Consider the following 288,358-nt stretch of genomic DNA (forward strand, 5'->3'; position numbering starts at 1 on the left):
TAGAAAAGGGAAAACGCCAATGGAGGCAAAGTATTCTATAACAATTAACCCAGATAATGGACAGGGACAAAGCATTATTCCATGGGAGATGGAGATGGAAATTATATATAATCTATCCCATTTTCTCCTGTGAGTGTCATGCTTGTGCTTCTGTTTTGAGACTACTGACTACACATTGACATTAAAGGGCCTCCTGCTGGAATGAAGAGGCACTACCACACCTGGGGATGATCCTTAGCTTGACAAACACAGGCTCTTAGGAGGAAACGCTCGATGAAGGATTTTCAAAAAGAATAGAGTAATTTTATTACTACCTGAGACACAAATATTTTAAGAAGATTCTTTTTAAAAAGATTTTCAATTTATTTTCTCATGCATTTAACTTGAAAATGGATTCTGAAAACATTGCTTTGTACACTGAATTCCTTCTCAGTAAGTTTTGGAGTTTTGGCAAAGTAGCACGAAAAGCCAGGCATTGTGATCCCAGCACAACGAGGCATGACACCAGAGGCATTTGTGGAAGAGATCCTCAAATTTCTACACCCTGGAGTAAAAAGTGTATATGTCATACAGGGCATGTTTACTTGCTCGCTGGGATGGAGCAGTGCGAGCTCCTAAAACTACACCTTACCTATCCATGGAATAAACCACACAAACTAAAAGTAAGACATCTGACACAGTTTTAGAAATTAAGGATTTCTGGGATACATTGAACAAAGGCAATTTAGAAAATGCTCACCTTGATGGTTCAGATATGACTTTAGAGAGGCAGAGCGTGATGGAGACACCTTCTGGCATTGTGGGGGCAAAGAGATCTCAACTTGGAGCCGCTGAGGCAGTGTTCTGCCTGGCCCGTATTCTGTCGGTCTCATTGGTTCTGTGTCCACATGAAAGAATAGGAAATTTTAATATATTAGGCCACACTATCTAATTGCATCTATGATCTTCTTAGACGTGCTGTATGGGCCAGATTTTCAGATTGCAGGCACCAAAATCAGTATGCAGAAAGTAGTATCACAATGGGAACTGCTAGGTTCTGAACACTTTTGAAAGGCTGGCCGCAATGGTGAATGCTGACTGAGCACTTGCAAATTTGGCCTCAGTGACAGCCTTGCAGCAAAATGGTTAGCAGCAGCAGGAGGATTCTATTGTATCCATCACTGCCCACATGTAGAAATGGTCTGCAGTGCCTAACATTATCTATGGCTGGCCTGGAGGTGTGGCCATTCCTCACTAATCCAAACCAGGCATTTTGCATCTGCTGTTGAACTGAGGGTGCAAAGCTGGCTATGTGCATCTCTAACTGCTTGGTGCTGGGTGCACACAAGGTACACAGAAGTGTACATCTTCTGGTGCATTTCATTGTGTGTGTGGGGGGGATGAGGAAAGGCAAGTGTGCAGTTTGGAGCTGGCGGTAATTTAGAATTTCAATGATGTTTCTTGAAAATAATGTAATCAACAATAAATGCAATTTATTATGGAAATCACTGGGAGTTTAGCCTGAGTTTTAAAAAATATACACACCAAGAAAGGATCTCTGCATTTTGCATTGTAATAAATAAATGTCACATTGATTTAAATTAAACATGTGCTTAAGTGCTTCGCTGGATTGGGGCCAGAGTGTTCAGCTCCATGAAGGATGATCTAGTCCTTACTGCCCTGTGCAAAATGAGTTACAAAAACGACTCCAGTCACACAATGTCCAGTATCAGACTGAATTTTTATTACTAGCCAATAATTGTATTGCTGGTATTCTCACAAAAGACCTATTCAAACCATATTGTGTGGTTTTAATTCACAAGATCCTGAGAAATTTCATCAGTATTGTCAGGTGCTAGGGAGAGGAGGGGAACAAATTGTATGCAAGTGAATGGGCTGAAGTGTCCTTGAAGCAATAAATTCAATCAAATTATAGCTTGCAGGTGTTGTACACTTCCATGCCTGATGTTTGAGTGAGCAGGCTTCTGTGTAGATTCAGAACAATGGCAAGAACTGCTCCTGTTTAGCTGCCAAACAAAGGATACAACTAAACATCATTTTTTCCTCTTTCTGAAGGGGAAGGAAAAAAGATCCTCCATGCCAAAGGCAAGTATAGATTATGTGTAACCAATGCAAGGCAGTCACTGGAAGCTTTTTCTATGTAGCTCCTGTTCTGTGGAATCCTCTCCAAGCACTGAGCAATCCCAACTCCCCCCAGTCCCTTTTGTAGCACACTAAGTGGGGGTGTATCTTGTAGATATAATGGGATACAATCAAAGGTGTTATTTTCAAGAGGTTCCCTTCCCCCCCTTGATTTTATTTTGAAAATACTTTCTGCCACCCATTCACTGGTGTGTAGAAGGCAGCAGTGGGCTCCATATGGAAGGGGTACAACTTTTACGTGGGTCCAGGTGACCGAGTGCCTATGGGCTTGAGATAAACTTTAGCGTGCTGGAAGGACTCCCCTTCATGTCACTGACTTCAAGGGGCTGTAGAGCAGGCCCTAGGAATCTAAGGAAGCATGCACTGGTGTAGCTTACATGCTGGACTAGAAGAAGATGTAAGATGTTCCAACTTACACTCCCTTAAACTCAGCTCTCAATTTGGCCCTATGTATCCACTCTTCCAGTTTCTGTATTTGCTTTTTACTTTCCGATGTAAGCAGAGTCAGGATGAGCTCTACGCTGACATCTGGTGGTGAATTATGGCGAGTGTGGAAAAGAACTCCAGGGGCTGATCTTGTTTGCATAGGCACACCCACTCGCCTGGCAGGAAACAACAGCAACTCAAAGTGGTTACTTTGGCTGGTGTGGGATCCCCAAGTTCTCTGTTATTGGGGCAGGAAGAATAAAGTTTTGTTACCCTGATTCTGTGAATCAAGGGCAGTGAACCTGTTGTATGACAGAAGGACTGAGTGAGTCCTTCACCATTACCTAAGTAGCACTTGCTTGACAAGGGGCATGGGTTACAAAATCCAGTGGAGGGAGAGAGGATGGGGACAGGTATTTGTACCTGATGGGATGGGCCCCTCTCTGAGGGGTTGAAACACCAATTGCACTACCTTCTCTCTCCACTGTTGAATATCAGAGCTAACTTTGATTCCATTAGAAGTCTAGTTACAGACTGCTGAGCTGAATTCACTTTGGGCCAATGGTGCACTAGCACTGAGGCTCCCCTACTATGAGCTGAAATCGCTAAGAGCTGAGATCGCTGAGGCTGTGTTAACTAGTGGGGGAGCCCGAAGCTATATTGCTAAGCGGCTGGCGGAGCAGCTAGCAGAGTGGAGCCTTGCGGGACGGTTGGAGTGGAGCTGAGAAGCTCACAGGTTGGTGAGTGGAGCGGAGCGGCTGGAGGAGCAGAGCAGAGCGGAGCCTTGTGGGAGCGGCCCAAGGGACGGCTGAAGTGGAGCAGAGCTGAGCGGCTCACAGGTCGGTGAGCAGAGTGGAGCAGCGGCCAGAGCAGTTTGTGGGACGGCGGGAGCAGCTCACGGGACAGCTGGTGGAGTGGAGCGGCTCGTGGTGAAGGCTGCGGCGGAACCCCGTCGGCCTCGGATCACGTAAGGTGCCCCTTAACGCCCTGTGTGCCCCCCCCCCGAACTCTGGGGATGCGCTGACCAGGGACAGAGACTTTGGGGGGTTGTTGGACTTTTGGGACTTTGGTGATCCTTGGGTTGCTGGTTTCAAGAACCCAAGGGAAAGGACACAGCCCAACTTGCTGGAGTGGGTTTTTTTTTTGCTCATGGTTTGTGTTATGAATCCTGTTTGTGGTGTTTTTTCCAATTTAATGCTGATGTCGTTTACCTCATGTTATTAAACATTTTCTGTTACACTCAGACTCCGTGCTTGAGAGAGGGGAAGTATTGCTTCTTAGAGGCACCCAGGGGGTGGTATGTAATTGTCCCAGGTCACTGGGTGGGGGCTCGAGCCGGTTTTGCATTGCGTTATTGAAACGGAACCCCTAGATATAGAACCCGGCCCTTGTTGCTGCCAACTTAGATGGGCAGAAGGGTTACACCTAGCTCTGGCTCTAATTCAGCAAGGCACATGTATCTGACTCCAACAGAACTTAAAGGTGTGCATAAATGCTTTGCTGAACAGGGATGCACAGGTAAGCATATGCTTGAGTGCTTTACAGAAGTGGTACCCTAAAGAAGGGCATATGAAAATAAATAGCTCAACACGTAAATGTGACTTATAGTGAGAAGTATAAGTAGAGAACTGTATATGCAAACATGTATATAAATAAACACAAGAGGATGATGTAGCTCAAGAATGTTACATTTCATAGCAAACTGAGTAATATCCCCTTTACTGTTCAGCAATTATGCACACATTTCAGTGCAAAAAATGCCAGGGTTGTACTATAGGACAAAAAACATAATTCTCAATCTAAGGACTAAGATAAAAATCATCCTTATTTCTTTTAAGAAATATCCAGTACTGTATTCCATACAATTTCATTTCCTGAGAAATCAGAGTTGTTAAAGCAGGAAAGAAAGGGTTTTTCCATCATTGTAATGGAGGCCCTCACCCCCAGGAGCACCTCCCTGGTGGCATTATGCAACACTGTAATTATGCCCAGGTCCCTTACCAATGAGGTCCTCTTGATCCAGAGCCCTCTTCTGGAGTCAGGCCTCTTAAAGAGTCTCTCCCTTTAGGGCAAGGTTAGCACAGAGATCGAACCATGACAACCTTTCCTTGAAACAGCATATAATTCTTTTGATCTACAGCTTCTGCTGCTGCCTGTTAAAGTCTGTCCATTGGAAGGTGATTTTGCTAATCTCTTCCCTTTCAGAGCCTTTCCCAGCTAGGAACACTCTTCCTTGGTTTCCTTTCCTTGTGAGTTTCCTCGCCACCTCCCACTGAGAAGCTTTCTACCTAGGAGCTCTCTTTGTGTTGTGGGGACTGTTCCTAGAGAATAGAGGCTCCTGGAGAGAAGGAGACCCTACTGGGCATAGCTTCCTAGCCAACTCCACTGAGGAGTTTTCCCCATGGGTTTCCTTTCTGTCTTTTCTCCTGTCTGAGCACCTATAACCCTTTATAAAGCCCTGCTCTTCCTTGACTAATTACTTCAGTCACTCAGTGAGTTAACTACTTCCAGGTCAACCTGAGCTGCCTCATTGTCCCTTGTGGAGCATGTCACAAGTAGGGGGAGCTCCTAACCCCTTTGGAGGGCCAGCTACTCTGACAATCTTCTTTAATGCTTTCTGTTTGGGTTGCAAATGATGTTGCTTTTCAGCAAAGTGGCTGTCCTCTTAAGTAACCTCAGAAATACTAATTTTGAGTTGAGAAACAGGGTGGGTGAGGTAATCTCTTGTCTTGGACCAACTTCTGTTGGTGAAAGAGACAATCTGTCAAACTACACCCAGCTCTTCTTCAGATCTCTCTAATATCCTAGGGCCAACACATCTACAAAACCATTGCAAAAAGTTTTGTGTTATAGCTTTCTTGATTGCAAAGATTACTTGTGTAATCCATGGATCAAGTCCTGCCATCACTCTTTGGGGACATGGAAGAAGCTGATCCAATGCCTTTTGGATTCAACTGAAGGACTCCCATGGACTTCAGTGGGCATTCGATCAGACTCTAAATGTAACTACTGTTTTACAAAGGAGGAGGGTAAAGACTGCAGAGGCCCTACAAGGAAAGTCAACACCCCATATCCATCATTCTATATTGTGGTGAACAGAAGGCTTTTCCCATTTCCTCTGGCCAAAGATATTTAGACTGGTAGTTGTAATGCTTTTAGGTTCAGCCTAAGTCAAAGGAGAGGACTATGGAAAGGGGACATATTTGAAGAATGATGGTTCCTGGATCTCTATGACCAGGAAGATTTACCAGGGAAAAAAAACACCAAACAAACATGCTTATCCCTAGGTAAACCAAGACCCTCACCAAATTTTGAGCGCAGTGGGTAGCATAGAGTGGGTGCCTTAATTAGCCAGTCCCTCAGCATGGTGAAGGGAGGTCCAGGTTGACAAGAACTGCTCACACATTCTAGGTCCTCAAACACAGAGCTCTATGGAAAAATGCCAGCCAGCCAACTTTGAAGAGCCCATGCCCTGTGCCTCCCTGAACGTGGCATCCTAAGAAGCCTCATGCATCTCTTCTGCATGAAGCTTGCCCTAAAGAATTGTGTGTACAGCTGCCACTGTGGTTAATGGTGGATGGAACGCCCAGCCCCCTGGCTGAAAACAGCCTCCTCAGTAAGCACCATAGCTAGGTTTGCCAGCTGCTAAAAAGGCAGGTTTGGTTGTTTTATTTCAACCTTTCAATCATATGCAATGATACTGTAGATACAGTGCAGGCAAGTTATTATTGTAGAGCAGCAGACAGTTCTCTCCACTTTAGTAAGCTCTGTAGAAGACAGGTCTAAGTATAGTGTGCACAGGTCAGTAATTTCCTTCAGCCAGACAATGAAACTGCTTCCAGGCACTTGGGCTCTGAACAGCCATTTCCTAGCAACTGGGGAGTCAATCCAGGAACATATGCTGTGCTCGCCACTCTCTTCATGCAGCCCAGTCATGGGCTCACAGGCCCTACAAGGGCAGAAGACTAGAGTGAGAAGAGTTCACATTCCCAGGAATAAAACATTTCAATGCTCTGCTTTTGCTTAGAATTGAAGGTAGGGCATGAGTATCACATACAACTCCAATAGCTGATGAGGATTGTAACTAACTGCAACCTCCTTAGGAAAGGTCATTTGATCATCTCTCTAGGCCAGATACCCAGCTGGGCTAAAACAAAGCATCATTGGACCAGCTTCTTGGCCCAAACTAATGCTGCTTTGCTCTGTAACAGCCACCCTATGAGTGCTTTTAGGGGGGAAATCCCTGAATAGCACAGAGCCAGGTGTGACAATTCTGTCACAGTTCTCCCCCCTCCCCCAGTCTGTTCTAAATAAGGCTGAGGCCTTTTCAGCTCTCAGCTGCCCAAGAAAGATGGCTTAGATGTGACCGGCTTTCCTCAGTGGCACTGAGCACAAGTTCAGTGAGGCTGAACAGCTGATCCATTCCATGGAGCTAAGCTAGTTTGCACCAGCTGAGGAATCTGGCCCTTGGTGCCCACATGAGGCCCCAAAGCACTCAGCTGATCTTTCTCCATGTACACATAGTTATCTTCAACTTGCTCTACTCTCCCCTTCCCCCCAAAAGCTGGAGATAAGAGATAAGTTTGCCCTTAAAACAGCCCCATATAGCTCTGATACCCACTTCAGTTTGCCTTGGCAGTCCTGACTGGCCATTTTACAGAAGGAGAGAAAAAACTTGAAACAAAAGAGTTAAGCACAAATGCTTAGGAGACTGTGGTAGAAAGCATCACTAAGCTAGTACAATACTGCAGTTTATCAGCTGATGTAAGTCAGCAGGACTTTAATTTACACCAGCTGTTGGACAATAATGCAAAACTGCTGCAGTTTATGGCAGCATAGGCCTGGTCTACACTGGGGGGAGGAGGGGAAATCGATCTAAGATACACAACTTCAGCTACGAGAAAGGCGTAGCTGAAGTCGACGTATCTTAGATCGACTTAGAATCACTTACTTCGCGTCCTCGCGGCGTGGGATCGACGGCTGCGGCTCTCCCGTCGACTTTGCTTCCTCCTCTCACTGAGCTGGAGTTCAGCAGTCGACAGGAGAGCGATCAGGGATCGAGTTATCGTGTCTACACTACACGCGATAAATCAATCCCCGATAGATCGATCGCTACCCGCCGATCCGGCGGGTAGTGTAGATGTACCCATAGAAACCTACCTAATCTTCGGTTCCTACCAGAACTAACAGCAAGGAAAGTGTAACTGGAAGACAGAGTGTATGTGTAGCCCCAGTCATAGGTACAGATCCTTCCCCTCCCCCCGCCTGCCTCTGCCCAAAATTGTTATTGGTTTGGTATGTTGACACATTAACAGTATGATCAAGTATATACTACTTCAGTATCATTTTATGCTAAGCAGTTCCCCTGTTACAAGTATACATGGCCATTTGAATCAAGTGCACCATCTTGAAGTCTTCATGGAATCTGAGAAAAAAAAATATGAAAGATTATAGTTTTAAAATGTACAGACAATTAGAACAGCTGTACAGGTTGGCATTGTTTTTACATTCCTTATAGACATATCTACACTGGGCTCTTGTTCAATTCAAGATGATCTTGAAAGCCCTGAATACAGCTATGTATTATTTATACGCAAGTATCTAGCACACAGCTGATGTTGAACCTGGTTTTCAGGGACTGTATCTCACTCTGTATCCCTGATACTACTTAAGTTGGGTTGAGAGTCTCTTGTTAATTTGAGCTCTTGCTGACCAATAGGTTCCTTCAGCTAGGGCACCGGCCTTTGGAATTGCCCCTCATGAAATCCATCACAGCCCATGTCCAGCAGTGGCCCTTGGGGCAGGATGCAAGTTTCATTTATTTAATTACAAGTTTAACTGACTTGTCTGGTTCTTAGTTTCTGTTGTTGCAAGAAGCACATATAATTTTTGTTCTGATCTTGATAATTGTGGCTCTCTTTCCATGGTGAGAGCCACTATAGACATTAGTGGCATCATTTTCTGTTCTTGTTACAGTTGCTAATAAGTAACTTTATTTTTTCTCACATTCCAATTGTCATAACAAATATTTTGCCTAGAATTAAAAATGCATAATTTTGTTTGGCATGTTTAGATGCCATTTTTTGGGAAGCAGCTCTCCATAAAAATGTTGGTAAACTATTTTGACCAATACAAAGCTGAGATTTAGTACTGTTGACTTTGTAAGTGATTCAAGTTCTTTAGTAAACCAGCAAATCATTTTGACAAAAGGCTTTCCATCAAACAAGCCATTTAAGAGTTCAATATCATCGTTTATGACAATACCTGCCTAGCATACTCTTACAGTATTGACAATACCAGCAGGAGAGTACACACATTTGTTTACTTCATAGCCAGGAAAATTCAGAAATTATTTCTTTTCTAAGCATGACTGCTCGGTTCAAATTACTTATCATTTTTCCAGTATCATCCATCTGGGGAGAACCGGGAAAGTATAAAACATCTCTAAAGCTTTCAGTTTAATTGCCTTAGGGAAAAAAAAAACTAATGAAACAAGCATTGGAAATGTGTGGTGGGAAAAGGAACATCCTTAGTTTTTAAAATAAGCTCTTAACAAAACAAAACATATTAGGCACTACAGTCATGGTCCTTGCCACCCTGCCAGAAGGAAGCAAGCTAGCAGCAAAGCTTCTTTCTTTAGTTCAGTGTTTGACTTCAGTGGAACTATGGCAATTTATACCAGCTGAGGAGCTTTCCTTATACCTGAAGTTGGGACAGCAGGTCGGGGGGACAGAGAAAGGATCTGCCTGCGATGGCAAGAGAGGATGAGAAGGGTGGGAGAATATGTCCAACATTTGTATGGTTTATACACACATGCTCATTTTCATGGGCTTCTGGACCAAACTTCCAAGCCTTTTGAAGTACTGACATATGGATGAGTCAGAAGTGATTACTAGCCAGCCTAGAAGCATTTAGTTTTTACACCTTAGAAAAACAGGGCAATGCTACATTGTAAAAGTGTTGTAAAGATTATCTCCTCAAGAGAAAGAGGCTGCAATAAGCTTAGTACAATGATCGTTCAAATGGAAGCATTACATACTTTAACTCTGTTTCACATAATAGTGGGTTTTCCCAGGGAGTCTTAGACTGAACTGTTATCCTTTTTGAAGGTTATCCTGAAGAGAAGATCTGGAGTGTATACCAACACCTGTGCATGCACATACATCCATGCTAAAGCTGTTCTTGGTTAATGTGGACTTCCATGACCTCTGCTGTATGCCACTCCTCTCTTACCATCTATGGATGTAATGCTATCAGGTACACGGGAACCAAAACAGTCTTTGTTTTAATACAAACAGTGATTTATTGTCCATCAGCACCAAAAGAAAGGGTTATACAAGAATGGACATGCAAATGTCCAAGAGACCTGGAATTCCTGCTGAAATTCCAAAAAAAAAAAAAAAAAAACTTAGAAACATGACAAGAGTAAGATTCAAGGCACTGACTTACAGAGAAAACTTGGAAGAAACAGGCCTTAAGGATGGGAAAGATCCATACTGAAATCAGAAGAAGAGACTGGAATTGAGTATGTCAACCTTAGAAACTCAAAGGCATGTCTATAGCAAAGAAGGGGGGAGATTAAGGGCTTTTTGCTGAAAGCTGCTGCAGCAGCAAGATAAAGAGCATTTGTAGGGACATCAATAAAAACCTGAAATTAACAAGGTGGGCTGCCAGCATGGGAATCTTGTGACGAAGTCTTTCCTGCCATCCAACAACTGCCACACCAATTCTGTCTTTATTTACCTATATTTGGGTGCTTCTCCAGCAGCCATTAAGAGGTTCCGAAGGTGGATGGTTGTTGGAGGAGAGGAGTGGGGATAGCTGCCAACTTAGGTATTTCCTGGGTTTGACTAACAAGGAAAAGGATTTGAGCAATATGTACCCAACTCCAGTAGCATATAGGGTTTTCCTTTTTTTGCACCACTACACTCCTATATAACCAGCACAAGAGGAGTGGTGTTGGCAAGGGGAAATTTTTGCAGTGATCATTAGGACTGACCATGCTCCTTCTTAGCCAAAAAGCATCTGGAAAGTTGTGCTTTGGTTCCTCTTACTTTAGCTGTCTACCTGTCACAAGTATTATGTCAGTGACCAGCTAGCCTATTGGCATCTACCAACTGGTTTGGCAACATTCTTTCCATTGACAATCGCATTGTTCTAGTCAAACCCACTGTGCCTGGCATTTACAGCTGCCTTGATTTGCATGTTACGTACTACAGAATTCAGACTAGAATTTACAAGCCTTAAAACAGTTAATTTACTAGTTTACTTTGTAATCCATAGCCCAGCCATTCCATGTCCTACTTCCCAGTGGGAGGTCAGGATTCAGTTCCCCTTCTATCTCTTATTTCTCCACTTTTCACTTCAGGAGGCAGTGTCATCTGGGATGAGGATTGTTTCTCACTGAGAGCGTGTAGAAGGCCTGGCATAATGGTCTTCTAGGCATTCCTGTAATAATTTTTATTTCATTTGTGGATTAGGATTTGGTCCATAGGTTATTGATAGGATGGGGTTAAAGGAGAGATGGCTGCAGGGCACCTTGTGAAGCAGGTGGTTAAAAACTTTGCAGAGTGTGCATAAAACATACAGAATAAATAAAGTGCAAACATCCTTTTGAAAGGGCTTCTTGGCAACTCTGCTATTGTAGCTATCACTCTTCTCCTCTGGAAAATGGAATCTGCTTGATGGCAGAGCCAGCAGTAATGTGGGGGAGGGGGGAGGAAATATAGGATTAGAAAATGGATCTTTGCTTTTCTGCTGCCACCTTGAATCCTCTCACAAATCCTGAAAGCTTGTCTCACATGCAAATGAACTGGATGGATGATAGTTCACCAAGAGTAATGCTTTGAGTCCTTTAAACACATTATTAACAGTTAATGATTTCTAATTAAGGTTGATGTAGCAATTAAATGATTGGCTCTCTTTCAAATATCAAATCAGGATTTTTGCTTCTCTTCTCCACATGATCAACATAAATTTGGCATGTTGGTTGATGGCTTGACTATTGCAGTGGTAGCGAGAGCATTATTAATGTGCAAAATGGTTCACAGTAGAATCTGAAATTACAGCAGGGATGTATTGATTAAACGAAAATAATTGTTGTTGTTTAAAATGAGCAATGGTAGCTTTCTCCAAGACTTATCACGAGGTAGGTCATTTAATCTTCTGAAGCTAATTGCAATTTGAAGTCTTATTGATTTGAGAATCTATACATCAAATGGCAAAGAAATCATCTATTTGAAAAGGACTTGGAGATGCTGTGAATGTCTCTTAAAGTATAATACAACTAAATTATACTTTAACTCAAAAATAGAAAATGCAAAATTTTAACAGCGAGGGTAATTAATTATTAGCACAGCTTAGCAAAGGATGTGGCAAATTCATTGTCATTTGGAGCCTCTAAATCAAGCCAGGATGTTTTTTCAAATATATGCTCTAGTCCAACCACAAGTTATTGAGTTTGATGTAGGAAATCTACAGTGTGCGTTATGCAGGAGGCCGGACCAGCTGAACATAATGGTCCCAGCTGGACTTCAATATGAACCTAAGAAAAACTACAAGAGGGAGCACTTAAAATGGTGCTGACGAGGACCAAATAGCTCACTGCTTATACAACACACTATACCTCATACCATCCCACTGAGCAGGACTGTGGCATCTCAGTAAACAGATAGGGAGGGACCCATTGTATTATTGCAATGGAATATATGGGACAAGAGAGTCAAAAGGTGTCAACATTAAATAGTGTTAAACAAGGTTCAGTGTTTGGCACACTGAAGCCTCAGCCTGCTTAGTATCATGGCAAACACTAGTAAATACACAAAAGAAAAGACAGTTAAAGCATTTGAAAAGTATAAAGACTTACTTTAAAAACATTCCTTTTCCCTCTAGCTGGAGAGTTTTTAGAAGGAAAATCCCCATTTGAAAGTCTTAGCTAGTAATAACTGTCTTTTTTGGGGGGGGAACAAGAGAAAAGGCTGGTTGAGATGGGCTGAGTCCTACTTATTGCTCTTGCTGTCAGGCTGACCCTGTTTCCTAGAAGGCAAAACAAGAGACACAGAACAGCAAAGACAGAAAATGCAGCTTTTGTCTCTGGTGTTGACTTTCACTGCAGCCTTATTGCTGGAGAAACACAGGCACAGCAGATGGTCCGATCAGCGACTCCGTGACCTGGCAAACTTGTATCAGCATTGGACTGTGATGAGCATTGCTGTAAGCCTGTGAGCAGAAATGCAGCTAAGAGGTGGTGTTGCAAAATATGCAGTTTTGGCTGGCTAAGCCAGACTCTTATTAGATAGCACTGGAAAAAGGAGAGAGAGAGAGATAGATAAGAGAAGACAAGGAAGGAAAAGGACACACTGGGGGAGGGGTCAGGGAAAAGACAGTCTCATATCCCAGGTGGTGTTTGGGATTTAGCTGCAGTCAATGGAGGTGGTGGCATCATCTGGGTCCCTCTCTCTGCCCAGTTTGGTCAGGATGATGAAGGCACAATGGGGTCACTGGGGATCCTGAGGTCCCGAAGATGGTGAGGTGACAGCCATGATAGTAAAGTTTGCTTCTTCACATTCTCGTCTTTCAGTCAGCCAGCATTTGCATCCAACCCCCACGCAAGGTCTCTTTTTTAAAACCCCAAAAGGCAGCAAGAGTTGAATAGCCCATCCCTGCCTTATTTTGTCCAATGAGGCCTAATTTCCAGCTCACCACTGTTGGTTCACTGATTTCTGGTCCCACATTACTGTTTACCAGGCATGATCTGAACACAGTCCTGGAATTATATCAATAGGCCTTTTTATTTAGCCTAATTCAGTCTGTCTCCCTTTTGCCCCTTTTTCCATCAATATTTCTTATTAAAGGTTGTTGTGACATTTTATAAGTGTTCTAGGAATTGAGCTTACACTTAAGGTAAGTTTTTAGGCCCAGTTATCTCAACAGACCTTACAGCCTTCTAAAGGGCTGCCACATTAATGCTGAGGTGATGCAGATGGTCACGCTCTTCCATTTGAAGAAGAACCAATGTCATAGGGCACTGCGAGATGCCATCTTCTGGATGAGGGAAGCCAAACTCCTAATTACTTGAGGTCATCAAAGAACCATCACCACCACCACCACCAAGCTCTTATCACTAGATCTCTAAGCACTTTAAAAAGATGGTCAGTATCATTAACCCCATTTTATACATGGAGAAACTAAAGCATAGAGGGGAAATTGACTTGCCCAACAGTACCCAAGAAAGAGCAGAACCCAGGTCTCTCATGCCATTCCAGTAGTTGAGCCACTCACCTACACTACCTCTCAGACACAGGGACCATTTCACCCAATAGTGAAATACAGCTGTCTCTAGTATAGGGGGTGGGAGCAAAAGGAATAAAAACCCACAGTGACAGGAACATTATTTGAGAAAGTTCTCACAGACAAAGGAACAGTATCTTATGTAGTCATAGCTACAGGAGACAGACAAAATGCAGTGTAGAGCCAGACCTTGGCTAGAACATTGGGGCTTACACCTCCCATTGCAAAACGTGCCAATGGATTGAAGATGTGGCTTTAGATCTCACGTAAAAGATAGTGATATAGCAATTAAAGCTACCTGCATACATATACTGCATGTGGGATTGTAACAGTGCGAGACTCACCACCGTGGCACCCCCCAATGGTCGTTCAGGGAATTAGCTCTCCAGCCTCTGGAGCACCATCTGCAGGCCAGTGTCCTGCTTGCCACTGGCCCCCCCATGTCCCTTTCAGACTCCGGTGCCCCTTTCCCTTGGGGGTTGCCCCCTGGCAGTACCCCCCACAGTTTCTGGGTCTCCCCACCCAGGGGAACCCCCACCCACCATCCCCACCTTACCTCAGTAGAAGGCTACTGTCAGTCACCATCTAGCCCCCATTCACTTGGGCGGACTACAGTGTACAAGCCACTCATCACAGGTAAGGGGGGGTTGGACCTGCTGCCTCTGCCTACTCTTGGGCTGCCCCCTGCAACCCCAGTACCTATGTGGCCTTGCACAAGGCCAGCAGCCTGGGGAGTTACCAGGCAGGAGCTCCCCAGCTCCTCTCACCTTTCCCCAGCCCAGCTCCACCTCAGGTACCCTGGTACGCTCCCCAGCAGCCAGGCCCATCTCCCTCCACAGCTAGAGGAGACTCTCTCTTAGTCTCTGGCTCATAGCCCTTTTATAAGGGCTAGCTGAGGTCTGTTTGGGGCCTGGCCACAGCTGTGCCTGCTTCCCCAATCAGCCTGGGAGCTGCTTGCCTCCACCCATGGCCTCTCCTGGGCTGTTTTAAACCCCTCAGGGCAGGAGTGGGTGACCACCCTGCTACAGGGATGTAGAAATTATGTTTGGATTGCTGTATTATGGACATAGGACCATCACCACCAGTTTATCTACTGTCAGGCATATGAAGATGGAACTGGGTTGATGCACTCCAAAAAATGCCCGTGAGATAACTATATTATATTACTAGCCTCTCAAGTGCCCTGTTCCCATCCACACCCAAATTTGGCACTGGTGAAAGGAGCCAGCTTGGCACATGATGGCTGAAGCCATCCATTTGTGTGTAAAGGATAAAATCCCTACCCAACCCCAGAGTCTCAGCAAGAGGTCTATGCACCATTAAAAGCATCAAGGCTGAAGTGATGAATTGGTCCCATATAAACCTTCTGCACTGAGGTGAATGTCAGCTAGTGTCTAGTCAGTGCTCTCTACAGCCATGATCCTCTGGGAATCTGATCCCCAATCAGACCTTCACTTTCACTTTGCGAGGGTTCTCATGCTTATCTTCCCATGTAAAGCATCACACTCCCTCCCACCACCCATCAACTGGGAAAGTGTGGGAACAACGGTGTCCCACCAAGGATGCCCATAGCCCAGCACATCATGGTACCACATCCATCTTCACCAGCTGCACTAGATGAAGGAAGATGTTAAAAAAAATGACAAGGAGGAGGCCAGATCCTCAGCTGGTGTAAGTCACTTCATTGCCTTTAATGAAGGCCTGTATCTGCAGACCTAGCTTTTAATGCTTCAAACTATAAAGAGGGGTCTAAATGCTGTACCTCTGCTGCCAGATATCTTTAATTGGGTGCTTACCCTGACAGGTAATGTTTCGATTAGGCAAGCTAAGGCAGAAATAAGCTAAAGATAGAGATTTCACTTCCATGAATGACGGGTTATTCAAAGTGTCACAAAAAGTTCAATGTGAAAAAAGGCTTATCGAATTTGATTTCTTAGCTGAGAGCAGGCCTCATTTGAAACATAAGTGTCTTCTAAAAACAATGGTAATGCACTGGGCAGTGCATTCCATGAGGTATCTGTGCCTGCAAAACTCTTGCTGCTGAAGAGTTGTATGTCCCCTGTAACAAGAATACAGTGATTGAATGGGGGGGGGGGAGGGGGAACAAGAAACAAAAAAAATCAGGCTTAAAACCCTACTCTCTGATCTGACAGCAGGCATTCAGTCCCCAGATTCGCATAGTCTGCAGTTTAGACTTCATGCTGCATTACCTCAAGCTGAATAAGCTGTGTCCCATAGCATTTCCAATTGTGCCACAGCAAAGTGACTGAGCAATTAGAGATAAGCAAACCAGTTCCAGTAAAACTAGCCCAGACTTTCGCTGTGTTCTCAAACTCAACTGACCCAGAAACTATAGATTTGGTTAACTTTTATTGGGGGTGTGTGTGTGAGGAGGCGGCAAATATGGAGTATTTTAATTCCATGCACCTCTTCACTTCCTGGTTTGACCTAGAAATGGAAATAACCAACCACAATAAGAGATTGTGGTAGTTCAGCTTTGGCCAAACTCAGAGTCCTGGGGGAAGGGGGGAGGTCTTATGATAGTTCCAGTTATTTCTCAGAAACAACACAGATTTCTTTCTGACTCAGAGAGCCAGAGTTATTCTGGGATGTAGGGAAGGAGAGAAGTCATGCGTTCTAACACAGGCAGGCGTATCTTCCCCATGAGCAAGCTGTAGCATCTGTACATCAGGAACCAGAATCAGAGCAAGGATATAAAGCAGAACTCTCTTCATGAGTTACAAGACAATCCTACAGAGCTTAGCATGCTGACCTGGCATATTCCTGTACCATTGGTATGAGGCACCTCTTATGCTGGGAGGCCTTCTAGTAATTACACCTGACTAATTTTAAAGACTTGGGACCCCAATATACTACAAGGGCAGTTCTTGAGCAGATGTCATGCCTCATGGGAACTAGAGGCACCAGGTTGAGGAGCAGTGGTTGTTACATCTCTTCTACAGATCCAGGCTGGACTTCCCTCAGTGATGCTGTGCTGCCATGGGCCACGTGCAAGAGGAGGGGAAGTGGCCCTCTCCCACTCCACCTACATATGGCCCAATGAACAGGGATGCTGCAGACAGCAACAAGTAGCCTCTCCCAGAACACTGGATACCAAATTGTGGCTGCCTCCTGCCTGGGTGCACTGGGGGAGGGGCCCGTGTCCTCTCACCTCGAACACACCCAGGCTAAGTGGCCAGAATTCAGCCTCAGGGACCAAGATAAATCACAGGGCAGACATCAGTAGGGTGCAAGAGTCAATAGGGTTTATTGAGGCAGCTCCCTACTCCCTTGGGCAGGGGTTACCCACAACAGTCTCACTAGGCCCCTCAAATCACAATCAGATAGCATAGAAAGCCCCAATAATCTTCTGCAGCAAAGCAAAGAAATGGTCCCCTGTTAAAAACCAGACAGTAGTCCTGTGCCAGACCTACCTTTCTCCAGAGAGGTTTAGCCTCAGCAGTCTTGGGAGAGACTCTGGGCTGGCCTCTTCCTCAGAGAGCAAAGGTCATGTCTGATCTCCTTCTGGGTGGCCCCTTCCCATTTAACCCCCACCCCCAGTGAATGCAGGTGTAACAGGGCAGGTCTGAGTTAACCCTTGCTGGCCAATGTGGGGTTTGTACACCCCATCACTTAGCCTGTGGATTTTTTCCCCCATAGTACAAATTCACATGCATGATAAAAGCTCAAGTGTGTTAGTTCTGTCTAAGTCACAACTCAAACTGGGTCACAACTAGCGCATGGGAGAGTTTTTAAAGAATAAATACAAAAATACAGCTTCTCCTCCAAACCCCGTGGAATGCAAGTTTCACATCATTCAAGGCAGATGTCGCTTTTTGGGGGGAGAGACCATCTTTTTTGTCTGTGTTTGTACAGCACTTTGCACAATGGGGTCCTGGTCCCTGGCTGGGCTTCCTGGGTGCTACCAGAATACAAATACATACAAGATACACATCGGCCCAAGTTCACATGAAACTGGGCTCAGGTTCTCATTAACCTTTTGACAAAGCTGGGCTGAGGTTTGAGTTTAACAAAACCAGACAAGTATCACCTGAATTAGGAGAGGGGATTTGTTGCAAATGTGTCACAACATGTTGCAAATATGAAAGGATGCATATGAAACACTATTTTCCCATTGTGCTTTAGGAACATTGATAGATTAAGCAGGCAGATTTTTCATGAAATCACAGGAATACATTTATAACACAAGCATGTGATAATGAAGAGCTTTCCTTAACTGTTCATCACCCAAATTTACCTTTAAATATTCCTTCAAAAGGGATGTGTGTGGGTTTTGCATATGAATAGTTACTCAACACCGAGATGGGTAGGTACTGAAACATGTGGCCAGGATGGGCTTGAGAATATAATGAGCAAATCCATCACTGTAAATCAGCAAATAAACTCATCTGCTTGGTATATAATCCGGCATGTTTGGAGCCCAGACGTAGTGCCCCAGAATCATGAGCTGGAGTTTCCCAGGCTCAGACTTATCAGCATTTATCATGACTGGTGGAGAATGGAAGAGCAGAAAGAACTACAGAGTTATAGGAAAGAGAACAGTGAAGAGGAAATTGTTTTACTTACATCTGACATAGATGGATGAAAAGAACGGGCTCAACTAACAGTCAAACAGGAGAACGATATGGCAGCAGATATCCCCCTGGCCAGGGGTCAGATTGGTCGGGGGGAGGGTGGAGGGAGGTTGTTGTATCTTTTAGGAAGAGAGTCTAAATAAGATGCAATTATTTTGTGGAAGACAAGAATCAAATTGTATACATCAGCTAGTATTAATACTAAAGTATCTTCTCCATTAATTGGGTCTGGTGCTTGAGTACCAGCCACCAGTCTTACTGCCCTTCCCCAACCACTAAGTCACTGCAACCTTCTCCACAGCTGTCCGTCTGGGCTGGAATCATATGGACAACACAGGCAGCGCTTCCCAGTGAGAGTGTTGTATAGTGGTATGATCATGGGTCTGGAGCTTCCAGGTACTAATCCCCACTCTGCCTTGCTCTACGGTCTTGGGCAAGTCTCTTAACTCCTTTGTGCCTCCATTTCCCCCATTTGTAGGACAGGAGCAACAAAGACTGACTCTGCCCACCTCCAGAAGAGTTAGCTAGTTAATGTTTGAGAAGAGTTCTGAGGTGGTCAGGTGCTCAGTACTGTTACCAGCTATAAGTTAGTCCATACTGAATGGCACTGCAATGGCTTTTGGCCTTGGCTTTGTGGGTTTCTAGTTTGTTTAGTGAGTGTGGAATCCTCAGGGCCATGTCCACCGGCTCCCCAGACACCTTTGAGGAGCTCTGGGTGCTGTCCAGGGTTCTCTACTCGGTGTCCCTTATTGGATCCCTGATTTTGAACCTGTAACACTCACTCCTGTCCCAGTTCTCATTAGTTGTCCTCCATAATTGCATGATCCCCGAGTTTGGTAGTTCCTCCCCTTAGGCTGGGGGAGGGCCCTTCTGATATGGGCAGGCTTGCACCTGCCCATCTCCTGGAACTCAATTGGTGTAGAGCAGCAGCAGCAGCATTAGGCCCTTGCATCACTAAACCCTCTACATAGGCCCTCTGGACAGGAATGAGTTTGCTTCTGAGAAGTGAAAAGGAGCAGGGAAGGAGATACTGCAAACAAATAGGAGCACCAGAGGCACTGCTGTTCTACAGGTGCAATGCTTTTGTGCTCCCCAATGACCCTGCCTAGGGAACTAGGAGCAGCAGGTATAGAACAAGTTTCCTCCTATAACTCACATTCCATTGATGAAAAAAATCCTTTGCAGATGGTCCCATGGAAAAGACTGTGGCCAACTCACACATTTAATAATGAAATATTGAGATTACCATAGTATCTAGAGGTTGCATTCTGCTAAGCACTGTACAAACACAGTCCCAAAGAGCTTGCAATCCAAGGCCCAGGTTGAGAGCAGCTCCTGCATCCTGCACAGAGGAGGAGCAGGTAAGACATCTCCCACCCAGCATGGTTGTGCAAGGGCCACTCACAATAACACGGAGGAGCACAGGGACTGTTTACTCCTACTCTAAAAAGGGGGCAGGGAGGAGGTGGGGCTTTGCCTCTTCCTTCTCTTGGCTCCATCCAGTGAAAGTAGGGCTGGTGGACTGGGAGGGAGGAGCAGCAGTCTGCCAACCTAACGGGTGGAGCAGATTGCCCACCTTGTGCACAGAACTGCCCTGAAGAGGTTGTGCCTACTTGAGGCACAATTACTCCAGTGCTTCTCCTGGGACAGCTGGGCTTCACTCAGTGCTGTGTCAGAACCCCTCAAACTAGCTCTTTGTATGGCAGATATGCTGTAATACTGTATACAGACGAACCCCCATCAGAGAGACTGCTAAAGTAGTAGATAAAAAGGTATTAAGCAGGTATTAATCTGACAGAATATAAATGGAGGCTGCTTATTAATTCATCCTTCTTGACCATCAGTTTCTGGCCCACACGTAGTTTACAATAATGCAGTTAAATCTACTGATCAGCCAATACAATCAAGCTTCTAATCAAGAGAGTAATCAAAATGCTCTTGAAATAGACCAACTTCATGTAAGAAATTAACAGGAGAACTTTTTATAGTTTAATCAAACTATGGCACTATTTAGATTTAATGAAAGCTAAAGTCCTTGTAAGTGAGCTTAGCAGACAAAGTCACATTCATTTCCTATTAAACATATGCAAAAAAGGAATTGCCACCCTTTGTGAATATAGCAGTAAAACAAGCCAACACACTCAGGACACTTGCAGTTGCAATATACTGAAACAAGTGACAAATGCACTTCTTAAAAAATGCCTCCTGGTGTCAATGCTGCCTTAACTTTGACTCAATTTCTGACCCAGCAGCAACATGTGCTTATTTCCCAGAGATGAGAACTTTTTACCCCAACTTAGCATTTGAAGGAGTTTATAAAACACATAAAGTGGCATTGACATTCAACCTAACCAAAATAACAGCTCCAATAACTGCTCATTCCATACACTGATCACTCATTCCACTGGATTGTTTGCTCCTGATAAACACAAAACAAATTCTACTCAGTGCAGCAATAGGTCTCAAACATTTTGTAGTTATAAACAAAACACAAATGTGATTAAACAAAATAATGGCACATTTCAAGAGCTTGGAAGGAGGACATTCCCAGAACAAAGGGCCATCGTATGAAAGCCAGAGTGTTTAGGTAATTTTTTTAATGATTGGAGGCTCTTGGGGATGAATTGAGAGAGCAAGGCTCTGCGCTGATGACTGTATGAAGGTGTTGCGTGCCTATGCCTGTGAGAAGAAAGCAGATGGATGAAGAGCAGCTGGCATAACCTTCACCTAGAAAGGTGGGAGTGGTGATGGTAGGGAAAGGAAAGCACTTCAAAGAGCTTCCTAACACACTGTCACCATCATCAATCTAGGCAATGCGAAGCCTTGGGTTAGGTGCACCAGGGCTTTACACTGCTCCTGAACCTACAGATTGTAACCCTTTCTATTTCTGCATTTATCTTTCTTCAGCTGGACAGGAGATTGCAGCTGTTCCTCTCAGGTGAGGAGCTTCCCATTGCAACTCATGCTTTCAGCCCCTCCACATTCAATTACTGCATCTCACTCTCCCCAGGACTGAAGGAAAACATAATTCAGAGCACCCAACAGCCGCCCTCAATTTACGAAGGCCATCATGAGCTTGTCATGCATTGCTCAGTGGATTCCACTCTCTCCTCATTCATCTCCAGACCCAATTCAAAACTCTAATCCTAATCTACCCAGCCAGGAATGGGCACAGACGTTGCCATCTAAGACACTACCTTACCCTCAGTGACCACCAAAATGGCTACTCCTCATAGGATCATTGCGGCTGTGGCCACCCAGAAGAAGGTTCCTTTGGACCCGGATTGGATTGGTGGGATCCCAGCTATGGAAATTCAGACTGAGCCCCAACCTGAACATATTCAGAACAAATTGCAAGATGCTCCTTTTGCCACAAGCCTTCCTCCAGTAACAGCATCTTTCCCACACTCAGTATGTGGGAGAGGGGACTTGGAGTCTGCTGCAGGAGAGAGAGATCTCTCCCTTGTACAAGTGATGTTAGGAGGATGGACACTGCTACGATGGAAAATAAATAGAGAGATACCTGAAAGCATCCACTTAAATGAATGGAGTGATTTGGTGGAAATTGAGCAGCCTTCTTTGACATTTCTCAAGGAGCCCATCTATTTATATGCCACTGAGAGAACGCTCATTGATTTTACTGAGATGAGCTTAGTAATGGGATCCAGAGCCTTTCCTCTCGATCACTGGTTCAATTGCAGGTCAGTAATTACTACAAATTGTCTTCTGATGGCTGTTCAGCTGCCTGGGTGAAATAAGTGCCCACTGGACACTGTTGCATCATGCTGTGCCTGCTCAGTGAATAATCAGAAAATTGCAGCCTTTTGGGTGATCAGTCTGGGATTGTTCCACCAGCAGCAAAGTTCACTATTGAGAATAAAACTGAAATAAAGCGTTACCCCAGCATGCAGAATACCTACTAGCTTGGTATGTTATAGAGCTTGCATGAATTCAGAGTATTTTGTCTGTCATATGTGGGCTGCCCAGGATCTCTGTTTCACATGTTTAGTAATGAAACTACAAGCCTTGAAGTTGTTTTGGCATAATGGGAAATACAACTGCCAAATAATTATATTTCCCATCAACACTCATCTAAGTATTGATGTCCCTGGAAGGACACCGATGGTCTCAGAAAAGTTTGAGGCAGAGGGTCAGTTCCTAGAGTGCAGCCGAACTGCGCCAAGCATTGATCAGGGATTGATTTGCGAAGAGTGCTTAAAGCTCACTTTTGCATTCCCCTGAACTTGATGCTGCCATTGTGTGCACCATGTTAGAGTAATCTGGGGACTGCTCTAGGGAAGTGTTTCATAGGGGCATCCCAGGCATGCCCCTTTTCCTCTATTTACATCTGCTGAGATAAGGAGACAGGAATGGGGTAAAAAAATCCTAGGTTGGCTCCCCATTAGAGGGGAATCCTCCAGTGGTGTGGAGTTTAGGGCCAGATTACTCTGGCCTTGTGGCTCCGAGCACTTCCACCACCCCAGAAAATGACAGACTATGTTGTTTAGAGAGAATTCCACTATTACAGCAATGTGACACTTCTGATAAAAGATCCCTTATGACTAAGGTTACGATTTGGTCATGGATTCTGTGACTTTCTGGGGCCTCCGTGACTTCTTTTGGGGCAGTGCAGTCAGACCCTGCCGCAGGTGCAGTGGCAGGGCTGGAGCAGCTACAAGCCCCAGCAGCCCCCCGGCTCCATACGGTATTTCTAATAAAAGTCCGGGACAAATCTCAGGGTTTCTATGAATTTTTGCCCATGACCTGCCCATGACTTTTACTAAAAATGCTTCTAAGGTGTCTGAAGATGTGTTAGGAATGCATCAAGACAATTTTTGTGACTTGGTTTTTACCTAGAGTTGCTTTCATGCTGAAATATTCCCAATTAATAAAAGTTATTAAAGATAAGGGTGCAGTAAATCCCAATTTAGTTTTTAGGTTCAAGCCACTAGGTCAGTTACAGAAAAAAAAAATATTTAGTAGAGGACCACTAGCAACACTTTGAATGATAAACCAAACTTTATTCAAAAGGAAAATAATCAGTTACGCAAACAGGCATGCAATTACCATTTACACAGCACTACAATCAAACTTATACTCAAAGATGAAATAGGTAACAGGTGATCAGTCCACTGACGGAGTAAAATACACCTTATAATCCTGGAATCTAACAGTACCCTTTTGATGTTAATTGGAACTCTCCTGCAGAATTATATTTCTTCCACTTCCTTTTTGGCTCTTTATATTACACATTTAAATTAACATCTTCTCACATGTCCTCTCCATACTATCAATATAGATAACATTTTAATAAAACATTTATAATTCTTAAACACTCATTAAAAGCCCTGCAAAAGCCAGTTATAATCAAATCATAGAGTATCTTATGGCATAGTCCAGGTCCTAGTTAACTTCAGTTTTCCCCATCTTATGGTCTCTCACTTATCTCTAACTTTCTCACACTAGCAACCTCAGTTTCCCATACTCCTATACAGTTAGGCTACTTAACATTGGCTACAAGAGGGATGCACCTTCTGGTTGCCAGGAGTTCAGATGCCATGTAAAGATACTAAAGACCACATTTTATGAATCACCAAATTTCAATGTGATTTGGGTACCTAACTCCCTTGGAGAATCCAGCTTTAGATGGATTCACACATACACAAACAGTTTACAAACAGGTTTGTATAATTTTTGGTGGTGCCCAGAACAGGTCCAAGTCCCCCCACACACACCTGCCTTGTAAGCCGATATATATTTTTAAAAATAATGAAAAATGTGAGGGCTCTGGGGTTGGACTGGTGATGACGGATTTTGGGTGTAGGAGGGGCTCAGGCAGAGGGTTGAGGTGCAGGGGTGAGGGCTGGGCCGGGGATGAGGGGTTCATGGTGCAGGAGGGGGCTCAGGGCTGGGGCAAAGGGGAGTGAGGGCTCTGGTTGGGGGTGTGGGCTCTGGGACGGGGGCGGGGCTGGGGATGAGGCATTTGAGGTGCAGGCAGGCTGCACCAGGGCTGGGGCCAGAGAGGAGGACTCCCCCCAGCCCTCTCCCTGCCGGCAGTACTGAGCTCCAGGGGAGGCCCCCCCTCCTCCTGGCAGCACATTCACCTCACACCACTGTCACTGCATGTGCTCCTAGAGCCCCTCTCAGGTCCAGGTAGCCCCCTCACATCCCCGGTGGTGTGTGCGGGGGGGAGGGGGGGTGGCTGCCATCACATGTGTGCCTCCTCCTCTACTGCTGCCCCTCACTGTAGCCCCGCTGGTGGTGGGGGATGGGGCTGCCCCTTGCCCAGCGTGGGACAGGAACAATGACTGTGGGGCCCCCCTGTGCTAGTGGAGGGTCCTGCCAGAAAAGGGAAGGGTCCATCTAGCTGAGGCGGAAGGTCAGGGTCAGCGTGAGTCAGCCTGCCCTGGCACTAGTGGTTTGGGGGTGCTAGGACCCTGCGGCGGCAGTTGATGCTGGGAGCCAGCAGAGTGGAGCTGCAGGGGGCAGCTACTCGCTGCCCAAGGTGCAGGCAGGGGTGCTCAGGGGAGGTGCACAGGGGCAGCAGGTGGGGCCGATCCCAAACATTGGTGGAGCCTGGCCCCCCGGTCCTGAATATTGCTGGAGCCTGGGCACCATGGGCCCATATAACTTGCTGCCCCTGCTGGTGGTGACAATGACTTCAGAGTTGGGCAGCTGGATAGCAACAGCTGCTGGCCAGGAGCTCAACTCTGTAGGCAGAGCTGCTGTCAGCAGCAGTGCAGAAGGATGGCATGGTATGGTATTGCTACCCTTACTTCTGCACTGCTGCCTGCAGAGCTGGGCCCTTAGTCAGCAGCTGCTGCTCTCCAGCTGCCCAGCTCTGAAGGTAGCACAGAAGTAAGGGTGGCAATAACCTTTTGACCCCCCTGCAACTCCCTTTTGGGTCAGGACCCCCCAATTTGAGAAATGCTGGTCTCCCCTGTGAAATCTGTATAGTATAGGGTAAAAGCACTCAAAAGACCAGATTTCACGGGGGGAGACCAGTTTTCACAGTCCATGACACGTTTTTCATGGTTGTTAATTTGGTAGGGCCCTACCAATAACAACGGAGACACCAAAGACACAAGAAACAGCAGCCATAAGTTTCCTAAAGGAATATCTGGTGCTTTGAGAGCATATGTAACTCCGGCTTGATTTAGTACTTCTGGCACTGAGAAATACTAAGCCTAATGTGCTGGATACACTCTCATGACAATAAACTAGAGTAACATATTGTACTTCCAATATACTTTGAGCTTCATTATAGTGACATCCAGTGGCTGGTTAAATGGATCCTGTTTGTGGGATCCCTCAAGATATGGCAGATAAAGTTCAAACACTTTTTATACTTCAAGCTTTTAAAAAATGCTTTGCAAGATCCCTTAGCAACATAGCTTGAGATCAGAAGGAAAAGCAACAAACTAAATGGGAGCCTGAAGTTATATACTTAAATCCATACTTAGGGTCTTAAATAAATGGCCTCATTTTCAGAGTTGCTGAATGCTAGGAGCTACCATTTAGTCACATGGATTTGTAGATGCTTAAAACCTCTGAAAAAATATATGGATTTTGGTGCCCAACTTTAAGCACCCAAGTATGCAAATATTGGCCTGATGGCGTCAATAGCCATGTTTCTGTATTTGTCTTCCCAAATGCATGAACTCAAGAATTTGGTGAGACATGAAAGCTATAGTTCTGATTTGTGGATGGCAATCAGCTCAGAGCTGCTCCAGAATTCATTAACATAGGCCAAGCACTTTATATCAGTGTCCCAAACTATCATTCTGTTATACTTTGGGATCTTTTTGAAACCTTCATGGTCTTGAGTAAGGGAATGTCTGCTGTAGCATTCCAAGTGTAGAACAGCTGCACCATGGTAGTGCTTCAGCGTAGACACTACCTATGGGATTTTCCTGTCAGTGTTGGTAATCCACCTCCCGGAGAGACAGTAGCTAGGTTGACAGAAGAATTCTTCCACTGACCTAGTATTGTCTATACTGGGGGTTAGGTCAATTTAACTAGACCGCTCAGAGTTGTGGATTAACCTAATTTAATTTTCTAGTGTAGACCAGGCCTAGAACTTGCTTCCAGGTATCTGATTATTAAACAAATTAATTCTTAATAGACTTTAGGACAAAATCTGCCCCAGTGCAATTTCCACTGAATGGAGAATGATTTAGGGGGAGAATTGAATTTCTCCTATAGCAGTTTGCAAGAATGAATGTTACCACTGTACTGCCTACAGTAAGTTCAGTGACGACTTCAGTAGCATTAATGAGGCAAATTGTAAAACCATAATAACCCTGGGACGGAGTCCCTATCACATTATTTCTGTTCACACCAATGTAATTTGGTGTAACAGTGGTAAATCAGACCCAGTGAGGGTAGGTCATCCTGTACCTTCCCCACCAACAATTCCCATAAAATACAGAGACCTTATTGCAGGGGATGTGTCAGGGCAGGGCCAGGGTGGGAAAGGCATGTCAGAGGTAGGAAGGGATGAGGCCACACAGAATTGCAGGAATTTCAGCCAGAGCTACTGCTCATAGGCACCTGGAAAAAGGCTGCCTAAGTTACTGCAGGGATCACCTTGGCCTCTGGAACCACCCAAAGTCATAAGGGCACAATGTTGGCTTAAAGCCACCTTTACCTCCCTCTGTAGCCTCTGAAAGGCACAACGCAAGAGCTTACCCTGAAGGCTTCAAAGATGATCTAGAGAAATGCTTCATAGATGAGGCAAAAGAGGCTATGCAATGATTTGAGAAAAATGTTATTAATTCACTGAGACAATTGACATAAAAGGCTCATGTCCCTTGAAACTGGGAATCTGACACATTGTAAACAACAACAACAAAGCCCTGGTGGATATTGACTGCGGATGATAACGCTGAAGGTATAACAGGTTAGCAGTGAATTGCCCATAACATATTAATTCCAGCAATCCTAAATGTGTTTGGATTATTGGAGTGTCATTTTGCTAGAGTTCAGAGAGACATGAAGAAAAATGTGAGTGCAAAATAACTAGCTTTAAGGACAAAGACAAGACTGTCCAAATGAAAATACAGGTACTCAAATACCCTGTCGCTCTTATGAAAGATTAGGCTCTGTCTCTTCTATGAGTTATACTGTTATATCCACTGACAGGTTAGATAAATATTGGACATGTAAAGAGGTAGGGATTCACTTATGACTCATCCTATGCACAGTAATACATAAATATAACTGAGGGCTGCTCCTCTTGAACTTCTGGAAAATAGCCTTAAAGTCTTTCATAGAAATTATAGTCATTGGAATTCATTTCTCTGTTCTAAGGGCTTGTCTACAGAGGTGAGTTATGGAATGAATCAGAAATAGTTATTCTGGAATATGTGGACACACTTATTCTGGAAGAAGAGTGCCGTATTCCATGTCTTATTCCATGGAATAAACTAATTCAGATTAAGGCACTCTTATCCCAGAATCAGAGCATCCACACTTGGAGTTAATCAGGATTAGTTACGCTGCTTTAGATTCATGCCCTACTTCATTCCAGTTTAATGTTCATGACTAGACAAGCCTGAAGCTTCCAAGCACCTATTGTTGGAATGAGGTGGAACCCATCCATCTCAACTATAGAGATGCAATGTATAGCCTCCTTAGAAATTCAGTTACTTAAGTTTTGTGATGTTGATGGAAGTTTGACAGATCACTGCCCATTTTATATCAGCACATACTTAGCCAATCCATTAGAATAACAGTCATAGCTCACATTACTGCACAGGATCAGTCACCACAGGTGGTACATCCTTCTGGACATTCTGGGAATTAGCTCTTTCCAGGTCTGAATCCCACTTCTGCTGCTTGCTGCACACATGCCTCTCTCTCCAAATCAGGGTGCTCACTCTTCACAACTTGGCCCTGCAGCCAGGTCACTACACGTGTTTCCCCCTTCCCAGGGATTCATAGTCTTTCCTTACCAATAGCTTCCCATTCACTGCCCTATAGAGCCACTTCCTCAGGCTTGCCCTCCAATCTGGATTCTAGTTCAGGAATCCTATAACCAGCAGCCAAGGTCTGTGCTATCTTAGGCTTGGTCTACACTACCCCCCTAATTCGAACTAAGGTACGCAACTTCAGCTACGTGAATAACGTAGCTGAAGTCGAAGTACCTTAGTTCGAACTTACCTTGGTCCACACTCGGCAGGCAGGCTCCCCCGTCGACTCCGCGGTACTCCTCTCGCCGAGCTGGAGTACCGCAGTCGACGGCAAGCACTTCCGGGTTTGACTTATCGCGTCCAGACTAGACACGATAAGTCGAACCCAGAACTTCGATTTCCAGCCGTCGAACTAGCTGGTAAGTGTAGCCAAGGCCTTAGATCTTACTGCCTTTCCTTATCTGCTGGCTTCTCCCCCCTTCTCTGGGTTTGCCAGACCAAAAACACCCCTCCTCTCAGGGAGTAACTAGAGACTACATTCCTCTGTAGCCCCAAACATACCTCCCTTCACCCAGGAAGCTACTGCAAACAACTTCCCTGCAGCCCCTTTCAGCTATCAGCTCCCTGGCTTTACAGAAACCCCACCTGTTCTTGCCCAGGTGAGCTTCCCCTAATTAAGGCTTTCTTCTCAGCTTTACTTCCCCTGATTTGCAGCCTAATTGGTTAATTGGTCCCTCTGGCCCACCTTAACCCCTTCAGGGAAAGTGTGGGGAAGACACCCAATCACAAGGCCCGAATTCCTTTTGCACATAGATTTGTTGCTATACTTCTGGAATTGGCATATATGCTAGAGGACATTACCAAATTGCAACTAATTGGATAGTGGTATTCATAATGATGAATTGGGGTTCAGGGGCCAGGGGAAGGGGTGTGAGCCATCTAGCACATGTAATTTATTTGGAAGGTTATTTTCCTTAACAAACAACATCTGCTGTTCCTACTTGTCCAAATCCTCAGCTGGTGTAAATTGGCATCGTTGCACTGGGGCCAATGGAGCAACACCACTTTACAGAAGTGTGTGTTTTCAATTTGTATAGATAATCCAGTTGCCCCACTTCATGTGTAATCAACTGCACAACTTCAAAGCTACTTTTTTACATTAAGAGTGTGTTAAAATACACAAGAAGCTACAGTTTCCCTAAAACTTCAAAGCCAGTTCCCAGGGCCGGCCCACAACATTTTGGCACCTGAGGCAGGGAGCTCAAATATCATACAACATCCCAAATATACTGCTGTGTTCCTTGAGCTATATGAAACGTTCTTCAACTGACTGTATTGCACAGTCTAGCACCTGGTTAAAGAATTCAACTTTGAATTGTTGTTTGGGGTCTCTTATGGGATTATCCCGTGCCTCGTAATCAAAATGTCTTCTTCTTTGTTGACTCTTGTATTCTTGAATGGGTGGGAAAATAGATTCAGTGTGAAGTTCCTCTGCCAACTTCTGTGCACTCTTCAGAACATTTTGAAATCCCTCATCTGACCGGTAAGATTCTAGGTATGACTTTGCTTTGTCCAGCTGTTCCATTGCTCCAGATATATCAAGGTTAACACCTTGGAGTCTCTTGCTTACAACTTTTATTTCAAACAGTACGTCATGCCACAACACTAAGCCACACAGAAATTTGAAGTTATGTATGTTTCTGTGATTCCATTTCCCTCTGCCACTGTTCTCCCATGAACAGTTCCTGTCATAGCATTATCCTCCATAATGGCAACTCTGGCATCATCTATCTTCCCAATTTGGTGTTTGATAGGCTTTATCGCCTCCACTCGACTTTCCCATTGTGTGGCACTCAGTGGTTCAGTGTCAGAGAGGATGTTCCCAGATGTTGCTTCAAAATTTGCTGTCGATGAGTTGATGCAGAGAAAAATACATAGATGCTTTGAATTACATTAAAAAATTCAGCAGCTTCACTAGAAGCTGATGCTGCATCACCGACCACCAAGTTCAATGAATGAGAACTGCATGGGACAAAAAAGCTCGAGGATTTAACTCTCGGATCCGTGTCTGCACTCCTCTGTTCTTTCCTGTCATGTTGGCACCATTATCGTAGCCCTGACCTCTCACGTCAGCTATCGCAATTCCGGTATCTTCCAGCTTTTTAAGAAGCACATTTGTCATATTGGCCTCTGTAGTATCATCAATGTCAATAAATTCTAGAAAATTCTCTGACAGTCCCCATTGCAGGAACATTGTCACTAGGTTCTGTTGTTACAAAATGCACCATTAAAGTCATTTGTTCTGTATGACTGATGTCAGGAGTGCAGTCCAGAATAACAGAGTAATATCTTACTGACTTAAGATCTGCCACAATCTTCTGTTTGACTTTTGTTGCCAATAACTGTATGATCTCATTTTGAATAGTTTTTCCAAGGTAGTGGTATGTGTACATTTCTTGGGTGGTGACTCTTCTTAGATGCTCCTGGAGTATAGCATCAAACTCAGCCATCCGTTCCACAATTTTAAGGAAGTTTCCATTGTTTGGCACATACAGCTGATCTGAAGTGCCACGCAGTGCTAGGTTTTGGGTAGCTCTCTGGTAATTTGCTGCCTTCTCATGGCATGCCAGATTTCTAGCCAGATTTTTCCAGTCCTTTGTTCCTGTAGAACCCAATCTGGCTGGAACATTAGACTGTAAGAGTTTGCAACAAAAACAGTATGCAGCATTCTGGGTTTTTGAGTACATAAGCCATGGCCTCTCCACTTTGTCACCATTGGGGATTTCACGCCAGTAATGTGTTGGATGGAAACCTCTATTTTCATTGTCTTTGGGGAACATGAAGTTTTTCACTTGCTGTGGCCCATGCAGTACAAGAAAGTCCCTCAGGCTACTGCTCAAGTGTATGGATCATCTAGACTTAAGGAACTCGATCATCTAGACTTAAGGAACTAAACTCAGCAGCAGCTGTTTCTTGCACCTCCACCACACTCTTCTCTGATCTATACTTTTCTTCAGGAATGTGCATGGTTACATCCATTTGAGATGGAGATATGGATGCTGCAGTAGCTGCCAGGTCACCTGCACTCGGACTAACTGGAAGATCAAGCATCTCCTCACCACTCACATCCTCACTGGGGCCGGAAGTCTATGTGTCTATGTATCTCAGGAGAGCTCCTTCCTGCTTAGATAGAAAAGCTTCCTTTGCTTTCTTGCTTTTTCTGAATGCTGCCCCAAAGGGGCGTTTTCTTCTTTCATTCATGATTGCTGTTCTGTGACAGCTGTAGAGGCTCTCAACACTCAGTTGAAGGGGACAAGTAAGCAGGCTGGTAGCAGGGCCTGAGTGAGGGAAGATATCAGCATCTTAAGGGCCTAACTGGCTCCTGCTACTTCAGTTGACTGCCTGTTCTCCTCAATTGGGTTCAGGGAAGCAGCAGGAAACAGGAAGCTCCCTGAGAAGCTGGTGTTAATCAGTCCAGGCTCCTGGGGGGTGCTAGAGATATGCATAAGAGGCTCCTCCTCCTCTCTATCTCTGCAGTTCCTGCTGCTTTCTGTTATTCCCTCTCACCTTTTCTCCTGCCTGCCTGTTATGTCTCTTGTGCCCTCCTTCCTCCAGCACAGCACTCCACCATCTCTGTGCATCTAGAGCAGAGAGAATACATATGCACCAGCAGCAGACACAATTTTCTACACTCTGGGTCCTAGGGGTGCCCCCCCACAGTCTGGCACCTGAGACGGCTGCCTGAGTTTGCCTCATGGGAAGGCCAGCCCTGCCAGTTCCTGGCCTGAGCTCTAGTGGCCTTAAACATCTGTGGTGCAAAGCAACCAGAGGGCAGGATTAGCCATCTGAGTGAGGCCTCCCATTGGTTAAAAAGCAGCCTTGGGTGAGGAGCTGCTATAGCAAGTCCTCTGCTCATGGGAGGTGGGGGTGTGTGGAGGAGAAGGGCATCGCCATATGACCGAAGAGCCTCAGGTCACGGAATGACTTCTTGGTTATGGGGATTTAGAACTAGCTCCAGAGAGTCTAGGAGAATGTTTTAGGGTCATGATATAATCTCAGATTAAACAAATCAAATGACACCATGGTGTCATCTGGTGATTCAGTCTACCATACCGAAGAACTAATAGATCTGCTGAACTATATGGTATATTGAGAAGGAGGTCAGTGAGAATCTAATGCTTAATGTGATTTCTTTTAGAGGGGGGAGTATGTGCGTATGAGGTGAGCCTGAGGCAGATCTAGTGTGCGTCAGTGAAGCTGCCTGCGCTAAGCACTGAACAGCAAAAAAGTGCACATCAACTTTTCAACATCAAACTAGGGGAATGGAAAGACTGAGCTCGGGCCTGAACCTTCAAAAGCGAGCATGTGTGCGAGAAAAGAACAGTCAGATTCTGATAAAGCAATGCAAGAGAAAACAGATATTGGATTAGAGATTTTCCACTTGTTCTCTACAGTTAATTCATGTTGCATGAGCCCCAGGACAGGGCCAGTTAGCAGCCTGCAGTTTTTAAGTACACAAATTCACTATGACTGGAATGGGTATTTGGTGTGTTCAAAGAATTCAGGATCCAGTCCTTGATGCTGCTCGCTTCACTGCTCCATCTCATTCTGTACCCACTTTCACTAAGCCTAGCCAAGAGTCATAAACATGGAAGAAAATCAGTCTGGGCTTCCTGGTTGCTTTTCTCTAGCAGATGCATAAAGTTACTGGGCTTTTTCTCCAATGCCTGCTCTCAGAAAAATGGAGGCCAAACTGGCGGAGGTTCTGAGGAGTGTGATACAGCTAGTCTCTGCAGACCTAAAACCTTTGAAAGTGGACAGGAGTCAGTGTGTTAACTCCTGGAACACTCTTCTCTTGACCTTCACAGTGGGGAGATGGATTGGGAAAAGGGTTAAACACCTTGAGGCTAATGTTCAAAAGGGTGTGCACTCATCTATACCCACTCATTTGTGCACCTAAACTGCACACACAATTGCCATGTTAGCATGTGCAAATTAGGTTTGGCTCATATAAATATTTGATTTGCACATGCAGTCACAGTGCATCTAAAGGTATTAAAGCAGTTACAGTCTTTTTGAAAGACTCCGGGAGGGAGTTTGGGTGTGGGAGGGGGCTCGGGGCTGGGGCAGGGAGTTGGGGTGTCAGAGAGGGTGGGGGCTGTGGTGGAGGGTGTTGGCTCTGAGGTGGGGCCAGGGATAAGAGATTTGGGGTGCAGGAGGGGGCTTTGGGCTGGGGCCAAGGGGTTCGAAGTGCAGGAGGGGGTTCAGGGCTGGGGCAGGGGGTTGGGTACAGGCTCCAGTTGGGGATGTGGGCTCTGGTGTGGGGCCATGGATGAGGAGTTTGAGGTGCAGAAGGGGGCTCCGGCCTGGGGCAGGGGTTGGGGTGCAGGAGGAGATGCAGGTGCAGGCTCTGGGAGGGAGTTAGGGTGTGGGGAAGGGTTCCGACCTGGGGCAGGGGGTTAGAGTGTGGGCTCCAGCCAGGCAACGCTTACCCCAGGTGGCACCTGATCCGTGGCTCAGAGGGGCTAAGGCAGACTCCCTGCCTGCCCTGGCTCCATGTGGCTTCCAGAAGCCGCCGGCATGTCCAGCTCCTAGGTGGAGGGGCCAGGTGGCTCTGCGTGCTGCTGGCACCCACAGGCACCACACCGCAGTTCCCATTGGCCATGGTTCCCAGCCAATGGGAGCTGCAGAGCCAGGCCTGAGGCGGGGGCGGCACACAGAGCCCCCATGGCCACCCCTGAGCCTAGGAGCTGGACATGCTGGCGGCTTCTGGGAGCCACATGGAGCCTGGGAGCCTGCCTTATCCCTGCTGTGCCACCGACCAGACTTTTAGTGGCCCGGTCAACACTGGCTGCCAGGGTCCCTTTTCGACCGGGCATTCCACTCGAAAACGGGACAACTGGCAACTCCTGTATGCAGGAGTCCAACTATGCAGGAGTGCAGTCAAAAAACTGCTTGTGGAACATTTGTGAATAGCGAACATCTGTTTTGCAGTATTTACTAGCTCTATTTGGGTTCTTATATTGTGCCCACAATCATAGACTCTAAACACTTAAGGAGGGTTATTGTCCCCATTTTACAGATGGGGAACTGAGGCACAAAGAGACTGAGTCAGTTGACCAAGATGCAGTCGGGTTGAGAAATCTCACACCAGCATTAAAAGGGTTCACAAGAGCCTATCGGCCCAGCTAGCCCTGCCCCCCTATACCTGCAGCCAACACCAGTCCTGGAGGGGGAAGAAAAGGAGGGAGCCTGGCTCAGTTCAGGTCTGACTGGTGAAGAGACAGGAGCTATCTGCCTCCCAGCATGAGGGGAGCATCACTAGGAGCCTGACAGCCGGGACAGTCACTGAGAAAGAAGTACTGCATCCCTTACTGAGGAGTACCCAGCAGTGGGGAAAGTGTGTGTTTGAACTACAGAGAAATTGTGGGGTTAGGCCCCTCCACTCTTATGTTTGCCCTGCCCAGAGGGACCTGAGGCTGCAGCAGGTACTGCAAAAGGTCCGCAAGGGGGTGCTCCTTGAGTTGAGCTACTACGGACTGTTTGGGCTCTAAGGACCAGGCCCCAAACTGAAGAAACAGGTAGGAAGCACGCCAGGGCAGCAGACAGTAGAGAAGGAGGCCCTAGCTCCCCCTACCACACCTCCTTAATGACTGAGGCACCTCTGCCAGGGAAGCAAGAGGCTAGAAGTCAAGTGTGCCAACCATAAGGATGCCAGGCCCAGCCATCCGAGCACCCTATTACACAAGATCTCACAGAGAGTCTGTGGGGGGATTGGGAACGGAACCCACATCGCCTGAGTCCTAGTCCAGTGGCTTAACTTCAAAGCTGGGTTGAGGTTTTTTGCTATTGTATAGTACAACTTGTATTATATATGCTTATGTTATGTTATAGTATTGGCTTGTATTATATGTTTCATGTCAGATATATGTACACATACATTCTTACTTCAGGGCTCTGATTTCAGTCTTCTGTAGCACATTCTGCTTATTGTACAGCACTATGCATGTCCAATGTCAATATGTATAATAATAATAATCAACACAATATATTTACAAGTGACAGCTGACCTGATGTTCAATTTCCCACACTCTGTGATGATGCATTTTCCTTCCATTCTGCACCTGGGAAAATAGATATGGCGCAATGTCTTACATTTGATGCTTCACAAACATCAGCTTTGTCACCTTTTATTCTTCCACAAGTCCAGCTAATGACTTCTGGGATGTAAATTTCCAATACAAACATAATTACTGAAAAAAAAAATACAAGATTTGCTTTAAAGAAAAAAAAGTTTTAGGAATATCGTACATTTTCAAAAACAAACACTGCCTGGATTTAGACAAATCTAGTTTTGACACGGCCCCAAAATAACCCATGTCAGACTCAGAACTTACATCTACATAAAGAAGGTTAATGAACCAGGAAAATTGCAATGCACAGGAAACAAATGCCAAATATTGCTCTCAGCTCTTTCTTGTGTGAGTCAGTGGCTGCTGTGGGAATGGGGTTCTAAAATAAATAGGACCACATATTTACTGCAGTTGGAACATTCCAAAATGCCAGAAAGTTGTCAATCTGCATGTCGGAGTCAATGTGCAACCTTGTCAAGAGAAATACAGGATAGATTTGGAGCTTTAAATAGTTTCCATCTTTCATAGTTGTTTACAAGCAGTAATGAAAGGAGGGCCTCTTTCTGATTGCAAATCAGGCTCTTTATTCAGCGCTGCACTGTAATTACCATTCCATGTGAAATTTGTAAGGAATACATATTTCTTTATGTCTCACAAAGACAAAATAGCTTACTCAGAGGTGACAAAACAATTCAGATTAGTTAAAGATTTTCAGGGCCCTGTTCCAAGATTAAGCTTGGAAACATTACCAGATTGTGTGTGTGTGTGTGTGGTTTCCATCCAAAATTGATGAATGTAAGTGATGCAATGCAGTGTTGATATTTATCCTACAATATGGTGCACTGCTTGGGAAATGTGCTTATCTAAGCAACCACAGAATTCCCAGGGCAAACTCTGAGGGTCTTACTCTGTTTTTAATCATTACTTGGAGGAATGACCTCACAATGTGGCTTATACAAATTAGTGATGAAAGAGAACAGAATAGGGCACCAAAGACCTGATCCAATGCCTGTTGTAGTGGGAGACGTTCCATTGACTTCAATAGGATTTGGATTAAGCCCCAATACAGGACTTTTGCTTACAGTATATTTCCTAATGCATTGTCCAACCCAATTGTAAATGGCCAACGTGATGGCCCTTCCACCATTTCCCTTGGGAGGCTATATCACAGTCCAATTTTGTTGGAAAGTTGCTGACATTTAGGGATTAAAAAAAAATTGCTTAGTTTCAACCCATTACTCCAGCCCAGCCATAGCCCCATGCTTGACCCTAAACAATTCAAACACACCCCAGTCATCCCTGATAAAACACAAGAGTCAGCAACATGAGATATATAACATCCACTTCACCTAAAAGGTTGTTTTGGTGCTAAACTGATCCATTGGGTCAGTCTTTGAAACATTACAAGTTTGACCTAGCGGACCAAATTAATTAATTTATTTTTATTTTATACCATAACAGCTTTCTCTGAGCTCCCTAACATCTCTGACTCTCTGTAAATCACTATATTCCATTGGGTAACATCTGTAGGAACATTTTAGCTTTCATTTCATGTGAGCCATACAGATATGGTAAAGTCAATATTGGTGCCGTGTATGTGCAATTAGTCACCGCATAAAAAAATTATTTAGCTGCATTTCAGTGGTGCTTTATGAAGGGGTTACAGTAAGGGGAAATAGAGTGGCAGAGCATAGCTTCCCCTTCTCTGCTAAGCAGGGAGCTCCCCCTCTCCCTTGCTTGAGGGAGTGTTCCCTACAACTCTCCCTGCTCTTGCTGGTGCAGTGAGGGCTCCTAGTTCAAATCTACTTTCCTACCAGGTGTATGCATATGATCCTGTAATAAAAGTCCACCTGCATGGAGTTCCACTGGTGTTCATGGGACTTGACATACATACAGGGTCCACAGGTGTGGATCCAATTACAGCATTGATGGCCTTCGCTTATAAAGTGCTTAGGGATCATTTTGGACAAAACCGCATATATATGATGGACCAATGTTATTTTATATTCCTTATGAAGTATAGAGTTTCTGGGTGCTACAGTTAATTATGTTGCACCATTTAGCACATGTTCAATTTTCACTTAGTTGGGGTTGGGGGGAGGGGGAACATCTCATGTAGTCCTAATGAAGGCTTGAGCCAGTTGACATTTGTCACCATTTGAGCACACACAAGAACTAGCATTTTTGGCAACATTTTTTCTGAAGCTGCATGCTATGAAGCTTGAGTTTTAGAACAGGTGAGAAATACCAGACATCCCTCCACAATAGTAAGCACAGGTGTTTTCCAAGCAATGCTGATCACCTCACTAATATTTACAAATGCCTCTTTATTGATATGTTAAACACTCTTGAATGTGATAATATGATTGTGGCTTCAAAAATTAATTATGAGAACTACTGCTCCATAACTAAGATGGATATTAGCTACATTCTGATACAGGTCTTCTCCACTGTCATAGACAGCAGGATGGAATGTGAAGATAATAGGAGTATTTCTGCTTTGGAAAAATATTGCATTTTATTTATTTTTTCCTCTTAACTATGACCCTGGGCTTGATGTTCTGTTTAGCTGCATAATGTAGCAGTTTCTTTGCAAAGAAGCTACATTCTTTATTTGCGTCTTCTATCTTATGGAGAAAGTACCAGTGTTCTGCTCTACAGAAATGCTGCTAAAATTCTCTATCTGGAGGAAATTATAGCATCAGCTTAAATTAAAAGATTCAGAAGTGGTTTCCACAGAAGCTCAGCTGCTCTGAAGGGCCTACAAGATCATGTCTTTTGTGCATGTTCATCGTCTCTGTCCTTACTATTTTTACTGGTTTTCATAAATTTACAAGAGTGATTTTATATGAGTATGTGTCACACTGTTCATGCTGAAAATGCCTCTTTAGCAAGGCCATACCAATCTGATCCTGATGCCTCAATGAGTTGCTGGTGAACAATGATGGATTTCTTTATACCACATGCTGTCAAGAAGAAAATCTGAATGTAACTCAAGCATGCAGTTTGAAATATGAGCAAGGCTGCTTGCTCTCCCTTCATCCCTGAGTCATTTGTTCAGCGGTAGAACAAATGATTTTCTGCTGGCCTGTGCTGCCACCTAATGCTATGGAAAACATGCCTTTTGACAATAAGGCTCACGCTAATACACCACATGTCAGGCACACAGGGCAGATTTATACCTTGCACAGCCCTAAGTACCTCCCAGTGGCTCGGCAGCTGGGGGGACCCCGGCTCCAAACTCCCCACCATTCCCCAGAGGGGCTCGGCACTCCAGGGCTTCCCCCCCACTCATGGCTTGGAGCTCCAGGGGTCTCTGGACACCGAGCTGGGGGGGGAGCACCACCCACAGTGGCTCAGGTCCCCCCCCCCGGCCAAGGGGGCTGGGAGCCGTGGGGTACCCCTGCTGCCTGTAGCAGCTCAGAGCTCTGGGGGCCCCCTGTGGCCTGCAGCAGCCGGGAGCTGTGAGGGGCCCCTGCCACTTTTAGGTGCCCCACTGCACAGCTCCACCACCACAACTGCCTAGTGCCCCACCTAGATACCTCACTGCCCAGCGCCCCAATACACTTCTCCCACCCTTTGTCTGCCCAAAGCCCCCCTCCCCAAGTTCCCTGGCCTCACTCACTGGCCCCACTGGAAGGTCACTGTGTCCACCATCCGCCGTCTCCACCTCAGCCAGCCCTGCCTCTTGCCGTGACTCCAGATTGATCCCTTTAAGCAGCAGGTGTGGAGAATGGCTATATGCAGTTGCATAGGGATGTCAGGTTTAGACTGAGTTTAACCAACCATCAAGTGTCCTGGTTTCGCCCCAGAAATGGTGCTGAAAGGATATCGGTCTGGAGGAAATTTCAGTGTCTGCTCACACGAGAACAGGTAACAACTGGTGCTCCCCATTCCACACCTGCCTGCAACGGTATGTCACATTTCTCTTCTGTCAGGAGCTATATTAGTTTTCTTACAAGTGATACAAAAAACACTCCCCAAAAGATAGAAGAGAAGGTGGGAGAAGGAAGTGGAGGAGTCTCTGAAATGTACAGGATTTGCCTGGAGATAGCAGGAAGAAGGCCCAAGGGAGCAGCAGTTCCCTCTTCGCTATGAGGGGCCCTACAGAGGTGACAACCCTGCCCACTCACTCCTTACTGACCTGGCTGCAAAGCTGGTCTCTGTGTTGGTCAGCCTGACTCCATGGTGGCCATAAGAACTAGCAAAGAAGGGGTCTGGGCTCTTAATCATGCCCAATAGCTGACTGAGCCATTGACCTCTCTGCTGGGCCTGAGAAAGCTTCCCAGACTGCACATGCTCATCTCCTGCACATTCCCAAGAGACATCCATTGAGAAGTCTCCCTAAATGCTCCCCCAGTCCCTGCCAGAAAACTGTCTTTGGTCCTGCTGATCTTTCAGCCAGCACATAGTCCTTCCTTCTCCAGCTCCAAGCATCAACTAACTGCTGCTTTGTTCTGCAGCTCCTTTTATATGGCCCTCCTGGCCCCCTGATTGGGCCTAGTCCACCCCATCACAGGGAGGCATAGATTAAACCTAAGACTGGGAGAAACCAGAGAATTCAGCATTTGGATCTGGATGGAGACCCTCTCTTCCCCAGCAGGTCCTCAGTCCCCTTATATGTTGTTTCCTTGGTGGGGAGAGAGAAGCCCAGGGGTCAGTAGGCCCATTTACTCCTCCAGCAACTTGTAGCAGGCCTCCTCCAACATTTTCATGGTGCATCTCCCTCTTCTCTTTTTTCTCTCTCTTTTTCCCACTCTGCCTTCCCAAGGGTCCCAACTTCTTCTTTCCATTCTTCTGTGGGATCTTCCCCTTCCCTGACCTTGCCTCCCTTGGCATCCTCTTTCCAATCAGTGCCTCCTCTCTTTCCTTCCCCTTCTCCAAACAGGACGGCGGCTGCTGCTCATTAGGTCTGATGAATCCATTCAGGCAGCTGGTGGCTGTCTTCGCCTGTTGCAGAAGCAGGGATGATGCAGTGAGCAGAGCAACATTCACAGGAAGAGCAGCAAGATGCAGCAGGGGGAGGAAGAAGAGAGGCAGCCACAGGAGGAGCAGTCCCTAGAAGCTGGGAGGAGCTTCAGGAAGAACACTGCCTCAAGACAGGTTAGCATCTCCATGGGACCAGGCCAGAATTCTGGGGCTCAGACAAGGATGGTTGGCAAATATGCCTTGGGTTACTAAAAAGGAAAGATTATTTTAAAGCCCAGTTCAATGCCATTCATTCCTTGCTGTATTTCTCTCTGCTCAGACAATGAAAACAGACCAGTCTACTTCCATTATCATCACCAGTCTATTTCCCCTTCCAGGTTTTCATGCATTAGCTCAATGCTGCAATGTTTGCAAATTCTGCAAGGGGCTATTTAAATCCAAGCAACAAAACCGATTCCACAGGAAAACAAACTAAAATTAAAAGAGAATTCATGGGCAGTTTTCTGTTGATGCTCAGATGTTTCTTTTTTCAAACCTAATTTTGGGACTATATTTAAGCAGATTGAGCCCCTATTAAAAAGAACCACTATATTTCAATAAGGCACACTAAAAAAAACTGTAGGAGCTCTTTGTGATGCTCTGCAGCAACAGACTGACCCACTAATCCCACAACTGAATTTGTTCCTACTGACAGCCCTTATGCTGATTTACAGATGGAGGTAAGTAAACCCCAAAGCAACTACATGGACTCCTGCCACATTAGAATAAGCAGCAGGATACAATGTTTTCCAAATGGAGAAGACTTTAGATAGTACAACTAATATAAGGTCATTTAGATGGAATATAGGTCTGCTCTGATCACTAACCACATCATTAAGCATGGCAGCCACTGAATCACATGGAGGCACATGTGCAAAATCAGAACTAGAAGTAGGCGAGACAACAAAATAGAATATGAACAGCTTGTAGTCCATCCACATGAGGAACAGCATCCCTGATGAGGCCACAGCACGCCTGGTGGCTGAGCTTTGTGACTTTGTCCTCACCCACGGCCACTTCAGATTTGGGGACAACTTATACCTTCAAGTCAGTGGCACTGCTATGGGTACCCGCATGGCCCCACAGTATGCCAACATTTTTATGGCTGACTTAGAACAACGCTTCCTCAGCTCTTGTCCCCTAGTGCCCCTCCTTTACTTGTGCTACATTGATGACATCTTCATCATATGGACCCACGGAAAGGAGGCCCTTGAAGAATTCCACCTGTACTTGAACAATTTCCACCCCACCATCAACCTCAGCCTGGACCAGTCCACACAAGAGATCCACTTCCTGGACACTACAGTGCAAATAAGTGATGGTCACATAAACACCACCCTATACCGGAACCTACTGACCACTATACGTACCTACATGCCTCCAGCTTCCATCCAAGACACATCACACGATCCATTGTCTACAGCCAAGCCCTAAGATACAACCGAATTTGCTCCAACCCCTCAGACAGAGACAAACACCTACAAGATCTTTATCAAGCATTCTTAAAACTACAATACCCACCTGCGGAAGTGAGGAAACAGATTGACAGAGCAAGACGGGTACCCAGAAATCACCTACTACAGGACAGGCCCAACAAGGACAATAACAGAACACTACTGGCCATCAAATACAGCCCCCAGCTAAAACCTCTCCAGCGCATTATCCACGATCTACAACCTATCCTGGAAAATGATCCCTCACTCTCACAGACCTTGGGAGGCAGGCCAGTCCTCACTTACAGACAACCCCCCAACCTGAAGCAAATACACACTAGCAACTACACACCACACCACAGAAACACCAACCCAGGAACCAATCGCTGTAGCAAACCTCGTTGCCTACTCTGTCCCCATATCTACTCTGGCGACACCATCAGAGGACCCAACCACATCAGCCACACCATCAAGGTCTCATTCACCTGCACATCTACTAATGTTATATATGCCATCATGTGCCAGCAATGCCCCTCTGCCATGTACATTGGCCAAATCGGACAGTCCCTCCGCAAAAGAATAAATGGACACAAATCGGACATCAGGAATGGTAACATACAAAAGCCAGTAAGTGAACACTTCAATCTCCCTGGTCATTCTATTACAGATTTAAAAGTCACTATCGTTGAACAAAAAAACTTCAGAAACAGACTTCAAAGAGAAACAGCAGAACTAAAATTCATTTGCAAATTTAACACCATTAATTTGGGCTTGAATAGGGACTGGGAGTGGCTGGCTCATTACAGAAACAGCTTTTCCTCTCCTGGAATTGACACCTCCTCATCTATTATTGGGAGTGGATTACATCCACCCTGATTGAATTGGTCCTGTCAACACTGGTTCTCCACTTGCGAAGTAACTCCCTGCTCTCCATGTGTCAGTATATAATGCCTGTATCCGTAACTTTCACTCTATGCATCTGAAGAAGTGAGGTTTTTACCCACGAAAGCTTATGCCCAAATAAATCTGTTAGTCTTTAAGATGCCACCAGACTCCTTGTTGTTTTTAACAAAATAGAATGTTAGTATTGTCTTGCCTTCTTCTAGGTCTGGCTTTGCACATGTACCTGCGTATGATTCAGCTGATGCCATGCTTAATGATGGTGGTTAGTGATCAGAGTAGAGCTATATTCCATACAAATGGCATGAACCGAAGCTGGAACTGCCCCTGGGGTTGTCTGTGTGAATATGTGTAGCCTGCTCTTTTGAGCACGGCATGCCGCTAACTCTGCCTTTTTTGCAGAATGTTCACTCTTTGGGAGAGAAGGGAAGAGTGAATCATCCATGCACAGGATAAGAGAACAGTGTTTCTATTAAAATAATGATGGATTAACCAGGGCTTTTCACTAAAAGGTTATGATTTTCAATAACATTTAGGAAAAGCTGCCAAACATGCAGCACAACTCCATAGTGAGTAAGAGCCTAGGAACGGATGGATAGATGGTTAACTACATTGACTAACTTAATATCCATCGACAACTCTTAGAGGAAGGCAGGCCCTGTTATACTGTAACAAACCCACTCCTACAACCTGCTGGTTCCGCTATGCTGAACACTCACTCCACAAGAGCAATAGGGATCCTCTTAGTCAAAAAGCACAGATCCCTGTCCCTTGGGCAGAAGGAGACTCATCATTAGCCATCACAAGTATAGGTCCTCTGACATGCAGTCATTCAGTTTAGTCTCTATGTAGGAGAAGGCATACTTAGCATGGTAATATCATGAGGAACAATTATTGGCTAGAACATGCCCCTGGCTTTTAAACCTGATTTTTGTTCCTCCTGTGAGAAAATGTATGAGATTTTGGTTTCTGCTAATAGGTGATGGCAAACAAGCTCAAGTCCTTCTTTTCCATGAAATGGACAACCATCATGGCAATGGTGGTGTCCACTAAGAGAGGAGGGCAGAGATGCAGAAAAAAGGAATGGAAGACCAAGAAGTAATGACTGTACTTAGTACCCACCCAGGATTACCACCTAGCAAGGAAGTGGCAATGGCAGGCTACACGACAGAGCAGTGAGTTTGTTGTAGGAGTTTTAAGAGAAGTCAAGGATTGGTCACAGTCCATAGGGTAATAAGATAAAACAATTTGGGAAACTGACATAAAAAGGGTGTTGGGGCAGGAAATGTTTAGGCACATCAGCTATACTCTTGCTTCAAGTGTGGAGCCCAGCTCTTTGGTCCTTTTAGCTGTGGTAAATAGTTTATACTAGTTTATGTTTTCAACGTCATGAGGAAACGGGCTAGAGACTGACTTTTCTTTGTAAACAAAAGCATTTCTATTGCTAGCTCCCACACATCAGTGCAGACCACAGTATTAGGAAGGCCAACAGCTGGCTCAGCATCCATCCCTCAAAATGAATCCAAACCAACCCTTTTGAAGGGTTCAAAGAACTATAACCAACATTGTTTTCTCTGTGTTTTCATGCAGCTTTACGCTTCCATTTTCCAGCCAGGCCTGGAATTGTAAGTGTCCATAAGCCACCAAAAAGGATGTTCCCATGGAATTTCTGGTCCAGTCAGACCTTTTGGCTTCGCTGAACACAACTATAAGGATCAGGTAATCCTCTGACCATGTGGGTCATTAACCAACCCAACCCAACCTTCCCACTCTTTTGACATTTGCCCATGGCAGAGTATAGGTGCACAGAGCATATCAACCTCTGAGGATGGGGAGCAGCTTATCTATCAGAACTTTTAATCAGCCTGACATGCAAAATTATCATCTTGTGCTAAATTACCATCTCAATAGGCATGTGGGACAGTGACACAGGAAAAATTCTCAGGATAGAGGCAGTTATATTTGGAGTAGAAAGGAGGATCGAGTGGGTGGAGCACAAGACTGGGACTCAGGAGACCTGAACTCAGCCACAGACTTTTTGGGTGAGTTTGGGCAAGTCAGTCAGCCAATCTTGTGTCTCAGCTCCCCATCTGTAAAACAGAGATACCTGATGGGGAGTAGTGAGGATAAAATACATCAGTGACTGTGATTATGAGGGCCATATAAATATCTAGTGAGAGACATTGATATAAACCAAGGACACCAGATACAGTTTTGTCCATTTCCTTTAATTTTAAAAAATGAGTAAGGAGACAAAACTTTGTGCCCTTCGAATACCAAATCGATTGTGTGTGTGTGTGCGTGTGTGTAAACCAGTACATAAACCTTGGTGGTTGTTGGATTTCTGGATTTTGTTTTGTTTTTTCCTCCATAATACTGCAAATACTCAGAAAAGGGAAATATTGTTTCTACTGCATATAAAAAAAGTCATCACAATGACATAATTGCTTTTTTTCCTTCATATTTTGTTTAAAAAAAAGTTCACAAATACTAGTAGGAAATTTGCCCCCCACCCCCCCAAAAAAACCAAACCAAACAAAAAAAACCCAACCTCACACATCTTAAAAAACAAATCAGTAAAGTGTTAAATGGGTCAGGTATTACAGCAAACATTTACAAGCACATCACATTAGTAACACTGTATAATGCTTTAGACCATGCCGAACCATATGTATGTGTATAAAGCTATTGGTGAAATGGTTCATAGCAGCAGAGTAGGAAGCATGTTCCATAGTACCTGTAGAGATATTTGGATGAGTATGACAGTCCAAAGTGGATTAACAAGCTAAAATGCATGGCTCACTTTGTCAACAGCGGTGAAATGTGCTTTGATTTAAATGGCTACCCTGAATTACCTGGAATTATCATCTCGTTTCTATGGGATGGACAGTTAGTGTTGTGGCTATCTTACAAATTGGCACATTTCAACGGTTACTCTTGCAAACTCACATGAGTAATCTTGACTTCCATGAGTAGCTCCATTGAAGTTAATGGGTCTCATGAGAGTAAGGACTCTTTACACAATTAAGGGTTTGCAGAGTCAGGCCCTAGCAAAGCAGTAGACTTGGGTTTCTAGACCCTTCACCACTCATTAGGAAATGAGTAGAGACTAGACAGGATAATTTGGAGACACTAGATACAGAATGCCTTCTTAGGCAAGGTGACCCACAGATTGCAAGTTGTTTTTGATGAGCTAGTTGTCTGGCCCTTTCAGTGGGGGAACAAGAATGAGGACTAGAGAAGGATGCTGGACAGAATGTATTTCTCATGACCTGCTAGTACTGCAAAGAGGCACTGATTTCTGAACTCTGGGGTGGATACATTTCCAACATCAAGCAATAGGATGGACTTGCATCTCAATATTTTCTACAACTAGCTCTAGCTGCAATTTTAATTTTGATAACATCTCTCTTCAGTAAATATCCCAGCCAAGGCTTTCAAAAGTAACTAGTGATTTTGGCCACTTCAATTTTTGTTTGCTCAGCTGGAGCTCCTTAAAGGAACCTGATTTTCACAAGGTACATGCTCAGCACTCTCTGAAAGTCAGGCCCCTTTAAGATGTCTCTAGTTGAGCACCCAAAAATTAAGGCATCCAAAGTCACCAGTCCCACAAAAATTTTTGGATTCGTTTCAGGCTGATGCAAGAATAGTCTTCTCTTCAGTTCCCAGTCCCCGTCCCCCCCCGCCATTACATTATATAGATTATATAATCTGATTTGAGGATATATGATTCTACTGAATATCTTACAGGAGCTATGCAAATTATCTTAAGATCACATTAAATTGTCAAATCTATATTTACATCTCTATGTAATGTTAAGATATACTAGAAACTATGGGTGAAATCCACCCTTGTGCAGTGGGCCCGCATGAAGCCTCTGTACCACTCTAGTCCCAGTTAAGCTTTCCCTAATAGTTCCCTATACTGGGCTTCTGAGCATGGATGAATTTCAACCCGTCTGAGCAAGGTGTGCTGTGACATTGTGCCAATATTCTGTTATGCTGTTGCTTGCACATTAGCTGGTGAGGCAAGCCTATGTGAGACAGTAAACTCACCAGTTTCCCACCCAGCCACTGAGTCAGATGTATCCTGTCAGCCTGAGGGGAGAGGGAAAAGAAATTGTCTAGTAGTGGTGTTTGCAATATTGACAGAGGGAGAGAGCACAAGATAGTCTAGTGGTTTGATCTTGGGACTGTTAATTGGAAACCCCTCTGGCCCAATCATCATTTCAAAACCCAGTTCCTACTCTCTTTGTAGTTTTGGGCAAGTCACATCTCCTGTCTTAATTTCCCCATCTGCAAAACACGTCCTATATAACTTACCTCACAGGGCTGTTGTGCAGGTAAGGAGCCAACTGCTCCAGTTGTGTTCAGTACTGTTTCAAAAGTGCTTTGAAGATTAAAAGAGCCATATAAGTGCTCTATATTGTCATAATTTATTTCTGGATTTCATTTGAGGGGGTCCTGTGGCACCTTTAAGACTAACAGATGTATTAGAGCATAAGCTTTCGTAGGTGAATATCCACTTCATCAGATGCGTCTGACAAAGTGGGTATTCACCCACGAAAGCTTATGCTCCAATACAGCTGTTAGTCTTAAAGGTGCCACAGGACTCTCTGTTGCTTTTTAAAGATCCAGACTAACACGGCTACCCCTCTGATATTTGATGGGGGGAATCGCTCTAAAATGAGTTCCATTTTTCTCAGATCCTCTCCAGCTAAAGAAACTGTCCTAGGGACTCCCTTTCTGTTTTACAAGCAAAGACAAACACATTTCAACTCAGGGAATGGAAGAAGTACAACAAAATGCAGGGAATTTTAGCTAGCCACAAACAACATGGAATAGCTTCAGATGTTCCAGGAAGTTGCAAAGGTGAGATCAGACACCACTCACTTCACAACAACACACTTTAGAGCTCTTAAAAAATAGCCTCTAGATGTCTCCAAGAAAATAGTCATTCCACCACATTTCTATACCTGGCTGTGGTGAGAAGTTCAGGCATGGGGGAAGACACCGATGAGGTGGTATTTCCTTTAGGCTCCAGAAAGAGTACTCACCATGCAAGTAGTGCTTTGCCAAGTACAAGGCTGGAGCCTGCAGTTCTGACTTGGACAAAAGGACTGCACGGTTCAGGTGCAGAGTTTGATTCACAAACTGCATGATCCAAGCCCCTTTGAAGGTAATGGGAAAGACTCCCATTGACTTCAATGGGCTTTGATTCAATCCCACATTCAGATAGAAAGATGATGCAGCTGAGTTACTAGTCCCCCAAAACTCCCTCCAATATAAACAAAAGGACATTGTGACCCCCTTTATAGACATACATTAGTAGCTGAAATGGTCTGAAATGCTTACAGATTAGAACAGATATATTTATACAACACCATGCTTTCCAAAAAATCCAAGTAGAAAAGTTTTACAGCACATTATACAGGTCCTTCTAACGTCTATAAAACATTTACTAAAATCACCATATTACAAGTCATCACTAACATACAGTACTATGCTAGTTCTTTTTTCTTTTATATAATCGTTACTTATAATAATAATAATAATAATTAAAAAATCATTTTAAACAAGTATACAATGTTCACTTTAAAATTAACTCGTTAATAAATTTTGTGCAAAACAAGCAGCCTCTATAATTAAGTGAAGTATTTATTTATTTTATTTATTTATTTATACAAAAAGTAACACACACAAAAAGAGAGTTCTTTCAGAAATGTGTCTCCTTTTCTGTGATGGCTGAAATGTTGCCATCGCCTTTCAGTTTGGCATCACAATCATTTACTGTAGCAGCATATGCCCCTGCTCCAAGCTTCCCTCTCATCTTCAGATCTGGGCTAGGTACAACCAGCTTCCTGAATTTCTGAAACATTGGAGAAAATGGAAGACATTATCGCTCTCTCTCAGACAGAAACATACACTCATGCAGCCAGAATCATCATCATCTCCTCATAGCAGGAATATCTATGGAATCTCTCTTCTCTGCAGGCCCATTTCATTCCACTGGAACCCTGTGAGAGCCACTTAATTGGTGTAACAAGCTGCACATCACACCGTTCCCTTCCACAGCATTCCAATCCAAGGGCTTGAACATGAAAGCAAACCCTCATATGCTTGACCAAAAGCTTAGTTTCACAATAGATGCAGGGCGATATTCATTCCTCTGTAGGGGTGAGCACAAAGACTAAGGCTCCACTTATGCAGGTGAAATTGATGCAATCCAGCCAGACGCAGTGAGAAAAGTATTAAATCAGATATGCAAGAGCCTTTCATAGGGGGTCTGAATATAGAACTGAAGCTACCGTTGCAAATTGTACCTGTGCTTACCTAAAAATATCCTTTCTTTAAGAAATAAGTTCCACAGATCGGTTACAATGGTACTTCGGCCTGCTTGCAGCTTTGAGACAGAGTCAGACCTGTCACTCATTGGCAGCAGAGGAATGCCCTGCCTCCTGAAGTTGCCTCCAGGTGAGATAGCTTCCACAGCCAGGAGAATTCCAATCTCTTTACTGAATTACCGATAGTGCTAAATATACTTTGAGGAAAAGCACAACAATTTCTCCTAATGCAAAGCATGATAAATTGCACCTAATGATATGTCAATTTCCATCTCTTTTCTGGATGATCCATTTGTTTCCAGGGTGGGCCAGATCAGTGGATTTTATTACTCAAAGAAAGGACATTTTTCAGGTTGGCATGGATAAATTTTGCTATTTTGCATGCTAAGGTCCCCAGATCCATTACAAGCTGATTTCATTCAGTATGGCTCCAGGGAGGGAAGCAGGATTATTCTATAAATATAGGCATCTGAGACGAGATGGATTATATATCTCTCTCCTCCATCTTCCCCTAAGCACTAAGCTGTGGGGAAGACTTCTGCCAAGAAAAAAAAAAAAAAAAAAAAAAGGAAATGACATTGGCTAAGATTGGGGGGAGGGATAGCTCAGTGGTTTGAGCATTGGCCTGCTAAACCCAGGATTGTGAGTTCAATCCTTGAGGGGGCCACTTGGGGATCTGGGGAAAAATCAGTACTTGGTCCTGCTAGTGAAGGCAGGGGGCTGGACTCAATGACCTTTCAAGGTCCCTTCCAGTTCTAGGAGATGGGATATCTCCATTTAAAAAAAAAAAAAAAAAAAAAAAAAAAAAAGATTGGATGACCAATGCACAGAATTCAGTGAACTGATGACCATCTAATAGATCTCAGCACAGGAAATATGACTTCTTTGCCCTGAGATTGTCAGTGCTCTTAAGGACTGGACTTTGATGCTTAACCATTCTTGAATTCACTTAGGAAATGAATGCTACGACAGTTACGAAGACTAGCTGTCTGAATTAAAGAACAATGCTGGGTCAGTCTTGTTAGTGATAGTTCCCAACTTCAAATAAAAAGAGTAGCTATTGGAGGCCTACTCTAATAGATAAGAAGTATAACACCACTTCTGCTCAGTAAAATCTGGATAGTACTGTAAGGAGTAGAATGGGGTTACTTGATCGTGCTCTATGATCTTGCAGGGTTAGAATAAGGCTGATGCCTTAAAGAAGCATTTAATGCAGGATTGGTACAAAGCTACCTTTACTTGAACATACTGAGAACATTATTCAGGGATTATCCCCAGGCTACTCTCCGTGCGAGCGAGCAGGGACCCGGGCGCTGAGGATTATCCCCAGGCTGCGCTCCATGCGGGCGAGCGGGGACCCGGGCGCTGAGGATTATCCCCAGGCTGCGCTCCGTGCGGGCGAGCAGGGACCCGGGCGCTGAGGATTATCCCCAGGCTGCGCTCCGTGCGGGCGAGCAGGGACCCGGGCCAGACTGGACTGTGAGGAAACTGCTCTCTGCTCACAGAGCCAGCCAAGCTGCCCTACTAGAGATGTGATACAATGGGGAGCAGAAAACACACACTGTTCCTTTTGTCACTGGCTTTTCTCAACCTCACTCGGTCCCTAAAGCCTGCAAGAGCACCAAACACTGCAAACACCTCAGAGTGGGAGGCGGAGCTGACGCGACCATCTCCCTGAAACCAAATGCAGCCCTCAGACACAGCTGGGAATTAGACAGACACAGTATTGAGCTGAATTGTTAGTATAAAAGCATTGTCCCTTAGACAAGCTCTACAACAGGGAGGGCTCAGTGAGCCACCAGCAGCTGTGGAGGGAGAGAAAACTGGAGGGAACTTCATGGGTTGGGGCATAACCCTGGAGCCAGTGACCACCAAATATGTTTCTGCCCCAGCCTGCAAACAGGTGGACATATCATTGTGACGGATCTGTGGACCATAGCATGAAGAAAAATGCTCCTTTTTTGTCTGAGCTGTGCTTAGTCATCAGAAGAGAAGGGTTCATGCTCCTCTACCCACTTCTGCATAAATGAATGTCATTCCAAAAATGTCTCACCTCTAGAATGGTTCCCTCTGTCTTCCACAACTTAATGCAGATCCACAAAGGAATACAAACCATGGATGAGAGGGCCATCATCCAGCCTATCCCATAGCCCCAGTCCGGGTACGTATAAACGTTGTTGTATTTCAAAGGTTTATATTTCACCAGGAAAAAGATGAAGATTCCCTGAAATAAAGCGAGAAATACATTAACTATGTTGAAGCCACACTGTCTAGGGAAAAAAATAAAATTACTGCACAGGCAGTCTACTCTCCCCTGGGAATCTGAAGTAGTGTAAGCTTTGAAGTCAGAGAGAGAGACACCAATATCCTTTTTTATGTCCATCTCAAATAATTTACATCTCAGTTCCTTCCACAGAAGCGAGCCACCTTTCAAGTTTAAATCCTATTTAACTTTCACTTGACAATAAAACTTGCACTTTGATGGCAAAGCATAACTGCACAGCAGAGATTAAGTTTTGGGTCTGGTAATCTAGGTGTGATAGGAGAAATGAGCAAGATAGTTTCAAATCTATCACTATTAGAAAATAAGGGCAACATTATTGGTCTTGAGCCAATCTTTATATTTGTACCCGCAGTTTTGCATGTGAAATCTTTTGCATGTGCAAAAGCTCATATTTGTGTGCACAAACCTCAGATGTCCAACTAGGGAGTTTGCTTTTTCCTGTTATGGGAAGCATTAGAATTATGTGCAGAGGGAAAAAAGAAGTTAACATTGATTCTTACCAAATCTCCTGTAAACAATTAAAATATATGCCAAATGCCATGATGATTACTTCTCTATTTCTGTAATTCATTAGCCTCAAACATCTGGTAAAAAAATCTGCAGAAAACCTACGCATTCCCAACCAATTTATTCAGATTAATACTTACAGCACAAATACCAGGAGTTAGGACCATCCAACACCATTTAATTAATGACAATGGTCTGTACCCGATCATATCTTCAATATTATCATAAAAGCGATTGCTGCCTGCCCGAAAAAAAAACAAACCAAAAGTGAATATAGAATGTTTCTGTGAGCAATCGATTGCAAAGACTAGGATTATTTAGCCTGGAAATGAGAAGAGTTAGAAGGGACATGTCTGTGACGAGGCCCTTCCCGGGGTGGACATACAATACGTTCACTGTGCTCCCTGAATACCGGGACACCAAGGCCAGAAAGGAAAGGCAGTGCTGGGGATATGCGTCTGCCCAATGGGAAATAGGGACCAACCAGCTGCCAAATCCTAATGGCTTCTGGTCAATATCAGTCTGAGCAGGGCCCATTTAAGGCATAGAGGCTGCAGCCTCATGCCTAAGGCCCCTGGTTCTGAGGACATGTGACATCAGAATCTCAGCTTTCATTTTATAAAAGTAAGTTTCTAGCCCTTGTTGCCACAAAGAGAAGCTTAAAAAGGTGGCTTGCATGTAACCAAGGCAACCATGTCTGCCTGAGTCTGCAGATAGCCAGAACCAAGAGCTGGGCCCCTGCTATTGACACTTCTGCCTCTCTGGCCAGGGAGTGAGGAGGACCCCTGCTACCACTCCTGGAACCCCAGAGGGAAGGAAAGCCCTGGCCCTGCTCCTGCCTCTTTGGAAGGGAGAGGTCCCCTCCTGCCACTGACACTCCTAGTGGGAGGCAGAGCCATAATACAAGGGCAGAGCCATGGAGGCCCCTGTCATGGTGTGACAAGGGCCCTGTGTCACTTTAAATCTGGTCCTAAAACTAAGGCCATAAGTGTATGACTTCCATAAACACACAATAATGTAGCAGTCTTCAGTAACTCACCGTAAACCCAGCCTATGCAGATGCATTCAAATATAGCCACAAAAAGAAGGCACATCCCACTGGCTGCATAGGAGTCAAACAGCTGGAAAACGTACATTCCACCCTTAAACACAAAAGACAGAAAAGGGAAACCAAAATAGACTGTGGAGGTCTGATGGGAATATTTCAAAGCACAAATATGATTTTAATTGCACAGTCATTCTCGTTCAGTAATGAGGGATGATAATTTGTCAGTGATTTGTTATTGTGAAGGCTCTTTTCTCCTACTCCCTTAGCCTGTTAAATACTGCACATTTGCATTAAGATAGTAAATGTCTTGGGGGCGGGAGGGAGACGGGAACAAGACCCATCAGAATTAATGTCATGTTCTAGGTGAACTTAGGATAACGGAGCATGACATTTGATCCTTTTCTGAAATGTTCTTCCCATTCCATCCTATTTGCAACTTCACTGTTACAGCACCAAGATTTAAATGACTGAAAATGCTTATGATCTCCTAAGCCCTGCACATAAATATGCAGATTTCTTCAAATGTCTGTTACACTACTATGTAAAAAGCATTAGCTAAATCCTGCGAAAACTTGCAGAACAGTAATTCCTATGGAACATGGTCTCATAGTCAGGTGCACCCACTTACACAAGGTTTGCACGTAGCTCAAGGTCTTTTAGATGCTTTGCTCATCTAAGTCTTTATCATGTAACAAAGATCAATTAATTAATGACTTACTGGTAGGCTTTTCTTTAATTTCTTTCCCTTTCAAATAAAAAGCTGCTTTTCTAATGGTTTTAAAATAGAGCTCCCTAAATAATGTGGACATTCCAGAAATAGAGCGTGATCAAGGGCAAACAGGGTTCTACTTCAGCAAAAACTTCATTTGGCATCTACAAAGCACAAGCCAATAGAAGTCTGTTTTTTCTAGGCTTTGGCGGCATACAAGCAATGCTTAATTTGTGCCAGGGCTGAACCCTGGCACCTCTATGCTTGGCAGTTCATAGCCCCAGCACCTCTGGGCTTGCTGCATCAGTTATGAATATAAAAGAATTGCTTGAGCCCCGGCACCTAATTGCTTGAGCCCCAGCACCTCTTTCATTACAAATCAAGCACTGCATGCAAGCCAGGCATAACATCCCTTTAAGTGGTCCTCCCTGATTAGCTGAAGTATGCAGTACAATTGTGCCAAGCTAACATGGCACAAAGAAGTAAAATTCACTAGCCAGCCTGTAATTTTTCCTTCTCTGAAGTGGTCACCTTGCGCTCCATGATCCCTTACAACTAAACTATTCCTCCTCATCCTCCCAGAACAAAGGCTCTTTGGTTTTTTGTAACCCCCTCTCTCTACTATTGCTGGGAGAATATTTTTTGGCAAACAGTACTTTTGCTGAAAAATACATTTTTGAGGCTCCAAAACTATTCGTGAGTTTGGGTTGAATTCAACTAAGTGGAAACTAGGGCTGTCAAGTGATTAAAAAATTAATCGTGATTAATCGGGTGATTAATTGCACTGTTAAACAATAATAAAATACCATTTATTTAAATATTTTTGGATGTTTTCTACATTTTCAAATATATTGATTTCAATTACAACACAGAACACACTTTATATTTATTTTTGATTACACATATTTGTGCTATAAAAATAAAATAAATAATATTTTTCAATTCACCTCATACAAGTACTGTAATGCAATCGCTTTATCGAGAAAGTTGAACTTACAAATGTAGAATTATGTACAAAAAACTGCATTCAAAAATAAAACAATGTAAACATTTAGAGCCTACAAGTCCATTCAGTCCTACTTCTTGTTCAGTCAGTCACTCAGACAAATAAGTTTGTTTTCATTTGCAGGAGATGCGCTTCTTGTTTACAATGTCACCTGAAAGTGGGAACAGGTGTTCACATTGCACTGTTATAGCCAGTGTCACAAGATATTTACATGTCAGATGTGTTAAAGATTCATATGTCCCTTTCATGCTTCAGCCACCATTCTAGAGGACATGCGTCCATGCTGATGACAGGCTCTGCTCAATAACGATCCAAAGTAGTGCAGTCTGACACATGTTCACTTTCATCATCTGAGTCAGATGCAACCAGCAGAAAGTTGATTTTCCTTTTTGGTGGTTCGAGTTCTGTAGTTTCCATATAAGAGTGTTGCTCTTTTAAGACTTCTGAAAGCATGCTCCACACCTACATCCCTCTCAGATTTTGGATGGCACTTCAGATTCTTAAAACTTGGGTTGAGTGCTGTAGCTATCTTTAGAAATCTCACATTGGTACCTGCTTTGCGTTTTGTCAAATCTGCAGTGAAAGTGTTCTTAAAACGAACAACATAAGCTGGGTCATCATCCGAAACTGCTATAACATGAAATATATGGCAGAATGTGGGTAAAACAGAGCAGGAGACATACTATTCTCCCCCAAGGAGTTCAGTCACAAATATAATTAACACATTATTTATTTAATGAGCGTCATCAGCATGGAATTGTGGCAGAAGCATGAAGAGGAATACGAATGTTTAGAATATCTGGCACGTAAATACCTTGCAATGACAGTTACAAAAGTGCCATGCGAATGCCTGTTCTCACTTTCAGGTGACATTGTAAATAAGAAGCGAGCAGCATTATCTCCCGTAAACGTAAACAAATGTTTGTGTTAGTGATTGGCTGAACAAGAAGTAGAACTGAGTGGATTTGTAGGTTCTGAAGTTTTACATTGTTTTGTTTTTGAGTGCAGTTATGTAACAAAAAAATCTACATTTGTAAGTTGCACTTTCATGATAAAGATTGCACTACAGTACTTGTATGAGATGAACCGAAAAATACTATTTCTTTTGTTTTACCATTTTTATGGGGCAAATATTTGTAATAACATTATAATATAAAGTGAGCACTGTATACTGTGTATTCTGTGTTGTAATTGAAATCAAAATAATTGAAAATGTACAAAAACATCCACAATATTTAATAAATTTCAGTTGGCATTCTATTGTTTAACTGTGCGATTAAAACAGATTAATCATGATTAATTTTTTTAATCATGATTAATTTTTTTTGAGTTAATCATGTGAGTTTACTGTGATTAATTGACAGCCCTAGTGGAAACATTTCATTTTGGCCAGTTTCAAATGTTTTGTTTTTACTTTTTGTTTTGAAACAGCATTCCATTTTGAAATTTTTCCAATTAAATACACACACCCAGGAAAGACACCCAAAAAATGACCAAACTGAAACAAAAAAGTCAAAAAGAAAATTGCTTTGAATCTATCATAAAGTTTCTGTCCATTCAAAATGAATTTTTGGGGGGGGGGGGGGCAGAGTTTCACTCCCAAAAACAAAAATTAAAAATCAATTTCTGTTTGAAACAAACAGGTTTTTTTCAGTTTAGCTTCTGTTCCCTCAGCTCTACTTGCTACCTTACAATGTATTGCCAGCCGGTGAAGTTGTTCAGAGAACTGATTGTCTCTCTGATTCCCCAGCCCATTGCACAAGATGAGAAGACAATCTGTACATTTTAATTAATACGCATCAGAAAAGTTCAGCCATCTCCACACAGAATACTTCATCTATCATTTTATTCATTTATTATACAAAAAATGGAAATGAAGACTTACAGCAAAGCAAGATCCCATAGTTTTGCATAAATAGAATTTCAATGCCTCAAAAACAAAACATGTGCAACTGATTCTCCTGGTTGTGGCAGGGCTTAGAATATGTGGAAGGCAAATAAACAAATTGGTTCAAGTGAAAACCCTAATTTTGAGAGGACAGAAAATTCTAGTGCAAGCCCAAGAGCCACCTCATCTAGGAAATAAATTGTACATAAGGATTCCAGATGTAGAAGGCCCCTAAAACTCTTTTGGCCAATGTAATTGTCAAGTTGCCTGGAGTGGCTCAGGAGCGTGAGTACCAGGCCCAAGGCAGTCTGTTAAGAAGCAAGGCACAAACCCAAATTGGTTGTGAGTTCTCTACTTAGATTTCACCAGCCAAGTAACAGTGTGAACTCCTAAAGCATTGTAACAGCCTTAATATGAAGTCACAGACCGTCCCCTTGGGTACTCCGGTCTATCTTGCCACTTAGGCAAGCTTGCCTTTGTGATAGATGGTCCCTTACACCAAATATCACACCACCACTCAGGTTACTCCCAGCCCCAAAGGACTGGTCACTTACCCAGGTCAATTGCACCCTAGATCTTACACCAAAGAGAATGCTTGTAGCTGATCCTATAATAAATTAACTAAAGATTTATTAACCAAGAAAAGGAAATAAGAGTTAATTACAAGGTTAAAGCAGGTAAACTTACACATATAAATGAGTTGCCATGTTAGGTTTCAAAAGGTGATAGAAGCTGCTGTAATATGCAAGCTCCATATGTCCTTTAGGACTAATCCAGGCTCAGCTGCTGGGGATCCCTTGCTTATGCTTAGAAATCTTGCCCTCCCAAAGTCCAAGCAACACAGAGCTATAGTTTCTCCTTGTTGAGGATTTTTATTCCCTTCCCCTAGAGTGCAAGCTGATGGAATGAGTCCATATGCACGTCTCCTCTTCATGGGTGTTGGGTTGTGTGTGGGGGCAATCAACAAAATCTTTGCTCTTTGATGTTTCACAATGGCTCATTTGGTTTCAGTGGGCCTTATTGTGGGAAGGGCCTAACACCTTCAGGGTTTTATGTGAGTTAATGCTTCTTTCCTGTTTGGCGAACTACATCATTACAGAGGTTTACAAGGCAAACACTAAGGTCATGTCTACAAACTTCCACCGGCAGAACGATGTCACTCACAGGTGTGAAAAATCTACACCTCTGAGTGATGCAGTTATAGTGACCTAACCCTCAGTGTAGACACTGCTACGTCGATGGGAGGGCTTCCCCCATCAACACAGCTACTGCCTCTCATGGAGCTCTCCTGTCAGCCTCGTAGCATCTTCACTGACGTGCTACAGCAGTGCACCTGCACCAGTTTAAGAGTAGACCTACCCTTAATATAATCTTATAACATGGGGTACAGATGTTATGAGTGAGATCAATATACGCAGCATCCTACAAGTGTTTCATAAAATCTAATCACTAAACACATTCTTAAAAACTTAACATCTATTTTAACAGTGCGAACACATAGATGAGCCAGAATAATTTCCAGCTATATATTGTCCAGTGTTCACTTGAGTCCTCGGGGCCTTGGCATGAGCTGGCACCGGGTCTGCCAGTGTCACAGTACTTACTAAAGGAAAATACATTGACAAAGTATGGGGAAGACGACTCTATATATTTAAAAAAGCAGTATCAGAGATTACCTGAAGCATCAAATCATTCTACTAGTCTTCTGACCACATCTCTGCAGAGACACAGCTTTAAGGAATTGGGAAAGGTGAAAGTGCTCTAAAGAAGGGCTAGATGTTGAAAGAATATTCTATAAGGTCTCTAATACAGAGTTGGACCTCCAGGAAGCTTGAATTCAAGACCCACTCAAAACCTCAGTTAAAAGAAACTCCAACACATCCCTAGTTGTCAGACAAAATGTGTTTCCTGAACACCTTTCAGGTTTCCTTTCAAGAACACCTTTAGGACCATGTTCTCAGAATCCTCTGAAAAGCCCAGATTTGTGGACAGTTTCTAGATTTGAGCAGTAAATCCACAAGTTCTGTTGATTATTCATCCTCTACAAGGCAAAACCGCTCAGATACCTTGCAAAGAGTCTCAGGTGCTGTAGGTCTGCAGTTTGAGAGGATCCTGGCATAGACAGTTCTCAAGAACTAGGAGATTCAATGACGCTGAACTGACATCATTAGGCATTTGAGAGACTATGGGTGCCTGGGCCACTACATTTCTCCTAATTACTTGAGAATGTAGCATCTCAAATGCCCTATGTTGTGAGTTCCTTGCAGCAGAGACTGTCCTTAATGAGGGCTTGGAAAGCACCCCAGAGGCAGTGGGTACTACTGTAAAATTCCAGTATAAACAACGAATAATCCACAAAACTTCTTGCTCCAGAAGCAAGTGAATTTCACTTGCTTAATTTAGGAGTTTTAACTTGTACTTTCTTCTTGTAGCATGGAGCTGCCAGTATACCATGGAGGTCCAATCATTGCTTTTCACATGACTGGCAGCCAAATCTAGAGGGAATCTTACAGAATAGAGAGAGAATCACCTTCTAAACTGCTTACAACACTAGTAAGTTGTAGTGATAAGCTTCCTCAGACAACCATTTGACTAGAATTGAATGGGGTCTATCTGAGCTCCCTCAGGGGTGCACTGACTCTGGAAAATCCACTAATAAATCAAGATAATATGTCGAGTATAGAGGTGCATCACCACTATGGAATAGTTTCCACAACCAGTCACTATCATACAGAGTATTAGAGTCCCTGGAGGACAAATACTTGGTGCTTCCAGAAGAAATACACATTGTGAAATCTTTTTTGGGGCAACTGGACTAGAACCAGGAGTGTCTGACAGAATGCCCAACGGCAGGCCAGATCCTGAGAGAGTACTAAGGATTTCCTCTCTGTAAACAGATGATGAAGACAAGGGAGTCAAGCAATTGGAAGGTTTAATTAGTATATGCAGATAATATCTCATATGAGTGGGCTATCAACAAGTCATTTATTACTTTCCTGTCACAGACTGACCATCAGAGATACCATCAGACTCGTAAGAAAGCAAGGAACAGGAAAAACTACAAAGGGCATTGTCTGGAATTGGTATCTGGTCCACAGTTCTCCCTGTGCAGGTAGCATTGGTGGCAGAAGCAAATTGGCATATTGTGACCAGCTTCCCTGTAGAATGATGAAATCGCTTTATCAGTAAGGCCTGGACCCTATGCAGAAATGGGCTTGCATACGGTCAATCCTTTACTGACTGCTTGCTGGTCCCAAGGAAGAAGCGGTGACAGGATGGAGGAAGATGAAGAATTTGGAAATTTCCAGATAGTTCTGAGGACCCAACTGTCTGCTAAGGATTTTTTATTTTCATTTGGAAGGCTTAAAAACTTTGGCTGGAAACTCTGTTCTAAGGGGACAATGGTAAAAACTCAAGTAGTTCTCCCCGTTCTCTGTCTTTCTTTTTTGGTCATGGCATCAAAGACTTGGATGAACCACCTCAGAAACGGTAGCGCAACCTTCGATCTCCTGGGCTACCCAGACTCACAGTCATAAAGATTCTGCTACTTCTTCAACTAAAACTTTTGCTGCTGCCCCAGTCTCTGACCTGCCCCTTGAAGAGACAGGGAAGTGCCTTTTTGTTGGAAAAACCATATGTTTATAGATGTCAGGGATGATAGGGAGGAGGGAAGAGCAATATTAGGCATAATCATTTAGGCTTGAAGCCCCTTACTCAGGCAATAATACTTTGTGGGCTTTAAAGTCTTGTTGAAGAAGTTTCACAGCTATGTCACAAAACTGTGCCCTCTCTTTCCTTCATGCCGACAGTTTGGTGCAGGATCACTGTCATTTTGATTGTCCACTGGCGCTGGCAGGTCCATGGTGTAAGTAGCTAGATAGTTCATGCAATGTTGCTAGGGTGAAAGTTGCCACCAGGCTCTATGACAATGACTGGTTAGGCTCATGAAGGGAAACTGGAAGGAGAATATCTTAATCACACATCTTCCTGCAGGTTCTAGCTATTTTAGTCTGCTCTCGTGACTCACTGAAGAAATCCAGTGGTAAGAGAGTGGGAAAATGGCAGGCTTACCATGCTGCACAAACACACATTGGAGGGAGCTCAGAGAACAGGATCAGTGCCCTGAGTTCATAGGAACTGGTACCAAAGACGGGGAAGCTTAGCCATCTGAGCAGTTTTGTTTGCTTGTTTTCAAACTGCTGCTTTGGTGTCAGAGTCTGTAGGAGCCAGACCTGCCCTCAGAGAGTGGAGAGCTGACAGGTCCATTGAGGGGGCAGGGACACAAGATACTGAGCACAATAAGGACCGGTTATGGCCCTTCCTGGACAAACAGGGACAAAAAACATCTGGTTTCTGTGGCAATCTGAAGTAGGAGGTGGGGATGGAGGTCCCACTGTGAGTCTTTCCTGCCCCTCTGACTTGCCAGCTTCTTGGAGACACTCCTGGATGCCATTTTTCACCCCTGTCAAAGCAGAAAAAAACAGCCAAAGACCTCTGGCTTGGGTTTCCAAAATGCTAGGTATTGCTGCTGAATTTCCACTCCAAAGCAGCTTAAAGCTTGCCTGCCACAGCTGGACAAAATGGTCCAGGGTCCCTAGCTGCCATGCGTCATCTTGGCCCGGAGCACCAAGTAGTCAGGAACAGTTGGGCCAGGAGATTCTGCATGGCCAGCTTCTGCTGCTGAATTTCCACCCCACGCAGTGTAAGGCTTGTCTGCCACATAGCTGTAGAGTGGGAGCAGTGCATTATTGTACAGTGGGATCATGTGCAGAAGTCACTAAGATGTTAGCTGGACCTGTTACACTGCTGGGTTTTCTCCTCAAATCCAGGTTTTCCTGTAGACTGCTGTTGCAGGGATCCTGTTCCTATCACAGAGGCACCAAAGAGAGGGAGAAAAGTAAACATCACAATGGAAAAGGCTTCTGTCTAGAGAGAGGGTAAAGGCTTAGAGAAACCTCTTGCTTCTTCAAGAGGAGGTTGGACACGGCAGAGTTAGAGAGGCAGTCAGTCTTCTGACCAGATGCACCTGCTGGCACTTCATTGTGAAATTCAAGAGACAGTTTTCAAGAAAAAATGAGGCGCCTCTGTGCTTGGAAGATGATTAAGAACAATTCAGTTGCCACAAGGAAAGAGAATAATGAGAGGGTGTCATTTAAATTCCAGCATCCCTGGGTGGGAGGTTTTAAGTGTCTGATGGAGTTAGGCATCCAAATCCCATTGATTTTCAAGGGGATCTGAATGCCTAACTATCCTTTGTGCCCTTGAAAATGTCTTGCTGCACCTCACATTTTAGAATCTCTGCTACTGAGAAAAGCATCCTGAGATGCAGAATGCCACGGCAGTCTAGATAGGTAGGCAATGGGATCATTGGATATACTGAAGGTAGATTATACAGTAGATATGTAAATGCAGGAAATCCATGGGTTTGGAAAATGGACTACTTTCCTGAATGTCTCCAGAAGCTCACATTTCACTTCATGTGATATATTTGGCTTTTCTGGCTATAATAATATCACTGAGAGTAGAGCCTGATGCAATTCTGTCTTGGGTCTGTAGCCAGCAAAACTGAAACAATAGCAATAAGGGAAGTTGATGTCCCTATTCATCCTTGGCTTTGCAGCATAATAATGACTTCTTATATGCCTACAATATTAACAGTTTTACTGTATGGTTATGTACAGAAAGATTCATTAATGTGCTTGTCCAGTCACATGGACCTAATTGTCATGTTCTGATGTTCTAGTCATTTAAATGGACAGCCCATAGGATATAAACACTGCAAGTTAATATTCCTATAATTCATATAATCAAGACATTTATATATATATATATATATATATACATAATCAAGACATTTACATATACATATATAATCCTATATATTCCTATAATCAAGACATTTATTTCTGTTCTTAAAATTCAGGTACCATCTGGTGTTTGCAATAGCATCAGATAAAAAGCATGGACTCCTGTAGAATGGACTCCTCAGCTCTCGTCCACTCATGCCCCTTCTCTACCTACGCTATATTGATGACATCTTCATCATCTGGACCCATGGGAAGGAGGCCCTGGAAGAATTCCACCATGCTTTCAACAGCTTCCACCCCACCATCAACCTCAGCCTGGACCAATCTACACGGGAGGTCCACTTCCTGGACACCACCGTACAAATAAGCGATGGCCACATTAACACCACCCTATACCGAAAACCCACCGACCGCTATGCCTACCTTCATGCCTCCAGCTTCCACCCCGGTCACACCACATGATCCATCGTCTACAGCCAAGCACTGAGGTACAATCGCATCTGCTCCAACCCCTCAGACAGAGACCAACACCTACAAGATCTTCACCAAGCATTCTCAAAACTACGATACCCACACAAGGAAATAAAGAAACAAATCAACAGAGCCAGATGTGTACCCAGAAGACTCCTGCTACAAGACAGGTCCAGAAGAGAAACCAACAGAACTCCACTGGCCATCACCTACAGTCCTCAGCTTAAACCTCTCCAACGCATCATCAGTGATCTACAACCCATCCTGGACAATGATCCCTCACTTTCACAGACCTTGGGAGGCAGGCCAGTCCTCGCCCACAGACAACCTGCCAACCTTAAGCATATTCTCACCAGCAACCACGCATCGCACCATAACAACTCTAACTCAGGAACCAACCCATGCAACAAACCTCGATGCCAACTCTGCCCACATATCTACACCAGCAACACCATCACTGGACCTAACCAGATCAGCTACAACATCACCGGCTCATTCACCTGCACGTCCACCAATGTTATATATGCCATCATATGCCAGCAATGCCCCTCTGCTATGTACATTGGCCAAACTGGACAGTCACTACGCAAGAGGATAAATGGACACAAGTCAGATATCAGGAATGGCAATGTACAAAAACCTGTAGGAGAACACTTCAACCTCCCTGGCCACACAATAGCAGATGTTAAGGTAGCCATCTTACAGCAAAAAAACTTCAGGACCAGACTCCAAAGAGAAACTGCTGAGCTTCAGTTCATCTGCAAATTTGACACCATCAGATCAGGATTAAACAAAGACTGTGAATGGCTATCCAACTACAGAAACAGTTTCTCCTCCCTTGGTGTTCACACCTCAACTGCTAGCAGAGCACCTCACCCTCCCTGATTGAACTAACCTCGTTATCTCCACACTGATATATACCTGCCTCTGGAGATTTCCATTACTTGCATCTGAAGAAGTGAGGTTCTGACCCACGAAAGCTTATGCTCCCAATACTTCTGTTAGTCTCAAAGGTGCCACAGGACCCTCTGTTGCTTTTTACAGATTCAGACTAACACGGCTACCCCTCTGATTCCTGTAGAATGGTTTATGGGACTGCTACAGGGTATGGCAGGATTTTGTAGCTTAAAAAAGATCTGTGCCAGAATAGGTCATTCCATTTAGCAGTAATAATAAAGCTACTCATGGCCGGCTCCAGACACCAGCTTAACAAGCAGGTGCTTGGGGCGGCCAAGGGAGAGGGGCGGCACCTGCGGCAATTCGGGGGCAGCAGGTCCCTCACTCCCTCTAGGAGCGAAGGACCTGCCGCAGAACTGCCACTGCCGATCGCAGCTTTTTTTTTTTTTTCCAATTGCCGCCGCTGATCGCGATCGTCGCTTTTTTTGTTTGTTTTTTCTTGCTTGGGGCGGCAGAAATGCTGGTGCCGGCCCTGAAGCTACTTACCATTTATGTGGCAATTCACATGAGCAAAACACTGTGCAGACATTCATGAATCCGCTAATATATATTTTGAAAGAAATCTATTTTTAATCTTTAAAAATATCTGTCTTTAAAGGATCTGTTGGGCCAAATAAAATAGACAACAGAAAACAAAAGGAAAACATGCTTTCTAAATTCCACAGAGATTGGAGAACTTCATTTCTATTTTCTCCCTGTGCAGATTAGCTCAGATTTCTGTCTAGGTTATAGATACCTCATCTATTACGATCGTCTGGGATTTGTGTGTGTATGTGAGGCAGGGTGGGAGGGAATATTCCAAAATTCCCTGATCATAAGCAACAAAGATGACCTCCATCAATGAAATCAGGCCAGCAATGGCCACTGCAAATAGGGCATTTGCTTGGCAGGTTAGCTCCCGAGGCTGTCTGGAGGGCTGCTCTGCTCCAAATACCCCAGCATATAGAAACTGAGACTAAAATTCACTCTTGGACATTGACTTTAACATTAATTCCCAAATCACTCATTTAAAAGGTGCCTGGGCTTTGTGCCTGCTCTCTGCACAGGGAGAAAGATTAGCTGGATGGGATGCTTGAGAGACTGCTTCGATATCAGGCTCTGCCTGAGAATGCAGCACAACAGCACCACATGGTGCTTCTCGTTGCACAGTGCAGCCAAACTCCCAGACAGCAACCACAAGCTTGCAGCTGCCTGTCTGCTCATTCTGCTTCTTCCCCAGTGCAGCAGAGATTCCTACAACCCAGCAGGTACCCAAGAGATGTGTGAAAATGCTGCCATCTCTCTCCAGCCACGAGAGGGGGAGCCAGTGAGAGATGGATTGCTTAACCTGACACATTAGAGCGGCCCTACAAGACAGCCCCAAGCAGTTGACCTGGCCCGCACCTCTAACAAATCAGACAACCTGGTTGGGTGTTTCCTGACTCCCAGGACTTAGGGGAGGAAATCTGGGGCTAGAACGTGTGAGGAAGAGATGAAATTGGGGTTAGAACTGGCCATGGAGGAAGGGGGGACAATTGAGGAGCAGGTGCCATAAGGGAAGAATGGGTGCATATTTAAGTCACTGCCCTGAAGCTCAGGTGATGTGGGTTCAATGTCTGGCTCTGGTACACACTTCCTGTGACCTTGGGCAAGTCACTTGAAGAAGGAAGCTTGAGAACCACGGCTCAGTGTGCTTCCTGAGGGTCCCTGAAGGTATTCCGGATGGCTACGTTCTCTGTGAGCCACAATCCAGCCCATCATCCACCTTTCAATTAGAACACACAGTGTATGCATGTTTATAGGGAGGATGTGGAAATAAGGAGCTAAACAGTCCTCTGAAAATGAATACATTGTCTAGAAGTTATTTAGTGCCAAAAGAAATGAGAAACAGGAGTGATAATCAGCAGTAGCATCATGGGCTTTAGTGCAATGAGAACGCAGAATGAGCAGACTGACTTTACAGCCTGGATTCTCTCCAAGCACCAAGGATTTACTCTGGGCTGTGAATTTATTTGGCTACCATCAGCTTTTGCTGAAGGTACCTTCTGGACATTAAAGAATAACTTCATGGAGTCACTCAAGTCAAGGATCAAAAAAGCCAAAGTGGACTAGAGCTCAAAAGTACAAGCCTTCTGAGGGGGAGGGATAGCTCAGTGGTTTGAGCATTGGCCTGCTAAACCCAGGGTTGTGAGTTCAATCCTTGAGGGGGCCACTTGGGGATCTGGGGCAAAATCAGTACTTGGTCCTGCTAGTGAAAGCAGGGGGCTGGACTTGATGACCTTTCAAGGTCCCTTCCAGTTCTAGGAGATGGGATATCTCCATTAATTATATTATTATTATTATTAACGTGTCAGCTGATATCAGAATGCAGGGTGACTTCCCCAAACAGTGTACACTTGAACATTGGCATTTAAACAACAGCAAAAATAATCCTTAACTGGTCACTACAGGGACTTTGTATTAGAGAATAATAAAACAAATTTAAAAGAATCATTTTTCCCAGCTATATTAAGCTAAAAACTCCCTGACACATGGAACCATTAATTAACCTAATAGAAGTAACTTGATTTAGTATGTTCTTCAAGTGTTGACATCCTGTGGCACAAACTCTGGATATCTGTTCCCTAACAAACTCATCATTATCTGTAGATAATGGCCAACTTCTAAAGCACTCTCACTTTGTTATAGTTCCAAAGAAACGGAAAGGCTAAGAAATTGTGATTGATGGCCTCTCTCCTGATGCTTGCAACATTCTACATCACATAATACATTAATCCAACTTCTACTGCATATGCATAACTGCTCTTGGGTAGCTATTGATTTGGATTTTATTGGCTGCCTGGTACAGTTATAGTGTACTCAGTATTTTCACTATAATTTATAATTAGTTACACTACAGATAAGATAGGCCACATTGTAACAGAAGTGATCAAATAATGGTTTTAGAGTAAAGCATTACAATTAATGCTGACATTCCAGTTGATCGGTTGAAAGTTTGCCAGAGGAATCGGATTAAGATAACCATTTCTAGTCAGATATGGGGCAAATACTAATTTTTCCTTGGTTTACTGAGCATCATGAACTTTCCTGGTAGTTAGTAGGAGTTCTTATTAATACACCTGCTTTGAGTACATTAGACAGCAACCACAGCAACAGATTTACTAGCTAGTGACCTGCTGAAGAACTGAGGGGTATGTCTACACTGTAATTGGAGGCGTGATTGCAGCGTGCTTTACCTGCGCTAGCTTTAATCTAGCTAGCAGAGCTAAAAATAGCAGCGAAGACCCAGTGGCACAGACTGTGGCATGGGTCAGCAACACAAGTATGTACCCAGTGCTCCAGACAGCCCACACTGAAGCCTGTGCCACCATGTCTTTACTGTTGTTGTTTGCCATGCTAGCTGAAGTAAAGCTCGCATGCATATGCCTACCTGAGCTACAATCACACCTTTGACTGCAGTGTAGACATACCCAGGGAGCAAACCAAGCTCATCATCCACTTTCTCCCAGTTCAAATGTAACTTTACTTCTTGAAATGCCTTCAGTCTGTATTAGCAATATTAATGGATGCATTAGAAATGCCTAGATAGCCAGATTAAACAGACTAGATACATCAAAACAAATGCACACACAAAGAGCGGTGCCAACCAACATCCTTTAGGGATGGAAGTGATGATAACCTTGGACCTGATCCAAAGTACGCTGAAGTCAATGGGAAAGCTCCCATTGACTTCAGTGGGCTTTGGAGTAGGAACCATCTGAAGAACACATGGCTATTGTTTCTGTGCTTTGGTTTGGCCATGAGAACACTGAAATAATACACAGAGCAGACAAATGTATCTTTGCACAATCCAGAGCTACATGCAAATCAGAGGCTCTTATATGTACAAAGGCTGCAGCTCACCCTCATAACCACCACACCTCCTTGCAGGAGAGTCAAGAGCAAGAAAAGGGCTCGGCCCCTAGCCACAGCCATGCAACTGCATCTCATCTCTGGGTCGGGGTCATTGTGTGGTTCTATTTCTGCAAGTGGTGTGTAACAGCGGTGAAGCCCTAGTGGCACAGACTCCGGCATGGGTCAGCAATGCAAATATGTACTCAGGTGGGACTCCTGCTTCGGGGAAGGAAGAGAAGGATTAGGGAGGAGAGGAATGTTCGGCCAGACGGCGTACGGGTTAAAAGACAGTGAGACTGTCTGTATAAAAGAACTCACTGTCAGAGACTGTGAATCGAAGTAGGTTTTTAAAAACCCCAAACCCTTTCACGTTTCCCAAGATTTATTTATTGCTGTTATCTTGACCAGCCAGAGAGGAGATCTAGATCATCTATATTTGCTAAAGTAATGGCCGTGACAAGCAAGAACACATTTTCTATATGCTCCGTATCTGATTCGAATGATGCCTTGAAGATATTTTTAAGGTCAACAGGTTCCTTTAGCAGTACTTCCAAATGGCAAAACCAATTCGCAGCACCTGGGGAATTCTGATCAGCGGGGCACCGATGGAACAGGCACTTAGAGCTGCAGACCCTGGCCACAGTCCAACATAGCACCAAGGCACATATTGAACTTTAAGGACGTGAGGAGTCCCGCTGACTTACAAGGGACTATACATGTGCTTAAATAAACCACATGCTTAAGTGCTTTGTTGGATCAGGCCTTCATTCACTTGATGCATTCAGTCCAACTAATGCTCTGGGGTGAAAATTAAAGCTACCACCAATTTCCTTTTTAGTTTTTCTCAATTATATATACCACTGCTCTTATTCCTAAGAAGGTGGCTAGCTTTTCCTGGCTGCCAGTATCAAATACCCTCATATCTGATTGGTTCAGCCCAGAGTGATTGGGGAGAAACGACAATCCCTGTGGATGGATGGGAGGTGTAGAATAGATGGCCTTCCAATGGCTATCCCTGATTACAATATTTGCTGAGTTCAGGGTGCAATTAAAGATTTGAACAATCTTTTAGTTAAATCTAGAAGTTAAGAACAGTCTCTTAAATGGTTTGTACTCATTTGATCAACATTATTGTAAAGCAGTTTTTGTCCATCTCCTGTGCTTATGCCTGGAGTATGTCATGATTAAAAATAGCCAACTTGTTTCCTTGGCTGTACCTTTGAAATGAAACAAAGGGCATCTTACCTCTGTTAACATTATTAGGCCAACAAAGTATGATACAATCGAAAGAGCAAGAATCAACAGTTCCCTTCTGTATCCTCTTCGGAAAATCTTTGGGTACATATCCACCACAGCTGTCACAAGGCTTTCAACACACACAAACTGAAACAAATAACAAAGAGTCCAAATAAGATACATATCTCTTCTACTCTGGGGAATTGGATTTGCTAAAAAACCCTTCAAGTTCCCTCCTATATTCTCATCAAAGAGATAGACTGAAAAATCCTCGAGGATACTGTTTAAAGTGAAGAACAAAATTTCAGAGTCAAAAAGTCCAAACCTATGGATTTCGAGGCCAAAGCCAAATTCCAAAAGTAAAAACTATCATAATCGCAGAGTGAAATTCATTGTGGAGCACAGGCCCAGCACAATATTTAAGTCTTTAAAATATGTGCTTAAATGGGACTTAAATGGTGCCCCGAAGTTGAGATGGGTGTACATGAGGAATTGCACACTCATTGCACTGTGGAACTGTCACTTAAAAGAATAATAAGCAGCACTTAAGCAGCACTGTAATCTTCAAAGTGTTGAGCTATTTATCTTCAATAGCCTGCGGAGGTAGGTAAGTGTGTTTCTCGCCATTTTTACAGATGAAATAAAATGAAGCAGAGTGATTAGGTGTCCCAGCACAGGCCAGACAATGTGTCACTGAAAGAGCTTAGAGCAGAACTCAGGAGTTGGTAATTTCCAGTCCCTTTTGCATTCTGCTACATCAAGTTGCATCTTGGAAATGTGTAGACCTTATAAAACATTAATTTGAATGATCTGAAGTGCTGAAGTACAATACAAACACCACACAGCTTTACTGTACAGCCTACAATCATACTTATTTCCTGAAACACATACAGATTTCTTAGATAATATGAGACACTCATTACCATACAATATGTCTGGTGAAGCAATTCTTGTGCAATTTTTCTATAATTAAATAGACTGGGCAATAGCTATAGTGCTGTCACTATGCTGCATTACCTAATTACATCTTTCTTGCCATCATATCTTGAAATATGAAGGTATAGCATAAGCACTTTCATTTTCAGTATCCTCTTCCCAGTGATCAAAATTGCTTGCATGTTGGTTTGAAAAGAAACACATACCATTGTGCTGTCGTTGTTTTACAATGAGTGGACTTGAACAGTATTGTCAATTCTAATTGAATGTTGATGAAATAGCATACCATACTGACATTAATATTAAAAGCAGAACTCAGATGAATCACTGCTTACAATTAATAATAAAGGAATCTGCAATATGCAGATTTGCTTTTTTTTATCATCAAATAAGAAACTTGAAATAGAGGCTTTAAACAGGGCCAGATCCTCATCAGGTACAAAGAGGCATAGCTCCCTTGACTTTAAAGAAGCTATGCTGCTGTACATATGCTGAGAATCTGACCCAACTTTTCTTTTAAGTGATGTTTGATTCATACCTGACTATCTAATCCAAGGAATATTAGCATCATGAAAAACAAAGCTGCCCACAGCGGAGAAAGAGGCATCATGGTGACAGCTTTTGGGTAGGCAATGAATGCAAGTCCTGGCCCTGAAAAGGAAGCAAAAAAAATGCAATTGCTTATACTTTAACATTCTCGTGTGATAAATCAGATGTGAAGAGCTAAATAAAAGAGAAAGCATAAATATAAATAAATAAATAAATAAATTTAAGCTCAATGAAAAATGCACTGCTATAAATGCTTTAGCAATTGTTGGATGTGCGGGAAAGTACTCTGCACCAGCCTGATACCCCCCGGGCACAGATTACTTCCCTTGAAGCGTCAGCTCAGCTGGGCCAGATGGCTTATTGCAGTGGCAGAATGAAGGCTCCCCCCACTCCCTGCCCACATGTGCAGCGCTGGGGTGAGGGGGTTGTGGTTCTATGGAGACAGCTCTGTTCCTTGCACCCTCTGGCTCCCCTGTGCAGGCGAACAGCCAGGGTCACCATTCGGCCTTAGCGAGTCTGTGATAACCCCACTTAGCATTAAAAGAACAATTTGTCTGAAACTGTACCAAGTGGCACAGCGGCAAGTGTTAAGAACTGCATGTTGGAAGCCATTTGCAGCACACAGCAAGCATAACTTCTATTGGTCCCACAAAACCTACGAACACTGCTGTGTAGTCTTGAGTGCCATCTGCTGGCACATTATGTATTAAGTAACTATGTACCTATATACAGACATCTTTTTTGTTGAACAGGCTTGAACAGCAATGATCCCTTCTCCAGCCTAGCTAAATGTCCACCTGCTCTCTCCCTCATGCTGTTTCTTCACCAAAATCTCAACATTTGCCTACTGCTCAGTCTCTTTTCCTCACCCTCCCGCTATTGCAGTCTCTTGCCCCATTAAACCACAGACACTAATTTAGTGCAGCACTTATGCATTCCTGCAATGATAGCAGAAATAGTCCTGCTATAATCTGACCATGAGCATACTATGGCTATTTCACTTAATATGCTATTTTACAAGTCCCTGTAATTTCCGGTGGCATTTCTATTCTGTTAGCCTTGCACTATCTAGTTTAGTCATTCTAGGGAAAAAATAACATATATTTACCATAGCAATATCAGTGAATGTTACTAGCTATACAGATTCCTTGTTATACTTGACCCAGTTCCTTCAATTCATTTTCAGTCCATTTCTCCTTCTGAACAATCTATCATTAGACCATTTCTCCTCCTGGGGAGATCCAACATTCACATTGTTCTGACTGGGTGCTAAGTGATCCTTAGGGAGTCCATACCTTTCCAGACCTAGAACAAGAACTACTACACTGCCAGTCTTAGTTGGGATTCCTCCTACAAGTTAAGCCCAAGCAACAATACTTGAGAAGTAGAGAGAGAGAATCATCCAGTAATCTTGACAATCTCATGGGCTCAGCATGGTAAACAAAGACGCTCTTCTCTGGATGGTATAGGCATCAACCAAATCCCCTAACTGCATATTTCCTGATGGATGATCATTGATAGCATTAAGAGATACAATCAACTGTTAGAAATGTAGAGCCAGATCCTCAGCAGGTATAAATCATAGAATCACAGAAATGTAGGGGCTGGAAGGGACCTCGAGGGATCATCTAGTCCATCCCCTCATGCTGAGGCAGAACCAAGTATACTAGATCATCCCTGAAAGATGTTTCTCTAACCTGTTCTTAACAACCTCCGAAGACAGGGATTACCCAGCCTCCTTTGGAAGCCTGTTCCAGTGCTTAACTATCCTTATAGTTAGAAATTTGTTCTTAATATCTAATCTCAATCTCCTTCGCTGTGATTAAGTCCCTTACTTCTTGTCCTACCTTCAGTGGGTTTGGAGAACAATTGATCCCCATCCTCTTTATAACAGCCCTTAACATATTTGAAGACAGTTATTATGTCCCAACTCAGTCATCTTTACTCAAGACTAAACATGCCCATTTTTTTTAACCTTTCCTCATAGGTCAAGTTTCTTAAACTTTTGATCATTTTTTTTCTCTCCTCTGGACTCTCTCTAATTTGTCCACATCTTTCCTGAAGTGTGGTGCCCAGACCAAACACAGTGCTCCACTTGAGGCCTCACCAGTGCTGAATAGAGTAGAATTACCTCCTGTGGCTTACATACATCACTCCTGTTAATGCGCCCCAGAATGATATTAGCCTTTTTAGCAATTACATCACACTGTTGATTCATATCCGATTTGTAACCCACAGATCCTTTGCAGCAGTACCACTGCCTCACCAATTAATCCCAATTTTGTAGTGGTGCATTTTATTTTTTTCTTCCTAAGAGTAGTACTTTGCACTTGTCTTTATTGAATTTCATCTTGTTGATTTCAGACCAATTCTCCAGTTTCTCAAGGTGGTTTTGAATTCTAATCCTGTCCTTCAAAGTGCTTGCAACCCTTCCCAGCTTGGGTCATCCTCAAAAATTTTAAGCATACTCTCCATTCCATTATCCTAGTCATTCATGAAAATATTGGATAATACCAGACCCAGAACAGACCCAGGGGGGACCCCACTAGATATGTTCCCCCACCTCCACCCCGATAACTACTCTTTGAATATGGTCTTTCAAGCAGTTGTGCACCCACCATATAGTAATTTCATCTACACCACATTTCTCTAGTTTGCTTATGAGAACTTCATGGTATCAATCAATTGGCTCAGCAGGACTTCAGTGGACTTACAAAGATTTGCACCAGTTGAGGATCTGGCTTGTTGCTCTTTTATCAAAAGAAGCAAACAGTTCAGTGTATTTTGGTCCAGCTAATTTACAAGAAATCTGAATGATTTATTATATGGAAAGTTTGTGGAGAATTATCTCATCTATATAGCTCAACTGGGGAGGGACAAAAGTAGACATGATGAGAGGCCAGAGTGGGTTGTGGAGATAATGCACTGAAAATTCCCCATGACAAAGGAATACTTGGCTGCCCAATTATAGCAGCTTTGTGGCACAATATAGCCAGGATTTGGCCTCTTAACTTCTTGGATTTTGCTGCTTTCTATCATAATTTTAATGTTATTCACACATAGATATGTGACCACAAAAGTATTACATTGATACCTTACACATTTTACAAGCAGTCATTCTAATTAGTAGCATAGCTATTAAATAACAGCACTTTTCTAAACTGTACACAATGCAGCTTGGATCAATGTCAACCTATCTAATTACTGGAGAGCAAGAGAGTACCCAGACAAACTTTATGAACACCAACAATCATGCATATTTATACCCACATGAAATCTCCTTATGAAACTTACCTGATTCTGCGACTTCTGCTATGGGCACCCCTTGTTCATAAGCCATGAAACCAAGGACTGAAAAGATGGCAAAACCAGCAACAAAGCTTGTGCCACTGTTCAAGCAGCAGAGCATAATGCAGTCCCTGAAAAATAAGCCAAAAAACCTTTGTTTTATCTTCAGTGGCTGTTTGTTGTTGTTGTTTTTTTTACCAGACTTCACAGTAAAACAAACATAACCCAAAACTCCAGCGACACATCATTAAGTTCTAATCCTGCATATACTTATGCATGTGAATAATCTTTTGCCCAAGAATAGTCACACTGATAAATTTACTCATGTGTATAACTGTCAGCAGGATGATGGCTTCCAACTCTTGCTGTAATTGTAGTTGGTTAAATATGAAATCTGTTGTTGCTACCCCATTATTTTTGTTTCTTTGTTTTTCAGTAAAACCGTAAAAAGATGTGCAAGAAATGGACACCTCAAAAGGTTTGGATGACAATGTACTTCATTAGCGGTGATATTTATAGAATGTATTTTATTCAAGAGGATCCCAAAGCCCTTTAAAAATTATATATGTACAGCAGTCACTTGCCACCAAAAAGAAGCCACACCAGGGTGAAAATGACAGAGGCATAAACGCCTAATGAGAAATATAGCAAAGGACTCTGGAGCAAAGCCTTAGTCTTACAAAAATGTGCCAAGAGATCTTCAGTGCTGTAGACATGACATTAGTCAATATTTCAGTATATAAAGCAAATAATTATTATTATATAAAGCAAATAATTAATCGTGGCCAGGCCCTCAGTGGCTCAGCAGTAGAACTATGCCAATTTACACCCGCTGAGAATCTGGCCTCCAGTCTCTTTCAGAATCAAATCTATTTCTTAGATGTCCTCATCACAAAAATCACCACTGAAACTCTTTTCGGTAGAATCAGAAAAGTCTAGAGATGGAATGAGCTTGGAGAGTGATCTGCTCTCTCACACCCTGCATGTGATCCCTCCATATCAGAGTTGAGGTCTGTTTATGGGGTGGTGTGGGGAAATATTTCATTAACATGTGAAATGTCACAATAGTAAACCACGTTTAAAAGAGAGAGAATCCTTTGGGAAGACGTGTTATATTTGCTCAAAGCTCATCTGAGAACCCTTGTTCACCCTATTTTCAGATAGCACTTTAGCCTTGATGAGTGCTAAGGCAGATATGACATCCACTTTGTTAAGAGCCATTTGCTGCGAGAAATGGCTATGTAGTTGAGATTCTACTAGCCTAAGATTTATGATTGAAAGTGAATTAGGATCCTCAAAGATCGATGCACACACAGCAAGCCAGAATCTCTGCCAGACCTCAGCCTTAGCCTGATTTTCTCAGCACTATCGGGCTCTGAGAAGCAGGCCTTCTACAAGCACAGATGACCCAGATAAATGTCTAAAAGGTTTCATCTCTGCATAATTAAGTAACATGCCACACATCTTTCTCACAGTTTCATGGGGTCTTCCTGAAACCATTGAGATAATTAGTATATGTTCTCCAAGCCCTGGAGTTTATTTCATCATATACAACAAATATGCAAATGTATCAAAACTTATTTGCCAATCTCTCTAAAATTGTTTTTTCCTTTTTCTCAAAGATTTTTATCCTACCGTCAGACCTCACTGCTCAGTCTTCAAGTTTATGGTTACCTTGATAATCTCTCCAAATTTCCTGTTTCATAGACTGTTCTGCATTTAATTACAGCAATAGATAACACTAAGTGCTTAGGTATTGCATATTAGCCATAAATCTTAAAGCATGGTACAAAAGTGAATAAATATTAGTACCCCCATTTTAGAGATGGGAAAACAGAAGCACAGAGCGGTGGCTTGTTTAACATCACACTGCAAGTCTAGGTCAGAGCTAGGAATAGAACCCAGCTGCCCTGGCCCCCCGTCTGAGTCTATCTCCACTGGGCAACACTGCCTTTCATGTCTGGCCTCTCTAACACCATCTCAACTTTTTTCAAATTGTTTCTGAAAATCACTTGAATTCTACCTTGTTATTCATTTATTTTTAATATGGTATACGTGCCTGTGTTTATAGAAAGCCATCCAGTCATACATTGTGAATGGTGGCATTATGCCCCCAGGTACTGGCTCAGAAAATCAGTAATTATCACTGGAACTGTTTGATACTTTTCAAAGAAAGCAAAGAAGGAATGCACCGAAAAGCAGTTTCTCTCTGCTTCTGTCCCCAGGGTGGGAGCACTGTGTACTGTGCATGTTTGGAAGTGTGCAGACTGAAGGGGCATTTCACAAGCAATTATTTTCAGTTTACTCAGACACTGAGTTGATCATTCTGGAGAGAGCCCAACCTAGGCTCTCTCACCTGGAGGGAAAAGGCAGCTCAGTGCAGAGCCTTTGGTGGGGGATGGAAGAAATAAAGATGAGCTTTGGGGGAATTCCCCCAAGAGGAATTCTTCCAAAAGGGAAAAAAACCATTTATTTATTAACAAGAAGTACTTGGAATACATTTCTCAAAATATATTCCATCTTCAAGACTAAAGAATACTTTTGCACTTGGATTATTATTGTTTATTATATATCCTAAAAAGTCATAAGTATTTGTGGTGCTTTACATACAAACAAGAAACACAATGGGCTAGATCCTCAGCGATGCAAATCAATTTTCACCAGATTGCAAATGTAAAGTTCCATCAGCCGTGGATCTGGCCCAAGGTCCCTACAGGAGGGCTTTCCAGTTCTTTTTCATCTGGATCATAACTTGTACTATGTAGAATAAAGCCCACAGAACTACCATAAAACAAAATACACACCTGTCTTTAAACAATGCATATCTTCACTGAATCTAAAAAATGAGAAAGGAGCTAAGGACACTCAACCTAGCTAGTAAGCCTGATTGTCTCTACATATGAATTGAAAACATCAAGTTTAGGGTTTGTGTTTAGATTTAATCTATCTATGCTTTCCTACCAAGCCTATCATCATAGTATCTGACCACCTTTTATTGAGTGTCACAGGGACATTTGACCACATTTGGGAAACAGTCATTCTGAAGAATTCCCTGAATTAGAGTTACAAATGTAAGTCTTATCACATTGTTACTTAACATAAATACATGCTGCCATATCCAGGTACAAAACTCTGAGGAATGAGCTGAGATATTAAGTAGCTTATGTGTCATGGACAGAGGTGATGGTTGGATCACAGAGACATGAAAAAAACCCAAAGCTACATATACCCCATTTCCTCAACTCCACAGGAGCACTATCCAAACACAGCAGATGTATTGGTTCTGATTCACTATTACATTGCTCAAGTTTTGTACCACTGTAACTGCACTGAAATCAATGGCGTTATACTGGAGCACAACTGGAGCAACACAGCGTACATATTACACTGACCTAAAGGACTCAAACCCAAAAAAACCTCCTGCATCCTCAAGCCTCATAACTTTCTGGGTGCGGGTGGCTCCCTGCCAAGATCTGCTCACCCTCATGCAATCAGACTTGGCCCACAAGATCCCTCCATCGAGCAGGAAGCCATAAGTAAGGAATCCCATGACAGCTAAGATGGGGTAACCGGGTGTATATATGCCCCCCCAGGCCACCAAGGACTACAGCCTAGAGTATGTCATGACTCTCAATGGAAGGACATTTTGGCCACTTTAAAACTCAGCACCTCATCTCTCGTGTCTTCTGGTGGCCTTTCATGTGGGCCAAAGTGCAGGCCTATGTGGCTTCTAGCAGTGTGTGTGGCTGCTCCAAGGTGCCACACAATAAACCCCTTGGACTCCTGCAACCCCTTGAGACTCCACCTGGCCCCTGGACAGTCATTGCCTTAGATTTAGTAGTAGAACTACCCAAGTCCAGAGGGTTCACAACCATTCTGACAGTAGTGAACCACCTCACAAAGATGGCACACTTCATCCCCTGCATTGGCCTACCCTCTGCCTTGCTCTGGGTGGACCAATTGGTCTGCCTCCATGCCCTCCCAGGGTGCATTGCCTCCACCCCCGTGCACAATTATCCCGTATCTGGCAAGAAACTCTTCGGATTATGGGTATCTGTTCTTGTCTCTTCTCCGTCTAACACCCTCAAACAAACGGTCAAACAGATAGAACCAACCTATTCCTGGAGCACTATATCTTCCACCAGAATAACTGATCCTTGCTGCTATCTCATGCAGAGTTTGTGTACAATAACACAGAACATGTGTCTATGGGGCAAAGCCCTTTCTTTTTAAAACTACGGGTTCCACCCTCGGTTCTACCCAGAGCTACCCACAACCCAGCAGCATTGGACTGGATAAAACAGAGACATCAAAACCAAGATGACCTAAAAGTTCACCTGGAAGATGCCCAGAAGAGCTACACACAATATGAGGATTGCCAACAACAGGAGGGTCTGGCTCTTGATGAAAAACCTACACAAGAACAGGCCACCCCGTAAACTGACTACCAGTTTCTTAGCCTCTACCAAGTTTGCCAGCAAATTAACCCCGTCACCTTTGAACTAGACTTGCCCCTTCTCACTGAACACACCTAGTTTTCGACACTCCTGAAGCCACACATTCAGGAACCATTCTCTCACCACACTGATATATAAGAACAGCCATCCTGGGTTAGACCAAAGGTCCATCTAGCCCACTATCCTCGTCTTCCGACAGTGACCAATACTAGGTCTGTTCAGAGGGAATGAACAGAACAGGTAATCATCAAGTGATCCATCCCCTGTCTCCCATTCCCAGCTTCTGGCAAACAGAGGCTAGGGACACCATCCCAGTCCATCCTGGCTAATAGCCATTGATTGATTGATGGCTCTATCCTCCATGAACGTATCTAGTTCTTTTTTAACCCTGTTATAGTCTTGGCCTTCACAACATCCTCTGGTAAGGAGTTCCACAGGTTGACGGTGTGTTGTGTGAAAAAATACTTCCTTTTGTTCGTTTTAAACCTGCTGTCAATTAATTTCATTTGGTGACCCCTACTTCTTGTGTTATGAGGAGTAAATTACACTTCCTTATTTACTTTCTCCACACCAGTCATGATTTTATAGACCGCTGTCATATCCCTCCTTCATTGTCTCTTTTCCAAGCTGAAAAGTCCCAGTCTTATTAATCTCTCCTCATATGGCAGCCGTTCCATACCCCTAATCATTTTTGTTGTCCTTTTCTGAACCTTTTCCAATTCCAATATATCTTTTCTGAGATGAGGTGAACACATCTGCACGCAGTATTCAAGATGTGGGCCTACCATGGATTTATATAGGGGAAATATGATATTTTCTGTTTTATTATTTATCCCTTTCTTAATTATTCCCAACATTCTGTTTGCTTTTTTGACTGCCACTGCATGTTGACTGGATATTTTCAGAGAACTATCCATAATGACTCCAAGGGATCGCTCAGTGGTTTGAGCATTGGCCTGCTAAACCCACGGTTGTGAGCTCAATCCTTGAGGGGGCCATTTAGGCATTTGGGGCAAAAATCTGTCTGGGGATTGGTCCTGCTTTGAGCAGGGGGTTGGACTAGATGACCTCCTGAGGTCCCTTCCACCCCTGATATTCTATGAAAAGATCTCTTTCTTGAGTGGTAACAGCTAATTTAGACCCCATCATTTTATATGCATAGTTGGGATTATGTTTTCCAATGTGCATTATTTTGCATTTATCAACATTGAATTTCATCTGCCATTTTGCTGCCCAGTCACCCGATTTTGTGAGATCCCTTTGTAACACTTAGCAGTCTGTTTTGGACTTAACTATCTTGAGTAATTTTGTATCGTGTGTAAATTTTGCCAGCTCAATGTTTACCCCTTTTTCCAGATCATTTATGAATATGTTGAACAGCACTAGTCTCAGTACAGATCCTTTGGGGACACCACTATTTACCTCTCTCCATTGTGAAAACTGACCATTTATTCTTATCCTTTGTTTCCTGCCTTTTAACCAGTTTCTGACTGTCCCTCTTATCCCATGGCTGCTTACTTTGCTTAAGAGCCTTTGGTGACAGATCTTGTCAAAGGCTTTCTGAGTCCAATTACACTATATCCCCTTGTTCACATGTTTGTTGACCCCCTCAAAGAATTATAATAGATTGGTGAAGGATGATTTCCCTTTACAGAAGCAGTGTTGGCTCTTCCCCCAACAAATCATGTTCGTCTATGTGTCTGATAATTCTGTTCTTTACTATAGTTTCAATGGGTATGGAACAGCCTTCAGATGAGAAGAGATTAAAAACACTGGGATTTTTCAGCTTGGAAAAGAGACGACTAAGGGGGATATGAAAGAGGTCTGTTAAATAATGAATGGTGTGGAAAAAGTAAATAAGGAAGTGTCATTTACTCCTTCAGATAATACACCGCTAACTTGATATAACGCGACCCGATATAACATGAATTCGGATATAGCACGGTAAAGCAGTGCTCCGGGGGGTCAGGGCTGCACACTCTGGCGGATCAAAGCAAGTTCAATATAACGCGGTTTCACCTATAATGCGGTAAGATTTTTTGGCTCCCGAGGACAGCGTTATATCGAGGTAGAGGTGTATAAGAACCAGGGGTCACCCAATGAAATTTATAAGCAGCAAGTTTAAAACAAACAAAAGGAAGTACTTCTTCACACAATGCAGTCAACCTGTGGAACTCATTGCCAAGCAAAAACTATAACGGGATCCAAAAACAAATTAGATAAGTTCATGGAGGATAGGTCCATCAATGGCTATTAGGCAAGATGGTCAGGGATGCAACCCCAGGCTGTGGGTGTCCTTAGTCTCTGACTGACAGAAGCTGGGAGTGGACAACAGAGGATGGACCACATGATTGCCCTCTTTTGTTCATTCCCCCTGAAGCATCTGGCATTGGCCACTGTTGGAAGACAGGATACTGGGCTAGATGGACCATTGGTCTGAGCCAGTATGGCTGTTTTATGTTCGGAAGGGCTACAGTCCTGGAGAGTGCTCCTGGCAACCGATGGAGAATGTCCACACTTCCTAGAGAACCTGGATTACTACCTGGCTTACTAGTGCCCAGAGGGCATGTTAGGGGAGGGGATGATGTGAGGGTTCATAGGTCTCAAACGTGGGCCCACAGGTCACCAGGCAGTGCTCAGACCACAGCCACCACACAGCTACTCATCTGAATGACTGGAGGAGGAGGCCAGTGAAGCTCCAGCTTGCAAAGGGCTGCACCCACAAAGCTGGAAATCTGCACCCAATTGGCTGGAAAGCTCTATGGAAACCGGAAAGAGGTACAGGAAGTTGTCTGAGCAAACTAGAGGAATCTTTGACTGGCTGCTACTATGAACCCTGCCTATTTGTCTGACTCCTGAGCCCTGCCTCACAGCGCGTTCTTGGTTCCTGTCCTCCTTATCCCAGGCCCTGGTGTGTTCCTGGTTCCTGCTTTACTCTAGGTCCTACGCCCTATCCCTGATGCTGACTCCAGCTCTGACCTTCGGCTTGGCACCTGACTCTGTTTTCAGCTCTGATCCTGGCTCTGGTTCCAGGCTCCCGACTCTAACCATTAGGCCTCACCACCCAAGCCCCGGTCCCTACACCCTGTCCTGGAGCTTCCAGCCCCCAGCACTAGTTAGGTCAGTCCCTTTTTTTCCAATTCCCGTGTGGCAGCTGGGGAATAGCTTAAGGCACAGGACTACCCAAGCTATACCCCCATGTCCTCTTTCTCCACCTGCTCCCGCCATGTCCCGGTACATCCTCTGTACCAGGAGCTCTTGAAGGGTAGCGGCCAGGGCTGGTTCTGCACTGGTCAGAGGGCTCTGTACTGGGGTCATCCCCATGAGGCTGTTTTTGGGCTGTTGTGCACCAGCATAGCTGTCACAAAGTAGTAGCAGGGCAACCATGAATCGAGTTAACCCTTTGTTCATCAGGGACCCAGTAAATGTTCCTGCCCCATGGAACCTTAAATTTGAATTTTCAGCCTCATGCGAATGAGTTTTGAGAACTCCATCAGCCTCTTTAATTCCTTCCTCCTTTTCCTCCAAAGAAATCAATAGAAATTTAAAATTTGAACACAGCTCTATGACTGTTTTGGTTTTGGCCTGGAATTAGTATTTATGCAGCTAACAAATTTTAAAACAAGCATACACATGAAACACTGGAAGCAAGTTTAACTAATTCTTCCTTCAATTTTTTATCTGTGTCTTTGCCTGGAAGGCATCAGTGCTCTGCTGAAATCCAAAGTGATTTTAAATGAAAAGAAACCTTCAACTTTGTATGAAAGCTTCCAGTTTTCCCAAATGAGAGTGTTTTAAATCATCTGAATAATTCAAGGCATTCACCTATCAGCTACTTCACACACTGCAGGATGGAGAATGCTGCTAAGCATTCTCTTGGCCCTTGTCTGAAGAGGTCCACTGAATCCTACATGGAGTCCCGAGAGTCCCCCATTATCTCCACTCATCTACTTGCCTTTGAGGAGCACAGATGCCACTCACCATCCTTCCACTTGTCAAAAGGCAGGGCCTATTTGAAACTGGTCAGTGCCACTTCATAATCTCCCCATTGCTACTCTGCAGTCATTTACCCCTGTGCAAAGTGGGTGTAAAATGCTACTTTGTCATGACAGTAACACCACACACCCAGTGGTTTCCCAGCAATAGCATGCTAAGGAACACAGGTCTTGTCTACACTTTTTGGGGAATGCAAGAGGGTTACACCAGTGTAAGTGCATTAGTGTTAACCGCTATTTAGACATGATGTACCAATCTAAAATGTGTCATGCCACAGGGCAGCTTACTCTAGTATAAATGGGCTGGGTGGATGAAGCCACACAATCATAAATAGGGCTGCAGATATGTCATGACACTTTTTAAAATAAAAAATCACGTGCAGTCATAGTAAATTTAGTAAAAGTCACGGGTTTAGTGACTGCACCATGATTTTTGATTTAAAAAATTCCCTAACAACTGAGGGGGCACCAACCATGCATAGCAACCCTAATCCCAGCCTGGTGGGGAGAGGAGATAGGGGGTGGGGAGTGGAGAGCAAACCTTCCCCACACTCAACCCGGGCAGCGGTGGCTCCTGGGGCTGGGCCCCGGGGTTGTGAGGGAACTCGCAAGCCCTCACTTTGGGTCCCACCACACCTCCGTCATGAATGGCACCGCGACCCCACACACCTGGCCACAACGTCTGAAACAGAAAGCTGGACCCAGCCCCACAGAATAGGAGCCACAGGAGCTGCCACTGTAGGGTGAGTCACAGACACAAAAATCGTCACAGATAAACAGGAAAATTACGCTACCCATGATTTTTTCTTGACATAAGAAACCTGCATCCTTAATTGCAAGACATTTCTCCTAGAAACTAGTTGCTAGGGACACTCTGCAAAATTATGGGCCACCTCTACAGGTACAGAGCAGGTGTAGTGGGAATTGGACCATTTTCCCTTTCTCATAGCCAGGGTCAGGGGTGGTTAAAGTGCAGCCTGCCCGTGAGAAGGTGAGAACTGATTGGGAGAACTTAGCCTACTAAAACAACAAGGAGTCTGGTGGCACCTCAAAGACTAACAGATTTATCTGAGCATAAGCTTTCATGGGTAAAAAACCTTACTTCTTCAGATGCCTACTAGACATTCAAGACCCTAATATGAAACCACAGTGTAGGAGCCCAATTCTCCCCTCATTTACACACCATTAGCTTCAATGAGGTTAGTCCTGATGAACTCCTTTCTAAGTTAATGGATGATCAAGCCATCCGTCATTTTATCATTGTACTACTATAAATTATAATGCCAAATTTGTTGGGATTATAAAACTCCATTTCTTATTAAAAAGGCAAATGGCAGTGATTATCCAGTTTCCACAAGATAGACAAATTACAGTTAGATTATGAGATATGGGCTCTTCCTCCCATTGACTTCTTTCTCTCTGACCGCCAGAGATTATCTTTATAAATCACGTGTTTCATACTAAAAATTTATAGGAACAGAAAAATACCTCTGATTGGTACAGGTAAGCATCGATAATACACATTCCTGGTTGTAAATTCAATGGATCCTTAATGATGTAACAGTTCTATGCTGCATTTCCAAACCATACCCAGGGCCATTTCACACTTTAGCCCTTTTCCTGTCACAAATATTCTTCTTTGCCACTACCCTAGTGACCTTTCACACGACTTTGATTTCTGTTTAACTTCTGTGAGTGTTCAATCAATCAATAACCCACTCTAAACAACAATGAGGCAATAAACTGAGGGAAAATGGTATATATTAGAAATGATGGAGTAATCTGCCTCTAGAAACCTTACTATGCTGTTAAATCTAAAGCAAAATGTAGTAGTTCAAACTGTGCTGAATTATGAGCATTTCCTCAAGACAAAATTTTGCAATGCAAGGGCATTATGGGAATTACTCTCTTCTGCTGAAGAATTCAACAAAATGCTTTGCTCTGCCAGCACAACGAGGCAAGAGGACTTGAGGATGGGTAATCAGGCTTAGTTAACACAAAGTTCCCACTCTGGGGATCTGTTTCTGGAAGCTAAGCATTCTGTAGTTTGTACTCAGCTTATAAATTCTAAAGAAGTACCAAGAATGGATTTATGTGAGTATGGAAGCCAGTAACCATGAATGAGGCTAACAAAAAGTGATGCAGACTTTCAGAGCTGAAGGAAGGAAGGATGGCCCAGTGGTTAGGTTGCTAACCTAGGACTCAGGGGACCGGGGCTCAATTCCCTGCTCTGACATAGCCCTCTAGTATGAGCATGGACAAACCACCTAGCATCTCTGTTCCTCAGTTGTCCATCTGGAAATCAGGGATAGCAGTACTTTCCTACCTGATAGGATATTGTAAGGATGAATCCATTAAAGATTGTGAGGTGCTCAGATAGTACAGCAGGGATCAGCAATCTTTGGCATGCGGCCCCTCAGGGAAATCTGCTGGTAGACTGGGATGGTTTGATTACCTGCAGCTTCCGCAGGTTCGGCTGATTGCAGCTCCCACTGGCCGCGGTTCGCTGTTCCAGGCCAATGGGGGCTGCGGGAAGTGGTGGCCAGCACATCCCTCAGCCCACGTTGCTTCCTGCAGCCCCCATATGGCCTGGAATGGCAAACCGCGGCCAGTGGGAGCTGCGATCCGCTGAACTTGTGGACGCTGCAGGTAAACAAATTGTCCCGGCCCGCCAGCGATTTCCCTGATGGGCCGCATGCCAAAGGTTGCTGATTACAGCATGGGGGACTGTAAAGTCCCATAGGTGGAACGTATTTTACTATAACTGCACTACAATTTTAAAATCAGGGTAGCAGAATTGGGATGGCAGGGGAGGCTACCACCTCCACAATGGAAATACTGTGGGAGCTCTGACCTCATATAAACTTGCACATACCTGGGGAGCAGGGGGGACAAGAGCAGAACTCAGAGGGGCTTGAGCAGCCACTGTGGGGGCTGGGAAGCAGGGAGCATGATCTGGAGGGGTTGGAACAGGCCTGGAAGCAGGTAGGAACCCCCTGGACCCTTCTTCCCAGTCTGGAGCTGGCTGCCTCCTTCCCACACTGAGTCTCAGTGCCTCCTCTCACTCTCCCTCCTATCCCTCCACCCCCCCATTTGTAGAGAGGTACTGTGCTCCTCGTCCCTATTTAAAATTGTGGAATTGTTTAATGTGGCAAAATCCTTATTCTCTCGCTTTATATGTGGCTTGGATATTGCCATCATTGTGATGTGAATCTTTGCACTTCCAGCAGGCACCAAAATGTAGATGGAAGCAGGAGGATGCTGGCTGTATCCCCCTCCACCCGAGCTGGTGCTGCAGAATCCATTGGCAGCCCTCTTTGGGTCCACAGACTGCTCTTGGTCAGAAGCAGTGTCTCCATGAGGTATTGGGATTGATTGGTGAGTGATAGGACACCAGTCATACTGGGTAGAAGAGAATTATTAATAATTATTAGTATTACCATAGTACCTAGGAGCCACAGTTGTGGATCAGGACCCCGCTGTGCTAGGCGCTGTACAAACACAGAACAAAAGAGCTCACAATCTAAGTATGAGGCAAAAGACAACAGCTGGAAACAGACAGACAGATGTGGGAATGTAAGGAAAGAATGAGACCATATTGGTCAGCAGGCTAGGCAGTGGTCTCAGCACAACAGTGGCCTACCCACTGACCAGTTTTCTGTAAGCATCACAGCACAGGAGAGTTTTAAGGATGGATTTGAAGAATCTGTGTTTTTTCTCATTGACAACTGCCCTTCACAATCCCAGTGAATTGATTTCTTTTGCTGGTATACCTACAGATTTTCCTGTCTTGTTTCCAGTAAAGAAGATGCCATTTAAAATTATATTGCTTTTCAACTGGGTGACTCTTCTCTCCCATTTCATTATTTTACACTGTAACTCTCCCTCAGAAAAGAGAGAATCCTACAATAAAATGTGTTGTTCCTGGGCTTGGCACCCCGGATATTGGCATGGAGGAAATCAGTGGTTTGATATCATAATATGCTGGCTAGAGCATACTTGTGCCACTGCCCTGTACTGGATAGAATAAGTATCATTTAACGACATGTCATAGGCTCTTTACGTTCTTCTTTAGCTCAGGTGATAGTGGTCTGTGCTTCTGAATTGCACTGATTGAAAGCTAAGTCAAACGCAGCGGACAGTGAGGTGATATGCAGGGCTTTTTTACTCCATCATAGGCGTTCATTTCTGTTTTATCATCACAAAAGAAATCATGTGTAACTGGCCATGTTCATACTTTTTCCTAAATCGGGACCAACTGATCTTGAAGTCACACAGTATAAGGTGTATAAGCAGCCATGGCCTCTACTTCTTAAGCAAATGGCTTTCTATATTGTCTTCCCCCTCTAGCCTTTGGAATGGATCTGTCCTTCAGCCAGGGAAGAATTTAACTTTAATCTTCAAGCCATTACCCCTTTTAAGTCATCCATTGACTACCACAGGAAGAACCTACCTCCATGGAGGACTGTACATTGGTCCAGGTGCCATAAGTAATGTGCTGTGGTTGTTCATGAGTATTAACATTTTGTGATTTCTCTTGAAGAGTCATAATTAGCCTATGTAAACGAAGAGTCCAGAGGGCCAAGGAACCTCCAGTGTGGTTTCAGTCTCCTTACCCTACTATCAAATTCCACTATTTCAGAGACATGTTGGGGAGCACCTAGCATGCTGGTTGCCTTGCTGCCCTCAGAGTGAGCCTTTATCTATTCTCTTAGCCCTTATCGAGCACTGTACAGTACTAGATTACAAAACTACAGGGAGTGCTACCGCAGCTGTTCGGGCTGGGACTGAAGTAGTTTTTTATAAGAGATGTCGCAGGACAGAATGAAGAAGAAAAAGCTGTAGTTTGTTTGGGCAAAGCATTACTCCAACTACTGAGAAAACAATTTCATTACCCACAATTTTCCAGTGGGGACATCATGTTGATTTTGAAGGTACCTGGTCAGACCCTCAGCTGATGCAAATTAATGTCATTCCAAGCCTTCAATGGAATTACACCAATTTATACCAGCTAAGCGTCTGGTCCAGAGTGGATAACAACCTTTGTTGCCTATTGAACTGTGAGCAATTTCACATGTTTGCAAGGCAGTTTACTTCAGTCTCTTTTGGGTAATTTAGCAGACATTCAATTTGTACAAAAGCTGGTCTGCCTTTTATTCCCTAAGCATCCACATTTCTCTAATGCTCTTTTCTCTCCCACTCTCTTATATTGGTGGCCGTTCAGGGTGGCTTTTCTCTCATCGAAAGGCATGGCAGGACTGAGCGGACACAGCATGCAGTTTCTATAACTGCCTCCAGTACTTTCCTGCAAGGCTTGTTCATGCACTGTAATTTAGGATTCAAATCCTTCAGGGTTTTGTTGTTGTTGATAATTGTGTTGCTTTTGCATCATATCATCATTGGTTGTCTTTATTAGTATTAAAAAGGCCCTTAAGTACTCACTCTGCATATCTCTTCAGCAATAGCACATTTATATTTTAATGTAATGCCTTATAGTAAAAGCTGCTGAATCACACACAGACTAGTCCCAGATCAGTTCTGGGACTGATCCAGAAATCTGACTGGGTTCAGATATGTTAAGTTACAAATTAGCCACCCAAAACAAAAGCAATGGCCCCCTGTTTACTATATAAATGCAAATTAGTGAATTAAGGGATTTTTCTTTTCATTGCTCTAGATATACAAACCAAAGGGGAAAAAGTAAGAGTTTATATTAGGAGAAGCCAATGAGACTGCATTTTAGATACTAGTATATGAAGGTAAGATATTGTTACATTCTTTCTCTGTAATATTGTGGTTTGGTGCATTGAGAAAACCACTTTAGTGCTGTTCCATGAATTAACTGTCTAATTACACATGAATAGTTCATGATTGGGGAAACAGTGTAAAGAGCTGAGTTCAGAAATATGACATATGTCTTGATCTGTGTTTGAAAAGTGACTGTCCCAGCAGGGGTGTTGGAACAATTTGGGTGCTGGAAGCCATTGAACAAAACTGTAAACCCCATATGTGAGGGAAATCATGTATTTGGTTGTTTTTAATACTTCAAGCCAGGGAGTCCTGCCACACCCCCAGCACCCCTGTGGCCCACTGAAGGTGTGATAGGTAGTGTGCAGGGGCATGCACAAGGGAGGGCAAGCAGGGGCATCCTCCCCTCCCCCCTAATCAGTAGGGACACAGAGCTTCTCCAGCTTGGGACCGCAGCAGGGAGATTGAGCTCCTCTAGCCCTGGGGCACGGGGGAGGAGGAGAGGGGGCACAGGATGTGTCCCTCAAAAAGCGGTCAAATGTTTATTCCTGTACACACCCCTGGTGGTGTTTGTGGGTGTGGGTGTGTGAGAGAGAGACTAGGGCTTGTTAAACAGTGTCAATTGAATAATTAATTTGAAAAAACTCACAATAATTTTCAAGTATTTGTAATTTGTTCTCCATTTTCTCAGTTTACAGACTAATTCACACATATTCCTGAATATAGGTTCACTTGGGGGCTTCTTTTTTAGGTCAGTCATTTTTCTTATTATTTGCACCAGTTTGTGTGTAACATGGATTAATATTAAAGTCCTGATCCAGGCAAGTTTCCTTGCTCAAGACAGCATGATAGCACATGATTAACTTAAAGCATGTACTTAAGTTCCATTTAAGGCTATTCTTTTAGGTTACACCATATGCTAGCAGAACACATTCAAACGAATGACTCTCTCACTAGTATATAATACTTTGTTACTTCTTTGTTACTACTACTCAGAGAAAAAGGGCAGGCACCTAAGCTCCTCTCTATGGGGCTGATCCTACACCCATGGCCGGCTCCAGGCACCAGCAACGGAAGCAGGTGCCTGGAGCGGCCAATAGACAGGGGCGGCACTTTGGCGGCAGCTCAAGCGCCCCGTTTTACTCTTTGGCGGAAATTCAGCGGCAAGTCCTTCACCTCGTCTCTTCCTCTTTGGCAGCAGCTCAATCGTTTCCCCCCCCCCCCTTTGCTGCTTGGGGCGACAAAAAAGCTGGAGCCGGCTCTGCCTACACCCCAGTGAAATCAATGGAATTTTGCACAGGCTCAAGTCCTATGTGGGCACATATCTCCCTTTGGCACCGATTCAGGAAAGCACTTAAGCATGTGCTTAAGCCCCATTGAAGTTAACAGCAAAACTCCCATTGATTTCAATAGAGGATACCGGTGATAAATTAGGGCCTTTTAATGTGCTTTACCTAATATCTAGTACAACTTCAAGGAGAACAGCATCCAAAGAGTAAGTCAAGCTAATTTATTTTAACAAGATTTTTTTTTTTAAAGCGGCTATGTCTAAAATATTTCAGTATGATTTTTACAATGCTTTAAAATAGAATTAGACCAATAAGGGTGCATGTTCCAATACCTTTATGGGATGGCTGAGGCTGTGCAATGCCCACTGGTGTCCATAAGAGTCACACAATTCAGACCTCCATGCACATGACTTGAAAAACAGACACCTGCCCCCCCTCCCGACTATTCTTAACCAAATAAGGCCTCGATTCAACAAACATTCATGCATGTGCTTAACTATATTCATGAGAAGATTTCCACTGATGCCGGTGGGGCTACACATACAAATGAAGCTAAGTGCATAGGTGTTTGCAGGATTGAGGCCTACGTTAAAAACAAATGTGTTACCTGTAGCAGTTGTTGTTGTAGTTGTTGTAACTCCCCAGGGCTGTCAAGCATCCCAAGCAGATGGCATAAGAGAAAAATATCTGCGTGCCAGCATCCACCCAGACCTGCAGGCAGAAACCAAAGGCGTTATCAAAGGGAAAGAAGGAATCATCATTGTTTGTGCTTTCAGCGTGTTTATTTTCTCACAGGCAACTACGCGAGGTAACTGTAAATATCTGGCAAACTTTGTTTAAATTAGAAAAAACATGGATTTGATTCTCCTTTTATAACCACTGGTGCAAATCAGGAATAACTCAACTGAAGTCAAATGGATTTCACAAGTGTCCAACTTTGTAAGTAAGAGGATACTTTGGCTTTGTGTGGCAGATAGGTGACCAGATAGAAAGAGTAAAAAATTGGGACAGGCGGTGGGGGGTAACAGGCGCCTATATAAGAAAAAGCCCCGAATATCAGGACTGTCCCTATAAAATTGGGACATCTGGTCACCCTAGTGGCAGATCCTCAGCAAGTGCAAATCCTCCTTGCTTCATTGAAGTCAACGGAGGTTTGACAACTTATATCAGCTGAGGGTCTGTCCCTGGCCTCCTCCCTATGGGATAGCTAGAAACTTTTTAAAAAAAATAATTTGAGATTAATTAAATACATACCCACAATGCATGATGTCATTCACAGATTCATGCACATTGAACAATGAGTCAGGGGGGAAAGCAGGCAAATAATTATTATGTGCAATTTGTATTGAAGCAGCACCAGGAAACCTGAGTTATGGATTAGGACCCCACTTTGCTAGGCACTGTACAATCACAAAACAGACAGACAGCCCCTACCCCAAATGGCTCACAATCTAAGGAGCTTTAAATGGCTAGCCTGGCAACTCAGAAACTGGAGCACTTTCGAACACAGGAGGCTGTGTGTGATCCATTGGATAGGGCAATGGGCTAAGAGTTCGGAGAGCTGGGTTTATTCCTGAATCTGTCACCGGCTTGCTATGTAATCTTGGCAAATCACGCGATTTGGGCAACTCTATGCCTCAGTTTCACCATTTGGGGATAATGAGATTTGCTTGAGATTGATGGATGAATGAAAAGTGCTATACGCAAGATAAATATTATTGTTATGCTTATTATTAGATTTTAAAAATCATTTCTATTACAAGTGCGGCACTGATTAGAGATAACTCATTTTCCATGTAACTTCTCAAGAATAATGTTACATCCCAAACTCAAGTGAGTCATTGCCATTTAATCACAAGACAACAATCTTAACTCTGACCCAAAGTAATGACTATTCTTTCATTAATAATCTCAAAATATAAACACAACACAAAATATTTTTTTGAAACAAAAATCATAAAAATTATGTATTCATACATACAGCCTTTGGTTGTATATGAACTTCTATGGTTGTAGATATACACATTACTTGATATCTGATAAGAATAGTTTCTTTATTATGTGGGTAGTGTAAGATTTATCAGGTTCTGAACTATCCATTTCCTTGCTTCTGAGTGCTTGGGTTTTGTAAATGATGTAGACAGGTGAGAATATTTAGCCTTAACTGATTCTTGAAATGATTTTTACTTGTTGTTTATGGAACTTTCAATCCTTCATTCATCTTTTTCTTTTCATCACTATCCCCTTACTCCCCAGTGACAGCGACCCATTCCATGGGACAGAATGCTCAAGCTCAACACGTGCAATAATCAGACTCGTCAGAAATTTGGATTGTGGATGGAGGGGTTTTCCCTTCATGTTTCTCTGTAAGGAAAAGTAAGCAGGCAATTCAACTTAAATTTATGTACAGATCTTGCTGAGCACAACCTTTTCACCTTGGGGATACTCTGAGTATTTCAGATATTAATTAGATGCAGGAATTGTTCATATTCAAGGTAAGCAAGCTTGCCAAAAGAATAATTGTTAGGACTTGGAAATCAGCAAACAACATTAACATCACTGGATGGTGAGAGAAGAAGTTACATATACAGGGTTAAAACTGTAGCCCGTGTGGGGCAGTATTGTTTAATCACTACCAATATGATCTGGATTTGCTCTGGTGACCTACAGATGAAAGCCTACCTATCCTGGGCCAGTTCCTTAGCACAGCACAATTCTTGAGGGGAGTTAAGGTGGCCTTTACATTTCCCCTATTCTGGGATGTACATACACGCTGGGCAGGCTGTCACAAATGGCCCCAGAGGCCGAAATGGCAGCCAGAGATTAGTGCCAGTTAGGGGAGTCCTGGTCATTCGTCACAGCTGTGGTGGAGCACTGCAGGCCCTGTTATTCTGGTTCTCCGTCAGCAGGGGATCCTCCTGTGGCCAGCTGTAAGTCTAGAATTTGCCAGCAGAGCTACACAAAGGAGCCATACCAGCAGATCTGGGCTCCTGTGTCCAACCCAATGAAGTATGCTGCACACTTGGGAGTAAGTATTTTATATGACTTTCGTGAGAACTTTTAATCACAACAATTGAAGTGTTTTGCAGAAAAGGAACCTGACTAAAACCAAGATAATATAATGTTGACTGTTATGTTTTGGGGGCTGTAAGTTCGAGGCAAGAAGGGATTCAAATTCCACTCAAAGATTTCATGTATGGACCAAGCCAATCACAATAACAGAGCCAGCGCTAGGTATAAGCAGACTAAACAATTCCTTAGGGCCTCGAGCAGCTCACAGGGGCCCCCTATTAATTATTAGTATGTGTTGTGTGAAGGAGGATGACAAAAATATTCCCGCTTAGGGCCCCCAATGGGCTAGCACCTCCTCTGCATAGTAATCAAAGGCACAGAAATACATAAACATATAAGGGACATATTTATTTGACATGTGACTGCGGGAGGCTTTGGTTTCTGGAGTTGCTGGAAGTTGGAAGTGTTTCTGTTTAGGAACGGCATTAGGGTCACATTTGATTTGCATCAGTGGTTTAAATGGTTTCATTGCTGTCATGCTGAATAAGATACAGCTGATTACATCTCAACGTTTCACCACTTGGTAGGGAAAAAACTGCACAGGGAAAGCCTTTTGATAGACAGGCTATTTAATGAGATTGGAAGCTTCCAGAAAGCTGGAAGTAACATAGGTCAACTGAAAGAGAACGATTTTCTTAAGTCTAAACAAAACCCAGGAAGCTGGATCAGTAGATGTAGAATCTGACCATTACCATTTTCCCCTGTTTTAGTTGTTGCACAATATTGCTCAGTAAAGGGTCAAATGCAGGCCCCGCATTACACAACACTCGATGCATATTAACTCTTCCTGAGGGCTCGTGTCAACACCACAGCAGCCTGACTGTTCCTGAGGAAGGCCAGCCCTCCTGTGAAAGAGGGACAAATACGTATGTAATATGAAGTCAGGACCACAGAGCTGCTTGGGAAGTGGAGTAGGGAGAACATCACTCTTGAGATAAAGGTAGGACTCCAGGCCTAGTTAGAATATACAGCTCTGAGAGACATCATGCCACAGTCAAGACCTGGCCCTGAAATGGTGGTGGATTTTCTTTATAGCAGCTTCAGCCCTGTTTTCTATAATGGCACAATATAGACAGTGACAGCTAATATTGAGTCAACATCAAAATATTGGGGAACACTTTAAATGGGCTCTGTGAACTCTGCAGAAAGCTTGACCTAAATTCTACGGTAAGGCCCCTTGGCTGTTGCAGACCTCCGCTGTAAAACTGCAAATTCTATAGTGGCTGCAGGTAATTTTTTTCAAATGAGCTTTTTATTTGCTTAAATATTAAATTAAATAACATAATCAATGCAGTTTCCCTTCACCTATACAGTTTGATATTAAATTTAATTTAATTTATGCTGTGTATAAATCTGCTATGTTCAATGCGCTGCAGAATAGGGCACTGAAAATGCATAACTGCATTGTAGACCTAGCCAATGGGGAAATGGGAGGCTTAGTAATGTAGCCAGGGCTTCTGACACCTAGGAATATGAGATAGGTAGGCTGGAGTTGTGGACTAAGGCTCAGACCAGCAGTGAAAGATTTAACAAGGTCAGCATTGAAAATTGCCATAATTAGGTGTTAGCCTTTGAAATGAATGGGCACTCTCAGAGCACACTCAGGAAGGCAACACTACATCAGTTCACACTTGGTTCACATTTTAAGGTTATCTCTGTAACTGTAAAGTTAAAAACCTTAATTATTTTACATACAAGTGATGCAAGGGATGGATTCTGTGTCAGATTCAGTAGTCATAAAATCACAGAACACACAAGGCCTTGTCTAGAAGGAACTCATGAAGATTTCATAACAGTTAGCATGTAACTGGATACAAGTCTGTTATTAAAAAATCTACTCAACTGGTTTTATCAACTGAATAACAGATATCCCTCCCCCCAGTCTAACATCTGTCACTGTATTGCCATACTGAACACATAATTTCCAAAAATCATATTCTCTTCTGGTTAGGTTCTTATGCCTTTCCTATCACTGTTGTGTCTGAGCACCAGAATTAGGAAATTAAACCAGGAAACCAGTGCCTATCAAAGGAGACTGATGTCTGTTCTTGCATGTAATCTAGTGCACAAGCGGAGAGAGGCGATACACAAGTGGTCAATCAATTCTTCTCTTTTTCCTGGGTTTGTTGAATCAAACATTCAGTCAGTGGAGTCTGTGAGATGTGTTTACTCTGCTTTGGACATACCATAAACATAGTTTCCAGGAGCCAGATTTTTAACAGCCAGGCAATGAGCCGCTCACACTTCTGCTCCAAATGTTCTGAAAAATGAATTCTGAATGGAGGTGTCATTTGCACTTTCATGTGCTCTGATGTGAAAAATAAGAAACCATCCAAAATTTCAGCTGAAATGGAATGGTGAAAGTTTTCATGTGACCATTTGTCACTTGGTTAATTGCACACCTTTTACTTTAGTCATAAAGATCAGTTTGAAACAAATTTCTCTGATTTTTCTTTCTTGTCAAAGGAGTGAAATAATGTTACATATTTTGAGTGGCTATAGGTAACAAATGTAAAAGCTCATGGGTGTGCCAGTTAGAGTCAATAATAACTAGACCGACAGGTTTTATATGGTCACAGTAGAAGTCCACTGTATTTGAATAACAGTTCTTGCTGTATGCAGTGCTGGAAAAGTCAAAGGACACACTCTATGCCCTTTTGGTTTACTTACGGCTTCACAAGACAGCCAACATTCACACAGTAGTCTGAAAATATCGAAATCATGTGCAGTGGAAGTGCCCACGACTTCCCACAGAGAGCAGAAAGAGGAAGTTCAGCAGCTGCAGGGCCCATTAGGAATCTGGCCAAAGAGGCCTTCCCTGCCCTGCAGAGAGGTGATGGGGGAAGCAAAGTCCAAGCTACCCTGCCTTCATTTAGTAGATGGGGCTGGAGCCCCTTTTTCAGGGAAGTGGGCTATAAAAAACTGCAATTCCCCCATGAGTGCTGAAAGAGGAGAAGAGAAAGAACCTTGCCCTTTTGGAGTGCAGCTCGGGAAAACAAGAAGAGGCCCTTGGAAGAAGAGGTGAAAGGCAACATTTTCCCCAGTTCTAGTACAATTATTCATGTAATTTGATTAGGTAATGCTTAGCGTTCAATAATAATGTTAACTGATCTAAAGAAAGGATGTGGATTTAAAACACTGGCACATTTTCAGTGTAAATTCTGATTTCTGTAACTTCTTGTAGAAGGGTTCGGCTGCAGCTCATCCCTCCCCAGGGCGGCGGGGAACCACACCACCTCGCTATGTCCGTCCAGTTACGTCGGGGAACTAGTCTGGCAGGCCCACCCACTCCACTGCGTCCCAGCCCGGGTCCCTAGCAGCGGCAGAAGGCCTGCTGCTTTGTCAGTGGGGATCCTGGCTGCAACACACTGACATAGGCTCTGGGTGTGCTGCAGCCAGACTAGGGTCAGCTGCCCCGGGCTACTTCCTACCTCCCCCTCTAGAGGTACCTGCATCTGGACGGTGTCCTCCAAGGGATCAAACACCATGGGCTCCTCCGGGTAACCAGCAAGTGGTAGGCTTGGCAGCTCCTCTGGGTAACTGGCAATGGGCAGGCTTAACAGCTTCTCCAGGGCCTGGTTGGCATCAGGCCTCGGCTGGTCTGGCCAGTCCTCGGGTCGGCCGCCAATTGCTGAGGTCTCCCAACCGGGAGCTAGGCCACAGGCGTCTGGCTTCTCCGGCGACTGGATCTCTAGTGAGCTCTGGGGTTGGGCTTTTGTACTTCCTGTCCTGCGCCTTGATCTCTGGGGGGCGGGTGCATGCTCCACTGTCTCCGCCCACTTTGGTGGCCGGAGGTGCTCGTCATTTCCCGGGGCGACAGAGAACCACACCGCCTCACTACACTTCCTTTCTATTAAACTATTCTCTCAATGTGCGCTGCACGGTGCCACCTCTTGTACAGCAGTGGTAAGTGCTGGGAAGTAACACCCATGGTTCTGTGAATAGATGTACTGCCCCAAAAGCTGAATGAATGAACTTGAGATAGCAATGGTTATAGAAATACACAGACTGAGTAAAACAAGAGACTTTAATTCTCAACATTGTTACACACAAACAACATTAATAGTAATTAAGGTTCCAAAGTCAAGCACTCAAAAGTTAGGAAATGTCAGACTTAAAGTTACCTGTGCAATGTTAATTTGGCAACTGACCATGCATTATGATACAGTCTGTAATTACGCACTTACACACTAACTTTTCCACTGGACCCCTGCCACATTCAGTGCACAGATTGGATGCTGCTCACTGATTGAGCAGCTATTCAATATTTTGTTTTACCCGCATAGTTCAATACATGGTCCCAGGCTTTATTTACTGTACACCATTGAAACTCTGCTCTGAAGACAGAATCATTAATTTTCTCCTCGGCTTTTCTCTGGCACTTACCACTGTAGTATCTAAATGCTTCACAAATATTCATTTAAATTCCAGCACCCTTGTGAGGTAAGCAGGTGGTACTATCACCATTTCATAGATGAGCAACTGAGGCAGAGAGAGGTTAAGGTCAAAAATGTCCACTCATTTTGGGTCCCCATTTTGAGATGCCTGTGGCCTGATTTTTCATAGAACTTAGCATTTTATAGCACTTCCTTTGTTAAAAGCCCAGCTCCCATTGCCTTCAGTTGCAGCTGTTAACGCTCAGCACTTCTGCAGATCAGACCCCATGTGTTTCAAGTTAACTGTCCAAAATACAGGGAACATTATAATATCCAGTGCTTGTTTCTAAAACATGAGCGAACCATGTTTTTGACACCAAGTTGTGGCAAAATATGAACATGATTCTCATGTACGATACTGTACAAAAAGAATTTGCTGCATCAAGTTGCTCTAAGGGGTTCACCCCAGTTTGGGAATAAAGCATTGTATACTCTCTCTCTCTTTCTCCCTCTCTCTCTACAGCTTTGGGCAATATTGCTGCTGGCCGGCTATCTGGCAAATACAAGCTCAAACACCTGTGTGCCAGCCAGCTCTCTGTAGTTAATGCTTGGGTTGTTCTTGTCTCATCTGCAGAATGCACCACATGCCAGTGGCTAGCCTTCGGGCTAATGTAGTGTAGGGAGACAGACAGAAAAAAGAAGAATTTCCTTCTTCCTGCTCTAATCAGAACAAAAGAACCTAAGAATGGCCATGCTGGATCAGACCAATGGTCCATCTAGCTGTGGCCAATGTCAGATGCTTCAGAGAGAATGAACAGAATGGGGCTAAAAATCGCAGTGCAGACATTTGGTCTCAGGCTGGAGCCCAGGCTCTGAGACCCTCCATCCTTCTGGGGTTTTAGAGCCTGGCTCCAGCTCTAGCCTGAATGTCTTTACGGCAATTTGTAGCCCCCCAAACCTGAGTCAGCTGACCTGGACCAGCTGTGGCCAATCTGTGGGTCTTTTACTGCCACGTTAGACATACCCTAAGTGTATTGTGGGGGAGTCTGGAGAGGTACGGTCATAAGCTGAAATTGTATCCAGAGGTTGTCTTCACTGCAACAATTAGCTCATGTTAGTACAGTTGAGTTACTGGCCTCAAGTTAGCCAAGCTCCAGTGAAAGGGGCCACACTTCAAAACAACACTGAAGATACACAGAGTGATTGGCTTAGCTGCTGCTGAGTTGTGGTAACTCGAGCTCTTGCTTCTTCACTAAGTTGTTAGCTGGAGCATCAGCATCGTTGGAGCTTCAATATCCCCTCGCCCCTACCCTCCAATGAGCTAGCTAGCTCAAGCTTAAAGAACCACTTAACTTGAGCTAAAGATTTGTCTGTGTAGTGGAGAGTCAAACTAGGGGTAACACTTTACAGAGTGGAAAATACCTTCAAGTGTAGAACTTCCATGGCATATAATGGAGGTGCTGGTCATGACTCCATACTTAAGGATGTGTTGAGTTTTGCATGTATCTATTGTGTAAATACTGAGAGTTTACAAGTTCAGAAGGCAGCATACATTCAAAACTGTACTTGCTGAAGTTGTTGCTTTTGCTTTACCATCATCTACAGCACAGAGAGAGCATGCTCAGTGCTATTGTAACATATAATTACATATAATTAGTGGTGTACTTACAAAACTTAACATATATAGGTCTGTTGCATCTTACGTGCATTTAACATGCGTGATTTCAGCTTTACGCAGTCGGCAAAAACAAAAAAAAAGAGAAAAATAACAATTTTAATACTTCAGAGGGATAGCCGTGTTAGTCTGAATCTGTAAAAAGTAACAGAGGGTCCTGTGGCATCTTTGAGACTTGCATCTGAAGAAGTGAGGTTCTTACCCACAAAAGCTTATGCTCCCAATACTTCTGTTAGTCTCAAAGGTGCCACAGGACCCTCCGTTAATTTTAATACTGTACCTGTAGTGTGGACGATTCCGCTCGCCATTCAATTCAATATAATTTTGACTATACACGGTTTTCGCTTTACGCGTTAACCGCGGAACGGAACCCCCGCGTAAGATGAGACTCACCTGTATGTGTGTGGGTCAGAGTGAAGGTTGTAAACATTCTCCTTGCACATTTCATAAACATGTTTTTGACCAAATGTACAGACTGCAAGGGTAATGAACTAGTGATTTAATTACGTTACTTAGGCCTTTCCTTCTTATTAATCCTTAGGGTTTGTTTGATTTTTTTTATTGTAATGTTTGTGTTACACAGTTTACATAAGGGTTATATTAATCACTGGAGTGACCTTAACGAAAAGTTAACACAACTTTTTGTGTGGAAATTTCTTATTTCTACACACATGTGCACATGCATGTGTGCGCGTGCACACACACACACACATATACACACAGAGTACCTATAAACCTGCAGGGGATTAAAATGAAAAAGTATTAAATAGCTGAGCTCTGTTGGAGTGCAGGAGGGCCTTGAAAAGTTTTAATCCCTTCTTTCTTACCGTTTTTAAATTTGGAAGAGTTGTGAGCCCTTTCCCCACATCAGATCAAAATTTCCAGACTCCTCTCTCCTCCAAGATTTCAGAAAACTGCAAGGGAGAAGTAGCAAAAAACACTCCCCTCTCTTCTGACCTTCACAGGAGAAGAGACTTTCTGGTCTCTCACTTCTGCAAAGTTTTAGACATCAAACTGTTGTCATCTAAAGTTCTAAATATTCTGTGGAAGATTTTAACCATCAACCTATGGTTTGCCTTCCGTGATATCAGTAGAAACAGTTAAGACAAATAATGGGCCTAACTAGTTTATTTTTTACTTCTTGAACGTTCTAACTAGTCTACCATATACAGTTGATGTAAGGAGCATGTCTTAGGCCCCGATTCAGCACGGTATTTAAGATGTTTGTAACTTTAGATACTTGAGTAATCGCATTGATTTCATGTGCTTAAAGTTACACATGTGCTTAAGTAACTTACAGAATCAGGGCCACAACATGGAAATTGGAACATTTTGAGTTTCTGCATTGTGCAGGAGAAGGATCTGTAAAAATATTAGAACAGGAAGATCAAATTTCCAAAAAGTGGTCCTTTTTTCTTTTGGGTTTTCTCACTTGGCAAAGTATAGTTAGAAAGTTTAGCACCTTCCACTTAATACAAAGAAAAATCATCATTACATTTCAAATGACATTAGAGCAGCATGATAATTTGCAGAGTACGAGCTGACACAGAAGCAGTAATTTAACATCCATCAATTGTCTTTATTTCATACATTACTAGAACAGAGTCAAAATACTGTAACTATTTTACCATAAAACAAAATGTCTATACTTTCTAGGTCGCTTTGTTTGTCTTACTTGATTTTTCCCATATTATAAAGATGACAGCCTGAGCTATAAGGAACTATAAACATTTCAGGCCCTGGTCTTGCATACGTCCTATTGAAGTCATTGGTATTGGTCCCTTTCTTAACATGAAGCACAACATGAACATTTGCAGGATCAGAGCCTAAATATGTACCCAAAAATACATATTTGAGAAAGAGGCACATTTTTTCCATCCTTAACAACGGGACTGAAAACTCACTTCAAATGCAATGCTCAAAGCATCCATAACTATGGATTAACCATTAACAATGATTCCATAATAAGGTACTTAGTCTTTAAATATGGAAGAACTCACAACCATTTCTAGTTAAACACAGAACTGGCTCTATACAACATAATGTTCCAAATGCTAAAAGTCATTTATTATCCATCTTCTTATCAGAGAATGAGTAATCTTTTTATAGTTTTCTTTTAATATAAATTATACATTATTCTGATGAGTCTTTGTATTATTTACATTTTAAAGAGCACTTTTCCTTTGATTAAAAATTCTGAATAATAAAAAAAAGTCTTTACTCTCAGGGTATGAGAAAGAAAAGTTCAAGGTGAAGGAACAAAGCAGCCACAGATTACTGGAATAGTAAGAGTGCCTGAATGAAACTATGTATTGTAAAAGGGGTGTTACAATTCTGCTGAAGCACAGCCAGTTTCAGTTCCATACACCTTGAAAGGTTTAGCTTTCATGCTTAGCTAACTCGTACAACACAGGGAGAGATTGGAAAGATGTGAAAAATTCCTTTCAATTGTAGAACTGTGTGAGATTTCAAGCTCTAGAATTAAGTCATCTTCTCAAAGCTGAGTGCTTTGCAGTAATAAGCATGGGGGCAGAGGTTTAATTCATTGGTGTTGTCAGGATCTATTGTAACCCTGCTAAACCACGTCAGTATCAAAAGTATTGTATGTGATATAAACAAATGAGAGGTAGTGCGGTTAAGTAGCGAGCACTAGAGGCAGCAATAATGTGATCTAAATGGCAGATACAGGTCTCATAGGTAGGAAAAAGGATTTGGTACCGGGAAGGAGGATAACGTACCTGAGACAAAAAGACAGAATCATGGACGATGGAAAAGGCAAGAGGCGGAGAAAGAGAATTACATAGTCCTACCCCTGTGCTTTTAGGGGGGAAAACAAACTACCCCGCTCCCAAAAAACCCCCAAAACAAATACAAGGGCCCAGAGAGTACAGAGACAGCATTATGGAAGTGGAGAGAGAAAATGTGGCGAGTGAGAGCCAAAGCCCAAAATGGTGTGAGTAGAAGCTGTAACCTCAGATTAACCAACCTGCACATCTTTATGGCAATTTAGGTTTTGGGCGTGGCTAATCCCAACTAGGTGGAAGCAAGGAGTCCACAAGCCTTTTGAAAAGGGTGTCACAGTCACCTCAAAGGGGCCAGGAGGGAGGTGGGACCTCCTTCTCCAATCAGAGGAGTGGAACCAAAGTAGCAGGAAGTGTATATTGCACCCATTCAAAACGATGTTGCAGATACTGCCCTGGACGTGCTTCCCTCTCCTCCTCACCACCTCCACCCAGAATTCTGAGTCAGTCTGAGACTGGACCTGGACATGGGAGCCTGCAAACAACCCCAGTGCCCTTCTGCCCTCAGACAGAATAGAGTCCTCAGTGGTTTTGCATAGATACAGGTCTCTTCTTTAGAAGTCCTGAAATATGTGTTTGGGAAAAACATGATGAACTTTCTGCGGTTTCCTATATCTTTGGGAAACCGCTGAAATCTCCAGCTCTTCCCATCCTTTGATTAAAGCCAGTTTGGGTATATTCTACTCTATCCGTTGGGGCTGCAGCCAAAGCCTACTGCTGCTTTCACTGGCATTTACCAGGTAGCATGTTTGACAAAATGGGGACTGAAGCTGAAAACCAAGGTGACCTTGCTGTTGTAACTCTGCAGAAAAACACCTGGTGCTCAGGCTGTCTGAACACCCGTAATTCAGTGGAGAGTCTGACAGAAAAGGAGAAATTACTGTGATATTTTTGGGCTACGTTTCAAGGTTTATTTTACACATATTCATACATGCATAAATATACACAGACTGTGAGTATGTCAGCTCTGCAATCACTGGGTGGGATTGCAGCTTGTGTGGACACACTTGAGCTAACTTTAATCTAGCTAGAATGGATACTGAGCAGTGGAGCACCCGGAACCCTAGGTACTTACTCGGGCAGTTAGCTTGTGTTGAAGCCTGCTCTGCTGTGGCTTCACTGCTCTGGTACCCAAGCAAGCTAGGCTAAAGCTAGCTCAGGTATGTCTATATCAGCTGCACTCACACCCAGTGGTGCCTGGCTATATCTCTAAGTAATTCACGAACATCATTGTTTCTTACTACTCTTCTTTCGTGCTTTTTTTTTTTTTGCCATATTATATAATTAGTTTCCAACAGTCGGCTCTTTTCCACTCTAGTACCATGGGTTGACCTCCACTAGACAAAAGCTATCCTGGCTAGTTTGTTTATAAGACCGGCTTTTCCAAGTCTCAGTGTTAGAACATAGGAAGTGAAAGCCTGGTGCATTGAAGATAAATGGCAGTACTCTTGTTTAGCACAACAGGTTCAAGAAAATTAACAAGCACTCTAGCAACAAAAGACTGTAATGCACAACTTAAGGTAACAAGCAGATATGCTGATCTTTCTCGGAGCCTTTTTAAAAATTTCCCTTTATTACCCTTATATCCTTTATCACCACCTTTATAGCCTGAGATTTTGTCTACATTTTCATCATCATGGTGGAAGGCAGATGGATAAAATATAAAATAATAATTAGTGCACAGTCAAGCATGCTACTGCAGATTTAATTCAAATTCAAGCAATTTTGGTGGGCTCATTCATGGAGAATATTTGTCCAAATTACAAAGCTACCCACACAGGTTGGCAAAACATGGCATAAATAGCAGTCTCTTCTCAAGGGACACCCAGGATTGGAAGTGGAGGGGTGTTCTAGGGCCAGATTGAAGTGTATTGGAATTGCTGGTTGTAAACTCCACCATTACCATGGTGTGTGTTGGATGTTTGTAAAGATACTTCCTGCACTAGCTCACATTTCACCCAACAGTCTCATGGTTTCAAAAGTAGAGTCCTGGTGCTCATGACCAGAGAAAAGGTGGAAGTAATAAGAAATTAAAACTGGCCACATTTCCATCTTCAGACCTGACCCAAGCTGAGTTTCAGGTACTTTGGGATTCTATTTGCATAGGTCTCATAAAAATGCAGTGCTGCCATCAATTGAAATCCTATTTGCCGGTCTGAACATGAAAACTAGAACAGTTTTTATTTCTTCTTCATTCTTCTTCTTTGTACCTGGGACATCTCCAGTGAAATCAACTGACTTTCTACCTTCAGTTACAGCCAAGCAATCCACTGAAATTATTTGAAATTCTGCCCTCAGCTGTACCTATGCAACCACATTGAATTAAAATTCATTTGAACTGAAAGCACTGTTCTGCTCTCAAAAATAACTATTTAAAAGTAGGGCCTTATTTCTCAAGAAAGGCACTCCCTATGCGTATTCTGAGTAATTGCTGCTTATTTCCTGAGTACATAAGTTTGTTGAGTATTTCTTCAGAGACAACACAGCTACCGGACAGCAAGCTTTATCCTTTTCAGCTTCATGCCTCATCAACACAATTGTTGCGGTTGCAGAATCTTTACTGTTGGTGAGACACGAGCTAGAAAGAGCAAAGGCCGACTTTCAGAATCCAGGATGAGTTTCCAGGATGGCAGCTATGGGGAAACCCTCCTACCCCAATCTTTCTACCAGTAAACTAAGTAGATTTTATTTGGAAGTCATTGGGAGACAAAATGAGCCCATAATGCAATTTTTCATATCATTTTTCAGAGTAGAACGGTACTTTAATTAAAGGCTCCTATCTAAAATTCTAAGAACTTACACATCATAATAAAACACCACTGCACAGATATGCACACGTAACCCCCCAGCCTACTACAACAACAAAAATTCTTCTGCTTCGATCCACTCATGCCCCATTGAACGGACCAGTTTAAGGCAAGCCTGGGAACCAGGCCTTGCAACTTGCTCCAAGGTCATCAAACCAAATCTGTTGGGCCTATGGTGGAAGTGTGGCGCATGTGGTGTAAATCAAAGGCCCTTCACTGAGACTGCCCTGCCACCACCAAACCCTCTTTGCAGGGCTATCAGCTCAAAGCACTTCAGCACCATGCAAGAGAGTTTAGCAAGGACCCAAATGACTTTATAAATGGAAAGTAACACTTTAAGCTTCACCCAGAAGCTGGGGATGGAATTAACACTGGGCCCTCAGTAGCAGCCATGCAATCGCAGTCAAATCAATGGAATTGTGAAGGAGTAGCTCAGGGCGAAGTTTGGCTCATCAGCTTCAAACAGAGTAATTAAATTATCAGATCCAAATGCGCTTCCACCAATCATGTTTCCAAACATAAATAAACTCATTTAATTGCCCCACCAAAACAATTCATGGCTTTTTAAACACATATATTGTCTTGTTACCCTTTTAACTTGCCAGGAGGACTCACTAAATTGGAAAATAAAACAAGACAAAATATGAACTGTGTATTGTGGATAAACGGCAGGGAAAAGTGCTGAGTTTTGGATACAGGACTGAGTTTACTTCCTAAGTTTACTACCCAGAGGTTTTTAACAACACAGCTTCTGTAAGCAGAGCCTTCATTAGAAAGCAAAACAGAACTTAAATGGCCAGGCATAAAATGGCTGAATTAAGCTCTTTCTTTTCTCCCTCTTTAATGGGAGTGATTCTCAAAAGATTAAAAGTAGGTTAGGAGAATAATAAAACAGCTATGTTTCTAATGTCTACCTGACAACAGCTTTTGTACAAGTGAATAATTACATGAAAATCACTTCCTTTCCACCTCTCTTTGGGATTTCTGTGGGTTGCTAGGCAGTCACTCTCCTACCTTCTGCTAATGTTACTTGCAGACGCTGATGAATACAGTATATTCATTCTGAGAAAGGGGAGCTCAGGGGGAGAAAGACCTAAATACTCAAGGTTTTGTTTATTCATTGCTGCCTTCAGATGCCAACACTATAGTTCAGATTACTTTACACATATTTAAATGCTAATTTGCCTAGGCATGATTGGTGGCAAAGTACCTCCCCTTAAATGGAGCAGACTCTTTTTTTGGTATAGAAGTCATCGTGGTAGTATGTTTTTGTGCTGCCAACCAGTGTTGAAAGTCAGCTGCTGGAGCTCAGAACACCAAAGTTATTTCTGGAACTAATAGGAAGGACTCTTTCATTTACTCTGACTGCCTCTCATGACCAAGGCCCTGGGCACCTGGAGAAATTACAATCAATTGTGAAATGTATCGAGATTTCTACTTGAACTACCCAGGTCACGTCTCAGTGGGCCTTGGCTTAATTCCAAAGCTGCCCCCATCAATGCTATCCTACTGGTCAGCCTGTAAAAATAGGGTGCACAAGAGTATGTTTATGGGGCAGAAATCACCTTTTTTGTCATGATACTCATTGGGATCACTAGGGTTACAGAGATTTCATTTTTGGACTGATAGTGTGGCTGTTTAAGGGGTTGTAAACCAAGGGTGGATACACTGATCTCAAAAGTGCTGGCTCTGCAGACTTTGAAATGCAGGTCTTTGGTCTCCAAGCCCTGATTGCAGGTTTCAGTGCTTGAAGTTCATTTTATTTGATTATGGACCTGCTGGTTGGCATCCTCCACTTCTAGTTATCTCATCAGGACACAACAGGAGCCAGCAGAAAATCTCAAGGCTTTGAATTCTATAATCAGATCAAGCATACCCTGAACACAAGATTAAAGTTTGCAGAACTGGCATCCCCAGTTAAAAGATCCTCCAATGATCTGAAGGTTTAATTTAGGGCATCCTCCAGTTGTAGCCAATGATTTTAGTTTATTGTTCATTTATTGTGTGCTTATGATTAACTAATATGTTATGTTATATGTAATCATTGTATGCTAAATAGAGTTAAATTGTAGGATTACAGACATAGCCATCCCTTGGGTACGGCGAATTGGGGCGACCGCTCTGGGCCCAGTGCAATTGGCTATTGCGGTCAGTCCTGGAAGTGATGGGTCGGTCTTGGAAGTGATGGATTAGTCACTTCTGCCCCGAGCCCCGCACCTCCCTAGGGAGGGCCCTGATTATAGAAGTATAAGATTGATCAGTATGGAGAGGGAATAATCATGCATTAGGTATCTAAGTAGGGTTGAAATGCAAGGCCTGTAGGGTGAGACCTGCAAGATTTTAGCTTAGCTATTTTAGGCCTTGGAACTAAGAAATGCTGACATAAGTAAGTGACAGAAGAATAACCCGATGCCCTAAGATTATGGGGAAAGAGGTACCAAGGGGTAATATTGCAAAAAATTAGCCAGAAGATTAATTTTAAATCATAAAAATGCTGTAAAGGCACATCTGTTTCTAACATGTGCCTTAACCACGTAATACAGGCTGTGTGTCAATGCTAATGAGAATAAAGAGAGCCTACACAACCTATAGAAATCAGGGTCCCTTAAGTTTCTAGGGGACATCAGACCAAGAAGGAAAAAAAGAGGATTGACACTTTTATGGATATGCGCAGAATGTAGGTATAGACAGAATCACATTATAAAAAGAGGGTGGCCAGAGCGGGAAAATTGAGCTCCCTATGGGAAACTCTGGCAGGAACCATCTCTCTACTGATGTTCAATCCATGAGAGACCCATCAGATCCTAACACTATTGTTAAGGATGTGAGTATAACTATATTTACAACTTGTGCATAGGTCTTTATAGAATTTCTATATTCTTGGGTAATCATAACTTTAATTATAACTTTAATAAAACTTGTAAAATAGACTACATTTTGTACTTGTGAATGTATGTGTGGTCACTACTCTTGGTCTTTGTGTGTTCCTAGAGACTCTAAATCTAAAGCAAGTAGCAGAGGTGACTTTCATTCTGTTAAGCTTGAAACTGTAGCAGCCAAAGCCAAACCCATGGGGTGTAATACCACATTACAAAATTCACTTTAAATAAAATAAAAGGCTACACAGTCCTGCAGATCAGTAGGTATTTTGCAACAGATCATGCTGTTGCCAGTTTCTTGTGCTGCTAGCCCCACACAGGACAACCCCCACATTCGTCCAGTTACTCAACTGCACAACTCCACACCACTAAAAAAAAACCTCCCTTCATCTGTGAAATTTCTTAAAGTTAGTGATGGGCGAATTGGCTATTTAAGTAAAATTATCCTGAATTAATTTTCACCCACGCTTTGAAGCATACAAAATTCAAACATTTTTAGAGCTGCAGGGAAGTTCATTTATCTACCCCCAATCACCCACCCACTATTGGGAAGTTGAAAAGCCCAGAGGTTTGGGGATCCATCCAAGGTCTGTTCACCAACTCCTATTGTGGAGCTTGGCATTTCTGAAAGCCTCTCTGTTGCGCTGCAATTGCTGCTCAATCCAAACAACATAACACATGGTGCACTGTGTGATTATAGCCCCACCTGTGTAGTCAATGCTAGTTTACTCCCAGCGGGTTTAATACAGAAACAACCATATGTGCTAGGCCCTTCTGTTTCTGACAGGGGAAATGCACACTGAGCTTCCTCCCTCCACCAACAATAAGGAATATATGCTCTCAGGGGCCATGCTCTGACTAGGTTATTCCACAGATCAGGGGTTTCTTGCACCGTCTCCTGAAACAACTGGTTCTGACCAGCGTCAGACACAGAACACTGGAGTAGATGGGTCATTGGTCGATCCAGTATGGCAGCCCCTTTATTCCTAAAGTGACTTGTTGGTGTTGTAGTGTGGAATCCCCATGGAGGAAGCCAAGATATAGTGGAAGGGTGTCACAAACTATTGGGTGCTTATCCGAACAGAACCAAATTCTCGACCTTTGGCTACCCATCCACCAAAACTTAAATTATCTACGAACTGATTCCATGATCATGTCAATGCTTGGAGCTAGGGGTGAGATTCCCGGCTTGCATAGACACACTCACGCTAGCTCTCATCCAGCTAGTGCCCTAAAACAGTAGTGTAGCCAGGATAGCATGAGCAGCAGTGAGTGGCAACATGGGCTAGCCATGCCAAGAACAAACCCACCTGAACCCCACCAGCACACACTATGAAAGGTTAGCCCATGCTACCCCAGCTACCCTACTATTTTAGCCTGCTACCTCACAGAGTTAGCACAAGTATGTCTACGCAAGAGAGGAATCAAACCCCAGCTTCAATTGTGGACATACCTCAAATCAATACACTAGCTTTTCAACTTCCTTGCCATTTTACGTTTCCAAACATCTCCCAGGGAAAACATCCTTCTCAGAAATGGTAAACTTATCTCAATACAAGGCTTCATCGTCATACACAGTATTGATAGACAATGGTCATATAATTGGCTAGAATGCATGTGGAGGTAAGTTGCCTCATATGCAATGTGGATGCAGATTTTCCCAGTAAATATATATGTTAAAATCAGAGCTGGCTCCGACCCGGCACTGTTTGATTTTGCTTTTTCTGGAGCATGAGCTCATTAGATGGGAGCCAAGGCTGATCGTACGGTCTCTGCGGGAACCTTTAAGACACATGATTTACTCTTATTAAAATATTTACACTCTTATTGATTTGAGGTATGTCCACAATTGAAGCTGGGGTTTGATTCCTCTCTTGTGTAGACATACTTGTGCTAACTCTGTCTCCTGAAACAACTGGTTCTGACCAGCGTCAGACACAGAACACTGGAGTAGATGGGTCATTGGTCGATCCAGTATGGCAGCCCCTTTATTCCTAAAGTGACTTGTTGGTGTTGTAGTGTGGAATCCCCATGGAGGAAGCCAAGATATAGTGGAAGGGTGTCACAAACTATTGGGTGCTTATCCGAACAGAACCAAATTCTCGACCTTTGGCTACCCATCCACCAAAACTTAAATTATCTACGAACTGATTCCATGATCATGTCAATGCTTGGAGCTAGGGGTGAGATTCCCGGCTTGCATAGACACAAGGCATTTGATACGGTCTCGCATGATATTCTTATCGATAAACTAGGCAAATACAAATTAGATGGGGCTACTATAAGGTGGGTGCATAACTGGCTGGATAACCGTACTCAGAGAGTTGTTATTAATGGTTCCCAATCCTGCTGGAAAGGCGTAACGAGTGGGGTTCCGCAGGGGTCTGTTTTGGGACCGGCTCTGTTCAATATCTTCATCAACGACTTAGATATTGGCATAGAAAGTACGCTTATTAAGTTTGCGGATGATACCAAACTGGGAGGGATTGCAACTGCTTTGGAGGACAGGGTCATAATTCAAAATGATCTGGACAAATTGGAGAAATGGGCTGAGGTAAACAGGATGAAGTTTAACAAAGACAAATGCAAAGTGCTCCACTTAGGAAGGAAAAATCAATTTCACACATACAGAATGGGAAAAGACTGTCTAGGAAGGAGTACGGCAGAAAGGGATCTAGGGGTTATAGTGGACCACAAGCTAAATATGAGTCAACAGTGTGATGTTGTTGCAAAAAAAGCAAACATGATTCTGGGATGCATTAACAGGTGTGTTGTGAGCAAGACACGAGAAGTCCTTCTTCCGCTCTACTCTGCTCTGGTTAGGCCTCAGCTGGAGTATTGTGTCCAGTTCTGGGCGCCGCATTTTAAAAAAGATGTGGAGAAATTGGAAAGGGTCCAAAGAAGAGCAACAAGAATGATTAAAGGTCTTGAGAACATGACCTATGAAGGAAGGCTGAAAGAACTGGGTTTGTTTAGTTTGGAAAAGAGAAGACTGAGAGGGGACATGATAGCAGTTTTCAGGTATCTAATAGGGTGTCATAAGGAGGAGGGAGAGAACTTGTTCACCTTAGCCTCTAAGGATAGAACCAGAAACAATGGGTTTAAACTGCAGCAAGGGAGGTCTAGGTTGGACATTAGGAAAAAGTTCCTAACTGTCAGGGTGGTTAAACACTGGAACAAATTGCCTAGGGAGGTTGTGGAATCTCCGTCTCTGGAGATATTTAAGAGTAGGTTAGATAAATGTCTATCAGGGATGGTCTAGACAGTATTTGGTCCTGCCATGCGGGCAGGGGACTGGACTCGATGACCTCTCGAGGTCCCTTCCAGTCCTATAATCTATGAATCTATGAATCTATGAATTATGTTAAATGAACTGAAAATGCAAGTCATTGAATGTCTGTAGCAGAACTTAGAAAGGTATCACAATGAAGTGAAACAAAAATCCATTTCTTCTTTTTGGAAAGAAACATTCTAGACTTTCAGTAAATGAAGAATGTTGTTAGAAGAATGTGTGTTGATGACGGGGGATATATCATTGGTCCCAAACCCTTGTGCAGCCTCTGGCCTTTACTGAAAATCAGTTCCTTTCACTGCATCATCCAAAACTTTATAGCTTTGTTCAGTTCAGATCACCAGAAACAATCTGATTCATTCCTCTGGGATAAGAATGAGACTAGTTTAGCTCTACATCCATTTATGGCAACTATTCAACCTATCTGCTTTGACAGGCAACTGACCTTCATGGGACATTTTCTAGCTGCCTGAAGAAACCTTAAAGAAATACTGTAGGAAAGACAAAACCCTTATTTATTCAGTAGCGGCTTTCTATTGTTTGCTTATTTGGTTTATTTCAATAAATGCACTATTTGGGCTGCTAAAGGTTAAAGAGACTGACGGGTGCATGAAATTGAAAGCCAGCTGCATCATAGGCTTTTCCACCAATCATCTTCAAAGCAGAGCTGTTGGACAGATAGCAACAGTGCCCGAGGTCAGCCCTCCTTTGACTTCCTCTGCCTGAGCACTTTCATCTGATTAACAATTGTTCATCTTATAGCATTACAGCCAAGCTGCTGGATTCCTCTTCTAGAGCAACCACCCGTCCTCCCTGTGATGTTGGTGTACCTCTGTGGAAGTGTGCCCCAATGCCATCATGCACGGGGAAGGGGGTTGCCTTGTACAACTGAATGATGTAACACTTCAGACACGTGCTGTTGGCAGATATCAAATCCTCTTGGCTCTGTACATGATGTGAAAACACTCCAAAAATTGCAGCTGACCTTTCCTCTTCCTCCTCTCCATTTGAGGAGTGTCTTCAGTGCCCTGTAGATGTTGCCTTTATGCTGATCTTTAACTTTTGGATTATTGACATTTCGGCAGAGAGAGGGTAAGACAACTTCCTGTGAATATGGAGTTAGGAATTGGAGTTAGGCCCAGCCTCACTCATCAGCTGAGACTGATTAAGTGATTACAAAAAACAGTGAGTAGAAAGGAGAGTTGCAGGAGGAAGGTTGGCTCCTGAGGCCGGCTCTGGAGCAGGGGGAGAAATGCAAGGGGAAAGGTCTTTGGGCCCTGGCAGACTATCTCAGGTCAGGAAAAAGACTGGGTTTCCATGTGGAATTTATGTTGAACTGTTTTGTGTTTGAAGAATAAACTATGCTCTGAAGGAAGGGCTTGAAAAGACTCTGAGTGCGGCATGAGTCCTTCCAGAGCTGAGGAAACAGGCCAGCAGATGAACAAAGACCATTTAAATTAAAATGGTACCGAATTGAGAACCTCAGACAGCTGAGAAACAAGGTTTAGTTTCCAGGATGGGTAATTTCTTATCTTGGCTATGCTGGACAACTTCAAGGTTTGCATTTATTGATCTGGAAATGTACTTTTTATATGCAAGATATTCCTCAGTTCCTGTGTATACTGTGAGGCCTATGACCAACCACTGGACTTTCAGTATCCTTACGCTCAGTGTCTCGAATGTATTACCCTGACTGAACACTAGGGTGACTCCTAACCAAAATTAGTTGTACAGCCTTTCGTACGTGACAACATGCAAACCTAGCCTATTTTATTTTATATGCTCGAAGGTATCTTTCAGGCCAATGTGGTGGAAATCTCAGAGTTAGAGTATCTTCCCTTCCTCAGCTTGTCCCTTTCAAAGGCCACGTGATCAAATACACAGATGCCAGTTGTGATGTAATACTGATGAAGCAGATCCTTCTTTTCTGATAGGGACGTCACACTGGCATTTTGATTATGCTAAAGAAGCCTGGCCTCCTTGGCCATTATGACTGGTGCCTTTTCTTGAAGGTTCTTCATCAATATCCTTGCTGTTACAGGGGAGTGTGGAAATATATAAAGGAGCACATCCAGCCATGACTGTAAATCATTTTAAAAATGCAAGTATATAACTCATGCATTATAATTCAAATGAAAAAAATAAAAATCATTAGTCCCAGAAATTAAGTAGGCCTTTTACATAAAAAACTTGATAATTAACCCAAATACTTAAACACTCCTGTTTAGTTTAGGAAGTTCTCATCTTTAGGATGCCTAAAATCTCCAGAATTCAAAACAGCAATAAAACAGAGATATAATAGACAAAGGTCTGATTTATAGTTCACTAATTTTTAATACAGTCCTGTGCACAGACTGAATACAGTTTTCCACAAAAAGGTTTTTATAAATTTCTTCAGTTAGGCATTACCCAAGCACCAACCATGAATGACAACATAACATAGGAACTTTGACTAAAACAAAATGTAGGAAGACATATGGTACTTACTGATGTTACTAGAGCATCACAGAAGTACTTGCATTGGAAACCTAATTCTAAGAATCACACTTACTGAATCAGGTAACTAACAATATCATATGTTTCCAGAAAAAATTAACACACAGTAGTGTGTTACTTTCTGGCAAATAATTTTGAACAACAAATTATTTTCTCCTCTCTGAAAATTATATTAATGGAAAATAAGACTTTGCTCCTTGTTTCACCCAACAATGAAAAACTAAAATTGTGTACACTTGACCAGAAAGGGCATGTCTATGTTGGAATAAAAAATCTGCGCGGGGCAGGATCTCAGAGCTTGGCTCCAGCCCACGACCGAATGTCTACACTACAATTTTATAGCCCTACAGCCCAAGCCTGGTGAACCCAAGTCAGCAAACCCAGGCCAGCTGTGGCTGTGTTGCGGGTCTTTTATCACAGTGTAGATATACCCAAAGACGACATCCAAACTAAACTATTTGTATTTAGTCAGATGTGAATTATCAGGGCAGCAACATGGTAGGTACTAAGAAGACCTGTTCCATCTGTAATGTTCAGATGATAAGCTCTTAGGTTCATTAGAAATGCTGCACACTATATTAACCTTTTTGGTTAGTTGTTTCTAACCACATAATTGCCTAAAATTTAGGGTAACATTTTCAAACCCTCCTAAATGACTTAGGAGCCAACCTCCATTTTCAAAAGCGAATTTGGCACTTATGCTTTTAAGTCCCTTTGGCTTTCAACAGGACCTATGTCATAAGGCCCAGATTTGCAAAGGTCTTTAGGTGTTGCTCCACTCAGTATCGCAACACCTACCTGACTAAGAAGGCAACACCTAACTCTCATTAAGACTCACTGAAAGTCAATGAATTCCTATGTGCCTAAGTCACTTTTGAAAGTGAGTGTTAGGTGTTGCAATACTGAGTGGAGCAACACCTACAGATCTTTAAAAACCTGGGCCTTGGTGCCTAAATCACTTTGAAAAGGGGACAATGGTTCCTAATTCACTTAAGCCTCTTTGAAAATTCTACCCAAGTCACCTCCAAAATTCTTGATGTACTATATCGGTTACAATGTGAAAGCTCTTCTGTGTGCCTCCCGCTCCAATTAAGGGCACAATCCTGAAGCCCTAACATGACTAAACCTAAATCATGTGACTAGTTCCACTGAAGTCAACACTAACATTAGTCAATGGGACTCCTTGTGCGAGGAAGGCTTACTGGGAGTAAGTTTTGCAGGATAAGCCCTAACGCTGTAATACCTCTTTTAAAGAAATCATAGATAAAAGATTAAGGAGGACAAAGGAAACAATTCAGAGCCGGATCCAAAGCCCATTTAAGTCAATGGAAAGGCTCCCATTGATTTCAATGAATTTTGGATCAGTCCCTTTGAAAGATGGGTGTGCTGTCCCTATCAGTGAGCTTTTAAAATATCATTTTAAATTTTGTTTTAAGTAATGCAGCATTTTACAGGAATGGCTAAAAACATTACCATCCTTTTACTGCTACGTTTGGGGCTATTAACTGATGAGCTACAGTCAGGACAAAATTCTGGCCCCTTAGAGTCAATGGAAATTTTGCCATTGTCTTTAATGGGGCTAGGATCTCACCTGAGTAGTTTTGACAGGGTTAGAATTTTTGAAAGGAGAATACAGTTAAGAAGCTTGCTCACATTTTCCCCTTTTCCCCACCAGAGAATGTCTGCTTCCTGAAACAGAGAGGTATTTAATGAGGAGCTTCTCGGCTTTTTACAGCCTTCTAGTGAGTTGTAGCAAAGTCAGCATTGGAATTCTTTCTGGGCTAGGATCTTCGTTGCAATATGACTCAGCATTGAGGACAGCTGGACGTTGGGCAATCCAGGGCTCAGATTGGTGTGCAAAAAATATTTGAAAGGGGAAATATACAAATTAATGTGGCACTTGGTAAATTATGTGCTGGACAACATCCCTATGCAAAGTACAATACATCAGTAATTCCCCAGAGAATCAATCATTTTGGAATTAGAGCACGTCAGATGAATCTTGGCATCACATCTAAGAAGGAATATCATTCTGTCTTTGGTAGGTGTATTTTCCAAATTCCAATTCCACGCAGTGAGTGAAAATCAGAGCAGGTCATGCACATGCTCACACAGATTTACTATATCCTGGCTCATTTCAGAATCCAGTACAAAATCTTCTTCCTAACTTAAAATCTTCCAAGATGTAATGAACTGGCAGGAGGTGTGACACACACTTAACAGTAGCACATGTACTGGCATAATCCTACCAAACGTAACACCCTGTAATGGAAAGAGATAGAAGGCCAGATTCTGATCTCACCTACCTTGGTGTAAATCTGGAGAAACTCTACTGAAATCAGCGTTAATTCCATATTTACATCACTGTAACTGATGCCAGAATCTGGCCTAGACAGCCTGTTTGTAACTCAGACTTTCAGGCCTGAGAGAATAGGTATAATAAATCTAATCCAAGCATACCTAGGATCAGAAGTCTGCCTTTGGATGCATACAGAGAAAACCTGTTGACTTCTTAAGGAAGAATATTGCCCTTAGGTGGAGTACTTGTGTCAAAGGACACATGGTCATACTCTCTCTCTCTCTCTACATGTGCAATAGTTTGATGTTCCTAAAACGGAGGGGTCACTACTGCCTTAGCTGATGCATGCACCATTTTTGTGTCTAAATTCATCCACCCATAAACCATGTCTTATTTGTGGGAGTAATAAAGGGAGAAGTTGACAGACACACAGACAAAGAGAGAAATGATGGACAGGGGACGAAACAGCTCTCTTAGAAAGGGCTCTCCTCGATCATTTCATGTTTGTTGTTGTTTTTCCTACAGTCAGAAAACTACATAGAATACTGATGAGGGAATAACAAGACCAGCCTGAGATGATTGTTTTTGGGTTAAACACTTGATTCTCAGATTAGGGCACATGAGATTACTCACCTACCTGCAGCTATTTTGGGGAGTACAGTCTACTGGAAAATAGAAACCACTCCCTTTTCTCAGTGATGGTTACCTGTGGCTTCAGTTTCTAGTCACACAGCCTTCCTTTCCAATGACTACCGTCTTCTTAGCAAGTGATTATAAGTAAGCTAGTGTCAGTCTCTATTGACTATGCATGGAAATAATGGCAGTTATCAGAGCATGGTTTTCTGACTCACAGCTCGGCCATTCTCTACTAATTGCCAAAGGCATAAAAGCCCAAAGGCAAATTAAGCAGAAGCCTAGAGTGCTGACTCCCCCCAGAAGTAATGAACAGATTTCCCCTTTTAGACTACACAGGCTTACTGCCAAGGGGGGGCACCTCGCAACTGGGTTCGGGCCCAGCTGCTGGAATTAGGCCATCGGCAGCTGCAGTTCAAAAATTCTGAAACCACTTGAGTTTACTGTAGACTGAACAGAGTACAGTTCAGTTCTTTCATTTCAGTTCCATCTCCTTGAAAACTCCTGCACCAGCTGTATTTGAAGAAAATAAGTAGTAAGTATGTGGATAGTTTTGGACCCAATCTGCCTCCTTGATTTCAGTAGGAGCACACCTTGAATTTTACATATGCTCTATCTGGAGGATGTAAGTGGTACTTCGGACTTGAGCTGACCCATTGCACAGAGGTGTAGTTCCCATGATAAGTGATTAGTTCAGCTTAGAGAGAACAAAAGGACTGGTCTATATTTCATCCTTTACATATAGTGCAAGAGGCCAGTGTTTCTGGAGCTGTGGGACCAAGGTTCTTATCCTGGCTCCATAAGTGTATGTGGTTTATTATGGAGAGAGGGTGGTCTCTCTCTATTTAAAGTTGCAACCATTGCAAGGCTGATTCTGCTACCTTCTGTACTTCTCAGTTCTCAGACTTTCACATGTTCAGAGTTAAGTCTCATTGGCAACTCGATTTTCTGTATATTTGGATTAAATTCAGCGAGTAGTATTTGAAATGAAAATACTTTAAAGTATCTTTGCTAAAATAAGTATTGCAAAGCACCCAGTGCTGTTTCATGTCACTCTGTCTGCTCAATGAAATCACTGCGTTCAAAGTATCAGGAGATTTTGCTATTAGCTCATGGAAGAGGTAGTTTTTAAATGTTTAAGAAGTTGCCATGATTTGAAAACTAGCTATAACTTGTGTTCAGTTAAGCCCCTGGAGACAAAAATAGGGCTAAGGAGCTTATTGTTAGCTGTGAGCTCTGGATCAGCCTGTTGAAAGGAAATTCCAGAGTCTGGTGAATGCCGACTCCTCCTGTATTCACCCCAGAATGCCCCTTTGACCTAGCTCAAAGCTGTTAACCAAACCCTGAGATGCTAAACCCATGTTTTAGCCACTAGACCATAGTGCCTCCAGTGAAACTGCCTCAAGTCTTGGCACTTAGACGAATTGTAAAATCGGGCTAACAATGCTTACTTATCTTTGTAAAGTGCTTTGAGATCCACAGATGTAAAAAGCACTCTAACTGCAAAGCATTATGATTAGCCATGATTTTCAGATAAAATATGCCTCAGTTACTCTAAGTTGAGTGTCTGGCCCAGGTTTACTTGTTTGGCCTTGGCTGTAAAACCCAGAAATCTGTGTTCCAGTTTTGGGTCTAGTACTGTACTTATTTCGCTATGACTTGTTGATATCTGTTAATAACAATCAGAGTGAATGTAGTCTTTGCATATGCCAGCTAATTTAGCTATGGAATGAACATGTGCATCTTATCAGGTGTGCATTGAATGGGGCATGATTTTGAGGACCCATTATGAGCTTGGCCAATGCCTCTCACTCCTATTTAATAAAATGTTTACCTACCCTTTTGATTCAAAGTTAAAAACTCTGGGTCATACCTTAGCTGGTGTAAACTGACATAGTTCCACTAAAGTTACTGATTTACACCAGCTGAGGATCTGGCCCAGTGTCAAAAGAAAATATGAAAGATGTAAAACAAGCAAGCAAACAAACAAAATTAGAAATTCCAAAAACCAAAGCTTGTTTCATAAACCAATCAAGGACAAGTAACAACTTATTTACATATCACAATTACTGAAGCAAGGAAGCTGATAGTTAAAGAAATTATAAATTTTTACACTGACCACATAATAAACCCAAACATAATACTTATCAGTTATAATACAAACACCTTAAATCAGACCCAAAATAAATACTCGTCTTTCAAGAGTAATCTCAAAATATAAACACAACACAGAACCCTTGTGAAAAACAAATGCTAAAAGTTACATTGCTATATAGGCATTGCTATCACACGTTAATACCCCAAAATGGAAGTCCACATAGATATGTAATTTATTATAATGTAATAATGTTTAAGGCCCTTCATTCAGCAAAGCACTTAAGCACATGAATAATCACATCTGTATTCAGCAAAGTACATAAGCACATGCTTAGCTTTAAGCATGTGATTTACTCTACTGATTTCAATTGGGACTACCCCTATGTGCTTAATGTTTGAAAGATTGATCCTGCAAAGTACACTGGACCCCCACTAGAATGAGGGGTTTTGGATCCATGAGCGGTCCTGCGTTAACGCAGGGACCGCATTACCAAGGATTCCAATTAAGGTAATTAAATTTGGGATCCATGCGCGGTCCCACGATATAACCGAATTTGCGCTATAAAGACGTACGTTCTAGCGAGGGTCTACTGTACCGAGCACTCTGGCTCCAAACCAGAAAACACTTAAACACCTGTTTAACTTTAAGCACATGAGCAGTACCAATAAGTCCTCTAGTCAACTGGAGGACTTGTGTGCCTAAAGTTAAACATATGTAAAGTCCTTGCAGATTGTGGCCATATACTTTTCCTATTACACTGCTTATTATAATTCTTTTCATCATTTAATATTTATACTACCCTTCAGAGGCCCCATTAGGAATGGGTCAGGTGCTGTGCAAATACATAAAGATACAGTCTTTCTTCCAGAGAACTAATAATCCTTATAACATTATTCTCCAGAAACAGCATTTAATTATTTTACCAAAAAATCCTATTTTCAATTGATAAATATATTAACGGAGATTTCCCATTTAACATAACTGAGTTAATACAACAAAAATCATGGAGGCAAATTTACATTAGGACATGGTAATGGAATCAATTTAGCACTCTACCTACATATATAAGAAGGCTTTAAAATCATAACTATAATTTTAGCTATAATATACATTACACCTTTATGTTGGATAGATGAACTATATCATTAACTAATGAAATAAGTTAAATAATAAACTAGGACTCCTGGCGTCTCCACGGCATATCAGATTCATTTCTAATCCTTGCACATTGCAAAACACCAGTCTTTCCAATCATCTCCTTCTGATTACCATCTTGCCTTTTCCCCTTCGGTTTGGAGCCAGTTTTTCTACATAGCCCAGAAAAGTTATCTCAGGGAACATGAACTGTGAGCAGCTGTTCCCTGGTTCGTCACCATCTGGTGTCCATCAGCTGCGTGGACATGTGCACAGTGGAGTGAGATGGCTGTGCAAAAGGAAGGGAACATCCCTTCCAGTTGCCTTCCCCCATTGCAGCTTTTTATTGATGTTTTGTACTATCCACAATACATAGAATAGCAGAAAACAAACAGGGTTAGTTTATGAGATGTCACCAGGGTCAAAAGATGGGTGACTCATATTTAGCAGCTAAAATAATTATATTCTCATTGACAGGGTGGGTGAAATTTCTCCCTCCCCCTTCATTTTAAGAGATTTCTTGTAGCATGTGTTAACCCTTTGTGCTTTACAATCTGTCTCCCTTTGAATTTAGCTGTGACACTCTGGCTACCTTTTCCAGACCTGAAGAAGAGCTCAGTGAAGCTCAAAAGCTTGTTTCGCCCACCAGCAAACGTTGGTCCAGTAAAAGATATTGTCTCATCCTCCATGTCTCTCACATATCCTGGGACCAACACAGCTACAACAACACTGGAACGACATATTGTCATAGGATAGTAAATTGTATATCTGTTCTTCATCATAGAATCAGGGATTGCTGCTGTTAGAAGACTTTTGTCTTGCCATCTAGACTGCATACCACTGCATACCACTGCAAAGCACTTAAGCATGTGTTTAAAGTTAAGCAATTCCCTTAAATTCCATCGAATTCAATGCAATTTAAGCACATGCTTAGAGTTAAGCACATAGTCATGTGCTTTGCTGAATAGGAATGGATTTAATTAAGTGCTTTGCTGAACTGGGGCCATAATTCCTAAGAATTTTCTTCTTCCTGATGCTTGATTTAAAGGCATTTCGTATACTGCACTCTAGTATCAGGAAAGGAACTTTACATATAACTCCTTAGAAACTTACTAGGCTATTGTGAAAAGAGTTAGAAGATACAGTGGATTTTCAGCAAATATTAAATAAAGTTCCACGTCTGAGATTTTAATAACTTGGAGCTTTTGAGCCATGGAAATGTATGACATTGGGATCTTTTGAAAACTGTGAAAATAAAGTCAAGTCTATTCGTGAATGGCGTGTTTTGGAATTGGCTAACACAACTTGCAAGGTACTACAGGAATTAGTGCCTGGTACTCTGATTTTTGTGATTTATACACTTCACTTTGTTGATGGTCAAAGAGTTCAATCCATTTTTTTCCATGCATTATAAATATAGGAGCTAATCTAACAGAACAAGTCAGTGATACAAGAAGCATCAGTGAGTTGAAAGGAACCATTGGGATTACAATCAAGGAGAAGACAAGAAATGAAAGGCAAATAAAGCCTCTTCTGCATAGTTTAAGCATCCCCAGTCCAAACCTCTGTGGATGCCTCTTCACTATACAAAGCACACACAAAATGTGTTTAAACAACACTGCACTTGTACTTCCCATGTACAAATTAACAGAATAGTTTGCATCTTACTTGTCTTTCTTAGACACAGTGCTTTAAAATGAATCATCAAGCCTGGGAAGTACATGTAAGAATCCCTTTAAGCTGCTTTGCACTATATCCTGGCAACACCAACACGTCTAGTAGATCAGTCAATAATGAATAGTTTCAGGTTATGGAGCATATACACATAGCAAAGCTACTAATTAGACAACTGTATACTATACCCCTTTACTCTGTTCAGCCTGCTCTTACCTCATCAGAGTACATCTCAGAACTGTACAGTTATTTCCAGATATGACCAAATGCCTAAGCCCCAAAGCGATGTATGAACCAGGGAAAGATAGGCATTCCTCCACTTAACTTGCCTGCGGGGCCTGATCTGGCAAGTATGCTCAGATCATGCCTTTTGGATTGGGTCACTACAGATAAGTTTAAACAAAATGGCTGGGAGGAGGCGGTCAAGAGGGGGAGGAGGAGTTCCCTCAGAACTTTTAGCCCAGTGGTTAGGGTACTCACCTGGGATGTGGGAGACCCCTGATTCAATTCTTCCCTCCACCCGAGGGAGAAAAGGGATTTGAACAGGTGAGTGTCATAACAACTGGGCTATGGGGTATTCTGATGTGTGTGTGTAGGGGGGGCTACCTTAGTCTCTCCTGTTGAAGATGTTCCACTCTGTATAAATAATAAACAAAATTCATTAGAGCAGGGGGACTGGATCCTGGGTCTCCCAAATGAGTGCTCTAACCAACAGGTTACAGAGTCATTCTTATGCTTGCTTATGCTCTCCTCCCCACCCTTACCCCTGGTCCAATCTTGAAGCTGTTACATTGTGGATAAATAATGAAAGATAATAATAATGAATGTGATTGGGCAAAAAAATGGCAGATGAAATTCAATGTTGACAAATGCAAAGTAATGCACATTCGAAAACATAATCCCAACTACACATATAAAATGATGGGGTCTAAAATAGCTGTTAATAGCACTCAAAAAAGAGATCTTGGAGTCATTGAGGATAGTTCTCTGAAAACATCAACTCAATGTGCAGCAGAAGTCAAAAAAGTGAACAGAATGCTAGGAATCATTAAGAAGGAGATAGATAAGACAGAAAATATCATATTGCCTCTATATACATCCATGGTACGCCCACATCTTGAATACTGCGTGCAGAGGCGGTTGCCCCATATCAAAAAAGATATATTGGAATTGGGAAAGGTTCAAAAAAGGGCAAAACAAAAATGTAGGGGTATGGAACAGCTTCCATATGAGGAGAGATTAAAAAGACTTGGACTTTTCAGCTTGAAAACAGATGACGAAGGGGGGGATATCATAGAGGTCTATGAAATTATGACTGGTGTGGAGAAAGTAAATAAGGATGTGTTATTTACTCCTTATAACACAAGAACTAGGGGTCACCACATGAAATTAATAGGCAGCAGGTTTAAAACAAACAAAAGGAAGTATTTCTTCACACAACACACAGTCAACCTGTGGAACTCTTTGTCAGAGTATGTTGTGAAGACCAAGGCTATAACAGGGTGCAAAGAAAAACTAGATAAATTCATGGAGGATAGGTCCATCAGTGGCTATTAGCCAGGATGGGTACGGATGGTCTCCCTAGCCTCTGTTTGCCAGAAGCTGGGAATAGGTGACAGAGAATGGATCACTTGGTGATTACCAGTTCTGTTCATTTCCTCTGAAGCACCTGGCATTGGCCACTGTCAAAAGACAGGATACTGGGCTAGATGGACCTTTGGTCTGACCCAGTCTGGCCATTCCTATGTTCTAAGTAATCACACTATTAATCCTGGCTATTTTATTATTAAAGAAAGAAACAAAATTAAAAAACCAGCAAAAATGACAGAGTGCAAGTGATAAACTGGTGACTTCCATTATAATCTCTTCTGTATGTCTCTCTGCGGAGAGCTTTTAACTAAGATTACACCCTGGAGAGTGAAATGCCTTGGGGGAGGAGGGGATACTTTTCACATAGGCCTTGGCTACACTTGTGAGTTACAGTGCAATAAAGCTGCCCAGAGCACTGTACCTCACTCCCCATCCACACTGGCAAGGCACGTACAGCGCTGTGTCTCCACGGGTACAGCGCTGCTGGTACTCCACCTCCCAGAGAAGAATAACGTTTGCTGCACCTTGGCTACAACTCCCAGGTGTCAGTGTGAACGAGGAGTTAACTTACTGAGCTGTGATAATCCCCTTATCAAGTGGCCACTCTTCTCATTGTTGTGATGGGCTGCAGGAATGCGGAAGTGCCATTTCAAAGCTCTGTTTCAGAGAGAAAAAGCAAACAGCTTGCTGTTTGCTTTGAGTGAGTGAGTGATTGAGTGAGTGAGTGAGTGAGAAGCAGGGGGGCAGGAGCGTCTGAATTTACAAGACAGCATGCTGATACACTCTCAGCACCCCAAAAACCCACTCTCTTCCCCCTGACATACACACAACACACTCCCTGTCACACTCCACCCTCACACCCCCATTTGAAAAGCATGTTGCAGCCACTTGAACGCTGGGATAGCTGCCCATAATTCACTGCTCCCAATGCAGCTGCAAGTGCCACAAATGTGGCCATGCCACTGCACTGTCAGCTGTCAGTGTGGACAGATTGCAGCGCTTTCCCTACTCCACTGTATGAAGGCGGGTTTAACTCTCAGCGCTCTACGTCTGCAAATGTAGCCATACCCTTAGTAAGTTAAGATCAGAGGAGATTATTTCCCAAAATTATTGTGAATTCAGTGTTAGTATTGTATTGGATACTCAAAACTGTTTATGTATGGGCAAAATAATTTAAGGGCAAGTGAAGCCTGTCTAGTTATTAATAATCTAAACTGTTCATAATTGGGCAAAGTAAACAATCTTAACTAAACCCTATGAAATTGAAGAAAATATTTAAATAAGTTACTAAAAGAAGCCATTTAAAGAGCTTTCTTAAAACAGACCAATTATGGGTATTTAGAATCTTAAATCTAATTAAATCATGCTATTTCTCTATTTAACAATGTTTAGTCCCAGTCTCCTCACCAGGAATATATGGTCTAACCCATTTGATGATTCATAGGAGAAACGGGGGTTAGTAATTTAAGTTACAACAGCATTTTCATATCCCAATAAAACCATTACCAACGTGTAATTCTAATCCCTTGTCAGCAACTTAGTTAACTTTCTCTCACCAATCCACGTTGGAATTTTGGGAATGTTTTGCTTAGGTTAGTTTCTTCCTGTTTTTCTTATCTGTCTATGGCAGTTTACTTGTAGATGTGGACTGGATGCATTGTGGAGTGCTTGCTGTCGAAGTAGAGTAGCAGGGATTGTGTGTGTGTGTGTGTGTGTAGTACTCACTTCAGAATCTTTTATACACTTTTCATTCCTGTTTTCATGAAATTATAGGAAAATCTACCTCTCTCAGTTTAAGTTGTTGACATGACAATATTTGGAACAACAATTTTTCTTGTCTTCCTGAATTGGGCGAGGGTTTGCTTGCGCACTGCCAGTAATTAATTCCCCATTAATATAAATATTATATACTTAAATGGCTTCATATATTCATAATTAGATTAGCAAGGTAATTAGATTCCATGTTGGTAGATAACGTATTTTACCATTTACATAGAAATGATTTTTATTAGTAGCTTTGCATGTAGCTAACATATTTGCAAATATGCATTTCACAAAGGTGTTTGTAGTTTCAACACTGAAGAAATCAACAAATTTTTAAAACATTTCCAACTATATGTTTTTCTTGGAGTTTCAAAAACACAAGCAGAGATTTTCCTTTAAAAAAGGAGGTTGGTATGGCCACTTGACAACCTACATTTATGGCTCCGATAACACACCCTACATTCCTTTTTACAATTAGACCTCAACCTAAAACATGAATGTTTTACATGGTTTGTCTTCTTTATGTTTGCTTGTCCTTGGCAAGGAGCAGAAACCTCCTGGTACATCGTTGATTAGTTTTAATATTTTGTAACCTAACTAGCTAAACATATATATTGTTGAATTTCCAAGCAGCCTATCACATACTTATAAAAATAAGTCCTAATAATTGTATTAATATAATTTTTCATCAATATTGAGGTGTCTCCCTAAAGGCCAGCGAGCAAGCATGACTCTGTCACCTGGTAGTTAGACCACTCACCAGAGAAGTGGGAGACCCAGAATCCAGTGTCCCTGCTCCAATGAATTTAATTATTTATTTGGAGTGGAACAACTTCAACAGGAAAAACAGAGAGCCCTGACATCAGAACAGCCTATAGCCTAGTGTCTAGCACATGCATCTGAGAAGTGACAGATCCCTGTTGAAACACTTTCTTCCTCTCAGATGAGGGGAGATTTGAATTGGGTATCTCCCACATCCCAGTGAGTACCCTAACCACTGGGCTAAAAGTTATGGAGCTCCTCTCCCTCCTGCAAAAATGGTGGGTGCCTACCACCAAAAGAGGGTTGCAGCTGAGAACACCAAGCCATGGGAGGAGCCTCCCTGCAGCCTGGATTTAGGGACTGGGTTTAGGACACACCCTTGTCTTGGCACCTCCCACTGTCTAGTTTAGGCAGGGAGCCTCCTAGCTTGTTGGCTTTTGTGAATCCCATTCTAAGGCTCCTAACTCTCCCCACTGACTGTATAGGGAGCTGAGGTGCCAAACTCAGGCTTTGTGAATCCCAGGGATCTTCTAGGTGCCTGAAAGTTAAGTGTGGTGATGCTGAGCATCACCACGCCCTAGTTTCTTTGGGAATCTATCCACACGTCTGCAACCACCATGACTTCTTCAGATCCTTTCCACCCCTCACCTTCCAACCAACTCCCTGACCCTCCTTGCTCTTCCCAATGGATTAGTGAATGGGTGATTGCTGTATTCATTGAATTATGCTTTCCAGGTACTTGTGCAGTTTTCATCCCTCCCTCTCCTCTCATCCAATCTGCTAAACCTCAAATCATAAATCGGTGTTTGGATTGTTATTTCATTTCCAGTTGTGGGCAGGAGGGCACGTGGGATTCTGGAGCAGCAAGGCTGGGCTTTCTAGGGAAAAACTGACACTGAAAGTCACATTTTTAGAGAACTCTACAATGACGCTGTGGAGTCTGGGATCTGAATTCTATTAGCCGCTCTGCAAACTGAATCACTCTGTGTTCTGGGGTGAGTCCAATCCATGGGGTAAATTAGTGTAGCCTGAGGATGCACCATTTTTATAGCTGGTTCTGTACTACTACAATGATGCAAAAAGGCTAGCATGGATCTGACCCACCATCTCAGAAAAAGTCAAGGGAGACACTGCTCACTTGCTCCCCTTGCAGTTAAGAGGCTCTAGTAATTTGCTGTTGCCTTATACCATTGGCAGTGCCAGGAGACAAGCAAGCAGTGTCTCTGAGGCACAGTGCCTCCTATGGCTTTTTCTGGGTTGATGCAGCTCATGGCCGTGTCAAGAATGCCACAATCTTGCCCAATGGTTCTTAGGATATTATAGATGAGAATTTAAAACAATCCCTAGATATCAGTGGTACAATATTTGTTTTCCAAATTAACTTCTCAAAAGCTAATATATTACAGTGAAGAGACAAGCTTTCCCTGCAGCTATAAAACTCATTTGCTTGATGACTTTTTTAAATGCATTTATTTATGAGAGTCATCCTGGGAACTGATGCTGCTATCTGTTGTATCAGGTGAGCCTTTTCTGGAACTGGATTTCAGTGTTAGAATTTATAGCTTCTCACCAAGTAATCTGGGAACTGTCAGGCAGATTCTCAATCACTTGCTGTGACTGAGCATAATTCCAGATAACTCAGAATACGTGATTCTTAAAAAAATTACATTCAAGAGCTGGGACAGATTGCACAAGCCATTGCTCTGGGCTTGCTCTGACAACGTCCCAGATTCCTGGCTCATAACTTGGTTTTAGAGGACAGTGTTCAGGTACGGTCTTAGCTGCACTGGTATAGCCAAGGCTTTGCTCATTCCATGCCCCTCTCCTCTCATTCCCTGTCCACCTCCTGCCCTACCTACTTACTCCTACATGCCTGAACCCAAGATCTGAGCCGTCCACACAAGGGTCTTGTTCCTCTTTGCATCTCTGCGTGGGCCTATAGTACAAATTACAATCTAAACCACTGATAGAAGGATCAAAAATAGAGGACACTTGAATCTTTCAGCCTACCCATGGCATCACTTCCATTAGTGCGTTAAACAGCTGGAGCAATGGTATTGCTATCTTGTAAATCTATTCTGCTATTCAGTTGTTATAACTACAGTACTAAGTATCAGAGGGGTAGCCGTGTTAGTCTGGATCTGTAAAAAGCGACAAAGAGTCCTGTGGCACCTTATAGACTAACAGACTATTGGAGCATAAACTTTTGTGGGTGAATACCAATACGTCTTTTAGTCTATAAGGTGCCACAAGACTCTTTGTTGCTTTTTACAACTACACCTCTGCCTTGATATAACACGACCCGATATAACACGAATTCGGATATAACACGGTAAAGCAGTGCTCCATGGGGGCAGGGCTGCTCACTCCGGTGGATCAAAGCAAGTTCGATATAATGCGATTTCACCTATAACGCGGTAAGATTTTTTGGCTCCCGAGGACAGCGTTATATCGGGGTAGAGGTGTACTAAGAATTTCTTCTTTCTATCTAGCCTAATTTGTCCCTTCCTCCCTGTTAGGCCACTGCACTTTGTCTAAGCAGCCGCTAGGTCTAAGCATGTTGATTTACAGTATTTGTATTAGTTTACTCAAGGGATAGTCATAGTTCCAAAAGAAAAAAAGGCATTAGCGTATTACTGCTTGGGATGAGTGAACAGATTGAAATGAGGTAATACCTGACCCAAACCTTCACTCCAAACACACACTAAGCCATTATGGTGGGGTACAAAGTATACCATTTTTAATGTTCACATGCCTCTTCACAACTGGTTCTGAACATAACTGGAAGTATCAAAATACTCAGCTGAGGGCTGCTGTCATACTCGTTTCCAAACTGGAATCAGGAAGTATCTTGCAAGATTTTCTGCCCCTGTTTTGCAGACTCAAGGGGTAGCTAGATAGTTTGGAGAGGTTCAAATTAGCATCTAAACATCTGTACACACAACTCTTTTAAATTAATCTGTCCCTTATTATTTCACCGGTTAGTACATCAGGCCCCTTTCAAGAGTCAGTGCTGCCTGCTACTGTCATTTAAAAGAATAGTCAACGACAGAGTATGCTGTGAAAAAGTACTTAAAATAATCATTATTGGACTGGTTATTGGATCAGTGCAGCTATGGTCGAATGGATCAAGCAATGAGCTAAGAGTCAGATGACCTAGCTTCTATGCATGGCTTTGCCACTGACTAACTCTATGACCTTGGACAAGTCACCTTGACGTCTCTGTGACTTGGTTCCCTCATCTGCAAAATGGATGATTTATACAGGTAGATAAGTATGGTTAAGATCTACAGGTGAGTTGAGCTATGTAAATGCAAAGTATCAGCATTATTATTATTAGTGGTCTATAAGCATTGCAAAGGGATGTGCTGCGCACCTCAAAACATTCAGGAAAATAAATATTGGCTAATTTTGCCTATGTTTATTTATTTAGTACCGAGACTGTGGTGAAGATCAAAATATAGCAGAGATTATTTTAGCTTGTAATTCCCAGTCGACTATTAAAAAAAAATCATATTACCTCTCTTCTATTTTTCCTTCCTTGTTCCAAGAGGTGTTGTGTGTAATGCACTGCAGGTGTATGGTAAATTACTACTGCCAGCATGCTGACTCAGCTGAGCTTGTGGGGCGGAGCCAAGACTCCACCCCTTCCCATCCATGCTCTCACCACCCAACGGGAGGCAGGGGCTGTGGAAATAAGCAGGTTCACAAAGCCCCTCACTTCCTCATCCCTGCACTCAAATGCAGGCGTGCAGCTTCCCTCATCATCTAGCTCTGCGTGAATTTCCCAGGATGACACTCTAGCATTTAACACAAAGGGATTTACAGTATTTTAAAAGCATGAGCTGGTTTTAGAGACATAGTAACGCTTTACCAGAGAGGCAAACTTTAGGAAACAGGCAACTCAATGCTCAGTAACATTCTGCTCTGTGCACAGCGTAATCTCACTTTTCATCACGAACTGTGAAACAAAAAACCCTCCACTGATGCAACAAAGCTGGCAGGAAAAATAAACAGCTCCATGCAGAGGAGACAATAAAAAAGCATTAGAATGAAAATTAAGCAATTGGTATTTGTATTGCAGCACCTGGATTTCTTGGTGCCAAACAGAGTGGTGTGAATCTTGTATGAATTCACCTGGATTGGGGCCAATATTTCCTTTTGTGTTGATGTGTAATGCAATGGTGAGTGTGTTACAGGTCCCCCTCTATGCCAATCCATGGAATATATGAGTTATTACAGCCCACAGCCATGGCTCGTGGTTTTAGCTCTGAGGGCTCCCAGCTCAATCCCTGGTATGTCAGCCAAGAGAGTGGTGGTCACATATACATTCTCCAATTTTTTATTTGAAATTCCAGGTTTAAATTGGCAGAGAAATATACAGGCAAAGCCCAGTCAATTCATCAGGGACTCGATTCTGCCAATTCTTACAGATTAAGCTGCTGCTCCTTGATCCCAAGGCTAGTTTTGCTTCATAACAGTGTGGCAATATGAGTTTCACATGGTTTCAATATAAAAATAAATAATTGATCAGATCAGTTTCCCTCTGAACTCAGGTTAGGTTCCTTGGAATGGTTCATGAACATTTAGATCAGGGGTTCTCAAACTGGGGGCCGGGACCCCTCCGGGACTTGTGAGATTATTACATGGGGGCTGTCAGCCTCCACCCCAAACCCCGCTTTTCCTCCAGCATTTATAATGGTGTTAAATATATAAAAATGTGTTTTTAATGTATAAGGGGGGTCGCACTCAGAAGCTTGCTATGTGAAAGGGGTCATCAGTACAAAAGTTTGAGAACCACTGATTTAGATGATCCCCTGCAAATTTCACATGGATTTTTAGTATCAGATAGGCTACTTTCAGATACCCTAATTTACACAGAGTAGCATCTTCCTCCACAAATAGTTCCACGTACTTCAGTGGACTCACTGCTGATTAGCGAACCACTCAATAAGGGGATCTGAATTTGGCCCATAATGATCATTTCACTCAGCTTTAGTGGTAATCATCAGTGCATTTTTGCACTCATTGCTTAGTATATCATGGGCTCATGGTTTATAAGCCAGAAATACAGTTGGCAAGCCAGTCTGCTTCAATTATTTAAATAAGAGAATCCAGAATAATGAAACTACATTATCAGATAAATGGCCAGCAAATGAAATTAAGTATTCAAGATAACTAGCATTGAAACGTGCTCAATTGCAAGTATAAAAATCTGTCTTGCTCCTTCCAATTAGCTCTTTCAGATCTGGATGCTCAGATCTGGATGAAGATTGACAATTGCTGCCATATTTGGTGATGGAAGGGGCGGCCTGTTTTCACACACACACAAGGGCTGACTGTCAGTGACCTAATGCTCCCCATATCCTGCTCCCCATTTGCCTTTCCTCCTCTCTCTCTTTTTCAGCCTTCCTTTACAATCAAAACACACCCATGTGCATGAATATTTATATTCTATCTATAAAGATAGATAGATAGATAGATAGATAGATAGATAGATAGATAGATAGATAGATAAACTGGGTAAGAAAAGGATGGGGTGGGGAAGTAACAGCATTATGCATGCACCCCTGCTTCTATGTTCCCATTAGCAAAGAGGGCGGCAGCAAACTATGCAACCGCAGAGAGGTTGTTGCACCAGTGGAATGCAGCAACCATAGTATGTATAGTTAAATACTTGTTTTGTTACTCGGTTAGAACTGGTTGGGAATTTTCTGATGAAACGTGTTTTTGTCAGAATATGCAGATTTGTCACAACTGAAACTCTTTGTGGGAAAGGGGCAGATTTAAAAATAGCTCTGATTTGAAAAATAGTTTTGAAATTGTCTAAAAGTCTCGTTTTGACATTTTCAGAAATGAAGTCTTTTGTGTTCCAGTTTGAAATTACTTTTTATTTTGAAATTTGAATTTATCAAATAAAAAGTATAATTTTTAATTAATGCTATAAAGAGTTTAAACATTTTAAGGGTTGAAATCAAAACAAAATATTCATTCCTAAATTCTCCAAATAAAATATATTTTTTATTATTATTATTATTGGTTCAAGGAATTTTTTTTTTTGAGATTTTAATTTTTCATCCAAATTTGGGACAGGAAAAAATTTTAAACTATTTCCCACCCAGCTCTAGAGAGGTGAATGATATAACCCTTTGTCCTTCACAAGTAAGGCTCCGATTTTCTGCACACCATGAACCATTCATCTAGCACAGTAATCTTTTCATTTCTTTCTGTGGCATTTCCTGAAGCATTAACAAAAAAACGATCAGCAAATTCTTAAGTACCTATTCATCTCCTGTGTTTCTCTTTTGTTCTTTAACACCTATATGCCGGCTGACAGGCTGCATCCCCTATTCTTACTCCCCTTATTCTCAATGTGCTCAAGAGTTTCCAACTTTTTTAACTTCCTCACCTCACCTGACATTACTTTGTATCCACTCTAACTGGTTTTGGAAGTAAATTTCATTTTATCTACAGCTTTTCCCTTGATAAATCCAGGTCCAAAAGAGTTTCTATTTTCAGAGAAACTGAAAAACTGGACTCTTGACAGTGACAGCAATTCTTTATATCTCCCTGACAGTGCTTGTTTATCTATGCCCATTTGGTGCATAGATATCTCTCATTTTTTTTCAGGTGCAACCATTTTGAAAAACCTCTCACTGTCACTGCAATATAATGACCCAATTCAGGTTTCATGTCTCCCTCTAGCGGCTGGTCCCATTGACTACACAGCCTATTACTACCTCCAACTTTTGAAGCTTCTTGTTAGCTCAAATAATAGATGCTTGTGGTTTTGTTGCTGCAGCTTCAGGATTCAGTCCCTGCTTTCAACTGTGGGACCTACACTTTGTGTGAATGAGGCCACGGTTCATTATATTATGTTTTGCATGAAGAAGAATCAGATTTGTACATTGGAAGAAAAATCAATGTCAGTCATTCATGCAAATGTATACAACAGTAATAAGAAGTTAGCTTTATAGAGTGCCTTTATCCTGTAAACTCGCAAATACACTTAAAAATTCTTTACAGTTGGATGTAATAATTAATACCATATACCAATTCTAAGCTGTAATAAACATGTACATTAAAACACAAGGGTATTTAATTTGCAAAAGAATTCTACTTCAGCACTAACTGGGTATTAGAGGGACCATAAATCGGCTCACAGGCCTGCTGTGGGGGCTTCTTCCTTAGGGCAGCTGGGAACAACCTGCCCCAGGTCTATTTGTTCTATGGCCTGTCCTTTGAGCATGAAAGTTCTGTAGCACTCACATCACAGTTTATTCTATTGTGTAAATTAAAGCACAATTTGTAATACTAGGGATAAAACACAGGAGAATGAATGGTTTTGCATTACCCAGATTATGCACAAATGTAGTGTAGGACAAACCGCACTGCAAACTTCATAACAGACTGGTGAGTTCTTATCTCATAGTAAAAGTCTGATATCAATGGAGTGGCATATGTATAACTGAGAGCAGAATTTGGTTCAATAACGTCAATTCTTTCGTAATTTGGGTTTTTTAAAGAGCAGTTCCATGTAAAGTAATATTGAGCAGCCTATACATTTGCATCAGCATTTTTTTTCTACACACAAATTGGAGGGGGGGGGGGGGGGAAGAGATTTAGTTTCCAGGTTAACATGAAGCAATGTTGTTTTGCAGGGGTGTTGAAGCTGTGATGGTCCCAGAATGTTAGAGAGACAGGGTGGGTAAGGTAATAGCTTTTATTGGAAGCTCGAAAGCTTGTCTCTTTCACCAACAGAAGTTACTCCAATAAAAGATATTACTTCACTCACCTTGTCTCTCACGAACAAGTATTGTTTGTTTGGACAAATATAAGCATTTTCATGGGCAAATTTGGAGATACATATTTAGGAATTTAGCAGAGGCCCCTTGTGATGGGGCAGCCCCGCCCCGCACTAGTCCCAGCGATATCAGACCAGTAGCTCTGACAGAAGAAGTCCTGCCCCGTTCGTACTGGGCAGGCTCCAGATGCTCACTGAGTATAAAAGGAGGGACCTCAGCTCAGTCGGGGCTGGCGGCCGCAGGGGAAGGACTTAACTGGGAGCTCCTGCAGAGGACCAGCCGACGCTCTTGAAGCTGCCAGGAACAGAGGCTTCTACAGGCCGGCACGAACCCCTACAGTGGGAGGAACCAGAGGAGGCGACGGATCCGGAGACTCACGGAGAACCCTAAAAATCATACCAAACGGAAAACCCTGGGATCCGTGGGAGACCCCAACTCCCAAGCCGGTAGGGAGCGACCCGGGGGAGGTGACGGACTGGTACCTTGACCCCGGTAAGCCTCAGCGTGTTTCGGTAGGACCACCTCGCTGAGCCAGTAGTAAGGTCCTACGGCCCTGCAACTAGGGGCAGTTATATGGACTTGGGCCATTAGGCCATCCTGCCCTGCAACCAGGGGCGGTTACATGGACTTTGGCCATTAGGCCGTGCTGCCCCGCAACTAAGGATGGTTATATGGACTCTGGCCACTAGGCCATGCTACCCTGCGACAAGGGTTTATCCTATGGACTCTGGCCACTAGGCCGTGCTGCCCTGTAAGGAGGGGCGTAAACCCTCACATGTGGTGGAGAATGTGGGCAACGATCCGGGCCTGCTGAAAGGTCCGTGAGAACAGGGTTTAACCGTGGGAACCCCATTAAACCCCAAGATGGAGACGGAGAATCTCCTAAATTGGATGCTGGACCGGCAGCAAGAGCAGTCGGCCCAACAGCAGCAGCAACAGGTGCAGATGATGCAGCAGATGGCCAGCCAGCAGCAGCTCCTCCGGGACTTGGCGATCCAACAGCAGGCGCAACAAGAAGGCCTGGTGCAGCAGATGGCCACATTACTACCCCCGGCAGGAGCCACAGCCCCCGTACCTGCCGGGGCCGGACCCAGGGAGAATGTAGGGGAGTTGCCGGTACGTCTCACTAAGATGGGGCCAGAGGATGACCCGAAGGTGTTCCTGATGACCTTCGAACGGGTGGCGACCGCCGCCAGGTGGCCCCCCGAGCACTGGGCCATTTATTAGCTCCCTATTTGACCGGACAGGCCCAGGCCGCCTACCGTAGTCTCTACCCCCAGGAGGCCCTAGAATACACCTGGGTGAAGGCGGCCATATTGGACCACACCGGCATTAGTCCAGAGACCTATCGCCAACACCTCCGCAAAGAACAGTACCCTCCTGGGGCCTGGCCCCGGGCTGTGGCCCAGCCCCGGGCTGTGGCCCAACGGATATGGGACCATTGTTGGAGGTGATTGAACCCCAAAGGCTTAACCGGACCCCAGGTAGCGGAGATGGTGGCGCTGGAGCAGTTTACCCAGACCCTGCCCCCGGGAGGAAGGGCCTGGGTACGCCGACACCGACCAGCAACCCTCTCAGCGGCAGTGACCTTGATGGAAGACTACTTGTCTGCTGAGAGGACCGAAGCGACACCCCGGACAGCAGGAAGCTACGAACAAAGGGGCGGACCGGGCAAAGGGAATCCCCAGAGAGCAGGGGCTCGGGAGCCACCATCCGGCGCCCGTTCCGTGACCCTGAAGCTCCCCAGTCCAGAGCCCAGACACAGGGCAGCCCGGGTAACGACCCACAGGGACCCACTCCCACGAGAGAGAGGGAGCCCACCTGGTGGAGGCCCGGGACCCACCGCGGCCCGAGAGGGGTGCTGGGAGGGCGGACAAGAGGGGCACTTTTGGCAGGATTGCCCATTTATGAACTGCAATTATGGACAAGCCTGGGTCGCCGGAAGAAGGGCCCATAAGAGAGGACTGGGAAAGCTCGTGGTCCCTGTCCGGGTCGAGGGGATCCTCACCAATGCCCTCGTGGACTCGGGGTGCAGCCAGACCCTCATACATGAGGGGCTGGTCCCCAACCTCAAACTCTCTGACACCCACATACATCTACAGTGTGTACCTGGGGACATCCACCCTTACCCCTTGGCCTGGGTGAAGATAGAAATCTGCCACCAAGAGGGGGGCCTTCACATGGGCGTGGCCCCCAGATTGGCCTACCCGGTAGTCTTGGGACGAGACTGGCTGGAATTCAGGGAGATCCTCCGGAGGTACCAACCGCCCAACCCACGAACCGATGGGTTGAGGCCCCCACGAGTGGGGCTGCTTGGACGCATGCCACGGGATGACCCCGGAGAAGGGACATCGGCTCCAGGAGAGCCCCCCACGACCAACCCCTCTGTAAGGGCCCGGTCAGTCGAGGATGCTCAAATGGAACTGGAACAGGATGTGGACTTTGTGCAAGAACAGAGAGAGGACCCGACCCTAAGTAGGGCCTGGGAACAGGCCACCAGCCTCGGTCCCAATGAAGGCTCGGCCTCTGGGCCCCTACAGGGTCCACGCTTTGAGATATGGCAAGATCGCCTGTACCGGGTAGTACAGGAACCGCAGGCCCAGGAGACATTCCAACAGCTATTGGTCCCTGGAAGGCTGCGACAAAGCCTCCTCCATCTAGCTCACGCTAACCCCTGGGCTGGGCACCTGGGGCAGGAGAAGATTCTCCACAGGATAGCTCGTCGGTTCTTCTGGCCTGGCATACACCGGGAGGTGCGAGACTACTGCGCATCTTGCCCAGAATGCCAACTGGCGGGACCAAAAGGTGTGGCCCGGGTACCCCTGATCCCTATGCCAGTCGTCGGCATACCCTTTGAAAGGATTGGGATGGACCTGGTTGGACCCCTGGACAGAAGTAAGACAGGAAATCACTTCATCCTAGTGGTAGTGGATTACGCGATGCGTTACCCTGAAGCCGTACCCCTGAGGATTGCTACTGAACTAGTGAAGATTTTTGCTAGAGTCGGGATACCGGCGGAAATCCTGACAGATCAGGGCATGAACGTGTCTTCTAAACTGACAGCGGAATTGTGCCGCCTCCTCCATATACGAACCCTCCGGACGTCTATCATCCCCAGACAGACGGCCTGGTAGAACGTTTCAACGGTACACTCAAATCCATGTTAAGGAAGTTCGTGGAGGAGGCTCCTACGCATTGGGACACTCTGTTGCCAGCCCTGCTGTTCACCATCAGGGAGGTACCGCAGGCATCGACGGGATTTTCACCCTTTGAACTCCTGTAAGGCAGGCAGCCCCGAGGGATCCTGGACCTCCTGAAGGAGGAATGGGAAGCCCAGGAGACCCGAGTCCTCGGGACCACCCAATACATGTTGCAACTCCGAGAACAGCTACGAACGCTAGGTACGTTCGCCCGGGAGAACCTGATACAGGTACAAGCGAACCAAGAACGCCTCTATAACCGAGGAACTAGGGGATGGAGTTTCGGTCCCGGGGATTGGGTGTTGCTTTTGTTGCCATCAGCCGAATCAAAACTGCTAGCCAAATGGCAGGGACCCTACGAGGTTATCCAGAGGATTACACCAGTAGACTATGAGGTCCGGCTACCGGGGCGACGGAGGGAGACGTGCATATACCACGTAAATATTCTGAAGGCCTGGAAGACCAGGGAAGTCCTGCTCATCGGCCCATCCACCCCGGAATCAGAACTCGGACCCCTAGTAGGGGACCCCCCGGATCCAAGGCCGGTGTCATTGGGGTGGGCCTTGCCCCTATACAGAGAAAGCAAATACAGCAATTGACAGGGGAGTTCCCCAACATTTTATCCACCCATCCTGGGTGAACTGCTCTGACGAGCCATCATATAGCAACCACTCCAGGTCAGAAGGTAAGAGACCACCACTAGCCGTTACCCCGGAAGATGTGGGACACCGTCCGAAAGGAGCTGGAGACAATGCTGGAGATGGGGGTTGTGGAGGAATCAAAGAGTGAGTGGCGCAGCCCCATCGTCTTAGTCCCAAAGCCTGACGGGACTACCCGTTTTTGTATTGACTTCCGAAAAGTCAATGCTATCTCCCGCTTCCGCATATCCGATGCCACGGGTGGATGAATGGTTGGAGCGGCTCAGGGGAGCGAGGTACTTATCAACCTTAGACCTAACCAAGGGATACTGGCAGATCCCCCTCACCCCAAACTCCCGGGAGAAGACTGCCTTCTCAACCCCGTTCAGCCTCTTCCAATTTATAACGATGGCATTCGGGCTACACGGAGCCGCAGCTACATTCCAACGGTTGATGAATAAGGTCTTACAGCCCCACGACCAGTATGTGGCAGCGTATATAGACGACATCGTAGTCTATAGCGACAACTGGGAGGACCACCTACGCCATCTGGCTGGGGTGTTGCAGGGCCTTCGATCAGCCGGTCTTACAGCCAACCTGGCGAAGTGTCACCTCGGGAAGGAGGAGGTAGGGGGTGGGAAACTGACGCCTCTAATCAGCAAAGTGCAAGCCCTCAGAGACGTACCCGTCCCCAAGACGAAGAAGCAAGTGCGCCAGTTTTTGGGCCTAGCTGGATATTACCATCGCTTCGTGCCAGACTTTGCATCCATAGCCGCCCCCATTGGATCTTACAAAGAACTCACAGCCTCGACAAGTGCAGTGGTTGGAAGAGTGTAATAAAGCTTTCGAAGCTCTGAAAGAATGACTCACTCATGAACCAGTCCTGCGACACCCAGATTTTTCAAAAGAATTTATACTTCAGACATATGCCTCAGAAGTAGGCCTGGGGGCCGTACTCTCCCAGGAGTTCAATGGGGAAGAACACCCGATACCGTATTTAAGCCGTAAACTGTTCCCCCGGGAACAACGGTACTCCACAATAGAGAAAGAGTCCCTGGCAGTGAGATGGGCCATAAATGCCCTACATTATTATCTGTTGGGGAATAACTTCAGGCTGATCACAGACCACTCCCCCTTACGATGGATAAATAATATGAAGGACGCAAACCCCCGGATACTACGTTGGTACCTCTTGCTGCAACCCTATGACTTCCGCATATTTCATCGCCCGGGTAAGGCACACGCTAACGCGGACTTCTTTTCCAGACAGGGAGAGGAGGGGGCAGACCAGCCAGAGGGGTCCCTCTTAAGGGGGAGGGTGTGTGATGGGGCAGTCCCGCCCCGCACTAGCCCCAGCGACGTCAGACCAGTAGCTCTGACAGAAGTCCCGCCCCGTTCATACTGGGCATGCTCCAGATGCTCACTGAGTATAAAAGGAGGGACCTCAGCTCAGTCGGGGCTGGCGGCCGCAGGGGAAGGACCTAACTGGGAAGCTCCTGCAGAGGACCAGCCGATGCTCTTGAAGCTGCCAGGAACAGAGGCTTCTACAGGCCGGCACGAACCCTTACTACGGGAGGAACCAGAGGAGGCGACGGATCCGGAGACTCACAGAGAACCCTGGGATCCATGGGAGACCCCAACTCCCAAGCCGGTAGGGAGCGACCCGAGGGAGGTGATGGACTGGTACCTTGACCGCAGTAAGCCTCAGCATGTTTTGGTAGGACCCCCTCGCTGAGCCAGTAGTAAGGTCCTACGGCCCTGCAACCCGGGGCAGTTATATGGACTTGGGCCACTAGGCCGTGCTGCCGTGCAACCAGGGGCGCTTACATGGACTTGGGCCACTAGGCCGTGCTACCCTGTAAGGAGGGGCGTAAACCCTCACACCCCCCTCTGAAGCTCTTACTGCTTGTATCCTTGCACAAGTTTCCAACATTTCTATTCTCCCTCCTAGAATTTACCATGTCTCAAAATTTGCTCGGATGCAAATCATGCTGCTAGAGCAGCCCTGCCTAGGATGCTCTCGTCCTGAGCCAGCATGCAATTCAAGAGATGTGCCTGCCTCATTCCCCTTCTGCTGGCCCAGGAAAGGAACCGTCTCTCAGTGTTTGACACAAAGCCCGCCTCCGGGCATAATTTGTTCATCTATACCAGTCCAGTAGTTCCCCCCAAACCCTCAGAATAAAACCATTCTTGACAAAGCCACAGTAAACATATAAAGGTACAATAGGTTTTTCTCATTCCCATCTCCAGGGACATCACCCCCAGCTCACCCATCCTGGAATCAACAGCAGCACTGTCTTGTCAGGTCCGTTGGCTCCTACTAGGGGCAGAGCTTTTCTTGACCTGCTGCTCACAAACAGGGAAGAATTAGTAGGGGATGCAAAAGTGGATGGGAACCTGGGAGGCAGTGACCATGAGATGGTCAAGTTCAGGATCCTGACACAAGGAAGAAAGGAGAGCAGCAGAATACAGACCCTGGACTTCAGAAAAGCAGACTTTGACTCCCTCAGGGAACAGATGGGCAGGATCCCCTGGGAGAATAACATGAAGGGCAAAGGGGTGCAGGAGAGCTAGCTGTATTTTAAAGAATCCTTATTGCGGTTGCAGGAACAAACGATGTGTAGAAAGAATAGTAAATATGGCAGGTGACCAGCTTGGCTAAACAGTGAAATCCTTGCTGATCTTAAACGCAAAAAAGAAGCTTACAAGAAGTGGAAGATTGGACAAATGACCAGGGAGGAGTATAAAAATATTGCTCTGGCATGCAGGAGTGAAATCAGGAAGGCCAAATCACACTTGGAGTTGCAGCTAGCAAGAGATGTTAAGAATAACAAGAAGGGTTTCTTCAGGTATGTTAGCAACAAGAAGAAAGTCAAGGAAAGTGTGGGCCCCTTACTGAATGAGGGAGGCAACCTAGTGACCGAGGATGTGGAAAAAGCTAATGTACTCAATTATTTTTTTGCCTTTGTCTTCACAAACAAGGTCAGCTCCCAGACTACTGCACTGAGCAGCACAGTATGGGGAGAAGGTGACCAGCCCTCTGTGGAGAAAGAAGTGGTTCGGAACTATTTAGAAAAACTGGAAGTGCACAAGTCCATGGGGCCAGATGCGCTGCATCTGTGGGTGCTAAAGGAGTTGGCGGATGAGATTGCAGAGCCATTAGCCATTATTTTTGAAAACTCATGGCGATTGGGGGAGGTCCCGGATGACTGGAAAAAGGCTAATGTAGTGCCCATCTTTAAAAAAGGGAAGAAGGAGGATCTGGGGAACTACAGGCCAGTCAGCCTCACCTCAATCCCTGGAAAAATCATGGAGCAGGTCCTCAAGGAATCAATTATGAAACACTTAGAGGAGAGGAAAGTGATCAGGAACAGTCAGCATGGATTCACCAAGGGCAAGTCATGCCTGACTAACCTAATTGCCTTCTATGATGAGATAACTGGCTCTGTGGATGAGGGGAAAGCAGTGGATGTGTTATTCCTTGACTTTAGCAAAGCTTTTGATACCGTCTCCCACAGTATTCTTGCCGCCAAGTTAAAGAAGTATGGGCTGGATGAATGGACTGTAAGGTGGATAGAAAGCTGGCTAGATCGTCGGGCTCAACGGGTAGTGATCAATGGCTCCATGTCTAGCTGGCAGCCGGTTTCAAGTGGAGTGCCCCAAGGGTCGGTCCTGGGGCCGGTTTTGTTTAATATCTTTATTAATGATCTGGAGGATGGTGTGGACTGTACTCTCAGCAAGTTTGCAGATGACATTAAACTGGGAGGCATGGTAGATACATTAGAGGGTAGGGATTGGATACAGAGGGATCTAGACAAATTAGAGGATTGGGCCAAAAAAACCTGATGAGATTCAACAAGGACAAGTGCAGAGTCCTGCACTTAGGACGGAAGAATCCCATGCACTGCTACAGACTAGGGACCGAATGGCTGGGTAGCAGTTCTGCAGAAAAGGACCTAGGGGTCACAGTGGATGAGAAGCTGGATATGAGTCAACAGTGTGCTCTTGTTGCCAAGAAGGCTAACGGCATTTTGGGCTGTATAAGTAGGGGCATTGCCAGCAGATCGAGGAACGTGATTGTTCCCCTTTACTCGACATTGGTGAGGCCTCATCTGGAATACTGTGTCCAGTTTTGGGCCCCACACTACAAGAAGGATGTGGAAAAATTGGAAAGAGTCCAGCGGAGGACAACAAAAATGATTAGGGGTCTGGAGCACATGACTTATGAGGAGAGGCTGAGGGAACTGGGATTGTTTAGTCTCCAGAAGAGAAGAATGAGGGGGGATTTGATAGCTGCTTTCAACTACCTGAGCGGGGGTTCCAAAGAGGATGGAGCTCGGCTGTTCTCAGTGGTGGCAGATGACAGAACAAGGAGCAATGGTCTCAAGTTGCAGTGGGGGAGGTCTAGGTTGGATATTAGGAAAAACTTTTTCACTAGGAGGGTGGTGAAGCACTGGAATGCGTTACCTAGGGAGGTGGTGGAGTCTCCTTCTTTGGAGGTTTTTAAGGCCTGGCTTGACAAAGCCCTGGCTGGGATGATTTAGTTGGGAATTGGTCCTGCTTTGAGCAGGGGGTTGGACTAGATGACCTCCTGAGGTCCCTTCCAACCCTGATATTCTATGATTCTAGGATTCTATGATCCAGGGCCTCACTCTCTAGGACTCCCTGCCTGACAGTGACCAGTCTTCTTACAGCCCTTTACTGGAGTCTTTGCCCTGAGGGCTCCTCCCCTACTGCTTTCATTCCTCTAGGTCCCTGCTTGGGAATCCTACCCCTGCTGAGGGGGATTTGCTCTCTGCAACAACCCTCTTGCTTCTAGGCTCAGCTTGCCCTGGCGAAGCCAGACCGTCTCTTTTTCCAAGGGGCCGCTGCCTGAGATTCCCACTTGTCAGGGGTCCCCAGCTTTGGTCAGCTCTGACCAACAGCTTTCCTCCAAGTGCCTCTCGGGTGGTGCACAGTTACTGCTCTCCTTCCAAACTCTCTCTCCAGCAACTCCTGCCAGTTCTTCTTTGCTGCTTTCCTGCCTTTCTCCAAGTCCTCCCAGGCACTGACTCTCTGGGTATCAGGCAGCTTTCACCTACCCATCTCCTGCTTCTCACAGGGTTTGACTCACCCAGTCACCTCCTCTCTGTGGCCCAGGTGCCATCTCTTAAGCCCAACTGGGAGTCAACTGACTAGTCATACGTACACTGGCCTCTTCCCTCTTAAAGATCCAGTGTCACCCTGTGACCACTCCCAGGGAGGCAAAGAATACAGGAAATACAAGAAATTAGTCAAATAGAGTAGAACCTCAGAGTTATGAGCCCCAGAGTTACAAACTGATCAGTCAACCATACACCTCATCAGGAACTGGAAGTACACAATCAGGCAGCAGCAGAGACAAAAGAAAAAAGAAAAAGCAACTATGGTATAGTACTGTGTAAACTACTAAAAAAAATAAAGGGAAAGTTTAAAAAAAAGATTTGACAAGATAAGGAAACCTTCTGTGCTTGTTTCATTTAAATTAAGATGGTTAAAATCAGCATTTTTCTTCCACATATTGAAGATTTGAAGCTGTATTTAGTAAATGTCACTTGTGAACTTTTGAAAGAACAAATGTTTGGTAATGTTTGGTTCAGAGTTATGAACATTTCAGAGTTATGAACAACCTTCATTCCCGATGTGTTGGTAACTTTGAGGTTCTACTGTAAGCAAAACATACATATTTAGCGGGAAATCTGATCCAATACGGCTGCAGGAGTATAACTGAGAACAGAATATTGTCCTCTTCTCTTCACTATTTTTTTTCCATTTAAGTCTTTGAAAAATTGGCTGTATAAACATATGCAATCAGCATCAAGGCAGTAAATCAGCAAAGGTGTAGCTGACTCTGTCAGTGTTAGAGGGCTCATACATTTTCAGGTGGGTGACCTCTTTTCAAACCATGCTTCCAAGGAGTTATGTCCACCCTTTTCTTCAGAACTAAGGATCTTTTCTTACCACTTCAAAGGATGTGTTCAGTAAAAGGTTGATCAATTTCTTCTTTATTGTGCAAGTGTCTCTCTTTTAATATCCTCGGTGATTAAGCACTGCAGCAACTGGATATTTCGGAGGGGATCTCCCCTTTAAAAACTTAATTTTAAAGCATAGAGGATTTTAAGTCCTTCCCATCAGACTCTCTCTTTGTAGGCAAGGAGGGGGTTGAGAATACATTCCAATCAATCTTCACTTGTCAAGCTAGGATCCACTCATGCCCCATTGCTAACCCCGGCAGCATATGGTGAGTCCTCAGAGACAGGAAATTTGTAGGCATAGAGGTGCCATCATCAAGAGTATCAGCATGGGTAAATATATACAAATGCAGTTTTACAGTCTGCTGCCCATGAATCCAAGCAGTTGCCATACAAACAGAGACTCTTTTTCTTTCTGGTAAACATTATATAAAAGGTGCATGACCTTTCTTACACTGTTTCTTGCTAAAACCAAACAGAGCCATTCCTATAGTCATCTGGAAATACATATTAAAAATGTAACATTATTCATTTACTCCCACCTTTAAAGCTAGAAGATAAAAGCAAATAACAGAATTATCATTAAAACATATCTCACATTCAGCCTCAAGATGGCAATGCAATTGTAATAGTTGCTTGCTTCCAATGCTGAGAGTTGAATCTCATCAGGTATTTTTCCACTGCTAGAGATAAATATCAAGAATGGTGTTATTGCTGTAGATATTGTAGCTAAAAACATGGAAGCATTTAAAAATCTGGAAGTTAACAGCTAAAGGAAGGTAGATAAATACTAAACTATCCTCCCAGTTTGTACAATATATGATTTATTCCAATAGCATAATAGCTCTGTACATCTACACAAGATCCTAAAACCTGTCATATACCCTCATTATAACGAGTATAATTAGATAACAAGCACTAACAACTTTGCTGCATCATCTTTTCTTTAAGCATTGCTTGTGCAGAAGTTTTTAGCTATATGGACGCTTGAAGAAGTAATGATATGCTATTTTTGATAGAGGGAGAGGATAAAGTTTTTTATCAGGATAATAAGATAATAACCTGAAACTCAAAAACAATTGGACCAATTTCCGAATGAAGCACCGGAGTTTCAAAGTAAAAACATCATGCTTATCTTTCACTTATATTTATGCCAAATGTGCTGCCACTTGAACATTTGCTTTGCCTGAAGAGTAAGGTATTATTCTTATTTATGACTGTTCACTGAGCACCAAAACATATAGCTAAATAAAGATATGGTCCCAGCTCTGCACAGTAGGGACACGGGCGACAAATGGGACAAACATGAGATCATGAGTTTTCTTTGTACTACATCACACATCTGGTCGCAGGTTTTGTTAAGGTTGTGTGTGCACGTGCATGTTATGGTTACTTTGGTATTAGTTAATTGCTGTGAACTTGTATCTTGGTGGTTACATTTTATATACCAGGTGGTTGTGTGTGCCCATATGAATATACGTGTACACATGTAGATATATACAGCAGAACCTCAGAGTTACGAACAACAGAATTACAAACTGACCAGTCAACCACGCACCTCATTTGGAACCGAAAGTATGCAATCAGGCAGCAGATACAAAAAAAAAAAAAAAGCAAATACTGTATAGTACATTACTGTGTTAAACATAAACTACTACTAAAAATATAAGGGGAAAATTTTAAAAAAATTTGACGAGATAAGGAAACTGCTTCTGTGAATGTTTCATTTAAATTAAGATGATTAAAAGCACCATTTTCTTCTGCATAGTAAAGTTTGAAAGCTGCATTAAGTGATTGTTCAGTTGTAAACTTTTGAAAGAACCACCATAACGTTCTGTTCAGAGTTACGAAAAACCTCCATTCCCATGGGGTTCATAACTCTGAGGTTCTGCTGTATTCACTTACATATACATACACACATGTTGTGAATAATATTTTTAACTTGTGAATATATTTTTACATATTCCCTCCAACCCACCCAAATATTTATTATGATTTTTTTTTAAATTTCTGGACTAAGTGAATTTCCCCTTCTCTTTCCTTCCTGTCAATGCCTCCCTCCATACTCTGGACTTTTCTGTCAATCTCACTTTCTGATATCACCAAGTACAGTCCTTCTGGGTCAGCCCCACCACTAGGCTCCCAGACACACTTTACAACAAATAATCCACTTGCTATTCACTGTTGTTGTACCATCCATCCAGCCGTTTTACCTGTCTGCTTTGCATTCCTATGTCTTCCTTGTTCATTCTGCTGCTCTTTACAGAGTATGAGAATGTGGAGGCTTTGATGCTCTGCTCTTCAGAAGGTCCATGGAGCAGAGCAGCAGTGGGGCAGAGAGAAATACCAATGGAAGTCAACTGGGGGCGTTGGGAGCTATTGGCCCCCTTCTCCTCACCACATGGCCCCCTCCTATCAAACAAGAGACTGAGCTGATGGCCGTTCATTCTATAAACACCTCTGTTTTATTGCAAGATCTATAACTTCCCACCACTCAAGAAGCATCAAATTAATTTTAAAATTCATTCTAGCTGCATTGAGACAGTTCAGGTGCTGTAGATGTATCTAAGCTGACACCTGTCCTCTTCCTAAAGACTTTGCCCTGCCATTCATTTATTTTCATATGCATGACATTTAGATGTATTTAAATGCGAGGGAGATTACAAACTGCATTCCCTCCTCATGGACAAGTATAGCAATGCACGATACACTCCCAAATTAAGGGTTAATTACATTTGTTCAGCGTTGTAGGACGCATTTATTGTTCAGAGACGGTTATGTGACTCTAGATATGCTGACATATTCCTCCCTAAAGATACTGTTCTCAGCTAATTTCTATAATGAATATTTTCATTAAAAATAATAATAGCAATTAGAACGAATAAAACAGCAGGTGGACAGCCAGTAATTAACATACAAGCATACAGTAAACAAGTGGTGTTTGTTTTTTTCTGCCTCTCTTATTTTAGGAATCATCAGCTTTAGTGCTAATGTAAATTGCTAGTGTAAGATGTGTGTCACAAGATAAAGGACCAAATGGAGCTAGGAAATCGTGAGTTCTAATCCCAGCACTGACACTAATGCCCCCCATGGCCTAATTTTTCAAAAGTGGCTAGTGATTTTCAGTGGCCAAACTGAGATTATTTAAAGGGACCTGATTCTCAGAGGGTGGGTGTTGAGCTTCAGACTTCAAGGGGACTACTCCTACGCTTAAAGTTAAGCGCATAAGGTCCAGAGTGCTCAGTATCATGTTGGCCTGCACCCTACACCCTTTTCTACTTCAGCTAGAACTCCTCCTTGCAATTCTTGTCCATAACAGTTATAGAGTCAGAAAACATGTGGATGGTCACCAATACACATTTTGTTACTGATGCCTTTATATATAGGAGATACAGAGTTTTTAAAAAAAGTTTTAGACTCTGATCTACTGCTTCTCAAAACAAAGGCTTCACTGAAGTACCAATTCTTGTTCAATATATCAGTGCCTACACTTTCATTTAATTACACATACCCTGCCCATGAAGCACATCTTACTATATAACTGAAAGAAAAATTAATGGGAAGAGTATCATTTTGTGCCTATTAAGGCATTCAGTCTATCATTATTGTCAGTGATCACTGTCCAAATATAACAGTATGCGTTTGGCAACTTAATGGCTCTTGGGATCTGAAATGGACTGCAAAAATTTTGGCCAGGGTTGCCAGCCACTACTAGAAGCAGTAACCAAAGTTGTCTGACAGCTGGTGGAATGAGCTGGTGGTCTCAGTCCAGTTCCCAATGTCCGTGTCTATAGCCTCTACCACAGTTGTCACCTTTTCTGGCAGATTCAGCAGAGAGTTTTTGGACCTAATCAATAAAACAGACCAAACTACCCTCTTCTTTCCTAGAAGCAACCCCTCCAACACAAGAATTAAGGGCTTGTCTACAGTTAAAACGCTATAGTGGCACAGCTGCACCACTGTAGCGCTTCAGCGTAGACACTAATTACACTGACAGGAGGGGATTCTACCATCGGCAAAGGTAATCCACCTCCCCAAGAGGCAGCAGCTACGTCTACAGAAGAATTCTTCTGTCAACCTAGCGCTATCTACATGGGGATTTAGGTTGATCTAATTACGCTGTTCAGGGTGTGGATTTTTCATACCCTTGACCACTGTAGTTAAACCAACCTAATTTTCTAGTGTAAGCCAGGTCTCAGACACATTAGCAGGAGAGTGTGAAGCAGTTTGTACTCCTGCTACCTAGGCTGTTAATAGAGAACTGACATCACCAGGGCTTTCACCGCAGCCCTTCGCACTGGCACTCAAAATTCATCCTACAGGTGATTATTTAATCAGAAGCTGAAGCTATTTGAAACCTGAGATAGAGACCTCCCCTCCCACACCCTTACTACAGCCATTTAGATCAAGCCCCAGCACTATTCCATGGGACAGAGAACCCATATTTTGGATCTGTTACAAGCTCTGCTGTTTACATCCGCTTCTCTCTTTCTAAAGGGAGCTGGACAACAAAGCCAAGGAATGCTCAGGTACAACTGATAATTAAATGCCCATAAATTTCATTAATGAAGAGTTAACATTGCTCCGTGCTGGCTAGTGGCCTTCCGAGATGTGGAGAGTGGCTAAACTTACACCTCTGAAAACCAGGAAATACAGAGTTAAGCTACATGCCACCCTCCCCACAATGCAATCTGGCAATAGCCACTGGGAATGTTCAGTAAGGGGGAGGAGATGCCACAATAAATAGACAGGAGGAAGTTCAGAGGGTATGTGCTGTTGCTTGAGTCGTGCTCCACAGATTTGAATTCCATCATTTATCTGCATGCACTCCAGCTGTGCTCACTGTGTTAGGTGCAGCTGTACTGAATGCAGGGCCGGCTCTAGGCACCAGCAAACCAAGCATGTGCTTGGGGCGGCACAATTTCAGGGGTAACATTCCGGACACTTTGGCAGTTGTGCTCCCGGAGGTTTTTTTTTTTTTTTGCTTGGGGCAGCAAAAAACCTAGAGCCGGCCCTGACTGAATGGTGGAGGGATTAGATGGAGCAGCTTGGCAGAGCAGTGACTGTAATACGAGGCAAGATGCATTTGTACCTTGAGGGATCAAGTGTGTGTCATTTCAGCACTGAGTTTTGTAGGTCATCTCCACAGAGGTGTAGACAAGTGTTCTCTCGCCATGGGGATTGTCAGCCATCAGGTGGCATACAAGACAGTGGTCTCCAGGGCTTAGTGACGGCAATGTCTCAGAAGGCATCTGTAAGGGTAGAGTGCCAGTGTGTGTATAACTGGCATACTGGGGATTGCTCAAAGAGGACAGAGTTAAGGTTGCGATGTGGGGGGTGGCTTGTACCTTAACGTGTCATTTCCTGGTTTTCAGCAATGTAAGTTTAGCCACTCTACATCCTGGAAGACCACTAGCCACCACTGGGCAACCTTCACACTGTGTTAATTAAGTTTCGGAGCCCTTAATTTCCTTGCTATTTAAAAAAAAAATTCTCAGCACCCCCATTTTCCACAGCCCAACTCCCACTCTTCTGCCTCTGGCTCCTTGGCAACAATTCAGTTAGCTGCAGAATGCACTGGCTGCACATTATCCTGCCCCTTCATCATCTCCTCATCTCCCATCTCTCTGTGCAGCACAGCCTGCTTCTCCCTCCCCAACCATCCTCTGCACAGAGAGGCAGGCATCAGCATGAGACCTGCAGGTGGAGGAGCGGGGTAGAGGATGCAGGAACAGTGCAGGGATTAGCATGGAGACATTTTGTGAAATGGGGGACAGATGTGGGAGGAGGCATGAGACGAAGGATGGCTCAGTGGTTAGTGCCTGGGAGTTGGAAGACCTGGGTTCAATTCCCTGCTCCATGACTGACTTCCTGTGTGACCTTGGACAAGTCACTTAGCCCTTCTTGCCCCAGTTTCCCATCAGTAAAATGGGAATGGACCATCCTAATTTCCTAGCACAGACCAGGCCTCAGAGATGTAAAGTGGTCCATTCATTTGTTTCAATGAGATGTTCTCAGCTAAATGAGAAAACCCCATGGAAATGAATGCTGCCTGAAGCAATACCTCTGAGAGGTGTGACCTGCTCCATTAATCTCAGTGGATATTCTCATCCTTTCCTTCCCAGTCTCCTGTGATATATGTCAGACATGCCCATTCTCAGCTCCTCAGCACAGTGTTCTTGGAGTATGTGCCAAGCATATCTGTTCTCAGCTCCCCATCCTGATTGGCAGGACTCCCCAGATCATAGCACACAGGACCCAGGAAGAGGGACTTAGACTACTCTCCTCCAAGGGTCAGCCCTTCCTGCAAGATTCCAGCTCACACGGGGGATACAGAGAGGGGCTCAGACCGCCCCTCCAAGAGAAGCAGGGCTCCCAAGATCTTGACACACACTCAGGGATCAGGGAGAAGGGCTCATCAGAGCCCCAAATATCCCAATACAAATGTGGGAGGCGATAATGTGGGGCGGATAGGCCCTTGTGCTCCCCAGCTCAGCCAGCCATTCACCCCATATTCCCCTGCCCAGTATCTCACCCTTCCTCCCTCGCCGTAATCTCCCCTTGCCATAGCGGCAAACCTCTTCTTCTATTTCTCCCACTTCTCCACCCCCTAATCCTCCCTCCCCTCTCTGCACCCTCATAACCCCCACACTCCCAGCACTGCTCCCACCTACCCCCCACCTGGCCCCTCACTGCTCCCATCCCCACATATTCCCTAGCTCTGCATCAAACAAGTTATAAGAATCTAAAAAAGTTCGGAGCCCCTCACGCTAGGGGGCTGCCTATCAGGAATGCCTTGCCTATAAGCACACTCAGGTCCATTGTTCAGGAAACACAATTACATTATCCTAATTTTTTCATCTTCCCTCTAGTTAATCAATGCTAGTTGATTAATCCATGTTTTGCGCTTGTCTTTACTAAATTTAATCTTTTAGACCAATTCCTCAATTTATCAAGATCATTCTGAATTCTAATCCTATCCTCCAAAGTGCTTGCAACTCCTGCCAGCTTCACGTCCTCTGCAAATTTTACAAGCATACCCTCTGCTCTCTCATCCAAGTAATTAATGAGGTCAATGTAGACTGACTGAGATCAGTTGAGGGACAATCAGAGCCAGAGTTTGAGTCCCAGGTGCACACGCAGAAAAAGTGATTTAATAAAATGCTAGATTCTTTTCAGGGGGACAGTATCCCCGGAACTCCTTGCTAAAATGACCTCAAATTGGGCCCACAAACAATACCCAGCACCTTGAGGAGGCAAATTGGAATGGGGAAATTTCAGGACAATCCAAATAAGTATTTAGAACATTTAGAGTCATTCTTTAAACTGAAAGTGCATCTGAACCTTAACTAAAGCAGAGTTGGCACTCTGCTATGACAATGTAAAAGTGATTGGTATAAGCTTTACAGATAGAAGGAACAAAAGCTGGCATTTTCAGAGCATGAGGACCCAGCCATACTGAAAAGATAGAATATAAAAATGAGGTAGAGAACTCAGCACTTGAAAGCTCAGAGGAACTGAAAAGACAGATGAATAGCTGCTTAGAAAGCTATAACAAACCATGGAATGCAAATCACACAAAGACAAAAGATGCAAGAACTTCACACTAAACTGTGCCTTGAAGAGAAACTTAATTTATTTAATCCACAGTAAACATACTTGGCACTGTGGTTCAAATACTGCTCTCCTAACACAGAAACACAGTAGTCTCCCTGGAACGGTATTTAAACAGACCTCCAGCTGACGAGGAAAACAACCTTTACAAGCACACATGAATTATACTTGAAAATTGTGGAGTAAATCCAAATAAACAAGAGTAAAGACAAAAACTGGAACCATGAATGTGAAGTTTAGTCCCATTGATTTCCTCTTGGTTCTTTTGGAAAAGATTCCATAATTATCTAGTTTATGGCACTTAGTTTCACAATACAAGAATTTCATATGTTGCAAACATTCAATATTTTATACATTAATACACATAGTGTCAGCATCTCTCCTATTCTTTGACTACTAAAAAGACTGCAACAAAGCAGCACTTCCAAACTGGATGACACTCCAAATTCCATTTTAAACACTCCATCCTAGAACTGACCGGAGGACAATAATTCCATCCCATGACAACTTTCAAGGTTTCTGTTTTTGTTCCGCATTAGAAAGGAAACAAAACCTTTCAAATGCTTTTGTGAAATGCAATTATGTCAAAACGTCTGGGCTTGGCTTGAAAGTTGGGCTTTCCCTTTGGGTCCCTTTCTTGGGAAGTGGCCAGAGAATTCAACGAGGATCCCAGAAACCTTCCCCATCCCAGTCGATATTTCTCTGTGAAATGTTCTGGCTTTGACAAAATTGCATGTTTCATCAAAAAACTGTGTTGTCAAAAACTTCCAACCCGATCCACTCCATTACACCATCTTGCCATTTTTCTCATTAGATCTCAGTCTCAACTTCACTCTTTTCTCCTAATCTATAAGGAGGGGCGGGGGCTGCATTTTTTTAAATAATGCAGGATGAAGCATAGATATAGACTGATTGCAATCACTTTGCAATGGGGGGAAAGTTCACCTGTGAAAGTGTAACACTGAATGCTCCCCTCCCAAGACATTCTAAACTTAGCCTAGATACAACAGCAGAGTGGGAGGCACACTACTGGGCCACACGTGTCTTTTAAGAAGGTTCCCTGTGTTTCAAAGGCTGCCTAAGAACCATAACACGATGTGTGCTCGGCAATCACCATGGCAACAGTGGATTTCTTTACAAATGGAAATGGTATAGCAAATAGGCATGTAAAAACCCCTTGTAAACTGACAAACAAGCTACTGCTGCCCTGGGTTAAAAGAGCTTGCATACCCTCTTTCTATTAATTTTTTCCATGAATAAACAAGGGATGGGGGACGTGTGTTCACAGTGGCATGTGAGAAATCCACGTACATGCACAAATCCTGTTAACAGGCCTCCCATAACAGGCCTTGGAAAACAGAAGCAGCAATGTTTAAGCAGCATGCCTGGCCCCTCTCCTCATTAGATTTGTGCAGACCTGGAGGTTGGTAACTCTGGCTCCCTTAGGAATTTGACACTGGGGGAAAGTCACTGTGATGTATTGCAGGAGAAGAATGCAAAATGTGCACTCATTATTAAGACTCTCTGAATAACATCAGTTGTCAAAAATATGCAGGAAGGCAGAACAATCCTAATCAAAGCTGGACAAAGCAAACTTTTCAAGTTCTCAGATAAACATTTGACAGTCAGATTTGTGAACTGACTTTCAATTGAGCAAGCTTACTAAAGTCATTGCAGTATATGGGTCTATTATACATGGTGGAGAAAAACTCAAAAAACAAGGAGACCACAACTTCATGGAATCCTAATAGTTTTCTCAGTTAGTCCACCCTACTTCATCAGACAAATAGGGGTGTCAGATTTTATTTCCATTGCTCTCCCTTCACTTCCCAATCACTTGTGTTTATTATACAACAAGTATCTACATTTCAGTAACAAGAAGTTCAAAATCAGCAACTTGATCTATTTTTCCAAATGTCTTTAAATGTGACTGTCCCCTTCTAGTTGTTAGTTATTACCTAGCCATACTATTTCATTAGGGTAATCTTTACATGATTCAATAGCTTCAGAAGCTACAGGGAAGTAACTTGAAGGCTCACTGTGTTGTCATGTCAAAATATACTTTTGCTAAAAATGTTTTACAGTTCACCGGACAGAGGGGAGTACTTCAAAAAACGAATGTTGACAAAAAGTCCCAAACCCCTTTTTCAACTCCGTTACATCTTTGGGTCCATCTAATGTCATAACCGCCTCCAGGAGTAACATAGTCTAATGTTTATTATGCTGTCAACCCCAGTAAGTGAAGCGCTGTCTGCAACCTGTCAGCTATGTAGAGCTGTGTCATTTTCTCTCTTAGATACCAGGCAAATGACAGTCATAATTGTTATGTTCCGCTAATCTGTCATCAAGGTCTCAGTTTAACCCAGCATTTATATGATGATCTCTTCTATAGAAGTGACTAAAAAGGCACATTCTCTCCTTTTAAGAATTTATTGCTGCTTTAAAATGTTTAGAGATTTTTCATTCTTCTATGCTGTTTTATTAGCAAAGATACCAAATATGTCAACCCATTTTTATTGGTTTTTTTTATTTTAAAAAAGGAGAAGCAGATTATCTGAACCATTCCACTGAGATTTATTATTGGGAATACACTCTAAGGGTGCACAATGTCAAAAATGCTCATTTTTTGTCAAACTCTGCTCCCGTTGAAATCAATGGTAAACTCCCATTGATTTCAATGGGGGCAGAATCAGGCCAGTGCTGAACACTTTTGAAAATCCAACTGTGACATGCTAAGGTGTCTCTAAAATATACATAAACAAACAACCATTCCCCCACCCACCCCGACCCCCTCCCACAACTAAAGTATACTACAACTACTATGAATTATTATTTTAATGCCATTAAGGAATTTCAAATTGAAACGCATCTATTTACAATCTGCTACATTTTGGTGTATTCCAACTTTGAATGTAATGAAAAATTGGAAGCACCAAAGATTTCCACCTCAAAGATACAATGAACACGGAGCAAGTTTTGAACATTAGTTATTTGGTCCTACCTGTGGGTCAGACAATCGGGATAGGTCAGGATACAAGTAGAATTTTATTCCTTCAGAAGCCCCTGGTAATGTTACTCCTCGAACCAGAAGAATCAGTAGCATGACATACGGGAATGTAGCTGTTACATATACCACCTAGGGAGAAGAAGTAAAACATCAGAAAATGTTTTGTTTCCCCAACAAAAACAACAAGAAGACGGTGTTGTTTCTCTGGTAGCAATCCAGATATAAATACACACACAATCTTATGCACCCGCTGAATGCTACTTTGAGACCTAATATCCATGCTGGTCTTCTGCAGAGGGATGAATTTCATTCCCAAGCATATTCCTTCTTAAAGAATTTAGCCCCGGTAGGAAAATGGGCAAACACTTCATCACAAATAGAGCTGGGTGAATAATGGATTTTTCAGTTCACTGGCAATTCTGGGTGGGCGGGAGGGAACCGAATTTTTTTTTTTTTAATTTTGGGGAAATAAAAGAGTTGGAAAAAGTATTTCAGGTCAAACAAAATGTTTTGTTTCAATTTTGCCATTTTAAAACTATTGATTTTTTAAAAATACTATTAAATGACATTTTGAAACAGAAAGTAAATTTTTGCATTGACACTATTGAAATGAAACATTTCAATTTAAAAACAATATTTTTTAGCGTTTTTGTTTGTTTGTTTTACTGAAATATTTGGTGAATTTGCAAACTGTTGCTGAATCTGCCTTTTTCGGGGGAAAAAAATGGTCAACAAATTTCACCCAACTCCCGTCACAAACATATTGGGACATTCTCTCTAAGTAAGTTACTATGGCTCACTGCATAACAGTTAAACCAGATATGGTACAGTAGAGAAATTATTTGACTTGCCAGAAAATAATGTGCTGTATTACATGTTAACTATGCAGCAACCGATATTGGAAACAATGGTACTCTTATTACTGGTACTCAGTGTGTTTGGAAAAGTCAGAACAATAGAAAGTATAACCAAGGGAAGGAAATGTGGATTTCCCCCACACCTCTCCATTCAAGAGTCTTATACAGTCTGTTTTTTTTGCAATCAATTACTCAACACAGATTATTAGAAATCACACACCATACAAGTAGTTGATTAATAAGTAAAACAGGCATAACATTTTACTGTGAACTATCGAGTCTTTAAAACCCACTTCTTCAAACAAACCCACTGTGGTAGGAATGTGCCTACCCCAAAGCAACCCTCCCTCCCCCGGCTAACTGGGGCTCTCCAAGCATTCTCTGCCTCAGTCTCCTTCCCAAAGGCTCTGTGTCTCAGTGCAAAGGCTGCAGTTCTCTCTCTCAAACCTGATAGATCCTAGGCAATCCTCAGGAGGCCTAGACTATTCAAACTGGTCTGTGTGAGAGATGTGGCTCGCCCTCTGGGCAAGTTACAAACAAAATTTGACACTCTCTTCCTCAATAAACCCACATCCTCTCTCTGCTAACCTGCCATGATAGGCAGTATTTTGGCTTGTATTTGTTTGTTTTGTTTCATTTAGATGATAAGATCTTTAGGCATGGAAAGTATCTTGTGTCTGTAAAGTACTATTTATATTTGTACCACAACACATGTTTTATAACACAATATCATGCCAAGCTTTTGCTTTGAGATTTGAAGTATTCTGTGTAATCCTCCTACAAAAGGTAAAGTTAAGAACGAGTTTATAAATAAAGCTGCCAGGACACAGAAATACCTCCAGTCCTGAGCTCTAAGGTGATGCAGTTAGCTATACAATGAGACGAGCTCAGCATCACTCTCTGTGATGTGCACGGGGCAGCCCCAGCACCATCATAGAAATGTGGAAATATATGGCTGGAAGGGACCTTGAGATAAGTCATTGATTCCAGCCCCCTGCCCTGAAGCAGGACCAAGTAAACCTAGATCATCCCTGACAGGTGTTTGTCAAATCTGTTTTTAAAAACCTCCAATGACTGGAGATTCCACAACCTTACTGGGAAGCCTGTCCCAGAGCTTAACTACCCTTAGTTAGAAAGTTTTTCCTAATATCTAACCTAAATCTCCCTTGCTGCAGATTAAGCCCATTACTTCTTATCTGACCTCCAGCGGACATGGAGAACAAGTGACCCCTGTCCTCTTTATAACAGCCCTTAACATATTTGAAGACTGTTATCAGGTCCCCACCTCAGTCTTCTCCTTTCTCAAGACAAGATTAAACATGCACTTTTTTTTTAAAAACTTTTCCTCGTAGGTCAGGTTATCTAAACCTTTTATTATTTTTGTTGCTCTCTTTTGGACTCTCTCCAATTTATCCACCTCTTTCCTAAAGTCTGGCCCCCAGAACTGGACACAGTCCTCCAGCTGAGGCCATCTTCCTGCCCTCTCAACCATTTTCCTTTAGACTCTTCTCCATGGCTCCGGGGTTTGTACTGAGACACAGGGTGGAGGCTGAGCAAGCCAGAGAGAAGGAATGGGAAGAGCAGCATTGGGCACACATGTTGCCTGTCTCTAGTCCCATGGATAGCTGTATTATCTTCTCCATGGAGTCACCCTTAGAGGTCTTGGGGGCGATGGCTGGAGGGTGTCCAACAGAGCCACACTGCCAGATGGGAGAAGGCAACGAGGGCCAGAGCCTGTGTGGAGGTACAGGGCCTCTGCTTGAGTAGTCTAGGCCTCCTGAGGATTGCTTAGGATCTATCAGGTTTGAGAGAGAGAACTGCAGCCTTTTCAATGGGAATTTGGGAGTGGGTTCTCCAAGAGGGGATGATTCCCTCTGCAGGAGGGGACGATCTGGGCCAACGATGGCTGTTTAATTGTTTAATCAGGATGTCAGGGTAATACATTCCTCTTAAACAGGCATGGCCCAAGGTCTGATGAAAGGACTAGGAGACAGGGAATCCTGAATTCTAATCCCAGCATTGACACTAACTCGCTCTGTAGCAGTAAATCTCTTAGGCATAAATTTTGAGATGCGACTAGTGATTTTGTTGTCTCAGTCTCGAAGTGCTCACACCGAGACAGAATGGGCCTAGTTTTCAGAAAGTGCTGAGCATCCAACCCCTAAAAATCAGTCTGCTTCTTTGTGTCTCAGATTGGGCACCCAAAAACAGTGTTACTTAAAATCACTAATCCCCTTTGAAAATGTAGGCCATGTCTTCTGCCTCAGTTTCCTCTCTGTAAAATGGAGATGACACTTCAAAAGACTGCGTGGATTAATTAAGGATTCAATAAAAATGGAAAGCCTTGTTCATGTGCTAAGTACGGTTACTGTTCACTATTGATGGAGAAGCCATCTCCTAAGACCAAGTGATTCAACGCTCACTAACCCGGTGCTTCAAAGGGACAAAATTCCATACAGCTTTTTTTTCTTAATGAGGCTGACAAATAAAAAAATGTGAATAAAAGGAAATAAGTATGAAACGCAGTGAATGAGACTGATCCTGCAGCTCTCTCCTGGCTTCAGTGACAGCTCAGTGCATGGAGACGCCACAGGATCTAGCCCAACAAGATTTCTGTGCTTTTTTGTTCATTCATTTCTGCAATTTCAGTCTCTGTGCATTGCATTCCCTTCCCTCCCCTAAAATTAATGGCTGCTGTTAATACCAATAGTCACGTAATCAGGTCAAATGGCTGACGCTGGGGTCACCGTACCTGAATTGAAAGAGTAACATTTTCTTGGCTCCTCCTTCATTATGTCATATTACTTCACAATCTGTCATCTCATGCAACCTGCCATTGCACCATATCATTTTACATCAGCATGCAGACTGCCCTTTCAGACACAGAGATATTCTTTCCAGAGTGCACCAGTCAAACTTCACAATACACACAGTTTTCTACTGAGGGTGCAATTACAGCTCCTATAAGCCTGAGCTTCAAAGACGGGGAGGAGGAACCTTAGAAATTCATACTTCCACAGGCAAGAAAGGAGAGAAGAGAAGATCAGCCAAGGATACCTCTGCATAACAGCAGTGCAGTTATCACTCCCCCATACAGCCATCCTGGCATGGAGGGTAAATGCCCTCACTGGGACCTTTGGCATTGCTGAAGGTATTGGAAACCTCACCCCCAGCTCCTTGATTTTCAGTCTGTAAGAGCCAAAATACAGCTGGTACCTGTGCAGCAGCATTAAGGGAGGGTGGGAGGGCTCTCTGAGGTCTCTCCTCCCTCTACCACTGCCTTGCAGGGAGAGAGGTACCATAGCACATCATTTCTACCACACGCCTATGAATCCAATCCAAACCACAGGTAAGAGGATAAACAAGAGGACTGGCTGATAAGAGAGAGGCCTGTGGAAAGGTGGGAAGGATCTGGAGTGTTTACAGGCTGTGGCAGCCCTTTGGGCCAGTTGGCATTGCTATTAAAATAAAAACAAGGGCGACTTTTCGGCACTCATAAAGCAATGGAGCTGCTGGAGTTCCATGCTCTTCTTGAGCTGAAATGGCCAGTGAAAGATGCTGGATTTGTGATGTGCTGAAATGGGGGCTGGGATAGGAACCCCCCAAACGTAGTTCCATTATCGGCTATCGTCCAATTTTCAGCTTGCTTCTCCAGGCCTGCTGAGCCCCCGGATCCCTCAGGGTTCCAGTTTTGGAATTCTCATTATGTTTGTGTTTATCATGCTGTACAGCACCCAGGGACGTGACAGGGGTGGCTCTAGAAATCAAAGTGTTGTTATTATTATCACCACATCTGCAGGCATTAAAAGTTTGCCTGAAATTGTTTTCTTTTCTTTCAACATGTCAAACCTCTCTGAATATAAATGTGAACACAACTGTTTCTAATTACGTTGAATCCTGTTTTAATTGACTTTAATTGCTTGGTGTGTTAATTAGCATGCCAATGCTCGGAATGCTTTTTCCAGCTCTCAGCGATGTCGGAGCCATGCTGGTGTCTGAGCACTTGGGAACAAAATAAATGTTTCGGACACACCCGTGTCAGCACCAAGTTCTTTTATTACAATATGACAAAGGGCCAGATTGACAAAGGTACTGAGGTACCCAAAGATGCAGTTAGGCACCTACTGGGATTTTTAAAAGCTCTTATGCAGGTTGGGCACCTAATTCCCATAGAAAATCAGTACGACTCAGGCTGCGTCTACACAGTTCTGCAGTGCAGACTACGGTGTGTGTGTGTGTGTGTGTGTGAAGTGCATGCTGTAACTCCCCTGCGTGTAGGGCCGGATTTACACCTGATGCGCCCCTAGGCACAGCACTGTCAGCACTCCCCTGCCCACAGCTGACCTTCATGTTTTCTTTAAAAAATGAAACTTTTAACCCACTTTTAAATTTTAGGCATCCCTAGAGGCACTGTGCCTAATTGGAAATCCGTCCCTGCCTGTGTGGGCACTGCTGGTACAAACTAAAAAGTACCTCATTCACGTTAACATAGTCCTGTGGACTAGCTACCTTGTTGCACCAGCAGCATGCTCATGGGGCATGCGCTGCAATTCACGCCATGTAGACAAGCCCTTAGGCTCTTAAGTGACTATATCTCATTTGAAAATGGATCTTGGGTTCCTAAATCGCGTAGGGCTAGATTTTCAAAGGTATTTAGGCAGCTAAAGACTTCAATGGTAGTTAGATACACAGCGCCACATTTTTAAAGGTGTGTAGGTGCCTACTGGAATTTTCAAAGGCACACCCATTGAACTCAATGCCTTTTAGACACGTACGAGCTTTTGAAAATCCCACAAGGCATCTATCTGCCCCTTTGAGTGCCTAAATACCTTTGAAAATCTGGTCCTCAGCTACTCTGAAAATTTTACCCTAAGTGAAAAGCTAGTCTTTGGGATGGACAGACCAACAACCACCGCACACAGATTGTGATGCAGCAGGCTCAACTTGTGAGAGATGGCAATAGGTAAAACTAACCCCAGGAGGAAACATAGATTACATCATTAACCTGTTGAGAGAGAGGAAGAAGCACTTAGCACAATGAATTTAGCCACACAGCCAGAAAAGTTAAAAATAGACTGCTCAGGCCGCAGCTACAACAGAACATGTCAGCTTGATGTTCACAGGCTACATCACGGCAACTTTTATCAGGATGAATCTTAAAAAGGGAACTGGCTGCAGTGAACTTTAATCCTTTGCTTCTCTCTTGCTGTGACCACAGCTGAACTGCCCTTTGGTGGGGAAGGAAGAATTTTCATACACTGGTAAGTTTCATTACCTCCTGTCACCACAAGATAATACAATTACGTTGCTATGATGTCAGTGACATTAAAACTTTAGATGGTTCCAATTGCTTCCTGTGTAAATACTTACTGGCCATCACCACAGGTTGGATGGTACAGAACACAAAACAATATGCCAGATCATGGGAAATGAGATTGTCTGAACTGCATTCTGTGTTTTATCTATAATGTTATACAAGGTTTTTTTACAAAATGAAAGTGTTCAAGTTCACTTAGGCCCAGATTTTTAAACCTATTTAGGTGTTGCTGCCCGCAGCATTGCATTACCTAACTGATTTAGGTGCCTACAGCTCATTGTCAGGGCAAGAACCCCAATAAATATCCCTGAACCCTGCTTTTGAGAGATGCACCTTTACGGTAGTGGTTCAGTCTCCCTGTCTACTGCATCCTTCACCTCTCCTGAGAATGCAAAAAGGAATGCCAGTTAGTGCTCTTTGTGGTGTACTGTAGACACCTCTCCTCTTATACTTGGATTGACACTACTAACATATTTCAGACTGACTACTGAACAGTCGGCAAGTGGTGATGACCTTCAGCACTTGTCTACACAGGGAAATGGACCAGCAGAACTACAGTGGTACAATTATACCCCTAGATTTATACCTAGTATAAATCCCTGTGTGGACACACTATTCCAGAATGAAAGTGATTTTCATTTAATTATTTTTGCATATCTTATGTTGCACAAAAATAGTCACTTTTATTCCAGAATAAAGAGTCCATACAAGGAGTTATACCAGCATAACTCTAGAGGTATAAAGAACGACGAGTACTTGTGGCACCTTAGAGACTAACAAATTTATTTAAGCATAAGCTTTCATGGGCTAAAACCCACTTCTTTGGATGCATGCAGTGGAAAATACAGTAGGAAGATATATATATGTACACAGAGAACATAAAAAATGGGTGTTGCCATACCAACTATAACGAGAGTAATCAGTTAAGGTGGGCTATTGTCAGCAGGAGAAAAAAAAAACTTTCATAGTGATAATCAGGATGGCCCATTTCCAACAATTGACAAGAAGGTGTGAGTAACAGTAGGAGGAATAGTTCTACTTTGTGTAATGACCCATTCACTCCCAGGCTTTATTTAAACCTAATTTAATGTTGTATAGTTTGCAAATTAATTCCAATTCAGCTGGTCAATTTCCCCACGTGGACAAGGCCTAAGGCACTACCAGCCTGGGCTAGATTTATACTAAGAACCAGCGGCGGCTCCAGGCACCAGTGCTCCAAGCGTGTGCCTGGGGTGGCAAGCTGCAGGGGGCACCTTGTGGGTCCCTGCGAGGGCGGCAGTCAGGCAGCCTTCAGCGGCATGCCTGCGAGAGGTCCGCCAGTCCTGCAGATTTGGCGGCGGGTACGCTGAAGCTGCGGAACCGGCGGACCTCCCGCAGGCACAGCGCTGAATCCGCGGGACCAGAGACCTCCCGCAGGCATGCCGCCAAAAGCCGCCTGCCTGCCGTGCTTGGGGCGGCAAAAAAGCTAGAGCCGCCCATGCTAAGAACCTACAAGAGAAAGGTCCAGATCCCATTATCAACTCTTGCACCATCCTGCCCACCCCCCACGTATTTATTTTATAAATTCAAATTCCCTTCCAAACCGTTGCAAATAATCATACCATACTGTGACATTCTACAAGGTTTTCCCTTTCCAATATCAATGTATGCAGCAAAACTGCCAGTTTTGAATATGACAATATGTGAAAGGGTTTTTTTTTTTTGCTTATAGGGAAACGACACACAAAAATGGGGAGAACCAGCCGAACATCTAACTTCACTATTTGCGCTCTCTGTGTTGCAGTTTTATTCACCATCATCTGCTTTTATCCTGGTATGTTTATCCACAGAGAGCAATCTGCTCCAGAATTGTGTTGCGAACCATTCTTAACCAGATTGCTTACAAATGTAGATTTTTTTCTTCCTAAACTCTGATGAGTCATACATGATTGCAAACAGTTTCTCTTGGAGTAGAAAGCAGTACAAATACTGAGCAGGTAAGAAAAGTGACAGCAATAGGCTCAGAGAGAGGAAGATTATGCATCAGAGATAGGGAAAATTCACTATGAGTTCAATATGGTGAGCTAGAAAATAAAGGCCAGCAAAGGACATTCACTGAAATTACATGAGAAACTTGTTAACTGTGCAGTGTTCAGAGAAAGCAAAAACTTTCTACATCTGCCATGACATCATCAGAGAAAGATGCACAGATTCTAACACTGCACTATTCGTGGATTATTGGCTGTGAGGCCACAGTGTCTCTCAGAAGTTACAGGAGGTGAACAGGGAAATCACGGTGGGAGATTTGGTTCAGTGCTGCTAACCAGGAGAGGGCAAGAGTGGCGGTCACCCTGAGCATTAACTTCCAGTAACTAACTGTAAGTATTTGATATTCAAGGTATGGTGGTCAGTCTTGATTGACCACATAGATCACACAGCGTATTCCTAACTGGAAGAATCAATTGTCCATAGCAAAAACTTGCATTTACAAATTCAGACTTAATTTTGTATGTATATTCTTCAACAGTTGCTTAAAATTCACTGTTTTGGCAAAGATTCCTGACACCAAACTTGTTCGCTAGAATAGAAAGCAAACATAAAAAAGGACACACACATGGTTAGAGAAATTTCCCTGACAAACTTGAACAAACATATCTGATTTTTTTTTTTTTTGCAGTGTTTGCCTCACCTTCTAATCATAGCATTTCCTCCCTAATAAAGAAAAACGTTGAAAGGAGATGAGATTCTAATGAGAATCATTTCATGCATTATTCATACCTTGATAATATCCAATATACTAAATGTTCTACTATGGATTTTCCATATCCAAAAGGAAGGAAAGCTATACGCGTTTTTGCTATTATGTCATGGTAACATGAAAAAAAAATCCATGACATAAGAAAACAGAAATGTTGGCAAAATGAGACACAAATGCATCGGTATAAACTACATGAACAATTAATCCCATGCCCAACTGTGACAATTGTGATAATTGTGCAGGTAACTAGCCAATTATATATCTAACTGGCCATTTGCATGCACAATTACCATAATAAATGAACAACCACAACAAATGTGCACTCAGATTACACTCATGCATTTTGCACATGCAATTTTGAGCATGCAGGTCTAAAAAAACTGAGCTGAAAAATGCAGCTCAACTGGAGCCTTGAAGCTCAGATCTGAATCTATTGTAGTTTCAAACTTTCCTCTCGTTCTGGGGTGTTCGTAGGTCACATTACAATTTGGGTTCAATAAAGAAACAGATCTCTGTCAAACTCAGAGTAACTGCAAAGCAGATCCAGAGCTCTTCTGTGGGCTCAATTCTAATTAAACAGCCACCTAAGTGAGGCTGCTGACTATAAGTGGAGTAGGTTCCACAGGAGAAGGTAACTACACAAAACTGCTTTACCTAGAGGTCAATGTCATAGGCCAGCACTAACTCCTGGGGAATTTGTTCCCCAATTTTACATAGGGGTTAGCCAGTGGATCCACATAGTAACAGACCTACTAGCCATATCCTCAAAACACCCATGTAGTTGTATGGATGGAGCCTGCTCTGAAAGACTTCGGACCTCCCAGTGCTGGATCCGGTATACTGTCTCACCTGTACAGTGGTATCACACTGCTTCGGCTTCCTACCAGGCCGTACATACCCACAGAGGAGAATTGGCAGATTATCCCCTAGACGATAAATATTTTGGGAGGTAACTCAGGAACAAAATATGTTGCCCTTCATCCCTTACCCAACCATTGTCATTGACCCTGCATATACCTTGTATATTATTAGCATAAGGGCTCCAGTCTTTATTGACTTACAGGTCTTCATTGGCTTCTGCTGGCTCAGGCCCTAGCTGAAGACCGGTGGTGAAAGGTCTGCCCAGGGTGGAGTGGGGAAAGTCAAAACAGTGCAAGGTCCCCAGAACGCATGGTTGACCTAGGATCATGCCAGCACAGCACCAAAATGGCCAGGAGGGTGCGTGGCTGAGGAATTAAGGGATCTGTGCTGACCCAGAGCGTGCCCCAGGCAATCTCCTCTGCTTTAGTGAAACCCCAACAGTGACATAAATCTGTCAGAATCTCTGGGGAGGGCATCAGGCCATACACCAGCTGTGAGCTTCCTCGCAACGCAAGTCTTCAGTACTGCACAGGGCACAACTTCCATCCCCACACAGATGCCAGCAGGAATCAATGAAGTGCTCCTCCCTCCCCAGTCCTGAAAATGATATTTTGAAAAAGTGACATAATTTACACCTACCTCAGGAACCACTGTAGTCAAAGAGAGCCAGTGAATACAAAAGGCATGAGTGCAGCTGATTGCAAACAGTAATCTGCCCCAGAGGGAATTACTAATTTGTTAAGCTATTGTACTCTCACAAATGGCATGTGTTCTTAATACAAAACATGTGGTGCAAAAGAACATCTGTGGTGTAATGTTTCTAATTTCAAAATGGGAAGGTGGATGTGGCCTCTAGCAAGAGGAGCCATCACACCTCAGCAAGCAGGTACAGATCTATCAGTGTAAATAAAAAATAAATCACACCACTGTAAGCTCATTAGTAGCCCTGGCACCCACAGGGGTTTAACCTGGAAGGGCTGGTCATTTAAATTAAAAATGATCTCCCCCATAAATGAGAGTGTGGAAGTTTTACTGTAGAGCGGCACCTGAAATGCTATTCATAGGTGTCCTACAGATGCAAATATTCTGAAAGAATGCAAATTTATTGCATTTTGTAAAATCTACTGTACAAAGAGGAGGAAATGCCAACTACTGTAGTTATGGGCAAGAAAGAGGAGGATGGGTACGAACGGAGATGCAACAACAGCAAGTTTCGTCTGCTATCTTGGAAAAGCTCAATAATTCAAGCAAAGCTGAAATGTTTAAATATGAAGAACCCCCAACAAGCAGGAAATCATCACAGCCCCAAATACCTCAAAATCAAATGCTGCTACTTAATCAAGTAAAAGTCAACTTGAAATCTAAGGGATGAATTTTAAATATCAATTGGGACTAATAAATCAGCTGACTGTTATTTTTGAAATGGTCTTTAGGGGTCTTTAAAAAGTACAAGCTCTTCTAAACCAAAGCTGTTACTAGGCAAAAGCTTCCAGGATTTCCAGATGCTGAGCGCAGTTACACCTATGCAGAGAGACCAGTATCGAGCCTAGACAGCTTTTAACAGGGGTTGTGGTTCTGGATAGGGCTGGTAAAGAATAACCCCAGGTTATCTCCACTAGTTTGACTTTCAGCTAGAATTTACAATGGGCCAAACTCATCCCTCAATATCACCGAGTACATTTTCAGTCTTCGGTGGAGTTACACTGGTGAATATGAGGGACGAATTAGGCACTATGTGAGTTTGCTTTCTAGAGGCCAATTTTACCACTGGATGTGCACATGCAACCCTCACTGAACTCCCCTGAAGGCAGAGCTCTGCCCTGGCTGTCTTAGCTGGAAGGGTGTTTAACACGCCTGAACGGATTCTCTCTCGCGCTCCTTTTCCTTTGATCAGGCAGCATTAATGGGAACTGCTTGCATCTCCTCAACTGGTATAGAGCACTTCCCCCCACCCCCAGCATGGGGATGTTTGTAGAGGTATCACAACCAGAGCTGCTGTTCTCCGGCTATTCCCAAAAGGGGGAGGGTCTCTGGGGGGCCACTGCCAACTGGCATAGGTTAGTTTAAGCCCCAGGCTATGCTAACCTATTCAGGGGCTTAAACTACGGTGGAGCCAGCAAGCCACAATCAGTTTCCTGACAGTCTTCCCCTTCACCCCACCTCTATGCCAAGCGGGTGTTGGCTACAGCATAGGACGTAGCCAGTTTATTTTTGAATGAGAGTGATACTTATTTAGTAGAACACATACATATGTTTTTGTCCCAGTATATTATTTTCATATTTTTGGTCTAACTACAAATATTAAAAGCCTGAACCATCAACATTTAAAGGGAATTTTCTTTGCAATTCCGCATCAGCCACAATCCCATGTTCAGCCTCTCTCTGTGTAGTCCATCAATCTTCTAAGCAATCAGACTGACATCCAGTGGTCAGTGTTAAAGTTTCAGCACTCACCAGCCATTACCACTGTTCTGGGAGATACCACAGCGTTTCTTAATACTTTAGAATAGGAAATATCTCAGAAGCTGCTGTGCAGTGAGTGTTGGTAAAGGGTAATATTTTAATGTCACCCTCTGTAGATAACACAGACATCACTGCGGTATCTCATAAATCCACTCCCTCTTTGCATTCTCTGTGATCATGAAATGGGGTTGTGTGTTGAGATGATTCATGCTTTTACATCATAATATACAATCTATCTTTTATTATTTAAAGAAAAGGCATTCACTTGTCTACCCAAAAGAGGAAATAAAATTGATCTTGTTTCTTCCCCTTAGAAATCCAGGTCCTTATCACCTGTTCACTGGTGTGAGATGTATTTATTGTAAAATGTTTGCAATCACAAGTGTATCTTCAATAGCTTCACCACTTAAAATATAAACAAACATCCTCTGTCTCCATCCTTCCTTTGCATTTCAACTCCCTGCACCTATTACATTAACCATAGTATTCTTGCGGATCACACCTTTATTATATCAATGGAGTGCCTGAAAAGCACCTCCACTAGTACAGCAGTTGTTCCCAACCGCTAAACCACCCATGCCCTGGTTACTGAACTTCCCAACCTGAGCAAAGGGCTAGTAAGATGCAGAGTAAATACGAGGGAAAGGAAGGTCTTGTGGTTAAGACATTGGGCTAGAATTCAATCTGGTTTCAGCTCCCAGCTCTGCCAAAGATTTTCTGTTCACCCTTGAGCAACTTACTTAATCTCTTTGTGCCTCAGTTCCCCTGGAAATGACACTACTCCCACCTTCTGTCTGTTTGGCTTATTTAGAATGTAAGCTCTTTGGGTCACACGAAGTCTCATACTACATGTCTACATAGCAGCTTGCACGACAGGGCTCTCTCTGATCTTGGCTGGAGGCTCTAGGCAGTAGAAGCATAATAAATAATAACACTGTATAGCAATGAATGTCTGCTACTTCAGATAACAATGCACATATCTACCACCCACAGGAAATGTGGACATTTTATCTCAACTTCAAGTAGTATTAAGTTATTTCTCACTTTGTGTGATCCATTGTAATAGCAGAGCCATGTGTGCCCCTGTAAAGTGCCATATGACATGATCATATATGCTTAGGACCTGCTGTCGATTTTACAACTTAGGTATTTTCCAAGTGTTCAGTAGTAGAAGTGAGTAGCAGGTGTTTTGTGGCCACCACATCACTCTGGGAGTGCCAAATATTTAGAGTAACCAATGTAGCAATGGAAGCTCCAGCACTGAAGCTGTCTTTGTCGCTCAGGTAGAAAGGTATGTGATTATGCTTTTGCAGCTCTTTACACTGGTTTCGTATTGCATCCATTGTAGCTGACTTCAGTGAGATATACAGAATTAAGGTTTGTAAATCTCACAAGAGCAACACTGTAGACAAAATAACCAATACAAAGAAATCCAGTACTTTGCAAAAAAAAAAAAAAGCTAATGGATTGGCCTGTAGGACTAAAGGAAATGAGCATCGTTCCCACCAGGGAACTTTGATGTATTTCTAATCCATGTACTCAGGGTACTCAGATACTATAAGAATGGATATCACAGAAATCCCTGTAATAATGGTCCACATCTTCAGAAATGGAGTTACGCCAATTTACACCAGGTGAGGCGCTGACCACCCTATATATTCAGAAGCTCATTCTAAGTAATTTATTTCACCTGATCAAAGGAAAAATCAAATGGAAGTATCTTTAAGGGAATTCAGACAACAAATGGCATGCTGATGTGAGTATTCCTGAGGTTTATATTCCCATCTTGGTACATAACATTTTATGTTCAGAACTTCTAGGGGGAATTCTTACTGCTTCTATTAAAAATGGGTTTAATATTCCTAATATGTAAACTAAAGGCTATAGGAGGCACTATACTCAAGGGTGCTGCATGTGCGGAACGAGGGCTGTCTATTGGCCTAACTCTGCAATCTTTGTTTTAACAATATTGGCTTCATAGAACCTAACAGAGAGTTACCCAGCAGAAATACAAGTTGTACTTCACCCGCCAAGCCCCCCAAAATAACTACCAACAACAATACTTTAGCACCTGAAATGCCATGCTACCTACAGATCACACATCCCCCCCTCAGAGACCTATTTTCTTGTTTCATTGCTTGGCTCCAATCTTCCACCTGACATTTTTCTGTTTGGTTTTCTGTTTGCTTGTGTTTGTTTATTTGTGGGGGAGGGATGTGGAGTGATTGATTGGGGAGGAACATGATAACTACAAAGAAATAATATGAGGAAGAAATGGACTGAGGTGATTCAGACACTAAAATCTTGTTTGCTGACTTGATGTCTATTTTTTAAACAAATGTTAAAGTGTCTGAAAGTTTTATAGAATGTCAGGTCCAGGCACAAGTCCATTTACGGTACCTTTACTAAAACAATATGCTTTTCCTTTTATTTCACTACGTTTGTCTACATCCTAATATTTTCAGAAAATACTTTTCATTTTGTTTTAACAGTTGGGTTGTTTCTATTTCATGCCCTGGCTTGGTAAATTGAATTACACCTTTCCTCCAGCCTTCTTACATGGCCCTGGACCCCAAGCTATCCTCCTGTCACATTTAGGGCATAATATACCCTGACTGACTGACTTCAGTTAAGTTGGAGTAGGCTCTTACCTAGTATAAGACTATCTACACACTGCAGCTTATGTCGATATAAGTTATGTCGCTCAGGGATGTGAAGTAGCCACCCCCAAGTGACATAACTTATGCTGACTTAAGTGCCAGTATGGACAGTGCTATGTCAGTGGTAGAAGTGACCACTGCTCACCAGGGCTGGATTACTTAAGCTGACGGGAGAGTTCTCTCTTGTTGGCTTAGAGCAGTTCCAGTAGAGAGCTTACAGCGGCGCAGCTACGTTGGTGCAGCTGTGCCACTGTAAGCTCTCTAGTGTAGCCATAGCTTTAGGCTTGGTACACACTTAAAAGTTGACATAGGTTCCTTGGGTCAGGGCTGTGAAAAAACCACACTGCTGACTGACACAGCTATGCTGACCTAATCCCCAGTGTAAATGTAGCTACGTTGGTAGAAAAATGAATTCTTCCATCCACACAGCAGCTGTATTTCTACACCAATGAAAAAAAACCTCTTTCATCTGTGTAGGCTGCATCAACACTTCAGGACCAAGCTGGCATAGCTACAGAGAAGTAGCTATGCTGGTATAGTCTCTGAAGTGTTGACATACTCTAAGGGTATGTCTACACTACGAAATTAGTTCGAATTTATAGAAGCCGGTTTTATTGAAATCGGTTGTATACAGCCGATTGTGTATGTCCACACAATAAAATGCTCTAGGTGCTCTAGTCGGCAGACCGCGTCCACAGTACGAGGCTAGCGTCGACTTCCGGAGCATTGCACTATGGGTAGCTATCCCACAGCTATCCCACAGTTCCCGCAGTCTCCGCCGCCCCTTGGAATTCTGGGTTGAGATCCCAATGCCCGGATGATGCAAAACAGTGTCGCGGGCGGTTCTGGGTACATGTCGTCAGGCCCCTCCCTCCCCCGTCACAGCAACGGCAGACAATAGATTCGCGCCCTTTTATCTGGGTTAGTTACCTGGGTTACCTGTGCAGACAACATGGAGCCCGCTCAGCACAGCTGAGCTCACCGTCACCATATATCCTCTTGGTGCCGGCAGACGTGGGACTGCATTGCTACACAGCAGCAGCTGCTAACTGCCTTTTGGCGGTAGACGGTGCAGTAGACTGGTAGCCTTCATCGGCGATCTGGGTGCTGGCAGCCGTGGGGCTTGCCTTTTGGCAGTAAATGGTGTATTATGACTGTTAGCCGGCCTATTACAAGTCGGGTCATCGCACATTAGCAGAGTCTTCCCTGAGCAGCAGCTCGTGCAATAGGCCTGAAGACCATCGTCATACACCGCCCCGTATTTGCTGCCAAGCACCCAGAAAGATGCCGAGGGCTATCAGTCACGCTGCACCGTCGTCTTAAGATGTAAAAAATAGATTTTCTCTGTATTCATTTGCTTCCCCCTCCCTCCGTCAAATCAACGGCCTGCTAAACCCAGGGTTTTCAGTTTAATCTTTGGGGGGGACCAGTCTGTGACAGTTGTTTGTGTCTCTCCCTGATGCACAGCCACCGTTCTTTATTTTAATTCCCTGTGCCTGTACGCCATGTCGTCACTCGGCCCCCCTCCCTCCTTCCCCTAGGCCGTCAGATACTACGTTTGCGCCACAGCTCGAGCCGCGAAGCGGTTCACGCCTTTTCTTTGAATTCTGGGTTGAGATCCCAATGCCCGGATGATGCAAAACAGTGTCGCGGGCGGTTCTGGGTACATGTCGTCAGGCCCCTCCCTCCCCCGTCACAGCAACGGCAGACAATAGATTCGCGCCTTTTTACCTGGGTTACCTGGGTTACCTGTGCAGACAACATGGAGCCCGCTCAGCACAGCTGAGCTCACCGTCACCATATGTCCTCTGGGTGCCGGCAGACGTGGGACTGCATTGCTACACAGCAGCAGCTGCTAACTGCCTTTTGGCAGTAGACGGTGTAGCATGAGTGATAGCCGTGGGGCTGGCAGCCGTAGGGCTGCATTGCACCAGCCCCTTCCAGGCGATGGTATATTATGACTGGTACCCGTCGTCGTCGTACTGGAGTGGCTGTCAATCATGGCCACCTGGGCAGACATGCTACTGTCTCGATGATGACGGTTACCAGTCATAATGTACTATTTTCTGCCAATTGCCCAATATTGTCTGCTAAGCACCCAGAAGAGGCCGAGGGCGATGCTGGGTGCTGGCGGACGTGGGGCTGGCAGACATGGGGCTGCATTGCTACACAGCAGCAGCCCCTTGCCTTTTGGCAGATGATGGTATATTATGATTGGTACCCATCATCATCATACTGGTATGGCTGTCACTCATGCTGCAGCGTCGGCTGCCACCTTAAGATGTAAAAAATAGATTTATTCTGTGTTCATTTGCTTCCCCTTCCTCCGTGAAATCAACGGCCTGCTAAGCCCAGGGTTTCCAGTTTAATCTTTGGGGGGACCATTCTGTGTGACAGTTGTTTGTGTTTCTCCCTGTTCCTGTACCTGTACGCCATGTCGTCACTTGGCCCTCCCTCCCTCCCTCCCTCCCTCCCGCCCTCCTTCTCCTGGTCCATCAGATACTACTTTCGCGCCTTTTTTCTGACCAGGCGCCATAGCTAGCACTGGGATCATGGAGCCCGCTCAGATCACCGCGGCAATTATGAGCACTATGAACACCACGCGCATTGTCCTGGAGTATATGCAGAGCCAGAACATGCCAAGGCGAAACCCGGACCAGGCGAGGAGGCGATTGCAGCACGGCGACGAGAGTGATGAGGAAATTGACATGGCCATAGACCTCTCACAAGGCACAGGCCCCAGCAATGTGGAAATCATGGTGTCACTGGGGCAGGTTGATACCGTGGAACGCCGATTCTGGGCCCGGGAAACAAGCACAGACTGGTGGGATCGCATCGTGCTGCAGGTATGGGACGATTCCCAGTGGCTGCGAAACTTTCGCATGCGTAAGGCCACTTTCATGGAACTTTGTGACTTGCTTTCCCCTGCCCTGAAGCGCCAGAATACCAAGATGAGAGCAGCCCTCACAGTTGAGAAGCGAGTGGCGATAGCCCTGTGGAAGCTTGCAACGCCAGACAGCTACCGGTCAGTCGGGAATCAATTTGGAGTGGGCAAATCTACGGTGGGGGCTGCTGTGATCCAATTTGCCAGGGCAATGAAAGACCTGGTGATAGCAAGGGTAGTGACTCTGGGCAACGTGCAGTCAATAGTGGATGGTTTTGCTGAAATGGGATTCCCAAACTGTGGCGGGGCCATAGACGGAACCCATATCCCTATCTTGTCACCGGAGCACCAAGCCACCGACTACGTAAACCGCAAGGGGTACTTTTCAATGCTGCTGCAAGCCCTGGTGGATCACAAGGGACGTTTCACCAACATCAACGTGGGATGGCCGGGAAAGGTACATGATGCTCGCGTCTTCAGGAACTCTGCTCTGTTTCGAAAGCTGGAGGAAGGGACTTTCTTCCCGGACCAGAAAGTGACCATTGGGGATGTTGAAATGCCTATCGTGATCCTTGGGGACCCAGCCTACCCCTTAATGCCATGGCTCATGAAGCCGTACACAGGCAGCCTGGACAGGAGTCAGGACCTGTTCAACTACAGGCTGAGCAAGTGCCGAATGGTGGTGGAATGTGCATTTGGACGTTTAAAAGCGCGCTGGCGCAGCTTACTGACTCGCTCAGACCTCAGCGAAAAGAATATCCCTATTGTTATTGCTGCTTGCTGTGCGCTCCACAATATCTGTGAGAGTAAGGGGGAGACCTTTATGGCGGGGTGGGAGGTTGAGGCAACTCGCCTGGCCGCTGATTACGCGCAGCCAGACACCAGGGCGGTTAGAGGAGCACAGCAGGGCGCGGTGCGCATCAGAGAAGCTTTGAAAACGAGTTTTGTGACTGGCCAGGCTACTGTGTGAAACTTCTGTTTGTTTCTCCTTGATGAACCCTCCAACCCCCCCCCCCGACCCGGTTCACTCTACTTCCCTGTAAACCAACCACCCCACCCCACCCTCCCCTCCCCCTTGCAGAGGCAATAAAGTCATTGTTTTTTCACATTCATGCATTCTTTATTAGTTCCTTACAGAGGTAGGGGGATAATTGCCAAGGTAGCCTGGGATGGGTGGGGGAGGAGGGATGGAAAAGGACACACTGCATTTTAAAACTTTAACTCTTATTGAAGCCCAGCCTTCTGATGCTTGGGCGATCATCTGGGGTGGAGTGACTGGGTGGACGGAGGCCCCCCCACCGTGTTCTTGGGCGTCTGGGTGAAGAGGCTATGGAACTTGGGGAGGAGGGCTGTTGGTTACACAGGGGCTGTAGCGGCGGTCTCTGCTCCTGCTGCCTTTCCTGCAACTCAACCATACGCTCGAGCATATCACTTTGATGCTCCAGCAGACGGAGCATTGCCTCTTGCCGTCTGTCTGCAAGCTGACGCCACCTATCGTCTTCAGCCCGCCACCTCTCCTCTCGTTCATGTTGGGCTTTTCTCATCTCCGACATTGACTGCCTCCACGCATTCTGCTGTGCTCTATCAGCCTGGGCGGACATCTGCAGCTCCGTGAACATCTCGTCCCTCGTCTTACGTTTTCTCTTTCTAATGTTCACGAGCCTCTGCGAAGGAGAAACATTTGCAGCTGGTGGAGGAGAAGGGAGAGGTGGTTAAAAAGGACACATTTTAGGGAACAATGGGTACACTCTTTCATTACAAGGTCGCATATTTCGGCTTGCAGGCAGCCATCGTAGGCCACAGTGTTTTGGCTTTTTTAACCTTCTTAACATGCGGGAAAGGTTGCAAACAGCAGCGCATTTCCCATATCAAGGATGAATTGGGTTGTCCATTTAAAATGGGGTTTCAATGTAAAAGGAGGGGGCTGCGGTTTCCCGGTTAACATGCGGCACAAACACAAGTAAACCACCCCCCCCACACACACACACACGATTCTCTGGGATGATCACTTCACCCCTCCCCCCCACCGCGTGGTTAACAGCGGGGAACATTTCTGGTCAGAAGAGCAGGAACGGGCGCCTCTGAATGTCCCCCTTAATAAAATCACCCCATTTCAACCAGGAGAGCTTTCTGGAGATGTCCCTGGAGGATTTCCGCCCCATCCCCATACACGTTAACAGACTTGCTTGCTTTTTTTTTGTAATGTTTACAAATATTTACAAAGTTACACTCACCAGAGGTCTCCTGTGTGCCCTGAGGGTCTTGGGTGAGTTCGGGGGTTACTGGTTCCAGGTCCAGGGTCACAAACATATCCTGGCTGTTGGGGAAACCGGTTTCTCCGCTTCCTTGCTGCTGTGAGCTACCTACAGTACCTCCATCGTCATCTTCCTCGTTCCCCGAACCGTCTTCCCTGTGTGTTTCTCCAGTGAGAGAGTCATAGCACACGGTTGGGGTAGTGGTGGCTGCACCCCCTAGGATCGCATGCAGCTCCGCGTAGTAGCGGCAAGTTTGCGGCTCTGCCCCGGACCTTCCGTTTGCTTCTCTGGCTTTGTGGTAGGCTTGCCTTAGCTCCTTAATTTTCACGCGGCACTGCTGTGTGTCCCTGTTATGGCCTCGGTCCTTCATGGCCTTGGAGATCTTTTCTAATACTTTTCCATTTCTTTTACTGCTACGGAGTTCAGCTATCACTGCTTCATCTCCCCATATGGCGAGCAGATCTCGTACCTCCCGTTCGGTCCATGCTGGAGCTCTTTTGCGATCCTGGGAGGACTCCATGACGGTTACCTGTGCTGATGAGCTCTGCGTGGTCACCTGTGCTCTCCACGCTGGGCAAACAGGAAATGAAATTCAAACCTTCGCGGGTCTTTTCCTGTCTACCTGGTCAGTGCATCTGAGTTGAGAGCGCTGTCCAGAGCGGTCACAATGAAGCACTGTGGGATAGCTCCCGGAGGCCAATAACATCGAATTCCGTCCACACTACCCCAATTCCGACCCGCAAAGGCCGGTTTTATCGCTAATCCCCTCGTCGGAGGTGGTGTAAAGAAACCGGTTTAAAGGGCCCTTTAATTCGAAAGAAAGGGCCTCGTTGTGTGGACGTGTCCAGGCTTAATTCGGTTTAACGCTGCTAAAGTCGACCTAAACCCGTAGTGTAGACCAGGCCTAAGCCACAGTTCCTAGTAAAGATGGACCTCTGCTACTGAAAGCTAATGGCAAACAAATGAAACAGATATTGCATTATTTTGATTTAATATTACAATTTAAAGCTGTCCACAATCACCAATCACAATTTGTGAAAAATGCTCGCCAGCACTTCATATAGATCTCCTTAGCTAACAGCTTAGAGATGTCCTTAAATGCTCAGAGTTGCACGGGGGGGAAGGGGGAAATCTCAGTAGCTGTTTTAAAACTTCACACAGAGGAGGCTGGAAAGCAGAAACTCTGCATGCATCTCATGAACGTTCTACTTTCCTCCTTTGAATACAGAGATCAATCTTGGACTGAGTGCTAAAGCCTCACCATGAAGGGCTATTCTTTGCTACTACTTCAGGCTGAAACAAAAGACACTTCAGGAGATATAATCATTGCTGCCTAGTTCCTTTTCCTGGGCCCTTACAATGGGCCCCAGTTCTTTTTTTTTTTCCACACATCTTTCTCTTTTATTTTCTTCTTCTGTCCTTTTACTTTCTTTCTGCCTCATTGAATCCATTAGAGTCTTTATATAGTCTGCTATTGAAAAATACATTTTCTGTGTGGGACTACTGACTGAGTTTTAACTGCTGGCAAGCAGAGTTTAACTCCTTCTGATGGGAGGGCAGCTGACTGACGGGCAAAAGGTATGGAGAGCTATTTCTGAACTTTATGTTTTGGCACACACGAGATATGTTGCTAGGAGTCTCCAGGGAGAGCCGAGTGGATATTAGACTCAGTGGAAGGCAGTGCACAGTTTAGTTAAATACTTTGCTCCAATCCCTAGCAAATTTGTATCAACTTTTCAATTTTCTTCTTGCTTTGGCTGTATTCTGGTCTCTCTTACACAATTATAAATCAGCAGTCACTCCACTGAAGTCAATGGAGTCAGAGCAGTGTAAAGCTGATGTGAGATCAGAATTGGGTCACTGTAGTCTCAAAACGAAAGCCTTTCTGCACAGTAGGATATCATAGTCAACAATTTCAAAGACACTAAAATATGGGGCAGAGTAAAGTCACCGCAGTCTGCCACCAACCTTTCTAATGGGACCAATATAGCCCTGTGCCCAATTTAAGAGGATTCATTCCCCTGCAGTAAATTAGGGGCCAGATCATGGCCTTATACAGGAATACATACAGTTGGGGAGAAGGTAAAAAGGCACCTTCCTTTCCTTGCACAGCCCACTCCAAGCATAGCACCCAGATGAGGTGCGGACATGATGGAGCTATGGCCCTAACTGGCACATAGAATGAGATCAGCATGCAAATAGGGAGTATGCTGGACAACATAAAGGGATGTAATAGTGGGCGTTCTCCCATGGGTGTTGGGAAGCTGCATGAGGACTGTTCCTTAAAAGAACACTTATTCAGAGCTAGATTCTGCCCAGGGAAATTAATTTCAAGATCTGAGCCCTAGCGAATAGCAGGTGGAAATTATGTGAAAGCTAAGCTTTCAGATCCTCCAGTGCTGAATACCTAGTACAAGAAATGAAAAATGTCACCTTTGCCTCTGAAAATAATGTCACTTCTTTGAAAAAGTAAAGCAAAAGGAGAGACAAAAGAAAATTATTTTTCTTTCTCTAGCACGGTGTCCTCTGTTCTACTCGTCCAGCATGGATAATCAAATAATTTGACAGGAGGAACAGAAAGACGCCCATAAATCACTTCACACTACCCAGCTGCGCTTGTGAGTGAGGAAGGGGAGAGGTTGTGGAGAGGACTGGAAGGAATTTGTTGAATTCTGTAGCTAAGGATGGCTTTATACTCAGCCAGTGCTGAGTTTGACAGCTTAAATATTGTCTTTGAAAGTTGACAGGTACTGATAAACTGCTTGTCTAAATTCATGGATTTCCCTTGACAAGAAAATAAAACTTTAACCAGATCTAGTGGAGTTTCAGCTTCATTTTTCTAGTGATCTTTAAAGGTTTGGAGTTTAACTTATTGGGATAAGCACTCGAAAGCTCAGATGCTCATCAAGTATGGATCTTAACTATCTAGGTCTGTTGGGTCTGTTACCCTGGACTGAAAAACTAGCTAGGACCAGATCATATTAATCAGTGGGACTTCTTGAGGAGTAAGGTATTATTCAGCCTGAGTAAAGTGCAACAATCTGGCTGTTAGAAAGTGTGAATTTCACCAAGTCTGACCTGAAACCATTAATCCAAACAAGCCCACTTAAGGGATCCATGAATCTTTACCCTTATCTTGTCATGTTGTGACAAACCCCCCAAACCAGGTGCCATTAGGAAGTTTTATTGACTCAAACCAAGTTTGCCAAACCCAGTCAAGCAGAACACGACAAGCTTCAGTCCCAGCCATAAATCTGAGGAGCTGCTCCGGGAGACCTGAGCGGAATGCCACAGGTTTAGACATTTATGCATATAGAAAGCAGTAGGAAAAAGTGCCAAATTTTGCCCTCACTTACACCTATGCAATCCAATAACCAATTTTCTTAATGTAGGTAAAATTGTAACATAGTTCCTTTAGAGACAAGGAAATCTTTTGCCCTGTTAAGGTTTCTATACCTTTTTCAGTAATGCCATGGTAGGAAGTAGAATACAAGAATGGCTAATAAAGGTCAAAAATATACAATTCAGCAGTTCTCCTGTCCTTAAGTTTTTGTGTGGTAAGTACACTGCCGAGTAACCCTCTCAGGGATCTTATTAAAATGAGTTGCAAACAATTATGTTAACCAAGCAGGATCCTTTTTAGACCTGCAATGCAAAATAGGAAGGTAACTAATGATAATTAGGAAAAAGTGTCATAAATATTTAATGAGAAGATATTTGTGTAATAATTATCTATTCTATTATTCCATGTTTTGACTCATGGGACTTTCTTAATCAGTCCACTCACACATTCCATGGTAATGTGAAGATCTTATATACCTAGCTGTTATCTGGCTCCCATCACTAAGTATCTGAGTGCATCAATTGTATACAGTAACACCAGAGAATCTCACAGGAAGCATTATGTTTCACCAGTGTTGATGATAAAGGTTTTTCTTGTAGACATTTGCTGCCTGCTGAAGAGCTGATTTTCCCTGCCCATTTCTGTTTTTATTTAGTTTAGTCCCTCAGAGTCAGCCCCCCCGATTTTTGTAATCTACCGCCTCTTTCTTCTATTTGTTATGGTGGATGATCGCACCACTGCATTGATTAAGGTAGTGTTTAACATCTGGAAACTCAAAACAAGTGGTGGGAGAACCTCAAAAGGTTCTCAGGTTAAGTTCAGTCTGGATAAGCAGCTAAATGTTAAGATGGTTATTCAAACCACTCCAATATATAAAATAGGGTTGATGAACTCATAGGAACAAGCTTTTTTTGGGAGATTTCTATATCTTCCAGTTGGTCCCAGAAATTACATAAGAGGTTTTCACAAAGTACTGCACTTTGCCAGTTCCAGTCCTGGTCAGAACCTAGAGGTGCAGGGGAATTGCAAAGGATGATAACTTTCCATTTGGGTTTGACTTAAGTTTGGGGCAAAGGAATGGGAGAGGTGGTATCTTACTTGATTTGAATCATTTCATCCATCCAAACTCATGGGTCATAATCCCAGTGGTTATGTGGGTACTGTGATACTCAGAGCATTAATTCACCCTCTGATCTCAGTGTTACGCGATAATACATTTTTACTTTAGCACTTGACATTGGAAATTTTGACTCTTTGCTAAATCATATGTGGCAAAAATACAACCCATAATTTTGCAGACAGATATCGTGTGTTTTTGTTCTTTTAAAACTCATTAAAAAAGGTTTCTCCACCCAAAAGCAGTTTTCCACCCACCATCAAGATTTCTCCAGACAAGTACCATTAATACATATCATAATGGACTGTGTCAATCAGATCCCAATTTGCTCTATGAAGCACATCAAGAGAGCAAATTGGAATGAATACCAGATTTTAATGCATTTATTTACTGCTTTGTAGAGGGCAGGGGCGTGTTGGTTGTTTGCTTTTAGCAATGTAGTATTTATCTGATCATGTCGTTTATTGCCTTTTCATTGATGAGTCCAATAATTAAAATGATCAATCATAAACCAAAAGCAAAGACTGAGCCATTAGCCAACCCAACAACAAGCAAATTGATATGGTATTAATATCTGCAACAAAGATCCTCCGTGATCAAAGTCTTGTCTTCTGGGATAAGTAGCTATAGTACTGCCTGATCTGAAGGCCATTGATATCAGTGGGAGCCTTCAATGGACTTTGGATCAGGCCATCAGGTTTCATCAGAATTATTCCAAGGACTAGCTGCTAGAGATGAAATGGCTCATCTATCTTGGCTCCTTGCTGCAAGCAGGAAAGATTCTACAAGATTCCATAAACTGATCTTGCATGTGACTGAGGGATGCTTATTGCATTAATTACTTGAAGAACTAAATTGTGTCTAATCCTCACCATCTAAACGAAGTCCTTTTATTCAAGCCTACTGCTCCTTGTTGTACTAGATTTGCTTTTAAATAGTCCTTTTACTCCTGGTCTATTATTGCTTTTCAAATATTAGGACAGGGTATTATACGTAAGAATGCAAAGCTGGAGGGGTATCTCAGTGCTCTACGGTTCAGGCTTGAACCACCAATAATCCCTGGAACCACCGATTAATTTTTGAAGCACTGCTTCAGCCCTTTCTTATTACAAGCTCTCATATAGTGTAGAGAAGAGGGGTTCTTTGTATGGCATTAAAAACGGTGGCATATATTAGAAGACGATGGGTATGTCCAAATGTCTTTGCCCAAATCTTTTCACTTCCCATGTGGTTATGCAGCAGGCTGCACACTAGCTGGCTATTGCTTCCCCCCCGCTCCACCCCGCCCTGCCCCACCCAAGTGAGCATATCTCAGCGATGCTGTATGATGAATAAACACTCTAGCAATGCAATATATTATTACTAATGTGTCTTATTAATGGTAAGGTTCCTTGAAGTTTCTCCAGCTGCATTCACAGAATCCTGTATGTTAGGGATAGGAAGCACTATTCTAATAATCAACTCCTTGCCTAAAGCAGGAAGGACAAAGCTTTGCTCTCACAAAGGGTATGTCTACACTTAAAATGCTACAGAAGCACAGCTGTAGTGCTTCAGTGTAGACACTACTTACGTCAACGGGAGGGGCTCTCTCTCTCTCACTGTACATAATCCATCTCCCCGAGAGTCAAAAGCTGGGCTGACGAAAGAATTCTGCTATCAATCTAGTGCTATCTACACCAGGGGTTAGGTCAGTAAAGTTATGTCTCTCAGGAGTGTGGATTTTTCACACCTCTGTGAGATGTACCTATACCAATGTAACTGCCTAGTGTAGACCAGTCCTAAGACATTAAGTTAGGACTCAAGTGAGAAACATGGGTCTCTCACATCTCTCTACATAGCAAAAATTGCAGATGACAAACTTATTTAGGATAGTTAGGACCAGAAAGGAGACAAATAAAAGGGACACAATAAAAGTACATAAAATATTGAATGCTGTAGAGAAGATAGATTGGAAGCTTCGGATCTCCTTGCCTGATAATACAAGAGCAAGGAAACATCCAATTAAATTAAAAGGTGGGAAACTCAAAACTGATTAAAGCAGGTATTTTTTCTCATAACATGTAACTAGACTGTGGAACTCACACCACAAGAAGCCACTGAGGACAAGAACTTAGCAAGATTCAAAAAGGAATGTATAGGGATAACAAAAATATCCAGAATTATCATCATTAATGACATCAAACATTTTGGAAAAAATACTACACCAATCTCTAACTACTAGAGACTAGAGGAAGACCTAATTTGGAAGGCAGATTACCCCACATTTACCTACTGCAGGTTCTTTCACCTGGTGGTGGACACTGTTGAATACAGATTACTGGACTAGATGGATCTCAGATCTGATCCAGTGTGGCAATTCCTATGTTTCTATGTCTCATTATATTGTCACCTTTAGTTCCTTTTGGTCTTGCTCTATTCAGTGCATTAGTCTGTAAAGTATGTAAGCAAATAGTCAAATAACAGCAAGCTGATCGAAAGGTAAATTATCGATGAGCCAAATCCTCAGTGAGGGTAAAGAGACATAGCTCCATTGACATCAATCATAGCTGGTTGAAAAGTTTTCAACAACAGTTTTCCCATTAAAACTGTAGTTTCATCAAAATAGAAATGTTTTGTGGGAATGTTGCTATTTTAATTAAATTTTGAATGGGAAAAAGTCAAGATGTTTAGTTTCAAGAATGTGGCAAATGTTTCATTTCAGCTTTATCATTTTGACTTTTATAATGTAATATTAACATTAATATTTTAATATCTTTATATTACAGCTGTCCAAAGGATGACAATTCCTTTTTGTGACAAATTTCAAGGTTTCAGAATTTGATTTCATTCCATATGAAACACAAGCAAAACCTTTTGAACATTTTCATGAAACAGAATTATGTTAAAACATGATTTTTTTTGGATCCAAAAGGTAAGTTTTCACCCTCTCACTCCTTCTCCCTTTCTCTCCACAACCAGAGAGTCGATCCCGAACCTCAAAAATCCTCCTGTTGAAAACTTTGTTGAAACTGATACATCTCCCTGAGACATTTCAAATTTGATGAAGCAGCATATTTTATCAAAAATGTTCCAACCAGATCTTATTCATAAATATTAGATATCATATATTAATATAATATAAACATCAAAATGAATCAAAATGTTTCAATGGTCCCAAACTGAAATTTTTTGGAATTTTCATCTTGTGGGAAATTTTGAAATTTCAGCATTTTTTGTTCGAATTCAGAATGATCTTTTTTCCCTCAAAAATGTTGGCATTTTACCACAGAATGGAAATTCCAGTTCCCAGCCAGCTCTGCAGACAGAGAAGCTACATTGATATAAACCAGCTGAGACTCAGGCTCATAATGTAGTTATCTAATATTTAGTAACTATGGTGGAAGGGAAGCGACTGGTGTTATACTTGGGGGCAGGGAGCAGAAGTACGAAAGAATTGTACATTCTGAAACTATACCTAAGATGTACTTTTTAAAAAAAATACAAGTCTTGTTTTGCTTTAGAGATGACTGTTATTAGTGACAGAACTTGGAAGTGTCCTAAATTTTTCCAGCACATTTGGATAAAAATGAGCATACACTATGTGTAAGCCAACGTCAATGACTAAAAATGGAAGATCTTTGAAAGAAACTTAAAACATAATTATAATAGGTATAAAAACTGCAACATACCCAGAAACCACTCTGTCATCCCTAATCTACAGCATCATTATGAAGTGCCTGCAGCAACACATCATTGTAGTGTACCAGCTTGGCCAACCAGTCAGTGGAGGCTGCGAGAAGATACGCATTCCTACAGCCCTCTGTCAGAAGAAAGAACTATTCTCAGAGGGCTGAAATCCTTCAGCCACCCCAGAAAGGGAAGTTTCTCTTACAGAGCAAAAATGCATCACTGGCCTAGAGAAGACACTGGAAAAGAGTCTCCGGTAAAGGGCCTAATTATTAATCAGAACTAAGATATGATACTGAAAACTCATAAGGTGAAATACTTTCATTATGAGTAAGAGCAGCAGCAGTGGAGGGAAAGGGGCAGTGCTGGCTGTGAGCTGCATCCCACAGACATTCTGTCAGTACAAGCTCCTACGTGGGCAGTCTCCTACAGTGCCTTACTGCCCATTTCACAGGTAGCAGCGAGCACCACAAACTACAGCAAATGCATTCGGGAACTGAGGATGTGAACCCATCCTAAAGCCACCAGAACATACCTGCCTGTGGCAGCGATGTATCAGCCAGGCAGTAGATGCCCCCAAACCTAGCGTTCCTGAGGAAATTATAGTCCTAAGCTGTTGCTGCATAAATGGAAAGAGTCCCTAAAACACAGTCCATTGTTATCATAACAGAGCAACAAAAGACACTGTTTTGCCATAAGGCAAGAACCGGACTTTTGATATTATTAATTACATTATTGTATATATCTACATATACAGCTGCCTAGCTGTTTGTTAACTATTTGAGCACAAAAATGCTGTACATGACCTAAGTGTTGTGAGTCTCTAATGAGCCTTTTCATATAATCATAGAAGATTAGGGTCGGAAGAGACCTCAGGAGGTCATCTAGTCCAACCCCCTACTCAAAGCAGGACCAACACCAACTAAATCATCCCAGCCAGGGCTTTGTCAAGCCAGGCCTTAAAAACCTCTAAGGATGGAGATTCCACCACCTCCCTAGGTAACTCATTCCAGTGCTTCACCACCCTCCTAGTGAAATAGTGTTTCCTAATATCCAACCTAGACCTCCCCCACTGCAACTTGAGACCATTGCTCCTTGTTCTATCATCTGCCACCACTGAGAACAGCCAAGCTCCATCCTCTTTGAACCCCCCTCCCCCTTCAGGTAATTGAAGACTGCTATCAAATCCTCCCTTACTCTTCTCTTCTGCAGACTAAACACAGAATCATAGAATATCAGGTTTGGAAGGAACCTCAGGAAGTCATCTAGTCCAACCCCCTGCTCAAAGCAGGACCAATACCCAACTAAACAAGCCCAGTTCCCTCAGCCTCTCCTCGTAAGTCATATGTCCCAGCCCCATGATTATTTTCATTGCCCTCTGCTGGACTCTCTCCAATTTGTTCACATCCTTTCTGTAGTGGGGGGCCCAAATTCCTCCTAATTCTTAGAGAATTCCAGCTTCAACTTTTTTTGGTTTCAGGCGGAGATTTCTAAAGCCATATAGGGGATTTGGATGCTCAATTCCCATCACCTCTCTCCCACCCCCACCCGCACCCCTGAATATCTTTGTAATGGCTTGGCTATTTGCTCAGTTAACCGGTTACCAAAACATTTCAACTGAATAGAAAATAAATTACTTTCCATCTGACTGTCATCAAAATGTCCCTCCTGCAGCCACCCTCATGCTGAACACACTTAACAAAATGTCACCTAAATAAAACAATTCCTTCCTTCTACATATTAGCGTCTCTTCTTCCTTTGTAACTGCGCTCTGTTATGTGCCATGGTATTAAAACAGCTTTCTTGTCTATCAGTTAGACTAAACATTTTCACAGTTTAAGTCTGAGATCCATTTCTGCAGAAAGAGAGGAAGCTAAAGGAACATGCCCTGGTACGTGTAGGAAAAATAATAGAAAGCAGAGATGTAAAAGACCAGCTGTTTGAGGTCACGCAAGCCTTCTGCCTGCCAGTCCATGCCTGTTCCCTCTGGTATAATTAAAAGTGTTTTGTATAGTTGTACAAAGTAACTCCCCACTGATAGGGCTTTCACCCGCTCCCTATGGGGTGATTACTCTGCAATCGAATAGATCTGATTATCAGGACATTTTTCCTGAGAGTCAACTTAAACTCACCTTTGCTCAATTGCATCCCACTCATTGTGCCTCCTAAACTATTTCTGTATCTCTTGGTGTACATGCTTCAAATACAGGTGGACGTTTATTGCTTCATTCCTCCCTCCCATCTCCACCACCACCTCTCCACACTTTTAGTTCAGTTCTTTTCATCTTCCCTCTAAAGCCAGGCCTTCCAGATCCTTAATAGTTTTGTCTTCTTTCTATGAATCCTCTCCTGTTCCTCAATATCTTTCTGTTACTGAAGTACTCCATGCATTATTCCATGTGTAATCTCACCAGTGCCAGATGGCTTCCCTAGTCTGTGAAGCGATGCCTCTGTTGCATATTTAGCAGAGACTTGTTCTGGCTTTTAAGGCACAATATGGTATTGCGAATTCTCATCTAATTGGTTATCTATCATCACCCTTTGGTCTTTTCCAGTATGACTGCTTTCAACATTTCTTCCTCCCACTTGATATCTGTCTTGGGGATTGTTATTTCCAGAGGTGTTAGTTTTCACTTTTCCAGATGAATTCCATTTTGTTATATGCTGCTTATGTTTCTAAATTCTGTAGTTGTCTTTGTTTTATTTCCCTGTCCTCACTGATGCTTGCAACACCTTCCAATTTCAGACTAAATTCACATCTTGGATACTGTGTGCCCACCCCCCTATTAAAATTCACCCAAGCCTTGCAACTGAGGTTCAGAATTTGGCATTGGTCTCATCTGTGAATTTAATGCAGCAAAGGTCTACATAGTCTAATATGGAATACAATGTTCAGAAGAAAACATAGCTTGCACTTTCTCACCCAAAACAGAACTGGCAAAATGCAAGGGGCCTGATTCTCCATTGCCTGCACCTTGTGTAGACAATTATACCAGTGCAAGGTAGATATAAAATGTTCCCTGAAACAGGTTCAGCCGGGGGTGGCTCTGTGGTGCCCTGCCTCCATTTTCCCTTCACTCACACTCCTCAGTAACTTCCACAAGGCGTGTATCCAATAACGCCCCCCTTTTTGGGGTTTGGTCTATTAACATAAAATAAACTGAAAAACAAAGTCTCTTTCACCCCAGTCTCACGGTGGGCATAGTCCCTCCACCCTAACATCCATCTTCCTATTTTCCTAGCACTTCTGAGCCTGAAGTTTGACTTTCTTTGCCTTCTCCACAGGCCCTCTTCCCCACTGGTGTCTTCACCTTGCTGACTCAGGGACCTGTTTACATCTGCCAGCAACCATCTGCAGCATCTTATCTCTCCAGGTCTCTTCCTTATCTACTGCAGGCCTGATTGGATCACCTGACCCACTGGTCACATGACCTTCATTCGCCTCACCTGGGAAGGTGTTACATTTGTCACAGGTAGACTGAGACCCCTCTCTCCTTATGGGGCCAGCTACCCTGTGACACTACTGTTTTGATTTGATAGCAATTTACACCCACTTTGCACAGGTGTAAATGATATCACACAACACAGGGTAAGAGAATCAAGCCCCACACATTTACAGGTTTCCTTTTCAGAGTAGGAAAGTCTTCTCACTTTTCTCCTCTCCAAGCTAAGTACCCTTAGTTTTCACATGTATTCTGAGACTGCAAGTCCTGTAGTGCCTCAGAGGACACAGAGCATTTTCAGTCTTACCTTTCCAGTTGACTTTGTTCCTTTCCAAATGCAAAAGTAGCAGATAGTCCAAGCAGCGAGGAGACACAATGCCAAATCCCAGCGGAGATTCCCAATATGTTCAATTCCATCGGATATGGCTAACACCCTGCGTCTACAAAAAATTGTGATAGTGAAATGCTAGAATATTAGCAAAACTATGAACAAAATAATTATACAGCATTTGGGTAAAAGGAAGGCTGCTTTAATTCGACACAGAACTGGCAACTGCCTACTGAGAATGCACCATGCTGAGAAAGAAGGGCTTAGAAACAGTAAGTGCAATGTGATTCCTACCTCTCATTGCTGTTGTTATTATTATATGTATTACAGTAGCACCAACTGGCCCCAACCGAGACCAAGCCCCATTGTGTCAGGCACTGTACAACCATAGCAATAGACAGTTTCAGCCCGGAACAGCTTCCAATCTAAATAGTCATTTCAGACAAAGGGTGGAAGAAAGGCAGTATAGTTTTTCACATTTGTAGATGGGGATCTGAAAGAAAGCTAGTGGCTTGCCCAAGTTCATACAGGAAATCTGTGGCACAGCCACAAATTGAATCTAAGTCTCCTGAATCTCAGTGCAGTACTTTAGCCACAGGACCAAGCTCCCCAACTTTAGAATTATTTTCTTGTCTTGGGCATGCAGCTGCCATTTTTACGTGCCTTGATTTTTAGTAGGAAACAATAATGGAGTCACAAATAATCTCAAGTCTCTGTTCACCAGCCCCCCCTCCCCCCCATACCCTGTAAATAAAACATAACACCCTGTGATACATTGACTAAAGAGGTTACGAGTAGGAACACAAATTTCTTTCTGCACAACTGATCCATTTCATGAATCCCTTTAAGGGATTTCATCTCCTTTTAATATTAAGAAAGTGTCTATGGGGAATTAAAAGACATTTCTAAAGGAAGCTGAATTTACCAGAGCAGTGAAGGCTGACTCTGTCAGTGTCTGAAGTCAGCAGTTGAGGTTGATTTAAAATGGCATTTTGTATTAATTACATATCCATAGATACCAAAGTGCTTAGTGAACTTTAAACTGCTTCTAGCAAGTAATTAGCCATGTGCCCAACTGCATACTGCAGAATAATTACTCTCAACCACTTAGGTCCCTTTCACCCTTTTATTAAGCTTTCATTGATTCTGGTCACAGAAAGAACATGGGGTTCTGCAGCAAGGCATATGTGATGTAAAACTGGAGTGATACAAGAGTATCGGGCCCAGGGAGATCAATCCTTATTCAGATTAAATCTGCCAAGTGAGAAAGAATGGACTAGTTCATTTTTCCTTCTATGTATACCTTTCATCTCCTGCCTTAAAACTTCTATGCATTTTATTGAACAAAGCTTCCTTGGGATCTGCATTCAGTGTTATCTGCAGTCTTAGAAACACAGCACTAACCTACCTCTCAGTGGCACTGTGAAGATTAGTTAATTTAAAGTTCATAAATACGCTCATTTCCTGTGGTTAAAGACACTAGATTCAATGTATCATTATTAATTTTTTATTACTGTCGGTCTATGTGTAATGCTGATAGGTCCTGGTTGTCGGCGGTTGAGATCGAAGCTGGGACCTCTGAAACTTAGTGTATGAGTCTCTACTGCATGAGCTAAAAGTCACATGGCTCTTAGCTAAGGCTGGAGCAGACTCAGCAATTGCTAGCTGGGCTAGGTGCCACTAGAGAGGGACAGAGCACCACACCAAGCTGGCCTGGGTTACATATGTGCACTCAGATAACTTTGGATACGCGTTCCTAAAGCCAAATATTTTACATGATATAATTTTATTGCTTTTTCAAAAAATCTACATTAAAAACCTTCATTCTGCTCCCTGGTGCATCCAACCCAGTACTGAGTGAGGCAGAGGTCTTGAGGGAGGGAAACCTGTGATCATGTAATTGAGGACTGTATCATAATGCATATGAACAAGCAGGCTGAATTAAGGTTGCACAGACAAATAAATAATGTTTAACATAGTTTTATTTTAAATATAATTTCCTATTTTTAAAGGAAAAAGGTTTTAAAAAAAAGACTTTTTGTACAACTAACAACCTCTGCATCATGCATCATTAGCAGCGTTTGAACCCTAACCATTGACCACCATTGCACAGACTGCTACAATTTTAGCTGAAGGTCTAAGTACATTAGCTGATAGCAGGAGAAAGCTGTTATCCCTGAGAGATGGCCCACTCATGCCATACACTGCATTCAGGTGGTGATTGGGGAGAACCTGACCCACCTCTCTCTTTCCCCCGCACAATAGATGGCAGGCTCCTTCCCCATGTAGTACTTCTGCTCCCCCCTTCCCATCCCCACCCTCAAAGGTGGGAGACAAGATCATCTTGTCAAGATGTTGGAGCCATGCACTGAGTCAGGTTGGGAAGACAAAAGCCTGTCTAAGATCTCACCCATTCCAACCCTCACACTGTTGCAACAGCTGTTTCTGCAGCTTGCTCGTGTTCCAAGTTCAGTGTTATACTGCTGTTACTGCTTTGATGGAGGCATGGACCTGACTTCTTAGAATGCTCCTATTTATTTATTTTGGTGCACTAACAAAATTTTCCTTAGAAACCCAAGAGAGAAAAGGGAAATGGTAATTTTTAACCATTTTTAATTCAGCTAAGCCTTTAATTCAGCTAAACCTGGATAGAGTCTTATGGGTCAAAGAAAAGTAACTTTGCTAGGGCTTTTTTCCTGCTGAATGTCAAAGTCCTGCTGAAAACAAAGGAGATGTTAGAGCTTCATAAAAAGTTACAAGAATCTTTCCTAATGGGAAGTATTAGGAGGGGTGAAAGTAATATTAAATTCTTACTGGTACAGGGGCCGAAGGGGCGGGGCCTGGGGTGGAAGGGGCAGAGCTGGGGGTCAACCTCCCCTGGCCTCTGCCGCCTGGGGCTCTGGCAGTGATTTTAAAGGGTCCAGGGCTCTGGCCTCTGCCACAGTAGCGGCGGTGGCAGCCAGGAGCCCTGTCGGTGGCCCACGGGGCGGTGGGCAAAAGTGGCAATGACAGTAAAGCACTGCATCATTGTCCCTTTTGTTTCCCCCGGCAGCCCTCTCCCATACTGGCCAATTTCACCCCAAGTGTTAAGCTATCAAAATAGGGATCACTACCAGCTCTCTCTTTCTCTCTCAAAAGAAGCAGTACTTGATGAAGGATGTGTTTCAGTCAAAGAGAGAAGGATGAAGTCAAGAGCAAGAACAGAGGAAAGGTTTTGAATTTATCAGCACAGTGGAACTGAAAATGAGGCCAATGCTCCATGCCTCTAGAGCAAGGTCTACGTTATGATTAAAGGCCAGTTTAAAGTATCCAGTTATCAACTGGACAAGAACAGCTGTGGTGCATGGTGCATTAGGTTCAGTATGACTTCCAACCTTGTCTCCTAATCCTCCTCTTAAACAAACAAACAAAAAACAAAAAACACAACCCAGGAGTGTGACCTTAAAAATCAATGCATCATTTTACAGGTAGCCAAGCGGAAGATGGGTATAGCATCATCACATCTCAAGCAATGATCAAATATCTGCTGCATTCTGACATACTTCACGCTATGAATAAACATGCAGAAAATCATGCTAAAAGGGAATGTAGCCTCATGATCAAAGAGGCTTCTGTTGCCGTTGCGAGGTTTCACATGATATATAAGATGAGACCTAAAAAAGTTATGCAAATGTGGGGGGGAAGCCTCCAAAGTATATTTGACGTATTCCTTTTCCTGGAGAAGGGATGGACCATAGTGATACTAAACATTCTTAACTTTGCCCATTGCCTTCAACCAGAGCCCCCTCATATCAACAATCCCTATCCCTCCAGCTAGACTGCTGCTTTCCCAGGGTTGAGGAGGAAGTAGCTCTGACACATCCAGCTGGTAATATCAATCAAACATTCCTCCAGAGCAGACACTGAATTTGCAATGCCCCAAGCCAAGAGCTACACAGCACACTGACACTGCTCTGCCATGTGTTTAAAAATGATCTAGCCAAGGAGCCAGTGTATACTCTGTAGTATACAGTGAATAACATGGGAGATGGGTTAGTTCCTTGAGAAATGGTGTGCTATGACACATATTTGTACGTCACCCACAACATTCTGGTTATGACTGGAATTCACTGCTTGGACCAGCCTTGGATGAAACAAAGAATCATCTGTGTCATCATGCTACTGCAATGACTCTTCCGCCACATCTATCTCAATTATCCTTCTGTATCATTTGTATTGTGGTAGAACCTAGGGACAGCCATAGACCAGGACCCCACTCTGTTAGGCACTGTACAAACATGTAACAAAAGGCATTTACAAGCTAACTGATCCCAACATTTCTTACAACCTTTTTAAATTTAGTAAAAATGTTATTGAAAAATAAATTTGAAAGGACTCAATAGCCTGGTCTTGATCTTGCTGTGGTTGCATGTGTCCACACTCATTGTAGTCAGTTGGAGCCCTATGGAAGAATTTCAAACCTGATGTGGGAGAAAACCACCACTGGAACCAATGGAGTTGCTATCTCTCACTCTAAATCTGCATTTGGCTTATTAAGTGAGTTTAATCCTGCAATTTTTGCTCTTTTGTGTTTTTCTCAAAACAGAAAATCCAGATCTCAAATTTATCAATTTGAGCAACAAATCAAAGCAATTCCTCAAAATTAAATTGCTCTTTAACTCTGAAGCTTCTTTTTTAGCATATTTTTAAATTAATTATACCTATTCTGTATTTCCATGGCCAAACGTCCACATGCTAGAAGGTGATTTTTTATTGCACACAAAATCCCTGGTCATGAAATGCAGAGGCATGCTAGTCCCTTAAGGGCACTAAGCAGGAATTTTCCCTTATCCCTCACCCACTCCCTAAAATACTAATTGCATTGATTCCACAAACCAAAAGATATACCAATCCAAGACATACTAATACACTTGTTAACAAGTCCACATTAAATCAGATGAACAGTATTTTGGGGGGGAATATTAATTGGGAGCCACTTCAACTGCTTGGGGCCCTAAGAAATTGCTTGCTCTGCTTATGCCTAGCAACACCACTGGTGAAATAACTGCTGCACTGAGGGAAGGATTTTCAAAAGTAGCTAGTTTTGGGTCCTCAACTTGACACATTTTAAAGGGGTTGTTTTCAGAGGGTTGGTATTCGGCACTTTCTGAGTATTGCATCCCTGTAAGGCGGCTCAATTTGGGAATTTGAGCCCCCCCAAAACTGAGGCATCTAAAAATCACTTAATCACCATCAGGCATTTGTAAAGAAGAGGATAGAGAACATTTATGGCACTAGTGTGATTAGCCATGCTGCTCCCATTTTAAAAAGACACATGGTGCCAATCAATTTGAGTTACTAGCATTTAAATGAGTATTCAAAGCTTTTCCAGTTACATCAAAATCTTTGTTTTGTCTGTTCTTTGTTTAAACAAAACAAAGATTTTTTTCCCTTAGGAAGCCATGAGCAACAAGCACAGAACATATAATTAAGCCATGAAGTACAATGTATGCAAAGAATACATGGGAGAAAGACAGAGAAAGCCTTGCACAAGGTCTAGCCATGATTCTCTCGCCAGGCACAACACAGCTTCCCCTAGTTCCAGCTCCTTAGCTCTCCTGCTGAGACTCTGGCTTAAATAATGGCAGCAGAGCACAGCTTTCAAAAAAAAGGAAGCATTCAGCACTGAAAACTGTCCTTGTAAAACTTCAGTTCAGTCTAGCTGCCACCTTTAGCTAGATCTGCTCATATTCTTCTATTTTGCAGTTTACATTATTAAAAAAGAGGAAGTATTTTATGTCCCCTAAAAATACATATTGGCTTGATTCTCCACTGCATCTAATCAGAGCTTGTGCAGTGAACTGGGGGCTGTCAGAGAACTGATCGCAGTTCCTTTATTATTCATTATTAATTACTATTATTATTATTATTATTAATCATCTGTATTAACATAGCATCTAGGAGCTCCAGTCGTGGACCAGGACCCCATTGTGCTAAACACTCTGACAAAGAACAAAAAGAAGGTCCCTGTGGCCTGTCCCAAGTTTCCAACCCCAGCGTCAGTTAAATCCTCTGGGACCTTATGCAGCCAGCAGAGAATCGGACATGGTGGGATCTAACTCTGCCACATCTCCTTGTCTCCTCTGACACATCCCCTCCACTCCTTTTTCCTCCCCAACATGCTGCTTGCCTTCTTATTTGAGTGGAAGGGTGAGGCTGCAGCAGGAGAGAGTGGAGTAGGTTGACTGAGCTAGCTCTGTGCCAGGAAAGGTTCCCCCTAAACAGAGGAGATTCACTAGGCACTTTAAGTTCACTTTGCTCCATGCAAGTAAGAGTGGGATACTAACATGCTAGTCATTCCAATTTACTGGCACCAGGCATACACCATGTACAAAGTGAAGTTGGGGGAGCAGAGAATCCGGCCAGTGCTATAGAATAATACCATGAACTCTTTGCTGGATTCTGGTACTTGAGGCTGATGTTACTTTGGCCTCATGGTATCCACACACTCAAGGTCTGAATCTGCCATACTTAGCCACATTTAAGTACCTAAGTTCTCAAATAGTCCCCTTGTGTCTGTGGAGTAATATGCTACTCACTGTAAGGATTGAAGACTGACTCAGAGGTTTTATAAACAGGGACCCAGAACACAATAGAGGTAGAATCACCTACAGAAGTATCTACAGCCCTATCTAAACTCAACTTGGCTTCCATCCAGTACAGTCTCCCTCAACAGCACAGCCTCCTTAGCTTGTGGACCATGTCAGGACCTTGCAAGTCCATAGCAAGGCATGGCCAGACCAGTTTTCAGGAAAAAAGAAAATGCACCATCCACTCCAACCAAGTCAACCAGGCTAGAACTCTGCCTGCCATTAATTACAAGGTACAAAAACAGCCAGAGAGAGCCTGACTTTGATCCAAGCATGCAAAACCTTGTAGCCAAAGATAGAAACTACAACAGAGGAGGATATACTGATACAGTGTTATCATTTTAAAGTTGTTGGTGCAATAACACACAGTAAATCAAGATAGTCTGTTTCAATTCATTGTGCTATAATGGAGCAGCAAGAAATTTTGGCAAATTGAACTTGGTGATGTAGTATGGCTATGCAATTTCTGAAATTCCTATCTAACCATCTTTGCTATTTTTCTCTATATACTCTCTTTCCTTTGATGTTTATTATCCTCTGTGAGATTAAACAACCAGTGAGATAGAGGAGATACCCATGAGACACACACCTGGTAAGAAACACATATTAGTTTTGTGATAATCTCTTTGGACAGTACTTATACAATCTGATTCCATTTTACACAAGCACAATGCAAACAACTGGTACACAACACTCAGAGCCCAATTCTCAGCTGGTGTAAAACATCACTGATCAATTGACTTCTGTGGAGCTGCCCTACTTGATCCTAGCTGAAGCTCTGTCTCTCAGTGTAAGACATTGCAAACCACAAAGCTGACAGTTATAATTTGAGTTCATGTCACATGGTCATGGATTACATTAAGATTTAATTGTGCTTTTAATTATGTAACCTACTGAAAGCTTTCCCTGGCTGCAAGGTATCTTGAGTGATTGCATTAAGGAAATAATAGCCCTAAAACTAATAAACATTCTCTTCGCACAGGGGCGGGCAAACTTTTTGTCCTGAGGGCCGCATCGGGTTTTGGAAATTGTATGGAGGGCCAGTTAGGGATTGGGGGCATGGCCTGCCCCCCATTCACTCCCCCCACTTCTGGCCCCCTGACAGCCCCCCCCAAGACTCCTGACCCATCCAAACCCTCCTGTTCCCTGACAGTCCCCCTGGAACCTCTGCCCCATCCACTCCCCCTGCTCCCTGTCCCCTGACACAAAAACCCGGAACCCCCACCCCTGACTGCCCTGTGCCGCCCCATCCAACCCCTCCTCTCATTTCTGACTTGCCCCCCCCGAGACCCCTGCCCTATCCAATCACCCCTTCTCCCTGACTGCCCCCGGAACCCCTGCCCCTGACTGCCCCCCGCCGCCCCATCCAACCCCCCCTCCTTCCTGACTGCCCTCCCGGGACCCCTGCCTCCATTCAACCCCTGTTCCCTGCCCGCCCCGACCCCTATCCACACTCCCCACCCCCTGAGCACCACCCCAAACTCCCCTGCCCTCTATCCAACCCCCCCTGCTCCCTGCCCCCCCGTTCCCTGCCCCCTCACTGCACTGCTTGGAGCACTGGTGGCGCAGCAGCCGCGCCGACCCGCTGGAGCCAGCCACACTCCGTGCAGCACAGAGACTGGGTCAGGCCGCGGCTCTACAGCTGCACTACCCCAGGAACTCACTGCCCAGAGCATTGCACTGGCGGTGCAGTGAGCTGAGGCTGTGGGGGAGGAAGAACAGCAGGGGAGGGGCCGGGGAGGAAGGTCCCGCAGGCCGGATGTGGCCCATGGGCCGTAGTTTATCCACCTCTGCCTTAGCATGTATCCATCCTAAAAGACCCCAAAGCTACATGCACATAGAACCACTGAAAAGTAGACACTCATGCAGTGAAGGGCAGCAGCTCACTGGCACGACATAATTACAGAGAAAACATTCAACCAAAGACACTGGGGGGAAAACTGTGACCTTACAAAAAGCACTACCACAGGATCCTTAGGGTGGATTTTCAAGAGTACTCAGCACTGGCCTAACTCTGCTCTCAGTGAAGTCAATGGGAGTTTTATCATTTACTCCAATGGGAGCAAAGTTATGCTAACACTGTGCACCTCTGAAAATCCCATCCTGTATGTCAGAGCAAGCAGAAAGGACCTCAGATTGTGAGCTACTGGTAATAACACGACAGAGCTCAACTGTTTTCCGTCTCATTCGGTGTGGCAGAGCTGGCCCGTTAACACCATCCTGAATATAAGGGGAAATGCTGGGAACAGGGGGAGCTCTCCGGACTGGAGGATCTCGGGTCTGAGACAGAGAGGTTCTACAGAAGGAACCATAGGAACAGCCAAGCTTGCGGAGAAGGCTTGGGATGGTGTTCACAGGAAGAGGGTGAGAGTGATCTTGTGTAGTCTGCACAGACTGTGGCTGGAGCGGGTTGGGAGTACCACTTGATCACAGTGCATGAAATTCACCCCTGAGCAGAGGGCATCAATATAATCCAAGAGATCTACATATGGCAAACCCCATGGTACTCTACCGAGAGATTGATTAAAGTATAGCTGAGAGATCTTTACAATTTCTTTTTTTTTTTTTTTTTTAGCTATTATGAGAGCATATTGAAAAGTCAGGGTGGAAACTATTGCTTTTTTCTGGGCCGCCAAGCTATCTATACAATAAGATCTGGAGCCTACAGGGGGGACTTAGGGAGGGAAAAGGAACACAGGCTCATTTTCTGCATCTCAGAAGTACCTAATGATTCTGCGGCATGTGAGAAAGCTGAGCTGTGGGGCAAGCTGGAGTATTACTCCTTGACAGACATGATAGATATCTGGCTGGTTTGCTGCATGCATTTTGAATCATTTGAAGTACTGGAGCTTACTGCACTTAGGAACTTTCTTAGACAAAGGGTAAGGAAGAGAGACTGGGTATCATTTCCCAATGAGACTAATCCTTATTCAGTTGAGTTGGCTGTTGCGTTAGGTTATGATTCGATAGCATTTCAGTGTGCCTGAGCTTTTTCCATTGTGTACTTTGGCTTGTTCTGCTGTGGAGTTTTGACATTTCAATGTGGTTTATTGCAGGAGGGTGCAGGCTACCGGGGGTGAAATGCTCCTTGGCAGAGGCACCAGGCCAGCTATACCACATAATGGCAGACACATCCAGCGAGTGTTTCTTTGTGCTTTGCTTCTATAAGTCAGTTTGTAGGAATCAGTCACTGACTAGGCTGCAAAGGAGGATTCTGTGCTGTTGACACTATCTGTTGGCAGCACAGAGACTGACACCAGTTGAAGTTTAGCCTTTCTTTCCATTATATGATTTACCAATGTTATATCACTATCCTTTTCATTATATGATTAAACTTAATGTCCCCTGAATGATAATTTAATCATGGTCACTTCTCCAAATAGGGAACTGTGAGAGCTTCTGAGAAAAGGCTGTCTTCACTTACTCATTTATTTTAGCCAAAACAATGATTTATCCCAAGACAACCAGCATTTGCCTTCCTCTATTCATGCAAACTTTCCCAAAGGGAACATCTTAAATCTATGCTCCACAGCACTATCCAGAGAGCCCAGGTGCAATTCAAGGTGTTTGCTTTGACCATCTAAGCACTAAACAGTTTGGATCTTAGTTACTTCAAAGACTACTTCTCTCTTTGTGTACACCACATTAGCAAACATCTGTCAGGTTTAAAAGGGGATAGTATGGTAACAAATGTTTCTAGTGAAGTGCCTTGAATCCTAACCCCTGGAATCCACTTCCTTCATTGGTCTGACAGACCCCACATGTGTTGACCTTAACATAATGTTGCAATGCCTATATATTCTCCTAGGCTTTTTGTGGATGGGAGGCATGGGGGAGGTTGGGTTCAGGGAGGTTAATTAATGTTCTATTCAAGAACCTAATAGTTCAACTGTAAATTTAAAAAAACTAGGTGGAAAAAGCCCCAAAACACTGGAAACCAAAGGATAATTTGTTGTTAAGAACTATGGTAGTAACAAGTCATTTTTAAGGCGAGAACCCTTGAAATATTCTGAGTATTCTGCCACCAGAGTTTAATGCATTGTGTAAAATAGATTTGGGTTGCAATAACCAAAGGAAAGGTGAAATTATTAACTACATTTTGTGCAATGGTTCCCCCCTCCAAAATAGAAATTGATTGGGATTTGGAAATAATTTTCATATATAGGACATCTCAATAGCTCAAACCATCAAGGGCCTGGGAAAGAAGCCTGGGGACTTGGGACATTTGGCACATTAAAGGAAATATCAGATGAATTGAAGATGTGCCAAGGAGGGTTTCTTTGGATTTGGGTTAGGATTAGGCTAGGTTTTGGTGTTGCAGATTGAACCCAAATCAGAGATAGATGTGGGTTTGGAATTCAATGGTGGTGAAAGCTTAGGAGTGCTACTCAGGAGATTTTGGCTGGAATTGGTAAATTCAATAGGCCTCTCCTGATTGGAATTTGACCCAGAATCAAAATAATCAGGGTGGACTCAAATCCTGTGATTTGCACCCAAACACACAAATCCAGAAATGTGAAGGTGTGGGGTTTGTTTTTTGCCCACCTCTAGTTATGTGTGTATAACTTGGCTAAATTACAATAAAGAGGGAAGACTTTATTTTCTTTTTAGTGTATGCAAGGTGTAAACCCCAAGCAAGGAGAGGAATTGTCCAGGCACATTATGGATATGGAATCAAATGAAGACAAGGTAAATTTAGAATGAATATTAGAATAAATGGTGAAATCCCTTATGCTGCAGGTTAACATAACAAGAGGAATGTTGGCTGACCTGACACTGGCATATTTAAAGCTAGGCTGGGCAAATTAACATCATTTGAATTACAGTAGCACAAAAAGGCTCCATCTAGGTCCAAGCAACATTGTGCTAAGCACTGTATAGGCGTCTAGTAAAAGACTGCGGCTGCCCCCAAGAGCTTATATTATTAGCTTGTGAAGATGTAATGTGTGGGAGAAACAAGTGATGAGGAGTAGGGTGGGAGAGGGAGGATAGGATCCTCCCTCTCCCACCCTACTCCTCATCACTTGTTAGGAACATGTTTCAAGCACAGGAAAATGTCCAAGAGGGACCATTCTTGTGTTGGGAAAGGAATGTAGATAGCCCAGGATCTCTCTCCCATCGCTAAATTCTATAAACTCCCTGTGACTACTGGTTATCTCTGTTCTTCCACCTTTTCGGTGATCATGCTTTCACACCTGTGCAATAGCAAAGCTCGGGAAGATAAAATGCCTGGAGGAGGGCAGGCATTTATACACTTACTGAAAATGTCTTTAGTTGTTTTTGTTTTTTGTTTTTTTGGGGGGGCGTGCTAACCTACCTTACATTTAGTAAATCAGCAAAGAAAACAACAAAGAGAAAAAAGAAAGTTCCAGTGCTGGAACTGGCAGAGAGAGGAGGATAGGTGATTATGTGTTAACCTCCGTTTCTCACAGTTGAAAAATAACCTCTTCATCCCAACTTGAGCACTGTGATTTTGAAAGATGGATAATGTGTTTACTTCAGTTTCCAGGAGTACACTTCTTCGGGGCACTATATTTCTCAGGAACACTGCGTTTTCCTGGGAAAGGGATTCTTCAATAAAGCTTTCCAATGTGCAGGAGATGGAACTGCTGCCAACATATTGTGGAAAGGAATGTCCCAGGCCACTTATTGCATTATTTCATGGTTTGGAAAAGCTGAGAAACAGATTCAATCTATTTGGGAAAACCCCTTAGTGTCTACTCACTGCTTTAGAACAGTTTACAAGATGCTTTTCCTTTACAAGTAATTGGGGCAGGAGGCTTCTTGGGGTCACTTACTTATCTGCATCTCTTCAGCAAGAATTTTATATTCATTCACAGCCAAGGTCTCCAGCGTCCAGCCCAGCTCACTGCTGTGGGAGTCAAGGTTAAAGAAAATCTACCCATCCCCTTTGACCTTCTCCTCATGGCTCGGTGTTGGTGATGGGGGTTGGTCCTCGAGCCAAGTCACTAACAAAAGTCCAACCAAACAAAAGGTTCTTCTGCCCGTCTGGCGTTACTCTGTAGTTCCTTCGGTGCTCAGTTCTTGGCCCCTTCTGGGCCATCTTAAACTCCTGCCCTGCTCTGTTACTGAGCACTGGCTCCCAGGAGCCCCTCTCACAGTCTTACCACTTGCTAAAGTCCCTGCTCTTGGCCCCGACCCCCAGGCCCTGCAGAATTCTCCCTTGCTCTTTTATCTAAGCACTGCTTCACAGGGCTTTCCTTCTGCAGGCCCTGTTTCCTAGCAGGTTGCCACTGCCTCCCTCCCAAGGGATTTTAGCAGCTTCTCTCAGGAATCTTCCTGCACTACCTCAGGGCCACCCACAGAAGCCCAACCTGCTTCCTGTAGCTACTCTCCCTCACTGAGTTCTTGCAGCCCTTTTTTATGAGCCCCAATTGTTCATCAGGCCAGGGCAAAAAAGAAGAGCGCCGCCCCGCTGTAACACCACCCCCCCCCGAGTGTCGCACTGCCGACTCCCCTCCAGCGCCGCGCCGGGCCGCCGAACCCCCCCGCCGATTGCTGCGCCAGGCTGCCCAAACCTCCCGCCCCATGCGCAGGGTCGCCCAAAACCCTCAGAGCGCCAGGCTGCCAAACCCCCCTGAGCGCCTCGCCGGCCCCCCCACGAATGCCAGGCCGGGCCGCCCAAACCCTCGGAGCAGCGCGCTGGGACGGCCAACCCCCCCTCCCAAGCGCCGTGCCAGGCTGCCCAAACCCTCGGAGCGCCGCGCCGTGCCGCGCCGGCCAAACCCCCGCCCCCCTCAGCGCCGCACCATGCCACGCCATGCCACCGAAACAAACAAACCCCCCCGAGTGCCACCCCACGAACAAAAATGAAAACACCGTGAGCGCCCTCCACCACCCCAACGTTGGCCGCCCCTTATAAGGTGCTGCCCCAAGCACATGCTTGGTCGGCTGGTGCCTGGAGCCGGCCCTGATCAGGCTAACACATGACCCCATTAGATCCCTGCAGGCTGGGAAGCAGCTAATTACTGCACAGTGGGGATGGCCCCTTTTCCCCTTAAACGGCCAGTCACCCTGTGACAGGGCCTTGGAGCAAGAGTGGTCCCAGCCTTTGCATGCCTCGTCCCTAACCTTACTGAGAAGCAGCAGCACCCAGGGAGCCACAGTGGCGTTGGATGTTACTCTCCACCAACAATGCTCAGCACCTTGTGTAGCATGCCCCGCATTCAGCAGAGCAATACCAGTCCCCCTGTGCCCATACAGGATTTTATCCCTAATGATATACACTTTGCTAATTCCATCTCTCACCTCTCTCTCTCTCTCTCCAGAGCCTAGGTACTTTGTTATTGTTTATTTATAGCAGATCTTATATTACACCTCTACCCCGATAGAACACTGTCCTCGGGAGCCAAAAAATCTTACCGCATTATAGGTGAAACCACGTTATATCGAACTTGCTTTGATCCGCCGGAGTGCACAGTCTCGCCCCCCAGAGTGCTGCTTTACCGCGTTATATCCGAATTCGTGTTATATCAGGTCGTGTTATATCGGGGTAGAAGTGTACTTTGAATACAGCATGTAAAAATGTGTGCGTATTTCTCCTTGCCACCTACAAAATTTTAATCTGTCAAGTCCCTAACTTCAGATGTCACACAACTGGCTTTAATTTCTCATTCAGCTTTCTAATTACTTAGCAAGACTCCTCCTTGGCTGGAAGGCCCAATGCTAAACCAGTCATAAAGAGACCTGGATGGTTCCAGGAACTCCAAACACACTGAAAGTCCAACAAACATTTGCCAGCAACACACCAGCAAGTAAAGTGACATTCATCACATTACACAACACCCAAGCACACACTTATCTCACATAGGGTGCTTGTGCCAGGTTATTGACAGAAAAGGGCTCAGCCTCCTCCACAAACACAGACCAGGTTTATAAACAACATACGTTGTTATAATATTGCCCCAGCATTTGCACTTCCCGACCTTCTCACAAAAAGAAACAGAGGCCCACTTGACGTTGCCCCTCCTCTACTCCCAGTTGCACCACCAATGTGAACAATCTCTGCTTGCACTTCCACTTCTTTTTTGGGGCAGTTATTTTTATGACTGGAAGCAGCATCAGGGAATCTCTCAGGCTCTGGTGCTGCTCGGCTGGTCCTACCAGAACAACGTGTTCCACTAAAGAGTATTGGAGCTTCTCTGCACCGGAGCAGCAAGTAACAGCAGCTCCTCTTCCAACATAAATAAGGATGGCAGATTATAACTCTAACACAGTTCACCTCTACTCATGTAAAACTCAGTGAATCAAGGGAAAGGACAGTTTTCCAAGTTATATTTTACTCAGCAATAACTTCTGAAAATGTACCAGTGATTGATTACCTCTCAATTGGCTTGGCCTTGTCTGCAATGTACACAGCTTTGTAGTGGTTTATAATTACTAGTATTCTCTCCAATCTAGCATATTAGGCTGCCCTAAATGAGCTCATAAGGTCATCATAGACCTAATTAGGAGTGGGGAGAGGGATAAGAATAGAAGATTCGAAGAAGGAAGTGATGTTTTTCCTTCTGGCCCCTGAATAGGGTGAGACAAGAAAAAAAATAGGTCTTTGTAGTTCATTTACATAGATTTGTATAATATTGTAAGGTACTCTGGTACCGCACCAATGAGCACACCACAGACATCTAGCTAAATTGCCATGCCTCCCTTCAGCCTGTTGCTGGACCATAGACTGGATCATTTGCCAGAACTTCCTCTGTAAGCCTCCTACCAGGGGTTGCTTAATATCAGTGAACTCTGCACCACCAGAAATTAACTGCTACTATTATAAAGATCCCAGCTGGTCTGATGACCTGGATTTCTTGCTTCAGTTATGAATCTTGGTCTAACTCTTGCATTAATTGGTTCTAATATCAGAAGTACACAATATATGCTTTTCCTGTTACATGGTTTAGCTGCCAAAAATATTACCTTCCTCCCATTGTTTCAAAACCATATGACCAAATTTCCACCACGGTGCTTGGAGGTATTAACATACAAGTTAAAATGAGTGGGTTGTCTAATAAAAATAAAACATAAATACAATGCCCAGGCTTTATCCCCCCCTTTTGTGCCAAAATACTGCAAAGGGGATGGAGAGCTCCCCTAAAAAGGCAGCTGGGGATTACCCTGATGTAAAGCCAGTGTAGCCTCCACTTGGGCACAGGGTCATATCCGAAGTGGAGAGGGGTCTGATGTGGGCCAAAGGGGATGGTGCCAGATCACAATGCATTCCAAAAATCCTTGGCTAGCAAAGCAGTCCCTAGAAGACTGTTGTAGCTAGTGCAATTGAGCAGCCTTTAGGCTGCTCTAATTGATGCAGGTCAGTTTGTCCCCCCAGACAGCTCCACAGTGAGAGGCGCAGAAAAATGTCTCACAGGCTCCTTCCTAATACTGCCACTCCCTGGCAGATCTTGCTCCCAGTTCAATTTGACAAAACATGGAGATCTGGTTTGCCGTGTGGGATAATTCAGGGTGGTTATCACTGTCTGTGCTCAAAGGATGAAAAAGCAAAGGAGGCTGCAGGTCAGGACTGAGATGCTTTGGCAGAGATGTGAAAAGAAATTTTCACCAAGTCTGCCAGTGTTATTCATAGTTCAATCCAATGTTATTTGTTATTAATTGTGAGCACCAAATTAATTAACTTTTTTTTTAAATAAAAAGGAACTTGAGTATCTTGGTTAATAAGAACTAAACACTTTTTCTGCTGGTTACTGCTTTAGCCTCTACATTGATCAGATGCAGAAACATCCTTTGAAATGACAACTTTAGGGGCTTGATTCACACTACTATGGTCCTTTATGCTGCTTGTGAGCTGTAAAGGGGCCTTACAAGGACTATAATGTGGTTGTAAATTTCCACCCACTCTACGTCCTTTTTACAGTGTCTGAGTGGCATAATGTGGCCTTAGCATCACTGAGAATCAGGCCCCAACCCTTTGAAGGTGACATACTAGGTATAAGCAACAGTATTGGATGTGCATATTGCACTATATGTCTGATACATTGAGCAGCAATGAAGTGGTTACTTCCCAGCACAGGGTAAATAAAAATGCATCCTTCTTAGTGAAACTAATATGACCTTATTATTACCACCACAGCTGTCTATATTTCCCAGTTTATAATTGCATTCATGTCACTTTCTGTAACTTCTTTACTCTTAGGACATTTTTTTTACGTGTCAAGTCTCATAACTACTACTTAAGGAAAATAGATGGTATAATACAATACTGGGCTAGGCACCAGAGGTAGTGATTATTACAAACCTGATATATCTCTGATACAGAATATGTGAGATGGTTTTTTTTTTTAAGAGGAGAAGACAAGTCAAAAGATATTTTTTATCTGATTCTGTGCCTTACATGTAATATATAAATAATACATACAAAAGAGTAGCTGTTAATGTGTTGAATAAAGCAAATGATGGGTCACTCCCTCCAAGTGCTCTTCTGTTTGGATTTAATGACTATTTGGCTACAGAATAAGAGAAATCCATGTTAGCGGGGAGCTACATGGCACAGGACTTTGGTAAAAGGGGAATGGAACTTTTCCCCTCTATGTGAAATTTACAAATGTATTTTTAAATAGGAAAATGCTTACTACTCTAATTCCTGAAGTGTGGGTTACATTATTCTATAGCAAACTAAAAACTTAAAATAATGCAAACAAATATATATCCTAATGAAACTAGATGTCTGCCAAACCTCAACAATTCAAATGCCTCATGCATTCCCCTCTTCTTTATCTGTACATTGTATAAATTTATACCCGATTCTTCAGGGATATGTCTACGTAGAGTCCCACTGGCTTCAGTCTCAGATTCGCCCTCTACTTCCTTTGCAGGAGTAGAAAAGCAGAGTGTGAACTCTTTGCTACAGAGACCTTTTCTGAGTGTATCAGTCTGAAAAACTCCCTGCACAAAAGTAGTGGCATGAAAATAAAATAAGAGATGAATAAGCATACTGATTCTGCTATAAGCCAGAAAGTGGGGCTTTATTTTCTATGCTTGACAATGAGAATGACCGAAAAGGAACAGAATCCTCTCAGAAGTTCCTTCTTTAATCTTCTAACACTAATCTTGTAGTAATAATACTAAAGTAAAAATGGAATAAAGTAAAATGGGCAATGAAATACAAACATTATTTAACACCATGATATTGCAACAAGTGCTCAGCAAGCACTGAAATAACCCATCTGCAGGAGAAATGTGGACACCACCAATAGCCTACTCATCTGCTGATGAAAGTCCATGGCAAAGCTTCCACTGGATTCAAGGGCAGCAGAATCAGGTCCCAAATATGAATTCTTGGTATGAATAACAGATTTTCAGAAATACCTAAGAAGGGTAGTACCAAACTCCCACTGATAGTCAATGGAAATTGAGTAGCTAACACTTTGGTTCTTTTGAAAATGGACAGGTAAAGGATCTGAAATCCATGGAATGTACACGCGTCCTCTTAAACGCTCATTCCCTTTTACTTCTTCAGAGTTCCACTAGGAAATCTACACATTCAAAGGCTTACAAGAGTACTCCCCAATAGACTATGCCAGTTATCAGTGGTACCCTCCAAAGGTCAATACTCCATGACTACTAAATGGGCCAACGTATGGTAATTATTAGAAATGGATCGGGAGCTGCAAATAAAATTCCATCCAAAATGTATGAATTCTCTTTTGGAAAGCCACTTAGCTGTCCATTTCTTTCCAAAGTGGTAGAGAGAGCATGAGCCATACAATCCCCAGGGGTGGTGTTAATGGGAGGCAGTCACATGGCTACAGCATAGTGTACAGCTCTGAAAAATTTACCTCAATGCATATTTCTGTGACTTATCCATGTCAGTTGAATAGAATGAAATACTCCAAACCAGGCTGACCTAGCTATCAGTCAGCACATCTGATTTTCCTTCTGCAGCCCTATTATGATGGAACTCAGCATGTGGCTGTTTTTATTTTTCATTTTACAGCATTTAAAACCTTAAAGATAAGATTAACCTTCACTTCAATGCATCTTATCGAAGATTCATGGCACTTGCTGAAATGCCAAGTGTTCTTATGCAAGTCTACGTCTCATTATAGTCAGCACTATATTTACTTGGATGCCATTCTACATGAGTTCATTAGACTTGCTTTAACAGGGTGTATTGGAGTCAGGCTAGAGCTAGTCTCTATTCTCAAACCCTCCTTGAGCTTGGGGAAGGATCAGAATAACAGACAGATAAGATATACAGATACACCAGCAGTCCAGACAAAATGGGGAGGAGACACGACAGGCCTGGAAATCAATGCTGAAAGTTACTCAAAGAAATACATCTGGAGAAGGCTTTGCAAAAGAAGCAGGAGGATATTTGTGCACAGGATTTAGAGATCTGCTTCAAGTGCAGCGCTGGCATGAAGGAGACAAAGGGAGCAGCCAGGAAAAAAGACTGGGAGCAACACAGAAAACCAAAGGGAAAGCTAGTGGAAATGAAAGTAGAAATATACATGGATGTATATAGATATGACTGAAGCATTAGCCAGGGGCGGCTCTATGTATTTTGCCGCCCCAGGCACGGCAGCCTTCGGGGGCATGCCTGTGGGAGATCCGCTGGTCCCGCGGCTTCGGTGTACCTGCCGCCGAAGCCGCGGGACCGGCGGACCTCCCACAGGCATGCCCCCGAAGGCTGCCTGACTGCCGCCCCCACAGTGACCAGCAGGCTACCCCCCGCGGCTTGCCGCCCCAGGCACTTGGTTGGTGCGCTGGTGCCTGGAGACGCCCCTGGCATTAGCTGCCACTGTTTTGCTCCTGATCCATTGAGTCTGTCTTCCATCCTCTTTAATCTGTACTCACCACCGTCATAGTAACTTCTTCCTGGACAAGTCTCCAAGCCTCATCTTCCTTCATTTCTCTGCAGCATATGACTTTCTCCCACTCATTGACAGCCTGTGGACTCCTGGTTCTCTCCCAGTATCTCCTATGGCTCTCTCAGCATTTTTGATAGCAGTTCCTCTTCCTCCCCATGTCCCTCTTTGAAGGAATCTCTCAGTGCTTAAATCCCCTCCTCTTCACCTTTTCTCTAGGTGATCAAAGTTACCACAGAAGCCACTCTGGAGCAGCCCAGAATTGGGAGAGCACAAAGGTGGCTTAAAGCAACCTGACTCCTCTCTCTGTCAGGCTGAAAGTTTTGTGCTGTGAATCTACACAACCTCACCCCAGGTGTCCCTCTGCTCAGGAATTATTCCACATAGTGGGGAACATAGGCCAGAGCAAAAACCTCTGAACTAGGCCAATGACAGTCTGTAACTTTCTAAAACAATATCTCCCCGGGGAGAACACCAAGCAATGTGCTGCAGTCTCCTACAATAACCACACATTAATGACAGCTTTTTATCTTTCGCCAGCATAGCACACCGATGTGAAAAGCGTGCTGTGATTGGCCAAGAATCTCTCTCTCTTCACATCCATCATACCAGCATGTCCTGCCTGCACTCAGAGGAGTTCTAACAAAGAAAGAGTCAAACAAACAAATTACAAATAGAAGGTGATGGGTCAGACTTTATCACAGGGGCACTCGCATACTTCTCAACCCCTGGACTCTGAAAGAAGGGGCCAGTGACCCTCAAAGTAAGCGGCAATGAGGAACAGTACTCCTTGAAATGAGGGGCACTGAGAGGGACATCAAATTTTTTATTGCACACACTGTTTTATTAAAACCATTTATGTGCAACCATGTAAATAGCCTGGAATTTATTATAATGAAACTAAACAATGATTCTGTGTACTAAACGCATTCTTTATGTAGAAAGTCTCTATTTACAATAAAATAAAAATTCCATTTACCGTAATGCTCATTGTTGTGTTTTGTGTCAAAGACCCCATCTCCCCTCTCCCAACAGACCTCCCCACTGCTGCAGCCCAGCCTAGTCCACAGCAGCCTCCATGCGCTTTCTCAGCTGCACACTGCCCCGGAAGGAAGCAGGGTAGAGGCACTGCTGCATGCAGCATGGGAGAAGAAGATATCCACCACTGCTGCCAACAGTGATTGTGTTCAGGTGCCAAAGTGGGATTTTACAAAGGCAATGAGAAACCTCTGGACAACTGTAAAACCTGGGGCCAGATGTGGGATGTCCACCATGCAGGACACTTGAGAGGCAGGGATGAAGATGAGCTGACAGGCAAGAAGAGAAAAAAAAGATGGCTTTCCAACTACAGAAGCAGTTTCTCCTCCCTTGGTGTTCACACCTCAACTGCTAGCAGAGCACCTCACCCTCCCTGATTGAACTAACCTCGTTATCTCCATACTGATTTATACCTGCCTCTGGAGATTTCCATTACTTGCATCTGAAGAAGTGAAGTTCTTACCCACAAAAGCTTATGCTCCTAATACTTCTGTTAGTCTTAAAGGTGCCACAGGACCCTCTGTTGCTCAAAACCAGAAATGTTATCCCTAGTCTAGTGGATTAACCCTAGAGCTGGGATCTAGGAAGTCCCAAGTTCTGGCCTCACTTCTGCTACTGACTGGCTTTAATAAAATATCATACTTGTAGCACTTTGCTCACCTTTTACAACACCACTGAGCATTATACAAACATCATTCAAACCTTCTGCCTCAGCATTGCCATTTGTAAACTGGGTACAATATTGAACTAGGGTGAAATCTAAAGATATACAACTCATATTATGTCCACAAGTATGTAGGTTGGTATCATTAGCCTTATTTTACCACCTTGGAACCTGAATCTCAGAAAGGGTCCATCTACATGGTCCCCTTGCAGTTTGGCAGCTCAGGGAGGGATAGTCATTAAGACTCAATCCATCTCTCAGATCTCCGCACCCAACCAGCACAGCCCTGCAGCAGAAGGGCATATTTTGAATTGTGATGGAGAACAGCAGCACACACTCCTATGGATCAAAAATATTTCCCCTTTGTTTCCATGAAATTGGATGAAGTCACTCTCACCTGAACATGTTGAGGTAAGACCAAGGGGAAGCATCCATAAGTAGCAAGTAAGAGGCTTGATAGGAGCTGTGAGTAGCTGCTTAAGGAGGGGAATAACTAGTAAAGGACCTCAGATTCAGGAGGAACAATGCGGATTCCATCCCAGCTGTGGAACACTGGCCCAGCTCTTTGCTGTCTCACAGATATTCAAGGGGTTGTGGGAGTTTGATAATCCAGTCTACCTTTGTTTTGTAGACCTGGAAAAGGCATGACTGTGTTCCTCGACATGTCTTGTGGGAAGTGCTGTGGGAGTATGCGTTGCCAGTGCCACTTGTGTGTGCTATCTGGTCCCTCTATTCTCGGAGTGAGAGTTGCGTTCGTATTCTTGACATTAAGTCAAGTTCGTGCAAGGTGAACATTGGACTCTGCCAAGGGTGCATCTTGTCCCCACTCCTGTTAATGATTTTCCTGGACAGGATATCAAGGTGGAGCCAAGCGTGGAGTGTATCCAATAGAGGGACTCAGAGATGGCATCTCTGCTGTTTGCAGCTGATGTTGTCCTTGCTTCTTCAGACTGTGATCTCCGACGCTCACTTGAATGTTTCACTGCTGAGTGTGAAGCGGTTGGGATGAGAACCAGCTCCTTCAAATCAGAGCTCATGGTTCTTTCCTGGAAGAAAGAGGACTGTTCTCTCCAGGTGAATGGGGGAGCAGCTGCCCTTTGTGGATGAGTTCAAGTATCTAGGGGTATTGTTCATGAGTGATGGCAAGCGGGAGCATGAGGTCAACCGGCAGATTGGTGTGGCCACGATGCGGGTGCTGTACCGATCTGTGGTGGTGAAGTGGGAGCTGAGTTCTCGGATGAAGCTTTCTGTTTATAGGTCATTCTACATCCCATCCTCACCTATGGTTGTGAACTTTGGGTAATGACTGAAAGGATGAGATGGCAGGTACAAGCAGCCAAAATGAGGTTTCTCTGCAGGGTGGCTGGGCTTACTCTCAGAGATAGGGCGAGGAGTTCAGCTATATGGAGGGCCTAGGAGTAGAGCCGTTACTCCTCCAGATCAAGAGGAGCCAGTTGAGGTGGTTTTGACACCTGATAAGGATGCCCCCTGGGAGGCTTCTGTTGGAACTCTACCAGGCACATCCCACTGGGTAGAGGCCCTGACGCCGACCCAGCACACGCTGGAGGGATTATATCTCCTGGCTCGCCTGGGAATGCTGGTAAATCCCCAAGGAGGATCTGGAACCTGCTGTGGAGGAAAGGGAGGTCTGGTCCTCTCTATTCCACAGGTACTAATGCGGAGAGTGGACTAGATGATACATCTGAGGGAAGGGAGCAGAAGGAGACTCCACCAATTGGAAGGCATGAGATGCACTGTCCTAGAGATGCGGGTTCCACGACCACCGCTCCCAAGAGAAGGAGGAGGATGGTGGTGGTCGGGGACTCCCTCCTCAGGGGGACTGAGTCATCTATCTGCTGCCCCAACTGAGAAAACCGAGAGGTCTGCTGCTTGCCAGGAGCTAGGATTCACAATGTGACGGAGAGACTGCCAAGACTCATCAAGCCCTCGGATTGCTACCCCTTCCTGCTTCTCACGTGGGCACCAATGATACTGCCAAGAATGACCTTGAGCAGATCACTGCAGACTACGTGGCTCTAGGAAGAAGGATAAAGGAGTTTGAGGCGCAAGTGGTGTTCTCGTCCATCCTCCCTGAGGAAGGAAAAGGCCCAGGTACAGACCGTTGAATTGTGGAAGTCAACAAATGGCTACACAGGTGGTGTATGAGAGAAGTCTTTGGATTCTTCGACCATGGGATGGTGTTCCAAGAAGGAGGAGTGCTAGGCAGAGACAGGCTCCACCTACTGAAGAGAGGGAAGAGCATCTTTGCAAGCAGGATGGCTAACCTAGTGAGGAGGGCTTTAAACTAGGTTCACCAGGGGAAGGAGACCAAAGCCCTGAGGTAAGTGGGGAAATGGGATACCAGGAGGAAGCATGAGCAGGAGAGTGCAAGAGGGGAGGGCTCCTGTCTCAGATTGAGAAAGTGGGACAATCAGCAAGTTATCTTAGGTGCCCATACAAAATGCAAGAAGCCTGGGAAACAAGCAGGGAGAACTGGAAGTTCTGGCACAGTCAAGGAACTATGATGTCATTGGAATAACAGAGACTTGGTGGGAAAACTCACATGACTGGAGTACTGTCATAGATGGATATAAACTGTTCAGGAAGGACAGGCAGGGCAGAAATGGTGGGGGAGTTGCATTGTATGTAAGAGAGGAGTATGACTGCTCAGAGCTCTGGTATGAAACTGCAGAAAAACCTGAGAGTCTCTGGATTAAGTTTAGAAGTGTGAGCAACAAGGGTGATGTCATGGTGGAAGTCTGCTATAGACAACCAGACCAAGGGGATGAGGAGGACGAGGCTTTCTTCCGGCAAGTAGCAGAAGTTACTAGATCGCAGGCCCTGGTTCTCATGGGAGACTTTAATCACCCTGATATCTGCTGGGAGAGCAATACGGCAGTGCACAGACAATCCAGGAAGTTTTTGGAAAGTGGAGGGGACAATTTCCTGGTGCAAGTGCTGGAGGAACCAACTAGGGACAGAGCTCTTCTTGACCTGCTGCTCACAAACTGGGAAGAATTAGGGGAAGCAAAAGTGGATGGGAACCCGGGAGGCAGTGACCATAAGATGGTCGAGTTCAGGATCCTGACACAAGGAAGAAAGGAGAGCAGCAGAATACGGACCCTGGACTTCAGAAAAGCAGACTTTGACTCCCTCAGGGAACTGATGGGCAGGATCCCCTGGGAGAATAACATGAAGGGGAAAGGAGTCCAGAAGAGCTGGCTGTATTTTAAAGAATCCTTATTGAGGGTTCAGGAAAAAAACATCCCGATGTGTAGAAAGAACAGTAAATATGGCAGGCAACCAGCTTGGCTTAACAGTGAAATCCTTGCTGATCTTAAACGCAAAAAAGAAGCTTACAAGAAGTGGAAGATTGGACAAATGACCAGGAAGGAGTATAAAAATATTGCTCAGGCATGCAGGAGTGAAATCAGGAAGGCCAAATCACACTTGGAGTTGCAGCTAGCAAGAGATGTTAAGAGTAACAAGAAGGGTTTCTTCAGGTATGTTAGCAACAAGAAGAGAGTCAAGGAAAGTGTGGGCCCCTTACTGCATGAGGGAGGCAACCTAGTGACAGAGGATATGGAAAGAACTAATGTACTCAATGCTTTTTTTGCCTCTGTCTTCACAAACAAGGTCAGCTCCCAGACTGCTGCACTGGGCAGCACAATATGGGGAGAAGGTGACCAGCCCTCTGTGGAGAAAGAAGTGGTTCGGGACTATTTAGAAAAACTGGACGAGCACAAGTCCATGGGGCCGGATGCACTGCATCCGAGGGTGCTAAAGGAGTTGGCGGATGTGATTGCAGAGCCATTGGCCATTAAGGGAAGAAGGAGGATCCAGGGAACTACAGGCCAGTCAGCCTCACCTCAGTCTCTGGAAAAATTATGGAGCAGGTCCTCAAGGAATCAATTCTGAAGCACTTAAAGGAGAGGAAAGTGATCAGGAACAGTCAGCATGGATTCACCAAGGGCAAGTCATGCCTGACTAACCTAATTGCCTTCTATGAGGAGATAACTGGCTCTGTGGATGAGGGGAAAGCAGTGGATGTGTTATTCTTTGACTTTAGCAAAGCTTTTGATACAGTCTCCCACAGTATTGCCAGCAAGTTAAAGAAGTATGGGCTGGATGAATGGACTATAAGGTGAATAGAAAGCTGGCTAGATCGTCGGGCTCAACGGGTAGTGATCAACGGCGCCATGTCTAGTTGGCAGCCGGTTTCAAGTGGAGTGCCCCAAGGGTCGGTCCTGGGGCCGGTTTTGTTCAATATCTTCATTAATGATCTGAAGGATGGCGTGGACTGCACTCTCAGCAAGTTTGAAGATGACACTAAACTGGGAGGAGTGGTAGATACTCTGGAGGGTAGGGATAGGATACAGAGGGACCTAGACAAATTAGAGGATTGGGCCAAAAGAAACCTGATGAGGTTCAACAAGGACAAGTGCAGAGTCCTGCACTTAGGACGGAAGAATCCCATTCACTGTTACAGACTAGGGACCGAATGGCTAGGAAGCAGTTCTGCAGAAAAGGACCTAGGGGTTACAGTGGACGAGAAACTGGATATGAGTCAACAGTGTACCCTTGTTGCCAAGAAGGCTAACGGCATTTTGGGCTGTATAAGTAGGGGCATTGCCAGCAGATCAAGGGATGTGATCATTCCCCTCTATTCGACATTGGTGAGGCCTCATCTGGAATACTGTGTCCAGTTTTGGGCCCCACACTACAAGAAGGATGTGGAAAAATTGGAAAGAGTCCAACAGAGGGCAACAAAAATGATTAGGGGGCTGCAGCACATGCCTTATGAGGAGAGGATGAGGGAACTGGGATTGTTCAGTCTGCAGAAGAGAAGAATGAGGGGGGATTTGATAGCTGCTTTCAACTACCTGAGGGGGGGTTCCAAAAAGGATGGATCTAGACTGTTCTCAGTGGTACCTGATGACAGAACAAGGAGTAATGGTCTCAAGTTGCAGAGGGGGAGGTTTAGGTTGGATATTAGGAAAAACTTTTTCACTAGGAGGGTGGTGAAGCACTGGAATGGAAGTGGTGGAATCTCCTACCTTAGAGGTTTTTAAGGTAAGGCTTGTCAAAGCCCTGCTTGGGATGATTTAGTTGGGAATTGGTCCTGCTTTGAGCAGGGGGTTGGACTAGATGACCTCCTGAGGTCCCTTCCAATCCTGAAATTCTATGATTCTATGATACTCTCCATGCTGCCACTGCAACCTCACCAGGAAAAGTGGCATAAAGGAAAAAGAAGAAGAAGGGCCTGAGATTGTTGGCAGAAGATATGGGGGAGAGAAATGGGCCTGATTTTGTTTACACTTATATGATGTAAATCAGTTAAATCAATGGAGATACAGCAATAAAATAGGTGTAAGCAAGAGGATACCTAGAATTCATGTTATGGTTTGTTGTTTATGTTGGTGCATTAGTTATCTCCAAAGGGGTTTTCTCTCCACATATTAATCTGTTTTTATAACTGATAAGAAATAGAGCTGAAACCTAAACGTGAGTGCTGTAAATGAATATTACCACTCTGTTTCCAAATCAAATGGCACTTGCTCTCACCCCATTGAAATATTTAAGACAGCTTGTTAAAATGTAAAAATGTTAAAACTTTTTTATTTCATTCCGCATTGAAGGGTACATGCAATGTTTTCCCCATGTCATGTTAGAGTACTTTGAAGGGGTCAACAAACATGTGGACAAGGGGGATCCAGTGGACATAGTGTATTTAGATTTCCAGAAAGCCTTTGACAAGGTCCCTCACCAAAGGCTCTTACGTAAATTAAGCTGTCATGGGATAAAAGGGAAGGTCCTTTCATGGATTGAGAACTGGTTAAAAGACCGGGAACAAAGGGTAGGAATTAATGGTAAATTCTCAGAATGGAGAGGGGTCACTAGTGGTGTTCCACAAGGGTCAGTCCTCGGACCAATCCTATTCAACTTATTTATAAATGATCTGGAGAAAGGGGTAAACAGTGAGGTGGCAAAGTTTGCAGATGATACTAAACTGCTCAAGATAGTTAAGACCAAAGCAGACTGCGACGAACTTCAAAAAGATCTCACAAAACTAAGTGACTGGGCAACAAAATGGCAAATGAAATTTAATGTGGATAAATGTAAAGTAATGCACATTGGAAAAAATAACCCCACCTATACATACAATATGATGGGGGCTAATTTAGCTACAAGTAGTCAGGAAAAAGATCTTGGAGTCATCATGGATAGTTCTCTGAAGAGGTCCACACAGCGTGCAGAGGCGGTCAAAAAAGCAAACAGGATGTTAGGGATCATTAAAAAGGGGATAGAGAATCAGACTGAGAATATATTATTGCCCTTATATAAATCGATGGTACGCCCACATCTCAAATACTGCATACAGATGTGGTCTCCTCATCTCAAAAAAGATATACTGGTATTAGAAAAGGTTCAGAAAAGGGCAACTAAAATGATTAGGGGTTTGGAACGGGTCCCATATGAGGAAAGATTAAAGAGGCTAGGACTCTTCAGTTTGGAAAAGAGGAGACTAAGGGGGGATATGATAGAGGTATATAAAATCATGAGTGATATGGAGAAAGTGGATAAGGAAAAGTTATTTACTTATTCCCATAATACAAGAACTAGGGGTCACCAAATGAAATTAATAGGCAGCAGGTTTAAAACAAATACAAGGAAGTTCTTCTTCACGCAGCGCACAGTCAACTTGTGGAACTCCTTACCTGAGGAGGTTGTGAAGGCTAGGACTATAACAGTGTTTAAAAGAGAAATGGATAAATTCATGGTGGTTAAGTCCATTAATGGCTATTAGCCAGGATGGGTAAGGAATAGTGTCCCTAGCCTCTGTTTGTCAGAGGATGGAGATGGATAGCAGGAGAGAGATCACTTGATCATTGCCTGTTAGGTCCACTCCCTCTGGGGCACCTGACATTGGCCACTGTCAGTAGACAGGATACTGGGCTAGATGGACCTTTGGTCTGACCCAGTACAGCTGTTCTTATGTTCTTATGTAGTGGAACTTCAAAGGTGACAACAGTACAATGCAGAGAGCTCTCCAGGAATGAGGTGGTAGAAAGCTCTTCTGCCCTACTTGCTATATTCCTGTAGATTACACCAGGAAAGCTGGTTGTTACAAACATCTGGTCAATACAACACATAAATCAAGGTGGATCAAGCTTTCAAAATGTTACAAAACCGTGGCCAAAAAACGAAAGGACTGTTCAGCATTTGTTGGTTACATCTTCTGCACAGCAGGAACCCCATACTGAGATGCTCAAACTGACTGAGAACGATATCCTGGCAATTATTCCAATTAATTTCCTGGATCAACCAACACAGAAGTTATACTTGGGAAATACTCTTTATAAAAATATCAGCCTCATCACTACAGCTCAATTGTGACTCTTATCTTTGGCTGCACTTTTTCAAAAGCCACAAAGCAGATATCAAGTTTATTTAATGACATGGGACTTTTTATTTTATGCAATGAAACAAATTATGCTAAGGACCAATGTGATAAATGAAGGGCGGTGGGGTAGCTCCTTTTTATGGACACCCAGCCAGCCAGTTAGCTATAAAGTCCCTCTTGGTGGCTGTTCTCTGCTTGCTTTACCTGTAAGCAGAGAAAAAAAAAAGAAAAGAAAAGGGCACCTGACCAAAAGAGCCAATAGGAAGACTAGAACTTTTGGGAAAGAAGCTTTCCCTTTGTGTCTGTGGTTGTTCTCCAGAGAGCGGAGACACAGAGAGCAGCAATGCTATAAGCAGCTTTAAGCCAGGTATGGTCATAAATCATCAGATCATACCTAGAACAACTTATCTGGAACTCCCAAATGTGTAAATAGATCAGGAATATTTCGAAAGACATGATTAGAGTTATTTCTGTTTATTTCTTATGGCTAATGGACTCCTCTGTGCTAACCCCAGATGCTTTTGTTTGCTTGTAACCTTTATGCTGAACCCCCAAGAAAGCTATTTTGGGTGCTTAATTTTTGGAATTGCTCTTTTAAAATCTAGCAAAAGCCTAAGTTCCAGATGTATTTTCTTTCTTTTTTGTTTTTAATAAAATTTACTTTTTAAAGAACAAGATTGAATTTTTGGTGTCCTAAGAGGTTTGTGCATATGTTGTTTGATTAGCTGGTAGCAACAGCTAATTTCCTTTGTTTTCTTTCTCAGCTCTTCCCCGGAAGGAGGATGAAAGGGCTTGAGGGTACCCCACAGGGAGGAATTCCCAATTGCTTCTTCCTGGGTCCAAGGGGGTTTTTTGCATTTGGGTGGTGGCAGCGTGTATCAAGCCAAGGACAGAGAAAACCTTGGGAGTTTAATATAAGCCTGGAGTGGCAAGTATTAATTTTTAAAATCCTTGTGGGCCTCCCACCATCTGCACTCAAAGTGCCAGAATGGGGATTCAGTCTTGACAACAGGTATGTTTTGAATGTGACTGTGGTGCCTAATGTTGATTGTAAAGTTAGTTGGGGACACCGCTAGTCACTCCTACCTGATTGTGTCATTCCTGAGTCTGCTAACTTCAAGAGAGTGAGCAAAACTCTAGTAGATGCCCTGACACATTTCTGTGTAATTGTAAGTATCAAATTTTATGACGTACAATGCCACCCACATGTTTAAGGCATTCCAAAGATCTTTAAAACCCATTCTACAGTAATTCATGTCACTTGTACTGCACTACTACTCACTCGCATGGGAGACCAAAGGAAAAAAACCATTTACAGGAGGGGAACAATTTAGCACAAATTATTAAATGTTATTTTTCAGCTTATCCTATGCAAAAGGCAATGGCCCATTCTTTTCTTAAAGAACTAAGACAGCCTCAGTGTGATCTACTACAGGGGAATTGTTCGCTTTGGGCAGCACTTAATCAAAGCAGCTCACCTTGCAGAATACATACAGTTCTTAGGTTCTCAGAAACAAAGTACAGAAAAACTCAGCAATTTTAGAAGCTTTAGTGCTTTGGTTAGATGCAGGTGTTAGAAAGAACATGAGCAGGATGCATAACAAGGGTAGGGACTATCTCTTCATATGGAACTGATCCAATGCCCACTGATGTCAATGGAAACACTCCCATTGCCTTAATTGTGATTTGGGTCAATCCCTGACTGAGCTATTGATCAGCCAAATCTTGTTGTGGCAAGGGTGAAGGTTTGTGATTCCCAGATCTTTCAAGGATTGCTTTAAAATTTCCTATGTGCACACAAACTCCTTCTGAAGTGAATTCCTTTTGTCAGGATGTCTAAAGATCTGTTTAGAAAAGACAGGAGATATATACAGTCTTAGTACTTTCAGTTCACAGCAGGAACTGGCACTCAAGAATACTATTGAAAGATAGGTGGTAAGCCATATAATTTAGGTATGTCCATCATACTTTATCAATACAGTTGTTTCTAAAATTCTCAGTTTTATCACTATTTTGTGGTTCTGCTCTCTCTACATGTGGTTGAATTATTACTGAGTAATTATATGATCACAAGCACTTTACCATGCTTGCAAATGAAAATAAAACAATTCTATTAAAATATGGCATCATGTGACTTAACTTTTTTGTCCAAAACTTACATTTTTTTTCCAAGATCAAAGGCACAACTTTCCCCATACTTCACCATGGCAACCACCCAGGCACTGTGAATTCTAATCAGAGATTACAAATAATTAAGGCTACAAGCCGGTCATGGATGCTGTGATTTTATGTGACCTCCATGACTTCAGTCTCAGGTGGTGGGGCTCCAGCTTCTGTGACTTATTGTTTATTGCCCGCATCCTGTCCATGACTTTTACAAAAAATACCCAGGCCAAAATCTTAGCCTTACAAATAATGAATAGTCAAAGTGAATATTTTTTGAACTACATCTGGACTGAATTATTATTGTATCAAGTATCTGCAACATAGTTTTGAATAAATAAGAAAGGAGTACAACTCAAAGTCTGTGAATCATTCACAATCAGAAAAAGGAGCTAAATTTGCTGATTTATTAACTATCAATAGATTGCTCTACTCTAGCTAAGAGTTCAAGATGCTAATAATACCTGGAAATGGCATTTCTATGTATTATAGGAGGTATGGTAACACCACCTATTATTTAGGTTGCACATAACTTCCCACTATAAGACCCTGTTTTCAGTTGCTTATACCTTTGCCAGACCTTAACCATTTGGATTGAATGTTCTCACTGTCTGACTCAGGCTAAGATTTTCTGAAATGTTTCAGTCAAAACAGTTTAGACATTTCTGAGAGAGAGGCTGTGAAAATATAGTTGTTTTGCAATGTTAACAAAAATCTGGTGACTTTTTTTTGAGATGACTCCATGATTTGGAGCAGGGAGTTAAAATTTGCCAAGCCTTTGTGTCAGAAATGTGCCTTTTGCCATCTTTGTGAAAATCCACTCTAATTTAGGCAAATTATAAGATGTTGAAAAACTGAAGTTCACACATGCTCAAGAGAGACTTCTTAGTCTAGTTTAACTCCTAAAAATCTCTGAAGATTCTATCTTCACTGAGCATGCTACATCCTGTCACAGCTCCTACATGTTACTAAGGGAGGGCAAGAAATAGATTGGGACAGGAAACCTGGTGAGACTGGAATTTGAGGGGAGGGAGAGAGGGACTGTGAGTTGGGGACTTGGGAGTCAGGGTAGCAGAGACTACAACTCTGGCTGGGCAAGGAGATGGGCAGATGGTGGGTGTAGTGAAAAGGAGGCTGGGACTGGCTAGACAAAGTGACTGGGACTAGGAAACAGTGTGGGGGTAGGAAACAGGGATAGGAGGAGGAGGAGGAGAGAGAGATCTGATAAGGAGCCAGGGTGTGTGTGTGTGTGGGGGGGAGAACTGGGATTAGTTGGGCAAAGAGACTGCAACAAGGAACCAGGGACAAGGAGCAGGAGCAGGGATAGGAGGAAGACTTAGATTGAATAGGAGCCTGGGACATAGAGCCAGTAAGGAGGGGGGGGGGAAGGGAGAGGGGTAGAATGAATGACCTGAGGGAAAGACCAGAGAGGAAGGGAGAGACAGATCAGATGAGGAGCAAAGAGAAAAGCACTGGGACTGGCTAGACAAGGAGACTGGGAGTAGTGGTGGGAGAGACTGGAACTTGGATAGGGAACCCTGAGGAGGAAACTAGGACTAACTGGGCAAGCAGACTAGGATGAGAAGCCTGAGGAGTAGCGACTGGAAGTGGGTAAGCAAGAAGAATGGGACTGGCACGAGGAGCCAGGGATGGGTAAGAGAAAGGACTGGGACAAGTTGGATGTGATGGAGCAAAAGGGATTAAGCTTGAGGGTAATGGGTAGAGGACTCTGTGCCCACTATATCACACTCCCCACCAGAGCCTGAAATGGAAGCCAAGAGTGCTGAATCTCACCACACCTCTGCTGTCAGCAAATCTTTGTGAAACCCACTGGCAAAGTGTCCCATCCCCGTCTAGTGCTGGTCCACATAAAGAAGTCAATCCACCATCAGTTACTTCATTAGCTCAAGGGGCAGAGGTCTTGTGGTGGATCTAAAGGTTACACCTCTCCTGATGAACCATGTTGGAGTTAACATGATGCCACATGATGGAATTTCTGCTTTTTCAGTTTGCTTTTTTAAAAACCTAGGAAATTACATATAAAAACACTATATTAAAAGAACATCAAGGTTTCAAAGTCAAGTACCCAAAAGTTAGGAAATGTCAGAATTAAGATTGCCTGTGCAACCTTAATTCAGTCCCTTTGTGCATATACTTTATGTTACTGTCGTACATTACATGACCCTATACTCGTTTTTCCATAGAACCCTGCCTCTTTCAGTGCACAGGATCGTCCTTCTCTGGGAATGAACACAGCCTATATAGTGAAGGGAAGCGTTGGACTGCCTGCTCCATTTGGGGCAGGAGTTGGAAGGTGTGAAGTGAATGAGGAGGGGGATTGCAGCAAAAGACATGAAGGCCTTATGATCAAGACAATTGAATGCTGTCCTGGGAAACTGAATTCTACCCCTGCCTCTGCCTGAGTGTTCCTGTGTGATGCTAGGCAAGTCACGTAAACCCAGCTTTTCACACGTGGTCACTAATTGTGTGTTTCTTATTTTCTGGGTGCCAACTTGAAACCTTGGGGCCTCCTTTGCAGGAGTACCGAGCGCTCACAGCTGCACCTGTAGTGATTGGGAGCTGTGCTATGAACACATAAAGTGCTAAATAATGCTGAGAACTCAAAAGAATCAGATCATAGACACCTCAAATTGGGCACCCAAAATCAGTAAATACTTCTGACCGTAATCTCTTGGTGCCTCAGTTCCCCATTTGTGACATGGGGATAACAACACCCATTCATCTCACAGGGATGTTGGGAAGATAAATTCATTAGTATTTGCAAAGGACTCAGATACTATTAGGGATGAGTGCTATAGAAAAGCCCAGGACAAAAATAATAATTCTGTCTTCAGATGCAGGGTTTGAATGCAGTAAATAAGGTTGGGGCCACACATTAAACTATGAGGATAAAACAAAATATTGAATAGTTGCTCATTATTTGAGCACTGTCCATTCTGTGCATTAAATGAGGCAGAGCTCCTCGGGAAAAAATAGTATATGATCATGGTATTAAAGACTGTATCATAATGCATACACACAAGGGGGCCCCGTTAAGGTTGCATGAACAACCTTAATTCTGCCATTTCCTAACTTCTGAGTGCTTGATTTTACAACCTTAACAATGTTCTATTAATGTAGTTTTTGTATGTTATAATAAATATAGCTAAACCCTAAAACATGGGAAATTCACCTGCCTGATTTAAGGTCTCATTACAATTCAAAACTCAGCCCACCATCACTGAGAAGCTGGCTTAACCTTTTAAGGAAACCTACCCCCTATTTATTGCTCTCAAACGAAACCAGGCCGAGCTTTTGGTTTCAAGGCAAAACCAGACGAAGAGCTCATGTGAATCAAAACAAAAGACCGTTTTCACACAGCCTCCTGTGAACTGGACAGAAACCAGTGAGTCTGGCACAGCATAATGTTCTCCTCCAAGACATGCACAAAGGCCTAGTCCTGAGAGGCACTGAATGCCCATGGGTACTCAGCACCTCAGGATCAGGCTCAAACTTGCTAATGACTTTTCATAGGATTGTGGGGATTAGTAACAATGCAACTCCCGCCACTATTTGCACCCTGAAAGAAACAAGAAAAGCCTTTTTTTGACTTTGTGAGGAGTTTTTTTGTTTTTTTTTCCCCTTTTACCAAGAGTAGCTCCTTTTATTTCCCCTTGACAAAAAGGGTTTTTTCTCACTAGGCTTGACTTGGAAATGCTGAGGATGTGCCACCCCCTCCAGAGAATGACAGGCTAACAACTAGGCCTTCTTTGGCTCAGGTCTGGGTTGTTACTCAGCCAAAAAAGGAAACTATTGAGGTGGAATCAGTACCATGGGACTTGTCAGCACAGCTCTCTTCCCAGGGCCTTTGAAGCTCTAGTTCCAGACCAATGGTAACAGACAGGAACAGTGGAAATGGTACCCATAGGCTCCCTTGACTCTCCCATATGTTTGCCAGAAGATTTCCTGGCTTGCTGGGATTGAGCAAGCAAACTGAATCCCCTCTCAGTTTCTGAATCTCACCCACTCCATCCTCCCAGGCTGATCCAGTATCTCCCGTGGGCCTTTCCTAACATGGCTGAGGTGACCCCCACCTTTATCACTACCTGAATCTTTACCAGCATAAGCATCCAACTGGATGAAGAGCGGATGCCAGAAACACCACATGTCACTACCTCAGAGATGTAAGAAAACAATTTCTCTCTGGAGTGCCTTGACTGGGATACCTAATACTTTGAAAGAAACACCTACGCTTCAAAGTAAACTTGCTCTGATCACTGGCCACCAACACCAAACAAGGAGTTAGGCTTTCAGACTTCTGCCTGCCATCTTTCACAGCCCAATGCTGGAGTTTAATGGGGATCAGGTCCCTGAATTTGGAATGAGTTGACTACCAGCTTGGAGAATGCCCATTCTGATGATGTATAAAACATATTGCAGCATTACCAAGGCCATGGTTCACAAGGTAGTTCAAAATGGTGAGAATATAAACCCCTCCTAAACACTCCCAGTGTTGCAGCTCTGACCTCCTTGGTCAAAGTTATAGTGAGAAGGCTACAAATGCAGGTGAAATCTCAAAATCAATACCAGGGATGGTCACCTTTGGCCTAGCAGAAAAGGGGCAAAAGATCAAAGCTCCCAGATTCAGAATAATTTCTCCACCGCTTGACCTGCTACATCTCCAGCAGGATTACACCCTCTTGGCTATGTGAGCATAGGTAAGCAGCAATCAGTTACTGGCTCACAAGCCAAGATGTAAACTCGCACAATCCTTTGAAGTCTAATGCCACATCACAGCGTGGATCATCATCATCAGGGATTGAACCTGAGACCTGTGGTTCTAAAAGCAAAAGCCTCTACTGCCTGAGCAAAGAGACCTCGCTCTACCAGCATGCTCATTAATCTCTCTCTGTGTCCCACCCATCACCAGAGGGGAACAGGGTGCTATACTGAGTTACACAAAACAGATCTCCACCACCACTGCCACCAACTTCACTATCAGAGGTAGAGAGTCTGTACCTGACAGAATGTTAGGCAGACACAGGGTTTGTGCTCAACTCTGGGAGAGGTTAACTTCATCACTGTGGGAGTCAGAGCTGCTACTGGAATGTTTCCTTCCCATTTTGCTGCAGGGTAGATCCCTCTATCACCAATATGGTTAGATGGAGTTACTCCTGGGCTCTGAAGCAGGAGACCTGGGAATTGCCAAGGCCGTATTTGCCATTCTCAAATCCACTGAAGATTCCTATCCATTTCTAGCCTCAAAGCCCTATGCTATTTAACAAAGATCCAGGCTTCTGATATGGATGGCATGAAAAACTTAAGTGACTTTAAACTAAGGGTATCTTCTTTGCAAAACCAGAAGCAAAGCCTTCCTGAGCACTCCCAATGATCCAAAGCACAAATACTCTCTAGGATTCTTGTGCACATGGTATATTTGTTACACCTATTCAAAGTCAAGTCCAACTTGAGCCCCTGTTACTAACATCCACTGATATTTGATGCAGCTATGTTCTGCTCTTCAATATATAGCAATTTGTGTACCCTTTATAAATACACCTCTACCCCGATATAACGTGACCTGATATAACATGAATTCGGATATAACACTGTAAATCAGCGGTCGGGGGGGGAGGGGGGGCGGGGCTGCGCACTCTGGCGGATCAAACCAAGTTCGATATAACGCGGTTTCACCTATAACGCAGTAAGATTTTTTGGCTCCCGAGGACAGCGTTATATCGAGGTAGAGGTGTATTAGCTTAAATATTTTTTAGCTTAAGTATCTTAGACCCATAACAGTAACTTGAGAAATATACAGCATTATGCAAATATAAATCTCTATAACCCTAACTTTTCAAGCTGGATAATTTTTTTCTTACATAAATTCTTGTTAGTATAGAGAATAACAAAAACTTTGTGGTAAGGAGATCTACTTATCAAAGGATAGGTTTTTTAAGGATGACCATTGGAGCATCTGCCTGTGAGTTGAAAATCTCTGTTTTCTTTCTCTCCCACATCTATACATTTGTCTACTTCCCCTTGCATGCTGTTCAGCGAATACATAACACCCTAATTCCTTCTCTTGGAAAATCACATGTGCTGAGCACAGCTTGACATAAAGCTTGATCCGGCACCATTAAAGTTAATGGGAGTTTTCCCATTGACTTGAATGGCCACAGGATCAAACTCCAAAGGAGAGTGTGTGTGGGGGGGGACACAGAAAATCTGCTTATAACCTTCTTATTGAAAAAGGTCCTGCATCTTATTAGTTATTTAAAAAGAGAGGATTGGATTGTTTAGGAGATAGTATCTGGATAAGGAATATCTATCTTCTAAAGTTTGACTTTGAATCCAGCCTGAGTCGGTATGGACCTAAGTTCCCTTCTGATAGCTACTCTACATGAGTTGGAAATGCACAAGGCAAGAAAGCAGCATCATTATTTGACACCCTTGTTGACAGTCTATATCAGGACTGGATGATTATAGACTGAACAACCCTTATTCCAAGAGGTGGCTTCTCCAGAGCACAATGAAGCATTTGGATGAGCCAAAGTATATTTATTATTTGTATTGCAACTGCAACTAGGAGCTCCTGACATGGACCAGGGCATCACTGTGCTAGGTGTTGTACAAACACAGAACAAAAAGCCAGTGATTTACCCATGTTGTAGCTGTTCAGAGCAGGACTACACCCCCCTGAGCAATCTAGACAACTCAGTTTACAAGCACAAGATAATCTAAAAAAGCAAATCAGTACTGTGTAAACAAGACCTCTGGTTAAGTTCAATTACATTTCTGTATGAGTCACAAGACACCTACCTGTACAAGTTCACTAGACTTGTAATGGATTTTCCTCTTATTTACTACTCTCTTTGCAAACTGCACTGTGATTTTGTATATATAGATCACTAGGTCATTCTATAGCCACGTAATTAAATGCCCGAGACACAAAGCACATAATGGAACTGTAATCATCTGGCCATTCTAAATCTAATCACTCAGTCCAGCCATTAGAAAATAACCACAATTCTTCGGGTTATTTTTTTTTTAAACAAAATATATTCCTAAATTTGTTGGTTGGTTTATTTTTTACTCAGTTCCTGATCATGTCTGCTAAATTCTGAAACCATGCAATGCTTAACCTACTTAAATTTTAACTAGACAAACGTCTTCTCAGCAGGATTATAACCTATTCAGACTCCAACGGAGAAAGCTACGCCACATCAGTTTTACTTGGCCAGGGAAAACATGTAACAGTTTGATTGTATTAAGCTCTTTTGGCTAGTAAACTGTTAGCATTATCAGCAGCTTGTCTACACACCACAATAGAGGAAATGCAGCTCTAGAGAAGTAACAAAATGTATCTGCATTGTAGATTCTTAACAGATGTGGTATGCTCACAGAAAGCATGGATGTTAATTTGGAACTGTTTATCTGATGTCCCAAATCAAGTATGTATTTACTACCTTAGGGAGACTAGGTCATTAGGAACCTTCTTCTAAAATAATATTTTAATTATGCTCTCATATATTTTGGCTTTAAAAACTTTTGAGCATACTGTTAAACTTATGTGCACCCCTTCCAATTTCATAATTGGCCTCTAACTCTCACCTAAAGCCACAGACCCAAATCTCTCCAAACTTCAGAATATTCAAAATCCATTGTGACTCAGGTCCACGTTAAGATTTATTATCATATTTGTCTTCATGTTTAGGAGGCAAAGAACAGAATAACAGTGTCTGCATTTCTGTCCTATTAGCAAGGGAGCACTGTTTTAAGGCAGTCCAAAGCAGGGCATTTCATAACAAAATGTAACCGCAAGGATATAAGCCACAAATCTGTTTTAAGGCCTTTTATACTGATATAACTAAACTTGCCAATTTGCATTGATAATTGAGTGACCCATTGTGCATTGCTGAACTTTGAAATTAATGAGCAAGCAAATAAGCACAATGGAAAAACAAGGCTAATGCATCACAAATCATACTTTATTCATTTACTATGATAACTGTTCAACAGTTTACTTTTAATTATCCTACACTACTAGTAAATGTACCATAATGCTGTTTGTAAAAATAATGAAGTCAAGACTTCTCCCCACTACTCTACTATGAAATCTTTCCTGAGAAGTGGGGAGGCGGTTGTATTTTGACATAAGGTATAAAATAGATGGATTAGTGAGATTCTAGTAGAAAAGACTACTCATCTTTTCTTAAATAAACTCTTGTAAGCATGGAGAATTACTCAAGAACTGTGGCAAGGAGATCTAATGATCAAAGGATAGTTTTGAAGGATGGTCACTGTATCCCTGGTCAGGGTGTCCATCAGATGAACCGTCCTTTCACATCTGGCTGGTATTATTTCCCCTAACCAACCACTGACTAGCCTCCTGTATGTACCATCCTCCTGTATGTATGCTCCAACCCTCCTCTCTCAGCCTGCAACACTTCTCATTTTCACATTCCACCTGCCTTGACAATAAGTAGGGGGCAGGTGTATCTGTACTGATGTGAATGTGGTACTTCAAGTGCAGTAGTCATATACAGCAATTGAAATGAACCTCTACAACAAATACCACATACTTAGACAATAGCCCCTGCCATGGAAAGCTCAGACCAAGGTGTGGCTAATTAAGCCCAAGCTAAAGACAATGGCACATGCTGACATGCAAGTAAATTATGTCAATGCAGAGCTCTCTGTAGCGAGGCGGTTTGGCTCCCCACTGCCCCGGAGGGGGACAAGCATTCCTGGACAACAAAGTGGGCAGAGCCAGCAAACCCTGCGTCTGCCCCTCAGAGGTCAAGGCACGGGACAGCAAGTATAAAAGCCCAGAGCTCTCTTGAAGCTCGGCTACCAGAGAGACCAGACGCCTGTGGTGTAGCTCACGGCGATCAGTGGCCGAACCGAGGACTGGCCCAACCAGCCAATGCCTGATGCTAGCCCGAGCCCAGAGACACTACCAAGCCTTCCGCTCGCCCATTACCCTGAGGAACTGCCAGGCCTACCATTCGCCAGTTACCCCGAGGAGCTGCCAAACCAATCGCTCGCCAGCTACCCCGAGGAGCCCATGGTGTGTGACCCCGTGGAGGACGCCGTCCGGACCCAGGTACCTCTAGAGGGGGAGGAAGGAAGTAGCCTGGGGACAGCCGACCCGAGTCTGGCTGCAACACTGCCAAAGCCAATGTCAGTGTGTTGCAGTCAGGATCCCCACTGACACAGCAGCGGGTCTTCTGCTGCTGCTAGGGCTCCGGGCTGGGACGCAGTGGAGTGGGTGGGCCTGCATCCCCCCCTGCCACCCACCTCGCAGGTGGCAGTCTCCCCCTCTCCCCAGCTATTCAGAGCCAGGATCCTGGGGATTTGCTATTGAACCTGTTTGCTCAGCCCCTGCCTGAGGCCCTAAGCTACTGACTGTTGCCCTGCCCTGACCCAGGGCCTGGGCTTGCTAATATTGAACTGTTTGCTCTGCCCCTGCCTGAGGCCCTGAGCTACTGACTGTTGCCCCGCCCTGACCCAAGGACTGGGCTTGCTACTATTGAACTGTTTGCTCTGCCCCTGCCTGGGGCCCTGAGCTACTGACTGTTGTCCTGCCCTGACCCAAGGACTGGGCTTGCTACTATTGAACTGTTTGCTCAGCCCTGGCCAGAGGGCCGGAGCTGCGGACTGTTTCCCGCACAGCCAAACTAATTCCCCGAAACACCTGACTAAAGTAGCAAGGCGATCTGGCTCCCCACCGCTCCGGAGGGGGACGAGCCCAGCCGAACTGCTCTACACGCGGTGGAGAATGCAGGCACTGATCCCCGATCCTTGTGAGAAGGAATCTGCGGTGGAGCGTGCCCGAGCAACCATGGATATGGACAAGCTTATTAAGTTCTTAGCCGAAAGCCAACAGCAGCAGCAGGCCGCCCAGCTCCAGCAGCAGCAGCAGCTGGTCCAGCAACTCGGGACCCAACAGCAACAGCTGATTTTGGAGCTGGGACGCCAGAACCAGGACCACCAGCAGCAATGCCTGCAGCAGTTGGCAACCTTGCTGCCCTGTCCTGCAGAGCCCCAGCCACTGGGCCCCCCAGCCTAGCCTCTCCCATCCAGTTGACAAAGATGGGCCCCAATGACAACCCAGAAGCTTTTCTGGTAACTTTTGAAAGGGTAGCATTAGTCGCAGGCTGGGCCCAAGACCAATGGGCTACTATTTTGGCCCCATATCTGACCGGGACCACCCAAACTGTATATCAGGGTCTGTCCACAGACACAGCTTGGGACTACACCCAGGTAAAGACGGCAAACTTAGGGCTTGTCTATACTTACTGCGCTGGTTCGGCGGCAGGCAATCGAACTTCTGGGTTCGATTTATCGCGTCTAGTCTGGACGCGATAAATCGAACTCAGAAATGCTCCCCGTCGACTCCGGTAATCCTGCTCACCGCGAGGAGTACGCGGAGTCGACGGGGGAGCCTGCCTGCCGCGTCTGGACGGCGGTAAGTTCGAACTAAGGTATGTCGACTTCAGCTACGTTATTCACGTAGCTGAAGTTGCGTACCTTAGTTCGATTTGGGGGTTTAGTGTAGACCAAGCCCTAGATGTCTTGGACGTTAACCCGGAGACCTTCCGACAGCGGTTCCAGAGCTTGGTCTACCCTATGGGGGTCTTGGATGGTAGCCCAAGAGTTGAGGGAAGCCTGCAAGCGGTGGCTACAACCTGAAAGGCGAACCACAGATGAGCTCGTTGAACAAATTATTCTGGAGAAATTTGTCCATATACTCCCATCGCGAGGGAGGGCCTGGGTCCTCCGCCATCGGCCTACGACCTTAACTGCTGCCATCATCCTGATGGAGGATTTCCTCGCTGCCGAAGCACCAGTGGGACCGGAGCGCCCTAACCCAGAGAAAAGGGAGGCCACCTGGAGCGAACCTCGAAATCCGTCACGGGGTCCGGAGCCCCGACCCCAACCTGCTGAGGTCCCGATTCGACAAGCCCCGGCACCTCAACCATATGCCCCAGGGACCAACCGAAGCCCTCCCAGAGGCCAGGCAAGAACACTCTCCCGGCCTGGGCGCTCGGATATCGGACCCTGTTTTTCCTGTGGGAAATATGGCCATTTACAGCGAGACTGCACCAAGATGGATTGCAGTTTCAGCCAGGTCTGCTAGGGAGAAGACTGTGCCCGACGCTCAAAAGCCACTAAGATTACGGTGCTAGTGGTTGTCGGGGATTGCCCAACCTTGGCCCTAATTGACTCAGGCTGCGGCCAGACGCTGGTTCGCCAAAGCCTAGGCCTCCAGGCTGACCCACGCCTGGGGACGATCCATCTACAATGCATCTACGGCGACGTATGACCCTACCCCAGTGCCCAAGTCTGACTGACCGTGGATGGCGTCACGCGATCGATGGTCGGCCTGGCTCCTCGGCTCGCCTACCCGGTGATCCTGGGGTGGGACTGGCCAGACTTCCCGGAAGTCCTCCGCTCCAATGCCAACGAGAGGCCCACAACTACCCCAGTACTGGAAGGGAGCCTCCCTGAGACCCAGTCGGGGGGGGGGGAAGGAGGCACCAGACCCCAGTGGACTGGAAGAAGAGTCCCCTCCAGAAGCTGCTCCTGAACCCCTGCTTCACTCTGACTTTTGTCGTGACCAAAGGGCAGATCCCACCCTCAGTCACGCTTACGAGCAACTAGCCACGGTCGATGGGGCCGTAATTGACCCGCACCGGGCGAAGCAGTGGCCACACTTCCAACTGCAACAGGATCGGCTCTATCAGGTCGCATGGGACCCATGCACTGGAGAACCCCAGAGCCAACTACTCGTGCCTCGATGTCACTGGTGGGCAGTAATGAAACTCGCCCATGACATCCCTGCTGCCAGGCACTTGGGCCATGAGAAGACTCTAGCCCGGATACTGACACACTTCTTCTGGCCCGGTGTGCATCAGGAAGTAACTAACTATTGTAACTCCTGCCCAGAGTGTCAGCTAGACACCCCCACGGACACCCAAGGCCCCGTTGGTCCCCCATGCCCATAGTCGAAACACCCGTTGAACACGTGGCCATGGACCTGGTGGGGCCCGTCCCGAAAAGCACCACGGGATTTCAGTATGTGTTGGTCCTAGTAGATTATGCTACCCATTTCCCAGAGGCAGTGCCGCTGCGGAGTATCACCGCCTGAACCATCGTGGGCGAGCTCATGAAGTCTTTGCTCGTGTAGGCCTGCCCCAGGAGATTCTCACGGACCAGGGCACCAACTTTACCTCCCAACTGCTGCAGCAGGTGTGTAGGCTCCTGGGGATCAAGCAGTTGCGCACCTCTATCTACCATCCACAAACCGACGGTTTGGCTGAACGGTTTAACTGTACTCTAAAAGACATGTTGTGCAAATTCCCCCCAGAAGAACTACGCCAATGGGACCAGCTACTCCCACCTTTGCTTCTGGTGATCTGGGAGGTGCCCCAGGCCTCTACGAAGTTTTCCCCTTTTAAGTTGTTGTATAGCCGCTGCCCACGGGGGTTGCTTGACCTGATGCGTAAAAACTGGGAACAAGCTCCATCACCAACCCGGGGCCTCTTGAAGTATGTCCTCCAGCTCCAAGAACGCCTCACTCAGGCCGGGGTGCTTGCCCGGGAAAACTTAAGGGCTCAAGCACGAACATATAACCGAGATATGCAGAGCCGCGACTTTAAACCTGGGGACTGGGTCCTGCTTCTCCTGCCCTCGAGTGAGTCCAAGCTACTGGCCTGCTGGCAGTGTCCCTACAAGGTGGTCCGGAAGGTTGGGCCCGTCACCTATGAGGTCAACCAACCAGACCGACGTAAGAAAACCCAGCGGTACCATGTCAACCTCCTGAAGCCCTGGTAGGAGCGCGAGGGCTTATTAATTAACCCTTACCCACCGGAGCCAGAACTGGGCCCCCATGCCATCCTAACCCAAGACACCAGGGGCCCCAGCTCGCGGAGACCCTCACGGACGAACAACACAAGCAAGCCCGGTGCCTCCTGCAAGCCTTCCTGTGAACCTTCACCAGCCAGCCGGGTTACAGAACCCTGGTTTATCATACCATTCAGACAGAACCTGGGGTAGTGATCCAAGAAATTACCAGGCTCTTGCCGCACCGCATGCAGCAGATCATCAAGGAAGAGGTACAAGCCATGCTAGAGCTAGGTGTAATTGAACCCTCACAGAGCGAATGGCGTAGTCCGATAGTGCTAGTACCCAACCCGATGGGACGCGGCGCCTCTGCATCGACTTCCGACACGTCAATGCCATTTCCAAATTTGACGCATATCCTATGCCACGTGTAGATGAGCTGCTTGGCCGGTTAGGGGAGGCTCGTTTCCTCACCACACTTGACCTCAGCAAGGGCTACTGGCAGATCCCCCTTGACCCCGCTTCAAGGGAGAAGACCGCGTTTGCCACCCCAACAGATCTGTACCAATTCATCTGGATGCCGTTTGGCCTCCATGGGGCCCCAGCCATGTTTCAGTGGCTGATGGACCGTGTCCTCCAACCCCATTGAGACTATGCAGCTGCCTACCTGGACGATGTGGTCATCTACAGTCGCCACTGGGAGGATCATTTGGTGCGGGTAGCGGCAGTCCTGAGATCCCTGTGGACCGCTGGGTTGACAGACCACCCAAAAAAATGCTGCATTGGATGGCAAGAGACTACTTATCTGGGCTACACCATAGGGAACGGACAAGTGAAGCCTCTCGTGGGAAAAGTCCAGGCCCTGGTGGCCTGCCCGCTTCCCACCACAAAGCGTCAGGTGCGACAGTTCTTGGGCCTCACCGGTTATTATCAGCATTTCATTCTCCATTTTGCGTTGATCGTTGGTCCTCTGACCGGCCTTTTAATCAAGGACAGCCCTCGACGTGTGGTTTGGACCCCGTAATGCGAAGACACCTTTCAGGAACTCAAAAAGAGTCTCTGCTGTGAACCGGTCCTCTACAGCCCAAATTTCAACCGAGACGTCATCCTCCAAATGGATGCCTCGGAGGTAGGACTGGGCGCCATCCTGTCCCAAGAGATATATGGGGAAGACCATCCCGTCTTATATATCAGATGGAAATTGTTTCCGTGGGAGAAGAACTATGCTGTCGTGGAGAAAGAGGCCTTGGCAGTGAAATGGGCTTGTGATGCCCTACGTTACTACCTTCTTGGAGCCCCGTTCACCTTAGTCACCGACCACGCCCCAGTTCAGTGGATGAATAAAATGAAAGACAATAATATGAGAATACAGCGGTGGTACCTGGCTCTCCAGACCTATGCCTTTACGGTTTGCCATAGGGCAGGCAAGGACCACACTAATGCTGACTTCCTGTCCCACCTGGGAGGTATGCAAGAGTCTGGCTCCCTGCCGCCCCCAAGGGGGACGAGCATCCCTAGATACCAAAGTGGGCGGAGCCAGCAAACCGTGCGCCCGCCCCTCAGAGGTCAAGGCGCAGGACAGGAAGTATAAAAGCCCAGAGCTCTCTTGAAGCTTGGCCACCAGAGAGACCAGACGCCTGTGGTGTAGCTCCCAGTGGGGAGACAATGGCGATCAGTGGCCGAACTGAGGACTGGCCCAACCAGCCAATGCCCAGAGATGCTAGCCCAAACCCAGAGACGCTACCAAGCCTTCCGCTCACCCATTACCCTGAGTAACTGCCAGGCCTACCATTCGCCAGTTACCCCGAGGAGCCCATGGTGTGTGACCCCATGGAGGACGCCGTCCGGACCCAGGTACCTCTAGAGGGGGAGGAAGGAAGTAGCGTGGGGACAGCTGACATGTCTGGCTGCAACACTGCCAAAGCCAATGTCAGTGTGTTGCAGTCAGGATCCCCACTGACACAGCAGCGGGTCTTCTGCTGCTGCTAGGGCTCCGGGCTGGGACGCAGTGGAGTGGGTGGGCCTGCATCCCCCCTGCCATCCACCTCATGGGTGGCAGTCTCCCCTTCTCCCCGGCTATTCAGAGCCAGGAGATTTGCTATTGAACCTGTTTGCTCAGCCCTTGCCTGAGGGCCTGAGCTACTGACTGTTTGTTGCCCGCCATGACCCAGGGCCAGGGCTTGCTACTACTGAACTGTTTGCTCAGCCCCGGCCAAAGGGCCGGAGCTGCGGACTGTTTCCCTCACAGCCAAGCTAATTCCCCGACACACCTGACTAATGTAGCAAGGCGGTCTGGCTTCCCGCCGCCCCAGAGGGGGACGAGCCCGGCCGAACCGCTCTACACTCTCCCTTGGGAGCTGGTCCAAATACATGGCCTAACTGATATTTCCCATGTCTAAGTGCTGTGATTAAGACTCCATACACTGAACAGCTTCAGAATAAGGTTCTGTCTGCAGATTACTGTGATTAGAATATGCCATTAAAATACTTGGTAATGTTAAATAGTGACATTGTTTTAAACACAATGCTCTCAATCTTTGCAAGTCCTAATGTACACTGTATCTTCCACAGAACAAATGTACAGTTATATATACACTTTGTTAAATTAATCATTACTGAAAAATAATCAATTTAATACAATTCAAAGTAAAAAAATCACTAAAAAAAGCCTTCAGTTTGTCAATAGATATTAACTATCACTATGTTAACTAATAAATCAAAATCATGGAGATATAAGACAGTCAAACCACTCCTATTATTATTAGGGATGAGTAAATAATCATATAATAATCATTGGGGGGAGGGATAGCTCAGTGGTTTGAGCATTGGCCTGCTAAACCCAGGGTTGTGAGTTCAATCCTTGAGGGGGCCACTTGGGAATCTGGGGCAAAATCAGTACTTGGTCCTGCTAGTGAAGGCAGGGGGCTGGACTCGATGACCTTTCAAGGTCCCTTCCAGTTCTAGGAGATGGGATATCTCCATAAGACTCTTCATTGTAAAATAATGAAAGACAATAGCTCAAAATACCAATTGTCATGCCAGCTTCCTAAAGATCCCCTGACCTGCTTACTTAATGCTCCAGTAAAGTATCTGCATTTTAAATAGAGCCACACATTAATTTATTTTTTATAGTTATCAGCTAGATTCTGTATTGCACATTACTGGAAAAATGTGAGGATTCATCCCATGAAATTGTGATATAGTAAAACAGGAAGTGCCCTGGTAATGGGAAAGCTTTTACACCAAATACCTACATAAGAGAAGCACCAAAAAGAGGATAGATATTTAGAAATTCAAACATCCTCCCTAGCATACTCAGAGGAGGAAGGCTCCCTAGCTGGCAAGACAGAATCTCTAGCCAGGTTCTTAGAATGTTAACCAGATCCTGAACAAGTAATGTATAATGTAGTATGTTAATAGATTATTGCAACTTTGCCTTTATGAAAAGCGTGTTGCAGTTATCTCAAATAATGTAAACTGTGCATCTCTCATAAGAAAAAGATGCACTGAAGAACTAGATAACAAATATTTTAAATCACCCGCTCTCTCCACCATCTTCTAGCAAATATGGATTTGATACTACTCTCTCTAAAGTCAGTGGCAAAACTTCCATGCACCATAGAGGCACAGGATTGAGCCCTATGCGAAAAGAATGTCTCCACAGGAAACAGAAAATGTTATTCACAGAATAGAAAGTCTCCTTTCCATTATCCTATAACAGGTTAAACTCTTACTCTGACTTTCTTGCTATACGTGAGAACAGTTTCCAGTTGAGCTTTTCACATTGCTAAGGGCTGCAGGCAGGCGTGCTGGAACAATTTGTATTGTGGGGTGCTGAGAGACATTGAATCAAACTGTAAACCCTGTATAGAATGGCAACCACTTCAAACCAGGTGATACTGCCACACCCCCAGCACCAGCACCTATGGCTGCAGGAGTCAGACTTAGCTGTGCATGGTCAAAAATACTGGAAGCTAATCATACTTGAATTGAAAGGAAAGTTTATGTACACTTACTCCCAGAATTCCATGACTGGAGACGTGGCATTTTGTAAAGAAAGTTGACTGCAGTTGCTCATATTAAGTTTCTGAAATTCCACACAGTTTTCTATAAAAGAACAAAAAAAAAAAGTTTGCTATGATATCTGCAATACACTTGTCTGCTTAGAGTATGTTCATCATGTAATGCCACCAATCTAATTGAACTGACAAAGGCTTTCCACGCATTTGAAAATAGTATGGAATTGTCAGTTCTGTTACAGTGTACTTTGATCATCGAGTCACACAGACTCATCCCAGGAAGCTATTCCTGCACAGCATGTTACATTCACCTACAGTACTTTTTGAATGAGAAGCTACAATTGCAAGAGCCAATGCAGTGTTGGGAGGCAGAAGAAAGAAGCTTTGAACTGGTGTGATTGCTAGAGAGTTAAAACATACAGCCCGTGCCATCTGGCTAACTAAGGTACAATTCCCAATGCCAACAGTTGGCTCAGGAATCACTTTCTGCCAGCAATGTATCCACTGGCCATAATATGGCAAGTGAGAAAGTTACTCTCTGGTGTGCTCTTAGGGGGAAAAAAGATGACAAGATCAAAGCAGCTCAGCATTATTGAGCTGACACATACTATTCGAACACTGATCAGTACTGGCTAGGTGTCACTGCATGGAGGTGAAAAAGGACACTGAAGCCTACCACCACCACCAGGCCTGATCCTGGATTCTTAACACATTCAAATGGACTTCTGAGAGTGTTTTAGGTGTGCATGGAATGCAGGATTGGGCCCAATGGGAGTGAGGCAAAGCCATAAAGCAACAGTAGGGGTGAGGGCAAACAGTAATATAAGGAGTGGAAGAGGGAAAAAAATCAATGGCATGAAAACTACAACCAATACACAGTACTAGAGAATGAAAGTATTAGTGGGCATTCAGTTCCACAAACCATTATGATCTTCCTTTCAAGTGAAATACAGTACTTAAACATTCAGATTGATAAAGTAATAACCATGTTAGGACAAACCTTCCAAATACAGGGCCCTATCCTGCAAACCCTCACTCACACAACACAATCAAACAAACAGTCTTATTTGTGCAGTTAAGGGTTTGCAGGAGTAGGCCCAGGTACAGTCAGAAAAATACAATACAACAAAGTTATAGATCTCGGAATAAAAAGTTCAGATACAAAGATCCTTACTCAATTTTTCCCTCAGCATTTAAGCAGGCAAGACACACATTGGTTTCACAGGGAGTTTGTCTGAAGAATGATTGATGAAAAACTGAGCGCCATATTGTGCCATCAGTTTTTAAGCTGAACTCCCTGAGTGTAAAAAAGTGGAAGTACGATACGGTCCTGAGTGGTGATCTCAGGATTTAGCCCATAGCATCTTTCAGAATTAAGAAAAGCCTAGCTTCTGATCCTGTACAGTATCATTACATTTGACAAGAACAAATGTCTATACAATGCCAAGAAAAAAACAACACACCACAAAAGCATGAGCAAGATTCTACACCAGGACTCTTCAGTAAACGCTGCTAAATATTGTGGGCCAAATTCTCTGCTGATGTGATTTCAATGGAACTAAGCCAATTTCTACCAGCAAAAAATTTGGCCCCTACAGTTTAATTTACCAATCAATTACTTTTAAGTATTTCTATAGTTATTAAGTTTGTTGGGGACATACCTGTATTCCATTCATGGCCACAAGTGGCCCAAGGGAGCTCTGTGGTAAAGCAGTTAAATAGATAGAAGATAGCCCATGCTAAAATGATGATGTAATAAATATTTAAATGTGCTTCAATAACTTGGGTAGCATATCCAATACCTGGAGAAAAAAAATACAGAAAAGAAACTAATTACCGTTTGCTTTTCAAACCAAGACCATATTTTTTTCTGCATTTTGCTTAACATTATTTTTGCTGAAACATATAATGCATTAAAAAAAATAGAACAAAGAACTGGTTGTTACCTTCAAACAGCGGGCAAACTTTTCTCCAACATGTAATACCTCCTTCACTAGTAAACTGTCCCAGGGCGGTCTCCAGGAAAAATACTGGTATTCCACAGCAAATAAAGAAAATCACATATGGAATGAGGAAAGCACCTACAAGCAAACATCAATGGGGAGCTGGTTAGAAAAAACAAGGATCCTTTAAAGAAAAGTGAAAAATGTGCTTTTCTTAACAAAGGAAGGATCCTACAAACTCTTACTCCTTTGAGTAGTACCACTGAAGCCAATGGAGGAAGCACAACTCATGGGAGAAAGAGTCAGGTCCTAAATTCTGAAAATTAATTTCTATGGGTCGGTCTATTCACTCTACTCCTACAGTATTGTCTAGAGGACAAGACACCTGCATCCAATTTCCAGCTTAACTTCACACTTCTTGTATGATCATGGGCAAGTCACTTATCCACCTTGTGTCTCAGTTCTCCATCTGTAAAATGGGAATAATACTTCCCTACCTCACAGGGGTATTGTGAAGATAAAATCCATTAAGAATTGTGAGGCACTGGGTACTATGATGGTGAGGATCATATAGATAGACAGAGAACCAATGGAACTATTTACAGGATTTAGCCTTTGATCAGAAGAAGATATACACCAGAAATTAAAAATGTTAACTTCACACACTAGGAAAATAACAAAGCATCCATGCTCTTTCTGAGCTTCCCACAGGAAAGATTAAATACAAATTATGTAGTATATAAGTGCAGTCCTGTGCCAAAGAGTTGCACAGTAGCAAATGCCATTCTTTCCTTCATTGACTAAGGTATAGTGGAAATAGTACATTACTGTAATTTAAACTTTGGAAACAAACACTCCTTTAATCAGATTGTAAAATATTTACATTCAACACCTGCAAACATGGAGGGATAAATATTATCAGAATGGGTTATACATTAACAGAGGTGAGAAAGGATAACTGTGTTAGATCAAATTCTCATCTCGATTGCATTTGGTTGAATCCCCATGGATTTTATTGAGAAAAACAAGATGAAGCCTTTTCACTGCAAAGAGAACAAGTGAGAAGAGAAGAGAAGACAGAAAGAGAGCTCCATCCAGCACACTACTCTGCTAATGAGTCCAGAGGTGAGATATAGCACACACAGACTACAGGTTTAGATCCAAGCAAGGGAAGAAGGAAATACATCTGGGGGAGGAAGGGATACCAAAGATGGCTAATAAACGCAGTGATGGATGAGACGATTCATACTCAAACCAGGTGAACTAATACTCATAAAGGACCTAATTTTCTGCCACTTTTACTCACATGGTGTAGTGCTTGTGAAAAGTTCCATTGACTTCTGGAGGGCTACTGGCAGAATAAGGCACTACTCACCATGAGTTAGGATGGCAGAATCCAGGTCTCAACGTATTGCCTGCAGTTCCTGAACATACAACCCTGACTCTTTAATTAGAGCTTCATTTAAGACTAAATGAAATAATTAAACCAGCATGAAGTCCATTTCAAAGTGACAAAGTTAAATTCACAGTCGCATTTCCTTTTTCTCTTCAGTATGTATTTTAAAATATTGCCACCCATAGCACACACTACTCCACCTCTCCTACACACTGCAGAGCTTTAGTGGCAATGGCATCTCCCTCAACCAGCTCTCTGAAAATGCAAGTATCTTTACCGACTGGCCTTTTTTAGACTGTATCTCCAATAATATGCGTTTACTTTCTGAATCTTCACAGCCAACCAAATGTTTCTGAACTTTGTTTCAGGACAACTTTTTAGTTGTATAAATAACCAAAACAACAAGGAGTCTGATGGCACCTTAAAGACTAACAGATTTATTTGGGCATAAGCTTTCATGGGTAAAAACCTCACTTCTTCAGATGCAAGAATAAATAACCAGTGATTCTGTGTTTTAATCATAAAAAAAAGCAGAGGAAATTGCAATGTTGAATTATGTTTCGCTCACTTGGATCTAGAACAGGAGATAAAACAAAGTATGCCTGCTTTTCAGAAGTATAGCATGGCATCATGTGGACCTGCAACTTCAGTCTGCAGACTCATAACTAAAGAAAGTTCTCTTCAGGGACCACTTCCTCTCCCAACCTCTCTAATGCATGGTTTCTCCAAATACTTAATTCTGCAGATCCCTCCAGTGAAACCTCCACAGTTTGAGAATTGCTGGTCTAGGTCAAATCCTGCTTGGTGTACTCAAATGCATAGTCCTGATGACTTTAGCGTAAGTACCTGTTTAAGTCAGGAGTGTGAGATCTGACTCTCTGGGACTGATTCTCCTCTCACTTACACCAGTTTTATGCTGATCTGACTCCACTGACTTCAACAGATTTACACCAGTGTAACTGAGAGGAGAACCACGCTTTCTACTCTCCACATAAACAATCAGTCAGCCAACTAAACAATAACTGATCTAAAATTATAAAAAGCAATTTATCTTACTGGACAATCAATTATCACCACATTCCCATGCTCATAAACAAACTGAGATAATTAAAACTGCTCTTTCATAAATCCTGATCTGCATTTTACACATACATGCAGGAACTCTATGTATAAAACAAGCCAAATTTTGATCTCAGTTCCAGCATCGCACCTATGCTCACAAAGAGCTGAGAGCAGATTGGGTGAAATCCTGGCCCCACTGAAGGTAACAAAATATTGCCATTGGCATCAATGGTGCCAGGATTTTGTCTTTTTTTTTTTTCATTACATTCTGTCTTTAGGATGCTGGAGTTTGTTATTTATTTTAAATGTGTTTCCATCTAATTACACAGCAAACATGACTGAAATATTTTCAATGTGAAGCTAACATTGGTGAAAATGGCAATTTCACATTTTGACTAGCTAGAATATGTAGATATACTACACGTGTAACTAACAAGTATATAAAGGGTACCAAAGGGATAAGGGTGTGTTCACAATGTTATTTCTCAAAGTTTTCTTCTACCTTCTCAGAAAAACCCTTGGGACAATTCTTACAAATTAGCATCAAATATGTTCTGCATTTCCAGATTGTTATCTTTATATAATAAAAGCACTATTAGAAATCAACATGCACCATCTTAAGAATAGCAGAGTTCTTTTTTATCTCGTTTTTGCCGAAGTGCAGGAATAAAAGGAACTAAGCCAAATTACAAAGCAAACACACCTACTACTGCACAGTAGTTTTTAGAAATGTACCAAACAAAAATGGGTCAGGATTATCCCTGGTGTTACTCAGTGGAGTGACAATGGAGATAAATTTGGCATTGTTGGCAGAGAAAACTTACTGATGAATAGGTCTTTTTATGCATGTGTACATCTCAGCTACCAAGCACATTGCTTTCTTCCTAAGCTATCTGCTGTTACTACTGTTTTAGGCCTGAATTGGAAGAGTGTCTGTATCCAGCTGACCATATTCCTAAACTGCTTTTTATTTTGATTAATCATTTTTCCACTGGTAGTGTTTATTCATAACTGTATTATATCCTATGTGTTTCATACAAGCTATAAATAATACCAAAAATATGTGATGTTGTTGCATAACTTGAACTTGTGCTTTTCTCCCTTAAGTAACATTCGTTTACTGTGTTCCACAACTTCATGTATCTAATGTTATTTCTAATATTTAATAAAGTGACTAGTATCCTTTCTGCAGCTAACAAATCCAACCTCCTTTTCTACCCTGGGGAGAAAATAAGCAAACAAAGTTGGGTGCAATTGATTTAAAGGGACTCTGATTTAACAGAGAACAAACCAATGATGCAAGTATGATAAGAAAACAATCCTCCTAAAAGTTTAGTCCTTGATTGCCATGTAGCCATTAAACCATTATAAAAAAATACATTTGACTTTGCAAAGTACCTTGTTTTGGAAAATGCACAATTACTTTATATTGTAGCTGTTCCTAATAGGATTGTTTTTTGTTCTCATTTAGTTTAGTTTTTGAGAGCATCAGCATGTGTATATGTTTACATGCACAAAAACATACAGTATATAGTCCCATTTTAATAGTGTACTAGTCTCTTTTTCATGAGATGTTTGTACTAAAATGGGACCATATGGGTGACAATAGTTTTGAGTCACATAGGCCATTTTTGTACAATGTGGTTTCCACTTAATTTCACAAGATTTTGTAAGTGCATTACTGTCTTCACAAAAACATGACACTTCTCAGATGCAAAAAACTTGCAAAAGGAAAGTGCAAAACATTTTGCAAAAAAATAAGTAAAATGTTCCATAATTTTACACAGCCACACAATGCTTAATGCTGCCATAGCAGCGTGAGCCCTGAAGTCCTCTTACAAACACCCATTTTTTACAACCAATGCAAGAAGTCACCGCAAAGCATTTGTTTACTGTTTATTTACCATGTGTTTATGGTGAGCTGTGAATCTATATGTGATGCCATCTTACCTCCTCCATTCTTGTAGCAAAGATATGGGAATCTCCACACATTTCCCAACCCAATAATCTCCCCTGCCACAGAAAGCACAAATTCAACCTTATTGTTCCAGTGGCCTCTTTCGTGCACTTTCTTATCGTTGCTGTGGACCAGGTTGGTACTTGAGGCTTCAGGGTCCAAAGCATCTTCTGGCTTGCCATTAATTATGGGAATAGTCTTTTCAGCGGTCATGACTCTGTCCAGCCTGGGGGGGAAAGGATAAGAAAGAAGTATGGATTTTTAAATCACTTTCACACAACAACAAACGACCACTCACAAATCCGTCATCTGATCTTTGTCTTTACATGTCCTATGACATACAGGGATTTGCTAGAAGGTGCTAAAAGTGAAGGAGATGCCAACTTTGCTAGATCAGATAAGTTAACCCCACCCCAAAAAAGGTAGGTGGTGTGGGATCATTTAGGTGCAGTAAGGATAATTAAAGACTCCCAAACGGCCACTTTTCAGAAATCCCTTCCTTTGCTGCGATTCCAGCTCTGCAAACCTCTCAGCCATCACAGAGATCAGCCCAAGCACATCTGACCTGCAGCCTCATACACCTTCCAGTTCAACACAGATACAAGGGGGAAGGGGATGAAAGGCTCCTGGGCTCCCCGGAAGAGCAGGCGCCCCCACTACTCACCCAGGGCTCTGCCTGTGCTGATGAGAGAGGGGCAGGGTCGCTGGATCTCGGCTGGGCTCTGAGCGGATCCCCGTGGACTGCCACTGTCCGCCCTGTTGCACGGGAGCCGAGAAGCTGCAGGCGCCCGGCGACGGCGCAGGCAGGGGACGGAGGGTGCAAGGAGGAGGACAGACAGGGGCGCCTTATCCTCTCTCTGTCAGCTGCTGCCCGGCTCCCCGGCTGCAGGGGATGGGACGCTCCCTGCTACCCACGCGGCGGAGGAGAATTTGCAACTGCTCAGCCTTTCCCGGAGCGATGGTATAACACCCGCCTCCCCCTCCACCTAGCGCCGTCTGCCCACCGCCTCCTCCGCCCTGCATCGCATCTGGAGCATCTCCAGCCCGCTCGCTACCCCGCCCCCTGCCACTGACCATCAGCCCCCCTCCCCTTTCCAGCTGTGTGTGTCGGGAAGGGGGGGGGGCGAGCTCTCCAGGCAAGGCAGGCAGCCTGCACCCAGCCCCAAGGAGCAGCCCGGGAGAGAAGAGAAGGGGAAGGGGGGCTCACTGCACCAGCTTCCAGCTGTGCTTGTCAGGAGAGAACCGGGGTGTTGCTGACAGCAGTGGGAAGAGCTGGAGCTCCCAGCCAAACCCAGTTCTGGAAGAGATCAGAACCCCAACCCTTGCAGCAGCTGCTGTTTATTATTAATCAATTACTACTTGGGTGAAGGGAGCACCAGGGCTAGTTAGGCCCCCATCCTGCCCAGTGAGGTCCCCCACAGTTAGCAGGCATCCTCTAATCTTTAGAGTCTTACTGTCCCTGGGCAGTTGGTAGCCAGTGCTGCCCGCATCTCTTTCTGATCCCCCACCACCATTCCTGCCACCCGTTAGGCCTGGCACAGCCTCCATCTGCCCGGGTGGCAGATGCTGGTCCTGTTCCTTCTCAGAATCTTGCCTCACAACTCATTCCTCATGGGCACAGCGTCCATCACTGCTAACCTGCGCTCCAGCTCAGGGCAACGGTCCCACCCCTGTCTCTGATCTTTCTTAATGCACCTTTTATTAATACGCAAACCTAACAAAGAATCATAGAATCATGGGACTGGAGGGACCTCAAGGGGTCATCTAGTCCAGTCCTCTGCACTCATGGGAGGACTGAGCATTATCTAGACCATCCCTGACAGACAGGTGTCTGTCTAACCCGCTCTTAAAAATCTCCAATGATGGAGATTCCTCAACCTCCGTAGGCAATTTATTCCAGTGCTTAACCACCCTGACAGTTAGGAAGTTTTTCCTAATGTCCAATCTAAACCTCCCTTGCTACAATTTAAAGCCATTATTTCTTGTCCTATCCTCAGAGGTTAAGAACAACACTTTTTCTCCCTCTTCCTTGTAACAACCTTTTTTGTACTCGAAAACTGTTAGCATGTCCCCTCTCAGTCTTCTCTTTTCCAGACTAAACAAATGCTATTTTTTCAATCTTCCCTTAATAGGTCATGTTTTCTAGACCTTTAATTATTTTTGTTGCTCTTCTCTGGACTTTCTCCAATTTGTCCACATCGTTCCTGAAATGTAGAACTGGACACAATACTCCAGATGAGGCCTAATCAGTGTGGAGTAGAGCGGAAGAATTACTTCTCGTGTCTTGCTTACAACACTCCAGCTAATACATCCCAGAATGATATTTGCTTTCTTTGCAACAGCGTTACACTGTTGACTCATATTTAGCTTGTGATCCACTATGACCCCCAGATCGCTTTCCACAACACTCCTTCCTAGGCAGTCATTTCCCATTTTGTATGTGTGCAACTGATTGTTCCTTCCGAAGTGGAGTACTTTGCATTTGTCCTTATTGAATTTCATCCTATTTACTTCAGACCATTTCTCCAGTTTGTCCAGATCATTTTGAATTATAATCCTACCCTCCCAGCTTGGTATTGTCTGCAAACTTTGTGAGTGTACTCTCTATGCCATTATCTAAATCATTGATGAAGATATGAACAAAAGCGGACCCTACTCATTATGCCCTTCCAGCATGACTAAACCATTGATAACTACTCTCTGGGAACAGTTTTCCAACCAGTTATGCATCCACGTTATAGTATCTCAATCTAGGTTGCATTTCCCTAGTTTGTTTATGAGACGGTCACGTGGGACACTATCTAAAGCTTTACTAAAGTCAAGATATACCACGTCTAACCCTTCCCCCCCCATCCACAAGGCTTGTTACCCTGTCAAATAAAGCTATCAGGTTGGTTTGACATGATTTGTTCTTGACAAATCCATGCTGACTGTTATTTATCACCTTATTATCTTCTAGAAGTTTGCAAATTGATTGCTTAATTATTTGTTCCATTATCTTTCTGGGTACAGAAGTTAAGATGACTGGTCTATAATTCCCCAGGTTGTCCTCATTTCCTTTTTTATATAATGGCACTATAATCTTCTGGAATCTCTCCCATCTTCCATGACTTTTCAAAGATAATCACTAATGGTTCTTGATATCTCCTCAGTCAGCTCCTTGAGTATTCTAGGATGCATTTTATCAGGCCCTGGTGAAGACATCTAACTTGTTTAAGTAATTTTTAACTTGTTCTTTCCCTATTTTAGCTTCTGATCCTACCTCATTTTCACTATGTTAGACATCCTATCATCACCAACCTTCTTGGTGAAAACTGAAGAAGTCATTAAGCACCTCTGCCATTTCTACATTTTCTGTTATTGTTTTTCCCCCCATTACTGAGTAATAGGCCTATCCTGCCCTTGGTCTTCCTCTTGCTTCTAATGTATTTGTAGAATTTTTTTTTTGTTGTTACCCTTGATGTCTCTAGCTAGTTTGATCTCATTTTGTGCCTTGACCTTTCTAATTTTGTCCCTACATACTCCTTCCTTTTTTCCCTGCCTATCCTTCCTGAGCAAGCTGTATCCTTCTATACCAATATTCTAGTCATGCATATTATCCCACCAAGTTTCTGTGATGCCAACTATTATAGTTGTTTATTACTAGCATTTCAAGTTCTTCCTGCTCATTCCCCATACTTCTTGCATTAGTATACAGACATCTAAGATACTGATTTGATTCCCCCTGCCCCCCATTCTGTCTTGTCTCTCCCTTATCCCTGCTATAATAGCCAATGTTCCCCCCAAATTCCAACCCTTCTCCCCGGTCTCCATGTTTTTGACTTACCTGTGGGCTTTGGTCACCTGCCTCCTTCAAACCTAGTTTAAAGCCCTCCTCACTACCTTAGCCAGTCTTTATCTAAATATGCTCTTCCCCTTCCTCAATAAGTGGACCCCATCTCTGCTTAGCAGTCCTTCCCCAGAACAGCATCCTGTGGTCAAGGAAGCTGACACCCTCCTGGCAACACCATCCTCGCAGCCAGGCATTCACCTTCAGTATGCATCTGTCTCTGCCTGGGCCCCTACCCTTGTCTGGAAGGATCGAAGAGACCACCACCTGCACACCCAGCTCCTTCACCCTTACTCCCAGAGCCCTGTAGTCACTTCTGATCTGCTGAGGGTCATACCTCACAGAATCATTAGTGCCCACATGGATAAGTAGCATGGGGTAGTAGTGAGAGGGCCGGATGATCTTTGACAATCCCTCCATAACGTCTCAGATACGGGCCCCTGACAGACAGCATACCTCCCAGGATCCCATGTCAGGGCAATAGATAGGTGCCTCCATCACCCTCTGAAGAGAGTCACCAACCACCACTGCCCTACGTTTCCTCCTGGGAGTGGTGGCTGTGATCCTCTCAGCCTTGGGCGTACATGGCTTCTCCTCCTCCACCTTTGGGGGCGATTCCTCATTGCTCGTTGCCAGGGCAGCATATCGGTTTTCCATCACCCTGGTGCGTGGGTTGAGAGTAGGGGTGGAGCACTGCCTGCTGCCAGAAGTAACCAGCAGCCAGTGTCCTCCCTGTGAGAAAGCCATATCCTCCTCCCCCGGTGGCATGACAGCAGTCCTCTGTATCTGGATAGCTTCCTCAGCTTTGGACATCTCCATATGAATATTCTCATGGAATTCCTCATGGGCACAGTTGCTCCTCAGATTAGCCACCTCTTCCTGTAGCTCTCCCACCTGCTTCCTGAGAGATTCCACCAGCAGGCACCTTTCACCCTGGATGATCCCCCCAGCCTGGCTTTCTGTGAGTGGGAAATGTAGGCCACAGCCTCTGCAAATCCACACCAGGATCTGGGTAGAGGCATCCATGGTTAGGTTGTCTGTCTGGATACAGGTGTAGGTGGAGGAGACAGGGGCAGCGTTGGCACTGGCAATGTGGCCTTCCTAACCATAGCGATTATATTATGACTGCCTCCCACAAATTTCCTCTCAAACTCCCCGATTTGCGGTCCCCACTTCGTTAGCAGGGCTGGCTCTAGGCACCAGCTTAACAAGTAGGTGCATGGGGTGGCCAAGGGAGATGGGGGGCACCTGCGGCAATTTGGGGGCGGCAGGTCCCTCACTCCCTCTAGGAGCGAAGGACCTGCCGCTGAACTGCCGCCGCCAATCGTTGCTTCCCCCCCCCAATTGTCGCTGGCGATCGCGATCACAGCTTTTTTTTTTGCTTGGGGCGGCAGAAATGCTGGAGCCGGCGCTGTTCTCTAGCTCCCCTTGGTCGCTTAGCCTCTGGCTTTTAAGGCCGTCTCCCCTAGGTCAGCCCTACGCCCTCATTAATCCCACACGGTGAGGGTGATCATAAGTCTTATTGAGGCTGATCAAAGATGATCCAGGGAACAAAGGCTCAAACAGTCCCCAGACACACAATCCCAACTGACTCTAACTGAAATAACCTGAAAGAGAAAGAAAAACACAAACAGCCAAACAAACTCACTCACCCCAAGATTAGTACTTGCACCTTGCTCGTTCATTAGAGGGATCTCCTTCTCCCCCTCTCAAACTTCCTGTTTGTGGTCCCCTGTTCGCTCATGATGGCCCGTAAGTTCTATTCCCTTCCGCCTTTGGCCTGCATACTCCTCCCTCCTGTCCATCACACTTCGGGGTCTGCTGAATTCAATGCCCATGATAGATACCAGATTTACAGCATGAGGGAACCAAGTCTTCTATTTATCCATAGAACAGACACTGCACGGAGAGCTGCACTGCAAGCTCCTCCACCCTGCCATGCCAATGTGCCTAACCTGGAGGGGCCACCTTCAGGGATATAAAGGCAGTGTAGTCTCCAGTCAGGTCTTGGACTCCCTGTTGGCACTGTTTCAGTCAGGGTCAACTGTGACATGGACAGTATGAGTGGCCAGTGACCCAGCCATTGGAGAAGGCTAGCCCCGGCCCCTCCCTTGTGCTTGAGGTCCCACCCCTTCCCTTCTGCCCCCTCTCTCCCTCCTCTTCTGCCCCCCCCACCTCACGGGAGCTCAGAGCACCCCCACCATGGCCCCCCAGCAGCTAAGGGACAAGGCCCCAGCCCTGGTGTGCTGGGCGGTCCGAGCATCAGGCGGACAGCGCAGCCTCATCATCAGACACCCCAAGTCCTAGTGGCAGGTAGATCGGCCAGCCCCAGCCAGACTGGGCCAAGGAAGACCACTGGGAACTGAAGAAGGGGGCCTGGCTTGGGGGCAGAGTATGGACAGGGACACGCTAGGCTGTTTGGGGTGGCACTGTCTCCCCTTGTCTACAACACATGCCGCCCATGGTGGACAGCTTTTTACTAAGAATTGAACTAAGGTTAGTCAGCATAAGAGGCATGAACTAGTTCCCACTGAAGGCAACAGGAAGATTGAGATGCTGTGAGTGTTTGCTCATGACTGAAGTGGTTAAGATTTGAGCTGGTGACCTGACAATGGTAGGTGCTGTACTCCATTCCTGAGTTCCTGAGACATTCAGTCCCCTACCATTTTCAGGGTTCAAAGAGGGAGTTAACTGCTTTCCCCAGTGAATGCTGTAGTACAAGCACAGTTCTGTATTTGCAATGTAAAGCTTTCCACATTTTTAAACTGATTGTTTAACTCTGCCCTTTTTTGAAAACTTCATCTGAGTGAGGAAAAAAACTCTCTCTGGAATGTAAGTTGCAGCTCACTTCCTCTACTGACCCAGAATTACAGCTCACTCTTCTCATCATGAATTCATGCCCAAGTCCATCAGGAGCTTTGCACATGGCATGCAATCACAGCTGAACTCACCGACTCAATGAGAGCAAATCTTGCAACAAAGCAAACATAAGACAAGAGACTGGTGGTCCAGGTTTGATTTATTTTACAATCTTGCTTGCTCGTAGCAAGATGATCATCTACACTAAAAAGATTAAAACTGCATTTTTCATGCAGTGGCAGCTCCTGGGCCCAGCATACTCCCCGAATAGCCTGGCTGTACCTTGGGGAAAACTGGAGGAGGAGAATTCCTCCTGCCCCCTCTCTGCTCCATGGCTACTAGCTGAGCATCAAGGCAGCAGCAGCCTTCGCAGCTGTTGTTACTTCCAACCTCCTCTCCACAGGGAAAAGGGCCAGTGGATTCACTTAAGGCCATTGTTAAAAATGATGCATCAAAACAGGAGTTCCAATTCCATCCTACCACCATCAAAGAAACCACGCCAAAGCCTGTATGCGGAGACAGCGGTGGGAATGGAGAACAGATGTTTCCCCTACCCAGACAAGGGCAGTGCAGAGTCCCACATGCCGTACATTTTTAACACAATGTATATGAGAATATAACATACCCCAAGCATGTCAGGAAAGAGCCACAGAGAACACAGCATTCACACAGAATCTTGCCATGGAGTTAAAACATACAGCGCTGTCCTGGAGCAGAGCACACGACACCCAGACTGTCCTGTGACAGCTGGAACTCTCTGTTCTTTCTGCGGTGCATGATGGACAATGCTGTCACCTGCTCCCCACCCTGGACAACATGCACTTCATATGAACCGTGAGTCAATCTCTCTCACCTCAGTGCACTGCCCCTACACGTGGGAGAAGGCACATTTTAAAATTGTCCAAGGCAGATTTACATTTTGCTTCCCTTGTACACCATGGATACACACATTTTTGCAGCATTTTTTTTTTTTTTTTTGGTGGGGAGGGAGGCAACACAGCTTATTTCATGCCTCCATTGCTAGCACACTGCACAGTACTATGCTCCTAGGAAAGAGGGTAGAGACCTCGCCCTGCACTGTGCACACTCCTACCTGTAAACCTTTTTACTTCTGCTAGGCAGGATCTATGAGATGAGACAATCTCTCCTTGTGCAAAGGAGTATTCTCATTATGAATAGTCCCAGAGTGAGCAGCATTTCAATCTGGAGAGGTTTTCATGTGTCAGCGCTGCTGTCTCCAGAGACAGATTAGTGGTCAGTCATACAATTTTAGAATTGAAGGGACTCAGCCTATTTGGGACAAATTCTGCTCTTTATTACACCAGTGCAACCCTATTGGCTTCAGTGACTAGAGAATATGGAATCCCATTATCACTATATAACTGAAAAAAAACCCTAGCCAAATCTAAAAGATTCATTTTAGACTTGGTGTAAGCAAAATAGTCCAAAGACCCAGTGCAAAGACCTTGCAGGATCAGGCTTTTAGTGTGTAAATGGCTACTCAGTGGTAAGGAAAAGCAGAAGAGGAATTTCATTAATGATACTATCTGACAAATTACGTGGGATCAAAAGTCTGAGGCAATTTCAGAGCGTGTGCTACAATGTGACTGAGCTTCTTTGGCAAGACCATCACAGATTGTATTTAAGACAAACAGCAATAACCTGTCTGACTTGTGTCCAAGCAGTTTGGCTCAATGGAAAATAAGAGGATTTATTCATTGCAGTGGATAACAGCCATTTTAAATTAAGCACCAATTGATTGTCAAAGCTCTATTTCCAGAGGCTTAACAGCTATTGTTGTAGATAGGTATCTTTTCCATCTCTAACCCATTCATCACAATGGCAGACACACTCAATCTAGAGTTCTAGAAAGCCAGGAAAATCTCTATTTCATCTTTTGTTGCTTTCCTGTGGGCTCCTACAGCCTAAAAGATCCCCCTTTTCCTCCTACCTCACACTCTCCACCCTCAAGGCCCTGCCTCATTTTCACCATCACATCACCTGAGCAGGACTAAATGCAACTCCATTATTAGCATGTCAGCCTGACTCCTCAGCCTGCAAAAGGAGCCTGTGTTGCCTCCATTAGGGTTACCATACGTCGTCTTTTTCCCAGACATGTCCGGCTTTTCGGCAGTCAAACCCCCGTCCGGGGGGAATTGCCAAAAAGCCGAACATATCCGGGAAAATGGCGGCTCTGCTCCTCCCCGACTCTTCGGCTCTGTTTAAGAGCCGAGCTGCCCGAGCGCTACCGGCTTCGGGCAGCCCCGTGCCTCCAGACCCTGCGCCGCTGGAGCCAGGAGGGGAAGTGCCCGGCTGGGGGCGCAGGGTCTGAAGGCACGGGGGCTGGTAGCGCTTGGGCAGCCCGGTTCTTAAACAGAGCCGAAGAGTCGGGGAGGAGCAGAGCCGGGGCGGCTGGAGGCTCTGTGTAACTGACACTGTGTCAGTTACACAGAGCCGAAGAGGAGCAGAGCTGCCGGGGCTGGAGGCTCTGTGTAACTGACACAGTGTCAGTTACGCAGAGCCACGGCAGCTGGAGGCGAAGTTAGGGCGGGGAAGGGGTGGAGTTGGGGCAGGGCTAGGGGTGGGGAAATGGGCGGGGCCAGGGCCTGTGGAGGGTCCTCTTTTTTTATTTATGAGATATGGTAACCCTAGCCTCCATAGCACCCCCTCTTCCCAGAGTTAGGCCTGATTCCTGTGTATGGCAGCTCAGCAACATCCTGTACTACAAAGCAGGCACATTTTTCCCATTTTAAAAATACTAACATGTTGGAAGAGCTGTTTTTATTTTAGTTCACTTAGGCAATGTTAATAAACCATAAAAAAAAAACCCACACAAGGTCCTTTGTACTTTGTTCTTCATGAGACTCCTGCTCTGCAGACTGGGAGAGGGTGTGGGGTAGGGTTGCCATATTACAAGGGACATCCCTTAAATAAATAGAAAATTGCCTGTCCTGTACTAAATCAGCAGGGGATGCATTTTATCCTGTATTTCAACATATTATCTTATCTTCCAACGATAGAAAGTTTGTAAAATTAGATGATGTAGTAATGCAGAATCAGTCCCTTGATTTACTCAACCAATGTACTTACATTGCAGGCTCCTAAGGGGGGGCACAATGGGGTTGTCAGGGGGCACAAAGACCTGATGGGGCCATACTGGAAAGTTGGAATCAGGAGGGGGCTCTGTCCGGCAGCAGAAGCTGACAGGGCTCTGTGCAGGTGGTCTTGGCTGCCAAGACCTGGTTCCCTGCCTCCTCGCTCCCCCACAGCTTCAGATGCACCAGCCACCAACTAGCGGTTATGCTCTTCTGGTGGGGACATTGGTAGAGACACTGAGTGTGGAGGCTACACCCCGGGAGTACTGATCGCTCTGCCAGGCAGAAACCCTTCCTGACTCTGGCCCTTCAGTGCAGTTCCAGGGCCTGCAGCCCCATCCACTTGTCCTGGCGGACACAGCCTGCACAGGGAAAGCAGACAGGGCCTCCCTCAAGGGCTGAAGTCAGCAGGGGGCCCTGTTCAGCAGGTGGCCAGTACTCACAGGTGCATCTCTACATTCCTCTCCCAACCGTGGCCCTTCAATGCTGCCCTGTTCACTTCCGGAGCTGGGTCCCAGCGGCCCAGACTGCCTGGCTGCTGCAGAGGATGGAAGGTTTCCTCAACTGCCACATGCTTAGTTCTCCCCACCCTGGCTCCCATGGGTACATGGTATTTCTCCCCCTTAGGGTGCTAAGAAAACAGACCCATATTTTTGAAACACAATGTTGACAACCCTAGTGTGGGGAGGGAAAGACAAACCCCCTAGACCAAACAGAGTATGCAGTACCTTGTCCTTTCATGGTTTGGAACCCACCATAACATGGATTCTAGGTGTAGGGGCCAGAGGTCAGCTGAGGGTGCTTTAGTAGGATGGCTGCCACAGGACTTTCATGGGAGCAGCAGCCACCTATCCTAAGCAGAACTGGGCCCCTTTCATGTCAGAGAGTCATATCTGCTGACTTGGCCCAAAGGCATATTTTTACTTCTGTTAGCACTTCAGAGCCAGGAACAACAGCTCGAACAAGAAACAACAAGCAAGAACAATGCTGTTTATAAAGTATTGCCTGCCTCCCTCCTGTAGGTCTTGAGACCCCTGTACATCACAGTAAAACAATCTGAAAAACACTGAAACACAATTACCTAAAAGACCGCCGTCTAAAAGATCAACATGAAAAAAACCAGTAGTCAAGGGTGTCCACACTGATAGGGTGATAAAGGGCAAAAGGCAATGTGGTGCAGGGAGGGAAGGAAATAGCTATCCAAGTAAGCAATAGTGATCAAAAGTAGAAAGCACCCTTGGCATAACAATATTTTAAAATGTTTTTTAAAGGAACAGAGAAAGAGGGATTTCAGGGGAAATGGAGTCGATCCTCTAGACCCCCCTCACTCCCCCCACACACAGCAAAGGCCCTACCACCTGTTCACATAGGGTGAGATGCAGTGATGGGAACCTTCAGCAATGAGTGGGGTCGGATATGCATGAGGCCAAGTTTAAGACAGAGGTCTCACGCATAGCCAGGGCCTATACCATTCAAAAATCAACAGGGCAACTCAAAACTCAATGGGAAGCCAAGAATACATGGTAGGCCTCCTATGGAAACTGTAGTTCAAGCTGGTGGGGCACATGGGCTGCAGAAGCTGCCAGGGTGGAGAAGTCCAGCTGGGAGGGAATTACAACAACCCAGCCCTGTGCTCACATGGGGGAAATGTTGGTGCTGTGAGGTTTTAATGTGCCAAATACGAGTGCAGCCTGGTTCAACCAGAAAAAAAAACACCATTGAACCATGTCCAACCTAGGGGGCTTTGCATAGGAAGGGTGAGCTTGAGTGTGGTGTCTGGAGACCTCTTCTGACTTTGTATTGGCTAATGAGTCCCTTCCATAAGTGATGAAACAAAGGAAGAGAGAGCATTCTCGTGACAAAGAGCTTTACCCAGCAGCAAGATATCCATTTCCTCAGGCTTAGCTCAGGGTAAAGTAGCTGCCATGCACCCAGCTGGTAATATTGTTCAAGCTTCCCTCCAGAGCAAAGGCTGAACTTTCAATGTCCATGCAGCCAGAGATATGGAGTTATGTAGTGTCAACGTGCTGAGCCCATGTTTGCTACAAGGTCTCACATGAGAGTTGGACAACCTGGGGAAAAGGATAAATCTTTGAGGAAAGCTGCAGTTCAAATCCTCTGCACATGTTCTCAGCCAGCTGCAGATTTCAGAATTTTTAGTACTGCTGATGCTGCAAGAAGACAGAAGATTGAAGGTCAGAATGCAGTGGCTGCTCTCAGCAGGAATGGAAGGTCCCAAATCCTACAGGAATGTCTCTTTCCTACTGCATGGGAGGGAGCAGGGAAACAGAAGAGATTCTTGGTGCACCATAGGGTTGGGATCTATGTGGGCAGGGAGTTAGAGCATGGTGAGTGGACCAACCCATTGCAGAGGAACCATTGACTCTAAATGGGGGGAGTGAGCATGGTGGGCTTCAGATCTACAGGAACCCATGGACCACAGCTCATCACTGAAGTTCCCAGTGCCCTACTTCCTGGTGTAGAGGGGAAGGCAGTTCCTCTATGCAAAGCCCATTTACTCAGGCTTTGTGCTGATTTTCAGAATCAGGTTGAGTTTGTAATACTGGCCGTTTAAACAAAAAAATCTTCTGGTTTGCAACCAGAGCTACTTAATGATATTGAAAGAAAGTAAACATAGAAGTAGTTATACACACACACACACTCGGTCATTTTTCTCAGCGTCACTGAACTTTAAATCAGTTTTTCCTAAAATTTAGAAAATTCAAATGTCATTTAAAATATTTAAAAATGTATAACTAGTCTTAATATACTATGCTGTATCTAACAGTAATTACTACCCCGATATAGTATTGATTATACATATATCTTAAAGGGGTTTACCAAGATGGGTAATTATCATCCTCATTTTTCTAGCTGGGTAAACCAAGACAGGGGGGAATTAAGTCACAGTAAGTGAATGACAAAACTTGGAACAGAACCCAGTTTTTCTGTCTCCCATTCCAGTTCTTGATCCACTGGGTGATAGCATCCAGTTAACTGCCTCCTAATTAAAGTGGCACTAATATATCACCCCAGTATTGTATTACTTTGTAGATGATTTGGGATCAAAGGTGTAATGTCCAGCAGGATACAATTTTCAGACAGCAAATCTTCCAATACATCAAGTCTGAACAACACACCAAGTCCAGTGAAAAAGAGCTGGACATAATCCTCTTCATCACTAAAGATCACCACACCAAAGATCACCAGAACAGTGCTACACAACAATGTGAGGATCTCCCTCCTCCTACCCTAGGAGCTAAGTGCCTATCCAGCACTCCCCGCCCAGACACAAAGGATCATGCCTGAGTCTTGAATATGAATTCCATCAACCACTGCCCTAGGAACTGTGCAAATACATCCTAAGGGACAGTCCCTCTGCTCCCAAACACTTACAGTCTAAGGGTATGTCTACACTACGAGAGTAGTTTGATTGTACTTAAATTGAATATGTGAATCGATATTACAAAGTCGAACGTGTGTATCCACACTAAGGACAGTAATTCGACTTTGTGAGTCCACACTAACGGGGCAAGCGTCGACATTGGAAGTGGTGCACTGTGGGCAGCTATCCCACAGTTCCCGCAGTCCCTGCTGCCCATTGGAATTCTGGGTCGAGCCCCCAGTGCCTGCTGGGGAAAAAAATGTGTCGAGGGCGGTTTTGGGTAACTGTCGTCATCCAACCATCACTTCCGCCCTCCCTCCCTGAAAGCGTCGGCAGGCAATCAGTTTGCGCACTTTTCTGGTGAGTGACAGCGCGGACACCACAGCACTGGGAGCATGGAGCCCGCTGGACCATTGCTGCAGTTATGGCCGTTGTCAAGACCTCGCACTTTATCATCCACCTTTTCCAGAGGCAGATGCTGAGAAATCGGGCGAGGAGGCTACGGCAGCGCGGTGATGACATGAAGTCTGAGAGTGGCACAGACCTCTCACAAACCACGGGACCCCGCGCTGTGAACATCATGGTGGCAATGGGTCATGTTGATACTGTGGAATGGCGATTCTGGGCCCGGGAAACAAGCACGGACTGGTGGGACCGCATAGTGCTGCAGGTCTGGGATGAATCACAGTGGCTGCGAAACTTTCGTATGCGTAAGGGAACTTTCCTGGAACTTTGTGAGTTGCTGTCCCCTGCCCTGAAGCGCAAGGACACCCGGATGCGAGCAGCCCTGACTGTCCAGAAGCGAGTGGCCATAGCCCTCTGGAAGCTTGCAACGCCAGACAACTACTGGTCAGTCGCGAATCACTTTGGCGTCGGCAAATCTACAGTGGGGGTTGCTGTGATACAAGTAGCCAATGCAATCGTTGAGCTACTGCTGTCAAAGGTAGTGACTCTTGGAAACGTGCAGGTCATCATAGATGGCTTCGCCGCGATGGGATTCCCAAACTGCGGTGGGGCTATAGATGGAACTCACATCCCTATCCTGGGACTGGACCACCAGGCCAACCAGTACATTAACCGAAAGGGCTACTTTTCAATGGTGCTGCAAGCACTGGTGGACCATAGGGGACATTTTACAAACATCAACGTCGGATGGCCGGGCAAGGTTCATGACACTCGTGTTTTCAGGAACTCTGGTCTGTTTAGATGGCTGCAGGAATGTATTTACTTCCCGGACCAGAAAATAACTGTTGGGGATGTGGAGATGCCTATAGTGATCCTCAGGGACCCAGCCTACCCGCTAATGCCCTGGCTCATGAAGCCCTATACAGGCACCCTGGACACTGAAAAAGAATGCTTCAACTACCGTCTGAGCAAGTGCAGAATGGTGGTGGAGTGTGCTTTTGGATGTCTCAAGGGGAGATGGAGAAGCTTACTGACTCGCTCTGATCTCAGCGAAACCAATATCCCCATTGTTATTGCAGCTTGCTGTGTGCTCCACAATCTCTGTGAGATCAAGGGGGAGACCTTTATGGCAGGGTGGGAGGTTGAGGCGAATACCCTGGCCGCTGATTACACCCAGCCAGACAGCCGTGCGATTAGAAGAGCTTAGCGGGATGCGCTGTGCATCCGAGAGGCTTTGAAAGCTAGGTTCCTCAGTGAGCAAGGTAACCTGTGACTATTAAGTTTGTTTAAAGAGAAGCTGAACCTGCCACCGTTTCTTTACCCACTTACTGTTGACTATCCTCTCCAGCTACATACCCCGTTCACCCCGTCCCCCCCCTTCCAACACACGTTTAAAAATACAATAAATGGAACTTTGTTAATGAACACCACCATTTTCTTTATTATGGATTTCACGGTAAAGTGTTGAAACTGGGACGCAGACTGTGGTGGGGAGCGGGCGTAGTGATAGAAAGAATGCTTCTAAACCCGAGGAATGACAGGCTCCTGCTCCTAGAGCCGACCGCAGTGGTGGACGGGTTGTTTCAACAGAGCCTGCCACCCCTCCTTTTCGGGACTCTGTGTGTGGGGGCTATTTGACTTTGAGGAGGGGGGAGGACGGTTACAGATCCCCTGCTGCGTGGCTCTGTGATCCAGGCTAAGGACCGCTGCATAAGATCTCTAACCGCCCTCCCCCCCAACAGAACATGAAAACCACCTCCCAGACTGACCAGGGTGCCTAGTGACTGCAATGTGTGTCTGACCTTCTGCTGAACCTGCCCCCGTGTCTGTACCCTGGTAAAGGTGACTGTCCTCTCCAATTACCAACCCCCTTCACCTCCCTCAAACACACTCTCCTCTAAAAGAACATGATGGAAACAGTAATTAACAGAAACGTATTTTTTATTAGCAACTACACGGTTAGGGGATGAAACTGGGACAGGGGCTTGGTTGAGGCGGGAAGGAAAGGACTTATCAAATTTTTGGGAATGAGAGCCTTCTGGTACTTGAGCAGTCTGCAGGGGTAGAGTGACAGTTTTCACGGCCCCTGCCACCCCTCCTTCTTTGGACTTTGGGTGAGGGGGGTATGGGAGTTTGTGGTGGGGGAGGGCGGTTAGAGATAGACTGCAGCGGGGCTCTGTCCCCCTGCCTCCGGTCCTACAGAACATCCACAAGGCGCCGGAGCGTGTCCGTTTGCTCCCTCATTAGTCCAAGCAGTGTTTGAGTCGCCTGCTGGTCTTCCTGCCACCACCTCTCCTCCCGTTCGCTGTGTGCTCGCTGGTATTGCGACATGTTCTCCCTCCACTGGGTCTGCTGGGCTGCATCGGCTCGGGAGCAGCCCATAAGTTCTGAGAACATGTCATCCCGTGTCCTTTTCTTTCTCTGCCTAATCTGCGCCAGCCTCTGGGAGGGGGATGCCAGGGTAGGTAGGGAGATGTTCGCAGCTGTGGGATGGGAAAAAGGGAGTGAATTCCTCACAAAGATAATTTTTTATGAACAATGAACATAGTCTTTCTCTGTGAACAAGACCATGCACAGCACCTATCACATGCGTACTCAGGACAAGGTCGAATTTTCGGCCTTCGCATTCAGTGCCTGGGGTCTTGCAGTGGAGATCAGACAAGCGGGGCAGGATAGCGGAATTCGGGTAGCAGGCTGACATGGTAAGCCGTAGACTTTTGGCTGCTTAAAACTTAAATTATAGCAGTGCCCTCCTTTCACGTTCAAAGCAATGCTCCTAGCGTTGGCCAGTTCCTGCTGCCGGCAATCCGGCAAGCATGAACTCTGCCCCTGTCCCACCCCGTCGCGGCTGTCCCCGGGAAAGATCCCTGTCTGCTGCCCCTCTCCCGCCTCCACCGCGTGGCTGTAAACCGCCGGTGACAGTTCTGTAAAGGAACAGGCAAGCAGTCCCAATAGTAACATTCCCCTAATTCTAGAGCAGGTCACCATGGGTGACATCACTCTGCTGAGAATTTCTGAGACCGAGAAAGAACACATGCTGCGTGAAATCCAGCAAAAACCAGGGCCGTATGCCGCCATGCTCTGCAAGGCAATGATCCCAGAGTACTTGATGATAGCCTGGTGAGGAAAAGTTTCCTACCACGGAGGACACAATAAGGCCGCTCTCCCCAGGAACCTCATGCAAAGGCTTTCCAATTACCTCCAGGAGAACTTCGTGAAGATGTCCCATGAGGATTTCAGCTCTATCCCCGGACATATAGACTTTCTTTTCCAGTAGCTGCACTGGAAAGGACTAAAAAGTAGAGCGCCTAGGGCAAACTAATCATGATAAACCGGACATTGTTAGATTCTTTTGCAGTAGTTGCACTGCCAATGACTAAAACGTTAAGCGCCTAGGGCAAACAAATCATGAAAAACCCATTGTTAATATTCCTGTTCTGTTCAAAATAAATGTTTACATGTTTAAAACACTTACCGACTGATCCTTCCCCTGATTCAGGGTCTGGGTTAACGCCTGGGGACAGTTGGTAGGGATCTCTGTGAGGGTGATGAAGAGATCCTGGCTGTTTGGGAAATCAGCGTTGTAAGCGCTGTCGACTGCCTCGTCCTCCTCCTCACCTTCCTCATCTTTCCCGTCCTCTAACATCTCCAAGAAAGCGGCCGTCGACAATATCCCATCCTCAGAGTCCACGGTCAGTGGTGGGGTAGTGGTGGTGGCTACACCTAGAATGGAATGCAGTGCCTTGTAGAAACGGCATGTCTGGGGCTGGATTCCGGAGCGTCTGTTTGACGCTTTGGTCTTCTGGTACGCTTGTCTCAGCTCCTTGATTTTCACGCAGCACTGCGTTGCATCCCGGCTGTACCCTCTCTCCGTCATGGCTTTTGAGATCTTCTCATAGATCTTTGCATTCCGTCTTTTCGATCGCAGCTCCGAAAGCACGGACTCATCGCCCCACACAGCGATCAGATCCAAGACTTCCCGATCGGTCCATGCTGGGGCCCTCTTTCTATTCTGAGATTGCATTGTCACCTCTGCTGGAGAACTCTGCCTCATTGCCAGTGCTGCTGAGCTCGCCATGATGTCCAAACAGGAAATGGGATTCAAACTGCCCAGACAGGAAAAGAAATTCAAATTTTTCCAGGGCTTTTCCTGTGTGGCTGGTCAGAGCATCCGAGCTCGGACTGCTGTCCAGATCGTCAACAGAGTGGTGCACTATGGGATAGCTCCCGGAGCTATTAGCGTCGATTTCCATCCCCACCTACCCTAATTTGACATGGCCATGTCGAATTTAGCGCTACTCCCCTCGTTGGGGAGGAGTACAGAAATCAAATTTAAGAGACCTCTAAGTCGAACTAAATAGCTTCGTTGTGTGGATGGGTGCAGGGTTAATTCGATTTAACGCTGCTAAATTCGACATAACCTCCTAGTGTAGACCAGGCCTAAATAAAGAAAGGTTGGGAGGACAAACAGAGGTACAGAGAAGTACTTGATATCAGAGCAGCTTGGTGGTAGTGCTGGGAAGAGAACCCGCCTACCTGAGTCTAGACCATTCTGCCTCCTCATTATGCATAGCAATGTAGTTGATATTCAGGAGACAGGATGCATCCTGGCATACTTCCACTCAAAAACAAGACATCTAGTGAAAGTTTCTACCATAGAGGCTGTTCTATTTAAGCACTACTCAGAAACCATAGTTTTCTATCAGTAATCTATGAAAATGTGATTAAACTCCACTAGCATTTCTGACACATACATACATATAAATTCCCCCCCACACAGTAAAGGCACTAGTTCTGCAGTCTGTGGCAGTAATTTTGCCCTCTAAATGTTTGTTAACCACTCTGTTTATGCAATCCTTGTGTTTAAAATCAAACCATTTTTGGTGGAAATGCTTCAGTTTTGGCCATGCTGGAGAAGAAGCATTTGATGCTGAAGTGGCAGTGGTTGGAAGGGAAGGTGTGGCACTGTAGTGCTAGTATATTCAGGAATACCTAGTCCACCTTTAATGGGATTGGTTTTTATCACTCTAGGATACTGCTGGTATTTATAACAGTGATGAATGCTAAACTCCTACAGAATGCAAGCAGGCCTGATGTGCCTAAACAGACACTCTGCTACAGCATCAGCTCCTTTATATATGTTACAGATGACCGCTCAGAACAAATCTACAAATAGGCCTTTCTTCTGTTGTCTCTTGGAGCATTGCTAATTAAGAATTAATTGCCTTCAATAAGATTCCAGCTGAGCAGGGAATGTGATAGTGTGGATGTTTCTGCCAAATTTCACTCCTGTATACTGCTAGTGAAAAGTATGGAAGGGGATTTTTTTTTTTTTTTGGTAGTTGTGTTGACTAAATTTAACTATATTCCCCACATTTAGATGTTTAAAGTTACTTTAGTACTGGATCATAAACTCCCTTTATTCAAATATTTTCTTAACAGTTGACTCAGCACTGCTTCAATACCTATAAATTTATATTCAGCGATGCAAGGAATAACAAGTATCAGAGGGGTAGCCGTGTTAGTCTGAATCTGTAAAAAGCAACAGAGGGTCCTGTGGCATCTTTAAGACTAACAGAAGTATAGGGAGCATAAGCTTTCGTGGGTAAGAACCTCACTTGCATCTGAAGAAGTGAGGTTCTTACTCACGAAAGCTTATGCTCCCAATACTTCTGTTAGTCTCAAAGGTGCCACAGGACCCTCTGTTGCTTTTTAAGGAATAACAAGTGCTTTATCTAATAGACTTGAAAAACGTGAGTTGAATTTTTAAAAAAACAGAACAAAACTACTACATTATTCTGCTGTAATGGTTCACCCTGTTACGCCCTACGATAGCATCACTACTGTGTTTTGGGTGATAAAAAATAGAGCATGTTGGAATTTTACAATATGTCCTCCTCACTAAAAATATAATTGTGTGTACAGCCTAGGGTGTGAACTTCTTTGTGTCTATCATATTTCAAACACTTTTAATATGTAGCAGCATGTGATGTGTATGGGATGGAGACACTAAATTACCATCGACGAGGCAGTAGTTCCCACTTACTAACTTAGACTCTGCTGAGATCAGATGGAGGACTGAAAGAAGAAGATACATTTCTCAAGTGCATCACGAATAAGGACACCAGAGCCATGTGTAATTTGCTATTGGCTGGACAGCTATTTTTCCCCATATCAAGTTAAAGCTAAAAAGGAAAATCAATAACTGAAGTACATTGTAGCAAACAGCACAGATTATCCTTCAGTTTACAAAGCTCTGAGCTGCTAGCAGAACAAAATGCAGCTGGTACAAATTTCAAAAACCAACTACTGATGAGTGTGGCGGGAAGATAAGAGAAGATACATTTGCCCAATTTGCTGTTCTTGCTTTCCAGCAATGGATGGTGTCTACTTGATTGTCAGGACAGAGGAACACGAGTCACAGCAAACAAATTTGCTGACAAAATCTTATGGGGAAAAAGAACACCTCTCAGAAACTCCTGTTAATGGTTTGAATGCTAGACTGTCATAAAGCACATGACTATTATCCAGAACATTGTAGAATATGTCCAGTATACCATTCCCACGTAGAAAAGGCCCTATGCATAGCAAAGCTGGAATTGTTCCTGATGTCAATGGGATTTAGGCTCCTAAATGCCTAAATCCCTTTTGAAAATGAGCCGTAGGCATTGCAATGCTGAGCACAGCAATGCCTAAATAGGCTGAGCACAGCAATGCCTTAAAAATCTGGACCTAACACATATAATTTAGCATTATAGAGATCAAATCATCCCTGGAAAGTCATTTCCGTGATAGGCCAATGTGTATTTTTTTTATATTTTGCAAGAGAAATCAACATTGAGAGGAAAGTTAAAGATAAATAAATCTAGAGAGACATTGAGAAAAGGCAAGTCAGAGAATGGGTAGACTTTTGAAGTAAATAATATATAAAAGGTGCAAGGTTAGGAATGCCACCCAAGGGATAGATAATGGCAAATGCCCCAGGGCTCAATTTGTGCATGTTGTCTAATATTCAGCCCTGGTGTAATTCCATTGGCTTCAGGTGAACCTATACCAGGGATGAATTTAGCCCATTGGCTTGGAAGGAAGGAAGATGGTTTAACTGGGGTTAAGAATTGTCGTTCTGATTATTTATGGCAGGTACAATGTGCTGAGTATCAATTTTTAAAAGATTCCTTTGGATGTTCTAATTTCAGCTTGGCAGATTACTTCTGTGAATGTTTTATAGCTAGAAGAGCTACTCCTGCACCCTGATTAGAACTGTGTTTAAGCTAGCAGAGTCATGAAGTGAAGATGAACCCTGGCATCAATAGGAGTTATTACCAGATGCCATACTTGGTACATAACCCAATGAAGGGGCAATGAAGAGGTATTTATAGAGTAGCAATATCCATGTAAATGAATTTGAAGAAAAGCAGTGGTACAATTTTATAAGTAAAATGTTATTAATCAGCATCAGGATTTATTAATGTAAGTTTAGTGTCCGTAATATTTTACACTGTAAAGTCAGTGTCATCACCAATAACAGATGTTAAACGTAAATTATGTTTAAAGGAGGGGGAAAGACCCATTGAGAAGAAGAATTTAATTGACCTGAGGTGACAGCCGGAATTTATCTATTTATTTAGCATATTAAAGGACCCAGTATAGTTTTGTACTTGCAGTTTTCACCCAGTGCATCATTTTGGGGCCAGTCCTGGAGCTTCTCATCACACAGACCTCTCCTGATGACTTCAGTAAATATCTGTAAGTGGAGGGTTTGCAGATTTGGGCCATAAGGAAAAGTTTTCAGTGAGATTTAGGAACCTATGTGGCTTAGGCACTTAAGTGCCTAAGGGCAAATTTTTCAAAGGTACAAATGGCAATTAGATGACTAGCTCCCTTTGACTTTCAAGGAGAATTAGGTGCCTCACTGACATTTGTGCCTTTGAAAAAACATTCCCTCAAGTTACTTAATCACTTTGAAAATTTTACCTGAAGTGTTTTTTCCTCATCAGCAAAGGGTTTCCTTTGGAGGAGGAAGAAGGTCCTCCTCATTACTCTTTTAAAGGCCTGATTTGCAGAGGTGTTGAGCACCTGCTGTTCCCAGGGCCAGCTCCAGGCACCAGCTGAGCAAGCTGGTGCTTGGGGTGGCAGATTGTTCGAGGCGGCATTCTGCGCAATCCTAGGATGGCACAGCCGCTTTTGTTGTTGTTGTTGTTCTGCTCCGGCCACCCTGTAGGGGGCGGTGGCGCGGAGAACCAGAGCACCCTGCAGGGCAGTCCTCTTCCTTCCCTCCCCGCCGACCAGAGCGGAGCCCTCGCGGCAGCGGCAGGAGGCGGCGCAGCGGGAGGGGCCACGTGGCAGCACCCCTGCTGTAGCCCTGGCCACTCCTTCTCTCTCTCTCCCACCCGCTTCCTCACAAAAAGCCAGAGCCCTGGCTGTTCCCACTGATTTATCATTAGTATAATTATTTAATCACGTTGATTACAATACTGCCAGGACGTGCCAATCAGAGGACATCATTGCACTGGGCAAGGCAGAAAGACATAGTAAGAATCAGTCCTTTCACTGGAAACCTCACAGCCTAGGTTAAAACACAAAAAGCAGACATAACATAAGATGGAGAGAGAAGAGAAAGAAGACAAGGATAGCAGTGATGGGATTCAGTGAGTCACATAGAATAGCTGTGTGCACAATCTCAAGGGATTTTTTAAAGTCTAAATAAACAATGAATATGAATGATTTCAACAATGCCTGCTGAGCACCTGCCTGGCTATCATCATATAGCTTCAGCATTTGAAAATCGAGGGTGAAATCCTGGCCCCATTGAAATCACTGGCAAGGACTTCACTTCAGGTTCTTAAGCCAAACCTGTTATTCATACTGTGAAATATTAAGATTGGCTCTAGAATGATTAATCTGGAGATTCTGAACGCATTAGCACTTATTCCAAAGATTAGTAACTGCACAGATGATGTTTCAGAGTTTAGAAGCCTGGAAAGTCTGGAGTTAACGGAAATGGGGCTTAGAAACTTCACACTGACTACTACAGTGTTTACAGCCACTTTCACAGTCAATCCAGAGTTTTAGATCTTTATAACTTCTAAACTCTGTAATGGTGACTTTGAAACTTAACAGTTCTGTTAGGCACAGACTGCAGCTTTGCATATTGTAATAGGCCACAGTGGCCAGAAGCTTAACTCTAGCCATTGACAGCAGGGTCAAGTTAGAGCAGTTTTAAGGCCACTCTAACTGGCACATGGGATGCAGTCCAGTATAGACTGATTCCATGATTAAAGCAGGAGCAGGAAGGTCATTGATTAACCTCATATATTCCCCAGATTAATCTCTTCTGGCATAAAACCAAGTGTGCAAAATTTTAGCCCGAAGTGAACTGTAACAAAGTTGGAGGGGGCTTCAAGATCAGGCTGAGCAAGGAAACTGTCTTACAACTTTAATTATGGAGACACTACTATGGCTCCATATCCATCACTGCTTTTATCTTTCCATCCAAAGTGAAATTACCTCTGTGTGCTAAGGTTCCATTAGCCAGGATGGAAGTACTTTGGGGACCTGAGTCACATGCTTGTGAGCATGTATTGTTTCAATGCCACACCCAGATTAGCCCTGGGAAGTTGACTGCCATTTCACTGGGGCTGAAATTCAAACCCTATAGAGGGCCATATTTTGAGGAAGAATAAGCCAGGTGGCAGAGGAGAGAATTTCACTCGTGTGTATTAATCGGGTCTGTTCATAGAACCAAGCATCAAAGATGTCACAGCCTGTATGTCGCTCTCACCATTCAAAAAATTTGCAGTATAGTGTCAAAAGTCTTAAGTGTTACTAATCCCAGTGTATAGAAGGCCAAGAGGATTCTAAACTCTGGGTCTCCAGGTATTCATAAAAGAATGCTGCCATTATGCCCCAGGTCTGTTCAAGGACTTCTTTTCTCTTACATTTTGTAAATGTCATTGAACAGCAGGACATAAAATATGCATCAGTTAGAAAAAAACCCCAAAAGTTAACATATCCAGTCATATCAACCTCAAATCTACATTGGATGTAAAGAGTAGCACAATTGAAAATGAGAGAAATTTTATTCAACCGATGTTGGAACCTATCCCAAAATTAGAAATTTACAGTACTGCAATGCCTTATTTTTTTTAAATCTAGTTATTTGTGGTAGATAAAATGAATGCTGCAAATATAAATGACTTATCTCAATTTTCCAATGCAAAAAAATGCAAATAAATTAGCATTAATGCAGCATTAAGGTGAAGAAAACAAGTACTCAAATGTCAGTACAAAACAAAAATTTAAGTTGTGCCAAAAATGTGACAACTTAACTAATGCACATTGCATGTAGAGCATCTATTAGCTACGAGAACAATATATTAAGGTTTCCATTTTACAAGGAATGCAAGAATGGAAAAAAATATATACTGTCAATGTGAAGAATAGATACAAGATTCCTGAATCTCAACATTCCACAATACTAGGTTTTTATATTTAAGGTTCCTGTTTTAAAAAATAAAGTACAAGAAGTATGTAGCTACTGTTTTCATGTAATTTCTTACATCCAATGGTATTTTAAGTTCTACATGTCTCCAGGCCTGCTATCTCTAACACATATTCTCTACAGACCTTATATACTTTGCTTCTTCAAAGAGGCTTGTAAGATTCTGTCAGCTTGCTGAGCTTACAAGTTCCACCTGCTTCAACACCACAGTAAGGCATTCTTAACTTAGGCATGTTTCAAATATATTTTGCTATATTGCTGAAAGCCAACGACCATATGTATAATCAGAGGAACTAGGTTTAACCCAATGGGATTGTTTTAACTGCTGTTTTCTCTAGAAGCAGCACTGTTTTATTATCCTTTGGCTTTATTTTAATAGTGTGTTTCAATGGGACCTCTCACCACAGTAAGTTATTCCTGTTCATAAATGTTTGTGGGATCAGGTCCTAGGCTGATACTGTTATGCACTAAGTGAAACCTTGTTATGGGTTGAGTTGAATCCCACACTGAGAATGAGGGGTGTGAATTTACCCTTCAATCAACATAATTGTAAGCCTAAACCCCTGCCTAAGACAAAAAGTGTGCATGAATGCACCCAGGCTAACTGTATAGTTTTGGTAGGTGTGTGGGGGAGGCAAAACTGAGGACAGATAAGAATGGAAAGAGAAGGAGAAGCAAAAAAGCCAACCAGGAGAATGTAAACAGTGTTGTGACAGATTTTCGTTACCAATCTGCCTGGAGCGTCAGGTGATCAGGCTGATGCCACAGGATTGTTTGGGGAGGAGATGACGTAACACACCAAGTGTTTACATTTTAAAGCTTTATTAATAAAATAATAAAATACATCAGAGTGTGCTGGAAACACTCCCACGTCACTCAGTGGAAGAAAGAAACATTAGATCCAAGCCCTAACCCACTTTCGTACTCACACATGTACTATCCAAAACTCGGGGGAGGGATAGCTCAGTAGTTTGAGCATTGGCCTGCTAAACCCAGGGTTGTGAGTTCAATCATTGAGGGGGCCATTTAGGGAACTGGGATATAAAATTTGTCTGGGGATTGTTGAGCAGGGGGTTGGCCTAGATGACCTCCTGAGGTCGCTTCCAACCCTGATATTCTATGATTCTATGACTGGCCAGGCCTGGGTGTAACGTAAGAGGGAGAGGGGTGGATGGGAGTTCTTGCTCTGGGCCCAGGTAGTCCAGGGAATCCGCTGTAATCTCCGAATTGCTCCAGCTCTCATGAGGGTTTTTAAGTTCTGGGCCCCTTTGGGGGTGTCATCATCCAGGGCCCTCTGTGCCTGGTGCTCTTTGTACCAGTCCCAATCGGCTTGCTGTGGCCTTCTCGGCTGCCAAAAACACACCGGCTCCAGAGAATTTGTTTTCCCTTCTGTTGGCCTTCACCGTCGCCGCCTCATTCGCTCTGTTTTTGCTGCTATCTTTGCAGCTTTGCTCCACTTAGTTCTTCTCTTCTCTTCTCACGACTGGGCAGCTGTAGATTTCTCATCGAGCCCATGACCTTGGGTCGGAGCCAGCGTCTTATCTTCACATGGAACTAGCTAAAGTGCCGAGCTAACCCGTTCTCTAACCACCCCAGGACCTCCTCACTCACATTCTGCAAGAGATAAAGGACACTTGTACCTCCAGAGTTCCAACCTCTGCCCTCAGTCAGAAATCCAGGATCTCTGTATGGATTCTAGGTTTGGTAAAACAAATTGTCCCATTGCTACATATTTCTCTGAGTTATTGTTTTTGACTTTCAAACAAAAAGTATAAAATAATAAATCCTTGGATGTCCAGCCTTGGTGTCTCTGGTAACTCGGAGGGAAAAAGACATAAAAACTCTAATGTGTGCCATGGCTTGGCATAAAATGCTCTTTAGTCATGATCTCTTTTATATTCTCCTAAAAGTCACACACGCACAGAAAATTATTTTGATACCTGTTCTGTTGATTTAATATAAAAAGGCGAAACAGATACACAAAAGAGTCATTCAGACTGCTGTATCATGTTAGTGAAGCCTAACTCAGCAAAAGACTTTCCTAATATTTGTATAATCCCTACCCATGGCATTATTAAAATGACCATAAAAAAACCCAGCTCTATTACACGTTATACATACTCCTTGGAACAGAAAAAAACCACAATACCTTGGATTGAGGTACATTGAATTTCTGTTATTTGCTTAGACAGATTCTATTCTTTAATGTACTGAAATGACACACTAAATTTAAAACAGCTAAATAACTTGACATGCTCTTCCTTGGCAGGATTATAGATTTGTGTGATTGGAGCAGAGAGAGGAGAGATAAAAAAAAAACACAAAATGGAAAAGGATTGACGAAGAAGATGCCTTGATAATTTTATTTCCCACCCCTCTGTTCTACAACTAGCTTCCCACACTTCTGTACTGTGCTAAAAATCTTAGAATCAGTTGTTTCCCACCTTGCATCATTTACTGCAAGATGTATCCTAGGGCCACAAGTAGATATTTTGAAAGGGCCTCAGAGCAGTCTGCATCCAAAGCTTGGTCCTGATTCACTTGCTCATCTTATTGATATCCACAGCAATACATGTTTAATTAAATCAGCCAGAAGGCAATTCCTTATATTTTCATTTTTTAAATTATAGAAGCACAACCTGCAAGTGCTCTATTCACTCTGGTGCCATCACATTCTGAAATGTCTCAGGGTATGTCTACACTACAAGAGTAGTTCGATTCTACTTAAATTGAATTTGTGGAACCGATATTACAAAGTCGAACATGTGTATCCACACTAAGGACAGTAATTCGACTTTGTGAGTCCACACTAACGGGGCAAGCGTCGACATTGGAAGCGGTGCACTGTGGGCAGCTATCCCACAGTTCCCACAGTCCCCGCTGCCCATTGGAATTCTGGGTCGAGCCCCCAATACCTACTGGGGAAAAAAATGTGTCGATGGTGGTTTTGGGTAACTGTCGTCATTCAACCGTCACTCCCGCCCTCCCTCCCTGAAAGCGCCGGCGGGCAATCAGTTCGCGCACTTTTCTGGTGAGTGACAGTGCGGACGCCACAGCACTGCAAGCATGGAGTCCGCTGCGATAATCGCTGCAGTTATGGCCGTTGTCAACACATCGCACCTTATTGTCCACCTTTTTCAGAGTCAGATTCTGAGAAACCGGGTGAGGAGGCTACAGCAGCGCAGTGAGGACATTAAGTCTGAGAGTGGCACAGACCTCTCACAAAGCACGGGACCCCGTGCCGTGAATATCATGGTGGCAATGGGTCATGTTGATGCTGTGGAACGGCGATTCTAGAACCGGGAAACAAGCATGGACTGGTGGGACTGCATAGTGCTGCAGGTCTGGGATGAATCACGGTGGCTGCGAAACTTTCGTATGCGTAAGGGAACTTTCCTGGAACTTTGTGAGTTGCTGTCCCCTACCCTGAAGCGCAAGGACACCCGGATGCAAGCAACCCTGACTGTCCAGAAGCGAGTGACCATAGCCCTCTGGAAGCTTGCAACGCCAGACAGCTACCGGTCAGTCGCGAACCACTTTGGCATGGGCAAATCTACCGTGGGGGTTGTTGTGATACAAGTAGCCAACGCAATCGTTGAGCTACTGCTGTCAAAGGTAGTGACCCTGGGAAACGTGCAAGTCATCATAGATGGCTTCGCTGTGATGGGATTCCCAAACTGCGGTGGGGCTATAGATGGAACTCACATCCCTATCCTGGGACCGGACCACCAGGCCAACCAGTACATTAACAGAAAGGGCTACTTTTCAATGGTGCTGCAAGCACTGGTGGACCATAGGGGATGTTTTACAAACATCAACGTCGGATGGCCGGGCAAGGTTCATGACGCTCGTGTTTTCAGGAACTCTGGTCTGTTTATACGGCTGCAGGAAGGTATTTACTTCCCGGACCAGAAAATAACTGTTGGGGATGTGGAGATGCCTATAGTGATCCTCAGGGACCCAGCCTACCCGCTAATGCCCTGGCTCATGAAGGCCGCCCTGGACAGTGAAAAAGAACTCTTCAATTACCGTCTGAGCAAGTGCAGAATGGTGGTGGAGTGTGCTTTTGGACGTCTCAAGGGGAGATGGAGAAGCTTACTGACTCGCTCTGATCTCAGCGAAATCAATATCCCCACTGTTATTGCAGCCTGCTGTATGCTCTACAATCTCTGTGAGAGCAAGGGGGAGACATTTATGGCGGGGTGGGAGGTTGAGGCAAATAGCCTGGCCCAGCCAGACAGCCGTGCGATTAGAAGAGCCCAGCGTGATGCGCTGTGCATCCGTGAGGCTTTGAAAGCTAGGTTCCCCAGTGAGCAGGGTAATCTGTGACTATTAAGTTTGTTTAAAGAGAAGCTGAACTTGCCACCGTTTCTTTACCCAGTTAATGTTCATTATCCTCTCCTAACATTATCCAGTTACATACCCTGTTCACCCCGTTCCCCCCCTTCCAACACACGTTTAAAAATAAAATAAATGGAACTTTGTAAATGAACACTGTTTTCTTTACTACGGATTTCGAGGTAAAGTGTTGAAACTGGGACGCAGACTGTGGTGGGGAGCGGGCGTAGTGATGGAAAGAATGCTTCTAAACTCGAGGAATGACAGGCTCCTGCTCCTAGAGCGGTCCGCAGTGGTGGACTGGTTGTTTCAATGGAGCCTGCCACCCCTCCTTTTCGGGACTCTGTGTGTGGGGGCTATTTGACTTTGTGGCAGGGGAGGACGGTTACAGATCCCTTGCTGCGTCGCTCTGTGATCCAGGATAAGGACCGCTGCATAAGATCTCTAACGGCCCTCCCCTGCCACAAAGTCACATAGCCCGCCCCCACACAGAGAACATGAAAACCACCTCCCAGACTGACCAGGGTGCCTAGTGACTGCAATGTGTGTGTGACTTTCTGCTGAACCTGCCCCCGTGTCTGTACCCTAGTAAAGGTGACTGTCCTCTCCAATTACCAACCCCCTTCCCCACCCTTCAAACACACTCTCCCCTAAAAGAACATGATGGAAACAGTAATTAACAGAAACATATTTTTTATTAGTAACTACACAGTTAGGGGATGAAACTGGGACGGGGGCTTGGTTGAGGCGGGAAGGAAAGGACTTATCAAATTTTTAGGAATGACAGCCTTCTGGTACTTGAGCAGTCTGCAGGGGTGGAGTGACAGTTTTCACGGCCCCTGCAGCCCCTCCTTCTTGGGACTTTGGGTGAGGGGGGGATGGGAGTTTGTGGCGGGGGAGGGCGGTTAGAGATATATGGCAGCGGGGCTCTGTCCTCCTGCCTCCGGTCCTACAGAACATCCACAAGGCGCCGGAGCGTGTCCGTTTGCAGCCTCATTAGTATCCAAGCAGCATTTGAGTCGCCTGCTGGTCTTCCTGCTGCCACCTCTCCTCCCGTTCGCTGTGTGCTCGCTGGTATTGCGACATGTTCTCCCTCCACTGGGTCTGCTGGGCCGCCTCGGCTCGGGAGCAGCCCATAAGTTCTGAGAACATGTCATCCCGTGCCCTTTTCTTTCTCCGCCTAATCTGCGCCAGCCTCTGGGAGGGGGATGCCGGGGTAGGTCGGGAGACAGTCGCAGCTGTGGGATGGGAAAAAGGGAGTGTATTCCTCACAAAGATACATTTTTGTGAACAATGAATATAGTCTTTCTCTGTGAACAAGACCATGCACAGCACCTATCACATGCGCACTCAGGACAAGGTCGAATTTTTGGCCTTCGCATTCAGTGCCTGGGGTGTTGCAGTGGAGATCAGACAAGCGGGGCAGGACAGCGGAATTCGGGTAGCAGGCTGACATGGTAAGCTGTAGACTTTTGGCTGCTTAAAACTTAAATTATAGCAGTGCCCTCCTTTCACGTTCAAAGCAATGCTCCTAGCGTTGGCCAGTTCCTGCTGCCAGCAATCCAGCAAGCATGAACTCTACCCCTGTCTCATCCCCTCGCGGCTGTCCCCGGGAAAGATCCCTGTATGCTGCCCCTCTCCTGCCTCCACCGCGTGGCTGTAACCACCGGTTACAGTTATGTAAAGGAACAGGCAAGCAGTCCCAATACTAACATTCCCCTAATTCAAAGGAGGTCACCATGAGCGACATCACTCTGATGAGGATTTCTGACACAGAGAAAGACCGCATGCTGCGTGAAAGCCAGCAAAAACCAGGGCTGTATGCCGCCATGCTCTGCGAGGCAATGATCCCAGAGTACTTGATGATAACCTGGCGTGGAAAAGTTTCCTACCACGGAGGACACAATAAGGCCATTCTCCCCAGGAACCTCATGCAAGGGCTTTCCATTTACCTCCAGGAGAGCTTCGTGGAGATGTCCCATGAGGATTTCAGCTCTATCCCCGGACATATAGACCTTCTTTTCCAGTAGCTGCACTGGAAAGGACTAAAAAGTAGAGCGCCTAGGGCAAACTAATCATGATAAACCAGACATTGTTAGATTCTTTTGCAGTAGTTGCACTGCCAAGGACTGAAACGTTAAGCGCCTAGGGGAAACTAATCATGAAAAACCCATTGTTAATATTCCTGTTCTGTTCAAAATAAATGTTTACATGTTTAAAACACTTACTGACTGATCCTTCCCCTGATTCAGGGTCCGGGTTAACGCCTGGGGAGGGTTGGTAGGGGATCTCCGTGAGGGTGATGAAGAGATCCTGGCTGTTGGGGCAATCAGCGTTGTAAGCGCTGTTGACTACCTCGTCCTCCTCATCTCCTTCCTCATCTTCCCTGTCCGCTAACATCTCCGAGGAAGCGGCCGTCGACAATATCCCATCCTCGGAGTCCACGGTCAGTGGTGGTGGCCACACCTAGAATGGAATGCAGTGGCTCGTAGAAACGGCATGTCTGGAGCTGGGATCTGGAGTGTCCGTTTGACTCTTCGGTCTTCTGGTACCCTTGTCTCAGCTCCTTGATTTTCACGTGGCACTGCGTTGCATCCCGGGGCTGTATCCTCTCTCTGTCATGGCTTTTGAGATCTTCTCATAGATCTTCGCATTCCGTTTCTTGGAGCGCAGCTCCGAAAGCACGGACTCATCGCCCCACACAGCGATCAGATCCAAGACTTCCCGATCAGTCCATGCTGGGACTCTCTTTCTATTCTGAGATTGCATGGTCACCTCTGCTGGAGAGCTCTGCATCGTTGCCAGTGCTGCTGAGCTCGCCACGATGTCCAAACAGGAAATGAGATTCAAACTGCCGAGACAGGAAAAGGAATTCAAATTTTCCCGGGGCTTTTCCTGTGTGGCTGGTCAGAGCATTCGAGCTCGGACTGCTGTCCAGAGCGTCAACAGAGTGGTGCACTGTGGGATAGCTCCCGGAGCTATTAGCGTTGAATTCCATCCACACCTACCCTAATTCGACATGGCCATGTCGAATTTAGCGCTACTCCCCTCGTCGGGGAGGAGTACAGAAATCGAATTTAAGAGACCTCTATGTCGAACTAAATAGTTGTGTGGACGGTGCAGGGTTAATTCGCTTTAACGCTGCTAAATTCAACACAACCTCCTAGTGTAGACCAGGCCTCAGATAATGCAGGTCAGTGGGTTATGGGGGAATCTGAAAGCCTATTATGTTTGTTATAGGAGATCAGATGCATGTTCAGTACTTCGTTAAGAACAAGTAATCCCAAAAGACATGAAGTTACCTGAAATCGTTATGCACCAGAATTTGTATCTGTACCGTCAAATAATATACATATAGTCCAGAGCCATGTACTATCTTGTAATTATCATACATTTTACTAGAAATGTGAAATAGGAACAGAGGATTCTTACCATATCTTATAGATGAAATGCCTGTTCTGTTTCCCTTTTGGTAACAAAGGTTCTAATTGGCAGACTGAAATACGTAACAACAGTCCTGTAGCCTGTCGGATATAAATGTGTGTTCTACAGAATGTCAAAATGCTTCAAATATTCTTCCACACAGCAAAGGTATGGAGCTGAAGATAGAGGCAGATGGAGAACTCCAGTGACTTAGGTATGGAAACTTTGGAACAAAATAGGAAGACTATTAGTATTTAATATTTCAGCACATAGAATGTTTTCCAATTCACAGCTATTTAAAAAGTGTTGGCATGCATGTTCCAAAGGACTTTTGGGAGCTGTGCTGGGAAGTGAATACCAAAACAAATTATGAACTTTGGTCTTGTCTGCATCAGATCTCAAACATTTTGTGGTTAACTCATCACTATTTATGTTTTAATTCTCCTCCATCACCTTCCCTCCCCAAACCTGAATCACCTGATAACATTTGCGTTATTCAATTTATATTTTAGTACATCTCCCATCTGGAATCTCACTTAGCCAGGCTCCAGACAAAGTTTCATAAATTATTGTTTTTTTCCAAAATAGGACACAAAATTAATTCCCAGATTTCCAGATCCATGGAGTATATTTGCATTTTGGACTGGACAATACATGAAGTTTCAACAATGCCATCTATTGGGAACTCTCTTTCACATAAAGCTAGGCAAAATTTTTCAACTGAAGTTAAGCCATAGTGTCCAAATCACCACATCCTTACTATCTATCTATCTATATATAAAGGGCAAGAGGCCACATCTTCCAGTTAACACATTAAAGCATCCAGGCATGAATCAATTTGGTCTTTTACATTTGTTTCTCTGTAGGCTTATGCCTTTATTAGAGTGCATTGGAACACAGAATTTGCCATAGTGGATCAGACTACTGGACCATCAAATCCAGCATTATGCCTCTGGCAGTGGCCAATCCTAGATTGCTTCAGGCGAAGCCAAAATTTGCATTATGAACCACGCCAATTATACAATGCTCTAGGGAGGAATGAAGACAGACAGGCATAGAAAACATGGTATTCTTCTCCCCAAATCCCTGTCTTCCAATTCCATTGGGTGCTCAGATTCAGTTGTAATTAGGCAACCTGAAGGCCAGTCATTTCTTCCAAGAGAAAACCTTCAGATGGGCCAGAAATCTTTGTGTGTTGCAATTTGTAGAATTTCTATCATCTGTGTGGCTGGAGGAGAGATTACCCCCCGCAGAAGATTCAGAGGGTGCTACCTCCAATACCTATGTTTCTCCTGACCTCCATAAAGAAAGCTCATGCATCTCAGTACATCCATGGAGGGCTAGGGTATTCATGCACATGCCCAGTGTCTACCCACCATTCCCTTGCTTCCTCAGTCTCCACAGCATCACATCTCCTTCAGAAGCCATTTCCAAAAGGTTCCATACTTATGGCATTTCCTAAGCCCCACTTCAGAGTGCAGGGGGAGAACCCACCTAAGATAATGGATGTGAAAGTCAACCCCATTATACATGTGAAAATCCACACAGGATTGCTACCTTTTCCAGCATCATATTCCTCCAATCACCGAGACCCATTCCTCCCTACACAGTCCCAATATGGCAGTGCCCCCAACGTATGGAGAGGGTTTACATTCAGCCAGTTTGGGAAGAGTGGACAATGCTATATTAATTACTTACTTTAAATGTATTTATTCTGATTGGTTTAAAAATGTGCCCATCCATTGCTCTGAACACAGTAAAATACCTTTAAAAAAACTACAAATCTTACGAGTGAAATCAGACATTGCTTTGTGCCCAGTCATCCCTTCAAAATGAACTGAAATCACCGCTGACTCCTACCTTGGCTCCCTAAACCCTCTACCCTTACTAATTCAAGCAATCAGAAAGCTTAGAACAACAGACACCCACCATAACCACTTACATGTGTCAATTACTGGGCACAATGAGCATTTAACTTTTTTTTTTTTAAAGGAGTGGCGTTGGAAGCTAGATCAGTGACCTGAAGTCCCTAAGACACACATGGACACTCAATCATACCATCCCACCCTCTTTCACATTCTGTGTTCAGATATCCCCTATTATTTCCCCCCTTTTTCCTACTTTCAAGACTATCTTAATTCTTTCCCCAAATTGCCTTTAAGAGTATCAGAACATTGCTATAAATCTTCTCCTGACATTTTCATTCCAGTGTCTAGAACAAAAGAGGTTTAGAGAAATTTTGAAAAGTCTCAATTAAACATCCACATTTTTGGATGCATATATGCACAACAACTGAGATTTTAAAAAATGACTAGTATTTGGGGAAAAAAATCTTAATTTCAGAAAGCACTGTGCACTTGACCTCTGGAAATCATGCTCCTTCAAGGTATGCCAAGCTGGGCAACCAAAATTAATAGTCATGTTTAAAATCTTGGCCTAAGCATTAAAAGATTCATCTATCCCTCCAACTGAGTCATCTAATCCACAACAGGGACAGACATTTGAGCTTCACTTTCAAAAGCCTAACCCATAATTTTGTCGTATTACTCAAACATCCTTTAAGCAATTTCACAGAAAGTTCACTGAAAATCAAATTAAACTTAATCAACACTTCATTGTTTTTTAAAAAAGCCAGGAGAATGTTGCCATTTTGGCAGGTAAGGACATAGGAATGAAGTTAAATAGGTTGAGTTGTGACAAATGGAAACTAAAGTTTGTCCACATTCAGAAACAATATACAATTAAACATAGTGCCCTAACATGCTCTAGTCCAGGGGAATATTTTCCTAAAATGGTGCAGCCACCTTGGGGAATCTCTGAGGAAAATATGATGCTATGCCAGGGCTTAGGAAAGAACAGTGTTTGAACATGTTTGGTTCCACCCATTCTAGCTGACCTAATCCGTTGCAAAAGCAGCGGCCATGTTTAAGCTTTGTTTTAATGACAGCTGATCAAAATACATTGAAAATTGAAATTTCAAATTGAAAAAATAGGTCAAAAAAGTTTTGCAAAAAATAAATCCTATTTTCTTTTACCAGCTACAGAGTTGATATTTAAAATAAATAAAAATAATTTAAAAAAAAATCAATAAAGAAAGGGACTAAACTTCCATGAAACTTCTGACCCATTTTTTCAGCCAGGTCTGGATTTTAATAGACCTTTAAAATAAAGCTCCATTCTGAGTTCAAATGGGACCTAAACAAAAAGGGAACAAAAATTCTTGGGGTTCTTCTACTCCCCCATTAAATACACCAAAGGAACAACTCAGCGGACAGCGTAGGTTGTGTTCAATGGCTTAATATCATATGAACAAAAGAGACACAACATCAATGACTTCTTCAAGTCCTGCTTCTGCCATGCCATGTGGACTGTATATAAAAACTAGGGCTGGTAAAAAAAAATTCCATCAAACTTTTCTTTGATGGGGAAAATTGGGTTTTTGACAAAATGAAAAATGCCATTGAAATTGTCTGCTTTCCTTGACTTTTGTTGTCATTATTATTTGTTGGAAGATTGAAAACCCAAAATTGATTTGTTTTTTGTTGTTTGTCTATTTTTGACATGAAAAAATAAAATTCTTCAGTTTTGAATGAAAAGTCCAAGTTTTCTAGGGGAAATATTTGACTGGTTCTAACAACTCCCCCTGCCCCCCATTTATTCTTCCCCTTCTCCTGACCTCCGTCTCCATAGAGAGTGAGCTCCTCAGGAAACATTCTATCCCCTTTCAGGAATATCGGGAAATCCCCTAGTACATCATGTATGTTGTCATAAAATGAGTAATAATAATAAATAATGACTATAACTAGCATCAGTCTCTGAGACTAGCTCACCCCACCAAAAACCCCATTTATCCATTTCAATTCATACCTCCTGAGGCCTCCCAATGGATGCAACACTTTATTTTCAGATAATTATGCCTTGCAGACAAAGGTAAAGGAAATATATATTTTCAACATATTGGTTTAAATAAGTTAAAATGCTTTCTGGACTATTATGGAGATTGTAATATTTACTATGCTGAAAAAATACTTCATTTTATACTCACTGTATATTTCTAATGCAATGTTAAATCAAACTTGTTAAAAGTATTTCACTATGTTCACTGCATTTCAGTTTAACCTCCAGACAGCTGAGATTCCGAACATCTGAGGCCTTTGTACTTTACTTTGCACATTCTAGCATGACGACATCTTACAGATTCATGACTCTTTGACATTTTTCATGTTAGGTAGCTTGCTAAATATCAGACTGTCAAGGTTATAAAATACTTTGAAATCTGCTTTGCAGATTGTATATTGCATTAAAAGAATACTAGCAAAACTCTTCAAACCAACAAGTGAGCATGCTCTCCACATGCCAGAGGAAGGGCCATGCTCCTGTTGTGCATTAGCCAATAGCTAACCCCCTAGGTCTGAATGCCCCTGAACAAGCCAAACACAAGTCAGGATCAGCCCACTTTTGCAATCAGCCCCCTTTCTTGATAATTGGCCAAATCAAATTCACAGATACAAAAACCTCTAATCACTGAGAGGCTGGGGAGGGAGGGTTCTTTTGTGATATGGTCTGGATCTAGATCTGAGTTTTGCGGCTTGAACTTTTCTCTGATTATAATGAGCCCCCCACTTAAACCAGTTTTTCAGCTTTGACTTCAGTTGAGTTAATCCTGTTTTATACTGGTGTAAGTAGCAGTACAATCAACGGCTCTCAACAAGATATCTCATTATTTCTACATATGCATTTTAAAGAACTGATGGAAAGTCCAGTCCGCATCAGAAGCAATCCCCATGTTAATTTATGTAGTAAACGTCTAAGTACCATGGTTAATTGCAGTAAGGGGTGATTCATAGACCTGAGCAAAATATTGGAAATGAAAGTGGAAATTCAATTAAAACTTGCCTGGTTTCATTACGAACTCTAAACTCTGACAAGATTTGCTGAGGACTTCCTTTCAAGGGAATTGGTCTGATTAATAATTCTTTGTCAAAACCAGGTGAAACTCACTAGTTTAGGCTGAGTTTTGCTTAAATTCTATGGATGTTTTCACACCCCCAAAAAATCAAAGTGAGACTCAGGGAGTTGAAAACAACTACAGAGTCGAATTCTCCAGTTCACCAGTGAGAAACTGAAAGTCTCTTGAAGGTGGGAAATCAGTGCCTTCATTCCCCACTTGGGCTGAATCTAAAATTCATTAGCATATCTGCCAATGATCCACTCTGGGGTATATGACCAACCCCGCCCACTGCATGTAGCCACAGGTCTGCAAACTCTTTACATTTGCCCAGCTCAGCTAACAACTCCTCTAGCAAGCAGGTTGTGATGACACCAAACATCTAGATGGACCACGAACCAGCTGTCAGCACAGTCAGGGTGCTTGCTGCACTGCATAACACTGGGCAAGTGGAAGCTCATCACTGACTTGTCAAAGTCACAGCCCCCAGTGGATATGTCTACACTGCATTTAGACACTCGTGGCTGGCCCGTGCCACCGACTTGGGCTTGTGGGACTCAGGCTAAGAGATTGTTTAATTGCAGTGTAGACATTCAGGCTGCAGCCCAAGCTCTGGGATCCTCCCACCTTGCAGGATCCTAGAGCCTGGGCTGCAGCCTGAGCCCAAACATCTACACTGCAATTAAACAGGCCCTTAGCTCAAGCCCTGTAGCCTGAATCAGATGGCACAGGCCAGTCCTGGGTTTTTAATTGCAGTGTAGACATACCCAATGAGAACTGAAAAAAAAAAAAATCATCTCTCACTGCATCTCAAAAATCAATGGGCAAGATGTTCAAAGCCATTTCCATAAATGGGAATTGGGCATCTAAAACCCTCAGGCAGCTTTGAAAATCCTACCCAATGTTACTAATATTAGGTCCAGTAAGTCACTAACTTGCTCACTATAAATTTTCACAAATATGATCATTAGCTGGCCCTGATTTCAGCAATCCTACAGAATGCAGGAGGCCTCATGCAGCAAATATGCACAGCTGTGCACAGATCACCACAACCCAAGCATAGGCACTTAGAGGAGAGGAAAGTGATCAGGAACAGTCAGCATGGATTCACAAAGGGCAAGTCATGCCTGACTAACCTAATTGCCTTTTATGAGGAGATAACTGGGTCTGTGAATGAGGGGAAAGCAGTGGATGTGTTATTCCTTGACTTTAGCAAAGCTTTTGATACAGTCTCCGACAGTATTTTTGCCAGCGAGTTAAAGAAGTATGGGCTGGATGAATGGACTATAAGGTGGATAGAAAGCTGGCTAGATCGTCGGGCTCAACGGGTAGTGATCAACGGCTCCATGTCTAGTTGGCAGCCGGTTTCAAGTGGAGTGCCCCAAGGGTCGGTCCTGGGGCCGGTTTTGTTCAATATCTTCATTAATGGTCTGGAGGATGGCGTGGACTGCACTCTCAGAAAGTTTGCAGATGACACTAAACTGGGAGGAGTGGTAGATACGCTGGAGGGTAGGGACAGGATACAGAGGGTCCTAGACAAATTAAAGGATTGGGCCAAAAGAAACCTGATGAGGTTCAACAAGGACAAGTGCAGAGTCCTGCACTTAGGACGGAAGAATCCCATGTACTGCTACAGACTAGGGACCGAATGGCTAGGCAGCAGTTCTGCAGAAAAGGACCTAGGGATTACAGTGGACGAGAAGCTGGATATGAGTCAACAGTGTGCTCTTGTTGCCAAGAATGCTAACGGCATTTTGGGCTGTATAAGTAGGGGCATTGCCAGCAGATCGAGGGACGTGATCGTTCCCCTCTATTCGACATTGGTGAGGCCTCATCTGGAGTACTGTGTCCAGTTTTGGGCCCCACACTACAAGAAAGATGTGGAAAAATTGAAAAGAGTCCAGCGGAGGGCAACAAAACTGATTAGGGGGCTGGAGCACATGATTTATGAGGAGAGGCTGAGGGAACTGGGATTGTTTAGTCTGCAGAAGAGAAGAATGAGGGGGGATTTGATAGCTGCTTTCCACTACCTGAAAGGAGGTTCCAAAGAGGCTGGATCTAGACTGTTCTCAGTGGTACCTGATGACAGAAAAAGGAGAAATGGTCTCAAGTTGCAGAGGGGGAGGTTTAGGCTGGATATTAGGAAAAGCTTTTTCACTAGGAGGGTGGTGAAGCACTGGAATGGGTTACGTAGGGAGGTGGTGGAATCTCCTTTCTTAGAGGTTTTTAAGGTCAGGCTTGACAAAGCCCTGGCTGGGATGATTTAGTTGGGAATTGGTCTTGCTTTGAGCAGGGGGTTGGACTAGATGGCCTCCTGAGGTCCCTTCCAACCCTGATATTCTATGATAGGCAAAGCAAAGATGGAACACAAAACTGAAGCCGGAGTAATAAGGGATATGGTGTAGATCTTCTACCACGTTAGGCCAAAAACCTCCTCATGAGGCCAATTGAGTCCCTTGAAGAGGTTCAAAGCAGGTTTTGTTTATTTGTTGAAATAATTGTCAACAATTCTTATTCACAAATGAGTAACCTTTATCAATGAATGTTTAAAGGTAGTCTACTCTTCTCTAGGTTGTGGTGTATTGAAAATGTATGTTAAAATTTTAAGCTATCACTAAGTTTTTGGGAGTTTTTCTGTTCCTATTTGCAGACTAAGGTCTCTGTAGGAAAGGTGCAAGCTAGGGCTGGCTAGCAGCGGTCAGTCTGCAAAGATCCAGCCTTGAGCAAGTTGGGGTGAGTTGTGCCTCTCTGCCTTAGAGAGCAGTCTGCTTTCTCTCACTCCGTCTTTTGGTTCTTGTGTACTAAGGTTCTGGATTTTAAGAAATAAAGCTGCTTTACATTGCAACTTTCCAGAAACAATATTTTATGCTTTTTATCTAATTTCTCTGTCTGTATGCTGTGAATATAACATAGGAAGGGCATTTAAGGCAGTTTTTCTCACCATTACACCATCAGCAAAAATTGTCATTGCTAGGGTGACCAAGTTTTGAAATGCCTGGTCACCCAATGCACTTAGACTCACAACAATATGGGGGCTAGTCTAAGCTACACTTATTAGTTGTGTCCAAAATGCGCACAGAAGGAGCCTAAGATTGGCATAGTGGCTAGCCTTTCAAACTATGCCCCCTTCCTGTGTTACACAGAAGACATGCAGTGCACATGTCCCTTCCATGAATGCCACCTCTGCGGGATTAGACTAGGTAATGTTTTTGACCAAAGTTCTCCATCAGCGTGATACAAAGCAGCTGCAAAGTATCCCGAGGATTTGGTCCACAACTTTTACACAAACCCCTGAGAAGTGACGGCCCCAAGTTTCTCACAGCTCCAGCACTTGCTGACACTCGTTGCATCATACCAAGGCAAGTCATTTGCCATATTAAAAATATGGCATAAAACAGTATATGTCCACAGAGTCATTCCATTTTACTAACTGTGCTGTTTGCTTTGCCTTCATTTTATTTTGAAAAGCGAAGGAAGAAATCTCTTCTGTCCCCAGAGCTTTTGTTGTTTCAAGACAATGGAAGTTTGGGGCTGATCTGAGAAAGATTTCCCTGGCACAAGCACCTTGTGCTGTTTACTGTCCACATATGGAGATTCAAGGGCAAGTACTGCTTTCCTTGCTTCTGTGGCTCTGTAGCTACTCTTCAATAAAGAAGGAGAACCTAGCTGCCATCTCTCACTCATAGGACAGTGGGAGTGGGAAGGAACAACCCTCTCTCACTTTGACTTAATTTTAAAGCAGTTTTAAAGGTGCTCTGTCTTTTGAAGAAGGATTTTGCTCTGTGATTGGATGTTTAAAATTCCATGCTCCTTATGCTTTTTTTTTTAAATCAATTTCCCTCATTTAAGGTGTCACGGGCTGATGTTCCTGGAAAAGTCCATTTATCTGGAAATTCTTTATTTGCAGCAATTATACATTAAATGTAGTTGTTCCTTAGCAGCTGCAAAAACAGGTCATTTCCCCAGGGCCGACGAGAGGGGGGGAAGGCGGTACAAATTAGCAGGACCCGGCTTCCCCGCTCTCTCGTCGGCTCTGTTTAGCTGGTCTGCCCTTGCTGGGGGGCCTGAGAAATTTTTTTCACCGGGGCCCAAACCTGCTCTCGGCGACCCTGCATATTCCTCTTGTTTTCCTTGAAAATTGTCTGCTAGAATACTAAGAACTAGAACGGAATGCTGGTAACTGTAGTAGAAATGACTAGCCACATGGTGGTATTTAACTGTGTTCTTGTGATAGGCCTTTTTATACTGAAGTTTTTTTCTCCCCTTCTACACATGAATGCTTGCTTTATTATGGAAAATGGGTTTCTCAGCAGGAAAACAATGGCAACAAAATGGGCCCCTGGCTCAGCAACCTAATGTTGTGAGAGCCAAGTATCTGGTTAGAATAGGATTGGATATTCCCTAAAATAAATTCATTAACTGTTTGACCTTTCCTACTCACTAGGAAGATAGAAGTATCAATGCAAATTGAACAAAAATGCTGGACCACCTAAGATGTTGCTACATCAGCTTGTCAGTGGAAATTGGTTACAAAAATAGAAACCAATATACTTACAGCTCCTGCATAACTGACAGGAGCTGTAAGATCCAAGCAATGAAACTGACCAAAAGTCATTAACATTCCCAAACACTCTACTGGTAGGTACACCATTGTTCAAACGGGCTTTGTCTGCTGAGTTACAGTACAAACAGTATCCTTTGCTCAAACATGGCTAATCCTGCTGTATTCCCAAGTTGACAGGTTGCTTCTGTGTTTACCATATTTTACAAGTCACTAAATGTTACTGGAAAAACAGTAATTATTCTGCTTGTTTTCAGAAGTTTAAAAAAAAAGCAACAACATACCTATGGATTCATTAACCAGAGTGTAAGAGCCCCAGGTTTCTACCACTTGATGCTCAGAACTTCATGTTCCAGCCCTTTTTCATACCGAATACAAGTTTTACAATATAAAGATATGTGGAGATATTTTTTTTACCCATATTGCATGTTTGGTTTGTTTTCTGGGGACTTTTCATAGCTCAAGATGGTGCCCTTGGAAACACACTGGAAAAAACAAGTACCTATGGGGCCTTGTTTGGTGCAGGCTCTGTCCCTCCTTTGCATATCTATTGTCTCTCCCCATGGTACACCTAATTTCAGCCCCAGTCCTGCAAGGACCAATATATGTGCTTAGTTTTAAGCATGTGAATAGACCCATTGACTTCAAAATGACTTAAAAATCATTTTTAAAAAGTCCAACTGATACAATACAGTCACCATAGATGTTGCCTATTCTGAATATAAGAAAAAAACAAACAAAAACAAAAGCAAACTATTGTAATCTCTGATACCACTGTGCAGTGATTAATAGCAAATGAGAATTTTTAATGGCAACCACTATACATTTCTATATTCTCCCCATGTCTGGGAAGAGAGATCAGATTCATTACATTATATATATATATGTATGCAAATAAAATGTCATGCATCACTTTACTTATCAAAGAATGTCACCACAGTTTGTGAATGGGAAAAAAATATCAAAATGACTTTATTTCAGCATAATCAGATCCAAAATTACATGGCTGACCATGTGCCAGAGACAGTGCAATTGAAATAGGCAAATATAGTCACCATCTTTAAAAAAAGGGAAGAAGGCGAACCAGGGAAACTACAGATCGGTCAGCCTCACCTCAGTCCCTGGAAAAATCATGGAGCAGGTCCTCAAGGAAACTATTTTGAAGCACTTGGAGGAGAGGAAGGTGATTATCAAGGCTGCTTCCCCACTCTGAACTTTAGGGTACAAATGTGGGGGCCTGCATGAAGACTTCTAAGCTTAACTACCAGCTTAGCTCTGGTCCGCTGCCACCATTCCCAAATGGATTCCCTTCCCTGGGAAGCCTTGAGAAACCTTTCACCAATTCCCTGGTGAATACAGATTCAAACCCCTTGGATCTTAAAACAAGGAGAAATTAACCGTTCCCCTCCTTCCTCCCACCAACTCCTGGTGAATACAGATCCAACCCCCTTGGATCTAAAACAAGGAAAAATCAATCAGGTTCTTAAAAAGAAGGTTTTTAATTAAAGAAAAAGGTAAAAATCATCTCTGTAAAATCAGTATGGAAATTAACCTTACAGGGTAATCAAACTTAAAGAGCTCAGAGGACTCCCCTCTAGTTTTAGGTTCAAGTACAGCAAACAAAGATAAACACTGTAGTAAAAGGTACATTTACAAGTTGAGAAAACAAAGTAAAACTAAGACGCCTTGCCTGGCTATTTACTTACAAGTTTGAAATAGGAGAGACTTGTTTAGAAAGATGTGGAGAACCTGGATTGATGTCTGGTCCCTCTCAGTCCCAAGAGCGAACGAACTCCCAAACAAAGAGCACAAACAAAAGCCTTCCGCCCCCCAAGATTTGAAAGTATCTTGTCCCCTTATTGGTCCTTTGGGTCAGATGCCAGCCAGGTTACCTGAGCTTCTTAACCCTTTACAGGGAAAAGGATTTTGGAGTCTCTGGCCAGGAGGGATTTTATAGTACTGTACACAGGACAGCTGTTACACCCTCCCCTTTATAGTTATGACAGTGATCAAGAACAGTCAACATGGATTCACCAAGGGCAAGTCATGCCTGACCAACCTGATTGCCTTCTATGATAAGATAACTGGCGGATGTGGGGAAAGCAGTAGACGTGATATATCTTGACTTTAGCAAAGTTTTTGATACGGTCTCCCACAGTATTCTTGCCAGCAAGTTAAAAAAGTATGGATTAGATGAATGGACTATAAGGTATATAGAAAACTGGCTAGATTGTCAAGTTCAACGGGTAGTGATCAACGACTCGATGTCTAGTTGGCAGCCGGTATCAAGCGGAGTACTGCAGGGGTCGGTCCTGGGGCCGGTTTTGTTCAACATCTTTATTAATGATCTGTATGAAGGGATGGATTGCACCCTCAGCAAGTTCACAGATGACACTAAGCTGAGGGGAGAGGTAGATACACTGGAGGGTAGGGATAGTGTCCAGAGTGACCTAGACAAATTGGAGATTGGGCCAAAAGAAATCTGTTAAGATTCAACAAGGTTCAGCAGATTGAGGGAAATGATTATTCCCCTCTATTCGGAACTGGTGAGGCCACATCTGGAGTATTACGTCCGGTTTTGGGGTCCCCACTGCAGAAAGTATGTGGACAAATTGGAGAGAATCCAGCAGAGGGCAATGAAAATGATCAGGGGGCTGGGCCACATGACTTACGAGGAAAGGATGAGGGAACTGGGCTTGTTTAGGCTGCAGAAGAGAAGTGTAAGGGGGGATTTGATAGCAGCCTTCAACTACTTGAATGGGGGGTTCCAAAGAGGATGAAGCTTGGCTTTTCTCAGTGGTGGCACATGACAGAATAAGGAGCAATCGTCTCAAGTTGCAGTGTGGGAGGTTTAGGTTGGATATTAGGAAACACTATTTCACTAGCAGGGTGGTGAAGCACTGCAATGGGTTACCTAGGGAGGTGGTGGAATCTCCATCCTTAGAAGTTTTTAAGGCCTGGCTTAACAAAGCCCTGGCTGGGATAATTTAGTAGGTGTTGGTCCTGCTTTGAGCAGGGGGTTGGACTAGAGGACCTCCTGAGGTCTCTTCCAACCCTAATCTTCTATGATTCTATAAGTAGGAAATTTGTACTATACAACTTGTCTTTGAGGGGAGGCTGAATTATTAGTCTGATGGGGATTACCTGGTCTGTATGTGGCAAGTAAATTGTGTATGTGTGTTCGCCACAGAAAATACAGCACTTTTCAACAGTGAATAATTATTTTAATTCCAAATGCAATGTAGGGATCGGCCCACTCCAGAACCCAAGATCAAAACACTCAAGCAGTGGGAGAAAATTTGGATATAGACTTGGCAATTTGACCCAACTCTAACCAGCAGTGAAGGGACCTAAGGGCTGAATTCTACTTTGGTAATTTGTTTTGCACTCATGATGTAGAGCAAGAGTGCTGGAACTAGGGGATTGGGGGTGCAGCAGCACTCCTTGGCTTGAAGTGGTTTCCATCATATACAGGATTTACAGTATGGTTCAATGACTTTCAGCATTCCCAGTACAAAAATTATTCCAATGCCACTAGTATAGAGGGGCCTCCAGCAAGCAGAACCAGCCTTCAGTAATAGCTGCAACATAAAAGGTTTTCCTTGGATGGTGTAGAGACGACTGGATGGCTTCATGCCACCCCACCCCATCATGGTTCTCCAAAGAAATGACTCAGGAAAGTGGGATGATGCAACCAGGGCATGGTTGTGCTCTGGCTATTCTCAGTTGCCCCTAGGTGACTTTTGCAACAGAGGGTAAGTTAGAGTAGTCCCTCAGTTACTTTAATGCCGAGTACTGCACAAAGTATACAACAACATGCAAAAGTGGCTTAAAACTAATCTTGAACTCTCAGATCCTGCACCACACAGAACTTGAATAGAACACAGATTTTCTCACATGATTTTTGAGGAGCAGAACAGATGTTGGAGCATATCAGTGTAGGGATATGGAAACAAGGCGGACAGTTTCATATCTAATATTCTTCTCATCCTTTTTGTAGCTAAAGAAACCGAGCCAGTACTAGTTGTACAAACAGCCCACCAGTCAGTTTTCCCACCTAAAACATTCCAATACACACCTAGGGAGTTGAACATTCTTATAATTGCCACTGTAACTCTCCCACTTACTTTCCTCTCTCTTCCCCCACACTCTTAATATGTTACTGAAAATAAATATGTAGCATTTTTAGTCTCTGACCTGCTATTTACCCTATAAATTACTCATGAGATTTTACCAGGAAGAATTCAATGGAATCTTTTTTGCGTCTGTCTATATGCGCACACAACCACGCACCCTTATCAAGCTAACAACATTAATGATTTCTCATTAAAGCTACCCCAGAGAATGTAATTGTGTAGTGTATTCACCAGGCTGATCAGGAAAAATAAATGCTTTTCAGAAGTTCTGTAAAATATATTTCTGCTGTGTCAGTCACCAAACATTCATCCTTGGGTAATTATTAGCCAGCTAAATAGAAGGGAGTGTTTTGATATACATCCTTGACAAATGTTTGTTTGTATTTTATTGAAGCATAATTTTTTTTCTGAACATTTAACACTATTCACAAAAGTAAGGTTTTTATGAGCTCAAATATCAAGAGGGTAGAAATCTGGCTTTTTTTATCCTTAGACAGAAAACCTCTTTCATAGTCAGAAGAAAAAATAGCCAGAACAGATTTAGTCTTTAACCAGAAAATTGCTAGGTCAAAAATAGCTAAAGTAACGCTCAATAAACTGTATGAAAAGCATCATTCTGAAATATCACTCTTCCTTGTAATGTTTCTGTTTGAAGGGCAGGGCTTTTACAGTTTGCATTTTTTATTTTTAGTTATTTTTTATTTGCATTTGATTTAACCCTCACCCTTAAAGGTGACAGTATTTACAGTAACCACAGGAATCACTGGATAACAACCCGTGACACATGACAAGCATTTAAACATTTTGTATCCCTGTTGTTCTCTGTTAGATGACTACCCTGATATAATGTTGTCCTCGGGAGCCAAAAAATCTTACCGCATTATAAGTGAAACCACGTTATATCAAACTTGCTTTGATCCACTGGAGTGCGCAGCCTTGCCACCCCGCCCCCCCCCCCAGAGCACTGCTTTACCGCGTTATATCCGAATTCGTGTTATGTCAGGTCGCGTTATATCAGGGTAGAGGTGTAATTTGTTTCTCTTATCAGCATTCCTGTGCCTTTTGCGACACTTACCTCAGCCTTCCCCTACAACTCTTAACCCCATAATTCCCTCCTACCTCATTTATTCCCTCCTACCCTTGCCCCCACCCTCTATAGGTCCACTCACTCAGCTCCCTCCCCCGATCCCTTGGCACATCGTGAAGTAGAATTGTGGGAAGCCAAGAGGCAGAGAGTGGACAAATTGGGGGCAGGGAGCGAGCTTGTTGCTAGGGGGATATGGTAAAGATGTAAAGGGGCATGAGGAAGAAGAAAAATGGATATATGGGTTTGAGGTAGGCAGAGCCTAGCAGTTTGGCACTGAGGCCCTGGTGCCAGTGTGGCTTTCTGGCACACCCTGGCAGCAGAGCCTTGGGGAGCCAAGTGGCTCTGAGCTTGGGCCCTTGTTCTTAGACCAAGGCCAACAGCACAACAGAAAAATCATGTCAGCCAATTGGGGAGGAGGTGGAAACCTTGTGTCATTCTCTCATGACCCCTTCTGCCTGCAGCAAATGACTCCTGGGAGAGCCCCCCCTTTAACAAAGTGAGGGTCACTGCTCTGTGCAAAGGGCTGAGGAAGAGCAAAGGTAAAGGAATGTGGGATTCACAGGGCTCAGAAAAAACCTCAGAGACAGCTAAGCCCCACAGACTATCTAAGACCCTGGCCTTTACAGTCCTGGGAGAAGCGGCAAGGGTTAGAAAGGCACTCCTGCTGCTATCATCAGGACAGGTTTGTGTATACATCAACCACCAAATATTAAAGCCAATATTATGGTTGAGAGTTAGTGTATAATCAAGTTATTTATTTGGATCTTTTATAAAAGAGTTAACTTCCTTCTTCCACCAAAATCAGTGGGATGGAGGGATTTTGTTCAATAAGATTGATTAGGACTAACATCAAAACAAGTTACTCAAATAAGGATTTATCTGAGGTATATTAAACCAGTTATAGGTTATATATCTGGGATGATGAATAGTTTATAAAGGTAGAGACTCTTAGCATGTATAATAGAATAAGATTTATATCTATGACAAAGCTGTTACACTTCAGGGGAGACTTAAAATAATTTATTTATAATTTAACATCGCTATGTAATTATATCTAAAGTTTGACCATAAATTTCAATGGGCACAGATTTAGGCCAAGACTGGTTGCTTTTGAAAATCCCACCCAGGATGCTCGACTGTGGTATTAGCAGAAAGCTGTGATGGGGGATGTAATGAACTTGAATACAGTGAGGCCATTGGGAAAGAAGGAAACTAGTGTACCAGGAATTACAGATCAGCAGACTGACTTAACACATCTGGGTGATTGAAAGAAATGATATCACCTCCTTACATATGCTGTCTTCAACATGGGCATGTGGCTTTAAGATATTCCAGTGATAGAAGTTTTACCTGTAGCTTCTAGTTTGACCCTGGAAACTCTTGACTTGGATCTGGGCCTGAATGAAAAAAACTCCTTTGTTCCACCAGTTTTAGAGGTCTTGACAAAAAAAGAAAGGAAAAAAAAAAAAACACTTATATGTTCTGAACACAAGAAACTTGCTCCTTTCTGGTTTGTACTATGTAGCTACAGATATTATTGATACCTTCACAGAGTTTCACTGATACAAAAACCTAGAAAATTCCTCAAAGGTGCTCCTCTGCTGGGATGGCTCCAGTGAAAGAAAAGAGGTCTATTGCTCATCTTGGATACTTTACCATCAGCACCAGCAGACCAGAAATATGAGCTAGAACTTAGCAGCATGCTTTGGGCTATGACGTGAGAACTACAACAGAACACCAGTGGCTTCCAGACCTGTGCAAGCCAATCATTTGTTCAGAGAAAAAAATAATTTGTTGCCAGTTTTGCTAACACATTTGAAATTTTGCTCACTTTTTCATGTGTTCACACATTTTGCCAAAATTGTTTGTTCATTTTGCTGTCATTTTCTTGGAAAGTTTCACTCATTGCAAGACAAGAATAGATTTTGCTAGCAGGAAAAGCTTTATCCTTAAAGCAAGTAACGAGGACACAACAGAACTTTTTTAACATTTCTACAGTAGCACCCTTCAAACATCACAAAATCGCAATCATGCTATATGTTATTGTGCCACTCTATGTGCTATGCTGCAAAGATCTAGAAAAAAAGTGCTTTTTGTTTGTTTATTTGTTTTTAAAACACAAAATGGCATCTACTCCAGCCTCCTGTCAGCAGGGGTTGCTGTGCTGCTTCTCTTCCTTCACTGCACTGGCAGGAGCATGCTCTCTGTATGCTGCATCCTCTTCCTGTTCTCAGTGCACCTAGGGACTGGCAGCACAGCTCTTAGTTATCTGAACTAGGAAGTACCCTTCCTGGGACCAGGCATTGCGGCTGCACTAGAAAGCAGAGTCAGAAGGATGTGTGTGTGTGCAGGCTGCAGAGCCAGATGGGGGTATATGCGAGGGAGGGATAGCTCAGTGGTTTGAGCATTGGCCTGCTAAATCCAGGGTTGTGAGCTCAATCCTTGAGGGGGCCATTTAGGGAACTGGGGTAAAAATCTGTCTGGGGATTGGTCCTGCTTTGAGCAGGGGGTTGGACTAGATGACCTCCTGAGGTCCCTTCCAACCCTGATATTCTATGATTCTATGTTGCAGAGGTAAAGGGCTTGCTGCATAGGAACAGACAGGTGTGCATGTGGGTTGCAAGTAGCAGTGCAGTCAAGAGTAAACACCACTAAACTGAATTTACCCACATCTCATTTGGGAAGTAGGCAGTTTAGTTAAAATTAGTTTACGCACTTCTTTTTTCTCACTATATCACTGGTTGTAAGGGGAGAAGGAGTGGGGTTACATGATTAAGGAGCAAGTCCCTGTTTTGGAGACAGAAGGAAACATTTTTGAGGCTGGTTGCATTACAGACTGAAAACCTTGTGTCTCTCCAAAGCCACTGAGAGGTTTGGAATGATGGATTAGTGGGCAAGGACAGGTTCATACATTCTAAGGCCAGAAGGGTCCATTGTGATCATCTAGTCTGACCCGTACAGCACACACCAGAAAATTCCCCCCAAATAACTCCTAGAGCAGGTCTTTTAGAAACAACATCCAATCTTGATCTAAATATTGTCAGTGATGGAGAGTCCACCATGACCCTTGATAAACAGTTCCAATAGGTAATTACTCTGCT

General features: G+C 44.0%; 1 protein-coding gene across 1 annotated transcript; it reads right to left on the minus strand.

Annotated features, from left to right (window-relative positions):
• Positions 1–48,148: 48,148 nt before the first annotated feature.
• On the minus strand, positions 48,149–239,663 carry SLC6A11 (solute carrier family 6 member 11). The gene is made up of 15 exons (XM_054036296.1): positions 239,355–239,663; positions 238,684–238,916; positions 234,279–234,413; positions 233,994–234,134; positions 232,330–232,420; positions 184,709–184,841; positions 152,793–152,927; positions 89,800–89,903; positions 73,710–73,834; positions 70,405–70,517; positions 68,940–69,077; positions 52,975–53,077; positions 52,076–52,176; positions 51,198–51,368; positions 48,149–48,669 (listed from the first exon to the last, which is right to left on the minus strand). The coding sequence occupies exons 2-15, from the start codon at positions 238,901–238,903 to the stop codon at positions 48,517–48,519; spliced, it is 1,863 nt and encodes a 620-aa protein (XP_053892271.1). The 5' UTR covers positions 238,904–238,916; positions 239,355–239,663; the 3' UTR covers positions 48,149–48,516.
• Positions 239,664–288,358: the final 48,695 nt, after the last annotated feature.

The sequence above is a fragment of the Malaclemys terrapin genome, chromosome 7 (genome assembly GCF_027887155.1).
Source record: "Malaclemys terrapin pileata isolate rMalTer1 chromosome 7, rMalTer1.hap1, whole genome shotgun sequence".
Lineage (NCBI taxonomy): Eukaryota > Metazoa > Chordata > Testudines > Emydidae > Malaclemys > Malaclemys terrapin.

Coding starts and splice junctions, on each gene's coding strand:
- SLC6A11 (XM_054036296.1), bottom strand. CDS start 238,903: ATGACCGCTGAAAAGACTATTCCCATAATTAATGGCAAGCCAGAAGAT. Junction 184,842..232,329: donor CCAGTCATGGAATTCTGGGA/GTAAGTGTACAT, acceptor AATTTTTTGTAG/ACGCAGGGTGTTAGCCATAT. Junction 152,928..184,708: donor GAACAAAGTCAACTGGAAAG/GTAAGACTGAAA, acceptor TCTTCTCCCTAG/GTGGTATATGTAACAGCTAC.